Source organism: Urocitellus parryii, chromosome X (genome assembly GCF_045843805.1).
Source record: "Urocitellus parryii isolate mUroPar1 chromosome X, mUroPar1.hap1, whole genome shotgun sequence".
NCBI classification, from domain to species: Eukaryota; Metazoa; Chordata; class Mammalia; order Rodentia; family Sciuridae; genus Urocitellus; species Urocitellus parryii.
Window position 1 is genome coordinate 100,170,098 of NC_135547.1, and position 284,258 is coordinate 100,454,355.

The 284,258-nt window shown below is 38.0% G+C and overlaps 2 protein-coding genes across 2 annotated transcripts; one reads left to right on the top strand and one right to left on the bottom strand.

The window, feature by feature from the left end:
* Window positions 1–39,602: 39,602 nt before the first annotated feature.
* Window positions 39,603–162,248, bottom strand: Tspan7 (tetraspanin 7). The gene is made up of 8 exons (XM_026387568.2): window positions 162,129–162,248; window positions 61,026–61,214; window positions 57,446–57,520; window positions 54,916–55,011; window positions 52,917–53,072; window positions 46,577–46,660; window positions 40,887–40,959; window positions 39,603–40,615 (listed from the first exon to the last, which is right to left on the bottom strand). The coding sequence occupies exons 1-7, from the start codon at window positions 162,207–162,209 to the stop codon at window positions 40,891–40,893; spliced, it is 750 nt and encodes a 249-aa protein (XP_026243353.1). The 5' UTR covers window positions 162,210–162,248; the 3' UTR covers window positions 39,603–40,615; window positions 40,887–40,890.
* A 64,165-nt stretch (window positions 162,249–226,413) lies between these two features.
* Window positions 226,414–226,932, top strand: LOC113181901 (ferritin light chain-like). The gene has a single exon (XM_077793657.1). It carries the CDS (start codon window positions 226,414–226,416, stop codon window positions 226,930–226,932), a length of 519 nt encoding a protein of 172 aa, XP_077649783.1.
* Window positions 226,933–284,258: the final 57,326 nt, after the last annotated feature.

Consider the following 284,258-nt stretch of genomic DNA (forward strand, 5'->3'; position numbering starts at 1 on the left):
AAACAGCCAAGCTGAGCTGAATTCAGAACATATTGTAATTTGTGCCCCTTAGAAATTCCTCACATGCATCTGCTGGGAGATTTCCCCCAAGATGGGGAAGGATGGCAGCTGACAGCAGGACTGGAAGAGCATCTAAGTTGCTAGACTGCAGCTGACATGAGACTGAGTCTGGCTTTAGTAGTAGACCTGAGTTGATGAGAACACCCAGTGTGAAGGTTACATGAGTAGTGACTGGAGCAGTTAGCGTTCAAATCCTTATTCAGCCATTTACTAACAGCAAGTCCTCAGCAAGTCATTTAATCTCTCTGCATGTCAATTCCTTCACCTGTAAAATAGGGATGATAATACTATCCTGTTACCCTCAAACTCCTGGGCTCAAGCACTCCTTCCATCTCAGCCCTCCTCCCAGTAGCTGGGACTACAGGCCTGAACCACCATGCCTGGTTATACAATCCTAATTTGAGTCCTTGTTCTATGACATATTATTTGTCTTTAAGCAAATTTCTTAACCTATTTGAGTTTCAACTCTCTTATTTCTGGGGATACTTCAAAGCACTGCTTTGACACCCAAAGCAGATTGTTTTGAACACTTCCTCTCTTTATATGACAAAATCTTTTTAGTAGTAATCATGAAATGAAACCTACCATTATAATGGTCCCCAGGAAACACCAAGAGTGAACATTTTTTCTTTTGTTGAACTTTCACACCAGTAGAAGAGTATAGGAAACACATTTTTAAATATTGTAGACCAAAAAGGAAAAATGTTGAAATTAACATTTTTATTTATATTAATCATTTTAAGGAAGGAGGACCTGCATGAGGAAACATTGTCCAAGTGAGTGAACATCACAAGGTTCCGAGGCTGATTTGCATATTCAATGACAAGTCTCTTGTGTTTTCAAATCTACCGTATAAATGCAGGGATGTGTAGTACCGCAGGGACTGGAGATGCAAACTGCATCTGAAGTGAGCTCAAATGATTCTGAACCAACTCGAACCTACTCTAGGATCGAATATGCGTGGCTAAGGATGTGTGTCAGCGAACTCACTGAGGCTAATGGAGAGGGGACTCTTTGCATTATCTTCCATGCAGAAAACACTGGTTATTAAAGGGAAGTGATGAAGATGTGCCAATTTGAAGCTTACAAATGTGTTAAGACTCAACAGTAACTTATGGAATTGTAGAACTTAATCCAAAAAGATATTTAGGGGACAATGAGAATAGCATTTTATCACTGACATGGTTTCAATAAGCTTGCACATGCTGTTAAGTAAAGAGACCAACTTAGGGTTCATTTTATTATTGTTTTTTCAAATATTTTTTTTAGTTGTCAGTGGACCTTTATTTTATTTATATGCCATGCGGAGGATTGAACCCAGTGCCTCACACATGCTAGGCAAGTGCTCTACCACTGAGCCACAACTCCAGCCCTCATTTGTTTTTAATTTCTCTACAAACAATGCATCCTCTTCTTCCTTGCACTGAGGACAGAAAGACTGCTTCCACTGCTCTGCCATTGGTACCCATTGCTTCCAAGAGTTCAATGAGATGCTGGGCACAGTGGTGCATGCCTATAACACCATCAGCTCTGGAGGCTGAGGCAGGAGGATGGCAAGTTCAAAGTCAGCCTCAGAAACTTAGTGAGGCACTAAACAACTCAGTGAGCTCCTATCTCTAAATAATAATAATAATAATAATACACTAGTTCTGGGTTGAATCCTTCAGTCTCCTAGTACCAAAAAAAGAAGGAATTAAATGAGAAAACTTGCCAGGACAATATATTCTATAGTAAATATTTAACACACTTCATCTTCTTTCATGAGTTATCTCCTAATTTCTCTCTTAGCCACCCAAAGCCTACTCTCCATTCCCTCATGCATACAAGCACATAAGTAGATAGTTTTCAGCCTTCAGGTGATCAATGAATGACAAACTAACTGACAAATCTGGCATCTTATACTGTTTGAAGACAAATAATCAGAAGCTTAGGGCTTCACTTGGAAACATGGGCCTTCTCTGGAGTCCCTCTCAAGACATCTTTCAATACTGAAAGGTAGACATTCTGAGTGACATTGGTCCTTGAGTGTGGTGGTGCCAGAGTAGGGCTTGGCCTAGGAGCCTGTCATTTGTTCCCAGCCCTTCTTCTCCTCCATTCTGTATCACAAAACACTCCATTTGTCTGGATTCTGGGCAGGTTATGCCAACAGAAGACTGGAGGGGGAAAGGAAGAGGGCTACCTATTTTTGAGCCCTGTGACTCCCTTAGGCAGTGTCTCCATAATACCTATGTCTCATCCACAGACAAGTTTCAAGAAAAATTAATGAAGCTGAAGCACTAAGGCCTCTCACTTTTGCACAGGCCTCTTCCAGTGGCCTGCATATATAATTTTGAACATATTTATTGAAATGTAATTTATACCCAAGCACAGTGGTGCATGCCTGTAATCCTGAGACAGGAGGATCACAAGTTCAAAGCCAGCCTCAGCAACTTAGTGGGGCCTAAGCAACTCAGTGAGACTCTGTCTCTAAATAAAATACAAAATAGGGCTGGGGATGGGGCTCAGTGGCTGAGTGTCCCTGAGTTGAATCTGTGGTACCCCCAAAATATATATACATGTAATTTACATACTATAAAATTCACCCATTGCAAGTATATGGTTCAATGGTTTTTAGTAAATTTATTAAGTTGGACAACCATCACAATAATACAGTTTTAGAAAATTTCCATCACCTTAAATTTCCATCACCCTTAAATTCCCTTGGGTCTGTTTTCAGTCAGTCTAGGCTCCCAACCCCAGGCCATGGTAACCACTAATCTACTTTCTGTCTGTATGGATTCCCCTATTCTGGACATTTCATATAAATGGAATCTTAGTATGTGGTCTTTTCTGACTGGTTTCCTTCACTGAGCAGAATATTTTGAGGTTCATCCATGTTGGAGCACATATCAATACTCCATTCCTTTTTATTACCAAATAGTGTTTCATTGACTGGGTCTTCCCTATTTTGTTTACACATTTGGCAGTAAACATGCCTATGTCAGATTTTGCATTTGTAATATCGATGTACATGTCTATGTAATTTTTCTTACTTTTTCCTAAAAAAATATTCTCCAGATAGTGTAAGCTTCAGGCCCCCTCAAACCTAGAGCTGACTCTGCCTCTGTCTTCAGCCTCTAAGAGTCTCCCTGTCCCTGATCCCTGCTTCCTGGTGTCTGGCCCCTCTCCTTGAGTGTGGACTGGACTTAGTGGTTTCCTTCTATCAAAAAGTATGTGGCTAAAGTGTTGTGATATCATTTCCAAGACTCCTTTATAAAAAGACTGTGCCTTCCATCATCCTCCCCCTTTCTTGCATGCTATGCCTCTCAGAGTCCTTGCTCTAGAGGAAGAAAGTTGCCATATTGTGAGTAGCCCTATGGAGACTTCCGCTTGGCACGAAAATGGTCTGTTCAACTAACAGCCAGCAAAGTGAGGCTTGTTGGTCTCCATGCGAGTGAGCCTGGAAGGATATCCTCCCCTACTTGAATCTTAACATAACTTCAGACTCAGCTGAAACCTCCATGAGAGTCCCTGAACCAAACCCACTAGCTAAACTACCCTCATATTCTTGACCTACAGAAACTGTAAGATAATAAGTCTAGTATTTCCAGCTAAGGTTTGGAATTTCTTTTCTTTACACAGAATAGTCAAACACAGTCCCCACATAGGAACCCCTCTTTCTATGGTCTCAGCACCCATCTTGTAGCCATGTCTCTATCTCCTGTCATATGGCCCTGCTTCTGGCATCAGGTAACACCCTCTCTTCCCATGTCTCCCCATCCTAAGAATGGTAGCAACAGCCTCCTGTGCCTAATCTTTGTGTTGCCTTACTGGCTCCTCTTTAACTTCTCATTCTTCTCTGACTCATGTAACCAACTTCTGGTATTAAACCCCCTCTGTTTGAAATACCTAATGTGGTTTCTGTGTCTAACGTTGCAGGGAAAACATTTTATCTTCTATGACATGTAGCCTCACTTGAGCCTTCACAAGTCTGTTTAGAGAAAGAAAAAAATTAGTGTGGGACCAAGAGTCCTGTAGGTCCTAAAATCAGTCTTCACAAATAAAATAGGCTAAGACAGAAAGCCACCAGCTGAGCTTGCAGATAGCGCAGCAACAGTTCTGAAAGGTGATGACAGAGTGACTGAGCAGCTCTTCTCACCATCCCTCTCTGCAGAGAGCATTCTGGAGCAGGGAGAGGTGTGTGAGCAAGTTTGTATTCTCAAATGGAAGCAGCCATCTTTGGGATTCCCTTTACAGAGTCTCAGAGGCTATAACAGAAGGAGGGAGGCCAAAGGACTGCAAAAAGGGAGGACATGATTAGGATCATAGGGGGCCAAGCCCAACTCCTCTGGGGTTTGGGTGGCTTCATTATACTCTAGTGGAGCAGGGAAAGCAATACATTCTTGTCTCCCTGGGGAACAAAGAGGCTGTGCTTCCCTAGACCAAGAAAATATAAAATAAGCTTTGGTGTTTGATTCCTGTCTTTCCATCACTATCTTAGTTGGGAGAAGGGGCTGTTGGCTGGGATAATTGTTTTCCAAGGAAACTCTGTTTTTGCTTCTTGTCTTCAACATTGTTGGGTGGAGGCCCAAGAGTAAACCTACCAATGGAGATTGCTCCTGGCAGCTTGGGCTCCCTATGGAGCTGAGTGTCCTGCACAAGCAGTGATCATTCTTCACTTACACCTTGTTGCTCAGTTCTTTCTCCAGTGCTTCTGGCAGCTTCTCCCTTTCCCCAGTGTTATTTCATTGTCCAGCACCTTCAGACCCACTCCCAACCTCTGACTGAGGAATTGGCAGCTTCTTCTGACACAAGTGGGCTCCGCAGCTCTCTCTGAGTCACAGAGGTGATGAATTGCCTTGGAGCCATCGTGCCTCTCTCATCAGTGCAGACACTCACTGACAGAGGGACAGACAGAATGTTGGCAATAGGCGAGTCTGATGTCAGAAACCCTATGTGGAGTTTGTTACCGAGTGCACAGTCAGAACAGAGAGAAAGGGCGTACAAAGAGGGAAATTTGGAATAAAATGGCTAGGAGGATTATAAGATTGATTTCACTCTTGCTGAAACTGTCAGCTGTTTGGGGAATCTGAGCCCAGGCCTCAGCTAGAGCTGGGGAGAAGTTAAAGAACAATGGCTAATAAGAAAGGCAGTTCCCCCTCCTTCTACTGACTACTGCTGCTTTCTCTTGCTGGAATAGATTTCAACACTCTATTCAGTATTGACTCTCATCATTTACATCTTCATTAAATATTAATCAGATATCTTGTAATTGTTCATTGCTTTTTAAATCTGGGCTGGCTTCTGGAAGGCAGGGGACTGATTTGTTCTCCTCAGGTTTGGGTCCCCCAATCTCTTTGGGGTGTCTTCATCACAAACAGTTGGGCTCAGAGCTCTGGTCTGAGCAGGGGACCAGCTCAGAAGCAAGGGAGTCACTCATTGCCCACCAGTGTGTTTGATGGTTATTACAGGTGTGATAATGGGAAGTAATGTACATTACACAGCCTCTCAGGGCTCTTCCAGTGAATTACACATCACTTTGTCCTTTAGTCTGTTAGCACTTCCATAAATTACTGCACAGCCTGGGCAGAACTCACATGGAAAATCACCCATAAAAAAATGTTTTCTAGTGTCTTTAATTTGGGGACCACAAATCAATTAGGTTAGCAGTCATCATAAACACTTAATGAATTGAAAAACAGGAACCATCTCCATTTTGTGGATATGGAAGAAAATTTGAGGACAAGCAGTAATGGATGTGAAGATTTGGTTTGGTGAGGACCTGTTTCTCCCAGTGGCAAAATATTGTCACATATTTTATGGGGATCATTAAGGGAAAACTGGGTTTGGGTTCTACTGAAATACTTGAAAATGAGAGCGTTCTTTTGATGTATAAGTTTTAATGCTTTTGGATGCATGTAATTAAACATGCAACTAGAATAGTTATAACACTAAGGCTACTTCTCATTTACTATACTCAGAAATCCAGAGGCTGGTGGTTTCAGGGTTGGATCATAGGTTCCACACTAGCACCAACCACACAAGCTCCCTCCATCTTCTTGCTCTGCCCTCCTCAGGGCATTTGCTAGATACATAGACCCTCCCCCATATTGCTGCAAAATGGCTAACATAGTTTCAGGCATTGAATATAAACATAACAATGTCTATTTTAGGAAAGAAGCTTTCCCAGGAGCCTCCCCTCTTCATTTCTCACTGACCAGATTGGGTCATAGCCTTACCTATCTGCAAGGGAGGCTAGAAAATGAGAAGCTGGTATTTTCAGTGTCTGGGGTAGTTCTCTGCTATCAAGAATGGAGGAAATAATTTGTGTCCTTATAACCAACAGTGTCTGCTACTTAGCACGTGTCTAGCACTCTCTTAGGCACCATCACATGCATTGTAACACCTAAATAATCTATAATGAAACCAGAATGATCATTAAATTATCTTTAGGGGTTTTAGAAGCCACTTGTTTATCTATTTATCTTTGTAGCCCTAGAGCTATTCATTTTCACAAATAATACTATCCAATAACAATTTCTTCCCTTATCCATGAGTAATATGTTCCAAGATCCCCACCCCCATGGTTGCTGGAAACTGCAGAAACTACCAAACTCTATGTATATTATGTTTTCTCCTCTATACACATACCTAGGACAAAGTTTAACTTATAAATTGGCACAGTGAGAGATTAACAACAGTTATTAGTGATAAAATAGGATAATGATAACAATATACTGAAATAAAAGTTCTGTGACTGTGCGCTCGCTCTCTCTCTCTCTCTCTCTCTCTCTCTCTCTTTTAATATGGAATTTTCCATTTACTCTTTTGGATCATGGTGACTGAATCCTTGCAAATAAAAATTGTGGATAAGAGAAAGTACTATAACTCTAATAATCAAATAAGCTGAAATTTATTATTAAAAGGAAAGACTGACAAATGTTCTCAACATAGAATCAAACAATCTGGTTATTGAGCCTTCATTTTATTTGTTTGTTTCTGCAGACAGTTAACCCAAGAAAAAGACCAAATGGGGTATAGTTAGTATTCAGAGTAAAAACCATAAACTAAAAGGTCTTAATTTTTGTTCTTTTAAGTTGGGTAAGAACCAAAATTGGCCACAGATATAGACTCACCACAAGGAATGTCTCAGAAAACAGAACTTCAATACTGCGGTACGCCAGCATATTAGCTTAAGTTGACCCCATTGGCTGGGCTGATTTCATTTGAGCCCAGTGAGAATACATTATCATTCACCTATGTTTTGCATTGGAGTTTCTGTCAACAAGTAATCAAGTCTCTCCAGATGTTTCATTTGCTATGACAAAGCCACTGTCATGAACAATAATGCACAGATGTTCCCTTTGAAAAGCAGATTAAAAATGTTTCTGTTAATGCATTCAAATTATCAAATGAATTGGGAAGAATATGGATGTGAAATTGGTTTCAGGACCATCTATTTGAAACTGGATTTTTTAAAAATTAATTAACTATAACCTCTTTGAGTAAGATTAATCAAACTTCAACAAATAAAGTAGAAAAATAAACGTTGCAGGTTTTGTTGTCAAGTAAGATTCAAGTGGCTAGAGATTATGAAATTTGACTTTTCACAGAAGGATTTTATTTCTGCATGTTTTGTTTCTTTTCCTCTCCTTTATTTCCCTTACTGTACTTTGACATGGATTCTCTTTGCACTTGTGTTACTTTAAATCTTTGTTTCTGAAATGATTTTTCTTTATTTCCTAATTTTCTCCAAAGACCTGAAAGCTGTGTTCACATTCTCCCGTTGGTTAGCCTTAGCATTTCAGAACTTTGCCCTTTTCAATTTATGCTCCTGTTTTCATATATTTCTTTTATCTCTTTTAATTTCATTTCTATTGTTATATAATTGGTTTCATCTGGGGTTTTATCATATTTTTCTGCTGTTCCTTTGTTATCTGTAGATGTATTATTTTATTCCTTCCTTCTTTTTATTGATAATATCTCTTGTAAGGGGTTTGAGCATACTATTGTTTATCTTTGAATGAGGTGTGTTTTCCTATATTTTTAGGATAAGGATCTTGAATAGTGAGTAAAGTAGAGCTGTTGTTGTGGACAAATGTTAATGATCCTCCAGAATTAATAAATTGAAATCCTAACCCCAGTGTGATGGTATTAGAAGGTGGGGGGTCTTTGACAGGTGATTAGATCATGAGAGTGGGACCCTCATGAATGGGGTTAGTGTCCCTAGAAAATAATCCCCAAAGAGCCTCTCATCCTATTTCTACCATGTAAAGATAGGATAAAAGGAGTCAGTAGTGTGCAACCCAAAAGGGACGTTCCCCAGAACCCAACCACACTGGTACCCCGATCTCAGGCTCCCAGCCTCTGAAACTGTGAAAAATAAATTTCTGTGATTTATAGGACACCAGGACATGTTATATCAGCCCAAATGGACTAAGACAGCTCCTTTCCTAGCTCCCCTGTTTGAGGGCTCCCACTCTGCTTTGACGGAGAAGTGGGGCTGGCCTCATGGGCATATGGCTTGTACAGTCACACAGGGTCCTTCCTGCTCTGGGTTTCATGCTCTGCTATTGCGGTCATGAAATTTTTAATAGATTTTGAACAAGGGGCTGTGGGTTTTTATTTTGCACTGTGCTCTGTAAATTATGTAACTGGTCCCACTGAGGAGTATTAAAAACACTGGCTTTTCCATGTAACTGCCTGCATAAGCCCTGAAGTTGGCCTTCTCTGGATCCCTCCCAGCCAGTATCAATCAGCCAGTATGTGAATATGTTTCCCTCCCCCCTCCCTCCCCCATGTTTCCCTCCCTCCCTCCCCCCTCTCTCCCCCACCCCCACCCCCTTCTTTTGTCTTGTTCAATTTGGATTCCACTCTCAACACGATTCTTGCCTTCACAGGGTAGGTTTCAGTTATTCTGCATGGGGGTATTATTGGGTATTTCTGTGGTTCCTGTAGGCTTAATTCATCTTAGTGCCCTGTGACCTTCTTGCAGCCTCTTCGTGGCTCCTTGGAGTCTTATCTAGATTCACCTGCAAATGGAAATTCTGAATATGTCTCGCAGGTCAGCTCACTGAGCAGCCCACTCAAAGCAAAATACTCTTCTTTCAGTAATCAGTGTTCATTGGCAATTTCTGTGCCCTAGGTCTTTTAAGATAATCATAATATCCCTTTACTTTCCCTTCACTAACCTCACACAGCTACTAAATTCAAAGGGGTCCTAATGCAGTTGAAATATTCTGGGGTTCATGGACATACTTGTCAATTTGGTTTGTTGAACATGGTTCTTTTACTATCCTGGTTGGTAGGGGAGGACTTGGAGATCTTAAAAAATTTCACTGCCATCATAATCTTGTTCCGAGGTACATAAGAATTTTTGGATTTGATGCATTGATTATAGAATCATTAAGCATTATTTACATACAACACCAAATTTTTGCTTTTTAATATTATTTTTAATTGACCAATCATAATTGTATATACTTATGGTGTACAATGTGATGTTTTGAAACATGTAAATAACGAGGAATGATGCACCAGATTTTCAGACTGCTTTCTACAAATATACTCAGACACATATCATCCAAAAGGCTGAAACATGAAGTAGGAGAAGATGCAGTGTAATTCTAATTGGCAAGCCACATGTGGTCTCATTTATGCCCTCAACAGTAAAATAATTTTTTAATTTGGAACAATTAAAGCAAATGAGAATTGACCAATCAATCAACAATTAGCAAAAGACACACCGTTTTGGAAAAAAAGAAATCATATTTACTGTAAATAAAATGAGGTAAGAACATGAAATTTTCCCTCAGTATATGCAGCATTATTTATTTTGGCAAAATAAGACTGTTTAAGTAGGGCAGATATCAAGGATATTTAGAATCATAGTCCATGATGTTCCAACAAAGTCCCTTTTCCACCAAAGGTCACCTGTCATTCATTCATCCATTCCCCAGATACACGGGAAATCTCTTATTTGCTACCGATGTTTAAATGAAGTGACAGAGGCCCTGCTGACTGAGAACTAGGTAGGCAGCCTCTTAAGTTGGCTGCTCAAATAGGGACCAGAAGAAGGAAGCCTGAATCAGTTCAAGAAGTCAGAAAGGATACAGTACTGTATTCCACTTCATTTCTACTAATTTTTTTTGGTGGTATTAGGAATTGAACCCAGGACCTCATGCATGCCAGGCAAGCACTCTACCACTGAACTACATCCATAGCCCTATTGTTTCTCTTTTCTAAAGCCAATTTGCCATCCTAGCTGAAGTAAATCACATTCTTTCTGAAGTCTTCACAATTCTTCAGTTACAACTTTCCTCATTGATGCCACTTTATACTGACATTTACCTTTCTTTGAATTCCAAAGTTCATAACACACTTTCATATTTGTCTACATATTATTTTAGAATTATTCTACAATTGTTTTTGGTTTCATTGTGTATTTGTATGTGATTTTCTGTATCTGGATTCTAAGCTCTTCCATGATAGATGTCATATCCTCTGTTGCTTTCTATCTTCTCTGAAATCCATTATGATACTGGGTGCATAATAGACACTATATTTAATAAATGCCTATTAGAGAGAAGAACAAGTCAGGAGGATCACAAGTTCATGGCCAGCCTCCACAACTTAGCAAGACCCTATGTCAAAATAAAAATAATAAAAAGGGCTGGGGATGTAGCTCAGTGGTAGAGTGTTCCTGGGTTCAAGAGAGAGAGAGAGAGAGAGAGAGAGAGAGAGAGAGAGAGAGAGAGAGAGAGAACAAATGAGTGAGTAAATGAGTTGTAGAATTCAACTGCTGCAAACTACATCATGAGATTTGTTTTTCTATGATGGTTTGTTACATGAAATGTGATAGGACTGATTACACATCAAAATATGGGAGAAGGGAGCTGCTTCTGGGATTCAAATTATGCAACTATATTGGCTTTCTTTTGCAAGGTGCTGATTTTAAAATGTACCTTCATGTGAATTGAACAATTATTTCAAAATATACAGCTTGTAGCACATAGAGTGACATAATGTGGTGGGGAGAACATAAGGAGCACCTAGCCTCAAATGATAAAATGTCACATTGACCCTGGCAATGAGTGAAGGTTGCCAAATCTGTCTCACATCTGGCAAATGGGGACAACTGCACCTACCCAGTACACTAGACTATTCTCAGGATTCAATAATGTCTGCAAAGAGATTAACTCAGAGGCAGCATATAGTAGGCAACCAATAAACATTATCCTTTTTTTTTCCAGCTCCTTTCATACCATGAAAGAATCAGCAATTTTTCTAAGACTGAGAATGAAACAAAAATATTCCATGTTGAAGGACACTGAACATATGCTTTTTGATGATTCAGAGACTACTTTGAGATTTTGGAATTCCTCAGCATTACATTAATTAAAAGATTTCACTCACTATATCTTTCAATCACTATTATAACTAATCATGATTAATTTTCTACTTCTATTTGCCTAACTATCTGCCTGCCTGCCTACCTACTGATCTGTTTACCTATCAAAATAAATGGATTAGTAGGTATTTCCAGAATTAAAAAAAATACCAAATGGCTAACTTTTCTATATGTGTATTTTATGTACAATTATAGGCCTTCATTCTTTATAATAGTCTCTCAAATCAGCCCAATATAATAGGTTTACAAATCTCAACAACTGAGAGTCAATTGATACTATAAGCTCTGCATTGATGTTCTAAAACTGGGTCCATGCCATCAAAGTTTCTGAAGTTATGAGACAGATTTGGAGAATAAATCTTTAGCTTTCTGTAATATAGACAAGATCTTTCATCCCAGTCCCCAGCGATCTACAGTTAGAATACTGTTTGGAAAATGTAACAGCTGCAACTTTTCAAAAAGACAAGCCTAATTCTTAAACTCGTCATATATGCAAGGCAGTAATCACAGGGCTGAAAACCATAAAATTTTGTACTGAGCTTGATGTAAAAAGGAACAAAAACAAAAACATCTTTCAACCAAATCAGTGGGACACCTCAGCCTGTGATAGAGAAAGAGGTCAGATTCAATTTATTATTTGTTTGTTATCATTCAGCAATACAGTTTCTCTTATGTTGTCAAGTTCACAGGAATAAGATCACAGGAATGTTTAATAAAGCAATGAGTGTCTCTCTGTTTCAATTATTTTCTTGTAAGACTATGAAGCTAATAAGAATGAATAACTATGTTGACAAGAAAGAATAAAAAGATATTTTTTAAAACTACTGCCCTACGTTTCATCCTCACCACCAAAGCCTTACCTAGATGTCAAACTGAGACATATCATTCATAGATGTAAGGAAAAATACTGTTCTCAATTAACCACCCTTCAGATTGACAGCTCAATGACATGATGAAAAATAGCAGCATACAACATATATGATGAGATCGTAGGTGGCAGTATCTCCAATGATTAGGTAAAATATACTTTATTACATTAAATATACTTTAAGAAAGCTCTCACTCTTCATCTGTCCCCCAGATATGTGCATGTGGTATGAGCACACTGTACACATGAACAAACACTGAATAAGTCCAATGATAAGTGATTTAAGGATGCACAATTATTTCTATATAGTAATTTTGCTTATTAGTGAGAGACCATTTGAAATTTTGGAGACATCTTTATAATCAAGTATACAGTCAACTGTTTGTATTCTTAGATGTTCTTGAGAAAAATATCTATTCACAAGTTGTCAGACCCAATTACATTCATGTGTTGCTTAACAATGAGGGCACATGCAGAGAAATATTGTGTTATCGTAAAATTTTAAGAAAACTTTTAATTTGTTCATTTTACATATACATGACAGTAGAGTGTATTTTGACATATCATACATACTTGGAGTATAACTTCCCATTCTTATGGTTGAACATGATGTGCAGTTTCACTGGTCACATATTCATATATGAACATAGGAAAGTTCTGTCCAGTTCATTCTACTGTGTTTCCTATTCTTATCCCCCCCTTCCCTTCATTCCTCTTGTGTAATCCAGTGAACTTCTATTTTTCCCTGTCCCCCCACACACCCACTTATTGTGAGTTAGCATCCACATATCAGAGAGAACATTCTGGATTTTTGGAACGGGTTTATTTTACTTAGCACAATATCCTCCAGTTCCATCCATTTACCAGCAAATGCTATAATTTTACTCTTCTTTATGGCTGAGTAATATTCTGTTGTGTATATATGCCACATTTTCTTTATCCACTCATCTGCTGAAGGGCACATAGGCTGGTTCCATAGTTTAGCTATTGTGAATTGAGCTGCTTATAAATGTTGATGTGGTTGCATCAATGTAGTATGCCAATTTTAAGTCCTTTGGGTATAAATCGAGATGTGGGATAACTGGGTCAAATGGTGGTTCCAATCCAAGTTTTCTAAGGAATATGTATGCTGCTTTCCAGAGTGATTGCATTGATTTGCAGTCCTACCAGCATTATGTGAGTGAACCTTTTGCCCCACATCCTCTCCAACATTTATTGTTACTTATATTCTTGATAATTGCCATTGTGACTAGAGTGAGATAGAATCTCACTGTGGAATTTGCATTTCTCTAATTGCTAGAGATGTTGAATATTTTGTTAGCCAATTTCATTTTTGTGTGAACACGAGAGAGTATACTTATTCAAACTGAGATGACTATGATGTCACTAAGTGATTTACTCTTATGAGACCACTGTCACACATGCAGACATTGCTGACCAAAATGTAATGTGGCATAAGACTGTATATGCATGCCCTTTAGATAAACCTTATGAATTATGTTGTTTGAATCATCTATATTTTATTAAAGTTCCCCTTCTTGATTAATATATTTATTAATATATTTATTAAATTTTTCTACAAACTGTGAAGTTGTTAGTTTTTGTAAGCAATGCTGTTTTTCACTTTATATATATATATCACTTTATATATATTGAAGATCTATTGTTAGATGCATACCAGTTTGGAATATATATATATATATATATACACACACACATATATGTACATATATATACACATATATACATATAAATAATATTTTTCTTTTTATTACTATATAATTAAGTATTTCATCTCAAATAATACTTTCTTGGCTTGAAACATATTTCATTTAACATAAATACTGTTTTATCTGATCTCTTTGTGCTATTCTTTACTTGATATATCATTCTTCTTCATTTTTTTAATTTTAACACTTTGATGCCACTATGTTTTAAAAACTTTTATGGATTATCTAAATAATTTTGGGGATTAATTCATATATATTATTGTGGCTATTGATTTTTCTTTATTTCTAACATCTAATTTGCCTTGTCTTTGTATCATGCTGTTTCTTTCTTTTTTTTTCTTCTTTAGTTGGTCTTACTTTTAATGGCTTCCTTTCCCTTCTTTTTTTTTTTTTTTTTTGGTACTGGGGATCAAGCCCAGGGGTGCTTAACCACTGAACAACATCACTAGCCCTTTTAAAATATTTTATTTAGAGACAGGGTCTCGCTGAGTTGGTTAGGGTTTCATTAAATTGCTGAGACTGGCTTTGAACTCACAATCCTCCTGTCTCAGCCTCCAGAGCCGCTGGGATTATAGGTGTGTGCCACTGCACCCAGCTAATTGCTTCTTCTTTATTCATCTCTGGTGTCGAAGTTTTCATTGAATTTCAATTTCTATTCCTTCATGGTCCATTCTTAAATGCTTAACATGTGTACTTAACATGAAAAGTCCCTATCTTTGCCCTTCTCTTGAAGAAGACCTTAAAACACAAACTTGAAACACAATCTTCCCACCTCCCATGTTTTTGTTGTCTAGTATTTAGTTGCCCCTTATTTTCAACCACTTGTTATTCACCACATTTATTATTGTTTATAGTGAATGTTTATTTAGATTTTATCTCTATTTTGAGCAAAGACCTAGCTCATTAGTTCTTGCATTCCACTTCTTCCTTCTAAAATTTAGTTTTCTCCTTATTGATGCACATCCTTGGGGTTTTTGTTTGTTTGGCTTTGTTTTTGTTTTTAGCAAAGATCTATGAGTGGTCAATGCTTGTCATTCTTTGTTTTTCTAAAAAAGTCTTTGTTTTGGTTCAATTTTGAACAAAAATTTACCAGAGAATAGAATTAAAATTGACAGCTAAAAATAATACTCAACCGTCTTCTGGTATTGTTGTTGTTGCTGCTGCTAAAAATCTCTTCTCAGTTTAATTTTTGTTCTTTGATCTCTTTTCTCTGGTCACTTTACAGTTTGTTTGTTTTTTTTTTTTTTTGTAGTTTTACTCTGTTGTTTCTATGTTAGGATTTATTCTTATTTACCATTTTTGGAATTGATGATTAATGAATGTCTCTCTTCAATTATTGAAAAATTTTCTTAATTATTTTCTTCAAGAATTCTATTTATTTATTTATTATTTTTTATTTTGATATCAGGAATTGAACCCAGGGGCACTTAACCACAACCATATCCCCAGACCTTTTTACTTATTTATTTTTAAATTTTGAGACAGGATCTTGCTGAGTTGCATAGGGCCTCACTAAGTTACTGAGGCTGGTTTTGAACTTGTGATCCTCCTGCCTCAGTCTCTGGAGACCCTGGGATTCTTCTGGAATTCTTATTAGATGTCTGTTGGACCTGCTCATTTTCATGTCCATGTTTCTTAATCTTTTTGCCATTTTTTTCTTAATTGATCTTTGCTGAATTATGAGCAATTTCCTCAGGTTTATTGTCAGCTGTATCTAACCTAGCTGTTGAGTTTTTATTCTAATGACTATTTTTTTGGTTTCTTTTTAAAGTTCTCTTCTTTCATAATTTATTTTCCTTTTGTTACAGTTTGATTCATTTTTTAGCATTTTTAAATGTCTCATTTTCAACTCTTACACTTATATAACTTAAAAATCTATGATATATCAAAGTGCATAAATGCATTCTACTCCCATGTATAACTAATTAAAACAAATAAAAATTTAAAAAAAATCAAAACAACATATTCCTACCACCCCAAATTAGTTAAATTCATATGTTAATTTCTAATATACTTTTCCAGTATTTCTTAATGCAAACATAAGGATTTTTTTACTGTATATTCTGTTTTTCTTCCTTTATCACCTTAAAATAGAATCATAGATTATATAAATGGAATTATGTCTTACATTTTCACAATAAGATCATGATTTCATAGTATTGCATTGTATGGATACACCACAGTAAGTCAACCAATACCCAACTGGTAGATTTGGGTTGTTTCCAGTCTTTTATAGATAATACTGCAGCAAATAACCAATACATGTGTCATTTTATGTGTGCTCAGATGTGTCTGTAGGACAGTCATCAAGTGGAATTTCTGGGTCAAGGCATATGTGCGTTTGTAATTTTGGGTGATATAACCCAATAGTTCTCCATAGGGGTTGGCACATTTTGTATTCCCACCAATAGTGCACAAAAGTGCTTCTGATTCTCCAAAGTCTCACTAATAGAATATGCTGTCAAACTTCTTTCATCATTTTTAACATATCTCCTAATAATCTCTTTCAGATTGTTGCATTGTCTTTAATTCTCAGCACCTTCCTACATATCGTCTGTGGACTTCTCCTTCATGGAAGATCATTTCTTCCCATGTTTGTGATTCATGTTAGTGAGCCCTACTAGCAGAGTTTTCTTTTTCTTCCTCCTTCTTCTGATTACCTATTGTTATAAATGAATTCTCCTAAAATGTAGTGGCTTAGAGTGACTATTTTATATTGCTTACAATTTTGTGGGTCAGAAATTCGGGAAGGATTTGACTAGGCAGTTCTTGATTGGATTCTTTCATGCTGTTGCAATCAGATGCTAGTTGAGCCTGTGGTCATTTGATATTTTGCTAGGTGAGATGTTCTTGGTGGCTCACAGGGCTGAGATGATACTCAGCTGACACTGTAGGTGGGAGCATCTACATATCAACTGTCCAATGTGGCCTCTCAGAGTGGTGATACCTCTTTACATGATGTTTAGGGCTCTAGCATAAATACTTCAGTAAACAAGGGGGAAGGTTCAAGATTTTTTAAATCCTAGCCTCAGAAATCATGCAGCATCATTTTTTCTATATTCTGTTGATCAAAACTGTCAAAACATGCTTGGATTTAAGTTGAGGGACATAGACCCATCTTTGAGAGGAATATTGGTAATTTTGACTAATGCCTTCTAGACCACCACATTTCTGACATTCCATGTATCCTGGATTGTAGAAGGATCCCTACAAGTGTTTTTCCATTTGCCCAGTTAGCTTAGAGGTTTTTCTGGTCTGAAATCACTTTTTATATGTGGGTAAAGAAAATTCACCCTTTATACCCACTTGTAGGACAAACATGGGAATTTTGTTTTCTTACAGGAACTTTGTTTTCTTTAATTATGGGCAAAGAAAGCTTCCTTTGCTAAATCCTGAACCAATCAGTAGAATTTTTCTAGTTTACTTTCACTACTGGGACAGCACTTCAAGAATCCTGGCTTTATAAAGTGAAATAAATTCAAACACATTGTCTTTCATAAACACAAGGCCATGTCTTCTGCCCCTATATGGGCATTAAATTGCAACACCTGGCCATGAAAATGTACATCCAAGTCTGAAGCTGTACCCTTTGACTAGGATGCTCATGAGGACTTGTTTTTGTTGTTGTTGGTACCAGGGATTGAACCCAGGGGCCCTTAACCCCTGAGCCACATCCCCAGCCCTTTTAATTTTTTATTTAGAGACAGGGTCTGACTGAGTTTCTGAGGGCCTCACTAAGTTGCTGAGGCTGGCTTTGAACTTGTGATCCTCCTGCCTCAACCTCCAAAGCCACTGGGATTACAGGCGTGCACCACTTCACCCAACTGAGGACTTGGTTTTGATTCCTTTTTAGTTTTATATTTGTATGGATTTAATAAATTTATATATTTAATTTTATTCACTAAGGGTTGGAAATAGCTCAGTGATGGAGTGTTTGCCTAGCATACCCTAGCCCTGGGTTCAGTTCCCAGAACCACACAAAAAAAGTTCTTGTTGATGTATTTCATCCACTATCCCATGCATTTCTATTGAGAAGATCATCTATAGTAATCCAGTCCACTATAATCCCAGAACTCCTTATTTCTCAAACAATTTTTTTAGGTTAAAGAAAAGAGAGAATTAGTGAATATCTGAACTGAAACTAAGTTTATGAGGTCATCATCAGTGGGCAAGAATGAGTGGTTTGCCTTCACTAACCTACTTTTCTGTAAGGGCATCTGCTTCGTATTTTCTGATCTAGATCAATGGGCAGATGCCATTTCAGCCAATCCTAAATGGTGACTGACGCATGTGAAGTCACTGCCTTTTTGCCATCCAGAATAACTATTCTTCTTGTCGTAGATTTGGCAGCATAATCAATAGGACCCAAATGGCAATCAATTTCATGTGATTGCACTTGGTTTCCCATTGATTTCAATGCTGACTCTGTGGCAGAATAATGAGGAAAATCTGATGCCAATCATTGCCTGTGAATGCCACTGCACATCTTGCTAGGTGACTGAACAGCATGAGAGAGAGAGAGAGAGAGAGAGAGAGAGAGAGAGAGAGAGAGAGAGAGAGATGCTGGCAAAAAGAGGACAGGGCAAGGCCCAATGACGGAGATGAAGAAAAACATGTTAATGTTGCAAAGAGGAAAGCTTGAATTATAACACTCCTGTGAGCCAGAACACCCCAGAAAAACCTTCTTGGGTTTGTACCGTGGAGGATGAAATCAGCCTCAGGCCCACATAACTGAACAAGAATCCGGTGTATGTTTCCCTAGTAATCATGGTGTTTAATGGCTTAATCTTAGTGAGGAAATCTTGGCTGTGAGTCCCCAGTAGGAGCTGATATGTCTAATCATGTCATTTTCTTGAAGCCAAGGATCACATTTTTATTTTCTCATCAAGTATCCAAACATTTTCCACCATATGGACATTCAATGAATAATTTAATTAATGGAAATATATGTTGTGCCTATGATCTATGCTTTTTTTTTGAATCTATGGATCTAAGAAGGTATAATTAGTATTCTCAGATTTTTTCTGTTGACAGTGACTTTCTTGTTTGACATCTGATACAATCATCATGCCAAATGAAGGATCATGGTAGATCCTAATAAGGAGACATTGTTAACAATACAATGAAACACACTCAACTTAGAGTTCTTCTAAAGTGTAAACTTTCCTTCACCTCTGTGCTATTTATCTTTGACAAAAGTTTTCAGTAGCATATATTTTGATTTTTTTAATTTACACTCTTTTGGAAAAGGAATGTATTTCCAACAGTTAAAGGTACATGTATCACTGCACATATTGTGTGACTCTACATCATATACAACCAGAGAAATTAAAAGTTGTACTCCATTTGTGTACAATGAGTCAATTTTCATTCTGCTGTCATATATACCAAATTAGAATAAATAAATAGAGAAAAACAAAAATAAAACAAGATATATTCTATGCTTTAAAAAATAAAAACAGTGAAAGTGAGCTGGACACAATGGTGCCCATCTATAATCCCAGAGGCTAGAGAGGCTGAGGCAGAAGAATCACAAGTTCAATGTCAGCCTCAGCAACTTAGTGAGGCCCTGTCTCTAAATAAAATACAAAAAAGAGTTGGGGATGTGGCTCCGTGGTTGAGTACCCAGTGAATCTCTGGTACCAAAAAAAAAAAAAAAAAAAAATACTAAAGTGATAGGGAAAGACATATATGAAAACATGTCCATCCTGCCACTTCCTCCATCCACCTCTTTTACTCCTGCCCCCATTAAGTAAAAACCATACTAGTTTATTATATTCCAGCGTTTCCTTAAGCACATACAATTAATTACTTTTAAGTTTCCTATACAAAGGAATCATATTATATTTGGTGATCCACCCCTTTTTTTTCATTTAATAGACCCTACATTTTATTTTTCCATATCAGTACTTAGAGAAGAGTGTTTTCATTCTATTTTAGCAGCTGCATAACACTCCATTATGTGGATATGGCAAAGTTTATGTAATCAGTCCCCTATTAGTGGACAATCAGGTTGTGTCTTGTCTTTTGACATTACAAACAGTGCCACAGTGAATAATCATGAACATGGATCATTTCTCACATTTGCAAATGCATCTGTAGGATAGATTCAAAAGGTAAACACATTTTAATTCTGATAGTGTCAATTTGGCCTCAATATCCATAACATTTGCATTTCCACCTGTAATGTATAAGAATACCTGCTGTCCATAACCTCACAATAGAAAGTGTTACGCATTTAGATTTTTGTCAATCTGAGAGGTGAGAAATTGTATCTTATCATAATTTTCATTTGCATGTCTATAATTTTGATTGAGATTGGTATATTTTTACAATGCTTAGAGGATGTTTATGTTCGTTTTTCTGTGAATCATTTATGTAGGTTCTTTATCATATTCACCTATTATACTAATCTGTTTTCATTTGCTAATAACAATATCATAGACTGGTGACAAAGAAAAGACATTTATTTTGGCTTATAGTTGTGGTCTAAGGGTGAGGGGCTGCATCTAGTGATGGCCTTCTTTTTATTGATTTTTAAAAATAAATAACAGTGGAATGTATTACAATTCTTATTACACATACACAGCACAATTTTTCATATCTCTGGTTGTATACAAAGTATGTTGACACCAATTCGTGTCTTCATACATGTACTTTCAATAATGATGTCTATCATATTCCACTATCCTTGATAATCCCCTGCCCCCTTCCTTTCCCTCCCACCCCCTCTGCCCTATCTAGAATTCATAGTGATGGCTTCTTGATGGCAGAGTCCCAAGGCAGAACACAGTGTATCACACTACCGTGGTTCAATTTCTGGAGTTTCTGTTCTCTTCCCTTGGTCCATCTTTATTTGAGCTCTTTTCCAATCTCTAAAATGTCATTCTATGTTTTAATTCTGGTAGAGTTAGTGTCCTTATACTGTTTTTTCCTTTCAGAATGTCACTGGCTACTCTTGCTTGTTTTTGTAATGAATATTTCTTTTTCTTTTTTTTTAAAGAGAGAGTGAGAGAGGAGAGAGAGAGAGAGAGAGAGAGAGAGAGAGAGAGAGAGAGAGAGAATTTTAACATTTATTTATTTTTTCTTAGTTCTCAGCGGACACAACATCTTCGTTTGTATGTGGTGCTGAGGATCGAACCCGGGCCGCACGCATGCCAGGCGAGCGCGCTACCGCTTGAGCCACAACCCCAGCCCTCTTTTTCTTTCTTTTCTTTTTTTATACTGGATAGAACCTTGAGGCTCTTTACCACTGAGTCACATTTTTTTTTTTTTTTGAAATAGGTCTTGTTAATTTCTTAGGGCCTCACTAAGTTGCTGAGGCCGGCTTTGAACTTGAATCCTCTTGCTACCATGCCTGGCTGGATGAATGCTTTTTTTTTTTTTTTTTTTTAAATAGTATGGTGAATTTTTTTTCACAAAGCACACTACATAAATATATTATTATAATGAGAATTTTGACTTTGTGGTTTCAGTCAAAGATGCATTTGCCAATTTATTCAAATAACAGTTTATACTTAGATATTATGATACAGAACTAATTTGAACTGGGCACCATGTTTGGATGAACCCAAAAAGCTATGCAGACCAAACAGGAGCAACGAACTGTTATCTTCCACCTGTCTTCAGTCTGTATAGTGTTGTTACTGCTACATGATCAAAGAACTCCATCTTTAGCCTTTGCTTTGTCCCCCCATTTTTTTTTATGTTGTACATTTATTTTTAAGAATAGTTTGAAGGCAAGATAACCACAAACCCACATAAAGGGTAAGAAAATGCTCAGAAAGCAGAATGCATGGTGGAATAACTCCCTGGTACCCCACTGCACCACCGACCAGCCACTATCAAGTATCTGCTCCTTTGGGCCAGAACAATGGACCCCATTTATGCACACATTTGCAAATTGGTATTTATTATTCACACAAATTTACTTTTATAGTTCAAATGATTTATTTTTATCTCTGCAAAACATTTTGTGGATATTTGAGGTTGGGTTAGAGCACAACCCAATCTTCCCCAGTAAGATTAATGTGTGCAGTTTTTCATGAAACAGCTTTTCACATAGTGGCAAGGGTTTCAGAAATATATCAGCGTCCTTGGGCTGGGGATGTGGCTCAAGCGGTAGCGGGCTCGCCTGGCATGCGTGCGACCTGGGTTCGATCCTCAGCACCACATACCAACAAAGATGTTGTGTCAGCCGAAAACTAAAAAAAATAAATAAATATTAAAAAATTCTCTCTCTCTCTCTCTCTCTTAAAAAAAAAAAGAAATATATCAGCCTCCTTAAGGGAGGGGTGTAGAGAATCACAGAAGGCCACCTGCATCTACACCACACTCCTCTACACCATTCATGACTTTCCAGCATCCCAGTGTATACAGCAACCCCAGTGGCTCTTAGAGCCCCCTCCTTACTGGATGAGATAGATTTTGCTTATTATAAAACGAAAAGTGGGGATTGAGGTTGTGGCTCAGTGGTAAATCGCCTGCCTAGCACATATGAGCACTGGGTTTGATTCCCAGCATCACATAAAAATAAATAAATAAAACAAATGTTTAAAAGGCTGAATGTTTTCTCTGATATATGGATGCTAACTCACAATAAGCAGAGAGGGGACTAGGGAAGAATAGAGGTACTTTGTATTAGACAGAAGGGAGTGAAGGGAGTAGGAAAGATAGTAGAATGAATTGGACATTATCCTATGTACATATATGATTACACGACTGGTGTGATTATACATCATGTACAACCAGAAAGATGAGAAGTTATACCCCATCTATGTATGATTATCAAACTGAATTCTACTGTCATTTAGAACAAATAAAAAAAACAAAGGTTAAAAAAAGGAAAAGAGAAAGTCTACAATAAAAATACAGCAACAGATATCCTTTTACATCCATAATGAAGTGTTTGTAGAAGAATATCTGCAGGAGAAATTGGTAGGGGTCAAGGAATGTGTGTGTTTACAATATGAAAGTGAGTGGTGAATTGTTCTTCCCAGAAGATGTACCAATTTACACTCCCATTAACATTAGACAAGAGTTCCTACACCTACACGGAACAGAGGAGGAGAGCAAACATTTTCATATGTAAAAAGCAGTGATTTGTTGTTTTCTACGCATTTCTTTGAACGTGAGTGAGGGATAAGTATGAACAGCAGCATTTATCATGTCCTTATAGCCACATGCGATTCTTATTCTCTAAAATACCTCTTCATGCCCTTTGTCCATTTTTCCATTAACTTGCTAGCCCATCTTTTATTGAATTGGAAGACTTAAGGATTTTAAATAGGGTTGGAAGACAATTGCATTTTAGAAAGTTCTTTTGCTTTATAGCATCATATTGATATTACAGTTTATCATTCACTCAGCTAATGTGCTCATATTTTAGAGATTTCTGGAGAATCCGGGTATAGGTTTCTCAGAGGCTCTGTGAAGGAGAAAAGCTCCTATAAAAATATAAACTTTATAGGTTCTCATAGGCTAGGTCTCACTGAGGAAGCATTTTCTTCTTCTTCTTCTTCTTTTTTTTTTTGAAGTTTGAGGGATAGGCAGAAAATAACAGTAACCAGGAAACGTGACAACAAAAAGATCAGAGAAATTGTACCTTCTGAAAATGAAATAAAAATTTAATATGTCAGGCGATTTCAAAAGTAGAAAATAAAAGGTATACCACCATTGTATTAATTTCTCTGAAACAGTGCTTTGATTTCTCTCTGAAGGTCAGGAGCATTTCTTCTTACCCCTCTTTGAAGAATACACACTTGGTCACTGTTTGTTGATGAGGATAATCCTTTTTCTGCACTGAACTTTCTATTTCCCCTTATATAAGATCTGAAGACTCCAGGTGGGTATCCATGCCCTTAAGACCTGGCTTTGAGCTACCTTTTTAGTAGAATCTGTCTGTATTCTCTAAAGTGAAATGGCTGCTCCATCCACAATACATGCTAAATCCTCCTCCTCTTGGCCTTTGTGTCATGTTCCCCTTTGCTGGTGAATCCTCCACCCATCACCCATTTGGCCCTCAAGGTCAGCCAACTCCTGCTTCTCTTTGAAATCTTCTTGGCCTCCTTGTTCCCAGAGTCCTCTAGACCTTCCCTCCCCCACCATTTGGCTTTTCCTTAGGTTTTCCTTTCATCTCACACCTCCCATCTATCCCTTCAATGTTGGGAGGTAGCGTCTGAGGATTCAGTCCTTGCCCTTTTGCTCTATCCATCTTCTGGAAAAATCTCATCTACCTCATATTTCCTGTCACCAGGGACCTAAGAATACAGCCTAGACATCTCTGGAGTCATCCTTAGGTTTATCTGGCTGATAGGAACATGCCTGCCAGACATCTATAGGTAGACATCTCTGAGACACCTCAGATTCTCGACCTATCTAGAACTGGACTCATTGCTGCCCTCAACCCTGTTCCTGTCCCTGCATTTCCCATCTCCACTGAGGCCCCACCACCCTCCCAGCCATCCAAACTAAAAATCCAAGTGTCATTCTTGATTTGTCCACCATGCTCAGCTCATCTTCATATGCAGTCAGTTACCAAATCTGCCATTCTGAACCCCTAAATGTCACCCCTTTTCACCCCAACTCTCAGTGCCTTAGCTCAGGCTTGCATCATCAGGATAATTATAGCCACTTTCTTTCTCTTCTTCTTCTTCTTTTTTTTTTTTTTTTCTTGGTACCAGGGATTGAACCCAGGGGCACTTAACCACTAAGCCACATCCCCAAGTCCTTTTTTGAGAGAGAGAGAGAGAATTTTTAATATTTATTTTTTAGTTCTCGGCGGACACAACATCTTTGTTGGTATGTGGTGCTGAGGATCGAACCAGGGCCGCACGCATGCCAGGCGAGCGCGCTACCGCTTGAGCCACATCCCCAGCCCCCCCAAGTCCTTTTTATATTTTATTTTGAGGTAGGCCCTTGCTGAGTTGCTTAGGGCCTTGCTAAGTTGCTAAGGTTGGCTTTGAACTTTTATCCTCCTGTCCCAGCCTCCCAAGCCACTGGGATTACAAGTGTGCACCACCACACCCAGTTGTAGCCATGTATGCCCCTCAAAACCTTTCAGAATGGCCAATTTCCCCCACTAGAAAGTTCTCCAGCTCTGGTGCCTAAGGGACAAAGTCTCAAATCCTCAGCCTGGCATATAAAACCTGCAGAGTTCTGCCCATGCCTTCTCCTGCTTTGTTTCTCACAACCTCCACTAATTACAACCCCGCCTACCCCACTGCCACCACCCATAACTGTCCTACACTTGATTTGCCTCCTGTTCCAAATGTCTGTCCTTTGCTCTAATGGTCTTACACTTTCTCTTCACCTGGCCACCTCTATTCATCCTTTAGCACTGAATTCGAGGTCCTCTTCCCTAAGAAACAAAGCATTTTTCTGATACTTTATTCCCTCCTATTTTCCTCCCCTGCTCTGACACACATTAAATGCTTAGTTTGCTGAATGAAAATTCATCAATTTTTGTTCCTCAGCACATAGACTATTGTGTTGATATAGATAAGATTGCTAGGGGGTATTTCATAATACAGCTTTGATTGCTTTATGAAAAGGGATGTTTTGTGTATTTATGTGGGACAAAGTTTTCAGAAATTGGCATGAACACCATGACTGATTATATACATCTGACACTTAGTTCACTCATTTGTAACTTTTCCTGACTAAACTTCCAACAGTGTCTCCAAGTGGGAGAAGTGAACCTGTTATGAAATGGGCATGGTACAGGGTGAATGTGTATGGCAATGGGCTGCCCTATAAAGTCAGATGGGTGTGGATATTCCTTCTGGAATCAGAGCACAAGTTGCCCAGTGGTGAGGTGAACACAAGGGTAAGCCAGAAGCAACCAAGTGACCCTCAGGATGAAGAGGGAGGTAAAACTGGAATTAGAGAGCAAAGGAAGATAAAACAACATTGTCAGGAATGCTTTTGTGTGGTTATTACCTTAGCTCCTGGGCTGGTATTTTTTACAAATGGTTACTTAGGCATAACAGAGACAAGAGAGAAAATTGGGCAATTTTATCCTGGCTCCTGGTTTATAATAAGGAAATAAGATAAATTCAAGTTCAACCTGGCAGCAATTATCAGCAGTCTCTCTCAACTCACTGAATGTGAATGGGTTCTCCAGGTATCCTATTAGTCCACTTCTGTCCGCTTCTGCCCCCTAGTGGTTCATTTGGAGTTGCTAACACTTTCAACCTGTGCTTTTCTGAACCACTTTTTTTTTTTTTTTCCTTTTGTTCAGGAAAGGGAAGTCGATTTTCCCTGGAAATGGAGAAAAGAGTATCTTTGTGTATAGACCTTTGCATTTTAAAATTGGAATTTATGGAGCATATTTAATTTATTTTGTAACTACCTGCTCCTGAAAGCCTAGCATAACCTATAAAGAACTATTTCAGCTTTTACTTTATAGAAGCTTGGCCATGCTTTCCAAAAATATTGTGGCTTCTTGATTCTAGTAGAATGATTGACACATTGATTTTATTACCTTCATCCTGTCTAGAATTATTAATAGTTCGTTGTTCCACTTGATCTTCCTTCTCTGTTAATCTTTGTGAGACTTGTGGTTTGTAATCGTTATGTAGCCAGCATTCTCAAATAATGTAGTTTTCATTTTACATTAATCTGAAATGGAATGTTATTGGGTAAAATACCCCTTAGGGGTATAATGAAAAGGACCCATTAATTTTCAGGGCAAGAGGGCTAATTACTCCCCTCCCCCCTAAGTCTATACTAATTGCTAATAACTTTTTATAGAATTGAGTACATGAAGCTAATTTTGATTTCTTCTTTCCAACATATAGCATATCTGAAAAGCTTGTCTAGAAAAAGAAAAGGAGCTTTGGAAGGTCAGGTGCTTGATAAATATGCTTTATGATATTGCAGTTTGTAAATGAGTCAAAATTGATAGAAATTTGGTACTCCGAGAGGCAATGTTCATATTTTTAATTAAAGTAAAGTGTAATTGGGTGACCTGAACATTTTATGAGTGCACACATAAGCAATGTTTCATAGGAAACATAGGGGTATTTCATAATACAGCTTTGATTGCTTTATGAAAAGCATCATTCTAGAAAATAAAGATGAGGTGCTATAGCATATTGGTTAAGAGCACCGTGTTCTTGCTACTAATTCCATGATAATCCCAGCTCCACTGGTGTGTCCTCCTGGAAAGTTTCTCAACCTCCCTGTTCCTTGGTTTTCAAATCTACAAAATGGGAATAATGAATGCACTCCCTAGTTTGTACCCTTCTTGTGAAGATTAAATGAGATAATATAAACCCTTTAGAACACTCCCAGGCATAAAAGCCAACAATGCTAGATATTGCCTCTAGTTGGGGAGGTCTCAGTTGGTCCTCATTTGTCTTGAGTCCAAAGAATTCTCAAAGAACTTTGGTGGTCACTGACTGACCAATCATTGAGCCATATCAAAGTGGTTTGGGGGAGTCTTTAGAAACATTCAGCTCCACCCTTGTCATTTTTGCTGGTGAGGAAATTAAGTTACATCTTTTAAGAGATTACACATGACTCCTGGAACATTCTGAAGCCTAAACTGAGACTTAGGTCCCTCTGGATTCCCATCCTGACATGCTTCAGCTAATGGTACCACATTTCTGTTCAGTAGATATGGCCATGTTAGTGTACCAGTAACATTAGATTCTCAGGGCATTGCTGAGACACCATTATTGCTGATTTACATTTACTTCACTCTCACTCTTTTTTGGGGGGGAGGTGGTACTGGGGATTGAACTCAGGGGCACTCGACCACTGAGCCACATCCTCAGCCCTATTTTGTATTTTATTTAGAGACAGGGTCTCACTGAGTTACTTAGGGCCTCACCATTGCTGAGGCTGGCTTTGAACCTCCTGTCTCAGCCTCCTGAGCTGCTGAGATTACAGGTGTGAGCCACCACACCTGGTCACTCACACTCTTAATATTACCTCACTTCTAGCTTGTGAGCAATTTAAACGTTGAGGACTGTGATGGGTGTGTCCTTTCCTGAGAGTGGAAGAATGAAAGACTTTCTGATACTGCTGCAGAGTGGTCTAGAAAACTAGGCATTAGTGGAAAATGAGTTTGGAACATTCCAAGGGTATTTAATTTGGGAACTAGAGGTTCTCAAGAAAGATTGTCTTGCCAGGCACGGTTGTGCATGCCTGTAATCCGAGCTGCTCCAGCAGCTGAGACAGAAGGATGGCAATTTCAAAGCCAACCTCAGCAACTTAGTGAGGCCCTAAGCAACTCAGTGAGACCCTGTCTCTAAATAAAATACGAAATAGGGCTGGGGATGTGGCTCAGAGGTTCAGTGCCCCTGAGTTCAATCCCTGGTACCAAAAATAAAAAGAAAAAAGAAAGATTATCTTTTCATACTTCCTCCCCCTCCCCAGTTTAAGGCGGTATAATGGACCAATAAAAGTTGTATACATTTAAAGTGTTCAATGTGCTGTTTTGATATATGCAAACACTGTGAAATGATTACCACAATCAAGATAATTACCATATTCATAACCTCAAATAGTTACTTGTGTGTGTGTATGTGTGTGTGTGTGTGTGTGTGTGTGTGTGGTGAGATTTACTCTCTCAACCAAAATCAAGTATACATTATTATTAACAATAATCACCATCTTATTCATAACTGAAAGTTAGTACCCTTTTACTGAAATTCCCAGTCTCTGGCCACTACCACTCCACTCTTGTTTCCATGAGTTTGCCTTCTTTAGATTCTACATATAAAGTGAGATCATGCAATCCAAATGTGTCTTTTGGTGCCTGGCATAATGTTCTCTGGGTTCATATGCATTATCACAAATGTCAGGATTTCCTTTTTTTTAAGGCCAAACAATGTTCCATTATATGCACACACCACGTTCTCTTTATCCATTCATCTCTTGATGGACACTTAGGTTGTTTCCATAGCTTGTCTATTAGGAATAATTCTGCAATGAACACGAAAGTGTAGATATCTGTCTGAGATACAGATTTCATTTCCTCTGAATATATACCCAGAAGTTGGGTTGCTGGGTTATGATGTAGTTCTATTTTTAATTTGTCAAGGAACCTCCATACAGTTCTCCATAATAGCTATACTCATTTACATTCCTGCCAACAGTGTATAAGGGTACCTTTTCCCACATCCTTGACAACTATTATCATGTGAAATTTTTATAAAGTAACCTCACACCCACATTTTGAGTTTTAAAGAACATACAGTAAAACACATAGATCTTAATTTTCATGAATTTATATTCTTTAATACCCATGTAACTATCACTCAGATCAAAACTAAGAAGATTCCAGAAATCATTCCATAAAGTCTCCTCATGTTCCTTTCTAGTCAACACAGTAACCACTACTATAACTTCTAACCATTGATTAGTTTTATCTGCTCTTGAATTTCATATTAATAGAATAATATACTCTCTTGTATACTCTTTCAGTCAACATTTTGTCTAAGAGATTCATCCATGTTATTGTGAAAAATAATAGTTTGTTTTCTATTATTGCTGCATAGTGTTTTATTCTATGACTATACCACGGTTTATTTATCCATGGCCCTGATGGATTCTCAAGTGTGGAGCTTCTGTGATTAAAGCTGCTATTGACATTCTTGTCTTTTGGTGAACATACACTTTGAGTGTTTTGAAGTATACACTTAGAATAACCATATTATGAAGCATATCAGAATGATTTTAATATCTATATTTTAACATTGCTGATAATTACTTTTATATACACAATTGTCCCTCTAAGTACCATGGTATGACCCTAGCTACCACCTAGCAGAAGATATCATTCCTGGTTACCTTTTCTTCCCCAACATGAGTCATTTGTCCTGCTAGGCCATTAGGAATTAGGATAGCTGGCAGCAGGAAGGCCTAGCACAGGTCCCCAAGATTCTTTGGAGGGTTTTGAATGGAACCCTTGTTATCTTTATGTTGACAGGGGATCTTCAGAATATGCCAGGGGACAAAGCATATTTGTTTTCCTCAGGGAAAAAAAAGAGGAAAAGGGGAATACTTGATTGTCTTCAGCTGAACCAATTATAAAGCAACAGATTATTGGGCAAAACACAAGAGGCTGTCAAGGCGATTACATTCTCTACTTAGAACGCCTTGCCCCTTGCTGAGATAGGTAACAGATCCTGAGAACTTTTGGCCTCCTGGTTTTGATTGCTTCCTGTTTCAAGATATGCAAGAGCCAGGGCTGGTTCTACAGCTGGGGTCCACTTCTCTGTGTGTCCCACCTTCATGCATCAAGCACAAGGCTGTAGCCCATAATGCTTACAATAACTTTCACCATTTTATGAAAAAGACACAAGTTGTTTACCCAAAGGGTAACAGATGCAACTGATTGACTGAGTCACTTTGTTCCTGTCTAGATTGATTTTTATAGGTGTTTTTTTTTTTTTTTTTTTTTTTGTGTGTGTGTGTGTGTGTTTTGCTGGGGATGGAACCCAGGCAGGGCCTCATACATGCTAGGCAAGTGGTCTACCACTGGGCTATATCTCCAGCCCTTTATTTGAACTTTAAATACTATCTCCCCACAATCTCATGGGACTTTTTGTGAAAGGGCACATTTATCCTCTTTACCTGGGAAGTTATTAGTGATCCTTTCTCTTTTGCCCCTGATACTCTTTGGGGGTTACTCTCTGCTGTGCTGCTGGCTTGCAGGTAGGGGGTAGTCTGTGAACGGGTTTAGAGGAAAACTGGGCCACCTTGGAACTTTTCCTGGTAGAAGCATACTTATCTTTAGAACCTCAGTTTTAGGAGACTACAAAGATCAGTATGATAAGGTAATGCTGATGTTGGAGTGGAAATAACTTACTACCAGCTTTTGGGAGGAAAGCTCATACTTTATCGTCGTGTTTCATTGTGGTCTAGAAACCAGGTTATGGCTGATTATCAGTTCAGAGAAACACACTGGCCTCTGGAATATTTCTCACAACATGGCCCAAGTGCACAACTATATTCTTAAAACTGCTAGTAGGATTTTTACTTATCTAAGGCCCATGAGAAAAAAATCTATTGGAGGCTGGAACATGGGATCTGAGAAGACACCATGTACAGGGAATTCTTTAAAATCCTATTTTCTCATTAACCTATGATTTCAGACATCATGACTTCAATATGGGTAGATTTTCCACTAGTAATGTTACCTAATACTTTGGCTTTCTATTTCCTTCTACCCTTATCACCACAACCCATTTCAGGAAAATTATTACATTAAAAAACCTCTGTTCAAGCCGGTTGTGGTGGCGCATGCCTAAAATCCCAGTGGCTTGTGAGGCTGAGGCAAGAGGATCTTGAGTTCAAAGCCAGCCTCAGCAACAGTGAGGCCCTAAGTAAATAGGGCTGGGAATGTGGCTCAGTGGCCAAGTGTTCCGAGTTCAATCCCTGGTATCCACTTCCTCCCCAAAATCTGTTCCAAAATTTCCTGAAATTTATTCTTAAAGTTAAAATGTGAACAAGGATACGGCCAACATAGCCTTGTACCTACCTTATGGTCCCCTGTCTCCAAAGCATCTCTCCTCTCACCCTGTCTTCTGCCAAAGTCTTCCCAAATCTTGCATTCAGACAAGAAGCAAATATTTGGAAGATAAATACTTAACATTTACTCCCAAAGAACTATATAATTAAAAATTATTTGGGGATGGTATTGTGATAAAGCCTATTGATCATTTGAAACTTTGTTTTCATTGATAAAAAAAGAAATAGTGTTACCGTCTCCCTGCCCCACCACCACCATTTTCATTCATAGTGACCCTAGAATCGAGTATAAAGACCCTAGAATCAGCAAGGCAAAAAAAAAAAAAAAAAAAAAAAAAAAAGGAAAATCTTCAAACTAGTCCACCATTCCCTATCTAACAAGGATCTAATGGTGTCCAAATATGCTCAGAAGGAATTAAATGAGAATAAAAGTTGCTGGGGAAATTAAAATTCTTAGTTCAAAACATTTTCATGGAGTAAGGGTTACTCTGGGGCATACAGCTAGGTTTTAGACTTCCCATCTCGTTATAAGACCCAAAACCTCCACAGAGAAGGACCAGAATCTCTGGGAATGAAATGATGTGATTTCAAAGGGAGCTAGTTGACATAGAATCACTTATTTTCAAGTGGACCAGTCACTCTGCATTTACCCAGTGACCACATGTGCCCCTGGTAGACAAGCAGTGAATATTTCCATGGTTAACTTATATGAAATGGGACTCATATATGGAATAGGAAATCCAGTTCTGCCATGTAAGCACACTCTGGAATTATTAGCTGCCCTGAACACTAGGTTTGGAAGATCAAGACTCCTGGAAGCATCAGTACGATTGTCCATGAAATTAAAAAACAAACAAACAAAAAACCTACCTTCTCAGGGTACCAGCTTTCACTTCCAGCATGTTACTATAAGTATGCACACATGAACCCATAACTAAAAGCTCAATGCAGCCTGCTTTTTGAACAAGCAGATAGAACTTCACACATACTTCCCCTTAACTATATCTTAGTTAAAGTGGCTTTGGGACTATGGAGAATTGAACAGAGTGGAATTTTTAAAGTGTCTATGTTCTCCCATCCCATGATTTAGTTTTCATTTTTAAAAAATTGAAAATGCCTACTGCAGATTTAATTTTTCGAACCATGTTTCCAGGAGACAGAGAGGGAGAGAAGAAGGGGTGTGCACCCCCAAAGGCAACCTCTTCTGAAAAAGGCATCCACCTTCTCCCCTTTTCCAGCAATCCTCTGCTGTTTGCTTTATGACTTAATGCATAAGGCCATTCTATTTACTATCTTCAGTGGCTTGAGCTATCCATGTGGCTGCTTTCCCTGGAGGAATTTCACAGATAAATTATTGCATACAATTACATAAAATAAATTCAAACTGAATAGGTGAGTAGCAGGCAGGCTAGTCGGAGTGTTTCTACTGAGTTAATCCCTGGTGAAGAGGGAAAATTGCTGCATATAAATGAGATCTCACTGCTGTCTAAACAGGCTGATAAATGATACCATCTGCTGGCAAGGAATTCTCAATGCCCTTGACATTTGTCCCACCCACTTACCAGAATAGCCATTCTCCATTATGTTCTAGCTTTCACATGGAAGGAGGAGGTTGGGCAAGGGGCTGTCACCTTTCCTCAGGGATAGAGGGTTTTAGCTGATGGACTAACACTATAAACTTGGTTCTCTGGGTGACCAAAGAGTCCATATTTTGGGGACATCAATCATATCAGAACTCAGTCTGTGGCCTAAATCAGCATTCTTAAACTTGGTCGCACATCAGAATCCTTTGGGGAGCTTTTATAAATCCTAAAGCATAGTCTATCCCACAACTCTCAGGTCATTGAAAAGTACAGCTAAGTTTGGAAACCAGTGGCCTAAATCCTAAATCAGTACTTCTTAAAAAAAATTTTTTTGTGAATATGAATCCTCTAAGGTCTTGCAAAAATGCAGACTCTAATTCAGATTCTGGGTGGGGCCTGAGATTCTGCAGTTTGAATAAGTTCCCAGGTGAAGCCCACACTGAGGAGAACAGATATTTTATTCAGCTCTGAATTCCTCATTAGCATAATCAAACTCAGTGATTTTTTTAAACATTTTTTCTTAAAGCTATGAATTCAGTTCTTTAAATCCAATCTTACAGCAAAACCCCATATATACAACACGTAACACTGGGGTGGTTCCAAAGGTGAAGGGCCAGTTAGTCCACAATGCTATTCAATCATAATTACAGCATGTACATTCCTTGCTAATGTACATACCATAAACATTGTTAGGCTCATCTGTCTGAAGTCAATTCTTCTTTGTGAGGTGGGATCTATAATTAGCAAATAATTGAATTTCTGAAAGTTTCTTCAGGATCCTGATTTGGAAAAGTTGGCAGCCTTATTTATATAACCATAAGCCGCTGGTTTCTATATATACAAAAGCCACCTGTGATCACATTGCCCGGCCCAAAGCATTTGGCTTACACAAATCTGACTTCAGTCCACCTTTAAGTGAACAGATGAGATCATGTTAGAACTTGATGGCCCAGGTTCATGAACTAATTCAAACACACTATGAAAGTTCAACTATTAAAGTGGCATTGCCAACATCACTCATTTTCATTTTTGAAAGCCTATCAGTGATCTTATATATTCAGACACCTTCTCTGCCAACTTCTGTGGAAATATAAGTTCCATAAAGGTAAACCCTGCTCTGTGTTGACCACCATAGCACCACACTTGAGAACAGTGCCTGGCTCATAGTAAGCATTTAATAAAAAGTTACAGAATGATTGCATACAGAAAATACACCAAAAATTCCTGTTTTTTCTTTGTGTTAGTTTTGTTTTTGTTTGTGGTGTTGGGAATCAAACCCAGGGCCTTGCATATGCTAGACAAGTACTCCCCCACTGAGATATATCCCCAGTCCCCAAATTCCCATTCTTTTCAAAACAAACCACACTGATAGGAATCTTTCCTAGATGTGAGTCCCAGTTAATCTCACCATTACCACCACTCTGGGTTTTCAGTCTTCTTTTAGCCTTATAGTTGTTGGCAGATGAATTGTACATATCTATTACTCCAAATAAAAGTGTAATCTGGGTATTTGAAGATGGAAGTCACTGCCACATATATGGAATTGAAGCAGCAGAGATGAATAAAATTGCCCAGAAGGAGAGCATAGAGAAGATGACCAAGGTTTGAGCTCTCATGAACTTAGTGTTTAAACAAGAAAATGATTTCCTGCTTTGCCCAATTTCCCCAGCATATCTCATGCCATATGCACCAACTATCAGAAATTCCTCCAACTGTAACATGATTTCTAGACCCTTACTATTTGGGAGAGTACTTTGCAAATATTCATTTATCAGTTTATTAATATCCTCTTAAAATATAATCTTTTTGCTTCTGAAGAAATCACAAATAAAATAATCCCATTATTAACTTTACTGTATCAACCATCACTTAAACACATCAATCCTAATGAAGTTAAAGTAATGGAAGAAAGAATAAAATCAATACCGATGTATCTATCTATCTATCTATCTATCTATCTATCTATTTTTTATCTATTTATTTATTTTATGGTACTAGGGATCGAACCCAGGGATGGTTTACCACTGAGCTACATCCCCAGATCTCTTTATTTTAACATGGGATCTCGCTAAGTTGCCCAGGCTAAACTTGTGATTCTGTTGCTGGAATACAGGAGTGGACCACCATGCACACCTCCTCGTATTTTTTTTTTAAAGAGAGGGGAGAGAGAGAGAGAGAGAGAGAGAATATTTTTTTAATGTTCACTTTTTAGTTTTCGGCAGACACATCTTTATTTGTATGTGGTGCTGAGGATAGAACCTGGGCCGCACGCATGCCAGGCGAGCACGCTACTGCTTGAGCCACATCCCCAGGACCCTCCCCATATTTTTAATGATATTTTTCAGGGCTCCTTTACCATGAGATATATGGTAATACAGAATTGAGATAATTACTAGATTTTTAAAGGAGAAAGTAGATATCTAGAAACTAGGAAATTTTCCAAGAAAATGAAAAATATTTTTGATATTTATGAAAACTTGCAGCATTTGATTTTGCTATCACGACTTCTAATTCTTAAAGAGATTTGAGGTGATGCCAAAAAAGCCTTGGCTAGCCATGAAAGAAATGGAAAACACCAAGATCAATGAGAGTGGAGTGTCAACTTATTTGCTTAGTTGCTTGCCATTCTCTAGTGAGTTAAATATGTGAGACTTTGAATAAGTTCCAAAGGAAAGCAAATCAAATATAGTTGTGGCACGCTGCCTCCTAGGAGATGCCCAATGATCACAGCCTCCTGATAGTCAGAGCCTTGTATAATCCTTTCCCCCTATTCGTGGGCTGCACTTCTTCCCTGATTTCCAATATATACAATACTAAGAAAGTGATAGCCTGTCACTTTACAGTTTAGGTTATAAAACAGTGGCTTCTGTCTTGAACACTATCTCTTTGATTGTTCATCCTGGGGTGAATCAGTGTTAAGCCTTGGCGTAGCCCTGTGGAAAGGCCCACATGGCAAGGAACCAAGGGCTGTCCCCAACCAAGTGGATGAGCCCAGGAACTCATTCCTCTAACCCAAGTTGAGCCTTCACAGGAGATTATGGTCCTAAACAATGGCTTGACTCATGAAAGTACTTGAGAGCCAGAGGCATCCAGCTAAACCATACCTTGATTCCTGATCTACAAAAATTATGATAATAAATGTTTGTTATTTTAAACTGTTAAGTGATGGAGTACCTTATTATAAAGCAATAAATAGCTAACTAATGCAGTTGCATTTATAGAAGATATTATATTAGCCTTTTCACCATCAACTGTACAAACCTGAATTATTCTGGTAGAAAGACAATCAGCTTCCACAATTTGCTAAGTATATGGAAATTAATCAATATTGTTTGAAAGTGAATATTTTACTCTTCTTCACATATCCCATGGTCTAAATCCAGTAAGTCTTCAAATAATCAGTTTTGAATTCAATGATGATTCCCTGGAAACATCATAAAATAGGTCAAAACTCCTTTTTTCAATATTTTTTTAGTTGTTGATGGACCTTATTTATTTATTTTTATGTGGTGCTGAGAATTGATCCCAGTGCCTCACATGCTAGTAAGCGCTCTACCACTGAGCCACAACTCTAGCTCTAGGTCAAAACTTCTATGCATACATATTGAATACTATTTGTTGCAGAGAGCTACTACAGCTAGTTCATTTATCTGTTCTTGGGTCATTTTTGTGTTAATCAGCTTATTTTTACACATTTAGGTTATATTAGGAAACAAAGGCCACCTCTTTGCCTCCTCCAAGAAATAAAAATCCAGGGATTCTAAATCTAGAAGAAAATCCAGATTAGACGATAGTAGTATTACTCAAGAACTGACTGTACTCGGAAAGATAAGTCAGAGGTGGGGAGGAAGCAGCTACAATCCACACATGCAAGAAAGAACTTCTATCCAGAATATATAAAGAGTTTCTACAGGGGCTGGGGTTGTGGCTCAGTGGTAGAGTGCTAGCCTAGCACACGTGAGGCACTGGGTTCAATCCTCAGCACCACATAAAAATGAAATAAAGATATCATGTCCACCTACAACTAAAAAATAAAAAACAAAAACATACCACTATCCACCCACTAAATGGCTTAAATAAAACAGAACAGCAAGTGTTGATGAGAATGTAAAATGACCAGATTTTTTTATAACCTTACTGGTGGGAGTATAAATGAGTACAATCATTTGGGAAAAAAAATGTTAAACATAAAGCTAAACATAGTGTATTTCTGAGTAATTCAGTGTGTGTGTGTTTATATGCATCAGAAAGCATATCCCATAATGCCTGCTGCAGCTCTGTCCATAGTAACCCAAACCTGAAAACAATGTAAATGTCTAGCAGTAGTATAATAGGTGCATAATGCTATATTCAGAGCAGAATCCCACATGGCAATGAAAATAAGACCTTGTTTATGTTCACCATGTCACTCTTTCAGACAGAAGATGACAAAAGAACCAGTCTGTACCTATGATTCTATTTATATGAAGTCTGAGAACAGATAAAATAAATCTATGGTAATACAATGCACAGAAATAGCTGCTACTGGATGGAGGCAGGTGTCTAGGGGTTGCTGACTAAAAGGGGCACAAGGGAAACTTCAGAAGTGCTAAAAATATTCTGTATCTTGTCTGGTTATACTGGTTTCTATATATGTAAAACTCCAAGCTGTATATTTAATATTTTGTGCACTTTACCATATGCAATATTGTACTTCAAAAAGAGGAAAAGGTGCTAGGTGCAGTGGTGCATGTCTATAATCCCAGCAGCTCAGGAGGCTGAGGCAGGAGGATCATGAGTTCAAAGCCAGCCTCAGCAACTTAGCGAGGCCCTAAGCAACTCAGCAAGACCCTGTCTCTAAATAAAATATAAAATAGAGGTGGGGACGTGGCTCAGTGGTTAAGTGCCCCTGGGTTCAATCCCTGGTACCAAAAAAAAAAAAAGGAGGAAAAGGTATTTCAGTATTCCAATTTACATTTTTCAAATTTCATTGAAGGAGGGATATACATTACACACAAGACACTCAGAGTTGAAACATGATTACTACAGTTTTGAAGTAAATTTAACAATGTAAAAGTATGTAATATAGAAATCTGAATTTAATTTAGAAAATATATAGCTGTCTTACCCAAGTTTACCAATAAATGCATGGTTTGCAAAAAGATGAGCCTTGGGTTGGGCTCTATTTAGGATTTTACAAAAAAGCTGCATTTCAATATAGAATGGAAATTTTTAAGTGAAATTGAAACGTTCTGAGATATGTAAGTTTGCACACAATATCTCTCCTTGATTCTCCAAAAATGCTGGGCTATTGAAGAAGAAACTTCTGAAGGTTTGGGCAGTGCTCTCTATAAGTCTTGTAGGGTTTAGCTCACACAGAGTTCAGGTGAAAAAATGCATATAGTTAGAAAACCATCTCCACCTTAAATAAAACTCATTCTACAGAGAAGAGGGAGGCTTTCCCCCAACTATTTATTTTTAATTAGTGCTTTATAGATGTACATAAAGGTGGAACTCACTGTGGAATACTTATATGTGCACATAGCATCATTTTGTCAAATTCATTCTGCATTTCCTTCCCTTTCCTGTCCCTCCTCAAGAGGGAGCTTTTTAGATCTATTCATTTGGGAACAGATCATTTTATGCTTTTACTGGATTTTATTTTTTTTTCATGAATCATCAAGAAGAAAAAAAATGATTGCAGATAACATATTATACTCCACCTATTGTTAAAATGCTCTTTAAATCAAGTGTAAGCATTTTATACTTGAGTACAAATTAGGGCACTGGGACAACTGAATTGTTGTTCAGATTGCATTTATTCAATCCAACCCAGAGAAGGAAGAAGGAAGGGAAGAATATATGCTCATTAGAAATGATGAAAGAAAGAATAGATGCTTATTGGCTTTTTAAATGAAATTCAGACTTTAAAGAACCCTGCTAAAATCTTATTTATTTCGTGGATTGCAGAGGCCTGAAATAATACAAAGGCTCTATTTTTGCAGCCAACAATCTATCCCATCCGTGATGAATGATTCAAGTTTCTGAAATGTCCATAATAATAAGAATAATAATAAAAACTAACCCATCAGTTTTTTGGCTGCTCCATGCTATTTTGGTGGGGTTGGAGCATCTGTGTGGGGTTGGGTCTGCATGTAAGGTGGGCCACCTCCAATACCCAGAGGAACAGGATGGAATGGAAATGTGTGTTCAAAAATTGTTATAACAGTCAGGCATGGTGGTTCACATCTGTAATCCTAGTGGCTCAAGAGGATGAGGAAGGAGGATGGAGAGTTCAAAGCCTGCCTCAGCAACTTAGTAAGGCTCAAGCAACTCACTGAGACTTTGTCCAAGCCCTTTATTTTATGCGTAAATAAAATATAAAAAAGGGCTTGGGATGCGTCTCATTGGTTAAGCACCCCTGGGTTCAGTCCCTAGTACCAAAAAAAAAAAAAAAATCATAACAACTAAAGAACAGAATCACAACACAACCATTTGTAATTGCTCTATTTATTAATACATATATCACAAATGTTCACAATATCAATGCATTCGTGTTGGCATGCTAGACAGAGGCATTATTTTTAAAGATCTTTTAAAAATATTTTGACTTTTGTTCCCCCTTCACACTCATTTTTCAATTGATCTGATGAGGTCCTTAAAGTCTGTAATGTCAATGCAAGAAAAAAAAAATACAGGAAAAATACAAGAAGAAGAAGTAAAGTAACACAACAGCAATTCATTGGGGAAAAACAAAAGTAATATCATTGCCTTCACAGGAAGCAACAACAGCATTGTAACAGGATTATACAGGTTTCAACTGAGAGGCATAGGCGCACTAAACTGTCTCTACATACCCAGGTATGGAACAATAACGAGCAAGGAGGCTACCTAACGCTCCAAGACCATATCCTCATGCGTGACACATGCTTTCTTCTCCGTAGGAACAATTACTAGTGTGTCTCTTTACCTGTCCTAGGCAGCTTAAAGAAGGTAGGAAAGCATTTTAGTAAAGGGAAAACTAAACCAAATGAGATTAAGTCAAAAGAACAGATAACTAGCATCTGCTTATCTACGTAAAGGTATGTGGCATTTATCCACCACGGTCAGGGGCTAACAGGAGTTTCCCATACTACATGCAGGACTCCAAGGGGCCAGTGATGGTGTGATAACCAGTGACCTACGATGAGCTGCAGGTGGACCAAGTACACGTGAAGGAGCTGGCACGCATGGGGCCTCAGGGCAGGGATCACTAGGACTAGCCGCAGGGGGCCTGGCTACACTCTGTGGCACAACAGGGCTTCACAAGATGGACACTACACATGATGCCGGTGGAAAGATGAGAGAGACTGGGTAGGAGTGTCAGTTGCACGCAGGGGGTGGGTGGGTAGGATTTGGGGTAGGGGTAGCAGGAGCAGGGCAGGTGTATTATGTACTGTGCTCTAACATTCTTTGGAAGTCTTTCAGAGATTGCTGCAGTTCCTTTTTAAAACAGGTCTCTTATTCCATCGCTCTTGAAAGACTGAGAGAGAAATTAAAACACAAGTGATTCACCATTAATAAGGACTTGAACAAAAAGGTAACATGCTGAAAAGAACATTTCCATATTTTATGCAATAGCACCCAGCGCACCTCCTCCCAGCACCTGGGAAATGAGATTTCTGCCTATGGACAAGTGCCACCCAGAACAGGTATTTAAGTGGCCAGGCAGTCCTCTTGCAGAGTTGGCTGAAGGGTATATGGCAGTAGTCCAGGGACACCCACCAAGTCCAGCACTCCCCATTGTCACTCACCTTCTTACACCATCTCATACTGATTGGCCGTGATGAACCGGGACAGACAGCAGGCCAGCAACATGCCAATCAACTGTTGCCAGGGAGACAAACAAAAAGGAGACATTCAAGTCACATCAGATGTAATTTTTAATTAAACATTTTAAGTTGATACATAATGATTAAATATATTTATGGGATGTAATATATTTTGATATATGGCTATATCTAGATGTAATTTTTAGCAATGGAGGGACTGAGGGTTTCCATTATGTGACCAGGGAAAGGACGCTAGAGATAAAGAAGAAACCAGATTTCAATTGTGGGAACTAAGCTGGAGGAAGGCTACACAGTCAACTGAAGTTCTGGAACTGGCCACAGGGTTCCAGAAGAAGCTTGCTCTGGTCAGTTAAGAACAACTTTTGATTCTAAGTAGTATTAAAATCTGTTCATGTTATGAGAGTAATGAAAAAAAAATCAAGTAACACGGAATTAGTAAGATATTAACTAAAAGGCCAAAATTTAATTCAAAGCCATAAGCACATGCATTTGGAAAATTGCTCAATATAACATGATACTCTAGTCAAACTTAGCTGACAGAATAATAGTTGTTTCCTTGTGACAGCAACAGAGACACTATTCTTGACTAGGTTCATTTGCTTGTGAGGTAAGAAAAAGTCATGGGGAAAGAGGACAGTGGGGCTTTACATTCTCTTTGTCTCTCGACCATATAGCTATCTTAGGCCTAAATGGAATCATCCTCACCCAGGGTACGCCTCCTACTCTTTCTGGGGCCCAAAAACAACCAGTCACAGAGTACTTCCACCTTCTCAGAAGGCCCCAGTCTTCTACCTGTCTTTGTGCCTTGGCCTAACCTGTGGCACAGGTGCATGTGATAAAAATGGCTGTGATACTGCCAAACCCTTACGCACATCTTGCTCTCTGCTCATTAGAAACAAAATTCTCATTCATGAATCTGGAGGATCAGCATTCTTTGGATGGGAGCCCAATAGTACACTTGAGCACAGAGGCAGCTTTGGCTGGGCCAATACAGTCCCTTCTATTTAAGCAACTGGGCACATTTTATTAGATCAGAGGTGGGGAATGACCTTTAGAGATAATCTGTGACAGTGTCATTCCACATGTGGTCCCAGAATCAACAGCATGGATTTTGTTAGAAATACACATTCTCAGACGTGCTGAATTGGAAATTTTGGGGTGAAGCCCTGAAACTGGAACCTTAGTAAGCCCTCCAGAGGAAGGAACCACTCATCCATTCTACCTAGTTACCCTTATCTTATAGACAAAATTCCTGTGGCCATGCTAGTCTGTACTATTGGTCAGCGTGACCCTTGAATTCTATTTTCCTGGCTTTTAGCTTAACAGTATAGGTTCCAGTCTCCAATAATTACCTTACCTCTAAAAATGAAAATTGTGTATTGAAATATGCAACCTACAACTTCTAACAGGTAAGGAAAACTCATCAACTTACTGGGCCCACACAATCTCCTGTCAAGGCTCTCTGGCTAAGAACATTCCATGGCACAAAATATATACATCATGTACTGCCAAGTGGCCAAAGGTATCATGGCTGTATCCTTCAGACTATTCTGTCAAATGAGAATCTAAAATTCCCCCATAAGTGTAAAGACTTTGAACTTTAAAACTTGTCACTTTTTATCTTAACTGCCATTTTCCAGGACCAGCATATCCAGAAAATAATTGATAGTGTCAAAAAAATTAGATTCCAGCTAAAAACTAAGTAAGTATTGGGGGCACATCACATGTGTTCAGGCATATCTGGAAAGTTGGGATTATAATATTGCACAGGGTTGTAATAAAGAGTCTATTGAAAACAGATTTAGGGGAGGTTGAGGAATCTTCCCCCAAACTACAGAGGTAGTCCATACATAATGTCACAAAGTGAATAATACCAGTGTTCAGGCTCAGTACCCCATGACTTCTAGACTATGTAAGGTACTAGGAGAAAGGTGTGAACATGCATGATCTCTCCTGCCTCAAGCCCTCTTGAAAGAGTAGCTGCCAAAGACATAAGGAAGAAGTATCATATTCAAAGATGTGCAACCTCCTGCTATAATTTATAGGGCAGCAGGACCTGTCCATCAAATCCTGACAGATGGGCTTTTCCTTGATAGGTCAAAGGCCATGGGAGCTTGGGGAGAGAAGCATTAAATGATTGACCAAACCCTGCTGTCCTAACAAGAGTTTTAAGTTGGCCAAAATAGCTAACAGGGGGAAAAAGTTCTTGCACTCTATTAAAAGACTAGACTTGGCCTAGTTTCCCTTGTATTTGATACCATCTTTAATCTCTGAGACAACAGATATTCGAGGCTAGTTTCTTCCAACAGGTGACAGCACTGATGTCCCAAGAGAGGGCCAGGAGAAGGAGACAGTGAAGTGGGGGGTGAGGGAAAAAGAAAGGGAGAGCTCTGTTATTTCCTACCCACTTGGGCCTTTACATAGTAGATCCTTCTTTATTACAGGAAGGCCAAGGCACAATAGTTTCATCAACATCAGTCAACATTTGTGAGATTTACTATAACTCTGGCTGTAAAATTTATGAACAAATGTAACTAAAGCTTTGCTTCTAGGTCACGGATCAATAGGGCTGGATCTTCCTAAACAGGCACATGGTAAGTGGCTACCATCATCCCAGGGGATCTGAAAACTAACTTTGGCTTCCAGGAACCCCGAATCTGCTGGTACCATAAACAGCTACAGTTGGTAGTGCATCTGGCTGGAGAAAGTCCCAAGTTGAGCACGGTAGGTCTCAAAGTCTCTGTTCTGCTGGACAAGCCTCACCTTGTGGGTAAGTGGTACTGGCTGAGAGATATCATCACTGGGCTTTGTATTTTCTTTTCTCATCCCAACAGCTATGTGGTACATTGATGACACCTAAGCTTGTTGCACAGTGTTTCTGTTTGGGGTTTCTTAGGTCCAAAGCTCTTCTCCTCCCAGCATGCCACAATTATATTCAACCATGTCAAGGATTTCTTGAAGGCAGCAGAGATTAATGTGCAACAGGCCAGCTAATCATTTCTCTATGCATAAATTCCTTCTTAGGGATGTGTGAAAGAAGAGTGGAGAATAGCTATTCATCAGATTCTTCACGCCTTAGAGAAGGACCTATATGACTCGATTTCATCTCTAATGAAAACTGGATCCTGCTCTCCACCATGGATACACTCAAGGAAGGCCACATGTGTGGAGATATCCTTGCATAATAAGATGCTTTATCCATGAGATTCCAGATTCACTGAGGTGTTTGTCTCCTCAGTGAATCTGGAATCTCATAACTGCATCATGTCCCTTTATTTTTCTAGGGAAGCCACAAGAAGAGACTTTAGTGATATTTTTTTCCCTCCAAGGGGACAGTCCTCTTCCCAAACTAAACAGAAGTCTGTCTTCCTGGTGTTAACCTGATGCTACATATAAATGTGTTAAGGAAACTGTATGTTCAAGACTTTCAAATGTATCCTGCACATTTGAATCAGTCACAAGGTTTTGGATACACTAAAATGTCCCCTGCAGTCATGACAGAGATGCTACTGGATGTTACTGTTGAAACATTATAGCAAACTACAGGAAACTTCAGGGCAGTCAACCCTTTGAAATGTCTTTGGAGGCTGTGTACATTGTGGTGTTTGTGACCCACTCTGGTTTGTCTGTGTGTTAGCATGCTGAGGGTTTAATTCACTTCATGAGCTACAAGAACAATGAAGTGTGCTAAAAGAGAATTTTGAAACTGCAGCAAGAAATGTACTTATATTGACTAAGTCTGCATGCTCTTGTGAGATGAAATGTCACGCAGGTTTTTAGTAACTGCTTAGGAAGAAACACATTTCTACTTCTCTGCAGCTAAGCTCTGTAACTCACAAGAACAAACCACCAGGCTATGGTTCTTTTCCTTGATCTATGCAAGGGCTACACAGGTCTATTCATTTTGTGATCATTTATTAAGCTGTAAACTTACAATTCAGGCATGTTTCTGTACATTAAATATTTCAACAATCGTTTTAGGAGTGAGATGAAATCTCAATGTAGTGTTTTTGCATGTTTGTTTGTTTTTTTGGTACCAGGGATTGAACCCAGAGGTACTTAACCACTGAGCCACACCCCAGCCCCCTTCTTAAATATTTTATTTAGAGACAGGGTCTCACTGAGTTGCTTAATGCCTTGCCAAATTGCTGAGGCTGGCTTTGAACTTGCAATCCACCTGCCTCAGCCTCTGAGTTGCTGGGATTACAGGTGTGTACCACTGGCCTCAACATAGTTTTGATTTGTATTTCCCTGATTGCTAGGAATGTTGAACATTTTTTTCATATATTTCTTAGCCATTTCTATTTCTTCTTTTCAGAAATGTCTCTTCAGTTCTTCTGAAGAACCCATTTATTGATTGGTTTCTTTGGATTTTGATGTTGTGAGTTTTTCTTAAAGTTCTTTCTATATTCTGGATATTAATCCTCTGGTGGAGGAGTAGCAGGTAAGAATTTTCTCCATATGCAGTATACCACACTGAATTCCACCTGTATATATTCCTATAAAATACCAAAAATAAGTATGTAGAAGAAAAACAAGTACAGAAGAGGAAGGGAACAGAGTGAGGGAGGAGGAGACAGACAGGGGAAGAAATAGGTACTGCTTATATGATTACGTCAAAATCAACTCTATTGTGTATAGCTATAATACACTAATAAAAATATTTAAAAAATACAATCCAGGGAAGAAAATTTTAGAAGCAAACTTGAATAAATTTAAAGTGCATCTGCATTGCTAAGCAGGAGGGACAGGGGTGCAGATGGGCAGATGACCTCTATAGTAAGTAGAACACTGGAAAAATTATTGAGACAATATTAAATGAGCTTTGCTTGGAAAATAATCTGTTGATCTGAAAAAGGCCTCAGTTAAACAAAGTTGTTATTTGGTTGCTAGGTATAAATGCTGATCCTTCTGCCCATTGCAATATTATAGCTAGAATGTACCATTTTGCTAGGAGATCAGAAACATGTGGAGCAATACCCTGCCTGGTGGCAGTAGACTACATTTCAGATCTAGTTTAATCTTGTTCCATTCTTTAATATGTGTGGTTTACTTAATCTGCATAATTATTTCTCCCTTTGTTTTTTTAGAGGGTGGATAGAAATGAGGGGATATAAAACTGAATACCCAAAAGGTGGATTTTCTTTGAAGAAACAGAATAGTCAAAGCTAGAGATTAAAATAATGATCACAAGACGAAGTTTGATAAATGTGAGCTTTCTTTAAAAGGAAAAATGCCATGCATAATCCACAGGAACTAAGAAAGAACAAAAAAGGACAGGTCAGCCAGCAAAAAACCTCCCCCCAATCCGGATCAGCCATTTGATGTTTTGAGTTGTTTATGCTCCAATTAAGCCAGCACCTTGTTCAGTTAACCTCAATTTGACCTACAGAAGAAGCAAGTTGTTTTTCTGGAGCTAGTCATTAGTTGAACTGTAACCGATATTCCCTTGATGGCAAAACTTCATTTAAGTTGAAAAAGGAAAATCAATAAACAGATGACCTGAGGACTAACGAGCAAGGAGCTCTGACCCCATCTATCAGCCTTCCCCTAGGCACAGGATGGCAGGCTGAGAATGTGGAGGCCAGGGAGGGAAACCAGAGCTGGAGGTAGGGGAGAACCTAGATCGAGCGATGATGTAGGTAGGTTACCTGGGAGAATGCAATTCCAAACGCCACTCCAGCGATGATCCCCATGTTCGTCTCCATGAAACTGGTCACCAGATCATAACAACCCTGGAAACAGAGAAGGGGTCTCAGAGATGTGTATTGGCCAGTCTAGGCTGGGTTATACACACTTACAACATTCTCTCATATACTTTGACTTGAATTTGGTAAACACAATTGCAACTCACCCTAGGAAATACTGGAATTCCATTCAAACAAATTCAAATGTTCAAAAAAGTACAGAGAGCAGTACAATGAACCCACACCCCACACTTCCCCTAACATCACAATTAATATATAGTCAATCCTATTTCATCTAAACATCCCTGACTTCCATTCCCTGGCTGAGTTACTTTCAAACAAATCCCAGACATAATTTCATCTACAAATGTCTCAGTAGGATTAAATTTAGCATGAAATCTGTAAGCTCTATGAAGCAAACACTGTACAGGCAGAGAAGTAAATGGAAACAGATAAAAAGGCATTCTATATCCTTGAACAGAAAACCCAAGTATCATAAACATAGGCACAAGCATTTTGACAATGAATGAGAAAATCTTGGATAAACAAAGACAAATCATCTGGTTAGAGGGAGGTGTTTGAAGATCTGCCAACTCTCTGGAGTTTTATGGTTCTTCCTAAGGGAACTGCTAAGATTTTGTTTTTTGTAGAGAAAAATCTATGTTCTAGAGTAATATTTTCCAAAATTTAGTACATAACCTTGAACAAGTCACTTCCCCTTTCTGAGTGTCAATAACTTTATCCATAGAACTAAGTAAATTTCCCTTTAACACATTATAATATCTTTATATGGCATGCTTAAAGTCAACAATTTTCACAAATTCTAATGTAATTTTAATGCTAAGAAAGTGAATTACCTTTATTTAAGATCTGGTTGGAGTTCAATCACAGTGCTAAACAAATTTGTTGTTGTTGTTATTCCAGATTACATTTTACTAACCTAATCCAGGCGGAAAACACCAAATTTAAAGTCAACTGGCAGTAATAGGAGTGTATGAGTGTGAATATGAGTGTGGGGAGATTATATATATATATATATATATATATATATATATATATATATATATATATATATATATATATAATTGAAACTAAGCAAATCAACCTAGATCCCCTGAATTGATTTATTCAGCTAGGAAGACATGGTCTTTTTCTAGTTTTCTGATAAATGGCTTCAACTTGAATGTATCAGTGTGTGAAAAATGAAGACATAAATTCAATAAATCGGATAAAGGTGGTTCTTGTTCATCGAGAAAGGCATAGTAAGTTGTAGCCAACATCTGAAGAACAGAAACACCCCACTGTATCTCCTATTTTAAAATTCAAATCTTAATTTAACATTTGTCATAGCTTGTGAAAATTCTGCCAATGTCCTATCTTTGAAATGATGTTTTTATATTCATAGTCCGTTTGCAGACAAAAAGTGCATTAACTTAGCAGTGGTTGTAGACATGTGGCTTCCATGCAAGTCACAATCTGCATTCATCGGTTATCTGACACAAATATGAAGGGTAGCACATTATTGTTTCTGGGGACTTGTGGAACTTGACTCTCTCTAGCAAAAGTTTGCTGTGTTTACTTTTAATAGTGAAATGATGTACTACTTTTTAAAAGGTAGTGGAAGGGAGAGGAGTTTGGGTTAGGAAAGAATCACAGCAGGAAGAGAAGTGGATATTCTAATAATATCCTAAATGGTATAGCAGCTAAAATAGCATTTTGTTGAGCTGGCCATCATTTCCATATCTTCTCCCCACAGTGATGGTCAGGTGAAGGAATGAACTCCAGACCAGCACCAGTGTTAGGTCAGTTCAAAATATGGAAACACAAGCTGATAATACCATTCAGAGAGAAGTAATGTGGGTTGTTTTCTTCTTCTGCAAAATGGGTTAGCACAGATTCCACCCGCTACCACTGGTCTCAATTCTACACTTAAGCTGAATATGTTATTTTAAAATTTCAATTTCTTCAGGATGCAGTGGTGCGTGCCTGTAATCACAGTGGCTCAGGAGGTTGAGGCAGGAGGATCATGAGTTCAAAGCCAGCCTCAGCAATTTGGCGATGTGCTGAGCAACTCAGTGAGGCCCTGTCTCTAAATAAAATACAAACTAGGGCTGGGGATGTGGCTCAGTGGTTGAGTGCCCCTGAATTCAATCCCCAGTACCCCCCAAAATTATGATTTCTACTCCATTCTTCTTTTTTAATAAGGTCACTCTAACCAGTGAAAAGAATCAGAAAAATGAAATAAGTACCTGGTATTGGTACAGTGGTAGCAAAATAGTTTTCTGTAAACCCTGCTCCTCAAATGTGTGGTTCTTAAATGAGTAGTATCACATCACCTGGGAGCTTTAAGAACTGCCCGATTGGAAGCCCTACCCCTAGACCTGCTGAACCAGCACTAGCCACATCCCAGGTTATTTAGAATTAATTTAATGACTTTTAACTAGATTTCCAGATGATTCACATACATACCCACTGAAGTTTGAGAAGCACTCCACTGTAAGGAAAGTTTCCTATTTTGTATTCCAAATAAGAAAGCAAATTAATGCATCATATCAGTAATAGGATTAATCAAGATGAGAAGATGAAAGTGATGTCAAAATAAATGTTTTCCATCTCTGGGTTTTTTTTTTCCTGTTACTCACCACATGGACTCAGGGCCCATTTTGCAAATCTCACTATACCTCTGCAGACTGTGAGAACTGCTTTGATATTACAACCACAGGCCATGTTCACATTCAACCTTAAGTTCTGCACTAAAGTGTGTTCTTATCTACCCACAATAATCTCTCTCAATTTCCTAATATGAAAGCCTGGTTTTCAGGCATGAGATAAATCTCATGAGTTGCTAAGTCTCCTAGGAAACACCTAGAAACAGAACAGTTAATTTGCTTACCCTCTCAGCATGTCTAAATCAACACAGTCACCAATGGAAAACATCTGCAAGTGGCAGACTTGAACTAAGGAATGGAACCAGACAGGTTTTGGGAAGAGGTATCTCTGTAACTGTCAAGCAGAACTCTTTCTTCTTCTTGCTCTTACAAACTGGCAAGGCACTCTTATGGAGTAGGGTTCAGCCAATGCTATTAGCCAACCAAATCTGGTAGCAAAACCAAAAAAATAAATCTGCCCCCCAAAATAAATGATAAATATCCTGTGTTAACTGTTCACACCTCCTCCCTCCTGCTCTAAGTAATCTGGATAGCATAGGTTTCCTTGTGCTGCCAGGAAAAAGCTAAGAATCATCTTTCTGTGCTATCAGAGTGTAGGGTTCAAAACACCCAAAGATCTATATCAATGACCCATCTATCTACACCACAGGACTCCATACAGCTAGAATGTAGCAGTAGTTACGTTCTTAAGGGAAAATAAGTCAATGAAGGGGGGCTGGCATATATGAGCACCTACTGTTACTTTCTCTACCCCATAACCAATTCCCTTTTGGAGAGGTCTATAAAAACTAGACAGGAGAAGTAATTTGTCTCAGAGATTTCTGTGGCATTAAATGAGAATGTCTAATGAAACTCAAAAGACAAATTTTAGTGTACATCCACTTTTTGTTCTCTGGAGGAACCAGGCTAGAGAATACAAGGGCAGTGAGAGAAAAGTTAAGCACCTCTTCCAAGTACTTTAGGTGCCCAGAGAAATACAAAATAGGCCTGCAATGGAAAGATGGGGAATAAGTTCCATATGTAGGTTGTCAATTAAATTTCTTTCTAGAAATTACTGTAAATATTATAGATACACTATAGGATATGCTCCCAAATTTTCTTTTAGATATTAACAATAGATCCACCCTATAAGGACCTGATGTACCATTTCTAACAAAAGATGGTGTAATACAGAGGAAGACAAATTTCATCATTGTCATCATCAGGATCACATTTATATCACAGTTGACATTTTTCATCACAGTTAACAATTACAGTACCCTTTGTACGAGGCACTATGCTTTAGATACTTTATCTCTTTCATTTTTAATGAATTTAAACCAAATCTCCTGATACTTTCCAATAACTCTAGGGGACAGGAACTATTATGATCCCCATTTTACAGATGGGAAAAGAAAGATCAAGAAAGGTCAAGTAACTTGATCAAGATCACATAATCTACAATTGGCTGAAGCAGAATTTAAACTAAGTTTGACTCCAGACCCTGTGCTCATGATTTCTGGATCCTTTACTTTGAAAAAAGAAGAGCAAGTTTGGGTGAAAAAAAAAATTTTTTACCTAACGTTGGTAAGTTCTGCTTTTATAAACCAGCCTCATGAGCCAAATATCTCATTGCCATATATCACTCTTGCCTTCCATAAATTGGAGTGTCCACCACGTGCCAGGTCTGCTTGGCACACCATATAATGGCAGCCTAGTGACACATATGGGTGTTCAGTGGGGATACTCATGAAAAAAGCCAAAAGTAATCTAATTAAATAATGAGAGGTGAAGGAAGCCCCAAAAGTTTGAGAACAGATATTCTCTTAGCCAAGACAGGTAGCTTTTAGTATTGCATCTTACTGAATCATGCCAATAGCAAAGTAATAAGCCCAGAATGACAAAAAAGCTTCCAGGATGGCAAAGATGCATTGCAGTGTCCATGTTACAAATACCAACATGAAATGGGTGAAATATAGTAAACACCTCTTTTTAAAAATTTTTTAAACTTGTTTATAGACCTTTCTTTCTTTCTTTCTTTCTTTATTTTACATGGTGCTGAGAATCAAACCCAGTGCCTCACACATGCCAGGCAAGCGCTCTACCACTGAGCCCCAGCCCCAGCCCTGTAACCACTCTTAACATTCTAATGTTGAGAGAAGGGCTGTAATCTCAGTAGTTGGCCCAGACCATATAGAATTTTGAAGACATCAGAAGAATAGCCTATCATCCCAGCCAATCGGGAGGTTGAAGAAGGAGGACAATAAGTTTGAGGACAGCCTCAGCAAATTAGCAAGATCCTGTCTTGAAATAAAAACTGAAAAAGGCTGGGATGGTTTTCTTAATTTCTTTTTCAGCTGAATCGCTGTTGTGGTACTTAACAAAATCATGTTATATGCATACATAAATGTACCAGAGGGAATTTCACCTTTATGTATATGTATCAAGTACCAATCAAAAATAAATAAATAAATGCATGACAGGAAGATCAGTAGAGGAAGAAGATGGGGAGGGAGAAGGATAGGAAGAAAGAGGGGGGATGAGGACTGAAATAAAATTCCTTATATGTATAATTTTGTCAAAATGAACCCATACTATGTATAATTATAATGCTCAAATAAAAAAAGGACCAGGGATGTAGTTCAATGTTAAAACACTCCTGGGTTCAATCCCCAGTACCCCCCACTAAAAAAAATTTTGGAATTTTATCTTAGTAGAAAAATATGCCCCATGGCTGAATAACCACAGATAAACTCAATAGTAGGCTTATTTTCTCCCCTTTGGTTCATTAAATCACATTTGGCATATGACATTTCTCAAAATCTTTGAGAATATAGACAGCTTTCACATATAGTTGTCATGTCTTCATCATATTCTCTGCAAAGCAGAATACAGAATTGATTTCCCTTTTCCCTAACTACAGAAACTTCATTTCCATCATTTGCACTATGTACTGACTTTCAAATTTCTTTTAGCCATCTTTTTTTTCGCTCTGATTTCATTGAGACTCAGGATGTTGACAGTGAGTTGAATTGGAGTTGCTGATTTCTTTTCCTATAATGGCAAACTCCCTAAAATAAGGGCCACCCTCCTAGCAGAAGCAGATGCTGTCTGTCAACTCCACTCCCTTCTTCCTGCCAAAGACTGGCACCCAGCTGCAAATAATTTCATGTTTAGATGGTATATTAGCAGAAGAAAGATACCCAGAAAGAAGAAAGTCAACATTCTCTGTCTGACACAAGCATCAGGGTTAACAGGAACCACTTGCTGAACCTTCATAACTGTGCATGGTAGAAGCTGTCTGTGGAGAGCAGTGGAAAGCTGATCTGAGCCACAGTTCTTTCTCTTTTAGAAGGGAGCAGCCTCAAGTGCTTTTCCCAGGCAATCAAGGACCACAAAGGAAGACACCTGACAGCCTCCTGGACTATCCTTTGTAAACTAGGTTGTCAGATTTCACAAAAACAACAAAGCCCTCCCAAACATTCACAACCGCCAGGCATGGTGGTGCATGCCTATGATTCTAGCTACTCAGGAGGCTGAGGCAGAAGGATCACAGGTTTGAGGGTAGCTTTAGCAACTTAGTGAACCTCCACCTAAAAAGTGAAAAATTAAAACATTCATAACCAGTTCTGCCAGGGTTGGGAGGAAGCAGGTACCTTCTGGTTAACTTTGGTGGCGGCCACAGTCAGATTGTGGAGATCCTGGGGGTTACAGTCGGTTTCGTTCATGCAGCAACTGGGGGGGATGCCATGCTCCAGGAAGTAGGGGCTGGTGCTCCAGTTGGTGTAGTTCTGCACACCACAGCAGCTCAGCTATTAACAGAGAAAGGAAAAGAATCAAAGAGTGTGGTAGATCAAAAACACTGTGGTCTCCTCACTCATTGGCCTGCATCTTGTCAGAGAAATATGGGCCAAGTTCCTAAACCAACGTGCACAGCTTTGGTGAGAAAAAATGAACTAAAGTTCCACTAACAATCATCCTCACTTTGGTGCCCATTTGAACTCGAGGCAGGGAGTAAGTCTAGATTATATGTCCACTGGCTTGCTTACCAACTCCGCAAAGCAAAGCTGTGCTTCTCTGCCCTAGCGAAGTATCACAATCACTTGTGAGAGTTGTGTGTCATTAAAGACAGAGACATACACACCAGCTACAGCAGAAGTGTTCATGGGGAAGCTGAGGCAAATAATGGTTTTTCAGAGCACTTCACTAGATCTATACCAAGAAATAAATAAATGGTTTGGGGGGAGGGGTAACACGCACATGAAGAAAGAGAGAGAGAGCTGGCTTTGGCAATCCACAGCCCATCAGCTGCCTGTTTTGTGAATAAAGTTTTATTGAAACACAACCAAACCTATTTGTTAGCTATTTCTGTGATTGCTTTTGTGCTACAGCAGCAGAGTAGTTGTGACAGAGTATAAGGCCCTCATAGCCTAAAATAAATCTTCACAGAAAAGGTCTTCCAATCCCTCATGTAGAAAATATTAAAATAAATAGGACAGAAATATATCTAGTTGTTGAGTTTGGGCAAAGGGTATACAGTTTATTGTAATATTCTTTGAATTTTTCTTGAAATTTTACTTGAAGTTTGAAATTTTGATAAATGGATGGAACTGGAATACATCATACTAAGTGAAGTACGCCAGATTCAGAAACTCAGGGGTTGAATGTTTTCTCTCATATGTGGAAGTTGAGAAAGAAAATGAATTGGGAAAAAAGGGGATCTCACAAAATTAAAAGAAAAGTAGAGTATAGGAAGGGAATCAAGAGGGAGGGAAGAAGGGAAGAAAAGGAGAGGTACTAGGGAACGAAATTGACCAAAATATGCTATGTGCGTGTACGGACATAGCATAATGAATCATTTTATGTATAATTATAATGCATCAATTAAAAATGTATCAATAGAAAGGAGACAAGTAGAGTAGATGAAGGGAGTCAGAGGGAGGAAGAAGGGAAGTACTGGAAAATCTAATGCATAAAATTTATGTTGTGTGCATGTACAAATATGTCACAATGAACCCTAACATTCTGTATAATTTTAAATGCACCAATAAAATATCAAAATAATTTTAAATACTGTTTCTGTAATATTAAAAAAAAAAAAAAACTAGAACAAGAAAACTCAAAGCCAAAAACCTTCCCAGGTAATCCTGATGGGCAATCAGGCTTGTACTCTAGCACCTGTCACTCTGAGAGCCTCCCAGCAGCCCAGGCCATTCCCACACTTGCCAGATTCCTCTGTTTCTCCATACACTGCCCTAGACGGTGGATGCAGCTCATCCAAGCTCTCTATCTTTAAGACACTGATTCCAGAGAGCCAGCCTTTGGAAACCAACTCAAAGCTAGGCTGTTGTCTACTCTCTGCCTAAATCCTTTCCCAGGATTCAGATTGTAAGGGCAAATAAGCTGTCATCAGAATGCTCACAATCCTTACTGATACACAGCTTACTCAAGGGAGTGGCCTTCTTTGACATTAATTACCTGGAGAAATGGAGCCTAGACAAATACCAGTGTCAACTCTTGAAAATGGAACTTGACCAAGAACTAAAGAATGGAAATTCACAGCAAATGCTGCTAGCCCAACCTACTGGCTGCCTACAAGACTCAGCCCAGACCCTGCAGGCAGATCCCATCCCAATCTCCTTCCCTGGAACTTACACTGCGCTGCACGTGGTCCACGGCCCGGCTCCTCTCATCATTGCCATTGTAGTTCTGCATAGCATCCGTGTAAGTCCTCAGGAAGGTGTCCTTGATCTGTGGAAGACAAGGGGCAATATGGTTCTAGGCCACTGCAACCCAAATTGACTCAGATTCATACCAACTTCAACCCATGGTAGCCTCTTCTGAGAGTGTCTGCATACATGTTGATCGGAGAGGGAATGCCCTGTTTTCTGAGACAAAAGTGCTCAGAAAGTTCACCAAGGGATTTATTAGCTCAGGATTTTTTTCTAATAAAAAGTGTTGCCCTCACCCCTAAACCAGAGGAAGCCTGGCTGATTCAATGACCCAGTGAAGTGGCTAGTCAGTTTCTGAAAGGGTTGGGATTGTGAGCTGCCAAAATGTTAGGCATGAGTTTTCTAGTTTTTTCTTTGCATTGATTAATGCCCATCTTTCTGTAACTTTCTCTGACCTTGTGCAAAAACAAGGGTAAAGGACAGGCCATTGGAGTGACAGGAATACTGATGTTTCATCCCAAAACAGATCCTATCATACCATACAGGAGAGGGGAAAAACCAACTTTCACCTGTCTTTACTGAGGCCAAAGTAAAATAAGCTAAAGGACAAGAACTTTTTCTGTTAATAAGGAGTTAACAAAACATGAATGAATACATTTGTAGGGAAATTTTCAAGTTCTGTATTCCTGGTAATTTGATGAAGGTAGGGTGATAGGTATGTTACCAGGTAACCTGGCTTAAGTAAAACTGACCCCTGATTAGTGAAATGCCTCTGGACAGCAAATGACCATATTATTATTACCTGCTGGGAAGCTTAAGCTAAGCACGTTGACTTTCCTAACTTGGTATATTTCTTGCTGAAATACTGGAAGCTATGTCCAATGGACAGTTAAAGAAGGGAAAGAACAGTTAGTTACATGAAGTGTCTAAGCCAAGGTGGTGACTATACCCAATTGTGTTATCTCATTTTACTGTACCTGAATTGTCTCGTGGACAAGGGAGCTGCACAGAATAGGCCCCCCACCATACTGAGGACTCATGCTGATAGAACAGGCCTGCTGTTGCCCTATAGGATAGTTGGGCATCCTTCTGAATAAATGGCATTAAGTGTGGCCTATTTTCACCATGTGAGTTTAACTATTTAGCCAGACTCAAGACCAGAACTGGTGGCACTACAACCCTCCCTACTACACCCAGAGTGTTTCAAATGAAAACAGGTGAGGGAGATAAGGATCTCCAGATCTTAGGGAATGAAACCCATTAAGAGAAAACCCCTATGTGGAACACAGTCATGGCAGTATCCCAGAGGAAGTGGGCAAGGGCTCAGGGAGCAGTGAGTCAGGCTGCTCCTGAGGTTAACACATGTACTTGGGGCACCTATGAGGGGTATTGAGGCCATGACGTCATCAATTTTTGTATCACCTGAAAATAAGAATGAGGATTGCTATAGTTTGGGTTTTCAATGTTCCCCAATGGTCCATGTATTAAAGGCTTGGTTTCAGCTCATGGAGCTATTGGGAGGTTGTGGGACTTTTAAGAGTTGGGGATTATTTATATGAAGTCTCGGGTCATTGGGGGTGTGCCGTTGAAGGGGATATTAGGACCCTGGTTTCTTGCTCTCTTTTTTGCTTCCTGGGCACCATGAAGTGACAGCCTATTCTGCCAGACACTCCCACTCACCACGATATACTGGGCTACCACAAAGCAATAGCGCCCAGTGACCATTGACTGAAACCATAAGCCAAAATAAACCTTTCTACTTTAAGCTGTTTATCTTGGGTATTTTGTCATAGTGACAGTGAGCTGACTAACACAGTGGGTCTAATTCTAGATGTAGCACTGTGTAAAATCCCATGTGAATGCTTAAGCATCTGGGATACTGTCTCCAATAAAGAAAAAAAAAAAAAACAAGGTAACAGGGAAAGGAAGAGAAAGCACCTAAGGCAGACTCCCATGGGATTTATCTTGACCAAGCCCAAAAGCGGGACCTGGGACTAGATGATATCAGACTCAAGGGTCATGGCGATATTCTACCTTGGTAGGATTTCAACCTATACAGTGTTATATTTTCCCTTTTCTACTACATGCCTATGTCCTTCTGCCTTTATAGGGTACAATCATGGATTTCCAAGCCCAGGACAAGTACTTTGACTTCCCTTTATAGTCTCAGGAATCTTGTTACACAGATACACATGTGTGTCCTATAAAGCATCTATTTTTAAAGGAGTATTTAATCTGTACTGAAGGTCACTACTTTAAAACAGAGTGTAAAATCATATTGTGTGATAGCTACATAGTGAAATAGGATCAACAATGAGGGTTTTGAATCTGGTAAACTACCTGCACTTAGAACGTCACTAAAATTTTAAGCCATATTAGATGACATTTGGAAAATAGCAGTATCACTAGAGAAACCAGGTAGCCTATATGCACCCTTTACACATTTCAAGCCGTCTCAAAAATCCCCCTTCCAAAGGCTCCTTAACTGAGTTCTCTACCTTATGTGTACTCACCTCATGACGAAACACAAACCCTGAAATGCCAGCAACGAGCTCAGCTAGGAACACCAGGGACAGGAACATGGCATACTGAAAATCAAGTGGACAAAGACAAAGTCAGACCTCAGGAGTGAGAAGAGGACTTTCTCAGGGTAGGTTACTTCCTGCCAGCGGAAAGTAGAAAAGTCCTCATTCTCCCTAGTCAAAATTTAGAAAACACGTGAAACTCTCCAACTTGCAACAGTAGCACACACCTGTAATCCCAGTGACTCAGAAGGCTGAGGCAGGGGGATCACAAGTTCAAAGTCAGCCTGGTCAACTTAGAAACCCAGTCTCAAAATAAAACATATAATGACTGTGGATTGGGCCAGGGATGTAGCTTGGTGAACCCCTGTGTTCAATCCCTAGTACCACCCCCCTCAAAAAAAAAACAACTACTCTTCTCCAGATTTACCCTCATGAGCCTCAATATAAGAATGTGTCTATTTAATATGGATTAGCAATTTAGGGTACCTAGGATGAGTAGAATTCATCAGTGACTAACATGCCTGTTAGTTCAGTTCAACTAGGAGAAATTCAGAAGGACCAATTAAAACTAAGGTATCCACTAATTTTAACACTGAAATCTTTGAACTAGAAAAAAAAAATCTGCTCTGGGGTCACAAACAGTTCTTCCCTGCCTGTGAGTCTTTCTTAGCACCTTCCTCATGATGATGATCCAGCACTTGTGAGCCCACCCTCTGCAGCCTGTTCTGTTTTGAATCTGTTCTAACTGTTGGAAAGACTTCCTTTCCCTTGGCTGCAAATCTCCCTACTTCTAACTTCCACTTGCTGGTGTTGGTTCTGCTTTTAGAAGATACAGGAACCAACCTCTCTGACTTCCACTAGCCCTTCATATGTGTGAGCACAGCCAGGATATAAACCTGCTGCTTGTCTTCATTTGGGCAAACTCCTTCACTTTCCTTGGCCACATCTCAAAACCATTTCATTTGGAACTACACCCCTCCCATCTGGGCCTACAGACCAGAATGTGCACAAAACGATACACCTCTTCAGTATGCTGGACACCCCTGAGCACAGTACTCTCAGCACCTTTCTATGGGGCTGCTCACTTCTCTGGTCAGAACACTGCATAGCCTTTTAAAAAGCAAATATATTGCCCTACTAACCATGTTGCAGGCATTTAAAACTCTTAGTGCTTCTCATCTTGTGCTGCCTGCACTTCTTGAGGTGTGTGTGTGTGTGTGTGTGTGTGTGTGTGTGTGTGTGTGTGTTTGCAAGTATGGGTATCTGAGTTCAGAGATATTAAGGGTTTCCATCTTTTGACTTTGAAAAGCAGATAAAAGGAAGAAAAACGGACTTCTTACCAACAAGGCATATGTTTTACAATCTGCTTCTTCTCATCTCAAAATAAAATACAACAGTTCTGAATGTTTGCAATAGCCTGAAATGATGCCATGAAATTTGGATGGACTTCACGTGGCCATATTACTTATCTGTAAAGTGTACATGTCGTGTAAAAAATAAATATGCATAGAATCATTAGTTATTTTTCTCAGCTACTGGCACATATAGCAAAAAAGGAAATACTGGCTTAAAATGCCAATTTCTTTCTAAATATCAACAAAATCCTCTGTAAACACAGCAAGTCACTAAAATATCAAACATGTACTTATGATGCCCCATATACACAACTTCTCTCTCTCAACTTCATACAAAATGCAATTAGAAGCATTGTATTGCTTCTAATTGGGGAGAGTCTCTCAGCAGACCTAGAATCCACCAGAAAGTAGTATGGAGCAGTAGTTCGCAAGGAGGCAACTGGGAGAAAGTACATTTGTCTCTTTGATCAGAAGCCCTCCTAGGAGTAAATCTTAAGTCATAATATTTGGGCTGAAAGAAACCTTGATGATTTACTTCAATAATGTTCTTTCATAATTGGGGACAATGGCCTAGAAAGGTCATATTCACCAGATCTCCTCTCTTCTTGTTTATGAAGACAGTTTTCTAGTATCTTTTTTTTCTATGCCTCTAAATTTTCCCTTTGCTATTTATCACCAAGGTTCTTAACATTGACTCTAGAGTAGAATCACTGGGGGAGCTTTATAGAAAATGTGATGCTATAGCCTCACCACCAGAGGTCCTAGTTTAACTGGCTAGAGAGGGAACCCTGGCAAAGGTGTTTTCAAAAGGCTGCCCAGGTGATTTAATCATGCACCCAGAGTTGAGGGCCATGGCACTAGACCACAAGAAATTAATGCTTATGAGAAGTACTAGAAGGTAGACCAGGGGAGCAAGGATAGAGTGTCAGGTGACAGCTACATGTGTCCCCATATGGTTTCTTATGGCTTTTCCACTAAGGAAGTGGTAGCCGAGGTATGTAGGACCGACCATGATCAAGTCATGTACTACTTCCAAGAGTTTGCCAACAAAATGACTAATTCTCTGTTGCCAGTTGGGAAGGTGATTCCTTTGAAGTGAACCACCCTCACGCCCACAAGTGTCACTAAGTAGAATTAAATATATTGTCACAACCTTAAAGATAAACAAGGATAGGCAACATGACCCTAGTAGAATCTCTGCTTCCCCACTTTTTTGGCTAAGTTTGAAGACTCAAGTTTCCATGAGCAAGATGGTAGATGCTCTAGGATGAAATTAGTGGGGATTAAACCCAGGGGCACTTTACCACTAAGTTGTATCCCCAGTCCCTTTTATTTTGAAACAGGGTCTTGCTAAGTTGCTGAGAGCCTTGCTAAGTTGCCCAGGATGGCCTCAAACTGGCTATCCTCCTGCCTCAGCCTCCTGAGTTGCTGGGATTACAGGGGTGTGACACTGCATCTGGCTTGAAATAGCTCATTTTAAACAAAATTTTCTTCTGAGAAGAGGTTCTTGCTAACTTTTATTTATAAAATTCTTCAACATTAGTCCACATCAATGAAACACATAGTGAGTAGGAAATTGGACAACTGGTCTACCAGAAAGTTAAAAATAACCTTTCAATAGTCTTCCTTTACCCTCTGGGATACACCACTGCTTCATCTATCCCATTAGAGTGTAGGAAGCCAAGTATGGGTCCTGGTAGACCATATTTGCCATTGTATCAGCCCTCTGGTTAGCTCCAACAGCACTGAGCCAGGGAGTGCATGATAAAAGAAGAGGATACACCCACATCCATGCATGGCCAGAGTCAAGGAGGCAGGAAGTATTTTTCTAATGGGAACTTGAACTTGACAGTCAGCTTATGTCTGGATGATGCATTGCCCACCAAAGCTGCACATCATATGCTTGAGGAGATTTCTGAAAGAGTTCAAAACTGGAACTGGACATCTTGCCAGAAGGGCATCAACAGCCTATTGGAATCACAGGCCTCTGCTTTCTCATCATCTACCTCAAGAGACTGAGTTTACTGTGCCAGGTTATGTTTGCAGTTGTTTTTCCTACTGGAGGATTAAAGGGTGGATTAAGTAGGAGTTTTGATTAAAATAAGAATCAAAAATATTAAAGCCTTTTCTGTGGCCTCACAAGGGGACACATCATTTGATTTATATTTTTACAAAAAATGCAATTGAGAAGTATTTTACTGCAACATACTCACCAGCTTCAGCATCCATGGGCTACCACGGCATGTAGCAAAGCATCCAAACAGGCCAAAGACGACAATAGTGGTGCCAGTTCCGATGAGCACATAGGGAGCATTTGTGGAGTTCTCGGCAATAAGGGAGATATAGGTGCCCAGAGTAAGTTTTCCCCAGACTCCAACAGCCAACAGGATCACCCCAGTGATCTAAAAGGGAGAAAGAATAGTAAGAAATCATTACCCATAAAGTTAAGAATCAGCACAGAACAAGGTGGCTAAGTTTGAAGACTCAAGTTTCCATGAGCAAGATGGTAGATGCTCTAGGATTCCTTAAGCTGCAGAAAGTGTCAGAGACGATTAAGTAAAATCATCACAGGGTAAAGATGCTTTGATTTTGTACAATTAGATCTGCCCCTCACACAGCCTCATATGCACTTATTGTGCTAATTGGAATTCAAGCCAATGATAAAGAACCTTTATTTAACAGTTATTTAAAAAGTGTATCATAAGATCTGAGAGCTTTCCCCCAGCTGCTGCCTGACTCTGAGCTAGGTACAACTCCAGGAAGAATGTCAGCTGCCCTCTTCAATGCATGTGTATATATCATATGTTTTTTTTTTGGGGGGGGGTTATTGAAGTGAAGTGTATATTGTATGTTTTAAGGACATCCTACATGATGTTTTAGGAACAAGGAGATTCTCTTTGACCAGTATCACAAAGAGCTCTATAAAAATAAAATATTTCAAATATTTTTTAATCCTCATTGATGTACTGCCTTATTTATAATACTGCATTCAACATAAAACAACAGAAGAATCTGAATAATTTCTGGAATTAGCTGTAAAGCGATTTTTCTAATCTCACTGATCAGTCCAAAGGAAATCCCTGCAGCTGTCTAAAGTCTAGAAACTTGTATCTATTAGGCCCTTACTATAGAAGACACACTCAGGGCTTCAAACTCTGCTTGAGTCTCCATTCCCTGCAGGCCACAAGCCCCACCAACTGGGCTAATAAAGCCATGGGTTGCTCTGTGCCTCTACCCATCTCCCTTTTCAATTTACCAATATTTTGGCAACACATTCAAATGGATGGTCTTCTAATTACTACCCCTTCTGACATCATGTGAGGCCTGAAAGGAACTCAAGTGTCCAAGGAAGCCCTTCCTCAGCTTTGCCCCACCCTACAGTCCAATGCCTCCTATCAAATGCCTCAGATACTTGCCTAGCCCACTAAAGCAAAGAGGCAAGATGAGAAAACCCACATGAAACAAATCTACACCTTGCCAAGTTTTCCTTTATCACTCAATATGCTCTTCTGTATCTGTAAATATCTGTAAATGAATGCACCAAATACATTCTATACTATGTGCCAAATGACCAGGGTAGTGAAGGTGCTTCTCCCCTTTACACTCTGAAAACACGTTCTGTAGTTTGAAACTATCAATCTCTACTATCAACTTGATTCTTTGTATGAAAAAAAAAAAAAGAATGTACTGTGTACCTTTCCCCACTTCGGATAAGGGTGAGCTCTACCTATTTGGGGTGAAAGGTCAGCAAAACAACAAAAGCTTGATGATAGTCCCTGATCCCTCTCCCACCCCAATAGTCTCTCTATTTTCTAGAACCACCACTGTGAAAGCTAGCATTAAAAGTTTCAAATCAGAAAAAAGATTAAAGAGTGAGTGCTAGTTTTATTAGGAAAAGGTGAACAATTGTAATGTGGTGTTGAGGAGTAACTGACACTAATACTTGGGAGATGGTAGCCCAGTGGGGGTTGACTGCCAATGGGGTGGTGTTGGTGAATTAAGAAAACCAAGATCACTTTGCCAAGAATTCCAAATCCTCTGCTGACACCTGGTGGTTGCTAAAAAATAAGTACTTTTCTTGAACAGCCTTTTGTGCCATACTCCTCCAGATGGAAATAAATTGGGAATTGAAATTGATTAGATTATGTTACATGCATGTATAAATATGCCACAATGAAACCCACTAGTCTGCATAATTAATATACACTAATAAAACAATAAGTAAATATGCTTTTTACCACCTGGAATCAAAATTTAAGAATCAACTCAAGTCATTAGGGGTAAAAAATGCAATGATGCCTATGTATAAAAGGTCAGTTATTTCTTATTAGTCAATGCCTAGCACAGTCCAGGCACAGGGCTTATTATTCATGAATGGAAATACATTTTCTATCTTTGAGTCTTAGAACCTATATTGTATAAAACAGAAATTTATTAAATTCTAAATACTTAAAAAAAATTCTACATTAGGTAATTACTGTTAGGGAATTTATGGTGGAACCAAAGAGAAATTTCCCCCATACTTTCCACTTTAGCATTATCTGTCTAAACCTGTAAATATCACAATGTATATGTATTGAAAAATTTCAGTTAAGCTAGTCACTGTTTAGGATGAATGTAAGTCTCATCTGGAGATTTTTGACTCCCAAAGATTTAATAACACTTCAGATATATACAGGGTATATTATTTACAACTGCTACAGGTTATTAGGATAGGATTACTTCAATAAAAATGCATTATCTGATATTATCTTACATTTCTTTAACCAGCGATTTCACAAAGCTCAGTTACTACCATAACAAATTTTATATGCAGTATGTTAAAGTTAATACAAATCCTGATTTTAAGGCAAGTGGTTACATAAGACCATTTTTATGCCTTTCTTTCAAATATAATTTACCCTGATGCAATCATTGTTCTGTTTATGAAGAGTATATGAAGCTAGTCTTCACTTAAAGTATAAACCCAAAATACCAATTTTTTAAAATGTACCTACACCATAAATTATACAAATATTCAATTTTTAGAAAAAGTCTCCTTTTGTGGACTACAGTATGCCTCTTAATTTTCGCCAGTAGGTGCAAAGAAACACAACATGGAGGGCACCATATTGCCAGGGAGAAAAACAATTCAACATTCTAATCTTGCGCAGGTCAACCACTTTCGAAGGAACTCATTCTCCTCTGAATAATATGGGGACTAAGTTAGATATACCCCTTCCAGCACCTGTGTGCTAGAAATCTAAGAATAACCTGCAGAGGAAAGGCCTTCTCCAATGTTGCTATTATCATACCGAAACACCCCTGATGGAGAAGGTGTATTTGGAAGCCCCCAAATTCCACAAAAATAAGGCTTTCTGCACATACTACAGCCCACCTTTTCATCCTTATCCCCCTTACTGCCCTATAAGCACCAAGCAGGCTAGTAATCTGGGGAAATAATAATGCTAAAGACAAAGAAGAAAAGACTCAGTATACAAAGGAGAAAATGGATGGGCTATAGTATGCCCTTAGACAGAGTAAGACATATTTGGCAGTGGTAGTGGTGGTGGATTTGGGGTGGGTGTTAGAAGAAATTATTGGGACGTTGAAGGAAATAAACCACAAGCAAAGGCTAATGAGCCACAAAAGAAAATAAACTAGCACATGTTCAAAATTTTCCTACTAGAAATACTTCTTACCGAAGATGGAACATATATAAAGACAAGTCAAAGACAAAGTCATCATCATTTCTATGATGTTTTTCCTGGTTCCTTTCAACACACATTCACCCATACACACACCTTTGCAAGTACCCACAAAGGAACCACTTCTCAAAATCTGGAAAGTCAAAATGAAAAGCAAGGGAAAGAGTCTTTTGATCTCTCTCTTTCAAAGCAAGTTTGTATCTGAGCTTCTCAGAGCCCTTAAATTTCTAAATTAATCATCAGCCCATGTTAATCTTTCTCAGGACAGTTTTGTCTTTTATAAGCAATTAGGAAGCAGCCAATGCTGTGGTCTGAGGAGGAGTCAGATAATAGATCAGAGATCTCATCACTACTTCACATGCTCCCAAATCAACACCAAGCCAGGAGGGCAGGCCCAATGCTCCATCAGCAGTCACCAGGATGAGGGTCTCCATTGCTTGCTAACTCTGAGCATTTCAATGCCTGTGTGCTTACACCCCAGCTCAAAATTTATGGGTAACAGCGTACCACTAGCTACTACTAATATAGGCTTGATGATGAGGCTGAATAAAACTATAATTGCAGCATTAGAAAAGGGAGATTAGAACTAGAAAACCTTTTGTGTAATAGTATGTATTATTTTAAAAATATGGAAAGAAAACCATATGCTAAGAGGCTTCTGAAAGGCTCTGCAAGAGACTTGTTCAGGGTTCATTTTAATCCTAACGCTGATATTTGGGAAGCTGGCAGCAGATATAAATGATTCCCCTTCCTTCTACCAGGTCATCCTGGCTAATGCTGGGAAGACTCCCTGCAGACTTTTCAGCATCCAGATTTCTAGAGAAGAGCCAGGGATGGTGGGCTGCCATCTTACATCCAGAGGCTTTAGACTTATGCCCAGTCCCTGCAACATAGACCTTCTGATTAAATTGCTACAGCTGCACTCATGTTATGCCAGGTTTGAGTCTGAGAGGGGAAAGTCCTTATTTCTTCTCTCTAAATCCATACCTGGTTTGTGAATCCCACCTTCTAAATGAACATGCATGTCATCCTAATGATGCCATGTGTTCATATTTAGCATATCATACAATTAAAGAAAAATTTAAATAGAAGTTGAAAATTAAATCATAGAGGTATAATAAGATACCTAGAAGAAACCCCTTCCTATGAAGTCATATGGGATAGAAAGCATGATATCTAAAATCTGACCAGAAGAAATATATAGGAGAGGCAGTAAGGTGAAAAATTTCAGCTAGCTTGCATTCTGGGTAAAAGTCGCAATTCAATCATTCCGTAGGTTTATAGGTTAATTCATTCCTGGTATTGTCAATATCCTTCCCTCATACCAGATAATTATGTAACTCAGAAAAAATGCACAACATAAAAATTCCATAAATATCATCAATAGTTAAAATATAGATACCTTAGATATTAGGATTATTTTTTGGTACTAGAGATTAAATTCATGGGCCCTATACCACTGAACTACATCCCCAGCCCTCTTTATGTTTTTCTTTTTGAGACAAGGCCTTTCTAAGTTGCTGAGGCCTCCTAAATCGGTGGGATTACAGGCATGTGCCAAGGCACCCAACTCAGATGTTAGATTAAGGGGGTTCAAGAAATTTTACATAGACATCTAAAAATTCATAAGCTCACTGACCTAACCAAAGTGTCTCTTTTTATATGAAGATGACTGTCATCTTAATAGAAATAAGACATGTGCTTTGAGCTGTTTCTTTGGAGGCAAGTATTTTTGACACTTAAACCCTTTTGTTCCATCACAGTCATGTCTGTGTGTGTGTGTGTGTGTGTGTGTGTATGTGTGTGTGTGTGTGTCTGCATATTTGCTCGTATGTGTGTGGAAGAGAGTGAATGTGGCATGGCTGAGAGATGAGTGGTATCTTTACAAAGGGATAGATGCCAGAAAGCGAGAGGAGTGACATCATCCTAAATGCTGATTTATTTAAACTGAATTTAAAAACCCACAGGAAATCCAGAGAGCATGTGGTCTAGGCCCTTGTTTTCTATGTGGCTTGAGGTGACCAAAAGCCACACAAATATCATGTTCAAAAGGCAGTTGTAGGTATGGGGCTGGAGTTCAGGAAAGTGTCAGAATGGCAAGTGAGAGGTTAGGGCAGAAATGACGGCTGAGGGAACAATGTATCTCAGGAAACAGAAGCAGAAGATAGTGAGAAAGTCAAGGGCTAAGGCCTACTTATCACTAGATCATGGAGGAAAATGCTAGAAGATGAAAACAGTGGAGACACTGAATAGAGTAGATAAATCCATGAAGGTGACTATCAATGGAAGAAGACTTGGAATAAAGGGACTTTCTTCTTTCTTTTGCTCCATTAAAGACCTATGGGAAACCAAACACCAGCATAGTTTATTGACCATGGAGAGAAGGGTGTTTGTGAGCAGACATGGTACTCTTTATTTACATCAAGGAAGACCCACTAAGATTATATTCTGTATTTAAACATACTACATCCTAAAGTCAATTCATAGACTTCAAATTTCAGGAGCTAGGTCACAAGCCTAAAGCAATTGATTACAAATTCTAGCTTCCATTTGGATTTTATCAGTGGCCATAAAACCAGGGTTAAACATGCAGATTGCCTAACAGATCACAGATGCTTTTGAAGATATGCAAAGGGCTTTGATGGACACTATGAAAAGTCAGACACTCTAGCTCTAACTGTGCATCCCTCATAGGTTCTTCATATAGGTAGTGAAGGAACTGATCATTTCATGGGAAATGGACCCAGGCATGCTCTAAGTCCAGCAGACAATGTTTCCTTCTTCCAATTATCTCTGAAGTTGTAACCACCACTTTGCACCAGCCATGTTGCATATTTGTGCTTTAATTTGTCTTCTATACTCACAGAACAGGCCCCAGTGACATCTACAAGGGCCCTTCTATTGCTAGAGTTCTTTATATTTCTTCGAAATGCCCAAAGGTCTTCAGAGGGGCTGAGATCAAGCCAACTGTTAACTAGGATGCCAAACATGTTTGTCAAGGGCCTGCACAGACTGGGATCTCTACTTAGCCTGGGGGAGTGTAGCTGGAAGCATCAAGGAGGAATGGTAAGGGCAGGTTATTCTGAGCCCCTTGGTATTATTTTTATTTTTTAAGCACTGATGAGTTCTCCTTGAAAATGTTAAAAGACAGGACTTAGATTTCAGATCTGCAGTGATAGGGAGTATCCTCCCCCAACTTTAGATGTTCAAGAGCACATCAAAGGAAGAAAGAATGAGCAAACCAGAGCTTAAATTTTCTAGATGTAGCTCACATCTCTACTTTCAAAATGACCCAGATATATAAATAGACATCACAGAGGTAAATGCCTATTAGGAATTGGGGCCGGCAAAGCCACTTACCAGGAGATTTATGTATTTAGAAATCAGGACCAGCTGTAGTGGCTGAAGTGACAGAAGCTTAATGTTTGGGGGATTCCCTCTTTACCACACCTCCTTCATGAAACCCCCAAGCTGATCTCACTTGTATTAAAAATCTGTTGGTATACTTTAACACACACAGAGGCCACATGAGTGCCAGGAGTACTAACAGTGTTAGTGCCACTGGCAGGTGGCCAACCACCACTGAAGGAAGAGCTGTGGAGAAGACTGCTTCCCTTGCTTCCTTTCTCAGGTGACCAGAACTATAAAAATATGGGATAAATCCCACTTTAAGAACAGATACTCTGGGCTGGGTTTGTGGCTCGCCAGTAGAATGCTTGCCTAGCATGTGCAAGGCACTGGGTTCGATCCTCAGCACCACATAAAAATAAATAAATAAAATAAAGGTATTGCTTTTAAAAAAGAACAGATACTCTCACAAAGATCATGTCAGAATAAGTTTATAAATAAGAACTAAAACTACATGAAAATTGAAGGTTTCTGCTGACCATATGTTTATCCTGTCCTGTATTGTGAACTGTGTACACATCAAGATCTTGAGAGTCCTGTGGAACAGAATACAGTTCTTTACCTCCTTTGTATCCACCAAAGCCTCAGCCAAATCCTCTGCGTGATTTTCCAAAACATTTCATTCAAATATTCTGTCCTAATATCCATGTAAGCAGAATCACTGCTTGTGTGATTATGAGTCCCAGTTTTTAATTTGAAAACCAATCACTCTGCCTATAGTACATGTCCCTCTGGAGCACATAGTGGGAGCTTGATGAATACAGAATGAATCTTAGTGATGAGCTCTTCTTCAGACTCAGCTCCCGTACAGTGGCTGTGTCCTCGGGAGTTACTGGATGGGAATGAGTCTGGATAAACTAATCCTAACAATTATACCATAAATGTGAAATTAAATGCTAATCCTGACAGAGCAGCACGTGTGTCTCTCATAAACGTGTTGTTGAACAGATTTGGCTCTCCAGGAGTCCTATTATTTTCAAAAGGGAGAATTTTCTTTCCACAGTTTCTCTATAGGATTATCATTTTTCAAATGTCAAAAACAAAACCAGTCCATATACATATATATACCTATATATGTGTGTATATATACATATATACACATGTGTATATATGTATATATATGTGTGTGTGTATTATACGTATATATGTAAAGTAAATAGGCCAAGTGTGGTGATGCACACTTGTAATCCCAGCAGCTTGGGAGGCTGAGGCAGGAGATCTCGAATTCAAAGCCAGCCTCAGCAACTTAGAGAGGCCTTAAGCAAATTAGCAAGACCCTGTCCCAGAATAAAAAATAAAAAGAACTGGGGATGTGGTTCAGTGGAAAAGAGAACCTCTGGGTTTGACCCTAATACCAAATAAATAATAAAGTAAACAAGATGCTGCTAGAACTCAGATAATGAGGAAGTCACTGAATTTCCATGTTGTCTGTGCTATGTGTGGTGGGGTGGTTTGGCAAATTCGTGCCTTCTTTCCGGTGAAATCCAAGCTGATGAGACATAATTTCAGATAATTTAAATGAGGGAAAACAAGGTGCACAAAACATGTATGCAGTATTCCAGAACAAGATATCAACAGTGATCTGAGGCTCTCCATTTTGGTGGTCCTAATTTCATCCTGAAGAGATTTAAGGAAAAGCAAACCAAAAACCCACTTCCATTATTGATTTATTTCCTCTCAACACTCACATATCCACACTGTACACACATGTGATACTGCCACCAAGTCAGATATAAAGTCATGCACTACACAATTTTCCGAAAATAGTGCCACATATATGTCAGTGGTCTTATAAGATTATGTCACCTAGTGACATTGTAGCCTTCTTAGTTTGTGTAAGTACACTCTATGACATTCACACAATGATAAAATTGCCTAACAATGCATTTATCAGGACATATCCTTGATATGTTGCCCAGTGACATGTAATATATACAGAGAAAATTTACAAATCTAATATTGACAGGGTGTAATGAAAAAAATAACTTTAAGGTAATCTGTTCTTTGCAAAAATTCAGAAAAGCATCGGGGACATCAACCACTACCATTCAGCATCTCTGGGATTACAAGTGTGCATCACCACATTTGGCCTATTTACTTTACCATTCAGCATCTCTACTACTACCACCCTGTGCCAAGCCTCCATCTGTCCCATCTTTCTGTGCCTGAACCTTGCACCCATGCCCTATTCTCAACACAGCAATGAGAGTGAACCTGTTGAAGCTTAAGCCAAATAATATTATATCTTTGCTAAAACCCTTCCACAATGTTCCATCCCTTGGAGAAAGTTCCAATGTTCCTACTCTGAGCTGCAAGACCCAACCTGCTGGGCAGCCTGGGCTGGTTCCTTTGATGTGACCTCCAGTGGCTTTCCTCTTGCTTTCTTGCTCCAGCCTCACAAGCCTCTTAGCTGACCTTCAAACATTCCTGGCCTTCTGCATTTGTTCTTCCCTCTGCTGGATTTCCAAAATCTCTCATTTCTCCAAGTTTCTACTCTTCAAAGAGCCCTTCCCCTATGACCCTATTTAAAAAACGAGAGGCTCCTGCTTTATTTTTCTCTACTGCCCTTTTTGCCTTTGAACTATTGATTTACTTGCATAGTCTGTGTCCCAAAAGGCATGCAAGCTCTGAGAGGGCAGGATATTGCCTCATTTATTGGTAGATCCCTAGGCACAAGGCAATGCCTGTTCATAGTAGGTACTTAGTATATATTTATTAAATGATTGAATATAAGAGGTGGGTGAGCAAGTGTAAGCTTCAGAAGCCATAAACTCTATCTTCGCTAGCACTGCACTGAGTGAGGAGTCCAAATAGTGGACAGGATTCCCAGAAGACCCATGCAGTTGCACTCACATAAAAACCTGTTCCTTGGCCAACTCGCTTTCTAATCCAGCACACTGCTTCATAAGTGTCTGCTTTTGGCCACAAGGGGGACTAAATGAGAAAGCATGGGAATGCTTCCTTCTAATCCATCAACACTAATGGAAAAGTAATTTGAAGTTCTAACATCCTAAAACTCCAAGGGGTCTGTAATTGATGGTTAGGAGTCTAAAGAATGAATAGTGCTTATGTCAGAAAGATTTCTCTCCCTTTTAAAAAATGTACAACCAGGGAGCTTACTCTGTGCTGGGTCCTACACTAAGTGCTTGAATATTCTATCTGCTACAATCCTCCCAGTAATTCTATGACACTTGCCTTAGGTCATTACCACTAAGTGGAAAAACAGGTACTCAAAGCCCTGGCTTTCAACTACTGCCTTTCCTTAATGTCCTCTTCAAAATGTCTGCAACCTGTCCTTCTCCCAACCCTCTATGCCAAATTTCCATAAGAGCTCAGAAACCGATGTCATCTATCCTAGCACTGATTTGTCTCTGATAAATCAAGGACAGTGTTCCAATCAGTGTCTGAGAATTTGATTGCCACCATCAAAAAAATAAAATCTGCAGTTACGGTCATTAATTCATCTCTTTGAAAATGCTATCCATTATTTTCTCCCTTGCAAGCATGTAAATCTATCGAAATGAAGACATGTTCTACCCCAAGCCATATTAATACTTTAAAAGCCAGAATGGAGAATAAATATCTTCATGTATATGTTGGGATGAGCCAGGAACGTTAAATATGAGAAGCACCAAGCATAACTTACGGAAGGACCAATCTTAAGAACTGGTAGAGCTTGACATATAAACCAAAAATGTAGTGTCTTGAGTACTGTTTTCCTACCAAGACCTTCTGGCAAAAAAGTTTAAGGGACTAAAGTATTCTAGTTTGGACCCTGAGAAGAAAACAAGAAGTCACAGTTTAAATATGTTTGATGAGAACCCTCTTTGAAGCTGTGGAATCATTTGTCTTTGAAGCTGTGGAATCATTTGTCTTTCAAAGCAATGGGCCAAGTCACCAGCTAAGGCAATGGCAATCAAATCTGCTCACCCTACAACCTGGGCAGAAGATGATTGGCTGTTCACTAACAAAGGGCAAAAAAGTTTGTAAACAATTAACTCTGTATTTGTGTGTACGTGTGTGTGAGATTGTGTGTGTGTGTGTGTGTGTGTGTGTGTGAGAGAGAGAGAGAGAGAGAGAGAGAAATCTGACAGAAATAAGACATTTATTGAGCAATATTATGCTCCTTATATGTCACATTTGTGACACAAAACATTTGTTCTTGATCTGTTTTACACATGTAAACCCGAGGCTTTGAAAGATTCAACAACTTGGTCAAAGTCACAGAACTTATAAGTGGTACAGCCCAGAGTCAAATCCATTTCTGTTCAACTTGAAGGCAATTTTTCTGATCATTATGATACAGTACCTCCTGCAGCACTATATGCCAATGTGGGAAGGACCTAGGGCTGAGTTCCTCCTTATCCAATATTACCCAGTCACCCACTCTCTCCTCTAGATAGGTAAGTGTCATAAAGAAAGGCTCAACTTTACACTGCCTAAGGGTTTACTGAGAGTGAGTCATGAGGAAGCCAACATTCTGAACCAATATCCACAGTGAGTTTTCTAGGCAGTTATTTGTTGTTGTTGCTGTTCTGGGAACTGAACCCAGGGGCGCTTAACCACTGAGCAACATCCCCAGCCCCTTTTTGTATTTTATTTAGAGGCAGGATCTAAGTTACTTAGGGCCTCCCTAAGCTAAGGCTGGCTTTGAACTTGAGATCCTCCTGTCTCAGTCTCTGGAGCCACTGGAATTACAGGTGTGCACCACCACACCCAGCTCTTAGGCAATTTTAAATTGTCAACACCCAGAAAAGATGAAAAAAGGCAAGGTGGCCAGACAGACTCTATACACTGATCCTGTGGGTGCTGGCCTCATCCCTTCTCCTTTCCTGGGGCATGCTTCCTGCGTCCCCCACTGGGCATTCTCCAACTGATAAACTAGGCTGTGTTCCAGAATATTATTTACACATTACTTGTTTGGAACTAAAATTGCATTTTCGTTGGGAAATAGTGTTATACATGGTAGCTGTGTTTCTAGGCCAGTCCTCAAAAGTCTATATTTAAGCCACTATTAGGGAAAGTTATAGGGAAACAGATTTTTGGCTCAATATGAGGAAGAACTTGCTAATAATAGGCATTGCCCAAAATGGAGTGAAGTTGCCTTGGGAGGTATTACAACAGAAGGTAAATAGCTTTCTGAGTATCCTATCCCCACAGAGGCTCCAGAGGCAGGACACAAGGACAGAAGTCCTATAGAGGGAAAGTCAGCAGGAAAGACTGAATTGCACCGATTCTCAAAAGCTGTTCTCATCCTAACTATTGTCTGGGAAGCCTTGTGATTTTCCTAGCCAATTATCTCCCTGGATTTTCATACATGAATGAATAGGAGCTTTAGCAACACAGGAAGCAGGGAAACCATTTTCCCAGACCCTGAGTTTCATTTCCTTTGATCTCCAAAAGGAAATGATAGGGCACATAATTTTGTCACATGAAGAGCAATAGAAATATCTGTGCAGTGTAATGAGGTTGCAACTGAAATGAGCTGTATTCTACACTTGAAGGAGCATTTGCCCTGTTATTTTAATACCTCTATTTTCCCTAGGCAAATATACTTTCTCTCCTTTCTCAGCTAGAGTCAGAAATCCTGCTTGACTTTGAGACTCAGTGAAGCTGAAGCTGGTTAAATTTAAATGTACAGAAGCTACAGAAGTGACTTTCATACTTTTCACATACAGACAAGGATTCTGTCAAAACCCTGACATACAGATTGGATCTAAATAGAGAAAGTGTCTATTAGTAATGGTCTACTGCACCAGTGTTAGCTGAAACTGATTGGCCCACTGACCAGAGATCTATTTCTATAAAACCATCACATAGCTCCTTAGATGGTCATGGGGCAAATCCAACTCCAGTTTTTACCCCTACCTAATACTGCTGCTGAGCTTGATCTTACAAGGTGTGTGCTGGTTCTCCCTGCTTGGCCCTATCATTGCCTGGCCAGGTCCTACTTGCACTTCAAAGCACAATTCAAATCTCCTGTCTACCAAGAGGTCTTTTCTGATGCTCAAAGATAACAATCATTTTCCTCCTCTGAATGTGCTTAGGATTTTCCATATCTTTTGTGTGTGTGTGTGTGTGTGTGTGTGTGTGTGTGTTACCATCCCAGCCCTTTATTGTATTTTATTTAGATACAGAACATGGCTGGGTTTCTTAGGGCCTTGCTAAGTTGCTTTGAACTCCTGATCCTCCTGCCTCAGCCTCCCAAGTAGTTGGGATTAACAGGCATGTGCCACTGTGCCTGGCCCTAATATCTATTGAGTGACAATTCACCCTGCATTCTAAGACTCTGACCATCTTGTCTGCATTTCCAGTCACCTGCTCCTCAAAGACAGACTAGTCCCTATGTTATTACGTGTCACACAAACATACACACACACACACACACACACACACACACACACATCAATCCTGTGGCATTTAGTGCTTGTTTTTGATAATGAAACATAGGCAGAAAGAGTGCTTTTGATCATAGGTAGCTATCATTTAGGACACATCCATTTCCACGTTAGTCTGAGATTTTCAAAGACCATGGGAAGGGAGAGGCAGGTCATAGAGCCTGAGAAATAAAAAGGCTAGAGACACATGACAGTCATGTATGGCGCCAGTATTAAAAGCTGTTGCATTACTTAAATGTTGTGTTTAGGGGGAAGAAATAATTACTGTGGTCTTAGGCAAATTAGTAGTTCAGAAAAGTACAACTTGGGAATCAGGCCCCTAACTCAGAGGCCATTGATAATAAGCCTCCTTCCTTCTCCCAAGTCACCACTGGTAATTTACTTTAGAGTGCTAGTCTGTTCAGGAAAAAGCAGAAGTCCTTCCCTTCTGGTAGTGTTAGCTGAAAGTGACTGGCCCACTGGCCATTCCCTAAAAATGCATGTAATGGGCCGAGTCCTACTGTACTCTGCATAAGTTAATAACCAAGGATGTGTTTTCCTGGGTACAGGGAAGTCCCTGGATCTAACTGAATGCTTGGACATGAAGTCAAGTATCCCATGAAGCAGTAGCACACACTGTGAGTGACTGTGACTGGCTGCAATGGCTTACTGGCAGGGTGAACTAGCAGGTCCCACAGATATATTCTGACAAATATATATTCTGATGCTGAGCTTAATGTGTGATAGCTTTTGCTAAACCATTCTCCCAACTCATTTTGCTTTGTATTGTTCAATCAGAAAGCATGTTTTTATTAAATATTTTTAGTTGTAGTTGCCCACAATATCACTTAGTTATTTTTATGTGGTGCTGAGGATCGAACCCAGGGTCCCACATGTGTGAGGTGAACGCTCCACCTCTGAGCCACAACTCCAGCCCCTCAATCAGAAAGCATCTTAATCACAGATCATGAAGCTATAGGAAAGAGAAGTCAGATAAGTTACCTTGAGCCTAGGGATAGTTTCCTGATAGCCACAGGCATCTTGTAAGGAACCAAAAGCAACTGGCAACTCCAGGAACAGAAGCCAGGGGAGCTACTCTTTCCCTCCCCCACAGAAAAGGCTCTGGGATTCACCGATCATGCATATCTGCCATATTCTCTATCCATGCAGACTGGCTTTCTCTGTACAATGGCAAAAGTCTGACATTAAAGTACCTCCCAATTCAAATATCCAACAGAGACTGATGAGCAGCCTTGGACAGTAATTTCAACTTCATGGAAGAGAAAATCCAAGGGACAGTCTCAGGTCAGGTGACCTCTCTGATGCATCAGCTGTGATGGGGGCAGGGTCATGTCTCAATGCCTCATCTTATCAGCAAGTGGTAGAACAGATGCTCAGAATGAGCTGTCAGCAAAGCAACCCACTAATTAACATGCCTGTCACCATAACACTCAGCTATCCCTTTTCTCCTGTAATACAGGACAGGGACTGTGAAGCAGCATAGGTATTCAGCTGGACTTGAAACACTCTGTAGTCTCTATGGTCCCAGAGAATGCTGGTGGCAGATCCATTACCAGTGCAATCCTCTGGCTCAGGTCCTTGACCACTTGACATTCCATGCCAAGTGACCTCAAGCAAATGAAGACATTATACTGAAGTAATGGCTTGCTGCCCAACTCACTATACTCTATGGACCATTTAAAGAAGGCCTATCTTAAATGATCCAATGGCATTGGTGGGATTCTCTGGATATCCTCTGACCTGCATTGGGGCTTCCACTACATCTGGATCATTATTGCCCCCTTCTGACTTGTGAGCTCGACTTTTACTACAGGAGCAGAGATTTCTCCCAATAAGAATGAGGGCTGGGCTGGGGTTGTGGCTCAGTGGTAGAGCACTTGTCTAGCATGTGTGGGGAACTGGGTTCAATTCTCAGCATCACATTATAAATAAAATAAAGGTCGATCAACAACTAAAAATATTTTTAAAAAATTATTTAAAAAAGAATGAGGGCTTGGTTGTCAGGAGAGATGTGAACAATGTAGTGTCTCACTGCCATGATATATTAACATATTCATTGAAGAAGTAGAAAGAGCCTAAGAACCAAGGATACATAGCCATCCCTCAGTATCCATGGGAGATTGGTTCCAAGATCCCCAGTGGATGCCAAAATCCACAGATGTTCAAGTCCTTTATATTAAAAGGAACAGTATTTGCATATAACCCACACACATTCTCCTGTATACTTTAAATCACTAGATGACTCAGAATACCTAATACAATGTAAATGTTATGTAAATAGCTGTCACACTGTATTGTTTAGGGAATAATGACAAGGGAAAAAATCTGTATGTGTTCAGAACTTATGCAATTCTTTTTAAGAAATATCCTCAATCCATAGTTGGTTGAATCCATGGATGCAGCAGGGTTGTCCCTTCCTTAACAGGAATAACACAATTGTCCTCTGTTAATCATTCAGTTATGCTAAAATGCAAATGCCTAAACTAACCTATGGTGATAGAAGTCCTAAGAGTGACTATCCATGGAGATGTGGAGTGATGGGAGGGGCAGGAAGGGTGAAGAAAATGTTCTTTATCTCAACTGGGGTGTGTTGTGAGGGAGAACTTCAAGATACTAGCAGAAAAAAGTGAAGAAATGTTAATATACAATCATTAGAAACAGCAGAAGGCAAAAAATGGCTCTTGGATTTTATGTAAAAAATCAAATTAAAATATCCTCTTACAATCTGTAAGGTGCTTTACAATATAAAAAGTATTTTCATTCATCAAATTCCAGGAGCACCAGTATGGTGTCCTACACATAGGACACACTCAATACATGCTCTTTTCAATATATTTGGTACCTTCTAGAAAGTAGTAGTATTAAGAATAAATTTCTATATGCAAGAATCTGTATCATAGACTAAAATGTATCTCAGTAAAACTCAGGACAAAGTTACCATGATGGTTTATGTATTAAGTGCACATGCTCTCTCACTTTAATCCAAATGGGAGAATAATTTACAGAGCTTAATTAAAGAATTCAAGCAAGCAAAATCAACCTGTAGAAACTTCTGTTAGAATAGTGAGTCTAATTTTTTAAATGTTTTTTATTAGTGTACTATTATTAAGCATAATATTGGGGTTCATTTTGACATAATCATACATGCATGGAATATAATTTGCTCCAATTCAGTCCCCAGTACTTCCCCTTTTCCCTTCCCTCCTCCCTCCCCCATTCCTTCTACTCTACTAGTCTTTCATCTATTTATTTAAGTTTCTTAAATTGGTGCCTTATAGATATACATGAAGATTAAACTCACTATGGTATATTAATATATGCATATAGCATGATTTGGTCAACATGAGCATAATTTTTATTTTTTTATTTTTTTTTATTTTTTGTTTTTTTTAAAGAGAGAGTGAGAGAGGAGAGAGAGAGAGAGAGAGAGAGAGAGAGAGAGAGAGAGAGAGAATTTTTTAATATTTATTTTTTAGTTCTCGGCGGACACAACATCTTTGTTGGTATGTGGTGCTGAGGATCGAACCCGGGCCGCACGCATGCCAGGCGAGCGCGCTACCGCTTGAGCCACATCCCCAGCCCCGAGCATAATTTTTAAATGTATATATTTCCTGCTAAGTGTAATCAGAAGAAAGTCTATAGGCAGAAATGTACTTTCCAAAGTGTGAAGCCTATCTTCTCCCCCAATGCACCCCTAATTCTTACCACAGGTCACATGATTTTCAGGTTGCATTACCTTACAGATACAGATCAGCACTGTTCTAAGTGGACCACTAGGGAATTTAAGCACTGACCTCAGTGAGGGACCAGGAACTGAGAAAAACTGCTCTCCTGTGGCCACCAATCTCTGGCAATGTGAAGACACAAATATCCCAGAAGTAAAGATAAAAGCAATGAAGTTGCTTGGTTACACCTGTACTTTCTGTCTTAAAGGCAGAATTTTAAAAAATTAAATGACATCCCCAAATCCCATCGCCTTCAAGCAATTTTTGAAATTTATAATCATTCCACTCCACATGAATGCATATAATTACAGTATATAAATAACACATCATTATACACTTGAACTGGGAAGTAATTAGAGCTTAACTTTTAAAGTGATATTCCTTTTGGTAAGCATATTACAGCTCATGTCCTCCTTTAAGATTATCTGGAAGTTCAAAACCTCTTCCAAGCAATAGGATTGTGAATACACTTTCTCCAACTATATCCACTTCCTTCCTTTGGTTTCTGACATCTCCTATGAAGAACCAGTTTTGTGTGTATCCATCACCACAAGTTTTTCTGTGCGATTCACTGCCATCTCAGGAAGAGAGGAAAAACAAACACTACTTTTACAAAATCCCACAGCTACACACATTAAGATTTATATAAGCCAAACTCCTAAACAAAATTTACTAACTGAAAACATAGCCACATCCTCTCTGTCACAAAATACTGCAACCTTTTCTCTAATGAACATGAAATATTATAGCAAAAGTTCTGTGTTATTATATCTACACTTTGTAGACAACTTTCTCCAAAGTTTTAACATCTTTAGAGATTTCATTAGAAAGCACACCAACTACTACTTGCTAAAACCAAAATTTTAAATCTGCTCGACCAATAAAAGTCAAGAATTTGCCAGATCAACCACTCATTGCCATAGAAATGACAAGTTCATGAACTCAAACATAAATCAGGCAGTCACCAAAAACAAAAAAACCCCACCCTAATCTTTCAGATTTCTCATGTGTAAACTAGTTTAACTTTATTATTTCATAGAGTAGATGAGTGGTTTACATATATATCATGACTAATGGACTTGGCAGGCACTCAGGCCTGGTAGGCAAGAAATACTAAATGCTGTGGTTTTCCCGCTGTTATTTTATTATTATTAATATTGTTATTATTTAGTATTTCCAAATATTTCACAGAAATATATACTACCAAAAGTGTATACTGCCTAGAATCCTTTCATGTTTTGAATTGCCTCAGCAAAGTCTTTATTCTATTAAGTATCTAGACAGTTATGAATCCAGAGATCTGCCCTGGCTTTTAGGGAAAATAACCATAATATTTTGCAACTAGAGAATACTGACCTCCTTATTTCATGCACAGCCATTTCTAGCTCACTTCTCAAGAGAAAGCTTGCGGTTATTAATTTGCAACCAGTGATGGTAGTGGCTTTAAATTGAGCTCTTGGAAAAGGCACAAAGCTTATCAGCTCCTTCATCCACAGGTTGGCTGTAGGATGGATGTCAGATCTCTGGTCAAGAGGGACAGACCAAGCCAGGCAGTAAGAGGTTTGCAGGGCAGAACTAAACACACCCAGAAACCATCAAGGGTCCCAAGGCTGCCCCTCTCCACTATCAGCAGGGTGAGAGGCAGGAGGCTAACAGCCCAAGAAAACAGACTCAGGAGTCAACCTCCTGGGTCAGAATAACCCTGTCTACACCCTTATCAGCTAGGAGACTTTTGGCAATGACCTCTGTGTGCATTACTTCATCTGCATCTTGGGGACAGTGATGATCAAGTACTTACTTCATAGGGTCAATAGGAGAATTAAATTAATGCATTTAAATGGGTTAAAAATCTTAGAATAATACCTGGTGTATCAGAAGCATTCAATCAATGTCCGCTACTGTTTTAATCAACATCATCACCTGAATCAACTTCCACAGTTTCACAAATGAGAACACTGAGGTTCAGAGAAGCCAAACATTTACCCAAGATTACACAGTGGCTTAGAGACAGAGCTGGAAGTAGAATCCAAGCCCTTTATTTATCCATACAGAGTCCTTCAGAATGCTGCCTTGTGGGCCTCTAAATAACTCTATCACAGAGAGTTTCTGGGGATCAAGGTTAGATTTATCACAACTGTTTATAATGACAAAATTCAACTTATTCTGAAATTCAATATTCATTAAGGAAATGCAAAAGATATAAATCAAAAGGGACACATTAAATAACTAAAGAACCTGACAAGGGTATACTGTATGCAGATTTATTTTCTCTCTAGTGTACTTCTCCCCATTTCTAATCACCATCTGGTCGATCACACAAGATTGAGATAAAGATTTAATATCACAGAACACCACCAGAACAACTATGCTACTATTTCTTAAATTCAAGGTCAGAAGCATCAGCATTTCTCAGCAAAATGTTCCCCCAAACAGGCAGTGCAGAATGATTTTAGCTTATGCATCACCCTACTGAATCAAAACCTTTCTCCTGTGCATAGTTTACTGAGGTCAGCGGAGTCTAAGAAGGTGGCAAGTTGGGGCTCTGCTAATTTTATCACACCCACAGGAGCCATATGTCCTATACCAAGAGCAACATTCATACTGTCAGAGTGAGATACCATCCTTCCTGCCTTTCCTTCCCATCATCTGTCATTCATTGCCATCAAAGTAAAATAGGTATAAATTCTAATTTTGCAATAAATTCCTTAACCTAGACTTGGTCTCCTTGTGGCTGGTGTATTTCCTCCCATGTCCCTAGCTTCCATCTCAATAATTTTGCTTTCCTTAGTAAAACAGGGAAAATTCTATTTTATTATAAGCTAAAACTTCATTCCTTGTTGAAGGACTTTCTGAGGAGTCTTAGCAACCAACCACTTTGTAGAAACACATTCCCCTCATGACCTTTTTTTGCTCTATTGATGTATGCTTTTTTTTTAACTGAACAAATAGCCTTGTCTCTATACCTTTGCTCATAATTCTCCCCAACCGGAAACAATCAATATTCTACCCATCCTTTGAAGCCCAACTTGGGTCATATTTCCCCCCAGGATTTAAATCCACTGTACTTAAATTTGATGTTCAGCCAGCTGAAGTATTCTCCCCAGCCCATCGTGCCATTTGGTGCCTCTTCTAGTTTTCTGCCTGCACACTTTAAAATCCCTTCTAAGGACCACTGTGTACCATTCCCTGGCTCCACTCTATTCTTTTCCAGCAGATATCCTCTCCCCTTTTTGGACTGTTCTTCAACATCACCATTGCCACAAGGTGTGTGTGTGTGTGTGTGTGTGTGTGTGTGTGTGTGTATGAACATATTCAATCTTTAAAACAATTCTACTTCCCGTGTGGTAGGCACTATCATTATTCCCCATTTTACAGATGAAAAAAATAGAGGTATAATGCAGTTAAAGAAGTTGCCCAAGTAACATGTGATCAGTAAATGCCAGAGCCAGGATTTGAGCTAAATCAATTTGGCTTTTAACCACTGCCCTCCCACTGCCTACTGTTGTACCTGTTTCTACCATAGAATTCACCATTTCCATATGTACTTTAGCAGGGAGGGAGGCTTCTGTAGGACAGAGGATGGATTTTGTGGAATATTTTATCCTCTTAATGTTTGTTGCTTTTTAGTCAATTTCTCTGAGCACCCTAGACTCCAAACCTATTGTTTACACTCATAGTCATGTATTCTTTCCTTGTTTATTCATGTTTTCAGCTCTGAGTTCTCCAAATAGATTTTAAACTCCTGGAAGGTATAGAAAACCTCACACCCTTTTCTAGGTCTACCACAGTACTCAGCACAGTGACAAGCAAAGCATAACTGTCCTATGGATCCACCCTGGGAGACTGGGTGACTTTATTATTCCTATGATGTTAGTGTCCACTTGCCCTCATTAAGTATCATTTTGCTGACTTTTCCAATTAGTCATGGTCTCCCTGAATCCTAAGTCCAGTCTTAAGATGTCCTAGCCATATCTGCCCAATGTACCTAGAAGCTGCTTTAGCCCAGGGAATCACTGCAGACAGGGTTGCAGAGAAGCTGTGGATCTGCTATTGCAACATAAATACACACCTCAGAGCCTGCCAGAAACAGAACAAAAGAAACTGCTAATGGCTTCCAGGAGAACGTGACAAATACCTGCTGTAAAAGGAGGAGGACTCTTTGTACCTAACAGAAATCACTATTTCACACTTTGTAATGAAAATCAAGGAGCCAGCAGCAGCATGAGGCAGCAGCTAGTGGAGACATACTTTACAAATCCCAAGAGAAAATAAGAGAGCTTTCCAGAAGACTAGAAGGAGAAGACCCAGAGAAAAAAAAAGCATTTCTTCTTTTTTGTTTCTGGTCCCTCTTTACCCTCTCCCTCTCCTTTTTCATCCTAGCTAGGCCACTTATTTGCTACATCTTGACTAAGATCTCTGAGTCTCAACCTACCACTGGTAAAATGAAGTGATATCTGCTCTGTGGGGACAAAATGCAAAAGCACCCTGAAGCTTAACCCCTCCAGACAAAATTCAGATCTTATTGTTTATAGGAACACGGGAGAGAAATTTAAAGAAAAGATCACAAGGTTTTGCTAGGAGCACTCTCCAAACAGACAAGACAGAACAGCCAGGCCAGTGTCAGTGAGTGCATGCGCAACTCGGTCAAACAACATGATGTGGGCAGCATCTGTGTGTGCATGACTCTCTGGAAAACATGGTGCCTTCACTAACATATGCATTTCCCAGACAAAAGAAAGGAGACATGACACACTCAGGGAGCGTGCACAACCCTGCCAACCACCCGCATTGGTGCACCTGAGCAGGTCTGTAACTTCTTTATGATTTTATAGCATACAATATCCACACGAAATGTATTTTTCCGTATAGGGGAGACAAAGGGAATAATATGTCATGGGTGGCCAGGGGAGAGGGGGACTAGTAGGGGCTATATAACGTGAAGCGCCTCTGCATTCAGGTGTCAGCCTTTGGATGACAATCCGCCAAGTCTATGCCAGCACAAAATAAATACTGCTTTCGGTTGAATGCTCTAGTGCCCCATCTCTCTGTGTGCCAATCCCACAACAAGGTGCAGAAGGAGAGGAAAGCAAAAGGAAGATGGAGAGAAGGAACAGTGATGGCTCTCTTCCTAAACACTTCAGTTTTAGGGTACACAAGGCAAGGGTATTACAGAGAGAGCCCTGCCTGGCAGAGCTGGTCAGCAGGTAGCTGTTTCCTTCAGAGAGGGTTTCTAACTCCTTTCCTCATAGTTAACTATATCAACATTACTCTGAAGGTAAAGAAAAGCAGGAACTGGGGTTCAGCAAATTAAGAATGAAATATATATCTTCACAAGGGAACTTGCATTAAGAGCATTCTACAATTTTCTTATTTCTCCAATATGAACAAATACAGCACAGGAAAAATCTTCACTTGAGAAAATTCAAAGGCTCTCTTCAGAATTGCAGGCTAAAGAAATTCTCAGAAGGGGCTGCATCCTGAGTATCAATCATGCTGCAAACAAACTCGAGACCTCCCACTGGGAGGTTGTGCCCCAGTCTCCAAGGCCAAGAATTGACACACAAATCCTCTAGCAGAAATACTGAGCATTGGCTTTAGTTTTTCATCAGACAGACATAAAACCCAGCTCCCACAAATCCCTTGCATGTGACCTTGGGCAAAGCCTCCCTTACCTCATGTGTCAAATCCAATAACCTATCTCATGGAAGTATAGCAAGTAGTAAATGAAAAATAGCTAAACTGCTTAGTACTTGGACTCAAACAAACAAGTACTCAGTAGATATATTGCCAACCACTGTTATTTTACCTCCAAAGCAGAATCAGCCTTTACTTATAGGCAGATGGCTCCTACTTAATGTGATTTTAAAACCATGAAGTAGCGTCTTGCTTTGATCTCTCCTTTCCAGATAGATGCCAGAGTCCCTGAAATTTTGCTTTTAAAGGCATGTTTTTTTTTTTTTTTGTAGCCAAATATCAGCATTTGGGGAGAGAAAAACACCCTTAAGAGGCAGTAAAATAGCACTCCATCTCAAAGTACACATGATTAAATTCAGCCTTGGCAAAAGGGGCAAAGGGCTTATTTGGGAGGCACCCATTGAGAAGATTCCCTCTTATCACACATAGAAAATTCCTGGGATTCTCTTTGAGCAGCAATGCTATAAACAAAGAGCTTCGGGATAAGATGGCCCTGGACTCCAACTGGGGTTTTATCAGATGAGTACAGTGTAACTGAGCAAAACCTCACTCAGTTGGTTTCCATGTCCATTATAACAGTGGTAAGACCCAATCTTAGTAATTGCCCATTTGTTTGTTCCCATATTTTGCTGTAATGCTATTTATATATTTTGAAAGGAGGTAGGGAAGAAGCCAGGAGGAGCTGAAACAGGTCTCATATAGAGCCCAGAACAGAGCAGGGGCTCAAGAAATGTCCCTAACATTCCTGGTAAAAAATTTTTTACATTCAGGCTTTTAAAATGCAAGGAAATTTCAAGCTTGATACCAAAGTATTTTAAACTTACTTTTTCTGCTCTTCTTGGCTTCCTCCCTATCCCCTTTCAGAACCCATGAAGGTAGCAAAATTCAGAACCAATCCATGGTAGAACAAATCTGTCAATTTTTGCTTGTGCATATATTCTCAAAAGGCCTGTCCCATCCATGAAGGAGGATTCTGAAAGAAACACTCCAGCAAATAGAATCACAATCAGAAAATAAACAATCCTCATATAAAATGTGCTGATCACTATGAATATGAAGGAAAATGTTCTCATTGCTCAAGGTCAAGAACCACTGCTCAGTGATGAGGGAAAGACTGGATGTAAACTTTTCAAAGCAGATCCCACTGCTAAAGATTCTCGCACCAAAAAAAAAAAAAACATAGAAATCACCCAGTGAGATCTGCAACCCCCAAACAGGTTAATATTTACATTCAGCAATAACTTAATATGTGGCAGAACGTGACATGTGACATGCCACAAGAGTAAAAGAATAGGAAATCACTTCTCACCAGAGGGTTTCATGAAAGTTAGTATTGAGACTAAGCCATGCTAGATAAAATGGATTCTGTTGGCTCAGGATAGATAAGAGTGAACATTCTAGGCAGAAGGAAAAACAAAACAATATCCAAATCAGACAACATCAAGGGGATACCCAACATGGCATGCAATTGCTAGGCCCATGTGCTAGGCTCAGCAGAATCTCTTCTCCACCATTCAAGTAATGCAATCTTGGATAAGTTACTTAATTTCCATAAGACACCAAGGCCTTTCCCCAGCAAGATCCCTGATTGCTGTCTTGCATTCTAGAGAAAAGCTGTAAATGACCAAAATGTTTACAATGAGTCATGCTGGGGGTCATTTAGTTTTCTTATTAACCAAGAATTAATAGAAAACCAATTTGTCTCAACTCACAAAAAGTCTTAAATCCATGAGTATATCCCTTGCCTTAGAACATTCAGTGTGGCCATAATTTAATCTGTCTTTGATGACTTAAGACCTAGCCATGCCCTCAACCATATAATTAAGGAAGGTTCCTCATAGTTGAGGCTTTGCAGAGCAGGATCTGGGCCAACTGCAAAAGCAAGCTGATGGGAGAGGGAAGCAGTTTGAAACTAAGATAGAAGATAGGGCCTTCCAAGTCAGGACTTTCAGACCTGACCATCTGCATAAGAAAAAAAACATTTAGACTGAAACCCATATGTACACACATATGCAAATTAAACAATGGTTTCTCTCAAGTCCATACTTCCCCTCACTATGAACACATATCCTGATATTTTCTGCTGTATTATATTTAACTTTTTAAAATGTTGGTCATGATCCACTAAATTGATCTTAGTAACCCATGGTATAAAAACCCTTCTTATAGGTAGCACTCCGTTTGCACCATAGGGGACCTACCCTGTGTTTTCAGGAAAAGTCACATAGCATGAAAGAGATAAAAAATAGTTTCCCAGGTATACATGCCATGCCCTATATAGTAGGAGTGCATGCTGGGGAATACTTAACACTTCCATCCAACAGGGTAGTCATGAATGGCAGGCGACAGGGGGCTCTCTGGTGGCTCCAGTCCTGATTTAACAGCTAACCCACCCTCCTGGGTCTGGGGCAATCTGTTACGTCTTGAGGAGCCTACAGCATACCCTAATATTGACACATCCTTCTGCTACAGAATAGGCAGAAAATTGCTGCAATGGGAAAACATTTTTTTTCATAATTCAACTGTCACAAATGTCATGGGAACCCCAAGTCAATTGGAGGCAATTCTCACAAGGAAGCTTCTATCAATGGGGAGCCAACTGTGCCGCAGGCCACCTGTGTGGTATAGCACTGCTGTCCAGGGAAAATAAACTCCTTGCAACTAGGAGAAAACTGTTGGCAGCCACCCATGCTGGCAAATTGTTGTGTTCATGTGCACATGGAAAGATTTCCTATCAGCAGGGGCTTGCTCTCCTGTGAGGAAAGATGGCTATGTTTCAAGAGGCACCGGGAAGGAAAAACTGACTTCAGCAAAGCAGCACATGAAGGAAAACAAGCCCTTCTGAACTGGGCCACTCGTAGGATTCAGCACTGAACCAAATGACTGTCAGGACATTTCAAAGTCTAAGACTGAAGACACAAGATTATGTATCTCTTAGAGTAGACCAGTCTTGAGCATTTAAAACAGAAATGAACCAAGGAAGGACTCTTAGAGGAAGCAAATATTTGCCAGGGTGCACAAGGTTAAAGCAACATCAGAATAACTGTGTTCACAAAAACATACAGGTCATATGAATTTTAAGCAACATTTTTGGAATTTTACAGGAAGGAAATCTACCCATTAGAATTTCCAAAGGCCAATGTACACGATAAAAAAAAAAAAAAAAAAAAAAAAAAAAAAACACAAAAAACCACAGTCAGCTGAAATTCTACCAGGACACAGGAACTTCCAGTGTGGCTGGCTAAGGAAACACATCCCAGAATGTCAGAATGCCAGAATGAGCCTGGATGACAAAGGGGTCATTTCTTAAAGCCTCATGCTTTGTAACAACTTGGCTATATGCCCTGTGATGTTTCTTCAATAGGTCTATAGTTTAATTAGAAAAGTTACAGAAAGGAAAAATCCCTGCTCACCCATCCCACTTACTCTGCTAGTGACAAGGAGCATATGGCCCTGGGGTTCTACTCATCCCACCAAGTGCCACAGCAGTGTCCTTCACTGTTGGTGTCATCTTTCAGTTGGGTCCACATGATGGCTTTGGATCTAAAGTTGCAACATTTTCCATGATGCTGTACTTACTCTGAGCTAATTCTCATCCAACACTTGGCTCACATATTTGCTTAGCAACTTCATGATCCTAAGTACAAGAAATTTGTGAATAGGGACAACTGTTAGGAACAGAGAGCAATTTGCAATTTTAAACATTGCTCTACAAGGAGACAAAGAATAACACTTCTTCACCCAAAGTCAGCTAAATGGTTATGATACAGTTTGTATAAGCAAAAAGAAAGAAAACAACAAAAGAAATGGTTTCTGTCTTTATTGGCAAGCAAGGACAATGACAAGTGGGGAGTACAGGCACATTTAGCTGTTCTGATCATTAATAGCAAGAGGGTTTTGCACTATTTGGCCTAAATGTGGTCCTGCCTGATGCAGGGGTATGATCCATTTAAGATTTTTTTTAAATCCCTAATTAGCAAGCACATGCAAATTTAGTGAGGCTGCCACTAAACATTTCAAACATTTTGTCTGAAAACTGAATAAATTTGCCAAAAATTGAAAGCCTGACATAAATTTCAAGGAGTGCTATTCATAAAATGAGGCCTGCATAGCGCCCCCTGGAGTTCAAAATGCAGTGTCATGCAGACCACTGCATTATTACTTTAGAAAATGGGCTTTGGGATCAGACAGAGCTGTAGTAGAGTCCCACTCTGCAATTCACTGTTGTAGGACGTAGGGGAAGTGACTCATTCTCTGCCTCAATTTCCTCATCTGTTAAATGAAGATAATATTACTTCCTTTCTTGGCAAAGTAATACTAAGAACTACATGAGATTCTGACTCCATGGTGAATTTCCTGGCAGTATGAGGCATATGGTAAGTGTTCAAAAGACATTAAGTATTAACATCATTATTTTAGATTACCCCAGAGTTTGCTTTGTTTTTCCTCTTTCTGGCAAGGATGTTTCTGAAAACAAAATATCATTAATCCTTATCAACACAGATGGGAAATGGTATCTATTTCTTTAGAAATGTAACCAGAGACCTACATCATCTTCCTCAGGAAATGGAAATAATACAGAAGGAAGACCCCTTGGTGACACCACCTCTGCCCCCAAAAAAGTCTTGCTGAGACTTAACATGAGAAACATTTCATAGCATTTTTCTTCCTTTAAAGGCATCTGCCCTCTTCTAGAAAACCCCTGATCCTTGCTTTTATTGACTGGACTAATTAGCTCTTTTCTCTTTTAACCTTCATAGATCCTGGTAAAGGTGTAATTTACTCTTGTGGAAGAAAGTTCTAAGTCACAGAAATGCCCCTAACTACACAAGGAGTGGAGGGACAATTTGAAGTAGTGGAGTATGCAGAATTCGGACAGCACGTACCCAAGTTCACTGCCTGGAAGTTCACCACAAAGTCAGAATCAGGCCAATGGCCACCCTCTGAGGGGTTACATCCTGCCTTCCCTGTGTCCTCTGTCCTACATAAATGTCCTTGAATTGTGCTTGGGGAAGGGCTCACTTCCCAGATTCCTCTTGACCATGGTTTCTTATCAGCAGCAGTTTAGAAATATAAGTTGGTTGAAGTTCAAGTGCTAGTTTTTTGCACCTCCGAGTTTCAACTTTCTCATGTCCTCTGGGGGCTAGAAAGAAGTTTTATGAGGACCCTCTGGAAGGTGCAGAGAACTATGTCAATAAATGTGAGGTCCCTTATGAAGAAAAATAAGATCTGGAGGCTGAGAATTAAGTTCCTAAGTAGACAAAGAAATTGATAATGTTGCTACTATGGCGGCTCTCTCCTGCTTACTTCTAAAACACCCTGTCTCGAGAAGTGATGGAATAGAGCCAGGGACCAACCAAAATAATTGGATGGAGGTCTGCCTAGTGAAACAATAACCAGGGAAATTACAACCTTAACAGCGGAACAAGGAAAAAGTCAAATCCCAGAAACCAGGAACACCAGTTCTGTTTTAAATCAGCTACATGACAGATCTCTAAGATGATATAAACAAACCTTTTGCAAAATTTTGCAATTATGTACTACACACACGAACTGTAGAATAATAGAGGAGTGCTCAACAGTGTTTATTTTCTAAAGCATTACACAGTTCTGTGAGAGCTTTTAGATTCCCAGGGTGTGTGTCAAATTTGCTTTTACCTCTCCCCCAAATTTTCTGATACCCCAGTAGCCTTGTCTGCCAGGTCCCCAACTTCAAATACCTTTCTGTCAGGTACTTCTTTGCATTAAGAACATCATATGTATATTTGCATACATATTTAATAGGTGAACCAATTCGAATTAAGAGTGAGAATGACTGATTCTAAACATTTGATTTATATACTTTCAAGTACCAACCACCATAACTTAGAATAGTATTATCTTACATTAATCTTTTCCTGATATGAATGAACTAGTTCTGACATAGGCATGTAGCAATAATCTCAAATATATTAAAATTTGAAATTAGTTAACAAGTTAGCAAACTTATGGATATCATGTAAGAACACAGAACAAAAGGTCATTAAAATAAGTAGCTTTAAAAAAGAACAATATAATTTACAGCTATTAAAATAGGATTCCTTCTATATTCTACTTTATTCGAATTGAAAAGACACTTGGAAACATGAAAATAAAATTTAAGAAACCAAATGACAGTAATCACAAGAAATGCCCAATTAATTATGTCACCCAATAATAAATTTAGGTTGACATGAACACATATCAAAATATAATCGCTTTATGAATGTATATGTTAAAGAAAATGCTTATGATTAAGTTAACCAGTTAGATTTACTTGGAAAAGTAGCTATATCAATGCCTCAGTCAGCACTATAAACATATACTAATTAGTTATCAGAAAGATTTAACATAATTATTTTGCTAAAAAGACTAGAGGTGTCCTTAAAAATTAAATTTAATGCCATCTATATAAAAATATTAGTTTCTGGTCCACTTATAACCATGATTTTTGTATATAAATTCTATTATTGGAAAGTTCCAATGAGGCCAAATTCAGGTATTAATTAACTATTAATACTTCATCAAAGTATTAATAACTACCTATGGTTGAACCAACTAGGAGGATTAGTTCCTTATCAGATAAAACTAAAATAAATCTTCCCCCTAACAAATAGTATAATGTGAATGGTCTTTAGAATCAGCAATTATGAATATCTTTAAATATCCTCAAGGATATCTTCCTCAAAGCAGAACCAAGACCAAAAGAACATCCTAAAAAAATTCCTAGTACTTTATTAAATCACACTGCCTCAGAATACTTGATAGAGTGGTAACCACCTCATCTCTGGAAGATAAATGCTAAGAAATGGCAGAAAAGACTTCTGCAGTTAACAATCTGGACCAGATGACCTCAGGCCTTCTATCAATTTATGACCACACATGCTCCTTAAGTTTACCCTCCTACAGATTGTCTTTCTTCCTGGTTGTTATTTAATGGTGTGGTTTGTATTCTTGAGCACTGGAACAAAAACATTTCATTAATAATGATGACAGTGTTGAATATTCAAGTTTTACAGTATAACCTCCCTGATAACAGAAATTTGGTAGATAGTGACTCATGTAACACTTGGTAAAGATGCATTCCCAGTGGCAACTGATAGTCAATGAACATTAAGGCAAAAGTCTTGAAATTAAACTGGACTTCAACTTTTCCAAGATTAATTAAATGTCACAAGGCCAATCATTTTAAAATTCCTTTTTGGCTGCCAGCAGACAAATGCAAGTGAACTCCTGAAGGTAGAGTGTCTCAAGAGAATTAGTAGTTGAAATTAACTCTGGTTCTTCTTGTTAATCCAATTATCTTTGCCCCCAGCCCAAACTTTTATTGATATTCTTTTTAAGAATACCTTATAATAGGGTTGGTTGGAAATAAAATGTTCTAAAAAGGGTTTAAAAGACATTGATTTTGGAGTAGTTAGGTATAGAAGTTTTTAAAAATATTTATTTTTAGATGTAGTTGGACACAATACCTTTATTTTATTTTTATGTGGTGCTGAGGATGAAACCCAGGGCCTTGCGTGTGCTAGGTGAGTGCTCTACCGCTGAGCCACAACCCTAGCCCCTATAGAAGAGTTTTGTGCAAACTGAACAAATAATATGCTAGCTTGGAATCCTACAACCCTGTCTGGGGGCATGTTACCAATTAGCAGCATCATTGGTCCAGTTACAAAATGCAAATCCACTGTCTCAGGCAACTTCAGAATGCAGTGCTGTTGAAACCTTAATGGTATTAGTACAATTAAAAGATGAGCAGTTTATACCAATTAAGGCAATTCTAATTTTAGATCCAATCCACAGGAGAATGTCCTCTAAGTGATGCATCTTCTCCATAGTTTAAGACAGTCCTAAGACCTACAAAGACAGTTGCAAAGGATCTGTCAAAGATGTACCAAAGGAGCTGAGGCTGTAGCTCAGTGGCAGAGCACTTGCCTAGCACATGTGAGGCACTGGGTTCAATTCGTAGTACCACATAAAAATAAACAAATAAAGGCATTCTGTCCACCTACAACTTCAAAACTAAAAAAAAAAGAAGAAAAGGTGTACCAAAGCTGGAAAAAAAAAAATCTTTGGAAGTTTTACACTGTTGAAGGGGTACTGTCACAACAAGAAAGCTAAGAGGTTAGATAAGTACATTCAACATTACAGTAAAGATAACAGATCATATAGTCAAGAAGCAACTTCTATTTCTCCAATTCAAATTAAGGGAGCAATAGATGAAATGTCTTGAAACTGTAGCAATTACTCTTTTAAACATGGAATTCCAGAAAGTCATAAAAATGAAGATTGAGGCAATGATTATTCAAATGGTCTCTATGCAAACAGGGGTTCAACTGAAATTCCAAAAACGGACTGTGGCATTCAAAAATACACCCACACTAATCCTTCCTGTTCTTTAGTTTTTTTTCCAAACTTCCTGCCATAAAATGGAGAGACCACCACTATCAGGATATCAGAATTAAAAGATTCATAACCAATTGATTTAAGGATTCAGATGGAAAATATTTAATTTAATGCTTGTCAGATAAGAAAATTAAGAAAATAAAAGCAGTGAATATTTCTAAAACTATATTCTACCTGTGGATAATGAAGAATTCTAACTAACTAACCATCTATTATCAATTTAAAGGGAATAAGATCCACCCACCCCCTCCTTGCCCGAAAGAAATGTAAAGCATAAGTGAAAGGTTTAGTGTTCAAGATTGATCTAGTTCTTGGTGCTTTATTTCTGCTCTCACACTGTAAAGAGGTGAACACAAGCTGTGTTCATTGCAGATGGGCATCTCTGCATCATTATAGTGCTACATTGCAGGGGTCTTCTCAAGGGGACTTCGAAATAAAAAGAAATAATCTGATTTATCCTGGACCACATTAAAAAGAAAACTCTAAAGAATGGAGATAAAAAAATAAGAGGGGGTGCTAGGGTTGTAGCTCAGTGGTAGAATGCTTGTCTAGCAAGTGGGAGGCCCTGGGTTGATCCCCAGCATCATATAAAACTAAATAAACAAAAAAAAGGTAGTGTGTCCATCTAAAACTATATATATATATATATATATATATATATATAGAGAGAGAGAGAGAGAGAGAGAGAGAGAGAGAGAGAGGAATAAAGGTCCATCAGTGACTTACAAAAAAAAGTCCAAACCATGATGGCAAGACTTTTTGTATTACATGAAGGACACGAGCATTTCCTATTCAAATTGGATAATTTGGATTGTAATTGGACACAAAAATAGTTAAATTGAAATGGCGAGATTAAAGTCATCATTCTTCATTCTTTCCCCCCAAGGAACATTCTAAATATTGAAAACATCTCATTCTTTTCAAGAATGATCACAAGAATCCTGAACCTTCCATAGTAAAAATTGTAAACTGGAAGCCAAATTCATTCTGACTATAAATATACAATTGCCAATTCCAGATCCCAAAGAAAAAAAAAGTCAATGGCATTTAGATAAGAAGGAACTGGTTTTCAGAGTTTATAGACAAGACTCTAAAGACACTTTATCATTAGAGATCAGTGAATACAAGCAGAGACCTAATACAAAAACAAGTCTGGCTGGGGGAGCCCATAAAAAAGGCGAAATTCCTGAAAGTCTTGCATATACTTGCAAAGCTAGCCATCTTTCAGGGCACTGGAGGCTCTCAGGTCAGAGGAGCATTAAGCTGGAATGAGCTCTAATGCTCTTAGATATTTTGGCCCTGAGCATCACACCTCCTGTCTTTTTTCATAAGAGGAGCGACTGACATGGTAAGTCTTTAATCGTGTATACACATCTATGTGAATGCTGTCCCTCATCGAAGTCAGGCTGACTATTTCAGTGTAGCTTTGCTATTTCACAGGTCTTTCAGAAATAGCAGTGGTTCTTAACTCTTCCTCCAGTGGTATGGTGATCAAGTGAATGGTGTGATGTTCGTTGATGCAATGTAAGTACTTCAGGTGAATTGTCCCAAATTTAATCAAGATGCTGCTAACAACAATGAAAAAATACAAAAAACAATATAAATAAATAAATACATGTATGAAGACTTGAATTGGGGGTCAACATACCTTATATACAAATAGAGATATGAAAAATTGTGGTATATATGTGTATTAAGAATTGTAATGCAAAAAAGTACATGTATAAGGACATAAATTGACGTGAACATACTTTATATACAGAGATATGAAAAATTGTGCTCTATATGTGTAATAAGGATTATAATGCATTCCACTGTTGTCGTGTATTTAAAAAAATACTAAAATCAATTAAAAAATAAACCAAAAAATGGAGTATTTTGTTTATTAAAAAAAACAAAAAATAAAGAAAGAAAGAACTATGGTAGAAGATCCTCCATACTGTATCACATATACTTTCTCAATACTATAGATCTGTGCTATCTACTACAATAACCATTAGCCACAGTAGTCACTGACCACTTGAAATGTGGCTAGTGCAAACTGAGACATATAAGCCAGGTTCCAAAGAATACAAAAAATAGAGAATACAAAATATCTCAGCATCTGACCTATTTCTTTTTACTTTTTAAGTGGCTACTAGAAAAATGTAACAAATGACTTTTATAACAGAATTTCTGTTGATTTTCTGAATCTGACATGATTTTCCTATATACATAAATGAATACACCATAGTGAATCTCACCACCATGTATATCCACAAGAAATTAACTTAAAAAAAAACTATGGGTAAATGGCAGAAAGACCAATAGATGGAAGGGAGCAGAGGGAGTGGAAAGGGAAGGGGAAGAAGGAGAGGTACTGGAGTCCTAACTAAAGTAAGATTCTGTGCTTGTATAATTATGTCAAAATGGACTCTACTGTCATGTATAACTAAAAAGAACCAATAAAATAAAAGGTAATAATAAAAAGAGGAAACAGAACATCAAAGGGGAAAACACTGGAAATACATGGCATATTTAGGCTACTTAGCACAAACCCAAAGACTACCTAAGGCCTAAAACTTACTGGCCACTGAAAAACAGCTATTAAAATGCAAAGCCACCTGTATTGCACTATATTCCCAAGGTCAGAGGTTCTCATTTTTACTTGAAAAGTAAAGGAGGTACTTTTGATATCTCTCACAATATAACTCCTCTCTCCTTGCTGCTAGTCCTACTTCCATGAAAATCCCTAAGCCTGTGGTCTAGGAAAACAGGATGGGCAGCAGCAAAGGGGTACAAAATTAATGAAGAAGAAACTCAGAGCCCAAGTCAAACTTCATCAGAGACATCCATCTCAGCTGAGCATGGTGGCTGAGGGACAGAGAAGCTGAGGACTGACTGTCCCATGAGTTATAAAAGCCCCAACTAGAAGAGCCATGAACTGATCCCTTGGGACGCTGGAGTGATAGTGCCACCCTAATTCTGATAAATCCTGTTACAGGGTCCAACACTCAATGGCAGATGCATTTCCTTAGCCATGAAAGCAGAGAATAGGCTGGTTATTTTGAAGTTTCTGAAATTGTTTGCCAAGTTTCTGTAATATATTTGTGCTTAAGTATATTTGTAACTGAGTTGGCCTCTGGTCAAAATTTAAAATCTCACAGTAGGAATCCACATTATCAACTCTGGGCCAATACTAAATTGCATGACTGATTTCTAAAATAAATGGGCAGCAATTTCTCATTATGATCTCAGTGTTTAGATCTACCCCATATGTCAGTTTTACAAAACAAACCTAAATACACCCTAGTGAATGCAGTTCCTTTTAATGATGATGCCATCAAACCCCTCCCCAAATTCTCAGTAAATAAGACAAAGATACAAGTCAGTAAATTGATAAATATAAATGCTTAAAATAACTCAGCTTCCCCAATCCACCAATGAATGGTCAGGAGGGCAGAAGTATTAAAAACCATGAGAACAGTTAGTTGACAGCTGAATATAAAATAAGAAGCTTTGACGTTCAGCTCCAATACTGACCTGAGGTGAAACAGTAGAATTAGGCAGATAGTACAAGCTTGCATGCAGAGATTTTTATTGTACTAATTAAGTCAAATGCGTGGCATTCATCTGCAAGCTTCCACAAATGGGTACTATAACCCATCCATACCAAGGACTTTCCCTATTCAGGAAAAGAAGACTGGAATTGTTGTTGTTGTTGATTATTTTGGTTTTTTGTTTGTTTGTTTGTTTTGATTTGGTTTTGTTTTGGGTTTTTTTGTTTGTTTTGTTTTGTTTTCGTTTTTGTATAAAATTGCCACCACAAGTGATCCCAAGATGAAAAGCTTATGTTTGGTACAATTCCTCTGAAGCTGTGTTCATGGTCACAAGTGGATCCTTACTTATAGATGTAATCAGAATCATTCCAAGAGTCATCCATACACCTAGCTTGAGACCTGGAGGACACTTCTGGGTGTCCATTTGCCAACCCAACCCCCATGTATGGGGGAGGCATGGGAAGAGTACTTGGTATTAATGCCAGTGGACCCATTTCTGGACATCATCTAGGAAGAGGTGATAGGATCAAGATCTCTGCATCTGGATAGCCTGTGCTAGACAGCAGGGAAGTTCGTCTGCATCCATGGGAAGTCAAAGAGCCAGCCCAGTGCAAGCCACTCTTTGAGTTAGGCAGGCTTGTTTCCCATATTAAAATCCAGAAGACTCTGAGCAGGTTCTCTGAAAGAAAGAGTTATAGAATTCTGTGGCCAATAGAGGATTTAGCAGAGGCTGGGTAGAGAATACTACCCTCTAAAGATAGAGTATACATCTTGACTGGTTTAAGATCTATGGTCTTCTGTGGCACTTTATGTTAGTCTGGATGTGATTTGAGTATGTCCCCCAAAGGTTCATTTGTGCTGGAAGCTTGGCTCCAGCGTAATGGTTTTGAAACATGGTAGAGTGGTAAGAAGTAGAACCTGGTAGGAGGTGATTAGGTCATAGGACCACCACCCTTTGAATGGATAATGTAGTTCTTACAGGACCAATTTAGTTCCTGTGAGAATGGGTTGTGATGAAAGAGTGAGCCTGGTGCCTCCTTGACCTCTTGCTTCTTCTCTCATTATGTGAACACTTCCCCATATGCCACTAGTTTCTCCTACGTGCACTCCCACTGTGCTGCCATCAACCATGTTGTAACATTGCCGTAAAGCCCTCACCAGAGGCCAAACAGATGGGACCCCCCCGATCTTGGACTTTTAGCCTTCAAACCTGTAAACTAAATAAACCTGTTTCCTTTATAAAGTACTAAGTCTCAGGTATTTTTAAATACCTGAGACTTAGTACTTTATAAAGGTCTAAGAGAGTCATCCATGCCATCTACTGCAAGGGCAAAATCCACTCAATTGATAGTCTTCTAAAAATAGAGAACAAGTTTTTTCAAGAGACCTATGGTTGGCATCACTGTAACATTAGTAGGGGTTTAAGACAACTCTAGAGATTTTACACGGTAATACAGATTTTACATAGCTGCAATATTTCTCAAGATGGCTCTGATGATATGGGCTAGGCTTACTCACATGCCTGGGAGTTGCTAGCTATCGTTTGATCTGTGCTGGAAAGCAGGGATGGACATATTCATGAATGCACACTTACCCCAGATCTTAAGTTCACCATTTACAAAACACTTTCAAAAGCATTGCATCACTATTATCTAACAACCTAAAAGTGTCAATATCTCCATTTACATATGGGTAAATTGAGGCCAAGATGGTTAGTGGATCATACTTTTTTCTGAGAGGGCTCAGAGTGCCTACCCACAATCCAGCCGATGCTTATAGAAACTAATGCTTTTGCCGGTCAAATATCACATCTGTTTTACTTACTTGCTCATCCCTAGATGTAAATCTTTCTAGTCACGGTCTTCAGTTTCTTTCCATGTCTTTCTCAACATGTAGTGCATTGCAAAATGACCCCAGTTCTCCACCCACTATATCCATATCCTTTGTCCTATCACTTTGGGATTTACCCTGAGCTTAGCTACGTGACTTAGTCAGATCAACAGGAATGTTAGCAAACATGACACAAACAAAGGCTTAAAAAGCAATTGAGCAATTGTACTTGCTCTCAACCTTGCCCCTGCCTTCACTTTGATAAGACCATGCCCAGGCTTGTCCATAGGTCTCAGGAGGTGAATGGGGTACACACATAGCAGAGGCAAGGTATCCAAGCCCAGGGCAGCATAGATTGACTGACAGCTAACCACCAGACATGTAAGTAAACCCAACCAAGATCATCAGAGCCACCTAAGGGGACTCTCATCTAACTCCAGAAATACATACAATAAATACTTACTGTTATATACCCCCATGTTCTTATGGTTGATTGCTATAGAGTATTAATGTGGTCAAGGATAACTGGAACACTCTGTAAACCCCTTCCAAAGTCTTCCTACTGTAACTTAGTACCTTTGTTGAGGAATAATTCCTCTCCTCTGAATGCACCTTTCACTTCCTAGCCCTCTCTATTATCCAACTCTTATCTGAGAATACCATCTTCTATGGCTCTTTTTTCCTACACCCAAGATACTCATTGCCATGAGCACAATCAGCATCTCTCTCATGCCCCAGTGCAACTTCCAGACCACTGCCCTTCCATTCTTGAATAGCTATCCTGCTCCCTAATGCTCATGCCATCTGCCTATACCAGATATCACAGTCTATTTTTTCCTATTAACATCAAGTTCCAATCCCTTTATATTTTTAAGACTGACAGATGGTTGATGGCTATAGTTTCTATCCCATGCCCTATCACCCAGGGTGACCTCTTGTCTTTAGGATCTCAGTCCCAAAGTACCTCTAATGGTAATGATCTTCCTCTCTATCCCATGGCTGTCACCTGTCACCTACTTCCATGGACATAATATAAAATTTGTCAATACCTGGAAACACTCTACCTCTAGAATGTTCTATTTAAAATCCCATTTTCTGACCATATCACTATTTTTCCAGCTCTTGCCTCTTTAGTGCCTCTACATTTATTCTTTTTTTTTAAAGATAGAGTGTGAGAGAGAGAGGGAGAGAGAGAGAGAATTTTAATATTTATTTTTCAGTTTTTGGCGGACACAACATCTTTGGTTGTATGTGGTGATGAGGATCGAACCCAGGCCGCATGCATGCCAGGCGAGCGCACTACCACTTGAGCCACATCCTCAGCCCTTTTTCTTTAATTATAAAACCATTCATTCAAAATCTGCCTTGTCTCAGGTCCCAGGCTGAGCACAAAGAAGTGAATGAGAAACAGTCTTTAATGGGACAAACTCAGGTGATTTCCATCCTCAGTAGATTTTTTAAAAAATATTTATTAGTTGTTGATGGACCTTTATCTTATTTATTTATATATGGTGCTGAAAATTGAACCCAGTGACTCACACATGCTAGGCAAGCACCCTACCACTGAGCCACAACCCCAGCCCCTTTAGTAGATTCTTGACACTGACCACTACTGTCTCCTTTGTATTTCTTTTTCGCTCTCTATAAGGGCTCTTTTCAAAACAATATCTCCTCAATCTACTTATCCTACCCCATGAAATGACCATAGATGACTTCTGTCTTAGAATTCACAAAGAAAATTGAAACTATCAGAAAAAAAAATGGCCTCAACTTCTTGACATACATCAAATTCGTGTGCTTCCACACTAACTTCTTCCTTACTTTCCAATTGTCAAAATCAAAGATGTGTCCTTTTACCTGGTCAAGACTAAGGTTTCCACTTGTGCTCTGGATCCCCATCTCCCAGGTTGTCCATTTTATTATTTCCCCTTTCCACTGGGTCACAGTAGTTATCTTCAGGTAGGACTAGCTGTTCAGACAAACCTCCAAATTTCTCTCTGAATATATTTTCCCTGTTCACACAGAATCACACTGTGGGTATTTGGCAGGCAGCCATCCAAAGGTATCTTTGCTTGTAACCAATAGATGGGGAAATGGCGATCACATGCAGAGGCCAGGTCTGGAAGTGGCATACAATACTTCCAATTTTGTTATATCAATTAGAGCCCAGTTACATTAGCTAATATGGAGGCAGGCTGGGGAAGGCTATCTGTATACCTTTGTGCCAAGTAAGAGAAAATAGGTTTTGGTGAATCCTACTCGACTCTACAAAGGAGTTTTTGAATAAGAAAAGCCAGGGTTCAAATCTCAGGCCTGCAATTACTGACTGGGTGATGGTGAGCTGGTCTCAGGGTTTAGACAGATTAAAGGAAACACTAATATAAATCTCCTAAACCCTACAGGGTTGGAAATGCATCGCTCCATGCCCTGGTAACTGGCTACGTACACATAGCTAGTGCTCAAGAGTCTGGGAAAATATAATGCTTAAAGGTGAGGGGAACTGTTTGTCATTTTTCTATCTTCCAAAAATAAAAGATTTTTAAACATCCCAAGGAGGTTCTAGTCTCTTCCAGAAAGCAAAAATTAAAACACAGCTCTGCAAAGTATTTTCAAGGCCCTTCTGTAGGAATTCTCAAACCTTGGTTGTGCATTAGAATCACCTGAGGAGCTTTTAAAATTAGCACTGCCTGTGATTCAGAGAGACAGCCACAACTGAGAACCACCATCTTAGAGGAATGGGCATTCAATATCATATTTTTACCTTTTAATTCAAGTGGGCAAGGAACAGAAAAAACAATTACAATACATATAGCCAGGCAAGATAATTCTGTGTCAATTATTTGTTTTTCCTAATGCTTTAGGCTCTAGGAACTCTTTCTAGGCAATGTTTCTTGGTTTAGAGAACATTAATAACTGAAATCTATTTCTAAACAATCTGTGAGATTACTGGGCATGAATAATAACCTACTAAAGAAGTCAGTATTTACTGGTAAAAAAAGCAGAGAAGCCTCTGCACTGTTAACATAATTTAATAATCTGAAAATAAATATAATAATGTGCCCTTCCATAGCACCTTTCCCCATGAATCTGGTTTTAAGGGTCTCAAGAGATGTGCATGGCCAGAATCAATCTGGTAGCAACATATCCTCCTGCTAGTAAGCTTGATATAACTTCATGATTCAAAGTTTTAAATAACAGAACTTTGAGAGGGCAGAGTGATAGCTTACTAGGTAAGAAACAGAAACACTGAGCAGAAACGTATGGCTAATACAATATTTGGATGCATCTGTTGCCTGGAATCAGCCTGGGCTATCCTGTCTTTTTTTTTTTAAAGGATTTTTTTTTAAAGAAAGAGTGAGAGAGGAAAGAGAGAGAGAGAATTTTTAATATTTATTTTTTAGTTCTCGGCGGACACAACATCTTTGTTGGTATGTGGTGCTGAGGATCGAACCCGGGCCGCACGCATGCCAGGCGAGCGCGCTACCGCTTGAGCCACATCCCCAGCCCCACTATCCTGTCTTTATAAGTAACTATACTAGGTAGCTCTGAAAACAAAAACAAAACCCCCCAAAAGATCACAGAGCTATTTGCCAAAAAAACAAGAATCCATGAAACCTGGCCATATGACCTTGGGTCTGTTTTCTCATCCTTAAAATAAGCCCAGTGGACAACGTTGGGTTGCATTTCATTTCTAATACTAAGATACTTATTTCTCTTCTTTGTGACTCTTATCAGATGGTCTGGGGAACAGGGAGAAGTATTTAAAATATAATTTGAGAGATAAAGAAAGGGGTATGGAAGAGTACAGTTTTGGTAGAACAGGTTTTTGTTTTGTTCTGTTTTGTTTCTAGGCCAGATCAGTTCAGTTTGGGGTTGTATTGAGTTTGAAATGTGAAAGTAGAAAAAGCTGTAGGTGGTGAGCCTGGACTTCAGGAAAAAGTTGGGAAGTTTTCTAGATTGAGGTGATATTTTAAGTCATGAGATGGGATGAGGTCATCAAAGGCCTGAGACCTGGGACCCACTCCCACATTCAGAGACTGGGAGAAAGCGGAAGGACTAGTAAGGAAAGCTGAGAAAGGGCTGGGGTTGTGCCTCAGTGGCAGAGCACTTGCCTAGCATGTGTGAGGCACTGGGTTCGATTCTCAGCACCATATATAAATAAATAAATGAAATAAAAAGTCCATTAGCAACTAAAAATATTTTTTAAAAAAGAAAAGAAAGTTGAGAAAGAACAATCAGTGATAGAAGAAGAAACCTAAGAGAATGGGGTCCTTTGGAAGCCATTGAGAGAAACTTCCAGAATGTATGGTGACCTTTAAAATGTTCAGGGATTGAGGTTTCATTTCAATCCTTGGGCTAAAGGAAGGCTTTTGACCTTACTACATGGCAGCATTAGCTTCAGTAGCTTGTTTCATGGTTCCAATGAAAGCAGCCAAGTGTCAGAAACCAAAGGGCCTACTAATAACACTTAAGAATGGGAGCAAAGAAAACTGACAATGATCACACTTCATTGTGTACTAAGTATTGCCTCACAGGTCCCTCCTTAAATCTCTACAACTTCCCTGTGTAATGAGAAGGATTTGTTTCACCTGTGAAGACAAATAAAAACAACCTTAAAACTCCAAAACTCAGGATTTAAGGCCAGCCACCTATATTATTAAAAAGCCAGATTAGAACTTGGATCTTTTGTCTTCAAATCTTTGGTTCTATGTCTCACACCATATGAATTGTGTAAAGGAGGAGAATATCAGCTTCTCATGCTCAGTAGGCAGGGTGATCACAAATGGAGAAATTTTAAAAAAATAATATTTTCATGCCAATTTGCAGATCATATAAGGGAATGAGTGGAAAAGAACTAAAAGTCTAAACTGAACAATTTAGGAAAATGGAAATTAAACATAGGCATGAGAGTTAAGACTGTTTTTCTTTGCCTCACCATGGCTCTACTTTACCCTCTGCTGAAGGAGAGTTCCCAACATGGTAACTCCTTCCACTTTACCAAGTAGCACCCAATCCTAACCAAGAAATTATGTATCAGTCATAATCAAAGTCATTAGCTTATTTAGGCTCATGAAATTCAGTTAATTTGAGCCTTTCAGACCTAGACAAATGAAAGAATTCTATATTTCAGAACTCACTGAACAATTTCAAGTTCTCATAAAGAATTAATTTCAAGGCCAATAATCAATATATAGTAGCATAGCCAATGTTTGGAAACCTGAAAATTATTTTCTGGCTCACTTCAGGGTTCCAGAAACAGTGTACTACACTAAGCCAGTTCTTTTTGGCTTTATAAATTCATTGAGATGTTTGTGAAACATTAGCTATAAAAAGCCAAATGGAAGATCATAAATGCAGAAGTTCCTTATTGAAACAGCATACCCTGGATTAAAATTCTGCATCTGCATCTGTTTCTAAAATCAGCCTCACTAGAGAAAGTAATTATATCAGCAAAACCAAGTGGGATGGGTCACCACAAACACCATCAGAGTCTGGCTGCTGTTTTCTGAAAGGCAAGTGACAAAGCAATTATTCCCTCTTTCTGATAAGGAAGTTACAGTTTTTTTTGTTTTTAATTAATTTAATTCTGGAAGATCAGAAATGAATGTAATATAAAATTTGGAAGATACAAAGGGATATATTAAAAGAATCTCTCTTTTACCCAGAGCCCCTAACCTCTCTATTCTCCTCCCTTAAGTCTACCACCATTATAGTTTGTGTACAGGGGGACTGTCTGAAATATTTTGATGACAATTTCTCTGACCTTCCATTCTTTTCCTTGTATCCTCAGATCTTATCACTGTACTTTGTCCTTTCCCTAGCAGAGTTTTTATTGTGCTGTTGGCTTAAGATAGAGCATTCAAAAAAACCCACGAAAAGCCATGGTTTACCACTCTTCTCATATAGCTACAAGGGCAGACAATATCTTATTCACTGGCCCAGCTATGGTTTCCTAGGATAAATTTCCTGAAAGTTAAAAACACTACATGACAAAATAATCCAGGAAGCCCACCCTGGACTTCTTACATCACTGTGTCAAATGAAGGTTGAAAAACAAAACAGGAACGTCCTTAAAAGTAAAAAATAAAATTCTATATGATAGGTGAATCTTGCTTTTAAAAAAATCAGTACAATAGATATTTATTTGCTTATATCTTGTCTTTCAGGCACCATAGGTCCTATTCAGAAGAAAAAGCATCCCTAATTCTGGCAGACTCTAAGTACTTATTTACTGGGCTTCTGCAAGTGCCAAGCATCCTGCTAAATGTTGGGAACAGAGCAAGAAAAACCACATGCCCTCCCTTCATGAGTCAGCAATTTCAAGAAACCAATGGGCAGAGACCAGTCACAAGTTTTCCCACACTGCTTGTTCCTTACAATGTAGTGCCAAGACATTTTCAACCCCAGCTACCCTTTGTATAGCCATTGCCTGATGGTGGGTTTCTTCACTGCCCCAAGAGGTATGGGTTCCAGAGCTGTGGTTGCTCCCTTGAAAGCTGAGAGTGAACAACAGAGGATTGCTCACACCTTAGGGCCAAGTCACTAGAGGTCAGATCAGGCCACTACTAGAGCAGGGGAGTGGGGATTCTTTCATTACTTTCTGTAGACAGAAATTGTAGGTTCATGATGACACGCCTGTGCTTCATTAAGAAGATGGGCTGTGGCTGTGGCTCAGTGGTGGAGCACTTGCCTAGCATGTGTGAGGCCCTGGGTTTGATCCTCAGCACCACATAAAATATATAAACAAACAAAATAAAAGGTCAATTGACAAAAATATTTTTAAGAAAATGAAGAACCTAGGTCTCTATCTCAAGTGGAAGTGGCAAAACATCTCTAAACCAAAGACTAAGAAAAAAGACTTTCAAATGCCACATGTTTAGGGCCTATCTTCCAGGAAAGCACTCAAAGACTAAGGCAGGGCTTTACTTGACAACAAGAGACAAGAATTAGGTGGGGGCATGCCATCTGCTCCCATGAGGGAAAGAATTCATTACTTGGTTTGGTCAGGGTACATGAGACCAACAAAGAGGATTTTCCTGATGATCTGTCATCATCCCTGGGCTAGAGCTATAACTGCAAAGCAGAGAGAAGATCAAGACTGTTCTTGCAGAAGTCTTCTCATGTCCCATTATTTCTCTCTTAAAAGGCTGTCTCCCCGTCCCCCCCATACATGTCCTGTCATGTCCCTCAGAAACTTCCAACAGTCCTGCACAATAATAAAGCTATCAAATACATTTCTCTACTGCAGAGGATACAAGTATCTTGAAGAAATGAATGGAACAATGTATTATCCTTAAATTAGGAAAATCTGAGTAGCTTCATTTTGGGTTTGGATAGCTTACTGCTTTAGTGATTTTTGAAACAAAAAAATCATCTCCCAATGTGAGCTTTTCAAATCCTATATTTATTGTTATCTCTAATCCCCCAAATAAAAGATGGTTTGTACAATACAGGAAAGCCCCCACCAATGCTAAAAATCTATTTGCAAATTGTATAAAATTTTGCATTTAACTCTCATGTTAATGATAGCATTATTCACAGTAGCCAAGATATGGAAACAAGCTAAGTGTCTATCAATGGATGAGTAGATTTAAAAACTGTTATGTACCCACAATGGAATATGATTCTGCATTTAAAAAAAAAACAGAAAATTCCATCATCTGTAACAACACAGATAAATCTAGATGACATTATGTTAAATGAAATAAGCCAGGCATGGAGAGACAAATAGGTCATAATCACACTTACATGCTAAATGTAAAAAAGTCAGGCTCATTTAAGTAGGAGAATAGAATGGTGTTTAACCAAGGCTCAGTGTGGACAGGAAAAGGAGAGGTGTTGGTCAACATGTACAGAGTTGCTGTTAGATAAGAGGAATAAGTTCTGATGTTCTATTGCACAGTCCAGTGTCTCCAGTTAATGATAACACATCGTATACTTCAAAATAGCTGAAAGAGAAGATTTTAAACGTTCTCACCACAAAGAAATAATAAATGGTTGGGGTAATGGATATTCTAACTGTCCTGATTTGATCATTGCACAGTATCTACATGCAGTAAGGATCACATTGCACCCTATAAATACAATTATTACTTGCCAATTAACAAATAAAACTTACAAAAATAAAAAGGAAAGAAATATTTTTCAGTTTTGTCTCAGTATGCACAGAGTTGGCAACCAATGAACACAAAATCAAGAATGTCAACACATTCTGGAAGTCATAGAGTTGCTCTGATTTGCTGTCCTAATTAGGAAAACAAGGGTTATGAATATAAAAAATGACAATGTGTCCTGCCTGAAAACAGGCTCCTGCTGGGTAGGTAGTGCACACCTATAATCCCAGCAGCTTAGAAGGCTGAGGCAGGAGGATCACAAGTTCAGAACCACCCTCAGCACGACCCTGTCTCTAAATAAAATAAATGTGGCTCAGGGGTTAAGGGCCCCTAGGTTCAATTCCTGTTATCCAGAAAAAAAAAAAAAAAGTTCCTGCCTTTCATATAAGCTATCAGCCTCCTTAAGATGTCTATGGCCAACTCTGAAAATAAGCAGCAAAGGATCATTTCAGAGACAATGTGAAGGCCTTTCCTACAGTACTCAGGGAGAGACTTGACCTTGAGACCATGCCTTAGCTAATTACTGATAACCCACCCCATCTCGGGTGCCCTTTGGAGTCTAAACAAGGTGAGAGCATAAAGAATATCATTGGGGGGCAGGAATGTAGCACCCTTGCTCTCCTCTTTCTGGAAGCACCAGATACTCAAGGTAGACAGCACAGCAGGAAATGGTATCCCAAATGCCAGCGGGGCAGATTCCAATGCTTCATTCCTGAGGCCAGTCAGGGGGCCAAACTGATAAGGCTCCTCTGCCTCTTAGTCAAGCAGGAGGCCCAAGATGTCTCAGTGTCCAACAAATGGCCACCACCTGGATATTTAGGCTCTGGACACTAGCAGAAAACTGCATTTCTGAGCTATCTGAGATTTCAGAACAAGTGGGGACTTGACATTCCCAGAAAAATTGGCAAATTCTGAGATTATGTCTCATGGAGAATAGAGTCTGTTGCAGACAGAGGGACCAAAGGAGCACAATGTACTCAAAGCCACACTTTCATTGCCAGGAAGAAAAGCCATCCAGCTTTCAGTAGAATGCAGCTACTTTGTCCTAGTCTTTGCCCCTAGCATGCCTCCCCACCTGTCACTTTCCACAGAGACTTCTGACCACAGACTCCAATCCCAAATGGCCAGAATCTGTGCCTATTTTTTGGCTGATGCTCCTGAACCTAGCACTTCATCATTAAGAACTGTCTGCCCTATAAACTGTTGAACTCACTAAGCAAAGAACTTAACATAAAGATTCTCCAGCTAGTGTGAAGTGGTACTGTTCTCAAGGCAGCTCTGTGATTGAGGGTATAATTGGAGAAAAGACTGTTGTAGTGAAAGATTGGTGAAAAACTGAACTCTCATTACTCTTTTTAGTTTTGTTTTTTGTTTTTGGTACTGAGGATTGAACCCAGGGGAACTTAACCACTGAGCCTCATCCCCAACCTCTTTTTATTTTTTATTTAGAGACAGTGTCTCACTAAGTTGCTTAGGGCCTTGTTAAGTTGCTGAGGCTGGCCTTCAACTCACAATCCTCCTGCCTCCGCCTCCCAAGCCATTGGGATTATAAGCATGCACCACTATACCTGACTTGAACCCTCATTACTCCCTCACTTGCAGCCACAAATGACTGCTCCCATCAGAAAGAAAATCAAAGGGGGAAATTTTGCCTCTAACACCCTGACATGACTGCAACTTCCAAATACCCTGTATCAGGGAATGCCATCCAACTGTCCATCAGTCCCTTTGCATTTCCACACAGAGAAAAAATGCACCAAGAAGGAAGTCAGACTGCTGACTGTCTGGAGGTTTTCTGAACTCTCCCATCTTCCAGAAATACACAAACCAGGTTTGCTATTCTTTCCAGGGAGGAAAACAGATGATGGAGCAGAACAGCTACTGGCAGCTATATATTTACGAGACAGTAAATGTATAATGGATTGTCAACTTAATGAGTTCTGACTTCCCTAACATGCTTATTAAGGTCTCTATCCTCCTGATTTTTTTACAATACACATTTCCTGCTCTCCTAGTCTGTACCACCCAACAGTCTTTCCCATTGATGGCCTCATTCTCCCATTCTATTTCTACCTTCCTACAACTGCACTAAGAGCTTCCAAAGTTCACTCTTCCTCCATTGCAAACACCCTTTCCTTATTGCATCTCAAATATCTTTATGGCCAGGAGTGGTGGTGCATGCCTTTAATCCCAGTGATTCGGGAGGCTGAGACAGGAGGATCACAAGTTCAAAGCCAGCCTCTTATACAAAATAAAAAGGACTGGGGATGAAGCTCAGTGGTAGAGCACCCCTGGGTTTAACTCTCAGTACCAATATATCCATATCTATATATCTATAGATACATAGAGATATATCCATATCTATTTATCTATAGATATCTATCTACCTATAGATATCTCTCTATCTATATTTATAAATACATATAGATAGATAAATAGACCTATACAGAGATAGGTATATATCTTTATGACAATACAGATTGTTTCCCTTTGGCCCTTCTCTTTGACATGAATAAACAAATATTAAAAATAGAATATGAAGATGAGTTTTTCCCAATATCTATTCTCCCCCTGTCTCCACACTGATGAAAATTATTTGTCACCTATTTGGTCAAATGAAAGGGTGAATCTCATAAGCTGAGAACTGGATTCCCTAAATCAGAGGAGAGACTTGCAAAGCAAAAATGAACAAGAAGAACATACAATGAACTTTGCACAGTGTTTCTCAAAGTGTGGTATGAAGCCTTCCTGCATGACCAAAGCTTTAGCAATCTGTTCCATTCAAAACACAGATTTCTGAGACTTGCATGAGCCCTACAGAAGCAGTCTCTCTGGAGTATCTAGAGCTCATACTCCCAAGGAAAACTGCATTGTCAACAAAGAGCACATCCTTCCAGGTTATCAAGTTCCAAAGCACTCTTTATCTTTGAGCTCTCTTGCAAAAGTTATAGGTGACTGATTAGGCATAAAATCTGTCATTGTCCCATTGTGCTTGACTTCCTTGTCCCCTACACTGGGGGGGGGGGATCAGTTTTGACTCCTTTTGCAAATTACTTCCTTTGCTCAACATAAATCATTGCTTTTTGACTTGTTCCTTTTGAACTGCTTATAACATCCGCCAGGTCTCATATACAAGTAAAATAAAATTTTCAACATGTATTCATTTTTATCTATATGAAAGTAAAGATTTTGTCTTTTTCTGAATATTATCTTTTAATAGGGGCAGGACCAGGCATCTCTATGTTAAAAAAAGTGATTCTTCAACACTTCAAAGTGGGAAAACGAGCACTGTAAATCAAGATTAGCAAAGGACAGCTCTCAGGCTACATGCAACCAGACAGGCTCTTTGTAAATAAAGTTTTCTTGGAACCTAGACACAGACACTGTGAATAGTGACAGAAAGCCTATGTCTTGCAAAGCCTAAAATATTACTATCTGGTCTTTTATGAAATAATTGTGCTGAACTCTGGTTCTGGAGGAATAGCTTTCAAAGCTCTCTATTTATCAAGCATATCTTTCAGAGTCACTGCAAGGCAACTGTGGCCAGGTTGGCCATGGGGTCAGCCACACTATGGAAAGCTCAGTAGAAATACTGACACAGGGTCTGGCACCAGCACTCAGAGATGAGAGGTTTATAGGGGCCTACCTACAGTAGGCAATATGAATCCCACAGATGAATGGGACAGGAACTCCACTCTACAGAAGGCCAGAATCCACCACATCATTTTCAGCCACCCCTAAGTAGTGGTAAAGAGCCAAACTGTCTGTATTAGAAGCTCAGCTCCAACACTTACTGGCAGTATAACCCTGAGCACACTAAACTCTCTGTGACTCAGTTTTCTCATCTGTAAAAGGAGGATATTGATATAGTACCTATATCTACCACAGAGAGTTATGAGGCTTCAATAAGTTAACACACACAAAATCCATAGAACAGCTAAGCTTTGTGCCACATCCCAATAATCCCAGTTACTCAGGAGGCTGAGGCAGGAGGATAGCAAGTTAGAGGCCAGCCTTGGCAACTCAATGAGACCCTGTTTTAAAATTTTTTAAAATAAAAACGGTACCAGAAATGTAGCTCAATGGTAGAATGCCCCCGAGTTCAATTCCCAGTACCACCAAAAAAGAAAGTGAGTTAAAAAAAAAAAAAACTTGGAACAGAATAACAGGGGCTTTAGGGCTCTTAGTGCTATGATAATGATTAGAGCCTCCAGTTACACACCAGCTACTCTAGCAAGCCCACTGCACATTCTCTCTAAACCTTACAATAACCATGTAAACTGAATGATCCTCATTTGTTGCTAGAGAAACAGGCCCAGAGAAGTCAATCATTTTTTCTTAAGAATGCAAGATGGAAGCAGAATTAAAACCTGGACCTAACTCCAAATTCCAGTAGACACGCCCTTATACAAGTTCTGCAGTAATGGTGACCTCAACATTATAGGTCTGCATTCACAATGTCCTCTGAATTTCTCTGGTATTCAAAATTAGATTTTTCTGATATGAGAAACCTCAATTTATTTTCTTTGGTAAGAATGGAAGAGAGGATATCCCCACGACGAAGAGATGTTAAAAACAAATTAAAATACAAGGTCAAGTGTTTGATTTCTCTCAAATAAAATACTCAAGGCATATGTTCTCCATCTTTTTCTCCCCTAGGTATAAAGTCTAGTTAAATTTGAAAGTCAATACAGTAAAGCAGTCTACCAAGTGTCCTTATAGTGCTCTTTTCTTTAGAACTTGAGGGAATATAAAAAGGCCCCAAATGTGCATTTTAAAGTGGTTGAAATTGGTCCAGTGCTCTTAATCCCTTTAAATGAAAAGGCTTCTCTCTATAGAGACTAAAAATAATTTGGCTCAAAACATTATATTAAAATGGAACCCAAGCTCAATTCAAGGATTCATAAGCAGAGGCAGGTTGATAATACTTTGCATAAAAACTTATTTTCAGCTATTTATTAGTGTTTTATTTTATATTCTTCTAGGCAAATGCTAGCTAGAGTTATAAGAAGGATTAAAAACAGAATCTTATTCTTAACAACTAAGCAGCCATGCATAGAAAGCTCACTGAAGCTGAAACCTGTCTAAGAATAACACTCTCAGTACTCAGGGGGAAAAATGCATTGTTTATCAATATTTCTAATACTCTAATACTCAAATCTATCCAGCCCATATTCAAACCTATAGGCAGCTCTTTAGTGCTGAAATATTTTGATGAAATGAAACAAAACATTTTTTGATACCTAATTGGGTCTGAAAAAATGGTTTGACAAAGATTTACAAAAAATAATAATAACAAATAATTAAATCTATAAAGCCTATGAAGCTCCCATTTATGATCATATTCATTTTGCAGATCAATGGCTTCATACTGTTGTAGAAAAAAAAAACAAGTCTCAATAGGGAATTAAGATGCTGATGCTCGTGACATTGAATATGTAATGAGTTACCTCGCCTCATAGCCACACAGAGAATCAGCCCTTCATTATAGCATGGTTTCACTCATAGGACACACATTCTACTGGGTGGGCCAGAAAACCATGCATTCTTTGTTCTCTAGACAGACTGCACAACAGTGACCATGAATGACCTTCAGACGCAGACTAGCAGGGAGGAGACAGTCTGAGCATTTGGGGAAAGCAGGTGCTTCTCATGCTTTGCGGGTGCCCCATTTGCTCTTTAAAAGCTTAAGCAAGGTTGTTCAGCTCAGTACTTGTCAGGATAGTTTTCTCCTTCAGAGTCCAATTAACTCTTAGAGATCCTGATAGGATTCAATGGCATAATTTCAAATCAGCACCTGGTACAAGGAAAGCTAGACTTGTTAAAAAAAAAAAAAAAAAAAACAAAAAAAAAAAAAAAAAAAAAAACTTTCATAGGGTTTCCAAACCCAGATCTTGGACTGCATTCAGATTCCAGCATTGCCACTTTCTGGCAGTGACCTTGGGGACACAGCTTAATCTGAGTTTCCATTTTGTCTTTTGTCAACTAAGAATAACATCTATTCCTACTGGCATCTTTACCCACGCATAGGTCTGAACAGTACCTGGCACAAAGGTGTTATATGAATGCTCAGAAGCCTTAAACTTTGAATACTTAAAAAGGTACTGAATTCAATCATGTAAAAAAAAAAAAAAAAAGAAAAGAAAAATTCCAGCTTCCAGGATGGATAAAACACAGGTATCTAACTTTGCTCTCTTGAAACTCCACTAAGACCATATAGAGGAATTGTTTCTTAAAAGACAAGCCTAAGAGAGCAGGAGGGGGCAACACATTTCAGTTTGAGAAACTGTAAAGCAGACAGATGAGTGGCAGCCAACTCAATAGTAAAGGAGGAAAATGATCACAAATGAGCAGGGAGGACAGCTGACAGTGAGCCCCAGGCTCCTCGGGAACTGGGCTAAAGGGGAAGATGAAAGTGGAAAAGGAAGCTGTTTGAGAAGCTGGTTACATCCAGATCCCCATTCCATTCCACTGAGGGGCTGCCCCTTCCCCACTCAGGAAAAACATCTTGCCCTTGAGTACTCTACTGCAGACAGGGACATTAAGTAACCAGATGCATGCCGAATCCTGAATGCAGAGATACCTCACCAGTCCTCTTTCCCCAGACTAGACACCAAACCTCCCCTTCCCAACAGGAAAGTAGAAATCTTCTCTAGAGGACCTAAGGCACCAAAGGTGAAAGACCTAAAGCAACTAATGTTGCAGTTTTCCAACAAATGCCCAACCCAGATCACCTTGTAGTGAGCAAATTATAAGTTCCACCCACCTGCTTACTGCTTCATAGCAGCTTTCTAGTTCCCAAGCAACCAAGGATTACCAGACATCTGAGAAAAGCCTCTGCCAAGGAAGACAGATCAAAACAAGCAAACAAAAGAGCAACTTGGAACAGAGACTCCACAGCTAGGAGGAAAAAAAAATAAGCGAATATTATATCAATGATATTCTTAGAGACATCAGATGCTACATCCATGAAATAAGAAAAATGATCTTTAAAAAGAAACAGAAAATTAAAAAGTCAAAACAAACTTTGGGGAATTGAAAAATATTGAGAAATCAAAAGCAGTAGAAGTGTTAAAAGATATCACCCCAAATGAGAGTAAACACAAAGAGATTTAAAATAGGAAAAAAAATAGGAAATCATACAACTGCTGCAAAGATTCCAGTTCCTGGATGTTTGTTGTAGGATCAAAAGAGGAAAATGGAGATAAAAAGAAATAATTCAAGAAAATTAAGATGTCAGAATGAAATGCTGTATAGTATATCAGAGTACATCTAGCACAATAGATGAAAACAAACCCATGCCATGGCCCATTAGTGTGACATTTCAGATCCTTGGGGACAAAAAGACTTTATATGCCTATAGAGAGAAAAATGAAATCAGGTCATAAGTAGCCTATCCAGAATCAGAATGGCTTTACTCCTCTCTACAGCATTAGTAGAAAGAGAAGACAGCAAAGCAATGCATTAATTTTCCTTTAGAACTTTGATTTTGACTTTATTTATTTATACTTGGTGCTGGAGATTGAATCCAGCGCCTTCTACATGCTAAGTGCATGCTCTATCACTGAGTTATATAACCTGGCCCCAGATTTCTACTTTAGAACTTGGAATTCAACTCCCAAACTCTCATCAAGTAATGATAGCATAGACATTTTCAGGTATAGAAGCTTCAAAAAATGTACTTCATGTGTCCCTTTTCACAAAGTTACTGGGGGATAAGCTCCAGCAAAACAAGCAAATGAAGAAGAAAACATGACACAGAAGGAAAAGAAGCTCTAACACAGGCAGGAGGCCGGGAGAAGCTCTGGATTAGAGTGAAGGATGGTCTCAGAATGGTCAACATGCACCAAGAGTAGGGCAAGCAGTCAAGACTGGAGCAAGGAGAATCAAGAGAGGGACATGTAGATGACTGTCACTGCACAGCTGCTACTAAATCTGAGCAGGTGAACTGGTCTAGATTCTTCAGTTCTGCCTTTTCTGGCCATAGACTGATGAGATTTCTGCTCTTCTCTGCTGTCTGGACCACCAGAGGACTCTTATGTATTTCACTCCACTGCCGTGTTCTTCTTTGACCTACTCTGAAGAGCTGGAGGAAGGTTTCAATGAGCTGAGAAGCAGCAAATTCAGAGCAGACTGTGACCCTGACTGCATTCCTGCTGGACACCCAGTACCTGGCCCACTCTATACATGTCAGATGTTCTGACTGAGGGGAACCCCATTTTCTCCTTGATTCATTCATGGTATTGCCCACCAATTTCACCACAGTAAGCTCAAGGAAGCTGAAGTCACACTTCTCCACCAGATACCTGACTGAGTTTACCTTTTCTTGGGACCTTCATCCAACAGAAGTAAGCCCTTGCTTTCCGTACAAGCTGTATTTGTGCTAGCCTCTCTTGTTTTCAAAACCAGATAATATATTGTTCGGGGGTATGCTTAAATAAAACCAAGAAATTGTGGAACATAAGTCAGCGTACTGGTTACCTGTGGAAACAGGGAGTCTTAATGCAAATGCACAATCAAACAGGGGAGGATCTTTAAGGAATTGCAGTCACCCCATTTCTTAAAACTTGGGGGTGGGCTCATGGGTATGTGTTTTATTATTCTTTTTTAATTTACTTTTTAGTTATAGGTGGACACATATCTTTATTTTATTTTTATGTGGTGCTGAGGATCGAACCAGTGCCTCACGCATGGTAGGCGACTGCTCTACCTCTGAGCCACGACCCCAGCCCATGTTTTATTATTCTTTATGCAATGCCTATATCTACTAAATATTCTTTTGTGTTTAGAATACATTTTGCGATTTTAAAAACAATTTGGAATGTAGATGATATTACACATGATACAGCAATCTGTACCATTTGTCTCTGTTGTCCCCCAAAACAGCAGTAGACAAAGTCTGTTCCCATCATCACAATCTTTTTATGTGCCCCAAGACAGCAGTGACAGAAATGCAGTTCTAGGAGACACTTTATGGCAGGAACAAACAGAAACAGGCCCCTCTGTAATTAGCTTTCATGTACAGCCATAATGAGAAATGCCCTCGTGCCCCTCAACCAGTGGGATTCCTGCAAGCTGACAGGCTTCAGAGAGAAACCAGTTTCTAATCAGAAAACATTGCTCTTGCCATTTCCCCAACAGGATTTAGTCTTGTTTGAACAAACTGGCAATTCCAAAATAAATTCCCCAAACAACAGATTCACTTTCTCAGCATGATTCAGATGAAGCAGTGAAAATGTTTACCATTAACTACTGATTCATGTTTGGTCCATTTCCTTAAAAGCTACAAATGCTATGCTCATACTGTCACATCTAAGTGTCACTTTGTTTTTAAATATGTATTTTTTTAGTTGTAGGTAGAAACAATACCCTTATTTTTTTTTGATGGTGCTGAGGATTAAACCCAGTGCCTCATGTGTGCCAGGCAAGTGCTCTACCACTGAGCCCCAGCCCCACCCAAGAGTCACTTTTTTTGAAAGGCACTTTGCTATTCCATTTCACTAACTTGCTCCAACAGAAAAAAATCTTTCCAAATTCTCATGTGTTGAATGCTTCCTTTTTGTGGCCAAAAGAAAAAGGAATGAACAATTCACAGAGGACTGAAGATACTGCAGCCCAAGCCTCATGCTGTTCGGCCATCTGGCTGAGAAGTGGCCTGCCTGCCCCACCACCAACAATGTTTTCTTACTTCTTTTCAGATTCATCTCCAAGTTCGGTTGCAGGGAATCAAAACTAACTAGGCACTGATTTAAGTATGAGCATCAGATTTCACTCACCCAAGTAATAAAGTGAAACAGCTTGCTAATATATTTTAATATGAATGGATTCACATCCTGACTTTTCTAAAATATCATCACAACCAGAATCTTTAAGAAGGAATAATTTTTTGCCAAACCTAAACTGCCTCCATCCACTTGAAGACTGTTCTTTTGTGAAAAGGTTCCCAAACCAAGAGCTTCTCAACCTTGGCTGTCATTGGAATCGCCTGGGGAGCTTTAGGGACTACTGGGGCCTGGATCCCACCTCCCCAGAATGATTTATCAGGTTGGAGTACAGCCTAGGTTGAGTTTTTAAAAGCTTCTCAGATGATTCTCATGTAAAGCCAAGCATGAGACCTATGGTTTATTGGGGAATGATAATGGTAAGCAGTTTCCTCTTGTCAAAAATATAAACTAACATTTCCTAAAAAACACCATGTGTGTATGCCACACAGCACAGCAAAGTGATTAAGGGCACTGAATCTCCAGTCAGAATGCCTGAGCTTGACTACCAGCTTCGTCACTCACTGGCTGAGTGATCTCAGGCAATTTCTACAGCTACCCTATGCCTCTGCTTCCTCATCTGTGAGGCTTCTGTGAAGCTACCACACAGAATGGTGGGTATTCTGAAATTTATAGAATACCTGTAAGCACTCTTGTAAGATGCTTTACAAATGTTTACTAAATAGCTGGGAGAGGTGGTGCATGCCTATAATCTCAGCATCTTGGGAGGCTGAGGCAGGAGGATCACCAATTCAAAGACAGCCTCAGCAACTTAGCAAGGCCCTAAGCAACTTAGTGAGACCCTGTCTCAAAATAAAATATAAAAAGGGCTGGGGATGTGGCTCAGTGGTTAAGTGCCCCTGGGTTCAATCCCCCAGATCAAAAAAAAAAGAAAAAAGAAATGTTTACTAAATAATCAGCTATTAGTTTCTGTCAAGACCTAAAGAGAAACTATAAAAAACACACTGGCACTGAATGAACTAAAGAATAAACAAGAATCAGACAAAACTTTGGGATGCCAAAAGCACATTTTGGGGATAAGAATCCCTAAAACATTTTATACTACTTCTTATTTTTACAGTGGAACTTTAGCTTTAGCAAAAAGCACATTTTTTGAGATCCAACAGGGAAATTTAACATAACATAGCAACATTCTTTTTTTGCTGTGACCACCCTTTTCTTCATCATTTTGGACTTCCATGTCTCCATTAATAACTTGGTGTGAAATCTGAGCACTGTATTTGCAGGAATTGTCAAGAACAGCTTTAGAATTCTAAGATTTTATTTTCAAAGGTATATATCAATGCCTCACTGAGAAGATAAAGGCATTTTTCCCCCAAAGGGTTCTCTGCACCCTTGTAGGAAACAGAGGTCCCTGAATTTTTTTTTTAACTTTAATTTTTCCTACAGAGTTACTGCATGCCAAGAACCATGCACAGAAATCCATTAATTCTAAATGGAATCAAAGTTGGAGATCAAAACTGAATGCAGTCTTGAAATGGATGTGTGAACAGATATTTGGCTGCATATGCTTTTCAACTACACAGATAAATATAAAATAGTATTTGAGGAAAAATATTTTTATGCATGTAGTTCTAAACACAGAAGAAACCCGATGATAAACATTTCGTAGTCTCTCCCACTATCTTCCACTAATAATAGAACTGGTTCATTATCTAGGCAGTGCAAAAATGTTGCAGGAGGGTTGTGTGAAGACAGACAGCTCCAAACAATATTCACCAGCAACACTTCAAATACATTCAGCTTGCTAATGCTTTCATTCAAAAAATAACACTTAAATTTTCTAACATCATGAAGTTGCTTTTTAAATAAATATTTTTGGTTGTAGATGGACACAATACCTTTATTTGTCTTCATGCAGTGCTGAGGATCAAACCCAGTGCCTCACATGTACTAGGCAAGTACTCTACCACTGAGCCATAACCCCAGCCCATGCAGTTGCTTTTGCTTTTTAAAAGTAATAGCAACTTGTTTCCAAACATACAGATTGCTAACCAGACATGGGTGAGAGAGTAAGTGAATAGGCCCACATTTCTCCAGGGCAATGTGGCACTGGGTGTTAAAAGCATTTACAGTGTATCTATCCTTGAGCCCAGGATTCAGCATCTAAGGAATTCTCCTTGAGAAGTGACTAGAAACTCCTGTAAAAATGCACAGGCAGGATAGGTCATCACAACAGGGCTTAATGGCAAAGCAAAGAACAGGAATATCATGAAGGGGTATTCATGAAATGTAGTCTTGAAGCATAGCAATGTACTGAGGGAAATGGAATGTGTCTGCGATATTATTATCAGGAAAAGGTGGTTAAGCTGTTCACATAGCAGGAGTCCAATTCTGTAGAAAATAAGCCAGCTTCTTGGGAGGCTTGGGTTAAAAGTCAGTCTCAGCAACTTAGCAAAACCCTAACAGCTCAGCAAGACCCTGTCTCTAAATTTTATATATATATCACACACACACACACACACACACAGGGATGTGGCTTAGTGGTTAAGTGCCCCTAGGTTCAATCCCCAGAGAAAGAGAGAAAGAAAGAAAGAAAATTCAAAACATGTTAAAGAAAGTTATCTCTGATAAATGGGATTGGAAGAATCTTTCTTTTGGCCAGGAATTTCTAATTATTCAATTATGTATGGCTGTCATAATAAAAGGGAATGAATAGAATATGAAGTAAAAAATTAAATGTAATGAAGACATATCAAATATACAATAAAGAAGGGGGGCTGGGGATGTGGTTTAAGCGGTAATGTGCTTGCCTGGCATGCGCGGGGCGCTGGGTTCGATCCTCAGCACCACAAAAAAATAAAATAAAGATGTTGTGTCCACCGAAAACTGAAATAAATAAATAAATAAATATTTAAAAATTTTCTCTCTCTCTTAAAAAAAAAGAAGAGGAGCAGACTTTAACATTTCCCACATTTCTCAAGAATCATCTCCAACAAGCTTCAGAAATGGCACCTGAGAAAGTGCCCACATAGCTCTTATCCACTAAGAAATGGCCAGAAAACAAAAGCAATGGCACTGAGCATTTTAAAACCATATGCCATCCTCTTAAGTGAGGGGTGCCAATCCTGGATTCTGCCATAAGGGTGGTCAGCAGTCAGTTATTTGGAACATTAGGTTGTCAGGACCCTTGGTAAAATTGACAGTTCAGTCACCTCACTTTGTTCCCTTTAAGTGGCATCTTAAGAACTCAACAGGAAGTGCAATCTGCCTAAAGGAAACAAATGTTTAAAGGAACTAACAGCTCAGTGGCCCTTTTTACTCAACTGCAACTCTCAGCACTCCTCATCTCCTTCCCCTTTGCTTTATTTATCCAATTCTCCCATATTTCTGAAAGACTTGAATTTTTCCCCATGAGAGACCAAGCTAAGTCAGGAAAGATTTGGGGGATTCCAGAGTTGGGTGACGCCCAGAAAGCAAAAACATACAGCTTTGAAGCTACTCAAAATTCACTTGGTGCCAGGCACAGTGATGCACACCTGTAATCCCAGTAACTCTGAGCCTGAGGCAGGAGGAACACGAGTTCAAAGCCAGGCTCAGAAACTTAGTGAGGCCCTAAGCAACTCAGCAAGACTCTGTCTCTAAATAAAAAGGGATGGGGATGTGGCTCAGTGATAAATCACCCCTGAGTTCAATCTCTCAGTATCAAAAAAAAAAAAAAATTCACTTGGTTATCTCAATCTCAATTCAGATTGGCTTCTCCTCTTTCCCACCTTGTTATGGTTGTTTCTCAAGCCTAAAATTAGACCAGAGACCAGATTCTGCACATAATAAGTATGGCCATGTTTTGCTTTCTGCAGGGTCAGAAAGAAAATGTGTCCTAAAGATGGCTGAGCAAGTTCAGTGATCAGTGCTCACCTTTGGTCCCCATGCAAATTGGATATCCAAACATGAAATCACAGAATTAAGGAACATTAGAGTTGAAAGTGGCTTTCCTAATGCTCTAGATGAATGCTACTAAAAGTAGGGGAGCTAGTCTAGCAATAGCAGCATTGATTGCTTGGGTGTTTGTTGAAAATGCAAATTCTCTGTCCCCACCATGGGCCTACTGAATCTGAAACTCTGAGTATAGGGTCTAGGTCTCTGCATGTTTACTCAATTTCCAGGTGCCTGAAGCTCACCTAAGTAAGAACTACTATTATAGGGAAAGAAACTGAGGGTATGATTGTCTTATTGAAGGAAGAGAGAGAGAAAAAAGAGCTATACTAAGTGAAACATCTAAATAAAGCCACATTATTTTTCCCCGTTTCAAGATCTGCAATGTTATACCCACAGGCCTCTGGATTATCTTGCATTCCTAGCTCTCTTTTCGTTTTTACATCACTACACTTGGAGAAACTCTGGAAACCAATACAGAGCAGCCCAATGTAGTCTCTGGAGCATGAAGAAGCGTTTAATTCAAGCTCTTTTTACAAGTCACTAGATTAATGAAATTCATCATACAAGGGAGTTCTGGTATGTCAACTGCATGCAAATCATATCTAACAAGCTAAAGTGCAGACTTCTACATTAGCTCCCAGAAAATTGGAGCTGCATATGCTAGGATAGGAATTTGACGATGTATTAATCTAAAAAAAGAACTGGAGCCCCTTATCTTATTTTCTCAGGCTGTCCTCATCTACGTGCACACCAAAATTCAGAGAGGCGCTCTGATTTGTAGGCAGTTCTGTCTCATAAAAAAAATGCTGGGTTTCTAAAAGATCACTTCTAAATCACCTGTTTAAAACCAGGACACATTTCCTCATACAAACCATGTTATTAATTATCATAAATGTCTAATCATAATAGATTTGCAATAAAACTGACATCATAAATATATATAATCATTTAAAAATGCTGCCACTGGGGGAAAAGCTTCCAAGCTCCAATTTAGGTGTACCTTCACAAATGGGGCACTGCTGGGTATGGTCATGGAGGTGAAAGAGAGTCACAGCAATAGCTTCCGGTGAGGCAGCAATATGGGGACAGATGTCTTTGGTTGCATTAATCATGTACAGGTATTATAGACTTAGGATTCAGGATTCCAGGAGCAAGAGATTACTCTTAACCACATCAACTACTATTCTAGAAAATATGACCTAATCCACTGGAAGAGGTTGCAACTCTGGCTCTTCTAGGTCCAAGGATCAAAGTCAATGAATACCTTGTCTTAGACATTTTTTAACTTCCTCCCTCTGGCACTTCCAGTTGGGCTAGGTCCTGATGCTTTTTAATTTTAGTCTCCATTTATCACTGAATTTCCTGAAACCATCCTATTTTGAATTTCTTTTAAAATATTAGTTATGCATAAAAGTGATATACTTTTACATTATATCAAACTCCCCCACTCCTTATTTATTGCTCCCAAATTCATCCATATTATCCAGTCCTAGGCAAATGCTAATCTACTTTCTGACTCTATAGAGTCACCTATTCAAGAATTCTATATAAATGGAATCATACAATATGGAGTCTTATGTGACCGGCCTTTTCACTCAGAATATTTTTCCAGAGTCATCCATGATATAGCCTGAGCCAGTGTTCCAGTCATTTTAATTGCCAAGTAATATTCCATTGTTTGAACACACACATATTTTATTGATCCAGTCATCAATTGATGAACATTTGGGTTGTTTGGAGCTATTACAAATAGTGCTGTTGTGAACATTTACATACAAGTTTATATATGAAGTATGTTCTCAGTTCTCTTGGGATGGAATGGAATTGCTGGATCACATGGTAACTGGATGTTTACCATTTAAGAAAATGCCAGTTTGGTTTATATTTCCACCAGCAATGTATGAGGGTTGTAACTTTGCCACATGCTTCACAACATTCCTGTCTTTTTAATTATAGACATTCTAGTGAACATTGAGTGGTATCTTATTGTATTTTCATTTCCGTCTAGTTAAGGGTTAATATTAAATATTTTTCATGTGCTTATTGGCCTTTTGCATATCTGCTTTAGAGAAACATCTATTCAGATCCTTTACCATTCTACTGGCATATTTGTCTTTATTGTTAATTTTTAGGGCTATTATCCATTTGTCTGTTTTCAATAACCTTCCCATTTTGTGTTTTCCTTTTTTATTCATGGTGTCTGACATACAGGTTTCTCATTTTTATGTAAACTAATCTATTAATTTTTACATTTATTCACTACCTTTGGTGCTTTCTCTTCCCAAGAATACACAAAAGTGATTAGGTTTTATACTTGAAGACATTTTTTTTGTAAAAATCCCTTTCCCAGACTGTCCTATGATTTCTTATTCAGAGCACATTCATCACATCAATGCAGAAGTGGTTTTCCTCTGTCCTTAGCTCTCATACCTCATCCCAGCAACGAGAGTGGTGTTTCCATTTTAATGAAAGCGTTCAGCAACTTAATGTTCCACTGTGGGAGATAATCACATCCTCAGTAAGTAAGATAAGATAATAAGTAAGATAATCAGCATCCTTCAGTAAGTCACACCTCCCCATACCCAAGGCCTTGTGTAGTCTCCCTGCACAGTGACACTGGAATTGGTGATATGACTTGTGTTGGCCAGTGGAACACTGGCAAATGTTATGTAAACAGAGGCATTTAGAATGCCTGTGCATTACTTCTGGAAACTCTTCTGCTATGTTGTGATGAAGCTTAAGCTGGCCTCCTGGAGGCCACTTAAGGAGGCCTCCTGGAGGCCCACTCACAAGATTTACCCCAATCTAGCATGAAGGGAGATTCAAATAGTTCAATCTAATGCTTGTATGCAGCTGGCTGACTCCTTTGATAATGGTATTAAGGAGGTCAAAGTTTGGTTCCAAATGGATAAATTAACCTATACCAGGAAGATGACACAAAGAAAAAGTCACTACCACCATCTCAAAAAAAAAAACAACTTTGTCCTAGAGTCACAGTCCATTCTAAACCCTGGGTGTGTGATCCAGAAAGGGAAGTGCTGACATAATGCCCATTGCAAAGCAACATTCCTGCTACTTAGAAGAAAAGATCACCTTTAGTTCAAAACTACTATACGTCTAGGTCACTTGCAAGCTAACTAGGCAAGAGAAAAGGGGCCTGGGAAACATCAAAACAAAGTTAAATTCTACTTTCAGGGTTCTCCTATTTATAGGTCATCAAATTGTAAGATCTCACTGTTGGCTGGACAGACATGACCAAAACAGCATAATGTTTCTGGAAGTGACAAACAGCTGGCAGAGCTTATGTACTTCTTACTGATAGAAGAAACAGAACAAAGAGCCAAAGTACAGAATGGCAGCCAGTAAGGCCTAAGTGAAATGCTTTACACAAGTGGGCCTTCCATTTCTGTGCTTTACAAAAAAAAAAAAGAAAGAAAGAAAGAAAGAAAGGGGGTGGGGGAAAAACAAGATCAAGGGAAACTTAAGACCCTTTGTATGCTTAGGCCTTCCAGCTGGGTACACAGCTCACCCAAATATCCATCCTCTCCTGCTGTTACTAAAAATACATGAAATAGCTCTTCCAGAAGAAAATGACCACATCTCACCAAGGAGACAGGAAGACACTCATGATATAGTTTTTGTAAATGACTTGGGAAACCAAACAATGCTCAATTCCTCTCTCTGGACTGTGCCAGGAGGGTAACTAAAACTCCCGTGTAAAGACAGATTTTCTTCCCAGAGAGAATTGTATCTGTTCACATCTGATACTGGGAATCAGCTGAAATCTAAAGTGCCTTAAAACTAGCTCATTGTGAAGGCAGACATTCTGGCATGGACCCTAGAAAAGACTGCCACCAAAATAAATGCACATTGTCTTGTACCAACTGCTACTAGAAAGAGATTTCAAGGATTCTAGCAGAAAAGAGAATGGAGAATTGACAAGAAGTTGAGTAGAAGAAGAGTGATGCTGGGAGAAATGTGAAGATCATTTTCAGATGGAAGGGTATTTCTCATAAAATTGGAAAGCAAGGTTTTCTTTCTGTGCCATGCAACATAGAAAAAATAGGATGCATATTTTTCTCCCAAGCCTTGCACAGTTGCCTTTCTTTGAATAGCGCCCTTTGCTTCCTTCCTGCTGCCAAGAAAATGTAGGACAAGCTCATACAAGCACCACAAAATGGGACTCCATTAAAGCTGATTGCAATTCATCTCCACATTTCCAGTCCTTGATTGACTCAAAAAAGACTGGCTATCTGCGCAGTGTTCCCATTACTTTCTCGTTTTCATAATGCCTACTATCCTTGAATTCACTATTAATATTACATTTTATGTTTGGTCATTTTGCTGCCCGTTTTACCTTATAAAAATATAAAGTTTTTACATATGTGCTTAATTTATCTTCAAAAGAGGGTGAAAGGATGGGAGCTGTCCTAACACCTCTAAATAGGGATCTTTAAAGTGTAGAGCTCAGAGAATTGGATAAATTGTATTAATTAAAATCCTTGATTCATCATGGACTCATCATGTTCTTATTTATTTGTGTTTATTTTATTCATACACATATGAACCCATTATCTTACTTGTAGACCAGAACATGAACAATAACTTACATCTCCCTCTGTAGTAGTCCCCATTCCCTCCCCCACCTCTCTCATACCAAGATAACCACTATCAGGAATCATGTGCCCATCTTTGAAATAACCCTGTCATGCAATCCTGAGGGACCTTCTTTAACTTATTATATTAATACAATGCATCCTTAGTGTTGTATATTGAATGGTTCATTCATTTCTACTGCTGTATATTACTCATCATATGAATCAGTGAAACCAGGAATTAAAAATATAGATTAATACTTTGTTGCATTAAGTCATTCCACATTCTTTGCTTCTCAAAAAAAAAAAAAAAAAACAATGCTAACTAAGCATTATTTGTTTGAAAACGACCAGACATGAAACAGATTTGCTACTGTTTCAATTGTACTTCCTAAGTAATTTCTTCACCCTCATTTTTTTTTTGTATTTTCCAGGATTATATACTTTAAACTGACTCTCCTTATAGATTAGTGATAGCACAACTGGTGCAGATCCAGGCTGCTGGTACAAAGTAGTCCATTAAAACACTAGTCAAATTAGACTCACCCCTACCTTCTCATTTACTCATCATTTCCAGTGACCTCATGGCCAGATACATACTCCTATATAAAATACATGGCACTCTTGATACTAGGATGAACAAAACTGTTCCTTTCCCTCAAAGCTCTCACTGACTAATGGAAAGTGGTATAATAATAATAATAATAATAATAATAATACATTTCCAGCATTACAAGAGATAATTTACAGAGTCTTAGCTCAGGAGGATACTTCCTGGTAGATGAAGAAAAAAGGGCATATCAGGCAGAGAAAAGATCATACACAGGTACAGAGGTGGAAGAGATTATCAAGCAGTCAGAGGTCTCCAAGCACTGTAGCTAGGTAGTTTCGGGTCAAATTTCAGGATGTCCTGAACTTTATCCCAAAGCAACTTTATCTGAGTCACTTAGATTGCACATAGATGAGGGATAGGATGAGATGTTCTATGCTAGAAAATGGAGGGCATTGGAGGGTGGAGTGTGGGAAAGAGCAGTTGGAACACTAATCTAGGGCCCAGGCAATACATGATGTGAACCTGGACTGAAGCACCACATGAATCACATGACATTCATGTGGCAAAAAGAACACACAGACCCAACCAATCAAAAATGAGCTTAGCATACAAACCAGGGGTCAAAAAGCAACTGCAGGGGTTGGGGCTGGGGCTCAGTGGTGGAGAACTTGCCTAGCACATGTGAGGCCCTGGGTTCAATCCTCAGCACCCCATAAAAATAAGTAAATAGAATAAAGGTATTGTGAAAAAAAATTTTAAAAAAGCAACTGCGGTACATTTGTCTCAAATGCCTACAAAATACCATTTTACAGGAGGAAAAAAGGCTATCTGAAATATTGCTTCAATTCCCAGGAAGCCTCCAAATATCAAAGCATGTGTTTGTAAATTTTATAAGATATCTTTATTTGAAATCATGCTCACAGAGTGTAACTAGACTTTCAGTCCAACAAGTTAATCTATCATCTGCAAAAGACAAAATGATGTTCAGTTGGAATGCTAGTCCTCTCATTTTTTAAACATGCACATCTTTCTCATTATTTCCAACACTTGGTTCTTTAAAGTCACCACAAACACTGAATTAACAAATACTGGACCTCTGTTCCTAGGGAAAATTGGGATTAGGATTCTATGAGCTTCTGATCACCACATTTTTGTTAAATGATCAATACATGACTTTGTTGTATGTGTGATTCTGTTTATACACACAATTGTCAATTCATTAACATTAACTCATGGCCAACTTCACTATTACTTATGTAAGAAGGAAACTCATCTAACAAATGTATTTTCCCTTCAAGGCACATCATGGCTTTCTGCTTAGGAACATCAGACAGCAATTCAGCACTGTGCTTGCAGGCCACTTTAAACAGCAAAATCCCCAACAAAAAGAACAAAAATAATGTAAGACATGGCACTAAAGAGACTGTAAAAGGATACTTGTTATATTATGACTGCTGAAACAGAAATGTGTTGTCATGTTCAACTTTAGTGTGGAATATGCACATCAGGTGATTCAAATTGTTTCACCTATTTGCAAGTATTGATTTGGGGGTTACAAATACACTCTAGCAAGTAGGCAAGTTCTCAAATATATAATCCATGAATAATGGAGATAAACTGTATTTCCAAGAGATCATACTCAGCCTTTCAAAAGGGAAAATTAGAGGCAGGCATGGTGGCATGGACCTGTAATCCCAGCAGCTTGGGAGGCTGAGGCATGAGGATACCAAGTTCAAAGCCAGCCTCAGCAACAGTGAGGCACTAAGCAACTCAGTAAGACCCAATCTCTAAATACAAAATAGGGCTGGGGATGTGGCTCAGTGGTCGAGTGCCCCTGAGTTCAATCCCTGGTATCCCACCCCACACAAAAAAGGGGAGACTAGTTATTTTTCAAATAGAGCAAAGGTTTCAAAAGGACAGAACAAGTCAGCAACAATATCAAATCTTATCTCTTCTCCTTGAATGAGCTCAAAAGTGTCTCTTTAGACCTTGTATCAAAATGACCCTTTTGCTCGTATCACATGAACCAGGAAAGACTCAGTTTTAAATAAGTTTTTAAATATGAGAAAAATCAAAGCTTTTGAAAAGTGAGAAGCATACTTTTATTTCAAAAGAAAGAAAGAGAAGAAGCAGAAATAAATTCTAGACTCTCTGATTCCAAACAAATTTTCCATCTTCTATGGTAGTATTTCTAAAACTTTGCTATGCTTATGAATCCCCTTGGATATAGTGAACGGTACAACTTCTGACTCAGGATGTCTGAGGTGAAACCTGAGGACCCTGTCTTTCTACCCACCTCCTAAATAATGCTGATCTTTGCACATGCTTTGAGTAGCCATGGTATACATCACAAGTTCCCTCAAGAAATTTATCAGCCCCAACACAGACCTATGTCCAATAGATGATAATTACTTAAATTAAAAAGTAAAAAGCACTTAAATTTAGGTTTGCACATCAAATAGTTAAAAATATTTAATCTTCCAGAATAGCAACAGATACTCATGTGAAATAATTTTGAACAGATGATGATATTCATATGCCTGCCTAAATCTATCAGTCTCGTAAGGAAAATAAAACAAAGAATATTAGGAAATCCTTATTGCTTTTTCAAATAGAACCTCAGATCTGGAAGGGCTTTTACTCCTTTCCTAACAGACTGTTAACTACATTAAGGAAGTAAAGGAACAGCCAGGTGAAAGGTACAAAAAGCTTCATTTTCAAGCAACTGACACAAGCCAGCAAAGCACCACTTGTTCATTTTAACATGCAGATAAGGACTGGGGTTATTAGGAAGCTGTTAATGGCAGATAAAGGTATTTGCTTCTCACATCTCTGCACTCTTACTCCCAGATACACACAATAAATCAAAGACGACTCTGAAATAAAGGGCAGAAGAAGTGCAGATCAGGCAACCTATCATTTTGGATGGAAATCTGGCATCTAAGAGCCTGTGAGAAGGTCACTTGGATGCAAACACCCCAGTGGAAATTTGATTTCTAAGGTATAATTCAGACGAGCATTATTCTCCCACAAATATTTGCAGATCTACAAAAATAAAAATTTTAAATTTTATTTTTTAAAAAACCACAAAGCAGAAGAAAAGAAAAGTGTGTTCATGAGGACTTCAGAGAAGTAGACATTGAAAGAAGACAAAGGGGAAGAAAGGTCTTTGGGACACTCAACACTCATCCTTTCACACCAATGATTCCAATTTGATAGTTTATGTTTAATAATTAAAAAATTCAAAGTTCCATTTGAAACTGAGCATAGGCTTCTCCACCACTTAAGCCAGTCTGATTTTCCATGCTACTTGAGAACTCTCCACAGCTGTCTTTTTTTCCATACACTGTTTCTTCCAGCACACATGGTACCAGTTATACTTAAGAAGAAAAAAAATAACTGTGTGCATTTGACTGAATCTCACTAATGGAACACTGGATTCGTCATATTTTTTAATCAACAAGATAAAAACAAAATGTAGATTAATTTGATGGGCAAACTTCAACTCAGAATTGAGAACACTTTAGAATGTAAATGTTATGGTTTGGATGTGTCCCTCAAAAGCTCACATGTGGAATGATGCAAGAATGTTTGGAGGTGAAATTACTCCATTATGACAGTTGTAACCTAATCAGCAGATTAATCCATTTGATGGGTTAATAATTTGAATGGACTACTAGGTGGTAACTATATGCAGTAGGATGTGGCTGGAGGAAGTAGGTCACTGGAGGCATGCCCTTGGGGATTATATGATCTCTGGCTCCTTGCACTCAAATTCTCTCTGCTTTCTGGCTGCCATGAACTACGCTTTCCCCCACTATGCCCTTCCACCATGATGTTCTGCCTCATCTCATTCCCAGAGCTACAGAGTCAGCTAACCATGGACTGAATCTCTGAACATTAGCCCAAACAAATTGTTCCTCTTCTAACTTGTTCTTGTCAGGTTTTTTGATCACAATGATGAAAAGCTGATAACGCAGTAAGAGAGTTTTATGAAGAAATATTAAAGAAAGAGGAGGGGGGCCAGGGTTGTGACTCAGTGGTAGAGTGCTTGCTTAGCATGCATGAGGCACTAGGTTCAATCCTCAGCACCACATAAAAATAAACAAATAAAATAAAGGTATTGTATCCATCTACAACTAAAAATATATTTAAAAGAAAAGAAAGGGGAGGGATGATTATAGAAATAGAGTATTCCAAGAATAAAACTTAAGATACTGGGCTGGGATTGTGGCTCAATGATAGAGCACTCACATAGCATGCGTGAGGCATGGGGTTTGATCCTCAGCACCACATAAAAATAAAATAAAGGTATTGCGTCTACCTACTACATATATATATATATGTATATATATATGAATTAGATATTATGAGGACTGAACTTGACATATCAGAAAAAAGTCCTCATTTATACATTTGTACAAATTTGTTTGCTTTGCTTAAAATCATGGGAAGAAGGAAATGCTAAGAAAGACTGCTATTTTGCAATACAAATCAGAAATTCTTCAAGGAAACAGAGGGATGAAAATGGCTCTTTGTCCCAGGAATCCTACCATTACGAATCTGCAGTAAGGAAATACCTTATAAATGGAAAAGATTTTTCATTGAATAATTGTTTGCAATTACAAAATACTAGAAATAACTTAAATGTCCATACAAACGACAATGACTTCTATGGTCATTGTCCACAATAATAAAGTGTTGTGTTGTTATAAAAAATAATAAAGACAATACCTATGAATTATGTAAAATGATTTGTAAGACAAACTAAATGAAAAAAGCAAAGTGAAGATTTTAAGTGTTTTTGTTTGACACACAATAAAAATGGTAACTATGTGTACTGATGAATGAGTTAATTAAATTTATTGTGGTCTTCATTACACAATGTACATATATATCAAGTCATCACATTGTATGCTTTATATATATATATATATATATATACAAGCAATATATATGATATATATTATATATACAGTTTTTATTTTTCAATAAAACATTTTTTTTAAAGCAGAGTGTAAAAAATATCCAAAGTATGCTTTATAGGGTAAAGAAAGAAGGGGACATAAGAAAGCGTTCATGTGTCTTCACATTTGCGCAAAAGAAATATAGTAAGAATAAACCAGAAACTAGAGCATTTAGATTTCTAAGATAGTAGATAGGAAGGGAGAGAAAAAGTTGAAATGGTAAGGGATACTAGGGATGAGGGAATGATACTTGTGAGTATAGCTTTCGATTTAGCCCTGATTCAGAGAAGCATAGTAATGTTTAACATACTAAAAATATAAGCAAGTAATAAAGTCAACCATTATGTATTTGTTTGGGGGAAGGAGGCCAAATGGAATATACACACTAAAAAAATAACCTACTTATGGCAGAAGTGAATAACATAACCACACTGAAAATTATGAGGAAAAAAAAGAAGTAACCTTATTAACTATGTAAAACAGTATCTTAACTGGGTGCTATATATTAAATAAACTATATGCAGAACTATACTTAAATTATCAAATGCATTTCTCATAAGAGAATGGGGTAGCAGTTCTTTTTGTGGTGCTGGGGATTGAAGGGTTAGCAGTTCTTAAATTAGTTTGTGTATACTATGATTTAAAAAGTTAACATATCTAGAAATATATTTACATATTATACATATTGAGAGTTAGGGTTCGTGGTATCAGAGAAAGAAGGCTAGAATGCACAATGTGGTCTAGATTAGAATGAAAGGTATTGGCAGAAACTCATGGTTTTTATAGATGGATGAATGGGTGGGAATTGGATGAATGGATTAACAGATGGAAAGATGGATGGATTAGAAGGAAAAAAGCAAGAGAGGAAGGAAGGAAGGGGACTCAATCTGTTTTGTGCTGCTATAACAGAATACACAAAGCTTGGAAAGTTATAAAGAATAGAAATGTATTTCTCACAGTTCTGGAGGCTGAGAAGTCCAAGATCAATGTGCCAGCAACTGAGGAAGATCTTCTTCCTGTGCTATTTATTCCAAGGTAGAAGGGCAAAGAGAAGGTGAGAGACAGAAAGAGAGACCAAAAAGGGGACAAACTCATCCTTTTAAAAGAAATCTACTCCTGCAATAACAAACATACTCCCACAATAAAGACATCAATCAATTTATGAGGGCTAATTACCACATGGACTAATCACCTCTTAAAAGTTCCCACCTCTTAATACTGTTACAAGGACAAATTTCATCATGAGTTTGAGCAGGAACAAACATATAAACCATAGTCAGATAGAAACAGACATGTGTTTGCATGGTTATTATATTTACATACTTTTCCTAAGTGCTGGTAGGGCCAAGAAGCAATGACATTCCAGTACCAATGAATACATCTAATACCCAGGACCTAGTTTCCAAATACCACTTTGCCATAAAAGCCAAGAAATTTTGGGAACAGAAAAAAAAAGAATTTACAGAAATAATGTCCAGAATTTTCCAAATTTTGTGCCAACAATAAGCCCACATACTCAAGAAGCTCAACAAATCACAAGCAAAACATGAAAAGTATATAAAGTTATAATAAAATTGTTCAAAATAATTGGTAAAGAAAAAAAAAAGAAAAATCAACAATACCAAAACTTGCTTTTAAAAAGGTCAATGAAATTGGGCTGGGGTTGTGGCTCAGTGGTAGAGCACTTGTCTAGCATGTGCAAGGCACTGGGTTCAATTCTCAGCACCACATATAAATAAGTAAATAAAATAAAGGTCCATGAATAACAAATAAAAATATTTTTTTTAAAAAAAAGATCAATGAAATTGGTAAATCTCTAACTCGCTGATCTAGAAAAAATAAAAGCCACAGATTACCAATATGAGTTTGAGAAAGGCAACATCACTATAGATTCTACAGATATGACAAGTATCATCACAGAATGTTATTCAAAAACTTATGTCAATAAATTTAATAACCAAGACAAAATGAACAAATTCCCTGAAAAACACAAATTACCGCAACTAATAAGAATGAAAGTGACCTAATTATGCTATGTACATGTACTATAGTGAATTTTACCTTTATGTATATTTATAAAGCACTAATTTTTTTAAAAAGATCTATAAATAGAAGGAAGACCAGTAGAAGAGAGTAAGGGGCACAGGAGTGGGGTGAGGGTAAGGAAAGAGAAAGTACTAGGGGCTGAAGTGAGATATTATATTCAATTCATATATGATTATATCAAAATAAACCACAATATTATGTATAACCATAAGGCACTAATAAAATCATTACAAAGTACATAATCTTAAGTGATAAATATTTATCAAATAAGTTGAATTTATAGTTTAAAACACTTCCACAAAGAAAACTTCAGGCTAAGATAGCTACATTGTTGAAATCTGCCAATCATTGAAGGAAAAATTAAGTATCAATTCTGCACAATCACTTCCAGAAAACAGAATCTAAAGGAATGCTCAACAACTCAGTTTTTTATTAAATTATTTATTTATTCTAATTTGTTATACATGATAGCAGAATGCAATTCATTTCATATTACACATAAAGAGCACAAGTTTTCAAGCCACTGATTGTACACAAAGTATTTTCACAACATTTGTGTCTTCATACATGTACTTAGAGTAGTGATGTCTAACTCATTCCTACCCTCTTGCCCCCTCCCTTCCCCTCCCTCCCCTTTGCCCTATTTAAAGTTCCTCCATTTCTTTCATGAACCCGCCCTCCATCTTGGCCATTATGAGTCAGCATCCTCAAATCAAAGAAAACATTCAGCCTTTGGTTTGGGGGGATTAGCTTGCATCACTTAGCATTATATTCTCCAACTCCATCCATTTAGCTGCAAATGCCATGATTTTATTCTCTTTTAATGCTGAGTAATGTTCCATTGTGTATATATACCAAAGTTTCCCTATCCATTCATCTACTATAGGGCATCTAGGTTGGTTCCATAATTTAGCTATTGTGAATTGTGCTGCTATAAATATTGATGTGGCTGTGTCTCTGTAGTAGGCTGTTTTTAAGTCCTTTGGGTATAGACCCAGGAGTGGGATAGCTGGGTCAAAAGGTGGTTCCATTCCCAGTTTTCCATGGAATCTCTATATTGCTTTCCATATTGGCTGCACCAATTTGCAGTCTCACCAGCAGTGTATGGGTGTGCCTTTTCCCTCACATCCTCGCAAAAAATCTTTATCAATGCCAAGAGTGTGCTGACTGAAATTTTCTTATACCATTAACAGGGAAATGGTTATAAACATTCTTTTAGAAAGCTCTTCTAGCTAAAGTTTTCAATATTTCAAAGCATACTTAATTCAACTTTGAAGAACTTAGCTTGAGTAAAAAATGGAAATGTGAAGGCACAAATTTAAGGGCTACTAATCACAGTCTTATATTAGTGGAAAACTAGAAAAAAGCCTACATATGCAAGAAGAGGGAAATTGCTAAGTACATGAATCGATGGATGGAAAAATACATGGCCATTTAATATTTTTAAAAGAATCATTAAAGACATGGAAAAATTCTGATTGAATGAAAAATGTCAGGACACAGCATGATTCCAAATCTGTCTCACTCCCTCAGATTTTGAAAGGTCTGTACTGCTCTTTGAGCACAAATTGTAACCTCTTAGCGGCTTATTGCCAATCAAGTGACTAACCAACTAAATGAAGGCTTGAGCACTACAAAATAGAAATTCTGAACTCAATCAATTCATCCTTCTAATGCTAACCTAGCCTCAGCATGGGGGTACCATAGTCACGAATACATTAGCAAAACAGCCTCCACATCAGGAGAGACACTAAAAGTAGGTGGTAGAAAAGAATAGGTAGTTAATGAAGAAAAGCAGGGAGAAATGAGGAACTTAAACACCTGATTTTTTTTGTCCATGATCTAGTGCATTATTAATGATAAACTGGGACAATTCTATTAGTGCTTTCTTTCAAAAAATAAAAGACATAAGGCCACTTCAAAAGATCACTTCTTCCAGACAAGACATTCACTCATGGAATTAATTGCCAGTATATGAAAATGGCACTTTGGGCTAAGATGAGGAGGAAAAAAGTACTGAGAACAAACATTCCCCCCTTCCCCCGCCTGCCACAATTGTGTTTTCTTGGCATTTGAAATGTTGTTCCAAAAGAACCCAGATTTTCTCAACTTGGAGATTATATTCCTCATGAATGTTCTGAAATACTAAGGTTACCACGTGGGGTGACACAAATAATCCCAAGATTACATAGTGGATTTGGCAGGATTATTCCAACAGGATTTCTTTCTCCAGCAATTCTTGATTGGTGGATAAGACCAAGAAGAAAAACCAGCAAATGCAGCATTTTAAACTTGGGAGTATGTTCTTTTTATTTTTCCTTTTCCCAGAGTATAATTTCAGTACTATTGACAGTTTGCCTAAAATAAACCCACAAATAAATCCAGTAAGATTCCTATGGTTATTCTGAGCCATAGCCTATAGTATCTAGATATAGATGAATACCTCTAAAGTTTGAATGCTCTAGCCTGTACCTCATTTCTGCCATTACACAAGAATTAGAATATTCTCATTATAACACAATTGATAGGAACATAAGTCAAGTATAACTGCTGACTGCCATTCCATGTAACTTTTCTTGTTTATTCTGGAGACATGTTAGCAAACTCCCTATGAAACCCTGAATATTCCACCTTGACTGGAATGGAAAGAGAGAAAACACCTGCCAAGCAGTCAGACTCACTTATCATTTCAAGACTCATCTCAAACCATCTCCCAAGCTCCAATTACAGCAATTAGTGGTCAAGGCAAACCTCTCATTCTAAGAAGGTGGTTCAGCAATGGAAATATGGGTTTCCATCCACTTTACCACAGACAACTGCTACTACTTACCGAGGTTAAATTCAACCACCAAAACAGCCAATGTTCTGGAAATTATCCTTTAGGAGGGAAGTATATATTCTGTTTTTGCTCTATACCTACAAGAACAAAAAATGCACTAAAAATGTCATGCGAACCTAGAAATTTATGGACATAAAACTTGGTACTTTACAATAGAGGCTAATATGGATTTTCTCCTTTACAACGTGGAAATTATCCTCTTGGCTAATTGTTGAGAGGTATAAATGTGTCCTTCCACATAAAAAAGCATCAGATTAATATTAAAACAGAGTAAAATTCAGAACTCAGCTCCAGGGTGCTATCCTTCATTAATTACTGCATATATTCTACCTATTAGTCCCAAGTTACACAGCAGTATCTAAATTACTTTAAGTCTCTTTGTTTCCTGGAATGCCATTTAATAAATGAGCATCTGAAACTATAGAATTAAAATATAAACAGATTAAAAATATTTATGATAGTGATCCCAAAACTGTATACATTTATCAAAATTTATTATTGCATAGGTGAGCATGTGTATATGTAAAAATCCCGTGTATGTGTGTGTGTGTGTGTGTGTGTGTGTATAAAAATCCTACTGGGTACAGTAGCGTATGCCTGTAATCCCAGTGGCTCCGGAGGCTGAGGCAGGAGGATCATAAGTTCAAAGCCATACTCAACAACTAAGCAAGGCCCTGTCTCAAAATAAAAAATAAAATGGTAATGTGGCTCAATAGTTGAATGTCCCTGGGTTCAATTCCCAGTACCAAAAATAAACAACAACAACAAAAAAAAAACACTCCATAACGCCACTGATTAAACAATTAATTAAATTGTTAATTAATTAGTAGGCAGCAATCATATACATTTTTCTTTTAATTCAGGTAAATGTTGAATTGAGAAAATCTAATGCATATTAATCAAATTAGAGACCCCTAGAACATGAATATGAACTGATAATTAACTCATAAAACATGGAAGTAACAGTGAATGGGAAGCAAATAAAAAGAAGGGGAAAACTTTTTTACACTAGAGTGGGCTTTCTAAATCTCAGCACTACTGACATTTTGGGCCAGATATACTTTGTTGTGGGGGCCATCCGGGTCTTTGGAGGATGGTTAACAGCATTCCTGGTATCTACCAATTAGATGCCAGTCAACCTTTCCCCTTCAGTTGTGACAACGAAGTCTTCCCAGATATTGTCAAATGTCCTCTGGGATGGGGTAGGGGACAAAACATCCCCAGTTAAAAATCTCTGCATAGATACCTAGAACAAGATATATTATATAAATTGAGCTAAGGATTATAGTGAAAGTTAACAATGCCAATGAAAAGGACATAAATGAAGAATGTTGGTGGCGTATAGGTCATTTGGGGCACCTTGAATATAGGAAATCAATATAGTCAATACCTTTCTCCCCAGCTAATGAGCATGTGCAAATGCTTCTCAAGTATACTTTTCCAAGAGTCATCATTAAATTCACATACTAAGTTTCATAGCCATAAATCATTGCCATTGACCAATCCTCTCAATAACTTCATAAACTGCTCATTTGTTCCAGTAGAACATGGAGTAATTAAAGAATTGATCATACACTCTGAGGATAGAATGAAAATATGCATTAGACTTTTAATAAATGGTTTTTCAAGAAACTGACTTTATAAATTCAAGTCCCTCAATTCAACATTTAGCTGAATTAAAAGAAAAATCTATATGATTGCTGCCTACTAATTAAATAACAAAAAATGCATATTAAATAAGGCCTTATGTGGACATACTAAGTAAATAGCTAATTTGATCTTTTCATCATCTAACTTATAATATAAAAGGTTAAAAGAAATAAATAATATTTGGGGATATAACCCCCAAAAGAAATTAGATCCAAATCACTCAAAACATCCCTGCTACAAATATTTCACTATTCTCAATTCTGCAAAGTGGGGCAAAGCAACAAACACATCATGTTTTACCAGATACAGATGAAGACTGAAAGAAACCTGAGCAATCCATATTGTGCCATAACAGGTCTCCCAACCAGTGAAGGGACTTGAATGTAGTTGAGAAGGACCACTGGATATTTTCAGGAATTAAAAAGAAAAACTTAGGCCAAAGCTTTAGGTAGTGGTGCTAAGTTACAAGGTTCAGAGAAACAAAGAAATAAGCACCTTCAGATGGAGGAAGGACCCGATAAAGGGTTACATATTTTTGTCTCATAGTAAAATTATTTGTGCAAGTACTGTCTATAAACACATTGTATATAAATATAAACAATTTTATTAATAAAAACACTGTTTCTTAAAAGTACAACTTATGAGACTGGGGCTATGGCTCAGTCGTAGAACATTTGCCTAGCACGCACCAGGCACTGGGTTCGATCCTCAGCACCACATAAAATAAATAAATAAAATAAACATTAAAAAAAAAACTTATGAGTCAAAAAAGAAACCATAATAAAAATTTAAGTATTTTTGTAATTTTTTATTTTTTAAATACATGACAGCAGTGGAAAGCATTACAATTCTTATTATACATACAGGGCTCATTTTTCATATCTCTGTATAAAGTATGTTCATGCCAATTTATGCCTTTATACATGTACTTCGTTGTTTTTTCAAAAAGTACAACTTATTAATCAAAAAACTTTTAAATTATAGCAGCTAAAAAATAAGTTGCCTCTTATGGGAGAATGAAATATGTGTAACAAATAAATGAAAATATACACTTTCTCATTATTAACCAGGAGATTGCAAATTGAAAACAAGCACCATGATACTATACACATCCACATGACTAGAAAAATATTGAGTACTTTAACTAGAGAAAATGGTTAAGATATGGGCAACTAGAATTTCCACCAATATACAACCACTTTCAAAACCAGTTTAGCAGGATCTGTGAAGATGTACCTATATATTCATACACGTTCTATAGGAAATAAAAGAATGTTCATAGCAGCAGTATTCCTAAAAGCAAACTAAGGTTGACCCAAATGTCCAATACAGAATGGAGAACCCGTGATATGATCATACAATTAAATGATATATAGCAATGAAGAAGAATGAATATAGCCCCAAGCAGCTATAAAGATGGATGTCAAATAACATTAACTAAAAGGATAAAAAAAAAAAACTTAAGTGAAAGAAGCCACAAAACACACAAGAATGTTATTCAATTTACATAATATTAAAAATAAACCACAAAAAAGATGAGAGGAACTTGTCCATTTCAAGAGTTCATTCATAGGAGGTACAGATGTAAAGAAAATCAAGGGGGAGGAATAAGTCTGTATAAAGTTTCCTGGGATATGAGACAACAGAAAGAGGAGGACATCACACAGCAGGAAACTTCTGGGGGGACTGACCATTTTCTATTTCTTAACCTTGGAAGTTAATTACATTAGTATTTGATTTTTAATTATTTTAAGCTATATTTTCACAGTTCTTTATGTTTCTCCCACAACATAATGACTTCATAGATAGGAAAGTACAATGAAAAAGACCACAGGTTAATTGCAAGTTATGTGACAAAGTCATGTTCATCAGATGCTGTTCCTGTAGAGGTGCTTAGATTCATAATTTCAAAACTACTTGATTGATGTCACATAGCAGATTAAATGTAGAGTTCGTGGTGTCAAAAAAATCAATATACAAAAAGAAGTCCAATTGACAATGGGTTTAGATTAATCACAAGTTGCTGAATTGATGTTTAATAGATATTTTCAGAAAGCAAACACACAGGGTGGATTTGAGAGACTTAAGATTGTGTACACAGGCTAAATGTGGGCTGAATCTACAACTGAAATTTATTAGCCACAGAAAATTTCTGACTGACAATTATGTTTCAGCAAAATGCTTTATCATTACAAAGAAGGGTACTGTGGGGTCTTTTAATTAGTGGCAAATGTCATAAAATTGAAGATAATGATTCTATGTGTGAATAAGCCATGAAGACAGATCAACATGGATGAAAAAAATAAAAGGAGAAATTTCCAAGATTAGATGTAAAGGAGATGAGAAAGAAGGAAGAATCAGGATAAGTTTCAGGAAATGGCAGGATGGCCTGCCCTAATTTCATCTTGTTCATCCTAATTACAATTAATGTTTAACAACAAAGTGATGGCTGAGCGTGGTGCTGCACACCTGCTCGGGAGGCTGAGGCAGAAGGATCGCAAGTTCAAAGCCAGCCTCAGCAAAAGCAAGGCCCTGAACCACTCAGTGAGACCCTGTCTCTAAATAAAATACAAAATAGGGCTGGGGATGGGGCTCAGTGGTTGAAGTGCTCATGAGTCCAATCCCCTATACCAAAAAAAAAAGAAGAACAACAACAGAAAAAACTAAGTGCTTTAATTCATAATCATTTCTTTATTGCCCATTATCCAAGACAATCTTTTTCCATTTCTACTCCACTGTTTATATACTTCCCCCCCAAAAAAAAAACAAAATTAGATCCATATTTTTATGCTAAAACAATTAATAATTAGGAGGACAAATCTATTGCTGCTGTCAACGGGAGAAGGGATAGCAGTGCAAATCATTAATAGATTTCTAAATCACCTGCTTCACCACAGATATGGAATAATCAGATTTAAAATGGCCAGTAAACAGGAAAAAAAAAGCTCACTGAATTATCAATCACCTAGATTCTAGACTATGAACCTTCTCATCCTTTAGGTCTCAGCTCAACTGTCACCTGCTCAGAGAGGTCTTATGTGATGTCCCTATCAAGTAGGCCTCTATGCCAATGACTCATGAACTCTTCCCCTGAAGCACTCACCACTGTTTTGAAATCATCATATTTATTTTCTTCTTTGTTGTCTGTTTTCCTCCTAATAAATCATCTTGTTCATTCTGTTCACAGTTAAATCCCAGCACTTGGCATTTAATAGGCACTCAATATTCCTAGAATATTCCATGAATAAATGTAATGAATATATGGGAAAGGCTGCCAGCAAGACAAATCAAATGATTCCTATGCAACACAAGTACTAAAATAGATGGGCAAAGTTCAAAGAACCCATAAAGAAAGAGACTGACTGTAAAGTGGCAGGGAGAGGTTGTCATGAAAGACAAAGCTTCCCAGAGAATATGCCAGTTGAAGGAAATCTCTAAGACAAGTGAGATTCACTAATCAGAGGAACTGAAGCCAGTGACCAGAATGGAAGTGAAACACAGGGGAGGGAAGGTACCATGAGAATTATAAAGAATCTTTTATCAGCACACACAAAAAATATTTAAATATAGTCTTGTAAGTAACATAAATCAACTACTCTTATTTAATCAGTTTAGAATAACTACTTCAACAGAATAGGTGGGGCGAAATGAGGGGACTAGTGGTAGGGGAAACAGGAAACAGCTGTAATGGCGTGATAGAGAAAGGACATTGGCACTGGTGTGATCATTATTCATCGTATACATGTATCGTGTACTACCCCATAAATTTGCACAATTAAAGTAATAATAAAAGAACAATATAAGAAGGATGGTGGCAGTGAGATGAAAAGAAGAGACAGGGTGCAAGAGCTACTGAAGAACTAAAGACCATCATGTTAAATGAAATAAGTCAAACTCAGAAGGTCAAGGGTCACATTTTTTTCTCATATGCGGAAGTTAGAGAGGAAAAAGGAAAACAAAGGGGGGGGTGGATCTCCTAAAAATCAAATGGAGATCAGTGGAGGAAAGAGACCAAGGGGTGGGAGAAGGGAATCAGGGGGAAGTGCTGAGGAGTGATATTGGACAAATTATACTGTTATATTGTGTGCATGTACAAATATGTGACAACATATCCATCAGTATATACAACTATAATGCACCAATAAAAATGTGGGGGGGGACAATTATATTCAACAAGGGTTGCTGATTCATACTACATGAGAGAGGGTGAAGTCAAATCAAAAGCTAGGGTTCAGAGTGTAGGCAAGTGGATACAACAGATGTGAGGATGATTTGGGGGAGGTAGGAGTGAGGGAAAAAAAGACAAACTCTAATTCTTCAATTGCTGGATGGTATTGCGAGCTACTTTATGTACAAAAGACAGATGATAACTTTGAATTCTCTGTCCAATTGAGGCTTAACCTGAATGCAGCTTTCTCTGTCTCTGGCCAATGCTCCCAGTTTAAAAAAAAAAAAATGTGTGTGTGTCTATATGTGTGTGTGTACACACACACCAGGGACTGACTGAAATCAGGGGTGCTTATCCACTGAGCCACATCCCCAGCCCTATTTTGTATTTTATTTAGAGACAGGGTCTCACCGAGCTGCTTAGCACCTCGCTAAGTTGCTGAGACTGGCTTTGAATTCGCGATCCTCTTGCCTTAGCTTCTGGAACGGCTGGTATTACAGGCGTTGACAACCATGCCCGGCTACATATAGATTTTTTAAAACACAAATCTTCCAAAATCCACATTAGTCACACCTTTATATTTATAGGGACCTAATGCAGAGGTAAATCAGAGGTCCCTAAAAAAAGAAGGCTAGAATACTGCCATGATTACACAGAAATGCTTGATTTGAGCCAGGCCTCAATTTGAGAGGCCCAAGGGTCCAAAACACTCCTTATTGTCACCTGAGAAAGATCTGGGGCAGGAGGGTAGGCCCAGTTTTTTATGATAATACAAGTAGAACACATATTCATTAAATAATATAGTTTATGGAATAATTCATATTAATGAGCTTTGTATTTGTAATGCATGATGAATTATTATCACTGCTGTTGTTGTTGTATATAGTTCATCTTATAAGTGGGAAAAGGGGTCCATGTACAGACCTTCCTTTTTTTTTGGCTAAAATATGATCTTAGCAGCCTGGGACACTTCTCATTTTTAGAACTAGACTTTCTCCAGTATTCTCTAATGCCATAAATTCTTCTCATCAGAGATAATATAGCTAATTACATAGATACATGTAAGAATTCTTCTTGCCATTCATAGGGGATATAATCGACTAGTCAGATTTGTTTCCTAAGAGCAGGTTCAGGGAGAGGAAACAAGATCACCCCAACTGACAAACCCTTACTTAGCAACTGTGCCAATGAGCCTTATCTGTGTCCATGTGTGGATTAGACAGCTGTTTAGCTAGTGTCAGCTCCATAGGAAAATGCCTGATAATTCCCACTGCTTTCAGCTTTGTTTCTTTAGAGCAAATAAAGAGGGGGAAAAACTGCATCTCCAGCAGCTTTTAATGCCTTGATTTCTAGATTGTTCAAAGTGGCCAAGTGCTTATTGTCGTAAGAGTCAAGTTCACAACCTTACTGTATTTCACAACAGCAGGATAAATAATATTCATGCACTTTGGGCTGCAATTTTGGAGTCTTTTAGACACAAAATAATTTTGTTTTAAATGAGAGAGTGGAAATACTATCCCCATGAAAGTTTTCAGGATTTCTTATGTCTTTCCACACACCAGCCATAAACTGAAAAGGAAAAAAAGATATTTTATAGATCTGAACCATCAAAATGAATGAGCAGTTGCCCAGTTGTTCACAAGAGGGACATTATAGTCCCTTGGACCATCTTCAGCATCCACTATCCATAAAGCATTATAATCCTCACCTGGGAAACCTAATTTATGAGCTGGGAGGCCAGAAAAAGGGTAAGACAAGATGGCCCTGGCCTCAGATTTCTGCAAAGGAAGCATGTGGGATAATTATTCCCATTACAGTTGTAAATTTTGACAGTTTATAGAAACTGAGGCTTCTCCCTTGTGGATGAAGCCTTGGTCAGCTTATAGAAGCCACTTCAAGAGCCAATGAGGATTTGTGCCTCACAGCAGCAAGGATTCTCAGCATATCCTGTAACCCATCTGCAAAGTTTTCCATAGAGAAATGTGCTCCTTGACCTAGAACACTGGGCCCAGTAGGGGTGAAGAGGTCCAAACTAAAACCTCAGTTTGGACATGACCTTGGGTCACACTTTGGACCTCAGCTGCCTCCTCTCAAACAAAGGAGCTGTAATTACTACCTCAATAGGTTGTTTTGAAGATTAATCAAGATAGTGTACATGAAGTGCTTAACACTATCTTTGACCTTTATTGAAGGTTCAATAATCATACTGTAGTAGTAGTTACTAATAGTAATAACATCACTTTAACCTAATTCAGTTAATTGCAAACAGTGGGTAGTCCTTTGTTGCTGATACCACTATTCATAACTCTCTTTGTTGATGTGTCTTTCCTTTCATTTCTTTTTTTTTCTTTTTCTTTCTTTCTTTTTAGTGCTGGGGATAGAACCCAGGGCCTCAAACATACTAAGCAAGTGCTCTGTCACTAAGTTACACCCGCAGTTCACTTTGCTCCAGATGGACAACATAATCATTTTCTCTTTTTGTGCAATAATATTCTGCTTTGAGGGGAAAAAAACCCAACTAAATCAAGAATAAGAATATGCTCTTCAGCCAAACCTACCAAAGAAAATATCTAGCAGCTAACAGGGTCCATGTCTACCTTGGGTTTTTCATTTTTGCTAAATATGAAAAAAAATAGAAGTTGAATTGTTTTATGTTCAATTATGCTATATTGGAAACTCTATTACTCACACACTGAGGAGATATACAACAGTATATATACATACTCACCAATGTATCACTTATAAATAAACAAGTATCTATGGACAGAAAATAGATAAATAATAGTATAACCACACAAGGAATGAACTAGGATTTCGAAAACTTCTGTAAAGGGCCAGACAGTAAATATTTCAGGCTTTCCAGGACATACCATAAAGGATTGGGGACATGTCATCCAAAATTTGACTTTCATATTGATTATTTCAAGCTGAAAACTTAAGGTTGCAGAAAGGGCTATCTGACCTGCCCTTTCCTACACAGATCAAGCCATAAAGACTCCTTTGGGAGGGGTGCCTTCCCCATATCAGGATGAGAAATAATCCTTAATCATCAGAGACTGGGAACTGTTGCTGCCATAGGCAGTACAAATAAACTTACTGAAATAACCTTTACCTTCTACCAGCTTTATACCCCCATAAATCTCCTAATGACATCCCTAGAATTTACTGCCCCTAGTCCAGATCCCTTTGTCTTGTCATTTGTTTACATATTTATAATTCTTTGTCTAAAAAGCATAAAAGTTTTCTGCTTTGGCCAGTTCTACGGACCTGCATTCTCTTTTGAAGGTCCCTATATGCATGTAAAATAAATAAAAACTTGTATATATTTTCTCCTGTTAATTTGTCTTGTGCCAATTTAATTCCTAGACCCAGCTGCAGACCTAGGACAGAATGGATAGAGGTGTTCTTTAGCCTCTCCTTCAATGGTATTTGTTGCACCTGGGGTTTTGTTGTAAAAGCAGCCATAGATAACATATAAAGTTTATTTACAAAAAAGAAATGGCTGGCTAGATTCAGCCCACTGGCCATAATTTGCCAACCCCTAAACCCCAAATCTCTCCATATGGAAACCCAGAAAAATTCTAAGCAAAACTACAAGCTTCAAAATGATATGTATAGCATGACCTTTCATTTAGAGTTTAAAATTATGAAAGTAATATTTTATAGTAACTCTGGATATGTAAATACGAGTAAATGTATGAAAACAGACCTAACAGAGATAACTTCTGAATTTATGACAGAGAGGAATTTTGGGGCCATCAACTGCAATTTTTTTTTCAAATTTTTTTAAAAACTAATTACTTGAGGCATAAAAGGTATAATGCTAAGATCTGATATAGCTTGCTAATAGATACACAGGTAATTATCATATTATTCTCTTAGTATCACATTTAAAATACATCACAAAATGTTTAATACCCAATAGGAATAGGTATTTTCCTTTATTTTGAAGGACAAAAATTAAAAATCATGTAAAGGTAGTTTTGCTCTACATTAATTTAATCCAATCACGAAAATGGACTGAGTCAATGAAGTGCTGCATTATAAGTGAGATAACATTGTTAAAAAAAAAAAGATAGTCCATCTCTGAGAAATAATAGAAAACTATATACTACAAAGTATATAGAAGTAATTCATTGCTAGCCAGGCCTAGTGGCACACACCTGTAATCCCAGCAGCTCGGAAGGCTGAGGCAGGAGAATCATGAGTTCAAAGCCAGTCTCAGCAACTTAGCAAGGCCCTATGCAACTCAATGAGACTCTGGCTCTAAATAAAATGTAAAAATGGGCTGGAGATGTGGCTCATGGTTAAACACCCCTGGGTTCAATCCCTAGTACCAATTTTTTTTTAAAGTAAGTCATTCTATGGGCTGGGGTTGTGGCTCAGTGGTAGAGCGCTTGTCTAGCATGTATGAGGCACTGGGTTCAATTCTCAGCACCACATATAAATAAATAAATTAATTAAATAAAGGTCCATCAACATATAAAATAATTTTTAAAAACATTTATTTTTTAGGTATAGATGGACACAACACAATACCTTTATTTTTATGTGGTGCTGAGGATTGAAACTGGGTCCTGCCTGTGCTAGGCGAACACTCTACCACTGAGCCACAATCCCAGCCCTAAAATAATTTTTTAAAAAGTAATTCATTATATATGTAAAGGGAGGGATAACCCTTGGAAAATAAAGCAAAGCACATGGAAAAGAGTAAACCATAAATTATTTTACCACCCAAACATAATTGTCAACATTTTTACATGGGTATCTCTATTTGTTACATGTATTTTATCTTTCTCAAACTAGAAAACTATATATACATATTGATTTGTAGACATCTTATTTGAACAGTATTTTTTTAGTAAAATATTCCTTTATGCCCATCTCTTTTCCTGTATTTTTTATCTCAAAATAATTGGTATACTATCTACCCAGAGTTCACTTCCAACATGTTAGTTTCAAAGACTTTGATCTGAGTCCCAAACAATATAAAAAAGAGCATTTCCCCTTCGTTTGTCTTCTAGACTGTTATGAAAGGCTCCCAAAGCACTCATTGAGGTACCAGAGTGCTGCCTATTCTAAGTCATTTATAAAACTGTCAGGTTCACTATTGCCTCTGTATACCAGGACTTTATCTTTTGAAAAATACAGCATACAAAGCAGGTATTTGTTTGTCCTCAAAACATATCTGAAGAATACAAACTAAAACAACTGCCAGCCTCAATTCCCAAATAGAGCAGCTGCTGTTAAGGAGATTAATAAGTAACCAACTCAAATCATTTGCTCCTACCTTGTAGGAGAACCTTTATCCCTTAGACAAGACTTACTGGAAACACAGGCTTCCATTAGCACTGCTGACCAAATGCTTTGCTACACCCTATAACACCTATTATCAGCTAGCAACTTAGTGTTAAATGCATTTAGAACTCTGGGCATATTATGTGGTTGTAAAGGATCCAATACTGGCTTTTCACAACTTGGCCTCCTCTGATAATTTCAATTCTGCCTTGCTAAGCACCTCAAATATCTCTTGGTTTAGCAAGGAGTTTAAAAGAGGAGAAAATAAGGAGGTGAGGAATCACACCCACTTGACCAGGCCTCCCTAAAATCATGAAAAGGCCACTCTTTCAGGTCAGAAAGGAAAAGGTCAGAAAGTAACCTACACAGGTTATTGACCAGTTCATTGGTTCCTGACAGTTCACCAATTCTGCACTCACTGTGTCTGCTACTTCCCCCTGGTTCTCATTCTGAACCTACACCAACCAGTTTTTGTTTCTGGCTTGGGTTTTTTTTTTATTTTGTTTTGTTTTGGTTTGGTTTTCTTGGTACTAGGGATTGAACCCAGGGACATTTATCCACTGAGCCACATCCCCAGCCCTTTTTGTTTTTCTATTTTGACACAGAGTCTCACTAACTCACTCAGGCTGGCCTCAAACTTGTAATCTCCCTGTTTTAGGCTTCCATGTTACTGGGATTATAGGCATGAACCAGGGTACCTGCCTCTCTTCTATTCCAAATTAGAAAGGCTAAAAAAGAACTACTCAGGTTGAGGATCTAGCTCAGTTGATAGATGTTTGCCTAGCATGCACAAAGCCCTGGATTCAATCCCCAGCACCACAAAAAAAAAAAAAAAAAAAAAAAAAAAAAAAAGTACTGCTCCATTCAGATCGCACAACACTGATCATCTCAAGCTCCACTGGATCAGCCAACAGGCAAATATCCAAGTCAGATCTCCCCCAAGTCAAACAACTGTTACACTATTGTCTACGCTGTTTTCACACTAAAATAGCAGAGTTGAGCAGCTGCAGCAGAGATGAATGGCCCACAAAATATGAAATATTTACTGCCTGGCTCTTAATAGAAAAGGTTAGCCAAGCAGGAGGCGGTGGTGCACGCCTGTAATCCAAGTGGCTCAGGAGGCTGAGGCAGGAGGATCGTGAGTTCAAAGCCAGCCTCAGCAACAGTGAGGTGCTAAGCAACTCAGTGAGACCCTATCTCTAAATAATATCAAAATAGGGCTGGGGTTGTGGCTCAGAGGCTGAGTGTCCCTAAATTCATTCCCCAGTACAAAAAAAAAATAAGAAAAAGTTCGCCAATAACTTCCCTATAGCAGTAATTTCCCAAGTGTGGTTAGCGAACCAGTGCTGATCAGCAAACTTATCAGTCTATATTGATGAGCTTGCATCAGAAGTAGATATTGTATGAATGTCTAAATGAAGGAGGCAGCATATGAATGAATAGTCTGGCACAAGCTCCTTGTCCCCCCACAATGTTTAATTGACCTTATTATACCATTTGCATTTTAATTTTTAAAAATTATATAATCATAATTATAATTTTATAATACTTTGATATTGTATTTATTTGCTTCTGAGTCTCTAGTTTAGTAGGCTTTCTCTCTGATTCCTTATTGTACAGTCTCTATATTTTCCAGCATGACTTTGCTTTATTTTATATTTGAACATTGAAACTACTAGAAGTTTTCATAAAATTTAAGTAAAGGCTCCAATTTTACTTTCTCCAATATCTGGTAGTATCAGATTTTAAAAGTAGTTTCCTCTCACTGAAAGGAATACAGCTTTCCATTTATTAAGTAATATACACTAGAACTTATTATTTCTGCACTCCTTAGTGTTTCATTGGTCTATTTGTCTATTTCTTTTCTTCCTCTTCTTCTTCTTTTTTTTTTTTTTTTTTTGGTAGCAGGAAATGAACCCAGGGGTGCTTTACTACTAAGCCACATCCCAGCCCTTTTGGATTTTGAGGCAGGGTCTCATTACATTTCTGGGGGCCTCACTAAGTTGCTGATGCCGGCTATAAACTCTCAAGCTTCCCTGCCTCAGCCTCCTGAGATGCAAGGATTACAGATGTATGCCATCATACCCAGCCTATTGGTCTATTTCTAAGCCAACATCATATTGAATTAATTCATAACTTTATAATTCTGTTAATTATTTATTACTGCATAACAACAGTACCACAAATGTAGAGACTAAAAACAAAAACATTTATTATCTCACAGTTTTTATGAGGTCAGGCACAGCTTAGCAGGTCTTCCATTTCAGGGTCTTGAAAAGCTTCAATCAAGTGTCAGGTAGGGCTGTGTTCTCACTGGATGCCCAAATGAAGAAGAGTCTGATTCTGAGATCACTTCATTGTTGGCAGCATTCAGTTGTTTGCAGATTATCAAATTGTGGGCCTCAGTTTCTTGCTCACTGTCAAGCCAGCAAATGCCCTTAGTTCTTTGCCACATGGCCCTCTCCATAAGCCCGTTCTCACAACCTGGTGGCTTGACTCTTCAAAGCCAGTAAGAGACAGAGTATCTCAGCAAGACAGACTTTACAATCTTATGTAATACAATCTTGCACATATATTCACATACATTTGATAGCCTTTGTTGTATTCTATTAATTAGAAGCAAGTTATAGGTCCCACACACACCTAAATAAAGGGAGTACACAAAGGCATAAATACCAGTTCATGGAACTCATAGAGGCCAACTTATTTACTGTCTGCCACAATAGTATATTCTAATAAAAAGTAAGGCATATACTTCCTTTTCTCCCCAAATTTCTCTTAATTTCTCATATATTTATTTATTTATCTTCTATAAAATAATACAATTTTATTAAGTGCCCACCCCCACAAAAAAATTCTGTTGTCGAGCTGGGCACAGTGGCACACACCTGTAATCTCACTAGCTCAGGAGGCTGAGGCACAAATATCATGAGTTCAAACTCAGCCTCAGCAACTTAGCGAGGCCCTCAGCAACTTAGTGAGACCCTGTCTCAAAATAAAAAATACAAAAAGGAGCTGGAAATGTGGCTCAATGGTTAAGTGCCCCTCTGCACCTCTGCATACCAAAAAAAGAGTCCTGTTGGGATTCTATGTGGAAATGTATTAAACATACTTTAGAAAACTGATATCTTTATGATATTAAATCTCCGAACTCGAAACTACTTAGGCATCCTTTAATCTCTTCAGGTCTTATTTTGTAATGCTCAATAAGATTTTATGACCTTATTTTATGACCTTCAATAAGATTTTAGTTTTCTTCTTATAAGAGCCTTCTTATTAAGAGCATTTCATACTAAATTTATTGTGAAGTAGTTTCAACTTCTGTTGCTGCTATGAATGAAATGCTTTCCTCCTTTCCTTTTCTTTTAATATTTTTAGCTATGGGTGGAAACAATACCTTTATTTTATTTACTTATATGTGGTGCTGAGGATGGAATCCAGAGCCTCACATGGGCTAGGCAAGCACTCTACCACTGAGCCAAAATTCCAGTCCCCTCCTTTCCTTTTCTAAGGCTTATATATTGAAATAATAAAAAGCAATTAAAATTTGTACATATACCTTGTATCTAGTCACCATATCAAAATTTCTTAGTAGTTTTTTTACTAGAATCTTTTTTTTGGGGGGGTAGTATTCAACTGCATATATAAAGAGATATCTCTTCCTTCATTGTTATTTTGTCTTATTGCATTTGCTAAACAAATTAAATAATAAATAGTAATACTAAACAAGAATCCCTATCTAGTTCCTGATTGACTCAAATTATTTTAGTATTTAACTATTTATTTGAATGAATACTTATTGTTCTAATATTTGTTGAATGGAAATCATCTCTATTAAAATTAATGGTGAATACTCCACTCTTAAGGAAATAAAGCATAATACCACTCCTTCAATAAGGGCTGTACATAGTGACTTTCTTTGAAAGGTTACAGTATGGAAAGGGGGAATAAAAATAATGTTGGGATTGTGGTTCAGCGATAGTGCACTTGCCTGGCATGTGTGAGGCACTGGGTTTGATTCTCAGCACCACATAGAAACAAAAAAATAAATAAAGGTCCATCAAAAACTAATAAAAATTTTAAAAAGAATAATGTTATAGTGGAGAAACCTGACAAATGATCTCAGCCAGGCTATCAAGATCAATTTCAACAATAAGTCATGTTGATAGCATGTACACTTGATATTATGAAATGGAAATAGCATTTTACCTCTGTAGGGTTTTCCTCCCAAAGGCACACAAGCCTAATCTAATCACAGGGGAAACATCAGAAAAATCTAAATGAAAAGGCATTCCACAAAATACATGACCAGTACTATTCAAAATGTTAAGGTCACTAAAAATGAGGGAAATCTGAAAAACTATTACAGCCAAGAGGAGCTTAAGGAGATATGACTATGAGATATAATGTGGTAGCCTGATTGGGATCCTGGGACAGAAAAAGGATATTAGGTAAAAATGAAAGAAACATGAATGAAGTATGAACTTTTATTAATTAAAATATATCAATATTGGTTATTAATATGGGAACTATATCATATATATTTGCACTGTATATGTTATCTCCACAAATTTTCTATAAATTTAAAACTGTTCTAAAATCAAAAGTTCATTTTAAAAATAATGGAACTCATCAATTCTGCATTTAATTTTACGTGTCAGGTTTACATTTATTCATCCTAGATATGAATATCCTTATTCCAATGATAGGATTGAACTCATGGACCCAAACTCATCATATTATTGGTTTCCATTCAAAACCCTCTGGATACAAGCTCTTTGTTAGGAAACTATAAAACCCAAGAATGGAATCATCCTTAATTTCTTGAAATTTATTAATTTAACACATATTGATATAGGACTTCCCATATGCAAGAAACTAGGAGAAAAGCAATACTCTACATTCTAAGAAATAATTTTACCAAAACATAGATGTATCACACATTAGTTTTTAAAGTACTTCAATGTCATTTGACTACCAACACTTGATTGAGATTGGTGAACACAGATATCCAAATTCTGAAGAGGAAATACACTCACAGAAATTATGTGACTTGCCTAAGGTTATACAGCAAATATCTGAGCAAGATTTCACATAGGTCGAACTTTGAATTCCCTGCAATAGAAGGCAACAGTCAAAAGAATACCATGGAGTGACACAGTTTAGAATATGAAACAAATCTTAGGAACAGTGAGAAGTTCTTAAAAGCTTCATTAGACAAAGAACATGAACCCAAGTAGAGATGTGAATGCAGAAGGGATGTTTAGGAACATTTCCCACCCAGCCTCATTTTATGAAGCTTTAGGTTTCTTTTCAACCCAAAGGGGTCTACCTTTGGGAAGTCCTAGTCCAATCCCTGGAAATCAATAAAATCAATACCTGTTTGAGAAATGCTTACAACAATGAATTGACCCAGGAGCTCTACACATTATCATGTTTAGAAAATGAGAATAGAAGTACAGAAACAACCTCATTTCACCAAGAAGTAAGAACTGATAACTTGAGGCAAGAATAAAAGCTTTTACTTCTAGAAGTAGGAGGAAAGATTGATTAGTCAGTAGCCACAGTAAGTGGTAACCACCAGGACATACTTCTAAACCTATTTGATCAACGCCTATTCACCTCATTCCAATCAATGACAACTTAACTTGCTTCAGAGAACACACTTCTGGAAAGCAATCACAAGGACAGCCTCACACAATTCAAGGTCAACCAATCAACCATAGACACATTACACTGAACATGCTTCACAGCGTCAACAATCATTTCACCCAAATAGTCATATTTCTTGTCAAGGTCAACCACTAAAGTCTCTGCAATGAAAAAACCTCCAAATACCACCATGATACAAAAAAATATCGGCAATATGCTTTACTTCTAAACTCTGCATGACTAATACAGCTGTCTCATACTTTGATAAGTAATGAATTCAGCTTTTTGTTTACATACTAGATAATGCCCTCATCTTTTGACAGAAGGTAAGCCAAGACTCTTCCTAATTTCTCAGAGCAACTCTGAACAAAAATATATTGTCTATAAGGGATGAAAACTACTCCAACTGCAAAAATTCACTTGAAGATCCTTGCCAGAGCCGAGTTTAGTGGGTACAAAAAAATACATTGGCTACCTCATACTTGGTGGAACACTCACCTCAAACCAATTCTATAGTACCAGAGATCACACTAGAGGAAAGCATTCATTAAGCAAGTATTCATTTATAATGAACTGCATCACAGACCATAGAGCCACATCCCAGAAATCAGAAACATCTTGCTGATCCTTTTTTTAAAAAATGCACACACCCAGGACCCTAGCCATATTAATTAAAATTGAAATTCCATAAGATGGGACTGGGCAGTTATGTTTTTAAAAGACCCTTAGCAATCCTGATAAGTATTTTTTCAGTCAGAAATAACTAGTACAATCTCTTAAGAGGGACAAGACCTGGACCCAGACTCTTAGGCAAAGACAACTAAATCAACAGAAAAATACTAGATACTCCCGAGCTACATCCAGATCCAGGAGACTCAAGATGAACCAACTCTGCTATTATCTACTGAATTTCTCTAGATCAATGGTTTGCAATCTTAATTGCACAGCTGAATCACCTGGGAGCTTATTTTTAAAATATCAGTGCTGGCACCCCACCCAGAACAAGTGAATCAGAATAGGACGGAGTCTAAGTATCTTTTTTAGGGAACTTAGACAATTGAGATGGACAAGCAGGATTGAGAATCACTGACCTAGATTGCTCAACTACCACCTGTGCCTAATCCACACCCCTTCATTTTTCCTAAAACACATGATGATGGCAAAAGTCCACCATATTTTGCACCAAGGACTAAAGAAAATATTTCACTACAGAATTGTGATCCTTAATTCCATCACTAAACTGTTCAAAATGCTTACTTGTTCAACTGACCAAAACCCCAAAGGAAAAACGAAAGAAAAACCCTCTCCTATCCCCTCCCCTCCCTGCTGCTGCCACATTCTTTTCTTGATGAATGTTTGGGTGCTATAACAAAAGAGGACAAAAATGTTCAGCCAAGAATGAAAAGCATGCTGTCACAGCAAGAGGGATAACAACCAAAGGAAGAAATTTAAGAGCAGTGACCCAATGATCTGCTTGTCTCCGTGAAGAGATAACTCAAATCAGAAGCTGCTGTAATGGGACTGAAGGAGGAGAATCATAATATATTTTTAAAGCATGTTTCAAATTGTGCATTAGTCATCCATGTCAAGGGTTTAGCATGCTTAAACAAAGAAACACAGTCCCAGATGACTTCCAATTCTTGGCATCTTCTAAAGTACTTACTTAAAACAGTATATAATTCTGAACAGTCAATGAATCATCATAATGTAGCTCATGGTAAGATCAAATCAAGGATTCTAGCTGTGATTAAAATGGAGAAAAGCATTTCTTTCTTTTTTTCTTTTTTGGAAAAAAATCAGCTAGCTTCTAAGCATTAAGCAGAAAAGGCTTAATGTTCCCCAAATGCTATAAAAGGTAACACAGACAACCTAACTACATATTGCATATGGAAGGTAAAGTTAATTAAATATGAAGACTTTGGGTTATAATATGCAAGTTCCATAACGAACAGCAAGATTAACACTATAGGAGCAGAAAAACAGCAAAGCAGTGATCAGTTTAACATAACCCTCCCATATACACACAAACACCATACCATAAACTGCTGCTCCCATACTAAATTAATACAGCAAGGACTGAATTAGGTCAGAAGACACACTGGGCATTCAACTGGTGGGAAGAAATGAAAAGGGCAGAAAATGTATTGGCAACCTTCAGAGTTACATTCCCATTTGTCCAGTCGCTGATGACTACACAACCTTATTTGCTTTAGTAAAGCTGTTACAACCTAGAACACTTCCCTTGACATCCAAAAGCTCTTTAAAAGTTTTCTTTTAAATGATACTAATACTTATTAAAGTACCCCAACCATTGCTGTTTTAGATGCTATGTTCAATCACTCTCAATCAACTGTTTATTTAATTAGTACCATATAATGTCGAGATGTAGATATAAAGGACTTCCAGTTAAACATGATGGATAGAACATATCCATTTACCTGGCTAGCTCCCAAAACTCCAATGAAATGACACTAAGAGGAAATTTTAAACCCAGAATAACAAAGAGAAGAGATGAAAGAAAAGTCAACCACAATGTTATCTTGGAAACTAAGAAAAAGCCAAATCTTTTTTTTTTTTATAGGAATAAATTTTTTTTATTGGTTGTTCAAAACATTACAAAGTTCATGATATATCATCTTTCATACATTTGACTCAATTGGGTTATGAACTCCCATTTTTACCCCAAATACAAATTGCAGTATCACATTGGTTACACACTCATGTTTTTACATAATGCCATATTAGTGACTGTTGTATTCTGCTGTCTTTCCTATCCCCTACTATCCCTCCTCCCCTCCCCTCCCCTCCCATCTTCCCTCTCTACCTCCTCTGCTGTTGTTCAATTCTCTCCCTTGTTTCCTCCTCCCCTTTTCCCCTCACATCCTCTTCTATGTAATTTTGTGTAACATTGAGGGTCTCCTACCATTTCCATATGCTTTCCCTTCTCTCTCCCTTTCTCTCCCCTGACTCGTCTCTGTTTAGTGTTAATCTTTTCCTCATGCTCTTCCTGTTCTGTTCTTAGTTGCTCTCTTTATATCAAAGAAGACATTTGGCATTTGTTTTTTAAGGATTGGCTAGCTTCGCTTAGCATAATCTGTTCTAATGCCATCCATTTCCCTGCAAATTCTATGATTTTGTCATTTTTTAGTGCTTTGTAATACTCCATTGTGTATAGATGCCACATTTTTTTTTATGCATTCATCTATTGAAGGGCATCTAGGTTGGTTCCACAGTCTAGCTATTGTGAATTGTGCCGCTATGATCATTGATGTGGCTGTATCCCTATAGTACGCTCTTTTAAGATCCTCAGGGAATAGTCCGAGAAGGGCGATAGCTGGGTCAAATGGTGGATCCATTCCTAGCTAAGAAAAAGCCAAATCTTATTTGCACCCAAACACCTGCGAAAGACAGGAGATAGCAGCTTCATGCACATCTGGAACTAGGGATGAAAGGGGGCTAAAATAAGAAGGATTCAGTAAACAGTTTTTTGAAGAGCAATTAGGTCCCCTCCAACTTCCTATCTCTGCCTTTTTCCCCATTCTATTATAGGTTCAGATTTTTTTTTCTTTAAAGGGTGAAACGAAAGGTCTCTGAACTGGAAACACAAGCACAGTGGACATGGATTCAACACTGAATATAGGAGCTTAACAAAGGTTTATATAGTCTATGGAGGCTCCCACATCCCTACCTTCTTTATTCAAAAATTAAAATATTCTTCTATAGGAAATCTGATCAGACAAGAGAAAGATTCTAAAGATATTGATCTTGATCTTAGTTCTAAAACTCAATGCCTCAAATTACCCAAATTAAAATCAGCAAACATGGGAATAAGTTTATGCATAGCTTCCAATCAGCCTTTTAGTAACCCCTCTTAAACATGTACAAAAATGAGCAAAACATAACCAGAAATTTGAGATAAAACTATAATATGCCATAAAACTTGACCAGTTTGGAAGAAACTATACAGAAAGAAGCAAATATTTTTCCCAAAATATCCTAAACTGTCAGAGGGATTTTAAAAAGATATTATACTCATGAAACATGAGCAAGATGATAAAATATAACATTCAGACCTCAAAAAGGAGCTCCTGGAAATTAACATATAAAACTGAAAAGATACAAGAGCAATAAGATACAGTAGGAGAGTTGCCAAGAAAGTGGAGCAAAAAAACAAAGAGGCAGGGACTGGGACTGTGGCTCAGTGTTAGAGCACTTGCCTAGCATGTGTGAGGCATTGGGTTCCATCCTCAGCACCACGTAAACAAATTAAATAAACAAAATTTAAAAAAAAAACAAAGAGGTAGAAAAATTAAGGGAAAAAACTTAGAGGATCAGTCTGGAAGGTTCAATTTCCAAGCAGAACAAAGAAAAGAAATCAAACACTTCAAGAAAATTTCTCCAAACTTAAGGACTTGAGTTTCTAGACTGAAAGGGTATACAGGAAAGAAATGAAAATACACATACATCAGGGCATAGGTGGGAAAATTTCAGAGCACTAAAAAAAAAAAAAAAAAGCAATCAGAAGAGGAAAGCAGGATTTAAGAAGAATCCGAATAACAACTGATTTCTGAATATTAATAACAATAACAAGATTTCATGGAGGAAGGTGGACAGCAAAATTTTGATGGTAAATGACATCCAAACTGCAATCCTATATTCAGCCAAACTATAAAATTAAATGTATAAGAGTAAAGCTGAGCATGCTGGAACATGCCTGTAGTCCCAGCAGCTTGGGAGGCTGAGGCAGGAGGAATGCGAACTCAAAGCCAGCCTCAACAATTTAGCAAGGCCCTAAGCAACTCAGTGAGACCTGTCTTTAAATAAAATATACAAAGGGCTGGGGTTGTGGCTCAGTGGTTAAGCGCCCCTGGGTTCAATACCTGGTACCAAAAAAATATGCGTGTGTGTGTGTGTGTGTGTGTGTGTGAGAGAGAGAGAGAGAGAGAGAGAGAGAGAGAGAGAGAGAAAATGTATATTTGCAAATATATATGTAAATATATGTAAAATAAAAGTAAATATATGTTATATATACATATGTATATGTATGTGTATGTGTGTGTATGTATGTATGTGTGTGTGTGTGTGTATATATATATATATATATATATATATATATATATATATATATATAGTTCTCACCCCTGTAAAGGCCTCAAAATCCATGTATCCTTTTCCAGAAAGTTCATAGAAAATTTGTTCCATCAAAATGAAGGAACAAATCAAGAAAGTGAAAGAATATTTAGGATAATGATGCCCACTGTTTTAAAGGCCCATAGAACATTGGTGCAGGTTTAAGGTCAGATTGCAAAAATGCAGATAAAATTCCAAGAGCAACAGCTAGTAAACTGATAAACATGTTATTGAGTACTCAATATTTGGCACATAATAGACATTCAAAGAATGTTGAATTGCACTGACGTGCAAAAGAATAACTATAAGCTACAGTATATGCCCAAATTCAAACATTGTGCAAAATTTTATGATCTTATTGTTAAGATTTTTCCATTCTATATAATCCAAGTACCTAAAATTTCTGGATAACAAAATAAAAAAAAACATTTTGACTACTTTTAAAAATGTTTTCCCCAAAAAAAGATTAGTGATGCTTCCCAAATGAAAAAAAAAACTGATATTTCACCATAAGAAAATTTAATTGCACAATTGATAAGCTAATTACCTCCTTACATAGTCAAAAAGAAATCAAATCCAATAAACAGAGAAACAAAACAAAGGATATTTCTGTTCACAAAATTATTCAGTAGATTTAGATGTGATGGACTTAAATCTTAGCTTAGAACTCAGATGAGCATTTAAAAATCAAAACAGTTTATCTGGTAAAAGTAACATATTTATAAAGTTTTCTTGCTTGTTTTCAAATTATATTCATCATAAAGGTGGGATGATTTGTTTTACATAAGGCAAGATAGATATCCTTTTTGTTCAAGCTTAACAAATTAAATTACAGTTAAAAATTTAGATAACTAAAATGTCTGGCAAACTAGGTCACAAAAATATGATTGAAATATCATTAGGATAAGCAAGTCCCTGTAAAGTCCTCTATTCCATTTTTCTATGTTATTGGCAAAAGCACATTTAAATTGCCACCTGCAGACTTAAAAAAAAACAGTTTCAAAAAGCCTCCTCCTATTGAGATGAGCTAAAATAAATAACTAAGCCCAAGAGTAGTCAATAAAATTTCATTATTCAATTATTCCTTAAGTAAGCAAATATCTCCTGAGTAAATCTACTAAGTGCCAGGTGCTGTTTGCCAATATTTAAAGCACAATAACTTACTCTTAGGTGGTATTTGTCCTACCTTTCCTTTAAACCTGAAAATGAAGCATACAAATCAAGGAAAATAAAGGATCTGTTCACTTAGCATACAGGTGATATTATTTAACTAGAAAACCATCCTATTCATTAGAACACAATTACATAAAGAGCCACCTACCTTTTGTCTTCAAATAAAGAATTATGATACACCATAGAGAATGTCTTTCTTCCATTTCTTAAAACATGTAATTGTTTTAAGCATGCACTGGTTCCAAATACCAATAAATATCATAATCTTTGCATGAGGCTCCATATGTCTTCTTAGGATTTACTTCTATGTAAGCCCGATACAGCAGAAGTTGCTGGCACTGTTGACATTTTGAGCCATATAATTCTTTGTTGCATATTAGAATATTAGAATGGTGAGCAGCATCTGTGGCCTCTACCCACTAGATGCAATAGTGCCCCAAAAATGTGCTCAGACATTGCCAAATATTGGGGGAACTGTCTCCCATTGAAAATTATTAGAGAAAACACCTCAGAAAGCGAGAGTGATTATGGACAGAAGAGGTGTTCGGGTAAAACAATGATCTCTCATTCATAATTGTAGACTTCTGGTTTCGTATATATGCTCAAGTACATCAACCTTCCCCATATTACTGGCCATTTGACTGTTTTAAGGTCCAATGTCTTCTAATCCTAAATCTTAATTGAGGTAAGGGAAGAAAAGAAGTCCAATTAAAACAACTCACAGTGGTAGAGCACTCATTTAGCACGTGCAGGGTCCTGGATTCGAGCCTCAGCACCACATTAAAAATAAATAAATAAAATAAAGGTATAGAAAAACCTCATAAATAACATGAAGGAAATATTTCAGCCTAATATTTCCTCCATGTTCCACTTAAAAGAATATCAAGGTCATCATTTGTTAATTAGTTAGCATAATTCCAGAAGTTTGACAAATATTTGAGTACTTACCATATGCCACACACAGTTCTAGGTGCTGTAGAAAAGATTAATGCAGGGGGCTGGGGCTGTAGCTCAGTGGTAGAGCACTTGCCTGGCACATGTGAGGCTCTGAGTTTGATTCTCAGCACCGCATATTAATTAATTAATTAATTGAAGGTATTGTTTCCCTGTACAACTAACAAAAAAGATTTTTTAGGGGCTGGAGTTGTGGCTCAGAGGTTAGAGCACTTGCCTAGCATGTGTGAGGCACTGGATTTGATCCTCAGCACCACCTAAAAATAAAATTAAAAAATTGTGTCCACCTATAACTAAAAAAATAAACATTTTAAGATTTTTTTTTAAAAAAAGACTAATGTATCAACTCCATTTACTGAATTGAGAAATCACTCTAACAAACAACTTTTAACAGGTAAATCTTTGTGACACTGGATTTGGTAAAGGATTCTTTTTATGACACCAAAAGCATGGGCAATGAAGGAAAAAATAGGTTAGCTGGACTTCATTAAAATATTTTTTAAAACTTTTATACTTCATGTATACCAAAAAGAAAGTGAAAAGATAGCCCATAGAATAAGAGAAAATACTTGCAAATTATACATCTGATAAGGGTCTTAAACCCAGTATACATTAAGGACTCTTACAGTTTCACAATAAAAAAGACAAATAATCTAAATAAAAATTTTAAAATGACAAAAGATATAAATAGACATTTCTTCAAGAAAATATACCAATAATCAATAATCATGTAAAAAAGATGCTCAACATCAATATTCATTAGAGAAATTCAAATCAGAACAATTAGATATTACTTCATACCTACTAGGACGTCCACAATTAAAAAGCCAGAAAATAACAAAGAATTGACAAGAATGTGGAGAAACTGAAACTCTCACTGTTGTTGGGAATGTGAAATGGTACAGTTGCTTTGGAAGGAAGTCCGGCTATTCTTCAAACAATTAAACATAGAGTTACTATGTGACCTAGCAATTCCACTCCCAGATATATATCCAAGAGAATGTAAATATGTTCACACACCAAAAAAAAAAAAAACTGGTACATGAATGTTTATAACACAATTATTCTAGTAACCAAAAGGCCCAATCAATCCAATGGTCTACCAATGAGCAAAAGAATAAATAAAATGTATTACATTCATACAATGGAATATTATTCAGCCATAAAAAGGAATGAAGTAGTGATACATGCTACAATGTGGATGAACCTTGAAAACACTATACTAAGTGATAGAAGCCAATCACAAAAAGGCAAATATTCTTGACTCCATTTATAGGAAATGTCCAGGATACGAAAATCTACAGAGATTGAGAGTAGATTAATAGTTGCACAGGGCAAGTAGGAGGGATTTGGAAGGGGTTAGGAGAGAATGTAATGACAACTAAAGAGACAGGAAAGGGTTTCTTTTTGAGATGATGAAATGTTCTAAAATTGTATTAATAGTGTGAATATACTAAAATATATACTATTTATATATTGTTTTTATTTTCATATATTATTATACTTTAAATAGGTGACTTTCATGGCATATGAATTATGTCTCAATAAAGCTGCTTTCAAAAAACAGCATTCAAGATCCACTGGAAAACATGGCTTTGCACCATGGCTTATCAACAAAAATGGCTTTTTTAAAATACCCTCACACCTAGAGAGATCTCATTCTTCTGATTGTCAGGTGGGAAGTGATCACTGAATGCTATTTAAACTATTGAAAACATCCAGGTAAATATTTTATTTGTGAGTACAAAAATCTTGAAAGTTAAAAAAAAATTAAAATGAAGGAACTTGCCCAGGACATAAAGTACTCGGATTATAGGTGTATTAGGGGGCTTTAAGTAATCAGATTCATGGTGTAGGGGGAGAGGTAGAAGCACAGAGAGTTAGTGAGCTCATATGAAAAGCCTAAATCTGGAAGACCCCCTTCTTTACCAGCTTGCAGAGATGCGAAGAGAACAAACTTCCTTCCTGAGCATTATAAACCTTAGGAGGCTAAAAATAATCTCCCATATGATTTACTCCAGTAACAAATAGGAAGTCAACTAAATAATAAAGGGACAAACAAAAACAGATTTAAGGAAATGCATAAAAAACCAAACCAATTCCCAGGAATGACTACTGGGAAGTTTCAGCAATCAGCATTATTGCTTTTCCAGGCAAACATCTGATGATAGGATCTGTACGTGCACAGCACACAATTCCACTACTGAGATGTTTCAACCTGTGTTGTTTTCAGTCCAAATAAAGTCCATTTCTATGTTTGCCTAATGCAATCTACTCTATCCTCTCTCACTGCAGAGCTCCTGGAAAGCCAGTCGAGTCCATAGTTTTCCAAACCTGAAGAATCACCAATGTCAGTGACAAGGAAATGTCCGGGGACATTAGAGATTTTTTTTCTTTTAATCCTTAATAAATCTCAGTTTCTGCCCTGGCTGTTGAAAACAGTCCAGTTCACCATCAGGCCGACTGTGGGTACCTCAGACAGGACTGTGCTCCAGTTTCAAAGCAAAATTAGGGCTAATCTGGAAGGGGGTGCGCAAGGAGAAAAACAACCAGGGGCGGGACTGGTTTTTCCTACAGTGCCTCAGGTTTCAAAATGACTGCCTTGGAAGATGAAATGACCCAGATTATTGGGGAGCGGGGGGCGCAGATCTTCATTCCCCTGCGGAGTAGCTGTGGCTTGGTATGCAAATGGAGACCTGGGGGAGGGGGCATATCTACACGGAAAAAGAAAGAACAGGCAATGGTCTTTAGGTACCACCCACCTCTCCAAGTGAATCACTGCAGTGTCAGCCCCGCACTGATTCCACTTGCCAAACAGGATGAGGTAAGGCACAAGCCTGGAGCCCCCCTTCCTCCCCCTCCTTCTCCTCCTCTTCTCCCTCCTCCTCTCGCTCCCCCTCCTCCTCCCGCGCGCAGAAGGGCGCATCGCTCAGCGAGGTGCACCATGCAGCCCCCAGCGGCCCTGGCTGAGGGGGCTGACGTCACCCTTCTGCATTGAGCTTCAAGGACTGGTAGCAACACCAGTTAGATGGGGAATAGAGTTGGGGCGCTATAGCTATCACCAAGTCGCAGGGGTCCTCCCCCAGGACACTGTGAATTGGGTTCATGCAGTGAACAGAAGGACAGGATGAGGAGTAATGGACGAGAATGAAAAGGGATCTATCTTCTGGGTCTCCGAGAAACCTCAAAGATGCCCCTGGCTTATATAAGACCCTCTCCCCTCTGCGCGCCTCCACGCGGTGGCTGCGCCCGCCACCCTTTAGTGCGCTTCGGGGACTCGATCGTCCTTGCTTAAGCAGGCAGAGGGCTTTGGGCGCCTCTCTCCTGCAGCCCAGCAGGGTCGCAGATAATTGGGAATCTGGGATCAAACCTCGCGCTCCCTCGCGGGTTACTAGCCCGCCACAGGTTAGCTCCAAGAGGCGCCAAGAACCGGTTGGTAAGGTAGGGTAGTAAGGGGAGTCCAGAAACGAAAACGGACAAATAAACCCGCAACTTTCCCTAGGGGCTGACCCTATCCCTCGAGCTTAAAAAAATAAATCAATACATTAAAAAATAATTTTTATAAGGTCGACAACCTGCAGGCACCCCCACCACGCAGCCAACTGCAGCCTGCGAGTCCAGGGTCCGAGCAGCCCGGACCTGTGCCCTGTGATCCCGCAGCCCCGACCCAACACCTCGCGCCGGTCTCCCTAAAAAGGGGGCCAAAATTTGGTTTGGGGTTTGGGTTTCCCCCCACTTTCCTTTCTAAAAGAAGAATATCATCACCCAAACTGATGGACAGATGCCCGGCCCCCGGCCAGGTGTGGGCACTCACCCAGAAGACGAAGGAGTAGATGATGAGGAGGGTTTTGAGACAGGTTATCACAGGTTTGGTCTCCATTCTCCTCGATGCCATACTACAGAGCTCCGGCGGCGGCGGTGGCGGCAGGCGGAGGGCGGGCGCGCGGGAGGGGGGAGGAGGCGGGGCGGGGCGGGGCGGGGGTGCGTGCTGCCAGAGGCCCCGTGCGCGCGCAAGCGAAGCCTTGCGCGTGAGGGAGCGCGCACCCTGCGGGAGCTCCCGCCGAAGGAGCAGGCTGGGCAGCCACTGCGCATGCTGGGAAGGTTGCCTGGGCCTGCAATCCCGCGCAAGCTCAGACCCCCAACCGAAGTGAGGGTGGGGCTGGGGAGGGGAAAGCAAGAAGTCTTGAGACACTTGAGAGGTCAGGGGAACCTCTCCCAGGCCTCCAATGTATTTGGGTTTCTGCTTTCTACAGTGTAGGGTCTTCTATTTGCAAGATGTCTGCACCTGGCTTCATGAAGTTTATGGGCCCCAGTGATCAGTCACGTTTCTACATTTGGACGCCCAGCTGGTCTCAGATGAAGAGGCCCAGTAGTCATGTTCTTGGCAACAAGAAGGCCTTGTCTGTGTCAGAAACAAACTGTGACAGGTGGACAGAGATACAACTGGATGAGTGGTAAGGAACCTAGGAACTCAGACAGAGACACAAATCCTCACCACCTCATGAATCTACAGCCTCCCCAGGAGCTCCATTTTTTAGATTTCCTCACACTTGGAATTTTCAAAGCCAAATATCAAGAAGATTCTGTATGAAACATCATTCTCACATATAAAATGTTTAACAGATAACAGTTTGATGGGCTTGAGAATCATTTGCCCCACCTAACAAGTACAGACCACCTCACACCATAAAGAAAACTACATCAACGAGGTCAAAACAATGTTCAAAAACAACTTGAAAATTCCTCCAAATATTAAATAAAGAGTTTCCATAAGAATTTCATTCTTAGGTATCCAACACAAGAGAGATGAAAACATGCCCATGCATGTACACAATTGTACATGAATGTTTACATGACCATTATTCATAATAGCCAAAAAGTAGAAAGAACTCAGATGTCCATCAAATGATAGATTGCATATTTGTAAAATGGGAAATTATTCACAAGAAGGAATGAAATACTACTGATACATGCTATAATATAGATGAGCCTTGAAAATAAACTTAGTGAAAGAAGTCAGACACAACCAGATATTGAATGATCTACTTGTAAGAAAAATCCAGAATAGACAGATCCATAGAGACAAAATAGATGAGTGGTTGAGGAAGACTGGAAAGAAGTGACTATTGATGGGTAGGGGCTTGCTTTTTGGAGTGATAAGAATGTTCTGGAATTAGATAATGGCAACGGTTGCACAACTTCGTGAATATACTAAAAACTACTGAATCGCATGACTTTTATTGCATGTTATTATATCACTATAAAAAAAGTACACTCCACCCAAATTTCCCACAGCTGGTCTGTAAAGGAACACAGTACACATCCTGTAGGAGATTTAGCTTGATTCCTAAGAGAATGTGTGGTCACAACAACACTGCTATCACAAGCTAACTCAATTCTGGGTTAAGGATACCTTTTTGTGAAAGAGTGAAAACCAGAGTCAATAAAACTTGGCAAAAACCTTTCAGAGTCAGTTGTTGTAGGAGTAATTATTACCTTCAATGAGTTACACATGGTCCCAGGTCAGTGATGTCATTACATCAAGAGGGCACAAATGTGATGAAGAGGAAAATCTGGTTAAGGTAATGATCAATCCTTGAAAAAGGGGTAGTGGAGAGGAATATGGCTGCAGATGGAAGAAGGTTAGGGATAGAGTAAGCAAGGTGTATATCTTAAAAAGGGAGGCTGCATGTTAATTGTCTCTGCTGCTTGCTCATTTTCATCATCTGGAGAGTGTTTTTTTTAAAAAAAACTATGAATGCCTGTGTCCAATCCCAGCTATTCTGAGTCATTTGGTATGAGGTAAAGGCTCTGCATTTTAAAAAGCTCCTCAGGAGATTCTAATATGAAGCAAAAGTTGAGGGCCACTGCTCCCACTGTGCTAAATTTAAAGCCAAGTTCAGAAGGGAATCTTCTTCACTTTTACAGTCCCCAGGCTGATTTCCTTCTATTACTGAAACAAGGAAAGGATTCTGAAGGGTTCAAACCTAGTTAGTACCCTCAGCCTCAAGAGGTCTTGCCCATGTATAACTACTTTATAAAGGGATCAGAAATCCCATTGTCCAGCCCAACAGAAAGTCTAAGTGTCATAAATAATTTGATGAGCTGATATATGATATTCACAGGTGACATCCATCAGCCTAAACTAACTCCTGATTTCACAGTTCATCTGGAACTTTTTAGAGTATGTAATTGAGTGTTGATTCTTGAAAACCTGGAGTGCCCTAATAAAAATAGACTGTTTAAATATAAATAGTAACATAATTCATAGGTAAATTAAAATACCCTCTAACTAGATCCTGGCTCCTCAGATTGTGGTTTGTGATAGAGGATGACAAACCATTCCAGTTTGCCAAAAACTGAGGTATTTCCTTGTATCCATGACTTTCATTGATAAAACTGGAAGCCTTGGGCAAATCAGAATAAGTTGGTCATCCTATCGCCAAATTAGCAGTACTGAAATCCACCAGGAGAGCCTGTTGAAAAGATAAAACCTCAAGTCCTATGCCAAGTCAATGTTAACACGATCCCCAGCCATTCAGATGCACAGTAATTAGTTTGTCAGGCAATCACTGATTGAATAATGTCCCCAAAAAGATATATTGAAGTCCTAACCCTAGTACCTCAGACTGTGACCTAATGTAGATGTAACATCATTGCAGATATAATAGTTTAAGATGAGGTCATATTGGAGTAATGTGGACCCTTGATCAAATATGAATGGAGTACTTTAAAAGAGAAAACATGGGGAAAGGGCCATATGAAGACAGAGTCCTATGGGGCAAAAGCCATGTGGCAATAGAAGAGATTGAAGTGATGCACCTGCAAGCCAAGGAATGCCAAGAATTGATGGTCATCTCGAGAAACGAAAAGAAGCAAGAAAGAATTCAACCTAGAGTCTTATACAAAGCATATATGTGAGCTGGCTCCAGCTTTCTCTGCCACTACTCCCCCTTTGGCCCTCCCCATCAGCTGCCTTGGTGTGAACAAGTGGGCTTCATTCCTTCTGAGGACTTTTCATACTGGCCAGGCCTGTTTTTTTTTTTTGTTTTTTTTTTTTTTTTTTTTTTTTTTTCATGCTTGGCCCCCTGAATTCTGAATGGTTCATCCTTTTCTTGCTGTTACTCAAATCTCAGTATAGACATCACCTCCTCAGGCCATTTCAGCCAAAAATATCTACCCAGTTCTAATTCTCTGCATAGTGCTTCTCTAATATTTTCATGTTTGTGTTATTGGTTTTTGTTTTGTTTTCCCATGTCCCTCACTGAAATGTCAACTAACAGGGAAAGGCATTTTTGTCTTGTTGACTATTGTATATTCTCAGAACCTAGATGCAGTAGGAAATGAAAGAAAATCACTGAACAGATTATTGGTGCATAGTAGTGAGTGACTAAATGGATAATTGTTGACTGGTGGAATAAGGGTGTCATAATTGAAATGGGCCTTGAAGTATGAATAGGGTAATGGTGGTCTTTGAGGTCTGGGTAGAAGTTCACCACAGGCTAGAAATAGCTCTAACAAAGTCAGCTTGAACTAAAACAGAAAGCTTACTCAGAAAAATGGGAAGGCACACTGTAGGACCTAGAGGAGGAAATGAGGCAGAAATGTTGGCTGAGCTATGGTAAATGTAGGCCTCACTCAGACTAAGGCCAAGTTAGATTCTCTAACATAGATGGCAAGAGCAGTGAAGCGTCTCAAGGTAGTAGAATGCTTATACAAAGTTTGAGCATATGTTCATTCATATATAGTTCTATTTTTATTGATATATCTGGGTTGTTTCCAGAATTCCTAACTGATAACCCCAAATCATTTTTATCCCAGGAATCAGAAATGTCTGCAGAACTGAGTTTGGATCTTCAAGGGTATGTTTTTTAAAAAGTACTCAGGAAAAGACTCAACCAAAAGGGGAAGGGAACTGAGCTTGGCAAACTTGGTTCAAGGGGACCTGGTAAGCATCTGATGGTTACTTAGGTTGACAGCTTGATATAAACATGGAATGAGTGAGAGATGCAGGCCCTCACCTTTCCTCCTTAGATTGCCCCTGAGCCTTGGGAGTTAAGGAGATACATTTTTAAAAGGCTAGATTAGGGTGGGAAAAGTCATAAAGAGATTGGGAGCACACAAGGTTTCATAGCCAATATAGCCTGCTGAACAAAAAATAGCAGGGACAAAAAGTACTGTTCTCATTTTAACAGAATGACAGTTGAATGGCTCAGAACATGGGGTGGGAACATAAGAGACTCAACTTCCTTTAAAACAGAACAAGTGAAAAAGAAGGAAAAGGTCAGTGTCACTTAGTAACAGGACTGTATTAGTAAGACGGATAGTGGGAGCACTCACTGATGGCTAGGAATACTGGGTAGTAAATACATGTGTTGCTGGAAACTTCCTGAACATATTGGAAGAGATTTGAAAGGAGTTGTAGTTCCCTAATTCTTTTTTTTTTATACCAACAATGCCTCATCTATAAATTCTCCTTACAAAAAAAAAATACATGTACAAAATATATCTGTAAGAATACTGGTTTACATAAGCCATTACCAAAATGGTGAAATTAGAAACAATGCAAGTATTCATCAATAGTGATTCCCGTCTGGAAAGGTGGCACATGCCTGTAATCCCAGCAACTCAGGAGGCTGAGGCAGGAGGATTGCGAGTTCAAAGCCAGCTTCAACAACTGCAAGGCACTAAGCAACTCAGTGAAATCCTGTCTCCAAATAAAATATAAAATAGGGATGTGGCTGAGTGGTTAAGTACCCCTGAGTTCAATCCCCAGTATCAAAAAAAAAAAAATAGTGATTCACCATATATTCATTCTAAAAAATTATAGGGTTACCTACTCTTTGCAGATACTTTTTTAAGCACTGCAAGTACAGCTGTGAACAACAATAACAAAAGATCCCTGTCCTCAGGGAGCTTGTACTGTATTGGTGAAGACAAACAATGAGATAAATTTTAGCATATGCATACTATAGAAGCCTATGATATGATGTTTAAGTATTAGATACATTTACCTGTATTAAAGCAAAAGGTCCATCAAGATAAAATATATTATATATAACTTTTGACATATAAGTTACAGAAGAGAATCATAATATCCTGCTTCTGTGATTATAATCATATAATTTATTAGGTGTTCATAGGAAAAAATGGATAAACTTCCATGGTGTTAGGGAGAAATTTCACCTCTGAAAATGTTAATTTGACTTTCTACAAGCAACACTACATTTATAATGAAAATATTTTCTAATGCTATATACAAAAAAACACTACAAATACTTCCTGAAAATCATTATTGAGACCTTGTATTTACTATGACTGTTGGAACATAAAGAATATGAGTGAAACTTTTTCTATTTAGGGACACAAAAAATATAATTATGACTTTAAAATAACCCTGGTAGATCTCAACCAAATGGGATACAATGTGAAGACATTAATGTTTTTTGTTTGTTTGTTCGTTTCGTACTATGGATTGAACCCAGGGGCACTTAACCACTGAACCACATCCCCAGACCTTTTAATATTTTATTTTGAGATGGGGTCTCACTAAGTTGCTTAGGACCTTGCTAAGTTTCTGAGGCTGGCCTTGAACTTTCGATCCTCCCTCCCGAGTCTCCTGAGTTGCTGGGATTACAGGTGTGTACCACTGCACCCAGAAAGACCAGTTTTTGAAGTAAACTGTATGATTATAGATCACATAGATAGAACTCCAGTGCTGTTCGCTTCATGATGAACACAAATCTGCCCATGGAGGGATAAAGCAAAGCTATTTAGACCAGTTCTAGTTTATATACTGTTTCTTGTTGAGTTCCAAGGGGACATGTCTATAGAAAGTAAATATCCATATTTATTTGGTTTGGAAACAATCCCACTGATAGTTTTGTTTTACACATTTATGTTGTGTCTCAAAAGAAATAATCTAAATATCCAGCAATAGGGGATTAGGTTTTAAATGATGCTATTTTGCAGTAATTTTTCAGTTAGCTCTCAGCTACAAACTACAGATTCCTTTTCCAACTGGCTTCCTGTTAGTTTCATCAATGGGAAGCCCTGGTGGTGGGATTACATTGGGAAAAAAAGAGCTTTTTTTCCCGTCTTTGGGGAACCCTCCAGATCAGGAGCAACAACAGTATTACAGGCAACTATTTGTCCTCAACATGTGTGACAGGATTGTTGTTGGTACCAGGGATTGATCCCGGGGGGGGGGGGAGATTAACCACTGAACCACATACCCAGCCCTCCCCCTTTTTTGGAGAGGGGAACAGGGGATTGAACTCAGGGGCACTCAACTACTGAGCCCCATCCCCAGTCCTATTTTGTGTTTCATTTACAGACAAGGTCTCACTGAGTTGCTTAGCACCTTGCTGTTGCTGAGGCTGGCTTTGAACTTGTGATCCTCCTGCCTCAGGCTCCAGAGCCACTGGGATTATAGGCATGCACCACCACTCCTGGCTGTGTAGCAGTTTTAACATTAGTAAGGCTATAGACTCCTGGATTCCTACTCAGTGGTAGCAGTACTTCTAAAAGGGGTAGTGATGGCAACGCTTGTAGATCTATATCAAATTCAGGCCTGTGGGCTCTAGCTTAGGAGTAGTAGAGCTCTCTGGTCTGTAGGGAATACTCACTGTTGTCAGCTGTTTGTAAAACTAGCCAGAATTCTTTCTCTCCCTTGCTATTTTTCATTGCAAAGTTACAGTTCTTCCCAGAAAACGAAGAATCTGTTTCCTCTCTCCTTGAATCTTGGCTGGCCTTGTTTGTTACATTAGATAATAGAATGCAATGAAAATGACATTGCAATAATGCCAAACGGAGGCCTCATGAGAATTCATGGGCTTCTGCTCACTGTCTTGGAACCCTAAGACTACTATGGGAATAAGCCCAGACCAGCTTGCAAAAGAATGAAAAACTATGTGCATCTGAGTCAAGCTAGGCTTCTTATCCCAGTTGATTTCTCAAATATGTAACGGAGCCTAGCCAAAATCAGAAATGGCAACCTATAAACAACCACAAATGTGAGGGAGCTCAACTGAGACCAGAGAACTATCCACATGAACTCAGCCTAAATTGCTCATCACAGAATTGTTTCTTAAATAAACTTTCTGATTTTAAGTTTTTTTACACATCTGTAAGTTTACAGTGGCTTGTTATGGAGCAATAACTAACTGATATGTACTCTTTTTCTTTGTTTTTTTTTCAGCACTTTTTATACCTTTGTGGCAAATTATTAACATTAAGTCCTTTTCTGCATTAAATATAGAGAATGGTTTCTGTTTGCCTGACTGGATACTATCAAATACTATGTCTATAGAATGCAATTCTATACAGCTATCAAGTTAATGTTTAAGTGGACCATTTTGACATGATGATTTCCTCACGTTATGATTATAAGTGAAATTGCAAAAAGTATACACATACACAAAATTTTGGAGATGTGTGTATACACATAAATACTAATAATTATTACTTCATGATTCAATATCTGGTTAAGATTTCTCTTTTATTCTCTACTTTTTTTACATTTACTAGATGTTCTTCAAAAGCATGTGTTTCTTTTATAATTACTAAACTTTTTATTTTGAATTGTCAATTTTTCAGGACATCTGGATTAATATTTGGTTTCGGGGAGTTATGGTACCTCTACAACCCCCTTTTTAGCTACATATTCAAGATGACATTTTTTTTCCAAAAAATAGATGACATGAAAAGACTGTCTTCTCTCTGCTAAAAGTATTCTAAGCTAGTTTGTGGCCACTGTCATTGCCCAATGTGTTAGTCAGTTTTTCATCTCTGTGACAAAACACCTGAGAGGAAGCAACTTAAAAGAGGAAAGGTTTATTTTGACTCAAATTTCAGACATTTCAGTCCATGGTCATTTGGCTCCCTTGTTCCTAGGCCTGTTGTTAGGCAGAACATCATGGTGGGGATTGGGAGTGCATGGAGGCAAAACACACACATGCACAAAGAGGATTGGGCCAGGGACAAAATATACCCTTCAATGGCACTTCCTCCACCTGTTATCTAGTACACTATCTATGCAGCCTGCATTGCCTACCCTGCTTTACTTACCATGACCTAACTGTGCTTATTTTTAGCAGGATGCTCAAATGTTCTTCATGGTAATAAGCTAAAACCAGCTGGGTCCAAGATGGCTGCTCAAATGACTTCTAGTAGACCTCAAACTTAATCATCATCTAATTTTCATGCTAAATGACACACCCACTAGTGCCATGATAGTTTATAATCAACATGGTTGCAATTAGGAAAGACCATATAAGGAAAGAAACTAGCCAGTTCCTGGATTCCTAGGAAACTTCCCCTTCCCCCAAGCCTAATGAATATTCCCCCCCTATATTTCTGTTGCCCTATATCTGTGACTGCTCAACACTCAGTGAGTTGAGGAGGAGATTTGTGAGCTAGGCTCCCATTTCTCTGTTCTTTTCCCATTGATTATCTATGCTGTTGATACTTCATTTTAGTTTTGTTATTGGCTTCATGAACCTGAACAGGGAAAGGACCTTAATGTTGAGGTTCTCTTTCTTACAAGAGAGGCCAGCATTTCATTGGTGAGACTACTGGCCCCACTTCTCAAAGTACCATTACCTCCCAATAGCTATTAATCCATTATTGGATTAATCTATCGATGAGGTTAGAGTCCTAATAATCCAATTACCTCACCCCCCCCCCCAACATTGCTGCTATAGGGACCAAGCCTTAAACACATGAAGCTATGGGGGTCATTTCAGATTCAAAGCATAACACACCCTGTAGTACATAATAATGCAGTACCATCTAAAGTAGGAATTAAGTCTTTTTTTTTTCTTTCTGCCTCTTTCTAGACTCTATGTCACCTGCCACACAGCAGGTGCTAAAACATCCTCCTGATGTGTTTCCCCTGTATGTATCCAGCTCTAGATAATTTACTCTGAAGTTGTATGAACCTCTGATTACTGGGAATCTTTTATTAAGAAGATGTGATGCTTTTACAGACTCCAATATCTGTGACAAATACCACATTCCTATGACATGAAAGATATAATTAATGGAGACTTGGCTCATTAGAATTCAGCAAAAAAGTGATAGACCCAGGTACCCAGCTCCTGCACACATAGATTTTAACATTTTTTGGTCACTTACGTCATGTTTATTGACCTTATTTTTTTAAATCCAAGTAATGCTGTCTACATGATGCTGACATCTATTTTGGTTAGGTTTATTTGTTAGAGAATTATCTTTGCATTATAACTAATAAAACAATAGATAAAAAGGAATATATTTTTAAAAATCTTCTACCTAGTTATAGTGTAATGTACTTTAAACATTAAAACATTATAGATGCTAGATGACATAGACCAGAGTCTTGTCTTATTGAAATGCTTGAGTGATTACCTTTAAGATTGAACACTAGGCCAGCAGATTGTGGATGCTGACGCCTGCATTTCCTCCTGACCTCTGGCACCAGTTTTCACATCTGTAAAATGGGGATATTAATAGAAACTATCTTATTGTCTTCAGTTGAGACAGAATATACAATGTGTTTGGAACAATTTTGGCCTAGTAGATGCTCAGTAATGTTAGTTATCATAACAACACTGCACCACCTCCTAATTCCTGAAGTTTGCATCTAAAATAGACCTCAAAGATGACTGAGTTCAATGTTTTCAACTGTGGTAACAATTTGTTAGTGGATTGTGAGATCAATTCAAAGCATTTATTAAAATAAATAGGTATAAAATAGAATAGAAAATATCAGAATGCAATGCATGTGGTAAGAATATAGTTGTTGTATGAAGTTAGTTTTAGGGGAACAGAGGATACAATTGACACTCTGCATGTATCACCTCAAGTCTCTTCTGCTGGTTCTATCTTCCCCCAGTGTCTTTGTGCTTCTCTCCTAAAGAATCTTCTTTCCAGCTCTTTAGACAACTAACCTTCAGCTACTTGTGACACATTAGCCTAATGTACTGTATTATTTATCTGCTGATGCATAACAAATTTCTCAAACACCCACTCACTTAGAGCAACAAGCACTTATTATCTCACCTGGTTTCTGAGGGTCAGGAATTCAGGAATAACTTAGCTGGGTAGTTCTGGCTCAAGTCTCAGAGTTTAGTCAAGCTGTCATCTGGAGCTGCATTCATTTCAAGGCCTGTTTAGAGCTGGAGGATCAGCTTTCAAATACACATGTTGGTTGGCAGGCCTCAGTTCCTGTCACAAGAGTCCATGTCATGGACATCATCATAGGATTGCTCATAAAATGGGGCTTTGCATGTGTGTACTGAATCACTGTGAAACATTTCTTACTGTAAGTCTTGAAAAAAAATGTTGAATAAAAAGATTTGATCTTTATCAGTCCTTTTATTTTACAAATGAATAAATGAGGGTCCAGACAAGTGCAGTGATTAGCCCCAAATTACCCAGTCCTCAGTGTTTAGATGCAGCTTCTGGTTTTACTTTGACATCTTATGCATAAGTCTCTGGTTGTGAAAATCATTTCCATTATATTAACTCCAACTGTGCCTTTTGATAGTTGTGTGGCTTATGTCAATTTAATCCCTCTGGGCCTTAGTCCCCTTGTCTGTAACATGGGGATAATAACTACTTATGAGAAAACAAAGGTTAGACAGGAATAAAATCAAAATCTGGCTCCACTAGTCACTGCCTTTCCCCTCTACTCCCACAAATTTTTATTGTGGTAAAATGTACATGACATAAAATGTATGAACTTAAGCATTTTTAAGTGTGCAGTTCAATGGCATTACATAAATCCATTTATATTGCTGTTTAGCTATCAATACCATCTATTTCCAGAACTCTTTTCATCTTCCCAAATTGAAACTCCATACCCATTAAACAATAATGTTCCATTTCCCCTCCTGGCAGCCCCTGGCAACCATCCTTCTACTTTCTTTATAATTTTCCATTGGCTGGCTTTTCATAATAATGCATTTTCTTTGCCCCCATCATAAGCAAAAGATGTATTTTCATTATCCCCATCTTGAGTAAAAAAAAACCTAATATTTTCTAGTATATAGTTTATCAAAGTACCTGGTATATGCAACCAATGGGAATTGGAATTATCATGTACATAAAGGAGCTTTGTAAAGTATAAAGCACCATACAAATGGGAGTTATGGTGGTTAATGTTATAATGCTACACCTAAAGAGGACCCCAAATTCTGCCTATTTATATGAGTTTATATATCAAAACATTATAAATTATTGATCAACATCATATCATTATTTAACATTAAGATATGTTAATCAGGCTAGGCTTGGTGGCCTATGCCTATAATCCCAGCAATTTGGGAGGCTGAGGTGGGAGGATCACAAATTCAAGTTCAGCCTCAGCAATTTAGCACTAAACAAGGCAATGAGACCTGTCACAAAATTAAAAATTAAAACAAGGGCTGGGGATGTGGCTCACTGGTTAAGTGTCCCTGGGTTCAATCCCCAGTACCCAAACAAAAAATATGTTAATCATATCACCAAGTTCATTTTCTTTGAAAAAGCAAATAAATTTTTCTTTATGGAAAAATTATCTGAAGACAATATTTTTCAACATGAGTGGTTTTATATTTTAAGAAAATTTTACTTATGCGATAAAGCATACAAGGATCAATTATAAATGTGTGAGATTTTTAGGTTTTTGTATCTCACAAACTGGTACTATGTCTGACCATAAGTCAAATATAATAATGTTTAGCCTCAAAGGACTTTCATTTATTTATTTATTTATTTACAGTAATAAGGATTGAACCCAGGGGTGCTCTACCTCTGAGCTTCATCCCCAGCCCTTTTTATTTATTTTTTTTATTTTGAAACATGGTCTTATAGTTTCCCAGGCTAGTCTTGAATTTGTCTTTCTCCTGACTTCCCCCTGAGTAACTGGGATTGGATGTGCATCCCCATGTCTGGAAAGACACTTATTGAGTGAAGAAGTGGTATGATTTATACTATGTATTAATATAAGTCTATCTGTCCTTGTGGACTTAACCACCATTCCATCTTGATGGACCTAATAGTTCAAATTTTTATAAAGTAATAATTAAAAGGAATGACATATAAACAGAAACTAAGAGAAACCAGAAGATGTTCCAAGATGGAATAATTTAAGGCCTATGTTTAAAAAAAAAAAAAAACTATTCACACATGGTTTAGCTTATCTGCAAATTAGAAGAATGCACTTGCCTAGACAGGGAGAAAAAAAAAAAAAGATTGATTCTGGGTGAGAGACTAAAAACTAGACGGTTTTTGTTTGTTTGGTTGGTTGGTGCTTAATTTTGTTTTTAGTTTAAAAAATAAAAAGTCTGAGCACATGGAAAACCATGGCTCTTTCTGTAAACAAACAAGCTTCTGTATACATTTCTAGTAGAAAATTGTATATTTTTGTTAGAAATACTGCAAGAAATCAAACACGTGCTCCAAAGTGGGTGGACAAGGCAAACTTTACTTTTGGCAGAAGGGCACGCTACTGGAACCTGGCTAGCAACTTCGCTTTAACTGATGGTGTTAATTATGCCCAATTTAATCACCTGCACAAACTTTTTGAGATTTACCTTCCATAAACTTTCCGCAGCTTAAGACATTCTACACTTCGTTGACATCCTTAGCTTTCGGTCTCTTTTTGTTGGACTTTAGTACAAGAATATTGTTAATTGTCAGGCACTCAGGGTAATGGGCCCCAATTAAGGCTTTTTTTTCCAAATGTAAAGGCAAACCACTGTGGACAAACATTCCAGTCAACTCTTTTGTAGTGGTGGTAAAATGAAGGTGGGGGCAAACCCAAATGATTATACAACCATTAGACACAATATTTTTTAAAAATATCCATTGAGGGCTGGGGATATAGCTCAGTTGGTAGAGTGCTTTTCTCCCATGCACAAGGCCCTGGGGTCTAATTCCCAGTACTACAAAACAAACAAACAAACAAACAAAAACAAAAACCTGTTTATCACGGACTCTGATTGATTCTTTTATCCAGAAGCTATAAAACCTCTGTTAGGTTCCCACTTCCATGACTGGAGTTACATCTTCTTTCATTTAAACAAAACTTACTCTTTTTTAATAAAATGAAATACTTTAATCTTTACAGTACTTAAATCAAAACACAGCTGAAACTTTTTGTATGAATATAGAATTACACCTGTTAGGGTGTTAACTCTTAGTAACCTTGCTTTTAGGTTGAGACCCAGAAACTAGCAATCTTAAACTCTTGTTTTTTTAAGAGAGAGAGAGAGAGAGAGAGAGAGAGAGAGAGAGAGAGAGAGAGAGAGAGAGTTTTTTAATATATATTTTTTAGTTTTTGGTGGACACAACATCTTTGTATTTGGTGCTGAGGCTCGAACCTGGGCCGCACGCATGCCAGGCGAGTGCGGTACTGTTTGAGCCACATCCCCAGCCCTTAAACTCTTTTTAAAAAAATTACCAATTTATAAAAACACATTTAATAGACCCAAATATATGTTACCTTTTGGAATTCAAGAAGCCAATAACTTAGTTGATATTTTAGTATCTTAACTTTGCAAATTCATGAGATGTTTTCTCTAACACACTTAGGAAGATTAATTCCATTTATGTTAAAACTAACTTACCCATTTCTAACTTAGGTTACCCATGAAAGCCAAGATATCAAACAAGTCTAGATTACACTTTATGTAAGTTATTCCTGCCAAAGAAAAGCCTTAGAAGCAATGGATGTTGCACTTTAAACATTTTATAGAAACCAACACTCTGATTGTCTGGCTTTAACAGTGGTCCACCTCATGCTTTGAATACAGTCTTTGCTACTCTGCTACTGAGGTTATATTTTGTATAATTTTTTATTTGTTCTTTTAACATATACATGACAGTAGAATGTATTTTGACATATTATACACACATGGAGAATAACTCCCCATTCTTGTGGTTGTACATGATGCGGAGTTATACAGGTCATGTATTCACATATGAACATAGTGAAAGGGTAAAGTTTCTAAGCTGCAAAGCCTGAGTTAAAATGTAAAGGACCAGGCATTGTAAACCTGCTTCTAAACTGCAAAGCATGGGTTAAATTCCTGAGGCAGTTAAGACAATGCCCTACTGGCCATCTGGTTGTTTAATAACTTAGGACCCTGTGTAGCCCAGCACGTAGGCATTCAAGGCCCAAACCAATCAGTTTGAATGTGTACCCCGCTTAGGAGTGACCAATCACCCCCGCCCAGCCCGTTCCCGCCAATGAATGTACTAATCAAGTCTAAGAATTATTGTTTGATTTTCCCGCGGTGTATGGTGATTTGTTAAAAGAGACTGTGATGTATGCAAAGCCCCTGCCCTCCCCAAAAAGTGTACTTAAGCACTGCTCAACCCTTGCCCGGGGCTCTGGGCTACTCTATCTTCCTGAGTGGGCCTAGAGCCTCAGCGCGCTGAATTAGGATCCTCAATAAAAATCCCCTTATGCTTATTGCATGAAGCCGGTCTTCGCCGGACCCTTACAATAGGAGAATTACGTCTGATTCATTCCACTGTGTTTCCTATTCCCATCCCCCTCCCTTCTCTTCATTCCCCTTTGTCTAATCCAATGAACTTCTATTCTTCCCTTGCTTTCCCCCTGGCGCCACCCACCACTTATTGTATGTTACAATCCACCTATCAGAGAAAACATTCAGCTCTTGGTTTGGGGGGATTGGCTTATTTCACTTAGCATGATAGTCTCCAGTTCCATCCATTTACCCACAAATGCCATAATTTCATTCTTCTTTATGGCTGAATAATATTCCATTGTGTATATGTAGCACATTTTCTTTATCCGTTCATCTGTTAAAGGGTACCTAGGTTGGTTTCATAGCTTAGCTATTGTGAATTGAGCTGCTATAACTGTTGATGTGGCTGCCTCACTATAGTATGCTGATTTTAAGTCTTTTGGGCATATACTGAGAAGTGGATTTAAAAAGTAGGACCAATTCACCATCATATTGGTTTAGGAAATGAATACCTCAACAAGATTTCTAAACTGCAAGAATTAAAATCAAGAAACAATATACGGGGGGCTCTGGATGTGGCTCAAGTGGTAGCACACTGGCCTGGCATGCATGAGGCACTGAGTTTGATCCTCAGCACCACATAAAAATAAAATAAAGATATTGTGTCCACCTAAAACTAAAAAATAAACATTTTTTAAAAAGAAACAATACACAGGATGATAACAAACTAAAAAGCTTCTTCCAGCAAAGGAAACAATCAAGAACATAAATGGAGAGCCTAAAAATTGGAGAAAATCTTTGCCATCTGCACCTCAGATAGAGCATTAATCTCCAGGATATATAAAGAACTCAAAAGAACTTAACACCAAAAAACCCCAATAACCCAATCAATACATGGGCAAAGGAACTGAACAGGCACTTTTCAGAAGAAGATATACTATCAGTCAACATATATATGAAAAAAATGTTCAACATCTCTAGCAATTAGAGAAATGTAAATTAAAACTATACTGAGATTTCATCTTACCCTAGTCAGAATTGCAATTACCAAGAATACAAGTAACAATAAATGCTGGCAAGGATGTGGGAGGGGGAAAGGAACACCCATACATTGTTGGTGGGACTGCAAATTGGTGCAACCACTCTGGAAAGCAGTATGGAGATTCCTCAGAAAACTTGGAATGAAACCATCATTTGACCCAGTAAAAATAACTCAGGTTATTTTTAAATGGGCATGTTTTTGATTTCCTCTTCTCCCTTTCCTCCTTCCTAACCTGGGGTTAGGGTACAGGATCACCATTTCCCCCATCTTAGACTCAGTTATCTGTCTTTGAGCATACCCCCCCCATAAGAGACAAGAAATTCAGACTTCAGGGATGGCATTAATTAATTCCCAAATTAATAAGTGAACCACAATCCCCCCTACAGAGAACACCTGGAATGGAGCCTTTGAATAGCTTCTTGAAAAACTCTTTGTTCTCCTTGATGGACAGAATCACAGCCTCTGGGACAGGACCACCCCCCTACATTTCTCCCCTACTAGCAAAGCAATAAACTTCATTATTGAATTGGCATTGGAAACAAAGACTGAGCTTTTGGTAACATGGCCACCTAGAAAACTTGTTGGTAAATACTTTCAAAGTCATCTTTACTCTTACCAATTTAGATTGACCCTTTTTGTCAAAGTTTTATTTAAGTCACATAAACTGAAAGGTATTTGGGTCCATTTATTAAATTTATGAGTACTCTTTTATCTATAAGCCAATTTTGGTACTATGTACATGATATAGACACAAACACATATATAGACATACACATACAATGCAGAGATAAAATAGAGCTGTTGCAGATTTTTGCAGTATGACCCAGACTTGAAAAGGGCTCAAAGGAAAAACAATTGTACATATGAGCTCTTTCCATTGTTCTTCCTTGTCCCTAGGCCTAGAATTTTTATTCCCCATTTTTTCTTGTAGTTCCTATAATTAATTTTCTCTTATGTACTCAACCCCTGAGGCCCCTGTATCCTCAATCCTAATTACTAGGGATTTATTCCATAACCCCCATTCTGTTTTCCTAGATGTGGCCTTGTGTTTCTGAATAGAGTTTAACTCCTACCCTTTTGTGGGCTTTCTTGCATTCGTGTCTCACACAACCTCTGGGATGTCTCAACTACCAAGGAAGTACTTCTCTCTAAAGCTCCAGAACAGATTTTCCTACTTTAGTGCATGTACCTGATCACTTGGGCCCTTTATCTTTATTGCCAATCCACTTCAGATTTTGGGACCTTTGTCAGCCTCATGGATCACAGTTTCCTTCCCCACTTGGAGGCAATGATAGTAAGGCAGCAGGATGCATATCCTCTAAGGGGAGGGAAATCCCCGACACCACCTAGGTGATGTGTGGATCCCCACATTGGGTGCCAAAATTGTTAGAAATACCAAGGTGTCCCAAGAAATCAAACGTGTTAGAAAGTGGGTGGGCAAGGCAAACTTCTGCTAGGAGGGCATGCTACTGGAACCAGGCTAGCAAGCACGCACACCTGGGTGGGCGGTCTGCCTGCTTTTATCCTTAATGCAGCACTGCCCTTCACCCTGATTGGTGGAGCTTGGGGTTACAATCTATTAGATTGGTTAAATTTAAAATTGGGGCAGACAAAGGGAAGGGCTATAATTAAAATAGCTACAATTGGATCCAATTAAGGCTGAATACTATATTCTGAAATGGACCACTAGACTTTCTATTTCTCACATATGAGATGCAGTAGCCATCAAAATTATACATGTAATTTGGACCCAGGAATCCGGCAGTTACATGTGTGCATGTGCACACACACATGCATACACATGTGCACACACATATGTGAGAATATGTATATGCTGGCTTGGTTATTGAAGTTTTTTTTTTGGTAATAGTAAAAGTTTGGAAGACACTCAGTGTCTATCAATTGAGGATTGACTTAAGAAATCATGATACATCCACACAATACAAAGCTATGCAACTATGAAAAGGCTGAGAATGTTTTTTATGTTCTAAAATATGTCAAGTAAAATATGTCAAGATGCCATACAGTGCATATGCTAACTTTTGTGTGAAAAGAAGAAAACATGAATATTTATTTTCAAATGCTGGCAAGATAAACAAACACACACACAAAAATTCTTACCCTCTCAAAATTGGGGATAAAATAATCAAATTTTCATGGTCAATCCTCCTCCTTGTAAATGGCAATGTACTAGTAAGTGAAAAAATGTTTTCCAAAGCCTGTTACTGGGTTCTCTTATCCATCGGGGTTTAAACTAGATGTCATGAAAGTCAGTAGGCAAATGTAAGTAATAGACATCTTCTATGTTTGCAGTGTCAAATTTGAATCATCAGGCCTGGAACAGTGGCACATGCCTGTAATCCCAGATACTACTAGGGAAGCTGAGGCAGGAGGATCATAATTCCAAAGTCAGCCTTAGCAACTTAACAACACCTTGTTTCAAAATAAAAAATAAAGAAATAAAAAGAGCTGGGGATGTGGCTCAATGGTAAAGTGCCCCCAGGTTGACTCCTTGATACCAAAAAAAATGTTTGTTTTTGAATCGTCATGCAATTCCTTTTTCAGGATATAATAAATTCACTTGGTCATGGTGTCATAAGAAATTCAAGTTCTTGAACCAAGCTATGTCAATGATAAAGGTAAAAGGCACTAAATAAGAACTGCTAAATGAAGAGATACTGACAATGGAGTGCAGGCATACAGAGCTCTGGTAGAACTCATTCAAATAGACAAAGGTTCATTAATTGTGAATGTTGAAAAGCAGACAAATGTTCATTTTGCTACCTGTAAAAGGATTCCATGTCTCCCTCACTGCTTTTTTTTTTTTAAAGAGAGAGTGAGAGAGGGTGAGAGAGGGAGAGAGAGAGAGAGAGAGAGAGAGAGAGAGAGAGAGAGAGAGAGAAAACTTTAATATTTATTTTTTAGTTTTCGGCGGACACAACATCTTTGTTGGTATGTGGTGCTGAGGATCGAACCCAGGCCACACGCATGCCAGGCGAGCGCACTACTGTCTGAGCCACATTCCCCAGCCCTTCCCTCACTGGTTAAAGATACTGCATTACCTATATCATTTATTTAGCTATGAGAGAATTACTTGCTAGAATAAGCCATCTGTCTTTATGAATTTCTACACACTCACATGCTCTACTCATGTTGACCACACCCAATTGTTTTTTTTTCTTTTTCAGTGCTGAGAATCAAACCAAAGACTATGTGCATGCTAGGCAAGCAGTCTGCCACTAAGCTACTCAGCCAGTCCCTCTTTGTGAATTTCTAGTCATTGTAAATGCCAAGAGAAATACATAGAAGACATATCCATCAGATTGAATAAGCCTTAATTCTATTATCAGGGATAGTCCAGGTAAAGAATGAAAATAATTACTGGTGTTTGGAACATATCCTACTCTAATTATGAACCTCCTCATTTCTGGATTATTTTTCCTGACATCCCTACCAACTGCAAAAGGGATTAACACAGTTGTGGACCATTAGGCCCCAGAGTACTGGAAAAAGTGTCCAACTATGGCCCACATGAAGGGGAAAATTTGAAAGAATGGTAGGCCCTTTGCTCATCCTCTGGAGAGAAGTGTGGAAAGGCTGAAGAATAAAAGAGCAGAACAGGATTGGATCTTTGTGGGCAGAGTTCCAACTTCACCCTTCCATTGGCCCCTGGGGAAACCCAAGCGCTCTTTCCTCACTGTCCCTTGTGGAGGAAAGGGCATCTCACTTCTGATGCAGTCTCTTCTCACTTTGCTGCCAGGAAGTGTTGGTATGCTTCCCTTCCCTTTCTCTCCCAAAATGTCAGACATCAGTCTCCCAGAACCCAGAGGTATATGTGAAGCTGAGTGGCCTCATGTATACCTACTGGACATGGAACCTGGAAGAACTTTAGCACAGTGCTACATTCTCAGCCATTTTTGTTATTTATTCTTTTTGGTTATACATGACAAGATGTATACATATGTATACACACATGGAGTACATATTGTTCTAATTAGGATCTCAGTCTTGTGACTATACACAATGTTGAGATTCACTATGGTGTATTCTTATATGATATATACATAGGAAAGTTAAGTCATTTCACTGTCTTTCCTATTTCTCCCTCCTTCCGTTCCCTTCATTCCTCTTTGTCTCAGTCCTTTTTTATTTTTTACTTCAAGACAAGATCTCTCTAAGTTACTGAGGTTTCCTCAATCTTGCAATCCTCCTGCCTTGGCCTCCTAAATAGCCGGGATTGTGCCACATCTGTCTGTTTAAACTAATTTAAACATTATACACTGTATACATGCATCAAAACATCACATGACACTTCATAAATGTGTAATTTTCATGTTTTATGTATCAGTTAAAATTAATTTAAATTTTAAAAAGACATACAAATGACTAATAAATATACAACAAGATTCTTGACATTGTTGATCATTAGGGAAATGCAAATAAGAAATACAAATAGGTGTGTGTTCACAATACAACAATGGATACACTAACAAGATAGATATTAACAAGTGTTAGTGAGGATTTGGGGGGGAAATAACCCAATAAATTTGTGGTGAGCCAGGAGCAATGGTGTGCATCTCTAATACCAGCAATGTGGGAGGCTGCAAGTGTGAGGGCAACCTCAGCAACTCACTGAAACCTTGTCTCAAAATTAAAAAAAATAGAAGAAAAAGAGCTGTGAAGGCTGGGGTTGTATCTCAGTGGTAAAGCACTTGCCTAGCATGTTTGAGGCACTAGGTTCGATCCTCAGCACCACATAAAAATAAACAGTAAAGGTATTGTGTCCATCTACAACTAAAAAAAATAAATTAAAAAAAGAAAAAGAGCTGTGGACGTAGCTCAGTGATAAAGTGCCCCAGGATTCAATTCTGAGCACCAAAAATAGATAGATAGATAGATAGATAGTAGATAGATAAAATAACTTGTAGTGGGCATGTAAAATGGCACAGCAACTTTGGAGAAAGTTTGGCAGTATCTTAAAAAAGTAAACATAAATTTACCATGCAACTCAAAATTCTACTCCTGTGTGTCTATAAAAACAATGTTCATACAAGGACTTGTATACAAATTTTCATAGCCTTATTATTTCTAATAGTCAAAACCCAGAAACAGTTAACATGCCCAACAACTAGAGAATGAAGAAACAAATTATGATATATCCATACAATAGAATTTTATTCAGCAAGTAAAACAAATAGAGTATTGATGTCACAACATTAATGAACCCCAAAAGCATTTTGCTAAGACACATGACACAGAACACTACATACTATCTGATTGCATCTATATGAAATATCCACCATAGGCAAATTTACAGACAGAAATTAAGCAGTGGTTCCATGGAATGGGTATAAGAATTAAAATTGATGAAAATGGACATTAGGAGTCTTTTTTATTGGTGCATTAATATTATACAGAATAGTGGAATTCATTGCTACCTATTTGTACATGGGTATAAGGAACATTATAGGGTGATGGAAATGTCCTAAATGTGGACATTGGAAATTGTTGCAAACTATAAATTGACTTAGAAAGCATTGAATTGTACACAAAAAAATGAATGAACTTGATGCTATATAAATTAGATCTCAATAACAAAGTTAAATGTTTGTATTAGTAAGGGTTTTCTACAGGAACAGAATCAACAGGAGGTACGATTATAATATATTGGTTTACACAACCAGAATCTGGACAGTCCACATGGCCATCTGCAGGCTGGAGAGCTGGAGGAACCAGTAGCTGTTCAATCCAAGTTGCTGAAACCTCAGAACTAGAGGGATCAATGATGATACCCCAGTCTAAGACTGAAGCCTTCTGGAGACTCCCTGGGGAATCACTGGCAGAGTCCACTTTGGAAGAATCACCGCAGCAATCAAGAACCAGTTCAAGAAGAATACAGCTTGCATCTGCTGCTGCTTCCTTGTTCTTCCAACTTTTATTCTATCCAAGCCTTAGGAAGGGTCTCCACTTCAGTTTGCTATCCCACATGCCAATCATTCCTAGACACACCCTCACTGACACACCCAGAAGCCTCCTAATTTTCAGCATCTCTTAATCCAATCAAATTGACAATTCAAATTAACCATTATGATGTTTTTGAACATTTAGGTTATAGGTGTTCTTTTCGACCTTTTATACCGAAATGTTTTCTTACTGGGTTATCAAACTTGAAATGAAGATATGGGCTGGGCTCAGTGGTACACTTGTAATCTTGGCGGCTCCAGAGGCTGAGGCATAAGGATTGTGAGTTCGAAGCCAGCCTCAGCAAAAGCGAGACACTAAGCAACTCAGTGAGACCTCGTCTCTAAGTAAAATACAAAACAGGTGTGGAGATGTGGCTCAATGGCTGAGTGCCCCTGAGTTGAATCTCCAGTACCCCTCCCCCAAATTAAAGATATGTATATCTTTTTAATCAACTAAGGAATATGTGTTAATTAAAGAAAATCTATACAAGAAAAACCCTTCCACTTCCACAATTGTACTTCCTAAGCTAAACACTATCAATATTTTGGTATCATAGTCTTCACATTCATGGCTGCACATTAACTTTGCATAGTCTTTCTTCAGTTGGAGAATGTGATGATTTAAAAACCTGCATGATAATTCTTGATTCCTCCTATCAAAAGGTGGAGTCTAACCCTTTTATTGAAACTAGATGAGCATCTGCAGTGTCCTCAATGATTCTAATGTTACAGAAACGATGCTGTGTAATTTCTGACCATAGGTTAGGAAAAAACTGCATCACAACTACACAGCTCTCTCTTTGGAGATGCTCAGCTTTGAAACCTAGTCACCATGTGGAACTGAAGCAAAGAATACATGGTACCCAAGGTTGGATACCCAGATATAACCAGGAAAACACTCTGAAATGATTAAGCTATGTACATTGCTTAAAGAAATATCTCACAGAGCCAGAGAGAGTATCAGAGGGGGAAGACAATATTTAATACTGTTGAGAGTTGAGTGGTTTACACTGGTCTTTCAACATAGAGGATTGATTAGGTCAGGATAAAGATCTAAGGTTTGGTAGACATTTCAAGGAGAACATTTTTGAGGCTAGAGGCTGAAAGATTCTTAGGATGTTAATTTCTGTATTGAAGAGTGATGGGGCTTTCAGAGAGTTCCTGTAAATATACGATAATTTTGCTTTGCAACTTTAATTTTCCAGTGAACAGTTGTAATATTAAAACCACGTGAACAAACCAATACAATAGGACAGTCAGGTTAATACAGAAAACAAGTTTTGTAGAGATAAACAGTTTGGTTTTTAATGGAGAGATGACATGTATATGTCTGGCAATGGCTTCAGTTCAGGTCTCATCGAGAAAGCCACCATTAGCCACCAGGCATAAAAGTGACTAGGATTTCAGATGATTCTAGACCCCAGCTTACCCTGAATGAAGCACAGATTAATTCTCTCCTCCGAATCTTGCCCAAATTTTAGAGTTATAAGCAAAATAAACGCTGTTATTTTAGCTTCTGGTAGGATGGTGTGTCCAACACCAGTACAAAACTAGAACAAGAAAAACCCCATATATGAGTCCAACTTCCCAAAATAGGGATTAAAAACTCAAGTTCACAGCACTATTTGTAGCTACTGAGCAGAGATGTGTCCTAGACCCTGTCAATGAGATGCACCCATGTGAGACTCTTCTTTAGAAGTGAACAATCTGCTATAGTGCTTCCATTTCTTCTGAAGATGTGTCTAGCACCAAGTTATAACAACGACAGTAGTTTCCCAGTGGTTGAAAAGTTGAGTTCCTGCCACAGATCTGATACCAGGGTAGTGACAACGTGGGCTTTCTCCAGGGATCAGTGGCATTAATTCATCAAGTGTGTTTTGATATATGGTTTCAAGGTCTGTTCCTGGAAGTTTAGCTTCAAGTCCAATTCTCTAGCCCTCTAAGCAATAATAAGGACTATTTATGAATGCCTTTTCACCTTAATAACCAATGTAATCAAGAAATTGGTGCCGGGAGTAATTGCAAGAAACAGATCCTCAGGAAAATAGTGTGTGTTCGCGGGGGGGGGGGGAATCTTAGATTTATTACATCTAATTGTTGTTGATGATTCTAAAAACTTGACTGATGCCAAGGCAGTCCAAGACATGCATCCATTAAAACAACAGCTAATTAAATTATTATCTGTACTCCTTAGAAATAATAGCTTGTTTTGGACAAGGCTCTAAGGGATCTAGAGACAGTGATCATAGAGTAATACGAAAGGCTTAAATAATTGCAAATTTGCAGTATATGCTAGTTGCTTCTAGCTGAACGTGGCAGCTTGAAGAAAAGAGAGAGGCATCCTCAACATCCTAATGTCTTGTATCAAGATAAAAACAAGGCTAGGGTTGTGTGGCTCAATGGTAGAGCACTTGCCTAGCACACGTGAGGCACTGGGTTTGATCCTCAACACCACATAAAAATAAAGGTATTGTGTCCATATGTAAATAAAAATCTAACAAAAAGAGATAAAAACAAAATTTGTGAAATTTCTATGACTTTATTCAAAGAGTCTCATTACTCATAAATAGTGAAATTTTGATTTTTTAGGCTGCTGCAAAATTCACTGAGCTAACAGATTATATACATAAAAGTTATCTTTGGATTAGGAAAGAGTGGGATCCCAAGAACTGGAATGGAGACATTGTAGGACTCAGATAACTTAGTACCTCAAACCCCATAGAATTTCTTCTTCTCCTGGTTGGTGAAGTTGTTCCTTTATTTCTTGAAGATCCTGTAGCAACCTTGCTGAGAGCATTACCTTGAAAAAAGGATAAAATTCTCCTCAACTCTTAGCCCACTACTTTTGATTACTGCCACACCTAAACTAGAATCAGATCTTAGGCAGGTTCCAGTTGGAAAATTGCAAATTTACTAATGTATATTGGCCAGAATCAGAAAAGGTTGAGTAGACACTATACCAAGGAAAGCAGATCAAAATGCGAGATGTTTAGAAAGCACTTACTAGGAGATTCTGATTTTATTATGCTACCTTAAGATTCTGGGACTGGTTCCAAATGTTTGTGCAGTTGGACTTAATAAAGGGTCCAGAATCAAGGAGGTTGAGATGCTAAAAATTTCTTGATGTGATATAATAAGGAATCTAAATACGTAGGAATATGGAAAAATCCGTATTGGATTTATTATGCATTACTTATTTGCCCATTTAACTCATGTGGTTTGGTGTACCTCCACTTTCTACATAAAGCTTCTGCATTAAGCTCCTGAAGTAATGTGTAATATACATAGGTAGTGGACCAAGCTCTCACTTAACACATAGTTAAATCTAAAAAATAATTAGAAATATAACCCATTACTTGTTTCCTGACCCTTTCTAGACATAAAGCAACTGGCACACTCTTTCCAAGGACAGAATGCAGGGTACTAGATAATTTGATGATGTGTGTTTCATCAATGACTAGAGATAGCTAATGTCCACTGGTCTCAGAATCTGATGGGAGAAGTATTTCACACTGCTATCCATTTGTTACCAACCAGTTATGTTGTGTATTAAGGTACAGTCTCAAGTTGTATAGAATTGCTATGTTCCAATATATGGGATCAATGGTGAATTATAAGCTATGTGAGTTTCATTTGAAGGTAATTTTGCCCACCAGCAGATATTTAGCAATGACTATAGATATTTTTGGTCATTTCAAGTGAGAGGGTGAAACTGACATCTGGTGAGGAGAAATCACAGATGCTGCTAAGCATCCCACAATGCACAGGATAGTTCTAACTATAACAAAGAATTATCCAGCTCAAAATAGCAATAGCACTGAGGTAGTGAAATCCTGGGTTAGGTGTGTATAAAATATGTACTGAAAATAGAACGTGACTAGCCTGGCTATGTTGCAAAAAGAGTAGGGGTAAGCAAACATTTTACAGTGCCAGATAGCAAATATTTTAGGTCATATGATGTCTGTTGTAACCATAGACAATTCTGACATATGAAAGACAGTGTTTATGTTCTAATAAAACTTTATGCACAAAAATGGGTGTATGCTTGATTTAGTCTGCTGGCAGTCATTTGCCAACCCTCCCTATGGAGATTATCTTGAATGTTCTTGCTATTGTGATTTTGTCATTTATTGTATGACAATTTTATTCATTGATAATGCTATTGTTTTGCAATAGACACTTTTAGTTACCATGAGCTAATAAATGAAGTACATGATTATTAATGACAAATCACTGACTTCATTATTTCTCAAGAAAGTTGATTATGGACAGGTAATTTACACAACACTTTTGGAGACATTTGCTATTTACCTTGGAAGCCAAAAAAAAAAAAAAAATACCATTGACTGACCATATAAAATCCAAGCAGATCATCTGTGAAAGACACATGACCATCTATTTTGAAACTTAGTAGTTAATTTAAGAAGGCTAGGCCTAAAGACAACAGTTGAACATATGCATCTTCAGAAGGGAGATATATATATATATATATATATATATATATATATATATATATACACACACACACACACACACACACATACACACATATATACTATATATATACACACACACACACACTATATATATATATATATATATATATATCAGTAGAACAAGACTCATTCAATTTTGGAAAATCACCATTTTTATTTAATTTTTAATATTTATTTTTTAGTTCTCGGCAGACACAACATCTTTGTTGGTATGTGGTGCTGAGGATCGAACCCGGGCCGCACGCATGCCAGGCGAGCGCGCTACCGCTTGAGCCACATCCCCAGCCCCGTGAAAATCACCATTTTATAAAATTAATTTAATTCATTTTATTCCAAGTTTTGATTTGTACATAGTCAAGTGACCTGATACATGTTATTGTATTTGATCCATTAGCAGAAGAACTTCACAAAGAAACAAGATCAATTTTATATCAGTATATGGAATGCTTCAAATTTTTAAAAATCTGTTAATTCTAATGTTGGCTCAATTTTATTTTTATCCAATTCATGAAAGCAACATAAAGTTTTTAGAAGGTCATTCTGTCAAAGGGAAAATATGACATTATTACTAAACCTATTTAAAATTGTATTTAAAAATTCAATATCAAGGATATAGTTGTTTGTTTTGTAAAATAATATGAAAATAATTTTCTGTGAAATACAGTGTCATGGCAAAAACAAGGGGTTTTGTTTCATTTTTTACTAAATGAAGATGTCTATGGAGCAGAATTGTACTCAGAATTGGCTGACATGCACATGTAATTCAAAACTGATTTCCAAAATCCTATGATGTTACATGGATCAAAATAGAAAAGGTAGTTGTCAAAATTCACAAAATCTTTTATATACAAACACAGTTTAAGGGAAGTTAAAAACCCTTATGGTAAAGTTTACATTTAATACAAAAATATTTTAGCATGGAAGTATATGTGCTCTCTCTCTCTCTCTCTCTCTCTCTCTCTCTCTCTCTCTCTCTCTCTCTGTATCAGGATAGAACTCAGGGGCACTCAGCCACTGAGCCACATCCCCAGCCCTATTTTTTTTGGCATTTTATTTAGAGACAGGGTCTCACTGAGTTGCTTAGCACCTTGCTTTTGCTGAGGCTGGCTTTGAACATGCAATCCTCCTGCCTCAGCCTCAGGAAACTCTGGGATTACAGTTGTGCACCACCATTCCTGGCTATGTGGTTTCTCTCAAACTGAAGAAAATGCATATAGGAAAGTCTGGGACATTTTTTTGCCAGGGGGTACCAGGGATTGAACTCAGGAGTGCACAAGCCCAGAGCCACATCCTCAGCCCTATTTTTCTACTTTATTTAGAGATAGGGTCTCACTTAGTTGCTTAGTGCCTTGTTATTGCTGAGGCTGGCTTATGAACTTGCAATTTTCCTGCCTCAGCCTTCCCAGCTGCTGAGATTATAGGCATGCACCACCATGCCTGGCTTGGGACACTTTTAAAAAAAATATACACTTCAGGCACATTGTAATTTTCAAATTTGTAATTTGGTTTCCTTCTTCCCTAGAAGTCTTTAGTGAGCTAAGGTAATATTTCTATGGAAGTGAAATATTTATTCTGGCAACATTTAAATGAACTAAAATTTAAATTTCTCTGTATTTCAGTATTCTGATGACTGTTGTGTATACCTTGCTAGTATAGTTGATTTTATGTTTTTTTAAAGAATTCATCCCAATGTTTTATGTATGAAAAAATGTACCACTAAATGATGCTCTTAAATATTTGCACTACTTGCTGACCTCCACAGAAAGCACTTGAACTATTAAGAAATACAATGAGAGACATAACATCACTAACGAGGAAATAAATTGATAGTCCCTCTCTGCTGCTCATAGATGTTGTTGAGATGAATTTAATAATGGGATCACCAAAAAGGTCATTGAGCTTTAAATGTACCTAAGAACTTGCTAAGGAGAAAAGGGCACTTTATGGCCCTCTACTACTCTGTCCTAAATTCTCTCTGGTAGATATTTGTTGTTTTTCAGTATCTACTGCCATTTCCCAAGAGTATTCCAATTTTCTTTTAGGGAATATCAATCCTTCATCAGGATGGACTTGGTGGAAGGCAATGCCAGGTTTCTGCTTCACTCTTTGGAAGCCAAAGGTGTTCAGTCCTTCCCTACCTTGTCCAGTTTGAGAGCCAGGATGGAAAAGTTGACCTGAGCTTGACTAATCTGATACTTTCTCCTAACACTTTAAATCTTGAGCAACTGGTGCAAAGAAACAATTAGAGGACAGGCACTAAGTAGCTACTTCCTCCTTTAAGGGTGACTATAGATTCTGTGGACTAGGCCTATAGAGTGACCCTTAAGCCTGATTTTCCAATCTTCTGCTGTTGGCAAAGCAGAGATTTGTTTTAGTTACTTGCAAACAGCAAACACTCTCCTTTCGCTTTGTTTTCCCCTACATCTGTCCCAAATAAATTACCCTATAACTGGCCCATCTTGCTTGTCTCTGAGAAAGTCATTTTTTGCTAAAAATTAATTTGCACTAAGGTGTTAAGGACTCAGCATGTTACTCCTTCCAAGAGTCTTAGAGGGTGGTAGATATTTAGATATTTGGTCCCTATATGACTATAGCATGAAATGCCACCATTTGTGGAATACTTTACTATATGTGTTACTGTGTTAGGTGAGTACTTTATATACAATTCTCATGACAACATTTTGAAGAAAGCATTATTAAACCCATTCAAATTTTTTTTTTCTCCTACCACACTCTCCATCCCAACCCTGTCCACCAATCCCAGGTCTTGCCTAGAGGGCTCATATATCCAGTTTACAGATGGGCAGTTGGAGGCTTAGAACAGTAAAAAAAAAAATCTTGCTCAAAGTCATCCAGCTAATATTTGACAGAGCCACTTTAATCTGTTATTTGAGTCAAGTCATTCTGTTAACCATTAACATGTACTGCTTCTCTATATGGTGGGAATCTTCTGGGGGGAAAAAGGATTTTTCTCTCTCAGATGCATTATGTACACAATTTACCATTTTTCTGTGAAAGTGGCCTAGCACATGTACCCATGTCCAACATGCCAACATGGAGGCTGACGTTTCTTCTCTGTTTGAAGATGATTGATTAACGGTTGGGTAAAGCCCACAGTACCCTTGTCCAGTTGTTCCCTGCTAAGACTCAACTATCATTTTAGCATATTGCTGAGATAAAATTTACATACAGCAAAATTCATAGATCTCATGTGTACAGGTTGGGGAATTTTAACAAAAATCTACATAAGATTGGTGGATTTCATTGATGTCAGTCTCCAGGTTATGATACTATTAAGCAAAGATATTAAGCAAAGCTGTTACTATTGTTACTAGGTAAAGAGTATATGGGATTTCTCTGTATTACTGGGGTTTTAAAAATTTTTTTATTTGTTTTAATTAGTTATAGATGACAGTAGAATGCATTTATGCACTTTGATATATCATTACTTTTTTAAAAAAAATTAGTTGTAGATTGATACAATATCTTTATTTTGTTTATTTATTTATATGTGGTGCTGAGGATCTAACTCAGTGCTTCACACATGCTAGGAAAGTGCTCCACAACTGAGCCACAACCTCAGCCCTCTGTATTACTTTTTATAATTGCATACAAATCTACAATTATGTTAAAATAAAGATTTAACAAAATACCATTATTTGTACAAAAGTATTAATTAAAAATTTAAGTTCAAGCTAATGGCCCCAATATTAAAGTAAAAGAATTTAGGTTACTATGGATGACTCAATAAAATTATATATATCAGTCATTATATTTCTTACTGGTCTAGCAAAGTGGCTTGTTCAGTCACTATGGCTATGTAACAAATTACACTCAAAACTTGGTGACTTGAAATAATGACAGCATTAATTTTGCTCGCACATTTGTAATTTGGGCAAGAATCAGTGGGAAAGTTAATTTCTCTGCCTCATTTGGCATCAATGTAGGGTGGGCAACAATTGAAGACTAGGGCCAGGAAATCATCTGAAAACTCACTCACATGTTTAGTGATTGATGCTGATTACTTGATACTAAGATCTTAGCTAGAAATGTCAACTAGAACATCTACACATGACTTCTTCCTGTAGGTTGGGCTACTTCATAACATGGGGACAAAGTCAATGACGAAAGTCTCCAGAAAAATAAGAGAGCCCAGTGGAAATTAATAATCTTTATGACCTGGCCTCAAAAGTCACGCAGTGTCACTACTACCATGGTCACAGTCTTGCATCAGATTTACAGAGAGTGAACATTAGTTACATGTCTTGATGTAGGAGTGTCAGTATCGCATTATAAGATGAACATGGTGGAAGGGATATATTTGAGGCAATCTTCAGAATACAATTTAGTACAGGGCATGGCACAGAGTAAACGCTCAATGTACATTTTTTTAATGAGTGAAAGAAAAGGAAGCAACCAACCAACTCTATGCCTTCTTACTTCTCCTTGTAGCACCCGTCCCCTCTTCTTTGTCCTACCGAGCAAGGACCTTCAGTTCCACTTTCTGAGGGCTTGATGTGTTGATGTTTCTCTCCATCTCCCAGAATAAAATGACTACTGTGGCAGTTTTGTAATTGTAACAACTTGGCAAAACTAGATTACATTTTTAGATGTCCTTTTTATGTTTCTGATTTCAGTGAGCCACAAGAGAGATTCTTAGGTGAGATTTAGAGAGTAGAAGAGAACAACAGCCATTTTGTAGTTCACCCATATTGTCACTGACCTGCTAACTCACCTAGTTGGAGTGAGATAACAATTGGGCTTTAATTGCTCTACTTTCCCCTGGATCCTCTTTCAGCTGTTCTCCTTCTTGGTTAGATGTATGGGTTTAGCTCTGTAGTAAAGGCTCCCCAGCTTCTTTTTTTTTTTCCTTTATGTACTAGGAATTAAACTCAGGAGCTCCTAACCACTGAGCCACATCCCCAGCCCTTTTTGGTTTTTATTCTGAGACAGAGTCTTACCAGATTGCTTACAGCCTCGCTAAATTGCTGAGGCTGGTCTTGAACTCATGATCATCCTGCCTCAGCCTCTGGAGCTGCTGGGCTCAGAAGAGTATGTGCCACCATATCACACTTTTCCTAGCTTCTATAGGACAACTGTGCTACCAAGGCCAGGAGAAGCAACAACTCATGAATTTTAGCCCATACTTGATTTCAGTTCCTGTTTATGGACTTGTTTATTCTTGTTTTCCTTCATTTCATAACCATCTTTCCTACTATCAACACCTGTCCTGAGGTCTTTAATCTCCAGCACTACAAGCAAAGAGAGTGACCTTACACTTTATTATAGCTTCCACAACTGTGTAATGTCAAGTCCTTTTGTGCGTGTATGTGTGTGTGTGTGTGTGTGTGTGTGTGTGTGTGTGTGTGTGCGCGCGCGTGCGCATATGCAGTGGTTTGGCTTCTCTGATTGAGCCCTATATGATACAAAATTTAGCATCAGAAGTCTCCAGTTTCTTTTTTATTTTATTTTTTTAGGGGTGGGCAGTAATGATGGTTGAACTCAGGGGCACTCAACCCTGAGCCACATCCCCAGCCCTATTTTGTATCTTATTTAGAGACAGGGTCTCACTGGGTTACTTAGCACCTCATTTTTGCTGAGGCTGCCTTTGAACTTGTGATCAGGGTCCTGAGCTGCTGGGATTACAGGTGTGCACCACCACACCCACCCAGAAGTCTCCAGTTTCTATATATTAATTTAAAAATAGCTTTATTGAGATTAAACTGACATATCTAATGCTTAATATTTTCATTTATCCAACATTCAATAAATATTTTATGAAGTCTATTCTATACCTTTAGTCTTTATTTTTAAAAAAGATATTTTCTTTAAAAGTGGGACTGAGTGTGGGCTTTTTATTCTTTTTAAAAGACCTGTTAAATAAATAGATGAGAAAAAAACATTTTTGTGATAATCTAAACCCCATTTTCCCATGGGAGAAGAAGAAGGCTTTGCTGGAATAAATTTGCTTTATCTGGGGACTCTTAAAGGCAGGATGAAATGTTGGGATTTCAAGCTGTGGGAGAGATGTTTTGGTTTTAGGCAGGGGACGGGGAGGAATATTTCTGTACATCCTATTGTTTAGCTTTCACGAATGCTGTGTCTCATGTAGTACCTCCTGAGGAGCTAGAGAGAGGAAAACAGGATGAAAGAACAAAGAACCTCTTTACACACACACACACACACACACACACACACACACACACACCTGCAATTGGCTATTTCTCACTCTTCTACTGGAAGGAAGGAGGAATTGTGTTGATTAGGTAATTTGTCCAAAATGGTCTTCATCAAATCATCTTGTGATAGTCTTACTGACAAGGGCTACTTAGCTGCCTTTAAACTGCATAAATCACAATTTAAAAATCTGTTGCATAAAGAGAAACATTACTGTGACTCATTTTTTTTCCTTGAAGACGGATAAGCAGCAGCTCATGCATTTTTAGAGAGCTCACAGATGCTATGTCGATGCATCTATTTTGCAATTTAAATATTTCATTTTTATGACTGATATTAAAAGCCTGCAGTATTCTAATGCCACTGGATATGTGAGACCCTTACATAGACTTTGGTTTATTGTATGTAATGTTCAGAGTACCTGGAAGTCTTTTTCATGATGCCTAAATATTGGAAGATTTAAAACATATTATTTTGCCAGAGAATCTGAGTCTTCACACATCAAAGCTTACAAATGAAGAAAAAAGTATAGCTGAGTTTTATCTAAATTAGACCAAATCACTATATAGACACAACTGCTGCACCACCAGGACACACTGGAATGACTGTTGTTAATATATTGAAATACTTCCATATTGGTTGGTCAACAGATGCTGCTCTGAGCTCCCAAAGTCCCCTCAATTGCCATCACAGTCACCTCCTTCCCTCCCCCAAGATCCCATAGGCCATTCCTTGAGCAGCAAATAAGAAGGTATTTTGACCATATCAAACTGCCTTTCGGACCCTACTCCAACACACTGATGAATCTTTTAGTCTGGGGCCTGTGCTATATGCAGCTATTAAATATTTTAATATCTCTCTTACACACAGATGTGGTGGAGAGGAGACTGGCATAGAAATTGGCAGATTTAAGTTGGAGTCCTTGTTTAACCTCTCTGGGCCTCAGTATCCCCCATAGACAAAAATGGGAATTTGGACAAGATTATATTTAATGATCCTTTGAGGTTTATTCTGGGCTTCTATGATTTAGAAACATCTGAACATTTTCCATTTTCATCAGGAAGTTTTGGTGTCTTGCAGAGGGAAAAGAATGACTGAAAGGAGTGGGATAACGAATTCCAAAATGCTGGCCAAGCAGGGGGACTTGTCAAGAAAAAAAAAAGCAGCAGAAACAAAACAGAACAGTGTATAAAATCCCTGTACAACCATGCTGAGAAAACCATTTGCAATTCTGATTCTGAAACCTCTCAAAAAATTCATCCTGGAGCTGAAAAGTGTCCAGGAAAGGGCAGCTAAAATGGCTGGAAAAATAGGGGACTTCTCTCTTTGAAGGCAGATGAAAAGATTTAGGATGCTTCTGCATGGAAAGGCAAGGATGAATAGGACACAGAGCCAAAGTGTGTATACATTTTGAAAGACATGGAAGAATGAACATAACTTATCCATTCAGCCATTATAATCCTGCACCTGGAAAGTAACTCTTGAAGATTGAAAGGTTGAAGTGTACAGTCCTCTCCCCTTTGCAGCCCTGATAGGGGTGTGAAGCTGGCGTGATGAGCTTATGAAATTTTAACTGCCAAGAAGTGCCATGAACTATTTGCACTGATTCAAATAAGATATATATTATTTCATGGCGACAAATCTATAACCTATGCAGGAACACTCAGGTTCAGTGTATATCAGGGAAAAAGTGTGGACCTCTTCTAACCCAGTTCAGCCAACAGTCCAGGAGAGAAGGTAACCCAAAATGACACCTAGAACAATTTGCTTTTCTCTTTTCCCCTAGATTTTGTTTTTCTGTTTTTTCATATTAGTATCTATCAGAACGAATGAATGATCACTTCAAAAAGAAAATTCAAACAGTTCAGAAGACTATCAAATGAAAGTAAAAAAATGTTTCCCCTACCAACACCTTCTCCCCTGAGGAAACTATAGGAAAATATTCTTGTTCATTTCTCCCTATAAAAATATATGCATGATTATATATATATATATATATATATATATATATATATATATATATATATATACACACACACACACACACACACACACACACACATATATATACATATATGTGAAAAGTGTATATATATGTATTATGTGTATGTGTATAGTTTATTTAATAAATATCTTGGGTATCACTATATCATCAGGACACAAACTTATTTCTGGTGTAGTATTTCTTTGCATGAGTAAGCCATAATATATTTAACCCACCAATCAGAATTTAACATGTTTCCAGTATTTATCATATTTGCAATATTACAACAAATATTTTTTGTATCTGTTTATATCTTGTACTCGCTTTGCATGTTTGCTAGGGTACTTCTATATAATAAGTTTCTGGGAAAACAACTGCTACTTTAAATTGTACTACATGATATATTTTGATAAAATGGCCAGACTTGTCCTCTAACATATGCTCAGTTTATGAGTATTCCAATTTTCTAATACTGTCATAATATGGCAATTTTTATGTTTCCATGTCTTTATGCATCTTCTCCTAGCTAAACAGAAATATATTCAGTTAAGTATGTTACTACTCTCCTAAGAACACAGATGTTATGAGGATAGCAAAGTGATATAAATAAGCTTGGGAACTTGGAGAAATGCCATATAACAATATCACTGTTGGCCAAATGGATAAAATTATGAAGAGTTTTCCAATAAATTTCATTTCCATGTTCCCAAATAGGGTATTTGATACAAATCTTATTTTTAATTTAATTTTAATATATATATATATATCATTAGAAAAGTGTATACATTAGATTATATGAAAAATGAACACCTGTATACCATTTTCTTCATGGCAATTATAGGTGGATTGAGTGAAATAATGGGAATTTTAATTTCTGTTGACCTGATCATTATTTAGATCACATAGTCTCCCCTTTCTGCCTCCTTCTTTACCTAATCCTCTACCTGTATATAATGAAGCAGAAATGATTAATAGAGCTTATCCCTTTTAATTTTGTGACCATTTTAGAGGAGTTAATAACAACAAACATTGTAGGTTGTTTTGAATTCAAAAGCTAAGGAGATAAGTGTTATACATCCCAGGATTATATGCATATTACTGAGACACAGAGTCCTATATCCAAAAATAAATCCCTAGTTAGGAACTTTCTAGCATTAAAAAGCAGAGGGGAATGCATTGGATGAAGTGGGCCTGGAGGGAGACCTAGGTAAGGTCAACGTGTGTTGGGGAGGGAGGGTGATGGTCCGCATGCTTCTGAAATATACCTGCTGTCCTCAGTTACACAATTTGGTGAAAGAATGCCAGGGCTTGGCAGCTAACTGGTGGTAAGAAATAGCTCTACTCTCTTGTCAGCTTCAGCCTGCAGCATATGGTACCAGGCTGTCACAGGCAGGAAGATAACCCTGGTGTCCTACACCTGAGCCAGTTCTCTCCTGCCTCTACCCTAGCTGCATCCTACTACACCACAGGAACAGAGGCCTCTGTGTCTGATCAAGAGGGAGGTGTTTTTCAACCAAGAATGTGAAATCTAAACTAGAATTTCAACTACCTCATAGATCAGAGCACTAGTTGGCTATTCCCTGGCACTTTGGTATTTATTATCATGCCTACACTTCCCACACTTTGTGACCACGGACATTCACTGGCTTCATGTTGCTTTTTCATTTGAACACCATACTGCATTTTTTAAGCCCTAGTGCTCAGAGGGATTTGTTTGCAGAACCTAGTTCCCATACAAAATAAATAAATAAATAAGAAGTGCTTCCTCTTTTGCAAGGTTGCCAACTAGTTTACTTCAAGGGGCAATTATGTCGCTGCCAAAAACACACTGATAATCTCCCTGTATTTGAATTTTTAAATGAAGCCCTCAAGAGGGTTAGGCTCAGAAAGAAGCAGTGATAGCTTACTTTACTGGACTCAAGCTCCATTGAAAATTTGCATGTTAATAAAGAGAAGTTCTTTCTTTCTATTTTGGGCTGAAAGCAAGAGAATAATGATGAAAGGGAGTTAGGAATTACCTTAGTAATTAGGGAGTCCCCATGGATTAGACTTGCTAATAGAAACCCAATTAAAACGTATTTTTTGAAGGATTTTGTGAGAACTTGTAAATATCCCAGAGCTGGTTCTGGATTGTCAGCTTTTTTGTTCTTTTAAGTTTACAATTATATATATATATTTTTTGTTTTATGTTGCATACTAAGTAGGACTAGAAGAAATCAATCTCATTAATCAATTCTTTGACAATGCACAAGTCTCTGGTACTTTAGAACTTGAAACGGGTTCATAATTTCTTATAGTCCACATGTCATGGCCTCTCCTTTCAACAGAGAAGCCTGTTACTAATAGGAGAATCTAGGTGGCTTCATTTGTGTCTGAAGATCAAAAAATGGTGCACTTTGTAAGTTCACAGGCTCACTGTCAACAGGCAGGCACCTGCCAGGTTGAGAGGGTACAGCCATCTGGAACAGCAGAGAACAGGGTGAGGAAAGCTTTTTTCAATTTGCAGAGAAAGCAATTACTACATAAAATGAGCAAGATGGGACCCAAAAACGAATGCCCCCATCTACCCACCTGCTGTTCTTGATCTAGAAATAATTCAGTCCTTTGGTTATTTGCAGGGAGCTTTGGGAAAGGAACACATTTCATAAATCCCCATGGCTACAGAGATTGCTGCTATGGTTATGATCGCACGCAACACCCCTGGATTCCTGTGCACTGTTACATGGCTCTATTGACTCTGAGTCACTGACTCCTACTGCTGTGAAGAACCTTGATGTCCTCACTGCTGATAAACCCAGCATGAGGGTTTAAGAGTGATGGACCAAGAAGATGAAATGGCTGCCTCAGGCTCATTGCAGATATTAACACCCTCAATTTTATCTCAGGTGTAAGTCTGGAGATTGGAATGATAAAGGTTACTCCTTTAACCCACAACGCTGTGAGTCTGAGAATATACCAGAAAAAGCCTTTTATTGAATCTACTCTTAAGATTCTGGAACTCTTTCCTGGGGTCTTTAGGAAACCAAAGCAAGAAATGTTTGATTCAGTGATTAATCTGTTAATAGTGATTGTTTTGATTCCCCTGGAAGCTGGCGTCAAGATAATTATTCAAACATGAGTAACACTTGTTTGGGAGATGATTCCAGGAAACACTAATAAGTGAATAGGGAAGTGAGACAAGGAAGAGAAGGAAAGCAATAAGGGGAGAGTTTTCCATCAAGATACCACTGTGGAATCCCCGGAGAAACTCTGAGAGATAATATAGAACAGAGGTTGCAGGTGACCACCCATGGGCCAAATCCAGTTGGGTTTTATAGAGCTTATTTGCTCATGTATTAGTCATATTTCTATCACTGTAATGAAATACCTGAGGCAATTAACTTGTAAAGAGAAAAAAAATCTATTTTGGCGCTTGGACTTGGAGTCCATGATCTAGTTGGCCCTATGGTTTTGGGCATCTGATGAGGTGACACATCATGGTTGAAGAATGTGGTGGAGCAAACCACTTACCTCATGAGCCAGACAACAAAGAGAAAGAGGATGGATCAGGGCCCTACAGTCCCCTTGGTAGCATACCCACCATGATCTCAGGACCTCACCCAAGGTCCCACCTCTAAAAGGTTCAACTTCCTCTCAATTGCGCCACCTTGGGGACCAAAGCTTTAACACATAGACCTATGAGGGACATTCAACATCCAAACTATAGTATGTAAGAATGTGTTTCATGGTTTTAAAATATCAAAAGATATTTTATTTTTCACATAAAAATTATATGAAACTCACCAGGTGCAGTGGTGCATGCCTGTAATCCCAGTGGCTTGGGAGGCTGAGGCAGGAGGATCACGAGTTCAAAGCTAGCCTCAGCATCTAAGCAAGGCCCTAAGCAATTCAGTGAGACCCTATCTCTAAATAAAACACAAAATAGGATTGGGGATGGGGCTCAATGGTTAAGCACCCCTGGGTTCAATCCCTGGTACAAAAAAAAAAAAAAAGAAAAAAAGAAAAGAAAGAAAGAAAGAAAAAGGAAAAAAAAAACTATGTGAAACTCAAATTTCATTGTCCATAAGTAAAGTTTTATTGGAATACAGCCATGTTCATTCACTTATGAATTATTTCTGGCTATTTTTATTCTACAACAGCAGAGCTGAGAAACTGCAAGAGAGACCACGTGGCCCACAAATCCTGAAATATTTACTATCCAACCTTAACAGAAATAGTTTGCTGACCCATGATGTAGAACATGTGCCTCAGAGTGATCCCATCTGAGAAGCTTGAGCATACTTATCCACAAATTTCTCTTCATCACTAGATAAGGGCTGCTCCTGAATGGCTTTAATTTTCCAGTACTTACAGCCTGGCCTGCCATAAATGGAGAATACCCTGGTAAGTATTCTGAAGTCTATGAAAATTTATTCTCATCCCCCAAATGCATATTTTCATACTTTCCCTAATTAAACATGAAAACACATATTTTGTAAATTCCCAATTTTCTAAATTCCTGAAAAAACACAGTTGCATTCTAGGCAGAACGAAATAAATATTTCTGCCTATTTCGCAGTTATGGATGGAAATAAGCTGTATGATAAATTACATAAAAGAGCATTAGGTTCAAAATATGCTGCCTGTATAGAGCAGGGCTGGTGGAATGAAATATTTGTTTATAATCAACAATGATCCATGGTAATGGGTAAGTCAATATCAGAATATCTTTTTTCTTTCAAATAATTTCACCATAGTGAGATATTTCAGTTAGAATATCAAAACCCAATGAAGATTAAATTATATATTTAATGTTTTTGGTACCAGGGGTTGAACCCAAGGGAGTTTAACCAATGAGCCACATCCCCAGCACTTTTTAAAATTTTGAGACAGGGTTTTGTTAAGTTGCTTAGGTCCTCACTAAGTTGCTGAGGTTGGTTTTAAACTTGTGAGCCTCCTGCCTCAGCCTCCCAAGTTGCTAGGATTACAGGCATGCTATACTATACCCAGCCTTATATGTTTAATTTTATATTCAGTAATGTTATGTTTATAAATAAATAACTGAAATTGATAAAGCATAAAAGGCAAAGGCATTGCCCAAGTAATTATAAAGCAAAATTAGCATTTACCAAAGACAAAATTTGTTCTGGTACCAGAGTCTAGACATCTCCCATTCCCCAAACTGTATATCCTCTGCATTAGTACTTTTTAAGAACAAATTTTTGTGGTTTTAGATGGAAAGAATGCCTTTATTTTATTTGTTTATTTTTATGCAGTACTAAGGATCAAACCCAGTGCCTCATGCATGCTAGGCAAGTGCTCTGCCACTGAGCCACAACCCGAGCCATGCATCGGCACTTTTAAAATAAAGCCCAAATTTAACCAATTACATACAGCTTTACATCTTAATTTATATAGATAGTAAAGCACCACTAGACTTTCTTTAAGAGTAATAATGGCAGCACTGTTTAAAATCCAAAATGAGGGGCTGGGGCTCAGTGGTAAAGTGCTTGCCTGGCACATGTGAGGCACTGGGTTTGATCCTCAGCACCACATAAAAATAAATAAAGGTATTGTGTTCATCTGCAACTAAAAAGATTTTTAAAAAATTAAAAATGAGCAGTTCTGAAAATATTAAATTAAAAACAAAATCAATTTCTCATTCAGAAATTCTCTCAAGTTCTTCTCTGGTTACCATACCTAAGCGCAGTTATTTCTTCAATAAAGTTGTTAAATGCTCCTGAATTTTAGATGTTGGTTATCTCTCTACCTACCAGTAGATTATTGTTAAAGAAAGAAAATCTATTTGTCCAAGCCCAGATTCATAGAACAAACTATACATTTGAATGATCTTGTGCACAATTCCCTTATTTCATACTATATATGCTGGAGAACACCTAGATTAAATGCTGCTAAACTTCATCATGCCTGCCTAAACTGCCCCCCTACTTTGAAGGTTAACTTTCCTGTCTTGGGATTCTCTCACAGACGTACATGCTTCCTATGCAAGACTATCACAGTTTTCTGGTCTTAGGAGGAGGACGGTTGGTGATAGGAGGGCAGGAAAGTACTAATCTTATCTCCCCTGTCCTGCTTCTATTTTTATGGCTTGTTAGGTTGTTCCAAAACAACAAAAGGCACTTTTTCCCCCACTACTTAAGGTGGTTTCCAATAATTTCACTCATTTAAGTATTTATTCACTTGATAAATCTTTGAGATCTAACAATATGTCAGGCAGTAACTCCTCATTTCCCCACAACCTACCCTCAGCTACTGTTCACATAAAAACAAAACACATGCACACACACACACACACACACACACACACACCCTTTCAACTTGTCTTGGGTATAGCAGACAGGGCCTGGAGAATGTGTGCACTGTACTAGAGTCTTGCACATTGCCACAGCCACAAGAACCACAAAATAGCTCTACACAAATTTAAATGGTAAAGCAAGAATGTGGGTGTTGACTCCAGGCTTCAGACATTCTCGGTTGAACCCTTGAAAGAAAAGCTTTTCAGAAAAGCAATGTGATTTTCCCAGCAAGGTTTACCTTTTGTACTTTGACAGTTACCTGGCAGTTGAGTAGGCCTGGCTATCAAAAGAAATAAAAGTTATTATGCTTTGAGAGTTCCGAGTTCCAGTTAAGGTGTGGACAATGTGGCTTTGTGGTTAATGAAATGGCTTTGGAAATGGATGATGACTGAAGTTCAATTCTATGCCTGCAAAATTAGTTTTGCAATCAATATTAGAGGAAGACTATCTGTGTCCTCCAATAAGCTAAGCAGTGTGATATGTAAACATGCCAATATCAGTTCTGTTTCTTCTCTATTTTAAATCATACCTAAATATTTCCTTACAGTTCCAGTCTTAAGCTAGGAGATTTGCAAAGATGGTTTATATATTCTTAGTTTACCAGTATTATCTTTCCCTCTTCTATTGGATCTCTTTATCTTTAAAAAAAAAAAACTCACTAACTTCTGATTTCCATATTCTTGGAAGGAGTCCATTATACTGTGCACCAAATTTCACTGATATCTGTAGGATCATATATGCCTCTGTTATTAAAATATTAGATTACCTTTTTAATTGTGATTAGTTCTCAATATTCCTTAGGGTGTTATATAGCAGGAGTAGCAAATGCCTGGTAAGCATGCTGTAATCCCCCTCCCTGTGCAGAGCAGGCATTGCTAACCAGGCACAGTCCTCTGAATGCAGCTTCTGAATATTTCTGAACACAAAGTTCAGGAAATCTTTATCAAGATGAAGTCTGTTGAATTCTATTTGACATTCTTGGTATATTAGGCAATGAATCCTATTCTTAGGGGTTAATATCAAGAAAATTACTTTTGAGATAGGTGTGAGCCAGTTTTTAATTTGGAAGGGATGAAGACAGAGAAAGAGAAGAGCAAATAGAGCATTGCTCATATAAAGCAATGTTTTTCCGAGGAGAATGCTTATCAGATTTCATTTCCATTCTAGCAGATGGATTTTAACGTTTAAACAGAATCACTTGGGTTTGAAGAGACCTCTCGTGGGTCATTTAGCTTATATCTCAGCACTACCACAAGATAGATCTCATTATTTTTCTTAAATCCTGTCTTAAAAATGAATGAGTATATAATGAGTCTTTAAATAGTGATTTTACTACTTCCTTTGGTAGCATGTGTCATAATTTCTGTATTCTAATAGCTTCATAACTTCTGGATTCTAATGGCTAACAATTCTTCTTTAATATTTACTTAAAATTTCCCATTACATCAGAAGTTCATTGATGTATCCTCTATATTCACCTTTTAAGCTAACCTAGTGGACAGTCACAGCTGGAAGTGACTGAAGAAGAAACATGAGCTTTGGGTGTCATAGATAGGCGGGTCACCCAAATTCCCTTGAAATTTCACAATTGCTCTTATCAGGTTCCTGTTTTGAACCCCATCTTCAAATGCTGTGAGGACAGTTGGCAATCATGCCTCTAGCACTTTGGATTTACTACTGTTACTGAGGGTTTCAACTTTTTTCTCTTGCTGGCTCCTCCACTTCTTCATACCCAGGGCTGCATCAGCAGGGATTCCTGCAGTACTGAACCCTATTGTTCAATCCTGACATCTGCATAGGGGAAATGAAACAAATTCTTCTAAATCATCATTTAGAATATTGACACTAATGTATGATGATGATATCTAGACTGTGCATACCCAGATCTATTAATCTGGGCCCTATAGATGGAATGAGAAGTTAGCTTTGTGGTCTAACTGGAGTGAATAGCCTCCCTAATCAAAAATATATTCCCTAATCAGTGTAAATGCTAAAAATTCAATCACTGAAGTGTCTTTTCTCTTGAATAATCACAAGCCAAGCCAAGACTCTCTTTTAAAATTTGATGAACTGGAAAGGTTAACCCATTAGATCAAAAACTCTTTAGTATGAATTGTATTTTTCAGCCTACTTTATTCCTAAATAGGTTAACATAAATAGTATACTAGAGTCCTTGGAAGTGGTACTGAAAAGAAAGAAAAGATAATAAAAGTGAGTGATGGAAAAACACTGAAGGAAAGTTTTGCCTACTTCCCCATGTGGTCATGGGCTAGCCTGAAATCAATTCTCACACCCACAAAAGTAAGACTTTCTCATTGTGTTTCCTTAAGGCTTGGTTCCAAATCAATATCCCTCCTACTTATCAAGTGTTCTTTATTCATTAATCCAACCTTTGGCTTCCTGAGACTTCAAAGATTACCTTCATGCTATCTTATTACCAAGGCCTGGGAGGCCTTTCTTCTTTTTCGCTTTCTGACAAATCTCAGCTTCCCCTCAAGGCCAAGATCATTATATACCCTCTACAAAAACCTTACCTGAGACCACAAGCCTTGCTCTAAATGTCTTAACAAAAATTACTCTAAGGCATAAAAATGAAGAAGAATCATACTAAGTATTCACTATGTGCCAGTCATTGTACTTAGCACATCTCATAGGTTATCTCTTTTTAATATTAACAACAACCATATCAAGTAGGTATTACTATCATTAAACAATGACAATGAATTAAAAGTTCTGTCTTGTTACTGTAAAAAGAAATCTAACTGGAAAACCGACCTGCACCTGACAGGGAGAGTTAAGAAGGATACTGTGCCTTGTGTTCTTAGTAGAAGCCATTACTTTAGAGCAATTGGGAAGGTTCTAATTCCCAAAACGAGCTAACATTTCACAAAAGCTATCCATCTCATGCTGAGCAGCTTTTTAGTATATGAACACCTAGAACATTTATGGGTAAGATGAGGTCAAACTTTCCTGGGAAAAGAATGTAAACAAAGGCTGGGGATGTGGCTCAAGCAGTAGCGCGCTCACCTGGCATGCATGCGGCCCGGGTTCGATCCTCAGCACCACATACCAACAAAGATGTTGTGTCCACCGAGAACTAAAAAGTAAATATTAAAAAATTCTCTCTCTCTCTTAAAAAAAAAAGAATGTAAATAAAAACAATTTAAAGCAATTTATTGGTGACAAGTAGCTTAGATTCAGCAGTGTGCCATTTTGCAAGTGTCTATTTTAAAAAAAAAATAGTTGTATTAATCAGCTTTTCATCATTTTGACAAAAATATCCAACAAGAACAACTTAGAGAAGGAAACATTTATCTTGGCTCATGGTTTCAGATGTTCCACCCGTGGTGGACTGACTCCATTGCTCTGGATGCAAGGTTAAGCAGAACATCATGTCAGAAGGCATTTTGTGATTCATCCCTCAATTTTCCATTTCTCCACTCATGATGGCCAGGAAACAGAGCAAGGAAGGGGTCACAGGAAAGATGCACCCTTCCAGGGCATAACCCCAGTGACCCACCTCTTCCAGTCATGCCCCACCTGCCTACAGTTACCACCTGGTTAGTCCACTCAAATTATGATGGACTGATTAGGTTACAGTTTATATAATCTAAAAATTTCATTTCTGAATATTACTGCAATAACACAGGAGCTTTGCGGTGGGTGGCACCTCAGATCATAAAAATAATCAATCCAGGGGCTGGGGTTGTGGCCCAGTGGCAGAGTACTCGCCTAGCACATGCCAGGCCCTGGGTTCGAGCCTCAGCACTAAATAAATAAATAAATAAATAAATAAATGTATTGTGTCCAACTACAACTAAAAAAAGAATATTAAAAAATAATCAATCCAGATTTTTTCTCTCAGCAATTTCATAGTGTATCTGTTTTCATCCTTTTAACTTTTAATATACCTTTATTGGTATACTTGAAGTGTCTCTTGTGGACAACATGTCATTGGGTATTTTTTTTTTTTAGTTCATTCTCACAGTCTCTGACTTTTACAATTTACATTTATGGAATTATTGATATGTTTGGATCTAGACCTACTAACTTATCATTCATTTTGTGATTCATCCCTCAATTTTCCATTTCTCTACTTTGCTTTTCTTCCTCCTTCTGGATTATTATCTCTTTATATAGTATTTTTAGTGTTCTAGGAATTATATACATACTGAAGTTTTCACAGTCTATGCAGAATTGTTATTATTAGATATGGAAAATGACAAACCCCCCAAATAGTGAGGCCTGGGAAAAGGGAGAAAGAAGGAAAGTCATACATTGAGAGCATTGATTCTTTCCCAGTACATTCTTTTCCAGTAATAAAACAAACCATGGGGAGAAGGTATCCATCAAACTTAGAAGCAATCTGGGAAGAGGCCAAAGCATTGATCCTTCCTTAAACAAATCCTTTCCCAGATACAAACCACTGACCCCAGGCCGTCCATCCAGTCCAGTAAGATAAATCCCAGATACTGACCGCTGACCCCAGACCCCCTCCCATTTCACCCAGTAAAACAGACCCCAAATTCCTGAGTGCCCAAGCTGACACGCTCATTAATTAAGTCACCTCTCAGTATAACCTATATAATCCCAGTGTCCTCCTTTGTTTAGTGGCTCATTTTACACCAGGAGAGTGGGCCCATTCCTGTGGGTGTAATCCTGTTCCTGGATAAAAGGCTGAGATGATCCGTGAAGTTTGGGTCTGGCCTGGTCCTTTTGTACTAATAAATATTTTACTGTTTCAAACGGGAAAATATTACTGCCATATAGGTTCCTTCACTACCTGCCTTTATATTGTTAGTTGCCTTTTTTTCAGAAGCAGGGAATTTTTCCTTTATTCTTTCTAGTTTTATGTATAGTTTCAAGCATGTGTTATTTACAATGAGAAAAAGAAGACATTTTTATTATAAAATCAAAATAATTAAATGAAAAAATACAAAGCATACAGAAAGTGCTCAAAAAAGTAAGAAATGACTATCATTACAATTATGAGGTTCTGGGGGTAAGAAGTTAAAAGACACATAATAATCTTGAAATCTATTAAGGTAGGAGGTTAGAACTTAGTTTGCTGGGTCCTTCCCCGTCTCTGGGTTCTAGTTTCTCCATCAGGACAACATGTATAGACCCATTGATCTCTAACAGCCCTTTCAGGTCTGGCATTCTCTGCTCTGTTATCAGGGTACCTGCTGCAGACTACAACCTGTGCTTCTTCCCAGAACCTAGTATGCTTATTTTGGTCTCCCTTCTGTCTAGTTACCTTCTCTGCCTTCTAGCACTTTCCATAGCCCCACTGTGGCCACTTCATTCTGATTTTTTTGTCAGCTTGAAATTCTTCCACTTCTCTTTCTCTTCTTTCTTCATCATTCAACCCTCTTGCCACTTTCTCACAGGCTCCATGATGTTCTGGTCACACACTATGGGCCACATCCCTGCCAATCTGTAGTTGCCTTTTATTTTTTTAAAAAAATATTTTTTAGTTATACATGAACACAATATCTTTATTTAGTTTATTTATTTTTATATGGTGCTGAGGATGGATCCCAGTGCCTCACATGTGCTAGGCAAGCACTCTGCCACTGAGCCACAACCCCAGCCCAGTAGTTGCCTTTTATGTAGTACATCTACATATATTGAAGACCCCTCAGAAAATGTAATAAGTTCGACTTTCAGTCATAACACATATTTTAAAGAAATGAAGAAGGTAGAATATTTAATTTCTCCAAATATTTATCATTTATATTGCTTTTTTTTTTCATTTCTGATATTCCAGGTAACAGTTCCATTCTGTCTAAAAAACTTCTTTAGCAATTCTTTCAGAAAAGATCTGGAGGTAATAAATCCTTTCAGTTTTCCTTCATATAATAATGTCTTTATTTTATCATCATTACTGAAAAACTGGGTTGATAGTTTTTTTTTTCTACCCAGCACTTTAAGAAAATATCATTCCAGTTTCTTCTGGCTCCCATGGTTTCTGATGAGAAATTTGTTGATATCCAAATTGTTTTTCTCCTGTAATTAATGTGTTAATTTTACTGGCTCCTCTCAAGATTTTTCTTTGTCTTTAGATTTCAACAGTTTGATTATGATGTATCTGGGCAAAGATTTCTTTAGGTTTATCCTATTTGAGGTTTTCTGAGGCTCTTAAATCTGTAGGTTTATATTTTTTGACTACTATAATTCTATTGATTTATCAACAAATTCATTCTTTGCTTTATTATCTTCATTTTTCTATTGAGCCCATCTTGTGAGTTTTCTACATTGGTTTTGTATTTTTAAGCTGTAAAATTTTCATTTTATTCCTTTTTGTGTCTTTTATTTCTTTTTTAGCATTTTTCTTTTTAATTTTTTTCTATTTTTAAAAATTTACTTATTTATTTGTTCTAATTTGTTATACATGACAGCAGAATGCATTCCAACTCATAGTACACAAATGGAGCACAATTTTTCACCAAGTAGAGTCACATCATTCATGTCTTCATACATGTACTTAGTAAGGTAACGATGCCCATCTCATTCCACCATCTTTCCTACCCCCATGCTCCCTCCCTCCCCCTCCCTCCTCTTTGCGCTATTCAAAGTTCCTCCATTCCTCACATGCTCCCCCACCCCCAGCCCATTATGAATCAGCATCCACTTATCAGAGAAAACATTTGGCCTTTGTTTTTTGGGGGGATTGGCTTATTTCTATTCTTTGCCAAAGTTTTCTAGCTTTCTGTTTATTTCAAGAGTGTTTCTCTTATTTCTTGGAGATATTTTAATAATAGTTAGTTTAAAGTCTTTGGTAATTCCAACATCTTTGTAATCTTGGCATGGATTTCTTTTGGTTGTTTTCCCATGTGAGTTGAGATTTTTTTCCTGAATCTCTGTGTGCTGAGTAATTTTAGATTTTATCCTGGGCATTGGGGGGAGATTATAAGACTCTGGTTTGTTAAATTCTATGAGGAATGCAGATAGTTTTTTTTTTTTAACAGGTGATCAGTGTAACTGGGTTCAGGCTGCAAATTCCAACAGCCTTCTATGGGTTGTGGTTTCAATGGAAGTTCAGTTTCCAAAGCCTTTACAGTGCTGTCTGTGTTTGTCTCATATGTGTATCACCCAGTGGCCTATCTGAGCCTGGGCAGCATTCTATCCCATAATTCAGTTCTCAAAATCTTTGGTACATCTTTCCATGTCATATATAAAAGTATAGCTAGGGAAGGAAAGTTCATAAAGAAATTTAGGAAGTAGTTTTCTTCATACTTTCTAAACTTTCCCCATTATTTTTTCCTCCCTAGGCCTCATCTTTCAGTCTCTGATGCCAGAAAGGTGAAGCTTTAGCTAACTATGTGGTGCCCATGTCTGGGGCCAAACATCAGGATGTAGAAAGAAGAGGGAGGGAACAATGGAGGTTGAATCCATCATTTTGATTAGCTGTTCTAATCAAAAAAGTTTCTTCTCTTTCAGAGTTTAGGCACCTATAGGTCCAGTTGCTGCTGCTGTCTGTTCTAATGCTCTTGCTATGAAGGATTGCCTAGAGCTCAAGAGACCAGAGAATAGGGGTGGTGTTGGATTTTCCCCACTCTCTCTGAGCATAAGTGGAATGCTTTCCTGTTCTTTGAGACAGAAATAGAGAGTTCCTTCTAGAGCTCTCTGGTATGTAACCCAGTACCTAATTCTAGATTTTGAGGCTTTATTTAGTCTTGGCCAAGGATAACAGAGGAAAAATAAATTATCTACTCTAGTTTGGCAGTACTTCAGATTCTTGACTGTCTTCCTTCCTAACCTGCCTACTACTATTTATTTATCTTTCAGAGTGCTCAAATAGCTGCCTTATGCATTCTGACCAGATTTTATGGCTACATTGAATGAGAGAAACAGAGTGGAGTAAACCCATTTACTTGGACCCAGAACCTCCTACTTATTTTAGCTCTTGTTACAAATATAAATCTTAATTTATTAAAGATTTATTTTTACAACTTTTTTTCCTCTAGGAAAAGACTAATCAGTGCTGAAGAACAATATTGACTTAGGTAAAGTCATCTAGAAACAGACTGAAATAGGGATTCTTTTCCTTAATTGTATATATGTAAGTGCCTGAATGATGTTTTGATATTACACAGAGTGAAACAGTATAGTCAAGCAAGTTAACATACTGATCATCTCAGTTACCTTTTTCTCTGACAAGAGCACCTTAAATCTGTACTTTTGACAAATTTCTAGTATACACTATTTAGTATAGTACTCAGGTGATACTTTAGATCTCTACACTTACTTATCCTTCTAACTGGAAGTTTGTACCCCTTTGTCCTACATCTCCCCATTCCATTATCCTCCTCCCCTCATATTTCTGGTAGCCAGTGTTCTACTCTATTTCTAGGCATTCAATTTTTTAAAAAATTTTTAGATTCCACATATAAGTGGTATCATACACTACTTGTCTTTCTGTAACTGGCTTCACTTAGCATAATGTCCTCTAGTTTCATCCATGTTGGCACAGATTTCCTTCTTTTTTAAAGATTGAATAATATTTTGTGTGATGTATAAATACCACAATTTCTTTATCTATTCATCCACTAACAGACACATAGGTTGATTCCATAGCTTGGCTATTGTGAACAATGTGCCAATGAACATCGTGGTGCAGATTTTATCTCCTTTGGCATATTCCCATAAGAGGAATTGCTGGTCATATGGTAGGTCAATTTCTAAATTCTTGGAGGAAACTCCATACTGTTTTCCTTAATGGCTGTGCCAATTTGCATTCTCACAAACAATGTACAAGGGTTCCCTTATCTTTTTTAAAAAATTATTTTAAGATTTTGATGGATCTTTATTTTTTATTCATTTTTATTTATATATGGTTGTGAGAATCAAACCCAGTGCCTCGCACATACTAGGTAAGCACTCTACCACTGAGCCACAATCCCAGCCCTGGGTTCCCTTATCTTTATACCCTCACTAATACTTGCTTTTTCTTGAAGTGCTCTCAGAAGAAACCTGTAAGGACGAAAATGAGGGAAATGGAAAAGAAGCTAAGCAAAGATGTGTTTTCAGCATAAGTCTAGCATCAGCCTGATCTCATAGGGAACTCCAGAGCAAGGATGGCACCACAGTTTTCTCCCTTGAGGCAAAGGGGCCGACCTTCCCTTTGCTCCTACAGGTATTGAGTATCCCTTGTCTGAAATGCTCAGGACCAGAAGTGTTTCAGATTTTGGAATATTTGCATTGACTTTACCTGTTGAGCATCCTTATTCTGAAATACTGAAAAATATGAAACTTTCAAGTGCCCACATAACACCCCAAAATATGTTTCATGTTTTGGAGCTTTTATGACTTCAGATTTTTCAGTTAGGGATGCTTAACCTGTATGTACTAGTGAGCCACTGTTGTGTTGCATAACCTTTTAGGCATCTCTGGGTGAGGCGGCCCCTATCAGCCAAGAGCAATTCTTGAGGGAAGAGTACAGCTGCAAGCTGTTAGCAGCCAACACTCAGAGTTGCTAAATATAAAATAAATAGAGCTTGTCCTGGCTCTGGGTAAGCTAGAGCAAGCAGCTGGGGGATGGGTACACCAGACTGGTAATCGGGCTCTGGGTGGGGCATCAACGCCATCATTACAATGATTAATCACACATTTCAGTGGTGATAATCACTGAATGCTGCCATTTCCTTCCAAAACAAAGAGAACTACTAACGAGTTGTGGCATTGCAGAAACCATGCCTACAGTGAAATAATCAGCCTCTAGGGCAATAGTTCTGCACTTATAGTGTGCATAAGAATCACTTGGGGAACTTATTAAAGATGCAGATTCCAATACCAATCCAGAGATTCTTATTCAGTAGATATGCTATGGGAGCTGCATTTTAACAAGGACCTTCATGATTCACTTTGAGATCATGAGGGTGGTCATACAATCCAGCTGATTCTCATGATAAGCATTATTCTGTTTTAATTATCTTCCCCCAACTAAATCTGAAGGTATCATGTGCAGATGTTAAAATGCAGAAGTCCCCCCTATAGTGACATTCACAACCATGAAGTGTAATGTACAGAATGTTTTAATTAAGCCCTTATTGATTCACTGTTCGAGTGATTCAAGTAACTACTTTATAGGAGGCCTGAAATGAGGTGATTATAAGAATCAGGAGCACAGAAGCAAAATCTCAGAGCATGAGCCACAGGATTTATAGAAATTTAGGAAGCAGCTAGCCCCATTGGCAGTGTGTCATAGCTTTTTAAGAATAATTGTCAGAGAGTTTCAGGGGTATCTGAGGCTTACTGACACAAAACGCCTATCTCTGCCAAGTGCCTGGCACCACAGATAAAAATGTATGGCAGGGCTGGGCCTGGAAGAGGAGCATCTGTTTTTACAGCTGTGATTGTCCATATAGATTGGCATCAGCATCAATCATATCATCTTTCACTATAAGGGACAGAATATTGACCAGTACCATGTCTGCTTAATAATACCAGCTCCACTTTGGGTACCTAGATACAGTCTGAGATCAGGAATGGAACAGTATTTCCAAAGGGACATAACAAAACAAAAACGAATATAAGAAATCAATAGACTTACCAAGAGTTCTTTTCATTCCTTCATAAAAATTAGGCGGCATGCTGTGAGAGCAAAGGATTTGCTTAGGAAGATCTATTTAATTAGACAAAGTATCTTCCCACAGAAAGTCTAAAAAATAAGCAGTTATGCTCTGCTGCGTTTTTCTTCTGTGACTTTATTAGCTTATCAAATACAGCACTGCACACTTCAATAGGGCAGTTATTTTACCTATTCCTTTTAAAAAATATTTTTAGAGAGGAACACAATACCTATATTTTATTTGTTTATTTTTTCATGTGGTGCTGAAGATTGAACCCAGTGCTTCACATGTACTAGGCCAAGTGCTCTACCACGGAGCCACAACCCCAGCCCCCTATTCCTTTTTTTTTTTACACCTTTATTTTATTTATTTTTTATGTGATGCTGAGGATCAAACCCAGTGCCTCAGACGTGCTGGGCAAGCCCTCTACCACTGAGCTACACCTCTAGCCCTATTTTATCTATTCTTGAAGATCAAATGGAAACAGATTCATCCTGTTGTAGTTTCAGAAAAGACAACATGTGAGGGAGCATATTAAGATTTTATGGGCCATTAAAAGTACAGACATTTTAATGATTACTCAGATCAAAATGTCATTTATAGTCATAACAAATAAGTGGTTTGAGGTTGGCTATTCCCAAAGAGAGTATCACTGAGGCTGACCCTTGCCCAAGGGCATGTTTATAAATATATCAACATTTACAAAAATGCACGAGGCACCTCGTTGTTTATATTCACTTAATGACTGACTCTTCGTCTGCTTCTGACATATAGTTAAATGAGCTTGTTGTTGGCTGATAAATCCTCCTAGGACTCAGGAGGTCAAAGTAAAGAACCAGTGTTGTGTGGCAACCCATGATCATCTGTCTTACTTCCTTTAGGAAAGAGAAGCCCTGAGCTGAAGCAATGAACAGTAGGCAAGAATTGATTAATAGGCATCATTTTCCTGGCTCCATTTATGTGCTTGTGTAAGCAGGCAGGCTAGGCTAGTCAAGCCTCTGAGAAGAAGTGAAAAATGGGGATGAGTTGGTGAAGCAGCCAGGGAGCTTTAATCCTGGGAGGCCATTTTGTTTCCTGAGTTTTATAGTTTGTAGATGAATACAGAGACCATGCAATGGTATAAGTGGACTGGGTTATACCATGCGTTGTAGGATAGGCTTTCTGGGATGCTGACTCTTTGATAGAGCAGAGGTGGCAGGTTGTTGATGAGGGTACATCCTTTGGATGCACTTCTGGGGAGGAAACTGGTGGACAGAGGAAGAAGCCAAACTGTGATACAGGCCAAATAGCAGCCTCAGCAGAACCCCAAAGGGAACTCTGGAGCCAAAATGGACCTTCAGAATTGTCTCCAGTTGGGCTGGGGATGTGGCTCAAGTGGTAGTGTGCTCACCTGGCATGTGTGAGGCACTGGGTTCGATCCTCAGCACCACATAAAAATAAAATAAAATTATAAAAAACATTGTCCTACAAATGTGAAATAAATTAAAAAACAAAAAAAGAATTGTCTCTAGTTGGGCCAAGGTGAGTGGAAGTTTATGTTCCTTCACTAATATATTACTAGATATGAGTGGCCCTAGAGGCTCATTAAGAGAACAGCTTCTTGGTCGTAGTAAGTTTGCAATTGAAGCAATCTCATAAAGGTCTGAAGATATCAGTACTCCTAGCAGCAGATATGACCAGTATTTCACTGGAAGGGGATCTGGGCAGTGTACCAGAGTAGTCAGCAAATTTGAGCTGTGGCTCAAGTGATTGATTGTACCAGAAAATGGGAATCCAGAACTTCAGGGCTAGTTATCATAGGCAAATCAGGCCACCTAAAGCATCTATCTAAGAATCAATTTATTTCAAGATCTGACAGGAAGGGGCAGATGCGAACACTGTGGGACCTGGGACCTGGCCCTAGTCCTATCTAGCGAGGTGAAACCAAGCTAGAGTCGAGTCAAGGGTGGAAGTGATACGAGACTGGGCCTGTATGTGGAACATCTGAATGGTGGCTGGGTACATCATCCAAGACATTCAGCAAAAGTCAGTCAACATAGGGCATCTAAAATGAAACAAAAGTCAGATGAGGTAATACTTGGAAGTCTGTGAAGTCTGTTGGAATGTAGAAGACAAGGCACTGGGATAAAAATGATAGTAACTATCCTTTATTAAATGCTTATGTCTATCAAGGACCCTGTTAAGCACTTTAAAGATACCATCTCATTTAATGCTTAAAATTCTGTGTGGTAGGTTTTACTATATATATTTTTTTAACCAGGGATTGAACTCAGGGAGGCTTAACCACTGAGCCACATCCCTAGCCCTTTTTATTTTTTATTTTGAGACAGGATTTCACTAATGTTCCTTAGGGCCTTGCTAAAGTTGCTGAGGCTGGCTTTGAACTTGCAATCCTCCTGCATCAGCATTCTGAGCCACTGGGATTACAGGCATGTGCTACCGTGCCTGGCCTATTTCCATCTTTTATGAGCAAAGAAATCAGAACAAAGAACTTACTCAAAATTATATAGCTGGTAAGTGGTAGAGATTCTGGCAACTGACTAAATTCTAGCTTACTAGATATGTGACCTGGAACAAATTACTTAACCACTGTCTTCCTTGGTTTTTTTTCATCTTTAAAATGGAAAAAAAATAACAACACCTACTTCTTACAGTTGTTATGAACATTAAATGCATTAATATCATTAAATTGCCAAGATCAATGCCTGGCACAGCTTAAGAATTATGTAATTGTCAATAAGTGAATAGGTCACTATTAACTCCTAACTTATATTTTAGACTAGTATACTGCCCTGGCAGGACTCAGATTATTTTTTTTTTTTAATATACATTTTTTTAGTTGTCAATGGACCTTTATTTTATTCATTTATTTATATGTGGTGCTGAGAATCAAATCCAGGGCCTCACACATGCTAGGTAAGCACTCTATCACTGAGCCATAACCTCAGCCCAGGACTCTGATTCTTAGGATGTGCCTGGAAAGAGCTGGTCAGTAGCTAAGATGTTAGATAACTAACCATTCATTGATTCACTCAATTATTTACAAATATTTATTGAGCAACTCTCTATATGTGCTGGGCAATTTTTCTAGTCAAGATAAAGCAATAAACAAAATGGTCAAAGTCCTAGCCATCGCCAAGGTTATATTTTAGTAGGGAATGGTAATAAACAAAATAATTGATAAATATATAAATAATGACAGGTAATCAGAAGAGAAATTGTTACTAGGTAGCACAAGATCCCACCCAGGGAGGAAGAGGCTAGGCCATAATGCTTTCTGCTCCAGAAATATTAAGTCAACTTGTCAGGAAAAGAAGTTTTATTCAAGACCAGTTTTGAAGGAAAATGGAAGAAACTTAATTTTTCCAAAGGTACTATCTCCCCAAATCCCTGAAAATCAGCAGAACTTTTAAAAGAGAGGAGGCAGTGGATGAGGTGGCACAAGCCTGTAACACCAGCAATTTGGGAGGCTGAGGCAGGAGGATTGTGAGTTTAAACACAGCCTCAGCAACTTAGTGAGGCACTAAGCAACTCAGTGAGACCCTGTCTCTAAATAAAATACCAAATAGGCACTAAGCAACTTAGCAAGACTCTGTCTTAAAGTTTTTTAAAAAAAGGGATTGAGGAGTGGCTCAGTAGTTAAGTGCCACTGGGTTCAATTCCTGATACCAAAGAAAGAGAGATGGTGGGTGGGTGGGGTGGGGAGAGACAACCGTAGATTAATAAAATAAAAAGTGAGAAATATACATAGGCAGATATTTAGGCAGCCTGTGTTAGGCTGGGGCAGGAGGTAATCTTAGCTCCCATCTTCTTTGTCACCTATGGTCGGGGGTGGGGGGTCACAGCCCCTACATCTTCCTTCACTCATCAGGAAAGGCAACTTCAGTTTGTTTCAAAATGAAGAAAATGAAAACAGGGCAAGGACTCAGGTAGACTTGGTGGGGGGGGCTATAAGGAAGGGGTAATTGTGTGCTATTTTAGAAAAAGAGATAAGAAAAGCCATGATGAGGTGGCATTTGAGCAGTGACCTGAATAAAGCAAGAAGGGATTCTGGCAGTAATTGAAGAGGCAAGCACAGACAGAGAAAATAACACAGGAAAAGCAGATATGGCCCTTCAGAGGTCTCCCAAGTTGGGGGATGGGAATGGCCCTTATTATGAGAAGAGATTTGGGGTCAGGTAGTTGTCTTCAGTGGCGGCCATTTGCAAAAAGGGCTGACAGCTGAAGGCCACCTTCCAGCAGCACTTCCAACAGCTGGGTGCACAAGAGCTTCCTTCTGGAAGGGTGATGTGGGTGGCACAGCCTCACTTGCAGCACCCTGAGATTGCTTTATTTGCTTTTTCTACAACTTGGCTTACTCCTGTGGAAACTGGTCCTTGCCACCAAAGAATATAGGCAGACCATTGAAAATGTCATCTGAGTTGTGCAAAAGTACACAGGTTGAAATGTTACTTTGGGTTTAAGTAGCTAGAAAAAATAATGTAAATATTGGAACGATGATTTCTGAATAACACAGGTGGAAAAGAACAAAAGTTGAAATCTGAAGGTTCTCTGGAAGGGAGTACATGGCAGATGGGTGATTTAAAAATGTGACACCAGGAATTCTTTTGCAACTTGATAACACATCAGCACTGCCCACACATTATAGAAACCATGTGAATGAAGAAGGCTGTCATTACAGTTGGAAATTGCTTTCTGATTTTGGCAATGGTTTCCTCTTAGGCCCGGTTCAGATTTCCCAATTTCTGACCAATTCCAACCAGTGATTGTTGTTACTGTGTTTGGAGAAGGTTACTGGAGATTGTGGCAAAAGAATTCTCTGCAATTTTAAGGCATCTTAATCATGATTTGGACAGCACAGAAGCCTTAAACTTAGTAAACTGAGCAGCCATTTCCATAGCAGAGAAACAAGCTTCTGTTCAACCCAGAGAGGGAGCTTTCGGCTGTTGTTTGTTGACCTGAGCAGAGAGAAACAAGATGACAGATTGGATAAGCAGCACACCATGCAATTTATGCCCTTCATGGACTGTCAAACATTAATTTAATGTAATTTTAATCATTACCATCTGGTTCTTATATAGCAAGTCAGGCCCAGATAGATATTTCCTTATCTTGAACTGATGAATAGAGCTGTTTTTTGGACAGCAGCCACATCCATATACCCTAAGCAGGGGGCAGAGACATCATGGGAGGCGAAATTTGTACTGATGCCAGGCATGCAGCTTTCAGCAGCCCCAAAAGCTGTAAATGGGACCTGTTGTACATACCAGCCCCACCATGGATCAGTAGCCCCTACTCTGGCCCCACTCATGGAGGCAAAATGCTGAGTCATGTCTTTGTATTCCTGGACATTAACAAAGGGGACTGGCTGGGGATGTTGTCTGGGTGAATTGAGGCATGTGGCTCTGTAGCTTAAACCCCTTGAGCAGCTAAAGTGACTAGTTCATTAAGTAATTATTAAGCACTGACAATGAGGACCAAATGACCTTTAAGGTTTCCTCACCCCTGACAATCTGCAATTCTTTCTGTGGATTACAGTGCCAGACCCAGTTGGGAACATGGAAGAAACATAAAGCAGGATCCCTGCCCTAGAGCTGAACTCCATCTCAGGAGGGATTCTCCTTTCTTCCCAGTCCCTAGACTGAACCTCAGATTATTAGTGTCTAGTAGGGAATAGAAGAGTTGCCAACAAGTCACAAGGGAATGGGGGGTTGAAGGAGGAAGGCCTTCATGTTCCTGAATTTTAATTTTTCCATTGCAAAGTAGCTTGGCGCCCACAAGACTGGAGGATGTCATTTAGCAAGCCAGCTCTGGCTTCAGGAGACAAACACTGAGCCTTGTTCATTGCTTTGTGTGCAAAGATCATATGACCTTCTTGAGAGAGGAGAACAAGTTTCCCCCTTCCTTTGAAAGTAGAAACAGGTCTTTTCCCCTGATTTTCCTGCAGTAAATTTTATAGATATTCTTATTGCCAAAAAATCCAGACAATTTCAGAAAGTTAGAAAGTAACAAATTGGTGACATACAAATATAGACCACTGTTAACATCATTTTAGTACATATGCCCTTGTACACACATACATACACACACACACACACACACACACACACACACACACACACACACAATCATGTTCTAGGTAAAGAAGAGCAAAACTTCTTGCTGGGTGAATTTCTTCTCCAGCCGGATGTCAGCATGACCAGAAGGAATATTCAGGGGCTTCAAGCAGAGAAAGAGAGCATAGTATTGCAAAATTTGCCACTTCAAATTTCAAGGCTCAATGTTCTTTTGAGCTCAAGCTGTGTCTGTCCAACCCACCTCTTGGCAACTGCCAAGGACAGACTTGCCAGCCCTTCTGAAATAAGAGGCCACCTCTATTCAGAGTGTGAATCTTGTTTCTTTCTATGAAACATCACATTTTTCCTTTTAAAAATGGACAGAAAACACTTTTCATTGTGGAGGGCAAGGAGCAAGTGGAGCATGGAAAAACATTTGCAAGAGGTAAAATGGAGCATGGTAAGGAAACAAAATCATTTTCTGCCCTCCTTTTGTAACTATAAGGTGTTTAACCATTTTTGATATTTTCTTTATGATTAAAAGAAGAGTATTCCATACAGAACTTTTTTTTTATTGTACTGGGGATTGAACTCAGTGGCACACAACCACTGAGCCACATCCCAACCCAGCCCAATTTTGTATTTTGTCAGAGACAGGGTCTCACTGAGTTGTTTAGCACCTGAGGCTGGCTTTGAACTCACAATCCTCCTGTGTCAGCCTCCCGAGCTGCTAGAATTACAGGCGTGTGCCCTGGGGCCCGGCACAAAACCTATTTTGACCTATGTGCAACAATATTAAAATGAATGATCTGCAAGTATATTTTGCCCCAAGTAAACATGAAACTTTGGCTACCTGATTGGTGGGAAATCCAGTCCTAAACTTTGCAGAATAACCAGAGAAACCCACAGAGCAAGGCCATTTGCAATGTGGCACAAACAGGGTATGTCTCTGTGAGGAAAGGAAGTCTTCTATCAGTGGAAAAATGCGTGCATTTATTCTAGATTCTTCTGAAACTTAGAACCAGAATAAAAAGATCAAATGTACTGTGAGTCACAAAACTGACATATGAGGACTGGGGTTGTAGCTCAGTGGTAGAGTGCTCGCCTGGCACGTGTGAGGCACTGGGTTCAATCCTCAGCACTACATTAAATAAATTAATTAATTAAATAAAGGTATTGTGTCCATCTACAACTAAAAAAATATTTTTTTTTTAAAAAAAGAATACTTTGTGGGCTGGGTGGTGGCTCAGTGGTAGAGCGCTTACCTAGCATATGTGAGGCACTGGGTTCGATCCTCAGCACCACATAAAAATAAATAAATAAAATAAAGATATTATGTCCATCTACAGGTAAAAAAATATTTAAAAAGACTGACATCTGAGATTTAAGAGGATGTAGAAGGAAAAGGGATGAAGTCAATTAATATTTATTAAGAACCTACTGTGTGTCAGAAGTTGTGCTAAATTCTTTGTATTACCTCATTTTCTTTACAGTAATCTTAAAAGGTAGATAATATACTAGTATTTTATAGATAGAGAATAAGATTCAGAGACATTAAGTAATTCTTTCAAGGTTCCACAGCCATTAATTGGCAGAAGTCAATTTAATCTCAGATCTCCTTGGCTCCCAAGTGGCTCTTTTACCCCTATATCACACTCTATGAAAATTGAGTCAGTAGCCCTTGTAAGCTAATGTGTTCCTGTGTACCTGGGTATATTAAGGCAAAGACCAAGGACTAGATAGTTTTTTCTTGGAGATGCTTTCTTTTGTTTGTTTGGTTGATTAGTTTGGTGTTATTTGGTTTTGCAGAACTAGGGATTGAACCCAGGAATGCTCTACCACTGAGATACACCCTCAACTTTTTAATTTTTTAATTTGAGACAGGTCTTGCTAAGTTGCTGAGGCTGGCCTCATATTTGCAATCCTCCTGCCTCAGGCTCCCCAGAAGTTGGGATTATAGGCAAATGCCATTGTGCCTGGCACTGATGTTCCTAGGGGGATTTGTATACTGTTATAGAACTGGAACACATGGTTTCTAAGAATCCTTCTAAGTACATGTTCAAATAAGGCCTCGCTAACTAAAACCTGCTACTCTTACATGTCTTCTAGGACATCAACTATGTTTATAATTAGAATTACTTTTTCAGGTAAGGCATTGTCCTCAAAAAAGGAACTGAAGATATATCCCATGACATTTTCCTAGAAGACTAAATCCAGCAGATGTTGTTAGTACCCTACATAGTCCCCTCATCATTCACCATTCTCAAACATGCCATGCAAACTTGTTATAAGCACCCCAAATTCTCTACCTCAGGGTTTTCCTTTGATTCATTCTCACAGTGTAGGCCGGAAGTACCGGAAAGTTAACATCCTTGGAAGCACACACTAGCTAATGACAGATATTAACCAGAAGACAAATATTTCTGCTTTCAGAGCTATCCCAAACAAGATGATGGAAGCAGGAATGGAACCAAGTTGCCCACTGGGGTCACCTGTCCTTTATTTAATACACCCTTTATTGCTTTTCTCCAACCTTCCTGCCTCATTTCCCCAAATCCTTACTGGTACTTTCAGGGATCACCTCCAAAATGAAATAGTTGTTCTCAAGGCCTTGTCTCAGAGTCTATTTTTGAGGAAACCCATATCTGAACCTTGGCATTACTGACATTTTGGCCTGGAGAATTATTTCTTTGGGCCACAAAATCAAACCCAGCTGAGAAGCACTGTTTCCTTGAGGTGCCTGTGGGAAGCTTGTGTGGAGGGGTAGGTCTGAGGCAGGCCTGTTGGGGTGGGCTGTGGGTGAGCTTAAGTTTAGTGGAGGGCACAGGTGGGGTGAGGAGGAAGGTGTGTGTGTGTGTGTGTGTGTGTGTGTGTGTGTGTGTGTATAGCTCTTCCTATTTCATAACTGTTCCTGCTGCCAAGCAGTTGCTTGTCCAAAATAGATAAACAGCTCAGAACTAAACTCTGTACCCCTATAGTTCCTTTCAGAAAAATGAGAAGCATGCAGAGACCATTTTGCTGTTTGTGTAACATCAGTTTTTCAGGTGAATTCGGTTTGGATGACAGGCCCTTAAGCAGTCACTTCATAGCCTGTCAGTTTCTGGGTTGCTAGGATGTTTTGACTTTTAAGTACTATGTGAGCTATTAAAAAATCAATATGTGGTTCCACTATGGGGAATGCTGTCAATCAGAGTAAAGGGTCAGATAAAAGATGCAAATGTCTTCTTACCTGAAGCCTTGGGCTTGATTTGGCTGGTGTATATGCAAAAGAAACCCTTGAAGAAGATGATAGACTTTCAGGGATGACAAAGGAGATTGCAGGTATTTAAGATCGCACCCCAAGCCCTGTATCCCTGTAAATAGAAGCAGTAAAGAGGAAAAATGTGGATTGATACCTATGATAAAGTATATTATTCATTAGATTCCTGGCATAAAGGTTCTGATTAAAGTTCCTCATTACCACTGAATTCTGAGACCTCCCAAGGTCAATCAGTATAGCAAGCTGGTGCTGGATACTGGACATGCCCTGCCCAAATCTACTTGGATCCCTTCCATTAGTTTGGTGTGCTCTGCACCCAGGGTCAGTGTGCTTTTCTGATAATGATTGGCACCTCTGACCTTCTTTGGCACCTTTCTCTTTGTTTAATGGAGTTGTCTTACCTATATATAGACTCTGGGAGTTTATATCACCCTGGGTAAGCCCACAGTCAATGGGAAGGAATAGGAAAGCCCAGATCCCTTGCCTCATGCTGAAATAAATTCTTGGTGTAACTTATACTCCGGACCTCCACCTTAGGATTAGGACAAAGCTGAGACTTTTCCTGAAATTGCAGCCTTACATCTTGATTTCCTTTCTTTCTCTGTCCTGCAATCCCTATGCATTTTTTTTTTGTCTCTTTGGGAGCACTTTCCCCATAAATCAGTTATACAAGAATCCTCATATCAGTATCTGCTTCTGGAGAATCAGACTGAACACATAAGAATTCCAAGTTCGACATTTGAGTTGAAGGAGCGGTGAATTCTATCAGTTGCACGAAGTGTTCCAGAATCTTACCATTTCCTATGAGGTAAGAAGCCATGAGATGTTTCTTGTTGTAACTGAGAATGACCTTGGGCTATAAAACTGCCACAAAGTACCTCAGGAGATGCTGTGGAAGCATGTTTAGCCAACAGAAGGAAGAAAAGCTTGCTCATGTTTCAAGTGAGTTGGATTTTGGACATCCAAGTTGCGCCTCTCTGCTTTCCTGCTCAAAAGTCACAGAAATTATTAAGGCAAACAGGTCTATAGTGAGGAAACTTGGATCAAAACATATTGGTGGGGCTGGAGATGTGGCTCAAGCGGTAGTGCGCTCACCTGGCATGCGTGCGGCCCGGGTTCGATCCTCAGCACCACATACCAACAAAGATGTTGTGTCCGCCGAGAACTAAAAAATAAATATTAAAATTCTCTCTCTCTCTCTTTAAAAAAAAAACATATTGGTATCTGCTCCTGATACTTCTTAGGGTTTCAGAGGCTCTCCACAATTTTATTGTAAAATCGATATGTCATTTCTTAGCTCTTTTGCTCATTTGACACTGTCTTCTCATGCATAATATCATTTAATCTTTGTAGTACACTCGTGAGATATTAACATTCCCATTTGACAGGCAAGAAAGTTGAGGTTCAAACAAACAGGTTATGCTATCTGCCTCAGGTTGCACTCATGGTTGAGTGCCAAAGCTGGGATTTAAGCCCATTTCAGTCTGATTCTGACAACAAAGTACTTAACCACCCACTAGAGTGTGACTCTGATGCTGGCCCCCTTTTCTCCAAAGTGATGAAGGAAAGATTTGTCAACATTTGCACAAAGCACAAAACTATCTCATCTGGGAAGGTTTACACAGACATTTTTCTTTACCAAGAGAAATAAGGAAATATATAGGAAATTGAAATATAGTAAATGAGCCTGACATGTTATGATACAGATAATATTTTATATAGCGAAGTTTTCTGTAGGCTTAGCATTTTTTTTTCTTACAAGGCCAATATGATGATTAATGGTTCATGCACAAGACAGAAAATTATCATTTTCTTTGCTGCCCTTTGCAAAGTATTGCATCTTCTGTAATTTCCATCCTATTTGGCCACTTGCTAGGTTATTCTTGGGTTTGAATTTCTGTTTTTCCTCTTCCTGTTCAGTCCTAGCCCCCCTTTTTTTGCAATATAACCAAGGCCAAGAAGGCTGCAGAACTACTTTTGTTTTATTCAATTCCCTCAAGGACTGAAAAATGTGGCTATTCCTGAATTCTAGCAATTTTTGCAAACCTCAAATGCAATACGAGAACACTTTTGGACGACAACCTTCCATGAAAAAAAAATCCTGTATTTAAAATACAGGATATGTGTTCATATTTTTGCTTAAGCAGTAAAGGGAAACTATAGGCTGCTTTTTTGAAATTTTAAGGTGTCGGTTTTCAGCAACAGAAAATAAAATCTGAAAGTAGCTGCAAAAGAATTGATTTTTTACTTTCATTTAGAACTAGGTCCAAAGTTTAGAGCAAAGCTCTCTTCTCTGGGGTTCAAATCTTGTTTACCCTGAATAGAATATGCTTTCCTGTTTGATAGAAAACAAATGAAAATGTTGTAATTGTGAAACAGACCTAGGCAAATGGTCCTTAAGAATATAAAATGGTAAGCATGGAATCACAAAGCTGGAAGAGACCCTATGAGAATATCTAGTCCTGCCCTTCTCTTCCAATAGGGAAAAGCTAACATCCTCCATGACCATTCTATTTTATAAATTGATGTTTTTCATCTCTCATGCTGTTTATATGATGTTTCAGTTAATAGTGGAATGGAATCACAAGACAGCAGTATCTAACAAAACATCTGGTATATATGATATTCCACAGAACTTTCTAGAAGAAATGAATTCATCACTAACTAAAAAGCAAACCGGGCTTGGTGGTGTATGCTTTTAATCCCAGAGACTCAGGAGGTTGGAGCAGTTGGATCGCAAATTCAAGACAGCCTCAGCAATTTAGTGAATCTCTCAGCAACTTAGTGATTCCCTTTCTCAAAATAGAATAAAAAGGGCTGGGAATGGGGCTCGGTGGTAGAGCACCCCTGGGTTCAATCCCAAGTACAAAAAAAGATATAAAATATGAATAGAAAATTTATAATGGGAGCTCTGCTATGATTAATAAAATGAAAATAAATTATGCCTAAGTTCAATGTTTTACAAATTCTATTCATGTCACATTCCTTAGTGTGTTTTGTCCTTTTGAATTAGAAAGGTGCCCATGTAATATGTATTCTAAACAGGAACACTTTTGAGAGAGAAAAGGGTTACCATTAACAATTACACCAGGACAACAGGATTGCCCTAGGCAAACTGGGATTAATGGCTAATCATTGAGACAATGAGTGACCAGAGGCAGGAGAAAAAAAAATAGTGAAATATAGGTTCTCAATTAAGAAACAAGAGAATTTAAGTCACAAAGATTCAGAGGGATTTCACTGTAATACTTTTTGACATTCTTACCTCAGCTTGGAATCATGGTTAAATATGGGTCAGATAACAAATAAGGACTCCTTTCCATTAATTATGAAAGAAGGAAGGATTAAATTCTTATCAGAAAGTAAACTGAGAGACTGAGTCTCCTGTAATTCCACCTACCTATCAAACATGTGGTGGTGCACACCTGTAATCCCAGCAATTTAGGAGGCTGAAGCAGGAAGATTGCAAATTGGAGGCCAACCTGAGCACTTAAGCGAGGGCCTGTCTCAAAACAAACAAACTAACTAATTAACTAACTAACTAACTAACTAACTAACTAACTAAAAACAAAAAAGGGGCTAGGGATGTAGCTCAGTGGTAGAGACTCCCTGGATTCAATCTTCAGAATGGCAGGGGAAAAAAAAAAAAAACTTAACCCTACCCCCAGCGTCACACCAGCCTCTAGCCCCACCTCTTTACTCACAATTTCCGGTATATCTCCTCAACTATCCCCTGCTTCCGGGACGAGCCAGCATCATATTTTGCGTTTGCTCAGTCTTGCCACGCAGCCATGAGCACCCAGGGCCACCAGGATTATGCCCATAAGGTGCAGGCTGCCCTCGACCGCCTGATCAGCATGCACCTGCAGGCCTCCTATACCTACCTCTCTCTGGGCTTCTATTTCGAAGGAAACCGTGTGGCTCTGGAGGGCGGTTTCTTCTTCAGGTTGGCTGAGGAAAAGCGAGAAGGTGCCCATCGCCTCCTGAGGCAAAACCAGGTGAGCGACCGCTCCCTCTGCCAGGATGGGCAGAAGCTGACCCAAGATGAGTGGCATGATTGCCTGGAGGCCATGGAAGCTGCCCTGATCCTGGAGAAGAATCTGAACGAGGCCCTTTTGGATCTGCATGCCCTGGGTTTGGCTAACACAGACCCCCAACTCTGCTTTTTCCTGGAGAGCCACTTCTTAGACCAGGAAGTGCAACTCATCAGAAAGATGGGTGAGCATCTGACCAACCTCCGCAGGCTGGCCGGCCAGGATGCTGGTCTGGGCGAGTATCTCTTCAGAAAGCTCACACTCAAGGGTAAATAGGAGCCCCCGGGGCCCAGCGGCTTTGGAGCGGCTCCTCTGTGTTCTCCTAACATCAAGATGCGCCTGAGTTTCTAGCACCAGCCAAGAGACAGCTTCTCACCACCTAGGAGCACCCGCCCAAGCGGTGGATTAAATGGAAACAAAAAAGGTTCTTTTTACAGAGAAGGGGTAAATTTAGGCTAAGATGAAAAAAATAAGTATTCAGAATAGCATGCAGAATTTTTGGTCTGTTTATTTCTATAACCTGTTTAATTTTAATCTGTTCTTAACCTTTCTGAGTGATTTGTGGACTTTTGGGGATCCAACAAGCCGTCTTTTCTCTGTCAAGAAGAAACACACTCACCTTATTCCTAAACATTGCATATACAGTGTTGGACGTTTTGCAGTTTCTCCAAAACCATCATGAGGACTGGAATGATTGTAAAATGTATCCCTGATTTTGCCTAGCTAAAGAGTGGACTATCTGGACTACATCATACTGGACACTCCCAAAACTGTCAAATTCACAATAACAGTGTTTTTCCTGATCTTCAACTTGGTGTGATGCCATCTGCCTATTCTGAGGAATCGAAGAAGTCCTGTGAAATTCATCTTATCACCCATTGGATTGCTGTTGAGAACACTGACTATAACATCATGTGCTGGTCTGTTAATGAAGCCTCTCAAGAGAAATTTTGGTCTGGACTTACTATTAGAAATAACAGTGTTCCACTTGTGTGATTAGTTTGTTTTGGTTTTATGGACACAAATGAACTAATTAACTTGTCTTTTCTGATTGCCTACTAGAAAGCTTAGGGCCAAATTTGTAGTCCACCCAGAGTAAATGAATAGAACTGTATTGTTTTGTTTTGGTGTGTGTATATGCTTCTTTCCTGATCTGTTATTAGATTCTTGGTGTATGTTATGGATCCTCTTAAACCACTTTAAATTCTTTTACAAGGTTGTGTATAAATAGATAGCCAAATAAACTTTAAAATGTAGATTAAAAATGGTTCTGAAGTTTATTTTGGAGAAAAGGGAAGATAACTATAAGGAAGTGCTAAGAGAGCCAAAGTGATTAGCCTGGAGGTGGGTCAGGTGGAGGTTAAATTCCAGAAGACAGAAAAGCAGCAAATGTAACATTTTATTCAAAATATATTCCATCTTTCTCCTGAGTTATCTTCTCCTAACTTAATACATTTGGGTCCCACAGATAGCAGTATAATAAGTGTGTATTGTTTTTCTTGCACATTGAAAGGCTGGAGTTGTAGCTTTTTCTCAAATCACACAATTGGAAAAAAAGTAATTTTCCTACAGCTTCTTTCCCTCCTGAAGCGGAAGAGCAAACATGCTATCATTTCTTTTATTCTGGAAGGGGCAGAGATATAGGGAAAATATTTTGCAGAGATTGGGACAACTGTTTTGCTTAGTAAGGAGAAAAAAACTTTCTCTTCCTGTTTTCATGCAAGGTCATTTGATAATAAAAAAAGAATATAATGGCAACCTGATTTTTAGAGAAAAGAGGGTTTTTTGCCCATTTGCTAATAGTTGGCAATTGTCTTCAGATTTGATGTCAAAACTAATTTCTATACTTATATATTTACATAAATTATTTAAATTGGAGATTATTTTCAAATTAACATTCAAATATAAAGACATAAATATTAATGATAAAAAACTGCCTAACACTGAGATCAATTCAGAGGCTGTCATTTGAGGTGCACTGTTTGGGAAGAAGGATGAAAAAATTGTTTCCAAATAATAACAGTATTTGTCAGATCATTAAAGCCTTCCAAACAGATTGAAATGTTCTTTGGTCGTCAAGCAATGCTTGAAAAACATCAATTTGGGGAGAAGAGAAATGATTCAAAGACGTGATAATATATTAGTTTGACTTTTAAAAATGACTTAAAGTTCCTTTTGATATGGTGGTGTATGCCTGTAATCTCAATGACTGAGGAGGCTGAAATAAATGGATTACAAGTTTGAGGCCAGCCTCAGCAATTTAGCAAGACTCAGCAATGTAGCAGGACCTTGTCTCAAAATTTAAAAAGAAAATTAACTGTAGATTTAGCTCAGTGGTAAAGCACCCCTGGGTTCAATCTGCAGTACCAAAAAAAAAAAAAAAAAAAGACTTAAGGTTCTTGGCAAATTTATTTGTATAAAAATGGGGATTTCATTTTTTTGTTGTGCTGAGGATTGAACCTAAACAATTTAGTGAGACCTTGTCTCTAAGTAAAATATAAAAAGGGCTAGAGATGTGGCCAAATGGTTAGGCACCTGTGGGTTCAGACTCTGGTACAAGAAAAAGGGGGATTTTGTAACATTATATTTCTTTTTTTCTTTTTTTTTTTTAAAGAGAGAGTGAGAGAGGAGAGAGAGAGAGAGAGAGATTTTTTTTTTTTAATATTTATTTTTTAGTTCTCGGCGGACACAACATCTTTGTTGGTATGTGGTGCTGAGGATCGAACCCGGGCCGAACGCATGCCAGGCGAGCACGCTACCGCTGAGCCACATCTCCAGCCCGTAACATTATATTTCTAAAGATTAATTTGGAAACAAATCCCAGAATGTTTTGTTATATGGATAAACATGGTATGTGTACTTGCACAGAGAATTATAATAAATGATTTTTGTAGGCTTTGGCTAAATTCCTTATACCACCCTTTATTGATCTCCTTGGTCTGCCATGTCTAATTTGCCTTTTAAATTGAATTTTCTATTACTTTCCCATTGTTGAAATTTTGAGGGTGTCAATTGCTCATCTTTTCATCCCAGTTCAGAACAGACAAGAAGCCAGAGGAAAATCAAGATAGCTTTGCTCATAGTTAAGCTAAATTGGAGAATGTGGTATGGCTTTCCACTGCCACACCCTGAGTTAAACTAAACTACCTAGTTCCAAGAAGTGAAGCTGGGATGGAAAGAGCAGTAACTAGGCTGGTATGGCCAGGGGTAGGTTCAGTCTTTTCAGCTAACCCCATGGAGACCCAAGGAAACACAGGTGGCCCAAAAGATGTGGGGAGGGTGTAGCAGGTCCAATCGCTTTGTCCCTGCAGTGATCCTGTGCCCTGGCCAATAAATATCAGGTTGTCAGAATTCTCCACATTGACCTTTCTATCCACCTCTGAGGGTTTAGTTCAAACCTGCCTTCTGTGAAATTTTCTCTCACCAACCCAGTCATCTGGAATGTATTCATCTCTTAGTTGTCTTATGGCAACTATTAGACTGTAGGAAAACTGAAAGCTGGAATGTCAATGGCACACTGGTTGAGTGATGGGCTCTGGGCCAGACTACCTGTGTTGAAATACTGCCTCCACTTTCAACTGATCTTGGCCGATTTCTTCACTTTTCCCAGTTCCAGCTTCTTCATCTGAATAATGATGATCCAACTAATGATCATAATGCTATCCAACTCATAGAATATACTGAATATTAAATGAGACAAGCTATGTAAAGCTCCTAAGGAATGGCCCAGCACATTCTAAATGCACAAAAATATTATTTTAATCAACTAACTTTGCATTTGAGCTATGCTAGTAACATCTCTAAATAAGCTTGCTTCTCAGTTTCAGGGAAATAGAAATTTAGATTCTAGATTCCCCCTTAATAATCCCTTCCTCTCTCTAAATAGACCCTATGTGTGGAAGTAAAATATAGGAATTTGCTCATTTTCTTGGATGTGTTCTTCAGTGAGTAGAAGCAGATGAAGGAGGACCACTCTCTCTTCCACCATATAAATTGAGCCACATTATTTAGGACCTAGGATTAATTGTTTTAATTACCACACCACTAAAAGCAGGCAAAAAAGCATTTTAATCTCTCTCTCTCCCGAAGAACAAGCTGTACAAAGGGGTCATTTCCAAGCTGAAATGAATTAAGTGCTGGGTGCTAACCTTTACATAGTTGCCACTTCTTGGAAGTCTTCTCCACCCATTCTTTTCTCCCACACTTCCTTCTCCTTCCACTTTGTGATAGCCTTGGATAATCCATGTCAGCATGAGGGAGCAGGAACTGAATAGGCAGTCAAAACTCCAAACCTCACTAAAGCCTTGACCTCCTTTGCACTAGGGCTTGGGTAAAGCTCTTGCTTTGAGGATTCTATGTGGTTGACTTTCCTTAGAGATTGGATTACTAATGTACTTATTTAGAAGAGGAAAAAAATAAAAGAAATAAAGACAAAAGAATAAAATACAAAAAAATAGAGGAGAAAAATGGCCTTACCACCTTCTTGTCATTATTTATCCCTGTCAGTCATTTATTCACCTTGATAGGTAATTTATGCATCACCATCATAATAAAGCAGACACTAGTCCATGGGTGAATGGAGACATACATCAGGAATTAACATAAGGTTTCAGTTAAGTCTAAACTCCCCAAGAAGCAGACATGCTCAAGGATTTTAGCAATACTTATAACTAAATTAGGAATCATAGGAAGAAGCAAAGAAAAATTAATGTAGTTTCGGTCTGGAATGTCCCCCCAAATCTCATATGTTAAAGGCTTTTTCACCAGCTGGGGTACTGTTAGAAGGTGGTGAAAACCTTAGGAGGAGTGGCTTCATTGAAGAAAGCAGGTCATTGGAGGCATGTCCTTGAGGGTATATTTTGTCCCTAACCCTTCTCCCTCTCTCTCTTTCTCTCTCTGCTTCCTGGTAGCCATGAGGCAAGCAACTTTGCTCTACTGTGTGCTCTCCACCATGATGTTGAGCCTTCCATCAGGCCCAAATGATGGGGCCAAGTAACCATGGACTGAAGACTTTGAAACCATAAGCCAATTTGATTTATCTCAGGTATTTTGTCATAGCAATAGAAAACTGATTAATACAGTTTATTAATTGAGTTTATTAACTGAGATAAATTTGATTTATCTCAATTTCCTCCTCAATTTGATTTATCTCAGGTATTTTGTCATAGCAATAGAAAACTGACTAATACAACCTAAATTTTACAAGAAAACCTCACCCCCTACTGCTACATACAATGTCTAGTCAAAGTTAAGGGAGCCCTGGGCAGAGGCAGGTATTCTGGGGTTTAAAAAAATCAACCACTTATTCTTGCCATAAATTCATACACTGAATCTCACCATGAGAAAACATCACATAGATTCACCTTGAAGGGAATTCTATAAAATTACTAGCTTATAATCATCAAAACTGTCAGGATCAAGAAAGAAAGAAAAAGACTGAGGAACTGTCTCAGGTTAAAGAAGAATACAAAGTATGACAATTAAATGAATGAGCCTAGATTGAATCAGTTTTGGGAAAAAAAAACTATTAAGAAAATTGAGACATTTTGCATACGGACTATACATTGCATAATGATGTTATATCAATGGTAAATATTCTGATTTGGATAATTGCATGGTGGTTAAGTAGAATAATGTCCTTGCTTTTAGAAAACACACACTAAAGTGTTTAGGAGTAGTTAACTAGGCAAAATATTTCCAAGTTACAAATGGTTAAGAAAAACAAAGAAAAAAATTGGTGAATCTGGGTGAACAGAAGTTCTTGTAGTATTTATTGCAACTTTTCTGTAAGTTCAAAATTATATCTAAGTAAACTTATTTATAATTATATATTTTAATTTATACAATTATAAGTTATTTATAAAAATTATTGTATCTAAATAAAAGTTGTCACTAAAAAGTGAATCTTAGATCATTTAGATTTGATTGGGCCCAACCACTCATGGTTATACTTCCTCTGTATGTGGCACCTGCTATGTCACTTCTCATTGCAGGAGGTGAAGAGTCTGTCAAAAGAGATGCAGGGATTTGGTTATTTATTTATTGCTTTTTTGTTAAGTTAGTAATTATTTGGTCTGGAAATGTAGCTTAGTGTTAGAGCACTTGCCTAGCATGCATGAAGCCCTGAGTACAAACCCCAGCACACACACACACACACACACACACACACACACACACACACACACAAGCTTAAGTCTCCTCTGCTGGACTATGAACAAGGATTTGCTTTATTCATCTTTGTATCTCCTGCACGTATCATAGTACCTAACAAACTAAGTGTTCCAAAATAATTTATTGAACAAATATTGCAAAGATTTCTGAGTAAATATTTGGACTTAGATTTCCCATCATAGGGCTTCATAAACATTTTGGCTACCAGAAAATTTCATTTTTTTCTTTTCCTTGTGAGTATAAATTATATGCTTTCAGATTTGCTACATGACTCTCATCTACACAAAAGATGTCAACAAATTTTAAAAAGAGAAAGTAGCCAGGACAGGGAGGCACGGAAAAGGAAATCCTATTATTTTATTACCTCACAAGTGATATTGGTACTGGACTAAGTATTTTAATTTTTCAGGCCTTCTGGTTTATATCTTCAAAGGAGGATCTGTGCTAGTTGCTTTTCTGGTGAAAAAAAAAATAGATTTCTTTCAGCCATTTTGTGCTTTGGGGACTATGCAGAGCTTCAAGATTTAAGACTCTTGTCAGCCTGAAAGGTCACAGAGCAGGATGGAAGATCCAGTTGGCTTTTTGCTTTTATTCACTTCTTCTATTCAGCTCTCATCCCACATTTGTGAGAGCTATCAGCTCCTGCACATATAATCTCATTCTTTTCAGTCTTTCTTTCATCATGTCAAAAAAGGCATTCCTCGATGTTCATAATTTATCTGACATCCAAAAGTGAACCTCAATATTATTACAAACAGGTCAAATGATCACGGCCAGGTTATTTGATTCTGTGGGACAGAAACAATCTTACAGAACACCAAACTCAGTTAAAGTCACTATGAGATCACTATAAAATGAAGCAAAGCAAAAACAGGTCAATTTATAAGTTTGTCTAACATAGACAAACTAAAAGCCCACATATCTTTCACAATATACCCAATCTTAGGATTACCTCCTCTTTCTGACAGCATCCAATTTACAGAGAAAATCCATGCTTTCTTGGTCCCTTCACCAAATCATTCATAGATAGCCCAAATCCTATTATAGTCTTGTTATGGGGAGCCACTCCAGAAAGCACTCTAAGTCCAAACTTCAAATCAAAAGAGAGCTTTATTTACCTGGCCAGGAACTGTCACCCACCTGTAGAGACTCTAGCTCTGTGGAAAACAGCAGCTTCCTGGTCCATCCAAGGAGAATATAAGCACAAAAACTACAACTCAGTGACTAGCTTATGGTCATGTAAACTAGCCAATCACAGAAATTAAAACATTAATAAGTGGGACCTATGGGCTCTAGGCAGGATAGGGATTTTCCAGTCAGCAAGCAAGCAATAAACAGAAGCAAAAAAAAAAAAAAAAAAAAGCATTAGCTTTGCAGTTCAGTAGAACACAGTCCTGGGTTCAAGCAGGTGCTAGACAGTGGTATCCTGAATTTGGGCCGGGGTTGGCAGGGCGAGAATCTACTTCAAAGTCATGTAGACCCACAAGGGCATTCACACTAGGATGTAGCTCACCATGACCACTGCTGAATCCTGAGTAGGGTACAATTTGTGGGGTACAAAGTACAGAAAGACAATTTTTTTTTAAAGAAAATAACTTTATTTTCTATTTCCTAGAAATGGGTCATGTAGTTCTGTCTTCACAGGGACAGAAACAAAGAAACTAAGATGGAGGTTCTATAGTCACATCTTTTTACTCAAATGACTACAGTGACCCTATTCCCATAATCCCAGCAAGGCAGGAATTGTTGCTAGTGACTAATGAGTCTCTACCAGAGCAATTGCTTTACACACTCAGTACTAGTAATTTATTTGATGCCTACTTAAAACTACAGTTATCTTATAGCTTACATACACATTTTCATCTGTCATTTACTAATATCTATTCTATCTTGCCTTATGCCTATAACCTATATCTATGACTTATTGATTATATTGATCAGTTTGCACCATAATAGTTTCTTTCAAACATACTTTTATTTAGACACCCTATAGTCCCCCCAAAATGTATGTCACTCTCATTGAGATAAGAACTCAACTTGTTTAACCAAATAGCCATGTTCCTGGCCATCTTTGGCTGAAGGACATTGACACAGAATTCTCAAGAATCTTCATCATGACCCAAATTCAGTCTACAAATATTTGAAAGGTATTTTAGGGATATCTAAAATAGGCATTTCCAGCTTGTTTTATCTAATAAGAAAAATATTTATTGGTCACATTAATTTATAATTTAAAAATATTTTTGCATATTTACTCTATATCAAGCACTCATCTGGGCGTTTGATGTCTAAGACACAGTTCACTTTCTCAATGAGCTCCAGTCTGGAAGGCAAGATTAATACATAAAAATAAAATTTATGGGCTGAGTGTAGCTCAGCGATAGAAGATGTGCCTGGCATGCACAAGGCCTGGGTTCCATCCCTAGCATGGCAAAAAATAAAAATGAAAAATAAACTTCAGTATGTTAGGATAAATTGTATGGCAGATGTAAGGAGCAGGTAGTGGTTTGAAAAAGAGGACATGACTATTTAGGTGGTACTTGGAAAATTTTATGAAAGAAGAGTTACTTAGCTGATCTTAAAAGATGATTAATGTTGACCCATTGCACAAGGGGGTATGAGATATTCTAGGTGGAGAGGAGTCAATTGAGGAAGACATCAAGGAACAGCCAGAATGCTTGGGTTGAGAAAGTACACTTGGAAGAGAAGTCTGAAAAGAAAGGCACTGGCCCCCGAGTCACAGTGGGCTTAATGGACTTTGTCTTGCAGTAGCAAAGAACTCACCAGAATTTATTGGGGAGGGCAAGCAATACAAGTACAATCTGTGGCCCAGATTCTACTACAACAGTTTACATTCCCATTGGTGAGATAAAACTCACACACAAGAAACAACTAGAGAAAGACATAGCAATATAGAATTATAGCTCTCATATTCGCTTGTTCTACTACAGAAATTGCTTGTAAATAATTCCCATACAATTCTTTGCCAGAGGTCACTCTCTGACCACAGGAGCATGTTTGCTCAGAAAGCAGGGCAGGTCAGAAGTGCCAAGTTTGACCTCTACCCCTTCCCTCATAGAGACAACCTTGAACCAATGAAGCATGGAAATGAGTGGATAAATATTTCAGCATCCTCAGCTCTCAGCAAGACAATTCCGAAGCCCATTTTACACAGTATCTTTAAGGAAGTTCAGTGAGATTCAGCCCCCAGTGATAACCTTTCATTTATACACACTTAATTTTACTTCTTTCCTTTGTCAGAATCCTATTATACTGAGGATAAGCAAATAGAAACAAAAGTAGCTAATTGGGATCAAAGTATCTATACTGAGATCATGCTCCTTCCTCCAACAAACTACTGGCTCTTAACTCCTTGCTCAAGGTCTTCTTTTTCATAACCCCAAACTAAGACAAGCATGAAGTAATAAATTATGGGGCATGTCTCTATCAGTTCAAAGAAGTTCTGGAAGAAACTGTTATATTCTCCTTTTGTTTTCCAACCAGCATGTCTCACCCCTCTGCTCCCACAAGCTTTGCCTGATTTATTGCTCATTACCATGCCCTAGATAAGTTAAGCTTTACCTTTAGAATTTCCATGGCCTCAGGGGAGACTCAGTTAGGAAAGCCCCTTCTCCTAGGAATGCAAAGTTTCTCTTAATCTAGTCTCAGCCAGATGAGTGAGATGGCTGCCTCTTAACTTTCAAATAAAACGGTCACATTTTGGGAGCGTTAAAATCATTGTCAGTCACATAACTTCCTAAATATAAATACAGCAGGGCTTGGTAAACACATTTTTCCAACCAGTGGTCATTTGGAGTTCTCTGAATAATGACAACCTTATGAATATAAGCATCCAGGTCGTGGACCCACTGAGACTGGAGAAGAACAGTTGAGCCTATTTCTCTAAAGCAAATATTAATGAGCCGGATATCTATTCTTGAGTCAGCTCACATTCCAATTATTATTAGCTGCTTACATCAGTAAACTTGTATTTAGCATGGCACCTGTTGCAAGAAGGACCATGTTTCTGTATGCCTGTAATAACAATTTAAATCTTTAGGATCAGCCAGAATTTGGCATTGAATCTATTCTTATTATAACATTGATTTTAAGTCTTTTTACCATGGTAAGATAGAGTGAAAAGTAAAAACAACAACAAAAAAACATGTTGGGATGTGATACCTTTTTAATGATTGCCCAAATCTAGTAAGAATTTTTCAGAGTATGTATCTTAAAATAGAATTTAGTAAGTTAGCAGGTTAAAAAAATCAACATATAAATATCTATCATGGGTGTGGTTGTTAAGCAGTAGTTAGTAATGAACAGTGGAATACATAGCAAGGTCACAGATAAACTTTAAGTTACTCTAAGTTTTCTTTAAATTAGTGCCAAGGCAGATGAGTAAATAACTTAGAGGATAACCTGTAGAAAAACATTAGTACACAACCTTGAGAATAAGCAAATAGAAACAACAGGAGCTAATTTGGAGACTAAATGGGGGAAATGTATCAAGAAAGAAGAATTAATGAGGCTAATTCTTGACAAGTCCACTAAAGTCAGGGTAAAGCTAGGAGTTATGGCCATAAGTGCCTCCATATATCTTGGAAGGGAGATTTTTTAGTAACAAAGGCACACTAAGTAAATTCGGACTGGCCACTGACCCCAATACCCACATTAACATAGGATTTACTTGTGGGTGAGGCTTCCCTGAATAGGATGGACACCATGACAGTTCTGGAAAGAACCAACTATGGTCCAAAACTCCACCGTCCAATATAAAGGAGGAATTGAACACCTGATTGGCAAAGAGTCCAGAAGATAGTCCCCAGCTCTCAAGGCAAACATCAAACAGTAATACATTTGGAAGCAGCATTGTTTCTTTTGGTATTCTCTCCTTGGAGAGGACCCACTGTATCTCTTCAGGGTGCTCTTTGCTTGAGCCTCACTTTACTTTCACTTAAAATAAAGTTCTCTTGCACGGATTTTGGTGTCTGACTTTAAATTTTCTTTCATCAGACACAAGAACCCAGATTTGGAGCTTCGGCTCCCTCGTGACATAGTGGCTTAATGGATGTATCTATATGTATATATATCCATATACACATATAGAGATATACATCCACATATATGTATATATACCTATATATACATATTTATACATATATGTACATATATGCATATATATGATACATGCACATTATATACATATATAATGGATATATATACCGTTATAAGTATGAACTGTACACTTAAAATCTGAATGTTATTTATATAAATTATATCTTAATAAAGCTGATTAAAATTAATAAACTTCATATATGTAAGTAATAAAAAATTAGAAAATTTAATGAAAGGGAAGACCCTTATTTAAAACAGTAAGGTATGAACTAAAATAAATAAAATACAATACCTAAGTGAAAACTTAGTTTTGAAATGTCCAAAACCTATATGAAAAAATACTGAAACACTTCTGAAATACACAAAAATACACATGAACAAATAAAAGGTCATACCATTGTCAATAAACAAAATTGCAATAATTAAAAAATATTAATTGGCTTTATTTTCTATTCTAATGCTGGGCAACATTTCATTGCATGAAACAGGATCAGTGTTTTGATGGTTTGAGCAGAATATTTGGTCTGGTCCACTGGAGTCCAGTGCTGGAGCTTAGCTCAAAACAATAGTCTCTTGTAATTTCTACTTAACACCATGTTCTGCATTAAAAACAACCATTATCACTAAAGTGTCAACTCTTTTTAAGTTAACTTGTTTGCATACTGACTATTTAATAATATTAGATTTAATTTTTATTTTTATTTAACACATAATAATTGCACAATTTATGAAGTACAGCACTGTTGATTTTTTGATGTGACAAAGCTATTGCAATTATATTAAAATAATTTCGTCACTTAGAAATTCATTAAAAGAATTTCGTCACTTAGAAATTCATTTTGAAGCATTTGTGAACAAAGTAAGATGTTATCTGGGAATTGCTTTTAAAAAATCCAGGGGTAGGAGAAAGGGGACTATATAAGAGTATAGATGAATCAAGGTGGCCATGTTTGTTGGTAGTGGGAATTGAACCCAGGAGTGTTCTGCCACTGAGCTACATCCCCAGTCTTTTTTTAAAAAATATATTTTGTTTTGAGGCAGGGCCTCCCTAAGTTGTTGAGGCTGGCCAAGAACTTTCAATCCTCCTGCCTAAGCCTCCCATCACTGGAATTACAGGCATGTGCCATTGCACCCAGCATTTGTGAGCAAAAAGAACAGAGCTGGAAGCATCACACTACCTGACTTCAAAATATAATAAGCTGTAATAATCAAAACAACTTGCTAGTAGCAAGAAAATAGACACATAGACCAATGGAATGGGACAAAGAGAAAACAATAGAGGCAGTGATTCTTAACCAGGGTGCATGTCAAATCCATCCAGAGAGTGATTTATTTTCTCTTATTCTCTAGATTTGAGTGAGGCCAGTCATCTGTAATTTTGAAAAATTCCCCAGGTGATTCTAATATATATCTTTGAATGAGAGTCACTGATTGTGAGCATATGAAATTTCTAGAAAGTCCCTGCTGTCAAGAAATTTGTTTGGCATTGCTTACGCTGACGTTTCCTACACTTATGTGACCAAGGTACCCTTTTATCATACAACACCTAATAAGATCTCCTGAAACCAAACTTCTACAACAGGCAGCAAAATCCAAACTTGAGCTTCCTTGAATGCTATCTGAAAAGCAGAAGTTTGGATTATATTACCTCCAAAGCATCTTCTAGCTGTAAAATTTGAAAATTTGTAAGCCCCAGCTCTCTAGGATTGCAAATGTGACTACTGACATAATTAATTTGTGCCTTTGTATTCAGTCAAATGGTTCCATCAATCACTAATGTACCAGCAAATTTAAATGCACTCCTAGTCCATATTTTTGACAGCTTTCTGTCTTCCAAACTCACACTCCTATCTCCAACTCCCAACTTTCAGTTCAAACATATTATGTGAATAAAATTAGTAAAATCTTTCCAATGTCTGTCACTTTTTTGCTGAAGAAATAGAAGTTGTGGCATTACCTCAAACAATAAGCTCTGCCAGGAGGATCAAGAAGAAAAGTTGAAGAAAATAGCTTTTTTGTTGACCCCTCTAATTAAAAAGCAATCATCAAAGCGAGCTGAGTCCTTTGGAAATTAAGTGTTGTTGCTAAGGTGACCACCCATTCTGATTTACAAGGGACTGTGTTGTTTCCAGGGACGCTGGACTTTCAATGCTAAAATGAGGACAACTTCAGACAAATCAGGACAGTTGGCCATCCCAGTCGTTGCCAAACACTATTTTACAGGGATGGAGATAATGCACATGTTTCCCTGTAGGTAAAAGAATATTATGCATTTGTCTTTATCACCTGGTTTTTTTCTACTCCCACCATCATAGCAGCTGACTGTCACTCAATGTCATCCATTCCATTACTACCTTCTCTTGCCTATTCAAAAGATGGATTCAGGCTGCTGGTATAGTTGCATTTTACTTTCATCATCTGACTTTTGATCTGTCATCCCCTGGCAATGAGAGGAATAAAGAGTTGGAGAAAGCATCCTTGGTTGATTTCCATTTACATGACGACTGTGCTTTGTGTGGGTGAGTGTGCAGTGCAGAGAGAGGCACACATTGGGAAATGTGCAGTTGGCTGGGAGGCACTGAACATAGCTTTGCTTATGGTTGAGCAATAAGTCTGCTGGTGCCTGATTTGCACTGTTCCTTATTGACTGATGAACTGATTGGAACAAGGGAATGCTTATTTTGAATGTATTAAATAATTTCTTTAAAGAGCCTTCACTTATAATTTATTTGTTGTTTACTTGGTTATAAAGGCATTAAGTACAAATCATACTGAAATGTTAATATTTTTGTTTCTTTTTTTCCATAGTATTTTATTTTATTTTTTGGTGTTTTTTTTTAAATTAATGCATTTTAGTTGTACACAATGATGGAATCTGTTGTTGCATATTTATACATGCACACAATATAACACTGTCATCTGACCAATATCACTCCCCAGCACGTTTTTCAAGTGGTTTACTGCTATCATCCTAGCTAAACTTATAGAATTGTAAAATTAACACAGGTGACAGATTATTAGTTAATATTTCTATTAATAAGTCACTAAACAAAAGGTTTCATGTATTAAACAATAACAATCCTCACTCCACTGTTTTTCAGGCAACAGAGTATTTTTTTTTTCACATTTATTATCTGTGGGTCAGGAATCCAGGCAGAGCTTAACTGAACCTTCTGGCTCAGGGTCTCTCATGAGCTCCAGTCAAGATGTCAAAGTTCCACTGGGGGAAGGATTCACTTCCAAGCCCACTCTGATTGTTGGCAGGATTCAGGCCTTAGTTCCTCATAAGCTATTGATTGGAGCCCTGTCTCAGTTCCTTATCACAAGAGCTTACCCAATATGACATCTTGATTCATTAAAACCAGCAAGATGATCTATTAGTGAGATAAAAATCACAGTCTTATATAACTATTCAAGGAATTAAATCCTTTTTATCGTATTATATGTATTAGAAGCAAATCACTAGGTCCAGATTGCACCCATGAGAAAGGGATTGCATAGCGTATTTATACCAAGAGTCAGGGATCTTGAAGGGTCATATTAGATGTCTGCCTTCCACATAGCAGCTTCAGGAGGAACATAGCTAAGTGGTTGACTGAGCTTCTGCTTCTGAAGGCTTGTTTGGATTCCTGGCATTGCCACCTACTAGCCATAAAGCCTTGAAAAATCTTAACCTTTCTAAACTCTAGTTTTCACATCTGTTAAGTCAGAATAATAATAGTATTTACCTCTTGGGTTGGTTGTGATGGTTAAATTAAATGAAATTATTTACATATGTGTTTAACATGGTGCCTGGCACATGGCAGGTACAATTGCCCAACAGCAGACCCTGAGAGATAGGCAGATGGGTTAGGGCATAGGAAAGGAGAGTAAGACAAGTGAGGATGGGAGCCTGGCAGAAATCCTCCAAGGGGTAACTTTTCAGCCTGGTCCTAAAATAGGGAAACTTTGTATTATGAGTTAGGCATCTAAGCTGTACCGTCTCAAGATCAGGCATTTGTACTTTTATTACTATTATTATTATTATTATTATCATCATCATTTTCATAGTATTAGGGTTTGAGCTCAGAGGAGCTCTACCACTGAGTTATGCCCCTAGTCTTTCTTATTTTTTATTTTGAGACAGGATCTAAGTTGCCCAAACTGGCCTCAAACTTGTGATCTTCCTGCTTCAGTCTCTTAAGTCACTGGGATTAGACATAGCCCACTGCACCTGACTGCATCTGTGAATTTATATTCCCATATAGTCATTGGTTAGCATCCACCTTGGGGTAGAGTGGCAGGATGGAAATGCTCAGCACTCATCCTCTGACCCTTTAGGAAAAGTAACTCCAGTACCCTGAGGGCAGCTTTTTAAAGAGTAAACTCAACAAAGGCACTGGCCTGGCAGTTCAAAGAATGATGAAATTGGTGAAGAAAGAGTGCATAAGGGTCAAATGGTAAAAAGAGACCTAAAGAGATCTCAATGGAGCACCAACATTGTCTAATAAACAGCCATATATCATTGAACAAGGATGCATTCTGACAAATAAATCTTTCATCACTGTGCAAACATCCTAGAGTATACTTACACAAACCTCAACTATATGGTACTCACCTAGACTATATGGTAAATACACAACGATGTACCTCATGAGGATGTTTCAATCAATGATGGACCACATATATGATAGTGATCCTATAAGATTATAATGGAGGGGCTGAGGTTGTGGCTCAGTGGTAAGAGCACTTGCCTAGCACGTGTGAGGCACTAGGTTCAATCCTCAGCACCACATAAAAATAAATAAATAAAATAGAAGATAAAGATTATAATAGAACTGAAAAAATCCTACTGCCTAGGAATATACCCAACATGATATAGCACAATGTATTAATGATGTGTTACTCTATCTTAGAAAACCAATTAGACTTTGTTGGATATCATGAATTGGGAGAAGAAAGGTACGGGAAGAGAAATTAGAGCCTTATGGCAAAAGAGAATATGAATACTTGTGAGAATTAAGATCAGGGAAGTAATAGTAAGGATGGACACAGATATTGAAAAGGCAGGGAGCTTACAGATTTAGCCATTGAATAGACATAAGGAAGAGCAAAGACAGACTTTGAGCCTTTGAGAAAGGATATCACTTGTGGGAAAGCAAATTAATTTACCATTGGACTTTTTGTGTTTGAGATGTTATTGGATTATGCAAGGAGGAATATCCATTAGGGAGTCGTGAACACATGAATAGAATTTGAGGAAATAAATATCTTAAAGAGATTTAAAGTCGGTAGATGAAACCTTGGACATTGATAAATTTATCTAGTACTATGATTTGGATCTGAAATGTGCCTCCAAAGCTCACATGTTTAAAGCTTGGTCTCTAACGCAGCAGTGTTCAGAGATGGGACCTGTGAGAAGTGATTCAATCATGAGAGCTCTAACTTCATCAATGGATTAGTCATGGATTAATCCATAATTTATTGGCTATTGGGAGGTGGTGGAAACTTAACAGGTGGGGCCTAGTGGGAGGAAGTAGTTTCTTGAGGATATATTCTTGAAGGTTGTATCTTGTCCCTGCCCACTTTCCTATCCACCATGAGATGAGTTGCTTTGTCTCGACACACATTCCCTGCCCTGATGTTCTACTTCACCACAAGCCCAGAAATAATACAGCCAAGTGACCATGGAATGAAATCTCTAAAACCATAATCCAAAATAAGTTGATTTTCCTTTCCTTCTTTAAGTTGATTTTCTCAAGTATTTTTGTCACAGTGACAGAAATCTAACTAACACATCAAGGTTCATGAGAGAAAAAATAAAGACCAAGAATAGAGTCCTGGAAAGCCTTTAGGATCAAAAAGAGGCATAAAAACCCAGATTTATTTGAAGAAAGAGGCTTTACTGTCATAAAAGTCAGGAGTAGAAGGTTGAGGACATTACCAAATGATAGAAAAAAAGATGGAAGAGGTAGAGAGGAATATGGAGAAAGAAATGGCAACAGGATTGACAATTAGAAGTTTATCTGTAATATTGGTGGGTGGTTTCAGTAGGATGGCAGAAATGGAATCCACAGTTCAAGAGGATAAGTGGTGAGAAGGTTATGAGAATTTCCTTCAAGAAGTTTGAGTGCAGTTAGTTTGGCAGCTTGTGGGAGGCAGGATATAACTATTTTAAATAGATGATAGACCTAAAAATGTAAGCAGGGCTAGTAAAACAGGTAGAATTGAACATTTAAATCGATAACACCAGGCCTAAAGCATCACCAGAAGAGAATGAGGTTGAAAATATCTGGATTCTTCCTGTCCTTTTAGATTCCAGCCAAGTAGGCAAACCCATTCATAACAGCTTCCTGTAGTTGATGTTATTATCAGCCCCCTACCCTTCACTTTAAGCTTAGAGACTGTCAAACTGTGACTCAAACAGTATCTCTAGTAAAGTGCCTAATTTCAGATGAAACTTGCCATTTGAAAAAGTAATATGCAAAAGATGACTTTATCAGGATGAAGAATAGCGGATGCCTGACTAGCAATGAGAGCTCACAAATCCACCCACACACTCATCAGTTCGACAGGGAGTGATCACCCTTAAACAAAATGCAATTTACAGACCTCGTTTTTGGTTTCTATGTGAACCAGTTTACATCAGCAGAAGAATAAAATAACCTAGTTGGACTTCATGTGTCCAATCACTCTTGAAACCTTTATAGGTAAAGATTTGGGGATGATTTTTTTTTAGTCAAAGGCTTTAAATAGAACCAGAAATGAAAAAATCTTGAAATTAGTCACTGTATTATTTTCATCTTCAATATGTTTTTGTGGTAATCATTGCTTAGATCTCTTTTCTCAGATACTATGAGAAGGGATTTGGGGTTGTAAAGTGGGCTTGAGAATGAGAAAACTAAAGCTATGTTTGTGACATCATTAGCATTTTCCCTGAGTATCACACTGGAATGCAATTATGAAATCTAGCTTCTTAGATTCAGCAAGTCCTCACCTTGTGCAGATAGTGGAAATGACAGTTGTATTCCCCTATTGAGGGCATAGTGGTGGTGATAGAGAACTCTGAAAGCAGAGCTTTGCTACACAGTGTGGCTACTTTGTAACTGCTAGGTTTATATATGCCATGCTCCACAAGCTAAGAATTTAGTTATATGGGATGTTTTCTTTTCACCAACCTGGACAAAAAAATAGAACAGGAAAACAATCACAAATATAAATAAAGAAAATATTGCTGAATACCATAGTGATACAGCCATATCAACGTTTGTAGCAGCGCAATTCACAATAGTCAAATTATGGAACCAACCCAGATGCCTGTCAACGGATGGATGAATCAAGAAAATGTGGTATATATACGCAATGGAGTTTTACTCAGCCATAAAGAAAAATGAAATTATGGCATTTACTGGTAAATGGATGGAACTGGAGAACATCATGATGAGTGAAATAAGCCAGACCAGAAAATCAAGGGTTGAGTGTTTTTTCTCACATGCAGAAGCTAGAGCAAAATGAGAGGAAAAAAGAGAGGGGATCGGATATTATAAAAATATAGTGAAGATCAGTGATGTAGAGGAAAGAGATCAAGAGGAAGAAAAAAGGGATAGAAAAGGAGAGGAAATTTGGAATGAATTTAACAAAATCAAGCTATGTGCATATATAATATACCACAGTGAATTCCATCTTTATGTATATCTATAAATTACCAATCAAAAATAAATCAATAAATGAGCAAAAGGAATATCAGTAGAGTTGAGGAAGGAGAATAAGGGGAGGGAGGAGGGAAAGGAAAGGAGGGCACTGGGGGACTGAAATGGAGTAAATTAAATTTCATGCATGTATGCTTTTTTTCAAAATGAATCCAACTATTATGTTTAACTATAATGCACAAAGACAAGAAAAAAATAAAACAATGCTGAATTAAAAGGAACTACGAATATGCAGATTGAAAAAGCATACCCAGGAAAAAAGTACTAAATGAGCATGCCAGTTAGTAAACTCTCAGCTCCAAATCCACCTTTTAATATTTCACTGGGGCTGGAATTATGCAAATTACATTTTTCATCACCAATTAGACCCTTAACTAGAGGGATATTAGAAATCAATAGGGGGGGATATCCTTTCTCTTTTATGCATGATGCTCCTGTCAGCATCCCTCCAGCAAGGGCTCTTTGTTAGTTCCTATTTCCAATTACTTTTGTTATTCTCACAACAAACTTATTTTGCCCCCCCCCCTCCAGTGATTAAAGTGGCTGACCTCTTTAGAAGTTTGAGATTCAGTTCTGCTGGACCTCTTCAAGCTCCCAAAATGCTGGCACCAGCCAGTCTGCACTCCTTCCTCAGAGGCTGAAGTCCCTGCCTCCAGGTTCTGATCACCCGTTCCCTTTGTTTCTCCATTCTTAGAAATGGTAACTATATCAGGTTTTATCTTCAGGTTCCCTCAGTATTTCCCTTTTGTTCTTTTGGCCCTCTCATAGCCAAATAGATGCTTATATTAAATCTTCTCTGTTAACTTACCTAATGTGGTGTCTATTTTTTGAGTAGGCCCTGATGGATAGAATGAACAAAACTAATATTTATCTTCATATGTTTTTCTGGAGTTCAAGAAGAGAGTGTGGCTGGGGATGTAGCTCAGTGGTAGAATGCCTGCCTAGAATGCATGAGGCCCTGGGTTTGATCCCCAGTACCACAAATAAACACAAATTTTTAAAAAGTATGAATGGACCGTCTTCACCACATCCTCACCAACATTTATTGTTACCTGTATTCTTGATGATTGCCATTATGACAGGAGTGAGATGAAATCTTAGTGTGGTTTTGATTTGCATTTCTCTAATTGCTAGAGATGATGAACACTTTTTCATATATTTGTTGACCAATTATATTTTTTCTTCTGTGAAGTGTCTGTTCATTTCCTTAGCCCATTTATTGATTGGGTTATTTTTTTTGGTGTTAATTATTTTTAGTTCCTTATATATTCTAAAGATTAATTCTTTATCAGAGGTGCATGTGGTAAAGATTTTCTCCCATTTTTTAGGCTCTCTCCTCACATTATAGATTGTTTCCTTTGCTGAGAAGATGATTTTTAATTTGAATTCATCACATTTATTGATTCTTGATTTTACTTCTTGCACTTTAGGAGTCTCGTTAAGGAAGTCAGATCCTAGGCTGACGTGGTAAAGATTTGGGCCTGTTTTTTCTTATATTAGGCGCAGGGTCTCTGTTCTAGTGCCTAAGTTTCTGATCGACTTTGATTTGATTTTTGTGCAGGGTGAGAGATAAAGGTTTAATTTTATTTTGCTTCATATGGATTTCCAGTTTTGCCAGAACAAATTGTTGTCCTCTATTCTGCACCATTGGTCTACAAATCTATTTTGGTGCCAGTATCATGTCATTTTTATTACTATAGCTGTGTATTATAGTTTAAGGTCTGGTATTGTGTTGCCTCCTACTTCACTTTTCTTGATAAGGATTGTCTTAGTTATTCTGGGTCTCTTATTTTTCCAAATAAACTTCATGATTGCTTTTTCTATTTCTAGGAAGAATGATGGGACTGCAAATTGGTGCAATCACCATGGAAAGCAGTATGGAGATTCCTCAGAAAATTGGGAATGGATCCACCATTTGACTCAGCTATCCCACTCCTTGGTTTATACCCAAAGAATTTAAAATCAGCATACTATAGTGATGCAGCCACATCAATGTTTATAGTAGCTCAATTCACAATAGCTAGACTATGGAACCAACCTAGGTGTCCCTCATAGATGAATGGATAAAGAAAATGTGGTGTATATACTCAATGGAATATTAATCAGCTTTAAAGAAGAGTAAAATAATGGCATTTGTCAGTAAATGGTTGGAGTTGGAGAATATCATGCTAAGCAAAATAAGCCAATCCCACAAAACCAAAGGCCGAATGTTTTCTCTAACATGTGCATGCTAATTAATAATAAGGCAGGGGAGCACTAGGGAAAAATAGCATTACCTTAGATTAGGTAGAGGGAAGTTATGGGAGGGGATGTAGGGATAGGAAAGATAGTAGAGTGAAACAGACATTATTAGTGTGTGTGTGTGTGTGTGTGTGTGTGTGTGTGTGTGTATATATATATCACTACATGACCAATATGATTCTGCAACATGTACACTCAGAAAAATGAGAAATTATCTCCCATCTATGTATGATATATATCAAAGTGCATAAATGCATTCTACTGTCATGTATAACAAATTAAAACAAATAAAACATCAAATAAAATATGATAAAATAAAATTTGAAAAACGGTTGCTGATGCAGCTCAGAAAAACAATGGTTTGGGGTTCAATCTTTCCCTCTCCACTCCCCCCACCACAGTCACAGAATGAATAACACAAGAGTGAACCACATGCTCAACAGGATTGGATAATAATAATGTGTCAATATATGTTCATGAATAGTAAGAAGGGTTCCACTACAATGGGAGCTATTGAGAGAGGGATGCTATGCTCCTATGTGAAGAGGGAGTGAATGGAAGGCCACATTTCACACAGGCTGTGAACCTAATACTGGTACTACCAATAAATCTTACTAAATTTTTTTTTAAGTAAAGAGAATGTCTTGTAGGTAATAAAACATAAAGTCACCTATGAAGAGCACAGCAATGCCTATATACCTCTATGAGAAATAGTCCTAGCAATGTTACAGCCACATAAATATTGTTCAAGTATAAAACCAACAAATAAATATTTTTCACTCTGCAAAAACTCAGTTAATATATTCCTTTGAAATCTTTTTGATGAAAACTAAAATATGAAATTTTTTCAAACAAAAGATGAATGGAGACTCCATGGCCAATGAAACAGCAATAGGCTAGACTCCACTTAAATATGTATCTACTACTAAATTAAGATGGCAGACAGCAAAAGTTGTACAATATGACAATGGGAAATGAAAGTACTAACATAACTCAATAGGTATTGGAGATATATATTCTAACACATGATTACTCATTTGCAGAGATGCAATTGACTTCTATACATTTCGTTGTTTTTAGATTCAGGAAACTTGCTTAACATTCTTCTTGGCTCTAGTAAACTATGAATTCTTTCAGATTTTCTAAACAGATAATGAGATCATCTTGCCATAATGACAGCTTTTCCTTCCTTTTAAATTCTGACATTAATTTTTTTTCTTTGTTATATTGCACTTGCTAGGATATCCAGTACAATGTTCAAAAGCCGGGTTAGCCAGGTGAAATAGCTTATACCTGTTAATTCCAGGGGCTCAAGAGGTTGAGACAGAAGGATCTTGATTTCAAAGCCAGCATCGGCAACTTTGCAAGGCCCTAGGTAACTTAGGAGACCCTGTCTTCCACTAAAAAATTAAAAAAATAGACTGGGGATGTGGCTCAGTGGTTAAGTGCCCCTGGGTTCAATTCCTGGTATATTAAAAGAAAGGCAGGTTCAGGAAGTTCTCTTGTTATTTTTTCTGATCTTAAAAAAACCTTTCATTTTGTCACCATTAGTGCAATAATTTCCATTACATTCATAGATGTCCTTTATCAGGTTAGAAAAATTCCCTGTTATTTGTAGTTTGCTGAATGTTACAATTATGATTAGTGTGTTAATCCATTTTCTGCTGCTATAACAGAATATCACAGACTGGGTAACTAATTAAGAAAAGGAATGTATTTTTCACAGTTCTGGAGGCTGGGAAGTTCAGTATCAGGGTGCTATCTAATCTAGTATCTTGTGAGGGACTTTCCTTGTGTCATACCATAGCATGGGGCATCGCCTGGAGACAGACCACTTGACAGTAATAGAGAAAGAGCAAGAGGGTAGAAGCAAAAGAACACATAGGGTGCAAGAGAGCTTGCTTTTTCTTAGCAAATCCATCCCCATGATAACTAAACATCTCTTTAAAATCTCACCTTCTAATACTGTCAAAATGGCAGAGAACTTTCAAACCATAACAGATAGATATTAACTTTACTATCCCTCATTTTCATTATCCATATGATTTTTCAACTTTAAATTATCAATATTGTGAATTACATTGATTAATATCCTAATATTAAATTAATTTTGCATTCCTGATGTAAACTAAACCTGGTCATCAATTTGGGGTTTTTATTTTTGTTTTGGGAGAGGAGTTAAAATCTTTTTGTTCTGTTTTGTTTTTCTCTTCCTACACTTTACCTTTTTAAACATCACTAGATTCAGTTTGTAATATAATGTTTGACTCTCCTACATCTATATTCATCAAGAAGAACTGTCCACAATTTTCTCTTCTTGTATTATTCTTTTTTGTTTATTTTTTTGGGGGGAGGTGTTACAAGGATTGAACTCAGGGGCACTCAACCACTGAGCCACATCATAGATGTCCTTTATTAAGTTAGAAAAGTTCCCTGTTATTTCTAGTTATTTCCAGCCCTATTTTGTATTTTTATTTAGAGAGGGTCTCACTGAGTTGCTTACCACCTTGCTTGCTGAGATTGGCTTTGAACTCGTGATTCTCCTGCATCAGCCTCCACACCTGGTTCTTCTTCTTGTATTATTCTTGATTGGTTATTGAATCAAGATTGTTCTGGCCTTATCAAATGAGTTGGGAGTGTGCTTCTTGTTTCTTTGCTGATCATGACTTCCCATATAATTCTTTAAAAATTATTTTGTATTCTTTTTCTTTTTTTTTCCATCTTGGGGATCAAACCCAGGGCCTCACACATACCAGGCAGATGCTGTACCACTGAGCCACATACTCAGCCTTAATGGTCATTTTTAAGCATTGATAGATTTAGTTGTTTTATTAGTTTATGTATTTAATTCGGATTTTTATCCATCATCATCTCTTTTTACATTTCAGACCATAGATCTGAGATTATTTTCTCTTGCTTGATTGGCAATCTGTTAGAATTTACTTTAATGGGTCTGGGAGTATAGTTCAGTTGTAGAGCACTTGCCCAGCATGCATGAGGCCCTGAGTTCAATCCTCAGTGCCACTAAAATTTTTTTTAAATAAATAAATTAAATATTTGACCTTAATGAGGATATACTAATAGACCTTTTAAGTATTGTTTATAAAAAATTTTTCTTATTTCATTTTTATTCTTGAAAGTTTATCTACGAACAAAATTCTAATTTTACAGGTATTTAATCTCAAAATATTAATGAATTATTCCACTGCCTTCTGTCTTCATTGTATCTATTAGTCTAGTAGCCATCCTTTTATAAACAATTATTAATCTTTTCTCTCTGGCAGCTTTTAATATTTTCTTTGTCTTTGTTAAACTGAAGTTCCACTAAGGTATATCATGATGTAGATTCCTTTTTATTTATCCTATTTGGAACTCCTTAGGATTTCATAATGAAGTTTGGTGTCTGACAGTGAATCTGGAAAGTTCTCATTCTCCATTATCTCTTCTTTGAATAGTTCCTTTCCTTCAGATCTCCACCCCCTCCTTTTTTTTTCTTTTTGGTGTTATGGATTGAATCCAGGGTCTTATACATGCTAAGTACATGCTCTATCAGTGAGCTACATTCCCAGCTCCTACTTCGTGTCTTTTAATCATTTTTAATAGATTTTATCTTGTCTTTCTGGGTTACATTCTAGACTGTGCCTTCAGATTTCCTCCCTGGTGCTGCCACAACACGTTTCTCTGATGGTTCTGCCGCTTTTACTCCAACACTGCAGTAGTGCTGTAGAACTTGGACTCCTGGTTGCACCTTCCCTCTTTTCATGTATTTTATGTCACTCTCAGGAAACATGAATTAAAGTGGAGTCTGTTCCTGGAAACCTGTCTATTTGGTAGTCCTTCACTTTGCCAGCTTCACCAATTCTTGTTTCCTTCTTCTAGTAGTACAGGGATAGGCCACCAAATTATCTGGCTATGGAAACATCCAATGAACGAGTGAAATTCCAGTCTCCTTTCCTAATAGTTATCCATAATTTATGAATGATTCTCTTGAAGTCCCCACCTTAACTTTTAAAAAGGGAAGTACCTCCCCTGCCTAATCAGAGAAAGAGTGATGGTAATGCTAAAGGGCCAAAATAGCTCAGTTTACAGATATTAAAGACCATAAGCTTTCCCCTAACACCAATTCTCCCATTGCACTCACTAGGAGAGGGGTCAGGTAGGATCATTTAAAAAAATCTCCAGTTCAGATTCCTCACAGGAGAGTGGCTGATCTTAACTCTAAATGACTTTATGAACTTAGATATAGGGTATTAATTAGTTTTTTATCATCAGTTTTATGCATTAACTGAAATTTCAGAGAAAAGGGAAAATCCCACTCAATACATAGAGCATTAGTTTTGAGACAGTTTGCTTAACCACTGAGATATTCAACTGTTACTGCCAATTGTATTCTCAACTCTATTCCTTAATATACTGTGCTTAACTCAAATAGTTAAATGAATATATGTTTAGAAGACTCACTAAATCTTTCTGAGCTCTTAGTTTTGATGTAGCAATTTATCTTATAGTTTCAAAAATGATATCTAATATAAGGGGTAGTTTGTTAAATACTTCAAGGTGTATGAAATCTACACACCTCAATATCCCCTATCTTCATCTTGAATATTCCTCAGAACAACAGCAAACAAACAAAAACATCAACTTCTGGTCAGCTTTCCAAATAAGAATGAGTACAAGAACAATCTATTGATTGTCTGGGATGAACACACACTGGCATCATCCATTAACAACTCTAATTAGGGGAGCCATCAATTAAAGTAAAGCAGGCCTTGGGCTGAGAGTAGACATGACAGAAAACAGTCATGATCTGCTAATTATCTAATCACTAATGGACATTAGTGAGTTGAAGGGCATTTTGACTCTCATAAAAAAGAAGTGAAAATCTTAAAGAAAATTACATATCTTTATTATAAAAAATTTAAATAAGACCATAAATATGAAAGAAAGAACACACAAATTTTCACAAATCCCCTAGCCTCGATACAGACACTTTTAATATTTTGGTAAACTTCCTGATAAACAACCATGTCATATCTTTTAAAAAGAATGACTCTTTGCCATGGTTTGGGTATCCCACCAATTGCCATTTCAGATGTTTTGCAATATTCCCCATAAACTCTTCATATGCTTTCAGATAATGAAGGATAAGTGACTAGCCATTTCTATTACGGACATTCACCTGAGTGGGGTTAATCTCTAGAATGGAATGTAAAAAGGTTATGGTGCCTATTGAGAAGCATCTGAGAAACTTCAGAGTTGCCTATAATGTAAGGGAAATTCCTCAACTTTAATAAGAAAAATCATATTTAAAGTAATGATATTAGCGAGTTTTTCCCAGTTGATCCCATGCTGGTGTTAAATCAACGATAAGTTCATTTTGGTTTTCTTCTGTGGATCCTCCTTATAAGTTGTCTTTATGACATGTTCTTTAATTGCTAAGCAGGACTGCCACCTAGCTTCTGTTGCCTAAGCTTTCTGAATGTCAGAGCCTCCATCAGGTAATGAGTGGCCAAGTTTCAGGTCCTTTCAAATGCCTTGATCATTTCTCAGTTCAAGTGCCTTTATCTCAGGACAAAGGAACTCTTCATTTGGCTTATTATATTTTAAGCTTTGTTATATTATTATTGCAGGCAACGAAGATTTCAGAGGGAAAAGTAGAACGATTTCTCTCTGTGTGAACAGCAGATAACAAGAATGAGAAGAAACTTTGACCACCCAGAGAATGGAGAAAAGGGAAGTATTCTATGGTCCTTGGTCAAGGATAACAGGCATGGAAATCATTTTTCCCCAAGGAGACCTTAAGTTTTTCTCCATTACTCACAATATAAGGTACCTTATAATAGAAATTATTATTTGAAGACCATTAGAATTAATATTAGAATTTTCTGGAAATTCTAATATTATCAAGACTAGGGCCCACCTCCAGAGACACTGATTTAATTGTTCCAAGATATTTCTCAGGCACTGGCATTTATAAGCCTCTCAGTGATTCTAATGAACACCCACAGTTTCAAATCACTGATTCAATATGAATAGAAGGGAGAGGAAGCCTCACTGTATCTATAATTTAGAACAGGCAAGATGTCAGTTTGAGCAGATGCTCAAACTTTGGAGAAGGAGAGATGGGAAAAAAAAAGAGGAAATTTTCTCATTTTGATCTTTTGTGCTTCTGTGCTGTTTCCTTAGAGCTAGGATGACCATATAATTTGTTGTCTAAATCAGATCACTGTTGAGAATGAAAAGGAGCTATTAGCAATTATGCTAGTAAAATAGTTAACTATAACCATCCGGGCAACTTGAGACCCATTGTCTCTCTGCTCAGATCTGACTTGTCTCTCCTCTTGGTCCCAGCAACAGCTCAAAGTGAAGCTATGCTGTTGTTGATGATTTAATATTTGCCCATTGGAAGACTTTTAAATTACTTTAAAAACACACGTGTTTTCATCATATAGATTTTGGCAACCATGTTTTGGAAAATAATTTTGAGGGTTTTAAAAATGTATTTTCTTAGCATTCTTATTTCACTTGTTCACCACCTTTCTCTTGAAAGAGAAATAGGAAATGGAACCCACATGCATTGCTTTTTAAAATATTTTCTTTAATCACTGTTGGATATTTTCTAAGATCTCCATACAAAGTTTAATGAAAAAGAAGTTAGAAACTATTTGCTATAATTGAATTTTTAGTTTTTGTGTGGCCTTACACACAAACTGGGTCCATTTCCCATTAACAAGGATAATTAAATGTTAACTGGATTTAAGACATTTGTGAATACATAGTCTTAATTAATTACCTTTATTGATTAGCTTTGTTCTTCTAGCTAAATGAAATGTCTGTGAAAACCCTTTAAAGAAGTAGACCGTGCCCTGTAAATGGAAGGCATTATGACATCATTGAAATTTGTATTTTAAAACAGAGAATCCTCATTTTCCTGGATTGATTTGGTTCAATCAATGGGTTTTCAACACAGAAACTTATTTATAAAACAAATTTAAAAGATCAACAGCTTGGGGTTGAATGATAAGAAGCCATTGGGGTGGGAATGAAGTTCCTTGCCTTTTCATTCCACCTCCCTCCCCGTGACACACACCCTGTCCCTTGGTCACACACACACACACACACACACACACACACACACACACACACCTCTTTCAGAATATAAGAACACAGGAAGGGATAGATAGAGTAACTTTGAAAATCTTATTGTGTTCCTAGTTTCAGTCTTAGCTTTCTACTTTAGCCTAATATATTAATGTACTTCCAGAAGTTTTGTTTCCTTTGAAATTGAGGGAGGTTAATACAATCTGCTATCTGTCTGCCATTCTGGGATGATATGTGAGCCAAAGATTATAATTATGACATACATTGATTTCCAACAATGAGAATTTAAATAAATCTAAAGTATTATAGGTTTCTATAATAAAAATGTTTACTAATTTAAAAAAGTGATAGGTCTAGAGAGGAAAAAGTTTAGCTGTTGAGTTAAAGGATATATATTTTAGCAAAAATTCTATTCCCTTTACATTTTATTATGCATAAAGCAAAGCTGACAGGTCTACAGGTTTGTTTTTCTTCCAGATTTCCTTCTCTTACAATAATTCTCCTATAAACTAGTGAATAAATGAACACATCATGGTATATTCACACAATGGAATATCACTCATTAGTAAAAATAACTTTTGATACATACAACATGGTCGAATCTCAAAAACAATATGGTGAGGGAACAAAGACAGACTCCAAAGACCACATGCTCTCTGACTCCATTTATATAACATTTTAGAAAAGACAAATCTGATCTACAGTAACAGAAAACAGGAGCAGTTGTTGCCTGGGGCTAGAAGTGGGGAAGATAAACTGGTATGGGGTGCAAGGAAATATGGGTTTTAGAAATGTTTTGCATCTAGATTGTAGTAGTACTTACACAGGTTTATAAATTTGTCAAAACTAATCAACATAAACACTTAAATAGGATCATTTTAGTGTATCTAAATGATGTCAATTTTGTTGATTAGAAAGTTTCATCTTCTTAGGACAAACACTAGTTTGTCTTTGGCATTGATGCCAGGGAGCAAGATAAAATATATTGAAATGACCCTGTGCAATATACAGATCAGTTGATCTGCTTTTCTCTCTTGACACTATTATATCTGTTTCTAGAAGTATAAATTCTAGATGTTAATGTTGTATCTACTTCTACGTTTATTCCTAGCTTCTCTTTACCTTCTGATTAATTTTCCTTCACTCCTTTTTTTGTGTGTGTGTGATACCGGAGATTAAACCCAAGGAAGCTCTACCATTGAGCTGCACCCCCAGTCCTTTTTATGTTTTATTTTGAGTCAGGATCTCTCGAAGTTGCTGAGCCTATCCTCAAACTTGTGATCCTCCTGCCTCAGCCTCCCAAGCTACTGGAATTATAGGGGTGTGCCACCATGCGTGGCTCCTCATTCCATTTTTAATGCTTGCTAATTTTCTATGTTGACATGCACCCATGCAAGTTATGTGAAATCTTTCTGGCATGCAGTAAAACATAATTTTTAAAAACAAAGTAAAATAAACTTTTTAGGGTTTTCTTCTTTTATCATAGTCAAGAGTGATATGAATTTTTACCTCACTACACTTATACTAGCATGTGTGCACACACAAAAATACACACATACAATGCACACCTAAAAAAGGTACTAAACATTAATAGATTTATAAATCCAGTGAAGTTGGGTTTGAGAGGACATCTCACAATTGTGATAGGTTCAATAAATGAAATGTCCCCTGTATTCTATTAGTCCTTTTCTACAATAGATGGAAACTTGACCAAATAGGAATAATAGTGGGTATCCTGCATTTGACACACCTGGCAAAAAAATAATTCTAGACAACTCATTGGAAAAGCATATAGATGTTGTTTATTGTATTCGTGGTAGCAATGGAGACAAATAGTGACAAGCCTGCTCTGGTATTTAAGAATACTCCAAACCAACTTTTCTGGAATCAAAGCTGTCTCATAACACTGACAAAATGTGTCATTTAAAGGAGATTTGCTATTGGGAAATGTACCCAAACAAAAGTACATAAATGAAGTTTTAGATATGAAGTCAATGAAATAAATGTAGAAGAGCCCCTAGTAAGCACTTTCATGTCATATATATAGAACTATACAAGAAATATATAGAATTAAGCCTTTTATAAGAATGAATAAGGATAAAAAACATACAACTCCATTTGAAGGTGCATGTGAATGGTGGTTATATCTGATTGTGAGAGGAATAGGTAGTGTGGACATGATAGTAAAATAAAAAATACCTTGGAAAATATCAAGTTCAAAATTTGTTCAAAATTTTAAAAACTAAATAAAACATACAATACAAAACAGTAAAGCAACAACCAAAATTTATAATTTTATATTAATTAAATGTTCTTTGTACAAATTGAATATCCTTCCTTTAAGCTGTTTTTCATAAATGTGAATGCACTATTAGTAAGTCAATTTTTTCTTCCTTCACCTTGCACACTCATAAAGAAACATTATCATATTGAGATAAACCAAGATACAATTTGAAATGTTTGGGATTTGCAGCAGCAAAACTTGGCATTGGTATTGTCTCTGCCCTTGATCTTTGCTACTCTAAGTAGCAAAGATGCAGAATTGCATCTCCCACCGTTGGCCTTTTGAATCAAAATCTGCATGTTACCAAGAAACTCAGAGAATACGGATATGCTTTGGTTTGATAATCCCTATCCTAAATCATTAACATAACCAGAATTATTCAAGAAAGTACTAGGGTAACCAGCCATCCCACTTTGCCCTGGATTGAGAGTGCTAAAAATGGAAAAATCCCAGGCATAAAAAGACAAAATAGTCACTCTAAAATTGACCAAAGCTTTAGAACTGAGGAGAAAAATATCCAAATATGGTGAAATTATACTCTGGGTCAATTTGCATTCATGCTATCTTCTTTCACAATCCATATTTCTGCTTACTGATTTTAAGTATTAAGAAAATAAGTGGAATGAGGAATAGCTTTGCTCTCTGCAATGTTAGAGTCTTACAGCTCCTTGGGTCATCTTATAAATCAAAACTTAGAGACCAGGGACAAAAGCCTAACAGGTAAAATCTGTTCCCTTTGTCAATAAGCTTTTTGCCACAGGGTTAAAATTCTTGAGTCTCAAGCAAGGCATTTTGTTTTATTCCCTTCCTGGTTTCTCATTCAGGATTGCTGAGCTGAGCTCTGGCCCACATGTGATTATCTTACAGTTACAAAACCTCTAAGGAAGGCCACCCGGGATAGAGCTGTTTGCTCTCATTAGCTGGGAAAACAAAGCTCTGTTTATTCCTCTTGCTGGTATCAGGGGAACCCTGGTTTAATTCCAACACAGGTCTGGGTGTTGATTTCACACAAAGGGATTACCTTGGGCGTCTGTGAAATTTCAAAGGCAGCCTCATAGGAGCCATCTGACTCAACACTGTGTGACTAGGGAAAACTGGGTGTGCATAATACACTGTAATTTTCTTTTAACACGTGATTAGCAAATAGCTGTGAAGTCAAATCAAGTAAATAAAATACCAGTGATGCTTTCTTATTTATCTGTGTTGATTTTGAAATCATTCCTGATAATGACCCTTTTGTACAATGTAGACCTCTCATCAGTGTGGGATGGATTGTCACGCATTGGAGGAGGTGCTGCCAGTGTTCAGCTTGTAACCCCTCTCATCTCTTTACCATTTTTTTTGTGCTTCCTGGCTCCCCATAGGCTTGTATTTCCAACAGCCAGCATCCATATCTTTTAGTTAGATGACTATCCTCAAGCAGCTGGTCAGAGAGAGCAGGAAGTGCCTGGAAATCTGTCTCTCCTGAGAGCAATCTTTAACCAATCAGTGTCTAACAATGAAGAGAATAAACATCCCAGTTCCCTTACCACCAGCTGGAGACAATTCTGAAGTGCATGTTCCACAGTCTCCATAATCCCACTATGAGACTGACCCAGAACAATAGTCCTTGGAACTTTGCTTACTAATTATACCCTTGTCTTGCCTCCTTCCCTTCCTTGTTCCATTTCTTCATTAACATGCTACTGATCCATGGAAATACTTCCTAATTCACTTTCACATGACTCTGTCTTAAGGTCTGCCCCTGGGGAACTTAGTCTAAAACACTCACATTATGTAATTTGAAGAACATTCCAATCTCTACCATCCCAAAGCGAATGACTGTGTAAAATAGACCAAGCATATGCAAAGATGTTCTACAATAATCATAGGAAGAGAAATGAAATTAAAACTACACTGAGATGCCATTCAGTTGGCAAAAATTCTCAAAATTTGACAACATTCTCCATTGGTGAAATTGAGGAGAATTAGGCACTCTCAATACAGAGCTATTGGAAATGCAATTCCTTTGAAGAATTTGTAACATCTTTTAGAAATTATGTATATTTATCCTTAGACCAAGCAATCTTACTTTTAGAAATCTAGCAAAAAAAAAAAAAAACAAGATAACACTTACCAAATGATTCCTTTCATCACTATTTATAATAGCAAAAGATTGGAAATAACCCAATGGCCTTCAATAGGAGACTGGTTGAACAAACTATGGTACACCTAAACAATGAAGAATCAGTTTGTGTTAAAAAAGTGATAGGAAGACCTATCCATACTGCTATAGAGTATTATCCAGGACGTATTGTTAAAAGCAAAAAAATTAAAAATTAAAAAATTAAAAAAACAAGAGGAGTAAAATGTGTATAGTTGGCTACCTTTGGTAAAAGAAAAGTCTTGAGAGACATAACAAACTTTTCTTTTTCTTTTCAGTAAAAACAACAACAAAAACAATAGAAACCTAAAGCTAATATGGATTGTAAATGTGAGCGGACATTGATGAAAGCTGCTCTTTGAATATGCTTATTCTATAATTTTGACTTTGGAATCAGAGAATTCTTTACACAAAAAATTAAATTTGAATTAAAAAACAAAGCAACCTCTAAAATATACAACATTGGTGACAAATCAAATTATAGACCAATTTGATGGCATAACCACAGAAAAATGATTTCAAGTGACTTTAAAATGCGTCCCTTCTATATCTCTTTACATTCTTTGAGGATTGAGGAATACATGTGAGAAGAAATAAAATAAAAGATGGGTAGAAAGGAGACAAAAGGAAGAAAAAGTAACTTAAGTTTCTTTTTTTTAAATGTTTTTTAGTTGTAGTTGGACACAATATCTTTATTTTATTTATTGTTATGTGGTGCTGAGGATTGAACCCAGCACCCTGCACATGCTAGGCAAGTGCTCTACTGTTGAGGCACAACTCCAGTGGCTACTTATTATTTTTATGTGATGTTAAGGATCAAACCCAGGGCCTCACATGTGCTAGGTGAGCATTCTATCGCTAAGCCACAACACCAGCCCTCTAACTTCCTTTTAAGACGGAGTCTCAGTAGATTACCAAACTGCCTTGAACTGTGAATGCAGGTGTGTCAGAGACTCTAACTTCAATCTAAAAGCCTTGTGCCAAAGTTCCATATACCTTTCCTCTCCAAGCCTGTCACTCCCAAATTTCTGGGAAACCTGTAAATCTTAGAGTTACCATAAACTCACTCACTTATGAAAATTACCTGTGTACTGTTAATTAGCCCACCAATAAATAGATTAAGTAAAGAGATACATTTTTTTGTGGGGCACTGGGGATTGAACCCAGGTTGTTCTACCACTGAGCTACATCCCCAACCCTTTTTATTTTGAGACAATTTTTCACTAAATTGCTGAGGCTGGCTTCAAACTCACTATCTCCTGTGTCAACCTCCCAAGTAGCTGGGATTATCCCAAATGGCTGGGATTACAGGTGGTGCCATCATACTAGGAAGAAAAATAGATGATATTTTAGGAAACCTATAATTTAGGGTACTTTCCAAAGTTATGTACTGATCAGATAGTGGAGACCATGTCAGCCTAAGGAGCCTGAGAATGGCAAGACCACATAAACCATCTTGTGATCCCTAGACTGATGTCATCTTCACATACCTTCCCATGTCTCCTCATCAAGTTTCCTTTAAAAGAACCTAAGAACTCCAAAAGCATCTCTCACTTTAGATATGGCCCCTTTTCTCCTCTGACTGTGTATTTCTTGTTTTCCTAAATGTCTGTACCTCTGACACATCCTTAAATTAATTTCTGCAAACTTTATCAAGAACCTCACTTGTTACTTGTTGAGGTTCCCCTCTCCAGGAAATCCTCAGATCTCCTCCAGTGATGTCATAAAGGTTAAGTAACCTCAAGCAAATATCACAAATAAATAAGACCCAATAATTTTATTTTTAATAGTAATATTGCTATTTCTGAGACTGATATGTAAACTAGGATAAATCAAATGACTGTGTTAGTGTCATTAGGAATGAACATTTTCAATACAAGAGAAAAGGGATGCATGTCTAAAATAAAAAAAAAAAAAAACATCAAAATCCCTGTAATTTTAATTTTGCCTTGGAACTGTCAGTATAAACTCATAATTTTTCACTTTCTAAAAATGTACATATTCCTAATTTTGTTCACTGAAAAAATATAGAAGTAATGAAAACTCAGTAGGAATGAGAATCCCTAGTGCCCCATTATGGTCTCTAAATAGCATTTGACACAAAAAGGAATCAAGGCTTCTTAGAATGTTTGGTTCCAAGTCTAGAGCAGGAAATGTATAAAAGGAATTTCAGACACCACATTGTTCCAGAAAGAAAGGAAGCTATCAAATCCTATTGGGGTCATGACTAAAAAGCAGCAGCATGAAGGGACTACTGTTGGTATAAAATGGGACAATTAAAGTACCAAAAGAAATGATGAAACACAACAAATACATATATATATTTGTTTATATTTATATTACATATTATATTACATATATTTGTTGTGTATGAAATGTATATATACACATATGTATGTATATATATACATTGTGTGTGTATATATATATATATATATATATTTCCAATATTTAAAAAAGAGGAGGGTTGGAAGTTACTAGAATATCAATTCCATTCTGAAAATTGAGAAAAAGAAAACATTTATTTCACACCTTATAGAAGCTATATTTTAGGGTAACCACATAGGTGATGCATAGCACTTATAACAGCAATCATCATAAGTTGTCAAAATCATTAGGTGGATATCAATGGGGACATTTGTAATGGAAGGATCAGAAAATATCTGAATACAATGTCATTTGTCAAGTCACAGAAGGAAACAATATGGCATAGCCAAGTAAGATATTTGAGGATAGTTTCAAATAGTTTCTGTAACTATGCCCACGCTTACCAAGGCATGGGCATAGTTACAGAAACCAATAAGTAATGACAAAGTATCCTAGATTTAGATGAGCAGGATCCCATTAACCCTATACCTAAAAGTGGTAAAGGGAGAGATAAGTTACTGAAGTGTAGAGACAGAGCTATAGCTCTCTGAGAAGGCCACCCAGTGAGAGCTGTGGACTTCCATAGAGAAATGAATGTAATTACTGTCAATCTAGATGGGAAGCAAACTAGGGGAATAAATTTGGTGATTTTACCCTCTTCCCATTCAGTGATATACAGGTCCCTACCATTAGGGAAACAGGAGTCAGGGGACAAAGAAATCTGCTGAACCTGTCTATAAAAGTTCTTGGGACAAATACCAAGGTGAAGAGTAGAAATGGAAAGGAAATCATATCTGGCACTCAAAGGACAAAACTTTTTAGCACCAATCTGACTTTTTAATAGACCTGAACAAAAAAGATTAAATAACATAAGGATGCTTCCAGAACTCAGGATTTCTCAATTCCTCCCTCATATTGAATACTAATATGAAGGAATATGGATGGGTAGCTCAGTGTCATGTGCTTAGCATGAGTGAGGCCCTGGATTCAATCACCAGCTAGAGAGAGAGAGAGAGAGAGAGAGAGAGAGGAGGGAAGGGGAGAAAAAAGGGGTGAGGAAGACAGGGAAGAGGGAAAGAAAGAGAAAAGAAAAAATATGAAACTCGTTGGTATTGCAATCAATTCCATCAGAGTCCTCAGGATGAAAACTACACTAACACTGTTCATCCCTTTTACCATCTAGGAGACTAAAAACACTTATAGCAAGATGAAAGATAGGGTTAAAATTCCGAGCTCTGGTGACTACAGAGGAAGATAAAACCTGTGACAAATCCAATCTGTCTAGCCCCTTACAACTCCTAAGTAGATTTTAAATATTAATCTTCAACAAAATCTTGCCCAGACTGCAAGTCTTCCTTCTTCTTCAACTGATCCTTCCTATCCATGAAAAGAACTAATGATTTGTGTCATCTAATATCTAGGATGATCTCAATATACATATTTGCAAATTTGCCTACTCACTAAAATTTATTTGTAACATCAAAATCCATGCTCATGATGCCTCTGCTGTCACTCACAGATATATGCTAAATGGCAAAAAAAAAAAAAAATGGAATCACCCAACGTGCACGTTCCTAGCTGAAGTTGAAAAGGTGACGCTCCACATTTCTGTTCAGCTGTAATCCTTAAACAAGTGTTCCTCTTGTACATTTATTGTCATGTCCCCCCCCGTTTTTTTGTACATTTAGTGGGTGATTTGGCTGTTTAAAATGGCCCTTAAGTTAGTGCTGAAGTGCTGTCTAATGTTCCTTAGCGTGAAAGTCTGTGATGTGCTTTAAGGAGAAAATACATGTTAGATAAACTACATTTTCAGGCATGAGGCATGAATTATAATGCTGTTTGCCATGAGTTCAACATTAGAAAACCAATAATATATGTTAAACAAGTTGTCTTTATATAGAAACACATATAACATAAGGTACTGCATTGATTGGTTGATGAAACTACGATTAGAAGCCCACAGAAAACTAACCTTGTATAACTCTTAAGAGTGATGGTTCAGTTTTCACTAACTCAGTTTGCAGTTACTTTATAGAAGACAAGTACTAGGAATAACAAGAATGGACTATATAAAAGAAAATATTTGGGAAGTGAAAGATACAATATCTGGACAATAGGGACAAGAAGGACTGTCCTAGACACCCCTCATTGTATGTAGTGAGTTGCAGCCTGCTCCTACTGAATTTCAGAGCTGATTGTGTGCAGCTTTTTCCAAACTCACTGTTTGATACCATATCAGTAGCTTAAAATTGGCCATCATGGGAATCTTTGCTCCATGAAAATTGGCAAATCCTGCAAATCAGATTATCTTTCTCCTTGGAGAGCCAGTTGTTAAACATTTACCAGCACACCCTGACTATAACTCATCCTTTCTGTGATGTTTGCCTCAAATACTTCACCAGTAAGGGCTTTTTCCACAGGTCACCGATTATCCTTTTACCTTCCTATAAATTGGAATGAATTTCCTTCTCTGGATAATTCCTTTTTAGAATAATTCTTGTCAAATAGAGTGGCCTAGGAAGCTCCATGTATCCCAAATTCAACTGTAGCAAAATTTGGTGATTGATCTAGATGTCACCAAATCTGTTCATGTACAGGGAAACTGCCATCAGTTTTCCCAGGGGATGTAGCACTAGAGGAGGATGCTCACAAATGTGTGGGAAAACCCCATGCCTGCTGTGTTAGTCTGTCGATGCCCATCTGCCTGTCATCAGGGAATAATAGCTCTTTCTTCATTCCACCTTCAGTTTCTCTCATAGCAGAATCTAACTGGAATTCTGATGCCAAGAAATCTGGGAAATATAGTTTCCAGGCTTCCCAGCCTTGTGGTATGAGGGAGAACTTAGAAAGTGGAGATGATATTGAATATCAGCAAACCCTATGTTACATGGAGGAAACACTAACATTAGTATGCATCAATAAACAATTTAATAAATGTTTCCTGTGTGTCAGCTACGTTCCAAGCACTGTGTTAGGGCAGTGATTTTTGAATTTGGGGTGGAAAATTTATAATAGATCATAATATAAATTTAGTATGTATGTCCAATATTATTTTCAATAAAATTGAACAAAGCAGACTAGAAAAGAATATCAGTATGAGTAAATATTGTAAAAACTTTGCCTCAGATACATAGATGGGTGTGTCTACTTATTTGCAAAGTGAAATGCATTTCTTAATGTTGATAAACACCAAATAAAGATTTAAAAAACACTACTTTGGAGTAAGGATTAGTGAATCTTTTCTGCAAAGGACCAGATAAATATGTAAATATAATGGACTGTCAAGACCATAGGGTCTCTGTTGCAACTACTCAACTCTGCCTCCACAGGGGGAAAGAAGCAGAGATAATAAACAAATGGGCATGGCTGTGTTACAGTAAAATTCAACACACAACAGGTAGATGGCCAGCAAGATATGACTCACAAGCCATAGTTTTTCATCTCCTAATTTACAGCAATACTTTTCAAACTATCTGCGGTAAAACACCAGTGTGTGTGTGTGTGTGTGGGGGGTACACGTGCATGTGCGTGTGCACGCTTGCACTCGTGTTTACACGCATGTGCATGTGTACACACATGTACACACATGTGCATGTGTTTTGTTTTGTTTTATTTCTTCCTAATTAATTGCAAGTCAGACCATATGCAACTCATCCAAGCAAGTTCACCAACACTCAATCTGGCCTATGCCTTGCTCAATAAAGTGAATGCAATGATCATGCACTTAATATGGTCATATCAAACTTATATAAAATTGGTTAAATACATACTTTCAGCTTGTATATTTATCTTGTTGAAGACTGGAAGCAAATAATTCAAGGGCCAACTCCAAGCCACAAACCACATTTTATGTAACACTTTGTTAGAGAACACGAAGAAATAGAAGATTATGCAAGAGTTTTGGATTGGATGCAAGAGATTTATGAGCTAATGAGGATAAACCTGTTAAAAATAATAATAATGCAAGATAGAATACAATATGTGCTATAATACAAAGCTAGTTCATAGCACTTACAAATTTTCTTCAAATCTTAACTACCTGTCTGGAATGGCATATATCATTTACAGAATTCCAAAGAAATTATTTAATATATATCAACCGTCATTAAAACATCTCCTTTGATAATAACAATATATTTTGTACCAGAATTTTTCTACCATCTTTTTTGTTTTGAAAGATGCCTTGTGAAATTAAAAGGAAAAAGCCCTTTCACAGACATCATTATGCACAATTCTTGGTGAATGACTTGGAAAACATCCAACTCAATTACTGCTGGAGCTGTGGTTGACCAACTAGAGACAGAGGCTATTGCTATTTCCATGTCAAATGACTTGCTTCTCTCTCTCTCTCCGATGAGTACCACTACTCTTTATATGCTAGTAGCAAAACCATTTAGGAAATATTTTTAGATTTATAAATATGTAATATGGTAGATAAAAGCTAGATCATAGTGTGATGGAGCCAAACTTCTTGGCAATTGAGAATATCTGACCATTCCCCTCCCCATTCTCTCTAAATTGGATTGTTTTCCTGCACACTCCTTTTCCTGTATTCCAAGGAGGGACTTCTGATGAGAAGCTGGTTTGAGAGTTCTGTGTATCATGGAACCATGGTTTGCTAGATGTGGGTACAGATCCATGTAGGCAAGGATTGCTAATGAAGGTGATGGTTGAAAAGAGGATCTGTGGGGGGCTCACCTATAGATTGAAAGAGGAGTTTAGAGAAGAGGAATAAAAAAAGAGATTTATGGATTATTGATATGTTTCCCTTCATGGAGTCATTGAAACATAAGTTTAAAAATAATCTATTTAGCATGAAAGGTGGTGGAATGGACTGGATATCATTACCCTAAGTATATGTATGACTGCACATATGGTGTGACACTACATCGTATACAACCAGAGAAATGAAAAGTTGTGCTGCAATTGTGTACAATGAGTCAAAATGCATATCCATCTAATTAAAACTAATTAATTAAGTAATTAAAATATAAAAAATAACCTATTTAAGGGCTGGGGTGTAGCTCTATGGTAGAGCACTTGCCTGGCATGCATGAGGCCCTGGGTTCCATCCTCAACACTGCAAAAAAATTAACCTATTTAAAATTTGCTTTTAGTTGTATGAAATATGCTCCTTTGAAGATAACCCCATGTGAGGAATGGTTTTGTAACACTAGTATCATTACCTTTAAATTAGTTATATTTGACCTTGTCCTTTTCCTCCTCAAAGCTGGATCTTCAGAATCTGTCAGAGCCCTGAGTTTGCCCTGAGCAAAACCAACATGGATAATGTTGAAAGATTCCTGTGAATCATAGATTTGACACTTCATTTCTAGTGATTATAACATTGACTCACTTAGAATTGGGGCATCTTTTCCCTTTATAAAAACTTATGAAATGGGGATGAAGAAAGCAAGATAAAATCAGTTTTACAAATGGTTGAATTTAAGCACAAAAAAATAAGATGTTTGGTCTAGGGTCACTTGGGGAATTGGGTCCCCCAATTAATTCAATTGCAGGGCAGACATAGACTCCCAGAGATTTTTGTTCCAAAGAGAATGACCACATGATATTTGCAATTGGAACAGCTTTAGACATAAGAATGAAGATAAACTCCAATCAATCCATTGATGTTCCAGCAGCCTCTTCATCCTAATATCTTGCCATGAGCAGCAAGGTGCTCCAAAGACATATTACTCTTGAGGAAATATAACTTAGGAGTTTATGTGCTTTGGAAAAAAGGCTTTACTCCACTCATACCCGAGCCTCCAGCCCCACCATCTCGCTGATCCACACATGGCCCTTGAAGAGTCATACCCTCAATTACTTTAAGTTAGACTGGTATCTGGAGGGATTTGGGACACTGAAATATTATAATGTGAGACTGTTTTATTTCAGTGCTTTGAGGGGAAAAGATCCAAGAAACATTATCAAGACAAGAGTTGGACAGGAAAAGGACAGGGCATGAATTTTGCTTGAGTTTATTCATTTTTTATTATGCTGTGAAATGGAAAGCTTGGCATAATTTTTGAGAACACACCCATGAATTAATGGGTCAGGAAGGAGCACTCTGAGTTAGTCCTGTCACTAATCAGAGAAAAGAGTTGCCAGCCTCTAAAATAGTCTCCCATGGGTAATAATAGATCTATCAGGTAGATAGCACCCCTCTCTGTGCCAGCAGAACACAATTAATGTCATGGAAAAAGCTCAAAGCTGGCGAGGGAGCATACATTTCGTCTTTTAAAAAAGGGTCTGTTTATAACCTGAAATGTATGTATTTAATTTTCTCCAGAAATGGATTGCAGTCATCATTCCTTGTCACTGCATTTTTCAAGATGGAGAAAGCTCATGTCTTTGTGTTTGTGGGACACTGTGAGTTCTTGAAGTGACTGATAGCACTGCAATCTTGGATGATTCAGGAAGGATTTTTAGTCCCTTTAATGTATTATTTTAATAAGCAAATTTAAAGAAGACTATTTCTCCAGCATAATTGCTTTTCTGACATTCCACTGAGTCCCCATAGTTCATATAATAAGGCTGACTCGGTTGGAAGGATGGCCTGCCTGGCCAGAGGGGGGAAACTTACTTTTGGGCCTAATCTTACTCCCTGCATTGACTCATCTTCTGATGCTTCAGCACAATCTTATCTTGATTAGGGATATGGCTAGAATAAAATCATTGATAAAACTCTCTCATATTCTGTTTCTGGTTCTTCCAAGGCAGGAATGCAAACTTGGCATCTAGCAAATGGGTCTTAATCTTTTATAGGTCACAGAACTTCTGAATATATGGTGAAATATGTATTGATCCAGGTCTTCTGAGGTGAGATTAACCATGCAAGAGATTTATTGGGGGAAAAGCCTATGAGTAAAAATGGGGGGTGGCCTGGGGGAGGTTAGGAGAGCCACCAGACTGAGACTGATATCCCAATCCTCTGTAGAGAAGAGAGGGAAGGAAGGAAGTTTAGGTGAATCTATCTTAGACTTCAGTGCAAATCTAAGAGAGCTCAGCAAGTCTATGTGGGAGTCCTCAAGCCAAAATTGTGAGTCAGAGCAGTCCCACATCTCCCACTAGGGAACTTGCCTTATTCTCCTTGAGCCTTCTCTATAATGTGAGCAGCAGGTGGGGGCATGGCTCTACCCCAGTGATGGATTTCTGAGCAGCAGCTAGGCCAGTTGATCAATTACATTTCCAGTATTCTCGGAGGTCTGAAAGGGCATTCTGTGGCTGTCAAAGTCTACTCTTTGCAGTGCACATATCTACTTCACCCAAGTTCTAGGAACAGATCCTGGATAGTGCCCATAGACTTCTTGACTTGCAAGGAAAAACTCATAAAAGGAAACTTAATAGAATCAGTCACAACCCCTGTTGCTGCAGTTGGACTTGGGGCTGCAATTGGTGCTTGTCCTCTCCCTCCTCTACCAGTCATTCTAAATTCCCTTCATCTTCAGCAACCATGTGTGCAGGACTTACTGGTTTTACTTGATTGTGTGACCCAAACTTTCATTCTTGAGAGATCTGAGCCCTTGAGAATCATACATTTCTGAGGCTGGGTTCACCATTGCTCATTCACATTCATAATTGGGCAAGAGGGTACCAAGAGGCACTCAAGTGTATCATCTGGGTAGCACATGTTCTGGAAAAACTCAGTCTCAATATGTGAATACTGGCTACAAGGTGATGTAACACTGTAGAAAAAGATTCAGAATGCAGACAGTACAATTTATTGAGGAATTAATAATAGAAGCATGGCTGAAGGTAGCAGCAAGACCAGTGGATCCCCATAATTTGGATCAGAGAAAAAGGGACAAAAGTGATTTTTATCTAAGCCAAAATATACCTGGTTTATCTCAAGTTAAAATTAAAAACCTCAGGCATATTCCTGATGCTAAAGGCAGCAGGGTTTGGTAGTAAATCTCCATATACCACTCTAATGTTTTTGTCTGTTTAAGATTGCTGAGTAACTATGTAAGTAAAATAGACCAGGATTAATCAGGAGCAATCACAGTGGTTACAATTCAACATGGCCCAGTCAGGTCAAGGTCAGTGCCTACAAAACACAGTCCCTCTTGCTCCCATTGTGTAAAAGCAGCCCTTCTTCCTCTGATCATCAGCATCTATTTCTTTTTGTTGTTGTTGTTGGTACCTGGGATTGAACCTAATGATGCTTTGTCACTGAGCCATATCCTTAGTTCTTTTATTTTATTCTTTTTTACTTTGAAACTAGGTCTCTCTCAGTTGCTGAGGCTGGTTCAAATCCTCTTGCCTTAGCTTCCTGAGTCATTGGGATTACAGTCATGCACCACTGCACCCAGCAGCATCAATTACTCTTGCCACAATTATAATCCCTCTTCTTTTTGCCTGCTGGTCTCTGGACACAGGGAGTTCAAAGTGTCCTGGTGACAGCCATGGTCTGTAGTTCAGTGCCCCCCCCCTTATGCATTCTACAGCAAGAGTACCCTCTAGAATTCTCTAATTTAATATGTGACCTATGCCCTAAAGGACACCTCCTTCTTTTTAAGTGTTGCCTTTAAACTGGCACATTAGTCACCACTTTCAAAGGTCATTCCAGCATTCTATGAGGCTGGCTGCCTCTGGGTAGTATGTTATCTAGTACAACCAGTGGATCTCATGGTCATGGGATCACTCCCACCCTTCTTTTGCTATAAATGGGTCCTCTGGTGTATTAATCAGGGTTGAAGTATTACAGTGAAATACTGGAAGGAGCTAACTCATAGATGTTTATTTAGTTCAGTTTCACAGGTTCAAAGTACAAGATCACATGAACCCCACTGATTTGGCCTCTGATGAGGGTGGTGCATGCAGGAGATAGTGTGATAGGAGCACATGTAGGAGCAAGCAATCATATCTCAAACAGGAACATAAAGAAAGAGAACAGATGGGTACAAGTTTGCTCTTTTTATAACAGCCCTATCATGAGAACTCAAGGGGTCATTTAGGAACTACCAAGTGGTCCCATGTGAACTATGTCATACCCTTAATAACCTAAGGACCTCCCACTATGCCCTACCTCCCCAAATTTTTACCCCCTCCATGCAATGTGCCCATTGTGCTAATTCTGGACTAAATGATGAAAAAAGCTAGCTAATGTCAACTGGCCAAGTCATTTTATCTTCTTTGTTTGGTACCATTTCTGTGGTGAGTGATTTCTGGTGGGTATTTATAGATATACAAGGATCTTCACACTTTGCACTCACCTCATTGGTCCCTCCACTGGCCTCTATACCAGAACCTCTTGTCTTTGATCTAGTCTTTCTCCAGGCCCCTGAAGAAACATGGCCAGACCACTGTCTATTAATGTATAAACATCTTCATCTCAGACCACTTCTTGTACACAAAGTGGATGACCAGATGTACCACTTCATCTCTATCCATTAGGAAGATTTTTCCCTCTTGCTGTCTTTTAGGGGAACTCCTGAATGCATCCGTCATTCATTTTCAGCTTTCATTCACATACTGAGTAGACTCATTTATAAACAAGAAACAGCTTTATTCTTCTCCTTCAGCTATTTATATAAAAATCCTTTCCCTATTATGACTATAGATACAAACTGTGTTGAGGGGCACTAGTATAACTCATATGGGTGATAGGAGGGTCTCAGCTACTAGTGCCTGCAACTTAATTGTGTCCTCAGGTTTTGCTTGGGCTCCATTCTGAATGAACCATTTCCATGGTACATGGTACAGCATTGACTAGTGCTAGGCCCATCTGAATTTATGATTTGGTAGGTCAGAAAGAATCCAACTCATAATCAGTAGTTCCAGCTGCATAGTCTTTTGGTGCCCATGAGCAAGTCTTTGTCTCTAACAGGGCCCAGTATCATGCCAGGACCTGTTTCTCAAAAGACATATCTTTTATTACTGTGGATGGCAGGCCCTTGCTCCAGACTCCTTAGAACCTACATTGTTTATCTCCCACTGCTTGCCATCAACTCCATACTGTATCTTTTTCCACTACTGACACCTATAATAATATATGGTCCACTGGGTTGTATGGTCTGAAAATCAGAATTACTTGCAGCATAACCTGGAACAGCTGCAGATCCCTTTCCCTGTTCAGGACCGTCCTCAAAGCTGGCATCCCCTGATATATGGACCAAAAGAATATTCCTAGGAGTGGAATGTGCTGTCTCCAGAACCCAAAATGGTCTGCCAGATACCATGCTTCCTTCTCTGTGATCAGGGACTTAAAATGCAGTACTGCTTTTTACTTTGGAAAGAGTATCCCAGCCTGTCCCTGACCACTGAACTCCTCCACTGGGACATTATTCTGGTTCACCATCGATGAAATATTCAGCAATTGAGCCACAGCCTTGTGGCAGGGACTAACTATGCCTCATCTATCAACCAGGACAATGTTCTATTCACCTACGGTACAGTGAATGCCTGAGTTTGAATTCCTGCCTGTATTCTCAGACTACTCCTGATACCATTTGTGGAGTCCAGCTCCTCCAAGAAGTAGACGTCACAGTGGGATTAGTCATGAAAGAGATTAAATAGAACATCTGTGAGGAAATTGAGGGGAACCAGATGTTCTAGTCATCTTTTTTGCCACTGTGACCAAAAGACCTGCTCTGGGCCCAAAATGAGGCTGAATATCATGGCAGAAGGTGTGGCAGAGGAAAGCAGCTTAGGACATCACACCAGGAAGGAGAGAGAGAGAGAGAGAGAGAGAGAGAGAGAGAGAGAGAGAGAATCCCCTCCTCACCATGGTGAAAATCTAAACCCCAAGGCATGCCTTCAGTGACCCACCTCTTTCAGCCACCACCCCACCTACCTGCAGTTACCAATGAGTTAATCCCCATAGGGATTAATGCACTGATTAGGTTAAGGTTCTCATAACCCAATCATTTCACCTCTAAATTTTCTAGATAATCTGAATATGTTGATAGATGTCAAATACGGATACAACCCAAAAAGTCTCATTTTAGGGATAGTTTTAGCAGTAAGAATAGGAAGCAACCTCTCTCTTTCTTCATAGTTTGACAGAGCAGAAATTTGGTGAAATGATCAGCTGCAGAAAGTTTAGACCTTATTCTAATAAAGAACATACCTGATTTTTTAATGAAATAAGATAATTTAAAAATGTAGTTTCTTTTTGATATGCCTCCCAGTTGAAGCAAAACAATGAAGCATGTATCTAAATCAAGACAAAGGATAACTTTGGGCAATTCATTATTTCCCCTGTATTTTGGATTCCTCCTATCTTCTTTAATGGTTACACATTTACTAATTTTTTCTTTCTACTAGGAATTGAACCCAAGGGTTCTTAACCAGTGAGCCACATCCCCAGCCCTTTTTATATTTTATTTAGAGACAGGGTCTCACTGAGTTGTTTAGGGTCTGGCCAAGTTGCTGAGGTTGGTTTTGAACTCGTGATCCTCTTGCCTGAGCCTCCCAAGCTGCTGGATATGCACTACCACATCCAGCCACATTTATAGTTTTAAAAAATAATTTTAACTGGGATTACATTTACATACTTCCAAGGAAACAGCTCAATAAAATTTTACATACACTCACATAACCATCAACCAAATCAAGTGAAGTTAGTCAGAGGACATACATATGTTTAGCTTGGCTAAAGACTGCCAAAGAGTTTTGCAACATGGTTGTTCCAGTTTACATTTCCATCAGCAAAGTGTAAGAGTTTAAGTAATTCCATATATTGTCCTCATAGACACTAGGAAATGTAATCCATTTAAAATTTAGCTGTTTTGGTGCGGATTCCCCATTTTTAAATTGGTACATTATAATTTTATATAATATTTGGAATCATTATGCCATATGTGTACATGCATATAACATAATTTGATTCATCTCATTCCCTTTTTCTCCCCTCCTCACTCTCCTTATCTGATTGCTCTACTCAAGTAATCCACCTCCTGTTTTTATCATTATTATTTTAGTTAGTGCGTTATCATTATATATAAAAGCTGTATTCAGTGTGTTATTTGTTTGTGCAGATACCATATACACATAGCATAATTTGGTAGATTTCTTCCCCATGTCCTCTCCTCCCTCCTTCTCAATATCCTTCCTCTATTCTATAGAACACTGAAATGAAACAAAATCTTTGCCAGCTACTCTTCCAACAATAGATTAATATGCAGAATGTATAAAGTGTTAAAAACACATCAGAAAAACAAATATCCCAATCAATAAGTGGGCAATTGAATTAAATAGACATTTCTCAATAGAAGAATTATAAATGGCCAACAAGTATATGAAAAAAATTCAATATCCTTAATATTAGGAAAATGCAGATTCTCCACTTTTTTAATATGACTCATTGAGCTACTATCAGTCAGTACAAAGGTAAGTCACCTCTTAGCTTTGAATAGTTTTATCCTGCCAGATAACATAGGGTTGTGATGTGGATTCATTTTATTGTCTATATATTAAGGTATTTTGGAAGAGAGTTTATAGAAATAACAAAAGAAGAGTTTTATAATTACAAAGGCCCTCAGAAAAGCCACTAGAAGTGATTCCTGGAAATTGAAAGTTGGGTCTATGGCCAAAATTGAAGTGGTATCAGGAGGGAAATCACCACTTTGGGGACCATAGAAGTGGTCTGATTATGTATTTATTACTAAGGAGTGGATTATGTATTTATTACTAAGAATAACTGTCCACTTACTTAAATGTGTATAACTTCTTCCCAATGGCATTTAAAGGATTAATAATCTAATTATGAAAGATTTTGGATTTTGTTGGGTAAGAGAAACAAGGATGTTTGCATACATAAAGTTCTCCTGTTAATTTAGGTTTTACTGATGAAAGAAGAAAGACTGGGAAGCCACCAACAATGATAACTAGTAACTTCCTTCCTGTATTCTGTCATACCCAAGAGCAGGAAATATCTTAGTTTGATCTATTCACCTGTAAATCAAATTTGAAGACAAAAAAATACATCCAGTATCTTCTTTAATCCTTTCCCTTAGCTGTTCTTGCCTTATCAAACTGCTTTGATTTGTCTATAAGGCTCTATTTCTAACGGTTTAAAAATGAACAAACATCTACGAACTGCTTTTCTTTGGGCTAGATAAGGGGATAAGTGATCTTGCATCTGTTATCATATTCATATTACATACCAAGAATCTTGCTTAAGTTCTTCTCATCCCTGTGAAGCTAAGAGATTATATTTTATTAAATTCTGCCTTAAATGTAGAACTATTAAGGCAAAGAGGTGAAGTGACCTGCTTTTTTGTGCCTCATGATAATTTTTTTCTTTTTTACTTTTTAAAATTTGTTCTTTTTGTTATAAATAACAGTAGAGTATATTTTGACATATTTATACAAACATGGAGTACATCTTATTCTAATTAGGATCTCAGTCTTGTGGATGTACACGATGGTGAGATTCACTGTAGTGTATTCACATATGTACATAGGAAATCTAGGTCCAATTCATCCTCATAATAATTTCAACTTCAAAGTGTTTATTGTTTTCTTTTACTTTAGATTCAACTGCCATGTCCTGCCAGGTTTCTCTTGGCTCAGCTCTCCTGTTTCCATGACTGCTGCCCTAATTTAGGGAACACAGTAGCCACAAAACTTGTTTCCCAAATAAATCTGCATGGCATTACCAGATCAACCTTGATGAAACACTACTTTCCTTATGTCTCCTTTATGTCAAAATTGTCAATGGTTCCCCCAAGCCTGTAGGAAAAATCACAAACTTAGTAGCTAGTTGATCAAGGTACTCATTAGTTCCATGCTAACATACCTCTCCAAATCCATCCACACACAAATCCTCCACTTTCAACAGTATAGAATACTTGCTTATCATTTAACAAGCTGTACACATTCTCATTTCACAGGTTTTCTGACAGTTCTGTCAATTAGAATGCCTTCCTCCCTTTTCTTTTCCTAGTCAAATGTTGCCAAGTCTGCAAGGATTGAGTTGCATCCATCCACTGACTTGAAGGGTTTTCTTATCAATCCTTCAGGGGTTATTTTTCCCTCTTTTTAAATCTTATGGCATTTCCTAGCTGTAACAAGCAGACAGCAAATATTTACAGAGTGGCAACAAAATGCAAGGTAATATAATAGATTTGAAAATAAGTGATCTATTCCTTGAACTGAAGGAGCTCAATATATGAGGTGACTTTATAAATGAAAAATTTAAATGGGAATTGAAGATCTATTACTAATATCTTTGAGAATGTGCCACATTTCAGACCATGCATTAAATATTTCCCCTTGCTTGCATGTTTATTTCTATAAGTAGGTACTGTTAACATCCCCTATTTACAGGTGAGGAGTCTGAGGCTGTAGGACTTATATCATCCAGGTAAGAATAGGAGAGATGGAATTTGAATAGCCCATATTCTTATCCTTTATTTTATCCTGCACACTTAAGATGAGATCTCAAGTTCCAATTATTCCAGGAAAAAGATAGAGAAGTTGGAAGGATTACAATGGGAAGATGAATTCAGAGAAGCAGAGAAAAGTAAGAATTAACAATGAAGAAACAGAAATATGGAGAGTAGCATGAGCCAGTAAAACAGAGCTCAAGAGATTCTTGAGCTAGTTCTGTCAAAGTTGACTGTCCTCCAGAGAACACCATCATACATTCTTCAATGGCTCAAGATTGGTCAAATATTCCCACAGCTTTAAAGGTGTAGAAATGCCATTTTGTTGATTTCTTAATAGTTGAGTAGACTTAAATACTCAGACTAAATAAATATCTAAGAAATCAATGGATAAATCAGAATACAGTGTATTTCTTGAGTCATTTTTATGATAAATTTGAATCAAAGTTGTCTTTGCAGAGAATTCCTAATGGATAGACCTCATCAATGGCTTCCCTTTGGACTTAGAATAAAAGCCAAAATTCTTACCTTGGCCTCAAAGGCAAATGTAGGCTAACCCCTGCTAAACTTTATAGAATAGTTTGATGTTCCTCTTTCCCTTATGCATTACATTCACGCTGTACTCTTTTCTTCCTGTTCCTTGAAAAAGACGATCCCCTTTTCACCTCAGGGACAACCTGTACCTGTACACTGTTCGCTCCAGCTGGAATACTCTTCTCCTCCATTCTTCACTTAATTATATGGGAATCAGAAATTAAATACTTTAATTTCTTTTACTGACCTTAGTTAAAGAAATGTAATTTTTACAATTATACTTAATGAAAAGCCTTGAGGGGAGATAATCTTATTAGCATAAATACTTTGAGAATTAATTCAAAGTGTCATGCTGGATGTTAACTTCTTAGCAAGACATCCAGGAGAATTTCAGAGAACATTTATATCCCAGTAACCACTTTAAAAAGTCAGTGTTGGAAAAATAACTAGTTAGGGTGAAAGTTTTTTAAAGATATATAGTCTCATATCAATGGGATAGACTTTCAGAGAAGTTCCATGACAAGGCTTATAAATACAAAATGTCTAATGAAATCACTTCAGCTCATAAAATATTTGTTACAGAAACTTGAGTGATATAGTACTTTTGCAATAAGAAAAGGAATGTGCAGATATAAGTCATAAAAGAATCTGCCAACCCTACAGGTGAAGCTATAGATGTAGAAGTATTGGCATCACCTCAAACAAACCTCATCTAAATCCAATGAACAGCCCCCCAATTATTCTCACCAGTCACCTTCTTTGAGAGTCTTGCTCTGGGCACTGTATTTAAAGCATCACTAGTCAAATTTTGGAAAATTATTTCATAAAAACAGAGATCCAGGTACTCCCTATTTCCATATGCCAGGGCTTCTGTATTCTTTATTAGCTATCCAGGTGGTTCTGATACTCACCAAAGTTTGAGAACTATTGATCCAATGTTGACTCTTCCTCTCATCCCTTTATTTTCTTTTTTTTTAATATTTATTTTTTAGAAGTAGTTGGACACAATACCTTTATTTTGTTTATTTATTTTTATGTGGTGCTGAGGCTTGAACCCAGCCTCAGCTCTACTGCTCTACTGCTGAGCCACAATCCCAGCCTCTCATCCCTTTTATTTTCTATTATAGCACCTTATTCTTTCCCACACAGCTCTTATCACAGCATCTATTTACAAGCAGTTGTCAATCTCCTCCTACTAGGCTGTAAGTACCATGAGGGCAGGGATCATATCTTTCTTGTCAATTACTGTCTTCCCAGAGACTTAAACACTGGAACAAAGCTGATGCTTAAAAAATAGATAGCTTAATATGCACAGAATAAAAAACTTGGATTTTTCCATAGTTAATGCAACCAAGACCTACTTTATAACAATGAATCACACACTTTTTATTTTCCACCAGAATCTTTTTGGAAGGTAAAATCAGAATGGGCTCATTTGTCCTGGTTTAATCGGGAATGGCCATTCCCAAGTTCTACTCATTTGGCCTCTCTTGGATCACTGGAGGCAGAAAAGAACCATGCTTCACAAAGGGTAGTCCCTGGAGCAGCTGCATGAACAGATGGTGCAAAAAAAGAATGATGAGGCTGGGTGCAGTTGCACACACCTGTAATCCCTGCAGCTTGGGAGGCTGAGGCAGGAGGATCTTGAGTTCAAAGCCAGCCTCAGCAACTTAGCAAGGTACTAAGCAATGTGACTTAGTGGTTAGGTGCCCCTGGGCTTAATCCCTGGTACAAAAAAAAAAAAAAAAGGATTAGGGGGTAAAAGTGCTGACACCTTAGCACAAGTCAAGTCTGTAGAACCAAAAGTTATTGCGTTCTTCACTATCACACAGAGGCACTTAAAAACTGAAGAATGTCCTTAATGAAACAGGAAAAAATTATTAGTATTAAATTTCAACTCTTAAGTACACATCTTTTCAATATTCTATGTGTTGAAATGGGAGGTGAGCAATGAACTCTGCTTCTGTGTGATGAAGTATGATGGTCATCTTGCAAGAAGGCATTTGTGTAATTCTTTGAGTTGTATGTTGAACAAGCCACCTTCCTTTTCCCACATTTTTTTTTGTTGTTGTTCTGGGGATGGAACCCAAGGCCTTGTGCATGCAAGGTAAGCATTCTACCAACTGAGCTATTCCTCAGCCCTGCCCCCCCCCCATTTTTGAATTGGTGCATTTTAGCTATACATAATGGTGGGATTTGCTGTTACATATTCATACATGCACACAATATAACAATATAATCTGGCCAATATCTTAATACATCATATTACACGGTTTGATTCAAGTGGGTTATGAACTCCCACTTTTACCCCGTATACAAATTGCTGTATCACATCAGTTACCCTTCCATTGATTGACATATTGCCTTTCTAGTGTCTGATGTATTCTGCTGTCTGTCCTATTCTCTACTATCCCCCCTCCCCTCCCCTCCCCTCCCCTTTTCTCTCTCTACCCCTTCTACTGTAAATCCTTTCTTCCATTTGTATTATCTTGTCTTACCCGTCCTTTCCTCTTATATGTCATTTTGTATAACCCTGAGGATCGCCTTCCATTTCCATGTGATTCCCCTTCTCACTCCCTTTCCCTCCCACCTCTCATCCCTGTTTAATGTAAATCTTCTTCTCAAGCTCTTCGTCCCTACCCTGTCCTTGTTTACTCCCCTTATATCAAAGGAGTCATTTGGTATTTGTTTTTTAAAGATTGACTAGCTTCACTTAGCATAATCTGCTCTAATGCCATCCATTTCCCTCCAAATTCTATGATTTTGTCATTTTTTAATGCAGAGTAATACTCCATAGTGTATAAATGCCACATTTTTTTAATCCATTCATCTATTGAAGGGCATCTAGGCTGATTCCACAGTCTTGCTATCGTGAATTGAGCTGCTATGAACATCGATGTAGCAATGTCCCTGTAGCATGCTCTTATTAGGTCTTTAGGGAATAGACCGAGAAGGGGAATAGCTGGGTCAAATGGTGGTTCCATTCCCAGCTTTCCAAGAAATCTCCATACTGCTTTCCAAATTGGCTGCACCAGTTTGCAGTCCCACCAGCAATGAACTAGAGTGCCCTTTTCCCCCGCATCCTCTCCAGCACTTATTGTTGTTTGACTTCCTAATGGCTGCCAATCTTACTGGAGTGAGATGGTATCTTAGGGTGGTTTTGATTTGCATTTCTCTGACTGCTAGCGATGGTGAGCATTTTTTCATGTATTTGTAGATTGATTGTATGTCCTCCTCTGAGAAGTGTCTATTGAAGTCCTTGGCCCATTTATTGATTGGGTTATTTGTTATCTTATTGTCTAATTTTTTGAGTTCTTTGTATATTCTGGTTATTAGGGCTCTATCTGAAGTGTGTGGAGTAAAGATTTGTTCCCAGGATGTACGCTCCCTGTTTATCTCTCTTATTGTATCTTTTGCTGAGAAAAAACTTTTTAGTTTGAGTAAGTCCCATTTGTTGATTCTAGTTGTTAACTCTAGCGCTATGGGTGTCCTATTGAGGAATTTGGAGCCCGATCCCACAGCGTGTAGATCATAACCAACTTTTTCTTCTATCAGATGCCGTGTCTCTTTTTTAATATCAAGCTCCTTGATCCATTTTGAGTTAACTTTTGTGCATGGCGAGAGATAGGGATTCAGATTCATTTTGATGCAAATGGATTTCCAGTTTTCCCAGCACCATTTGTTGAAGATGCTATCCTTCCTCCATTGCATGCTTTTAGCCCCTTTATCAAATATAAGATAGTTGTAGTTTTGTGGATTGGTTACTGTGTCCTCTATTCTGTACCATTGGTCCACCCGCCTGTTTTGGTACCAGTACCATGCTGTTTTTGTTACTATTGCTCTGTAGTACAGTTTGAAATCTGGTATCGCTATACCACCTGATTCACACTTCCTGCTTAGCATTGTTTTTGCTATTCTGGGTCTTTTATTATTCCATATGAATTTCATGATTCTTTTATCAATTTCTACAAGATATGCTGTTGGGATTTTGATTGGCATTGCATTGAACTTATAGAGAACTTTTGGTAATATCGCCATTTTGATGATGTTAGTTCTGCCTATCCATGAGCAGGGTATATTTTTCCATCTTCTAAGGTCTTCTTCTATATCTTTCTTTAGGGTTCTGTAATTTTCATTGTATAAATCTTTCACCTCTTTTGTTAGGTTGATTCCCAAGTATTTTATTTTTGGGGGGGATATTGTGAATGGAGTAGCTGTCCTCATTTCCGTTTCAGAGGATTTGTCGCTGATATACAGGAATGCCTTTGATTTATGCGTGTTGATCTTATATCCTGCCACTTTGCTGAATTCATTTATTAGCTCTAATAGCTTCTTTGTAGACCCTTTTGGGTCTGCTAGGTATAGGATCATATCATCTGCAAATAGTGATAATTTAAGTTCTTCTTTTCCTATTTTTATGCCTTTAATTTCTTTCGTCTGCCTAATTGCTCTGGCCAGTGTTTCGAGGACTATGTTGAACAGAAGTGGTGAGAGAGGGCATCCCTGTCTTGTACCAGATCTTAGAGGGAATGCCTTCAATTTTTCTCCATTCAGAATGATGCTGGCCTGTGGCTTATCATAGATTGCTTTTACAATGTTGAGGTATGATCCAGTTATCCCTAATTTTTCTAGAGTTTTGAACATAAAGGGATGCTGTATTTTGTCGAATGCTTTTTCTGCATCTATCGAGATGATCATATGGTTCTTATTTTTAAGTCTATTGATGTGGTGAATAACATTTATTGATTTCCGTATATTGAACCAGCCTTGCATCCCAGGGATGAATCCTACTTGATCATGGTGTATAATTTTTTTGATATGTATTTGAATCCGATTCGCCAGAATTTTATTGAGGATTTTTGCATCAATGTTCATTAGAGATATTGGTCTGTAGTTTTCTTTCTTTGAAGTGTCTTTGTCTGGTTTCGGAATCAGGGTGATGTTGGCCTCGTAGAATGAATTTGGAAGTTCTCCATCTTTTTCTATTTCCTGAAATGAAATCATGTATTCTTTCTATACTTCAAACTAACATAAAGCTACAGCTGGAGTGCAGAAGTAGATGGGAAAATTCATCTGTCTTCCACTAAGTCAGGCATTGAAGACATGTGCAAAAATATAAAACAATGTCAGCCACTCTATTAACTTCATTTTTTTGGGGAAAATATAATTGTTTTTCATAAAATGCATTATTTATGTTAACCACTAATAGATTTATTATTGTTATTTAAAATGAATTAATAAATAAATGTTTTTAAATTTATGTTTTGCTTTCTAGTGTGGTATACAAAACAGATGTATTTCCCATAAACAGAACTTGATATCTTCACAATTTATGAGTGAAATTTCTGAGAAGAAAACGTCTGAGAATTGCTATCTTAAGAACACTTTGAAAAACTTCTTCTTTCAAGCGGTCTTATCCTCAAAGATGGATCAACCCTGATCAGTTCTTCGTAATCCTTTTCTGCTTTTATCAGCTGGACCCCTACCCAAGAATTGCTGGATGCTTACAGTTTATTTCACATGAATGTATATTCACATTAAGGCCTCCGAAGCAAAGAGTTTAGTCACCTTGATTGAATTTCCAGTCTTCTTGGCCCCCATGATTTAGTTTGGCTAAGAACAAGGTCACTTCCTTGAGTAGCATATTTACAACCAATCCCTGGAGAGAAATGGCTTAACTGAATCTGCTGGGTTCTACCAATTTCAGAAGACAATCTCATTCCTTGTCCTTATGTTTTATACCAGCTATGCTGTTCAGCATTTTTCTGATAATGGGATATAATTATTTTATAAATGACTAAAGAAAAATATAAGGTTTTAGAAACATCTGAACAGACAAAAGGGGGATAATATTTATTTAGCATTTGCTTTGAGACAAATATTATTATATATGTTACTTTGCTTTATCCTTCCAATAACTCCATAGGATGATCTGTATTACTCACACTTTACAGATGAGGAGAGCAGGATGAGATAGCAGAGATAGCAGAGAAGGGGTGAAACTCAGGCCTCAGTGCCTCAAAAGAGGTCGATGGTTAGATAATCTGGGTTGTGTCAAATACCGTATAGTGGGACTTTATGGATATGGGGATGAAAACACCTCATATTAGTCTTCAGAATTGTCCAAAACCGATGATTCTTAAAGTGTGGTCCCTGGACCATCAGCATCAGCATCCCTGGGAAATTGTTAGTAATGCAAATTCTCAGGCCTCACTCCAGACCTGCTGCATCAGAAGCTTGGGGTGGGGCTCAGTGATGCATGTATCAGCAAGGCATCTAGAGTATTCTGCTGCACCCTCAAGTTGGAGAACCACTAAAGTAGGCCAATACAGTCTCAAAGTCGGTGCAAAGGGCAGACCACCTAAATAGCTGCTGAGGTTGCCAATCGGTAAAGGTGCTAGAATATCACAGAAATAAATCCTAGGTACTGTGTCATTAGATATCTTCTTCTGTAGGAAAAGTAAATTGGTCTTACTTCTATTCTGTGCTGGTAACAAACTCCTTGTAATGAATTTGAACATGCTACAGGAAAATATTTGTCATTTCTAATATTCTGCTACCTTCTACAAAAGGCCGATGATCCAGGAACCTAAAAAATATTGTCTGTTGTTACCCTACTCTTCTACTGATGCCTAAAGGAAGAGTTGTTCAGCCCCACTCCCCACAAACTTTTTATTACAGACCATCTTAGATCAGATTTCACAGAAGCAGAGCCTGAAATGGGGATTAATATGCAAGGGAGTTATTGAGAAATCATTCTCAGAAGGGAAGTAGGTTAGAGTAGCAAGGGGAAGCTAAGCAGGGAGGGCTGCTGGTGGCAGGGTGCGAGTGTGACCTCCTGGACCAAAAGTGATTTCTGGTGGCCAAGAGCCTCAATTCATAGAAAGGGGCAGCCATGAGTATCAGCAGCCACCTCTGACAATAGCTAGGGGAAAGATAAACCCAGGTAAAAGGGATCTGAATGGGTGTCTACTATGTGGAGTTTTTGGGTTTCTGTGCATACATCTGGACATCAGTGTTCATCCCTGCCTCAAGAGTGAACTCTGCTCTCTAACCCCCTGACCTCACAGAACCATAGTCCTGGACCAGCCAGCTTCCCATTCTCCACTCAGCCTATGGGCAAATCAAGCCAAGTTGCTATATTTGTAGGATCTCAAGTAGATTACAGAGGGGTGTTAAATCCATGAATTATCCCTCCCTTTTGGGCAAATTTCTACCTTGGAACATTGTCGTTATTTCCTAGATCTTTCTTTTTGTAAAATGAAGGGATAGACTGGATAATTTTAAAACCCTGTTCCAATTTTAAAATTCATTTGCCTAATGATTTTGTTCCAGAAGGCAGTTTTGCTCACATTTCCTCTAAGGATGAGTTTCACAACAACATTGATTAGGAATGAAGTTTCCTCTCACTGGCATAAGTCTGGCATTGATAAGACTATGAAAATTTTAGCCCATGATAAGGAATTCACTTCCATTTGATCCGACTATGGTTGTCCTTTTTTTAGCCATAATTGATATTAATTTTTCTGGATAATTTTTAAGAAGAATTTCTTTATTCTTTAAAGTACTTCAGAGTTGATTCTCAAATCCTTGTTTCAATGATCTGTGTCATGTCCAAA

Bases quoted from the DNA above. Each gene is read 5' to 3' on its own strand.
- LOC113181901 (XM_077793657.1), top strand. From the start codon at position 226,414: ATGAGCACCCAGGGCCACCAGGATTATGCCCATAAGGTGCAGGCTGCC.
- Tspan7 (XM_026387568.2), bottom strand. From the start codon at position 162,209: ATGGCATCGAGGAGAATGGAGACCAAACCTGTGATAACCTGTCTCAAA. The intron at 53,073-54,915 runs GTAAGTTCCAGG...CTCTGTTAATAG, and splicing joins TGGACCACGTGCAGCGCAGT to CTGAGCTGCTGTGGTGTGCA. The intron at 40,960-46,576 runs GTAACCTACCTA...CCCTGGCAACAG, and splicing joins TTGGAATTGCATTCTCCCAG to TTGATTGGCATGTTGCTGGC.